The sequence below is a fragment of the Crassostrea angulata genome, chromosome 4 (genome assembly GCF_025612915.1).
Source record: "Crassostrea angulata isolate pt1a10 chromosome 4, ASM2561291v2, whole genome shotgun sequence".
NCBI lineage: Eukaryota > Metazoa > Mollusca > Bivalvia > Ostreida > Ostreidae > Magallana > Magallana angulata.
The window spans coordinates 22,285,543-22,573,900 of record NC_069114.1 but is presented as its reverse complement, the minus strand read 5'-3'; the positions used below and the strand labels follow the sequence as shown (position 1 = coordinate 22,573,900).

Below are 288,358 nucleotides of genomic sequence, written 5' to 3'. Positions count from 1 at the left end.
AAAATAGGTCACTGAAGCGTTGAAGCAAGAGGTTGTGTCAAAAATAGTTCGGACCGGAAGTATTTGCTAAAGCATCACCCATTTGATATAGCAAAGGTTTATCACACGGGTAATATACACCACACATATGAGATAAAAAGTTATATTTTGTTTGCTGAACGACAATTAAACAGACAGAACTTTACTTTTTGTTGTCAGTGTTTATCTTGGAAATCCCTGTTATATAAATAATGTTAGATCAGAACAGTTGGGGGGGGGTAGATCCCGCAAAAATTTTATTGATGCAGGTATCAAAGAAAGGTCTAAGTGCGGTATGGTCAAATATCTGCCCCCGATTTCAACCAATTTTTAGATAGTATCGTATAAAAATGAAATCTTCATAAATCATTGTATAGAGGATGCCTATAACTTTAATAATTATTTTAGTCATCATTGCTCATTTGCTGTGTATCTATGACGTCACCTAAATGGCCCAAATCCCGCAAATTTGCAAACAAATGAAAATATTCTTATTTTTGCTATATATTCTGCATTCGGAAGTATAGAGCGCAGGTCTGCTCAAGTGCGATTTTAATATATGTTTTTCTTCAGATATTTATACACATTATACTAAAATATGGTACTTGTGCAAGCCTGCGCTCGATGTTTCCCAGTCGAAAAACCATCAGAAAACACCCATATTTAGCTACAAAACATCAATTTATCAAAATACTGTAGACGTATTTTTTTCCACGGGGTCATAATTCCGCGGAATCACAATATCAATTTAATCCGCGGGTAAAAATTTACGCGGATTCTTTGAATGAAAAAAAAAACAATGCAGTCTTTAAACGTAGATCTACAATTGTCAACATTGAAACCCATTCATGCGGGGTGGCTGGTCAAGGCACATCAGACAGTTAGAAGCGAAACCGTTCTGCAAGGCTGGGAAAAATCGGGAATTCTCACGCGATTGAAAAAGTGAACGTATTCTGAATATGTTGTCATGTGTCCATGTAATTTTACAGGTTTTTTAAACTGATTTCAATGAACTGTTTCTTTTTTATCTTTATATATGCATTTTATATGTATATTATAAATGTTATTATATATGTATTTTTGAAGCCAAATAAATATTTTAATCTTTATTAACTGTCAATTTATGGGTTCACATGTCGTTTAAATTATGAGGTGATCAGTTTTATCAATTAAAATCTGAGCACAAAGGGATCTAAAAATTGCAGTAAAAACACAGGTCTTAGCGTGTAGTTAATAGGGTCATTGAAAGACAGACCCGCTTGGGGCTATTTTTCGTCTGACACGTGCCGTTATCTCAAGCTGGGAGAAGTTTAAATTTCATGCAAGTAAATTTACAGAAAATTCAAATTTTTAGAAGATTAAATTATTTATTATGTGAATTCTCAATACAAATTTGCATAGATAAAAACGATATACATTGGGTACACGTATATGCAAGTGTTATATAATGTAGTAACTTCCGATTATCCTTACTCATGTAATGCAATTTCATTCCAAAATGCACTTTAAGTACACTGGGAAAAAATTCCGCGGAAAATTTGTGCCCGCGTTCATAGCGTAAATTAATACCACGCGGACAAAAGTACGTCTACAGTAATGCAATCTTCATGACGTCATTTCTACATTATTACGTCACTGTGGTGATAACCTTTTACACCTTTATATCCAATATGATTTTAACTATCTTTCACCTTATTAGTCCCCTACCGGTTTCACCGGAGGGGACTATAGCTTTCCTCTGCGTCCGTCTGTCCGTCCGTCCGTCAGTCCGTCTGTCTGTCCCACTTCAGTTTTCCACACTTTTTTTCTTTATGCATTTGAGGAATAATATGAAACTTGCTGAATAGCTTCAAAATGTCAAACTACAGATCAAGTTTACACTTTTGTAGCATCTGATTGACATATTTTCGAGAAAATTAATTTTTTATATTCCAATTTTTTAATTTTCGGGTTCATTATCGGGTTCGGTGTGTACCTGAATAAACGAGGTCAGTATGTAGTCAGTAATAATATCGTGCGTTACTTGTACCATATTCCTTTTCCTGTACCATTCCTTTTATCATTTCTAACAAACAAATAAATTCTATAAAATAGTGTCAAGCATTGTGTTGTAAATTTAATCGGCAAAAATTAAATTTAATGGGATAAAAAACATTAGAGAACATTAATGGATATTTCCAAAAAAAATTTGATGAATCTGTAGGTTTAGCTTGTTCTTTTTCCCGCATGCACTGGTTCTTAGAGCTCACTTAATTTGCACAGTGCCAGCAAGCTGAGCTCACTATTCCAAAATTTTATTTTATTGAACTTCAACCGATCAGTGGCAGTCACTTACTTCTACAAAGTGTGCATCTGTTTTCAAACATACAAAAAACTTAAAATTTACAGTACAAACATGTTCAAAGTTGGACTAGCTGATCTGTAATAGACCACATAAAATTAATTTTTAGATTCTCATCCCCACCTACCCCTCTGAAAATGACCTGCCTCAATCCATTTTATTCTTATGTTGAAAAACAATGTGTGCAAATAATAAATTTGAGAAAAATTTAGCTTTGTATACAAAACATTTCTATTGCTGCCTATATTATAAACCTGTGGATTACCATTTGATTCCAGTCATGTTTGTTATCATAAGGATACAAATGTCTTCATGCATTAATAGTTAAGTTCAAATAAATTAGAATGAATAGATTTCAAGTGGGTTCGTGTACTCATATTAACAATAACAATTTAAAAGAATAGAGCAGTTGTTATTTCTAGAAGAAGAAAGGTGAAAAAGGTCTTTTTTAGAAAATAATTAATAAAATCCAAACATCCGCCCCATATTTTTTGCAAATCAGGATGAGAATATAAATATTAATTTTATGTGGCCTTAACCTCAGTCTGTAACTCACTTAGTCTGTAAAATCATTAATTTTATTACATGTACCTCAATTCATCAGACAATACAATATCAGACAATTACTACTGTTGAAGTAATGTTGACACAATGAATGCTTTAATTACTCTCTTAAACATTGCCATTTTACACAGTTTTACATGTATATAAACAAACAGTACTTAAACTTTGCCCCGTTTATTCTCAAATAACTCTGTAATTTTTAACTTGCGAGTACAACTTTATTATAAGTATTTTCTTTTATATTTGTTTCCACATGTTAGCATCATGTTTTCAACATGCATTTGATAAATGGACGGGTCCATATAAATGCACCAATCGGAATCTTTGTTACGAATCACAATTGAAATATGCACCGATTAGAAAGTGTCATAAATCATCCAATGCTACATCGGCCATAGCATATACATCAATGCTAGATTTGCAATAATATTTGCTTCCATGATATAAGAAAGTCTTTCACTAACAGATCTTGTTAGGAATCTTTGAATGCAAAGATAAAACACATTATGTACCCTCCATAACTTGAATTAACTTCTATATACTTTGATGACTTCACAGGACAGGAACCTCTGACTGAGTTGGGGAACCCAGCTAGGGAGCTGGTAGCCAGAACTGCTCGATTGACATTGATGGGAAGGAAAACCCAACAGGTTTGTGACTAATATACACCAGTTAAGAAACTTTCAGAATTCATATGTGTAATTTAAATAAGAAAAGAATCAGATTAGTTGGGTTGAAAATATCTGTCAATATTTGGAAGTATTGGATAGACATATATATGGGGAAATAAGCAGTGATTTGCACTCAAGTTGTGAAAGCTAGTACAAAAAGTGCATACCTGGCTCTGACAATCGCACTGTTTTGTCAGTCACATTGAAATGGAAAATGATGAGATATAAAATTTTATGAAGTATAGTGAGACCAAGAGAAGCATGTTTATCCTACTATTAAGCAGATGACACTGTCACATGTATAATATATTATGCTTAGATAAAAAAAAATCAATGTTTGTTGATTAAATGTTCATATTCTCACCATCCAGTGCTCTTTTCAGCTACAAGTTCAAGTCACAAATCTTCTGGCTGCCAATAGGACTGGGGGTCAAGTCAGAACAGATTTGTCTACTTTTCCTACTCCAGAGTTTGCTAGAGTGAGTATTAAATAGACAATGATATGTGAAACTGGCTGCCCAACAGGTGTGATAGGGACATTAAGTTTCACACTTTTCAATGTAATTACAATGTTATTTTTTGGAGTCTTTGAAGTTTTGAAAATGCTAGAAGTTATTGAGACTTTAAACAATTGTTGATTTACTAGTGTTTTGTAGATTTGATAGTGTTTGTTACAAAAGGCAACTGTCATTGTATTAGTGTAGGGTTAATAATCCGAAAGGTTCCTCGACACACCAAAAATTTACTTGATGGATTGATAAAGAATCTTTTTTGAAATATGATTTCACAAAACAGAAACAAATATCAGCTTTCAACTTTTTCATATGAATTTATGAAACATGGTATTTTGAAACCACATGCCAAAGATTGTCTGGTCAAATTTTTTTTTTCTATTAAGAAAAGATTTTTGAAAATCAAAGCTGCTATTCTTTTATACCTTTTTTTATCTATGGAAAAAATCTAAAAAAAAAAAAAAAAACAAATCGTCAAATGAAGTACTTATCAAACGATGATATTTTACAAAGAAATTAAAACTAAAATACGAAATTCTAGAAGAATTGCAATTTATCAAATTTTAACCGATACCAATTAAACATAAACTGATCCCAATCAGAATTTTTAACCGGGTTTTCCAACGGAAAAATCCGGTTATTAAAATGGCAGGCGGGCGGCTGCCAAGAGGGTACCCTCATTGTACGGATAATTCCTCCTACAGTTTTCAAGATAGGAAGTTGTTTTTTTGCAGATCAATTGTACATATATCAGAGGTGTGCATATTGCTAGGATTTTGATTTCTGATAATTTATGAAAAAAATACCAGCTTTTGAATTTAGTAATTTTTTTTTACAAAATATTGCATATATGGTACCCTCATTGTACGGATAACTATTCCTACAGTTTTCAAGATAGGAAGTTGTTCTGTTGCAGATCAATTGTACATATATCAGAGGTGTGCATATTGCTAGGATTTTTATTTCTGTTAATTTATGAAAAGAATACCAGCTTTTGAACTTAGTCATTTTTTGGCAAAATATTGCATATAGAATACTCCATTTCACTGAATACTGTAGGTAGTGTTTATCAATTCAGGGTTGACATGGATTATGGATACAGTTCACATTAAAGAAAACCCGGTTTGCTGTCACATTGACAGCTTTTCACTTGTTATAGGTTAATACGAACAACTCAAAACACACTATATTTTTTTTTTGTCTTTATTTGTAGTTTTTATCCAATGGATTAAAAAAGTTCGACCATTCTTGCTTTTCATTTTCATACATTTATTTTTTCAAAAATATTACATGTATAAACTTTAAGTTTATTTTGTCATATTTTACATGTACCGGTATTTATAGATAATTGTATTGCACATTAATGACCTCTGATCCTCATTAATGATCTCTGATCCTCAGCAATGTTCAATAACTCTAAAATATCTGGATTTCTTTACTTTGTACCATAAATCTGACTTTTATAGTATTACCATCAGTCATACAACTGCGTGCTTGGCTTAGTGAATCCATGGAGGATTACTACTTACGTACATACTGGTAAAGAATCCCAGCTAAAAATGCACCAGTACTTCTTTTTTAAACTCAGCTTGTTTAATTAATCCATTATATCAACCATATTAGTCAAATTTGAAATGACTTTGTAGAATGCATGGATACAATCTAAAAAATTCATTTTATTTCATTTCATTTATAAAGTTTGAAAGAAAAAGAAAAATTTTATGATGAAAAAATATTTTGCGGCTGTGGATTGGAGGACTTTGATTCATACCAAATTCTAAGCTTTAAAATGTCATGTTTGCAGCTAAAATGATAATTTTGGTTTCTATAGAAAATACAAATAAATTCATATAAAATAATTGGAAGCGGATATCGGTGTCATTTTTGTATATTTTGTATATATACATTGGTGTGTCGAGCCACCTGAATTGTGATTGATACATATAACTGCTTGAAATGTTCTATTGTGATAATTTCATTTAAACCAGGCACATAGCATCTGAGGTGGGATCTTGTTAAAGTTTTTGGAACAGGTGCCTTTTGATAGCCGTTCTAAGTTACTACTTGTCCAAACTTCACTCCACAGGCGTTGATGCTGAATCAGAGCCATAGGTTTCATATGCTAGAGGATGTTTAGTTTTTAGGAACAGGTCACATGTTTATATACCAGTAGATAGTAGTACTAGTTCAAACTTCCTTGGCTGATTATATAGTTAATATAAATGAATCGCAGAGGTAGCTTCAGATACAAAGACCAGTTATCTACATGCTTAAGCTGATTTAAATTTTGGAACAACTCAAATTGTGTTAGGCCTTTGGAGCTGGTTATTGAATGAAGTAAATTCTGCTCATCCTAGTCAGACTTTAACAGTTAATATTACTATGGATGTGTAAATATTCTTAGATTCATCTTGATTATCTTGATGCTAGAGCAGGTATAAGTTTTTTAAGTTGTTTGACTGTTGGGAAAAAAGCTGTTCTTACTTACTTTAATGGATCATGTAACTTTGGATATGAAACTTAATGCTAGCTTTAGATACAGAACCTGATCTCAATTATCACGAATGCTATAAAAACCTCCTACCTCACTCAAACTTGCTTGATGGATGTGTTTGTTGTTTTTTAACATTTTGTTTAACATTTTTCCTATGATAGTACTGTATGATATGATACACTATTGTTTCACATGATATTGTATTACAGAGGGTTCCGCTTAATCTGATTAAAAGATTTACCGATTTAGCGTTTTTATGGTCTTTGATTTTGGTATAGAATAGTATATAACTTGTTTCAAGACATAATTTATCAATGAAAAGATATAATCTGTATGTCAATAGTTTGAAATGAAATAATTTACCTTGGTTTAGCAATAAAATAGCATTTTAGTTTTTGTTTTGTTTGTAAATGCTCAAAAGAAAATTCTCTTTATGATGGTTTCAAAGTGGCCGCCATTTTGACGGGAAGTAAGGGATATATAAGAAATTATATCAGATTAACTGAATTTTTCGATTAACCGCTATCAGATTAAGTGAAACCCTCTGTATAATTATATAATATTATTGTATTACATGATATTGTATCATATGATATTGTATCATACAATGCTGTATGAAATTTACATATGATTATTATACAATTTTGTATCATGTGATATACAATATTGTGCCAAAGAACACTACAGTGTTCAAGATCATTATTAAACTATGATTTTCATATAATATGATAAAGGGATCTTAAAAAGGTGATGCCTCAGAAAGGCGATCACTCGTCTCAATGAGCTTTGTAATCTGTGATTACCTATGTTTTTTACTGCAGACTTTTTTCTTTAATTTGCATATAAAAAATTCAATTATCATGGAGCTGCACCTCCCCCACCCACACACAAATTTTTGGGGAGCATGTAATAATAGGAAATAAAAATGAGGAAATGAATGATGAAAATGAAGTTAAAGAAATACTACAACCCGTCTCTCATCCACAAACCCAACCACCATTCACTTCCTCCCACCCCACCCACCCCACGGATTAGGATTTTCATCACTGTGATTTGTTTTTGTTGGTTGTAAAGATTGTTTGGGTGAGGCTGCCCCCCCCCCCCCTCAAAAACTATGCTATATGCCTGTTAACAATATTTATTCATAAGATATTGGATGAGGTTAGGCAGCAGGCACAGCCTATTTAAGCCTTCTCCCTACATGTAATGATTGACTTGATTGTGGTTGATAGATGAAGTACTTTTTAGCTCACTGAGCTGAAAGCTCAATTGAGCTTTTTTGATTGTCTGAGCTGTGAGCTATTCTGATCATATTTTGTCTGTCGTCCGTCTGTAAACTTTGCACATTTTCAACATCTCCAGAATCACTGGGCCGATTTCAACAAAACTTAGCACAAAGCACCCTTAGGCAAAAAGGGATTCAAAATTGTGATTTTTTTTTTCAAAGGGAGATAATATGGAAAATTATTGAAATTTTTTGAATTCTTCTTCTCAAGAACCATTTGGCCAGAAAAATTGAAACTTATATGGGAGCATACTCAGGTAGTGAAGATTCAAAGTTGTGAAAATCATGATCCCTGGAGTAAGGATTGGGCCACAATGGAGGACTATATTTTACATTATGAATACATTGAGAAAATCTTTTTAAAAACTTTCTCAAAAACTAATCAGTCAGGAAAGCGGAAACATGTGTGAAAGCATCTTCAGCTAGTGTAGATTAAAATTTTTGAAAATCATGACCCCAGGAGGTAGGCTGTGGCCACAACAGGGGGTCAATTTTTTGCATAGGAATATATAGAGTAAATATTTTTAAAATTTCTTCTCGGAAACTAATCAGCCATGATAGCTAAATCTTGTGTGAAATCAGGTAGTGTAGATTTAAAGTTGTGAAAATCATGACCCCGGGGTGAAGGGTTGGGCCTTAACGGGCCTCGATTTTTTACATAAGAATATATAGATTAAATTTTTAAAAATCTTCTCAGAAATTAATCAACTAGAAAAGCTAAACATTGTGTGGAAGCATCCTCAGGTAGTGTAGATTGAAAGTTGAGAAAATCATGACCCCTGGATGGGGTCATAATGGGAAAACTAAATTTTACATAGGAATATATAGAGTAAATCTTTAAAAATCTTCTTAATAAAAAAATAATTAGTCAGAAAGGCCAAATCTTGCATAAAATTATCCACAGGTAGCGTAGACGCAAAGTTGTAAAAATCATGACCCCTGGGGTAGAATGGGGCCACAATGGGGGTCAGTTTTTACACAGGAATATATATAGTAAAATTTTAAAAGCTGAAGGGTACCTGCAGCCAAACCGATGTAAAACATATGTTAAAGAGTTTATTTGCCAAAATTTAATGCAAAAAACCGCATCGAAATCGATGCAAAAATGACGGAGTTACGCCGCTTCAAAGTGGCTATTTTTACCTGCATTGGGAAATCTATTCAAGAGAAATCAGAATTAGGCGATAACGAGGCTTCAGCGGAAGTGGCGTCACGAGGTCAACAGGAGGGAAATTTCTTTACAAAGCTATACAAATTAAATTCGATTTTTCAGCCAAAATGATTAATATCGGTCTGATGTTTTGAGGTATCTAGTTATTTAAAGTATTGTAGATTTAGAAATTTGTATCCGTTATTTTTTTATTACAGTCAGATTTATTTTTAAATGATTTTAAAATTTGCTATTCTCGTCGCCCTTTTACCGATGAATACGATATCTTAAAACGCTTGCATGGCCAGATTTATGTTCATTTTTCATTTTTTGATTACATAATATCCTTTCACACATGAGTGATCTGAGATAATGACACAGGTAAACTAACGAAGCCACTGCTCCGAAACACGTGTATCTGGGGTATGTATACACATGGTTCACGAGTCTGGTGAACAAAGAGAGGGTTTCACACCTCTAGACTGGTAAATTGATTTGTGTATAATAAGCTACTCAATTCTTAAACAATAAAAAGAAAAATAAATTAGACTGTGTGAAATCAAGCACTCGTAAGCTAATACATGTGTATAGTCCGTCAATCAGTGATTACAGAATCATACACGAGACTATCAAATAGTAAAACTAATGTTCGAAGTAAATGCCTTGATTGTTACTTATGTAATCACTTAAATAATGACCAAATTTACAATTCAACAATTTTAACCTTTTTTATGTGATCAAGTAATTATTTCGGAAGTAATTACATGTACGTTGGTCTTAATTTCGTATTTAATCAAGTGCAACTTTCTTTCGAGCGCTATGGTCAGCAATTTAACGCGTTAACTCCACATTACTTGAATTGTTATACTGACAACGAATCATTATGAAATCTGAATAAACATTTTGACAAAGGATGTAAATAAATGTAAAATGAAATTCCATTATCGTATTTTTAAAAGAATACGAGACAGACTTAATCATGCAGCCATCTTGGACTTTCGCCTTGATCCGTTTATAATCCGTTTGTTTTTCAAAGAATGCATACTATATTGATTTTTATTGGTCCTATATCAATATTATTCAATAATCGGGCGAAATCTTTTGTAATTTTATGCCTTAAACGAGGAACAGACCCAGCGTTACCTTTTACGAAATATGTATTATCAATATTATTAATCAGTTAATAATGTCACGGAAAAATCATTCGAAAGAATGGCAATATTAACAAAATATGTTTCTTAAAACAAAAGGTTGATTAATTGCCATTTTGCTACGTATGCTGTGCATTTATATGCAAAATGTGTTAAACATTTGACTAAATTCATGAAGCAAACAATTTTCCGAATTCGGCATTTTTGTTCGATAAAATACGGTTTTAAACTCAAACAACAGTATATTTAGTCATCCACGGTTGATAAGGAAATAAACAGAAAAAAATGTTCATATATCGATAAAACAATACAAGAAAACGATCTGTTTTCATACGATATTCCTGTTTCTCATACAGTCGCGTTGACCCCGTGACGTCACAGTTCATCTCGCGCCAAATCGACTTGATTCAAAACTCGTTCAGGTGTGAAATCGGGTTTTCCCCAAATATCTCGAAAACTACTTATGCGATCGCTGTAAAATTTTCAGGATGATGTTTTTACACATAGATCTTCATTATATCAAAATTTGACCGGCACTGCAGGTACCCTTTAAGGTAGGGTAGATTCAACCTTGTTTAAACTATGATCCCAGAGAAGGGGGGGGGGGGTAGGCTGGGGTTACAATTGAAGGGGGGGGGGTGAATTTTTACATAGGAATATATATAGAGAGAAAAAAATTTAAAATCAACGTCTTGAGGAGTGAGATGGGGCCACATTGGGGATCCAATTTTACAAAGAAACATTTTAGTTATTCACAAAATTGAAACAATATTATTTATGGTTTTATTTATATTCAAGCATGTTGATGTATTGCTGATTCTTTAGAATTGTTTAGACTGTGGCCCCTGGACCATTTTTTGGGCCTCACAAGGGATTCAGAGTTTGTTGTATGTTCATTACCATAGATAAACAACTGTTTAGAATTTTTTTGAGAATACAATGCTCAACTTGTGATATGACTATCATCCTGTTTGAAAGGGGACTGGATAATAATCATAAGAATATCCAGGGGGTAGATTTTTAATCTATACAGGATCTAGAAGCTTTATACTACATTATCCAAATATTTTGTATTATGGCCCCATTAGGCTGATTTGATCATGCCTATCGTTCCTTAGGTGAGCGATGTGGTCCATGGGCCTCTTGTTATTATTCTAACATGATGTTGATTTTCAGATGTTGCTTGAAAAGAGTGCAGAGAGTCAGTTGATTGGTCGCATCTCAATACCGACTAAATTAGGACAAGAGGATAGAATTCCATTGAACCTTCAGCCCTCAAGTTTCAAGGATATTCATGCTGCTTTTTTGCATATGTAAATTGTATAAAAATTACAACCAAAAAACTGTTCGAATGCATGCTTAATTCTTCTTGGTGGCTGTTTCTGTGCAATGTTGTTTTTTAAATCGAATTTTCATTATAAACAATATATTAACAATTACATTGTATATATAAACAATTGGTGATATTTTTCGGGTTTTTCAATTTATCCAGGACCCTTCAAATTGCTTCAATACATGTTCTTATGAAACCAACATATTCATTATAAAGAGCACTGATGTTTGATCAAATATATTTGACAATGATGTTATATCTACATGAACAATTATTATGAGAAATGTTAATACTTGCAGAAACTGAATAAGCTGTTCTAACGTTTGGTATTTGAGGAACACGAAGTACTGATTTTTCAAATTTTATGTGAATTAGAACCTTTACATGCATGTTTAAAATTTGATATGTTAAACATTCGCCCATATTGTTTTTTGAACAGGTGATTTACTAGTGTATGCCACTTAGTACTCTTTTTGAACAAATGTATAGTAATGATTTTGATTTTCAAATTCCTATTTTTTTCAATTTAAGACTGCTAAAGGGTTAATCTTAGGAAGGGAGTCGTATCAGGGTTCTCACAAATCAAATTTTCTTTTGAATGTTATGTCTTACATACAATCGTACAATCTGAATAGAAATAAGCTGACCCAAGTTAAACTAATCACTACTCGTAAAAGGCATATTCTTCCATATTTCTCTTTCTCGCTATCACTACAACGCCTATATTAAGCCCCTGTCACACTGTCACAATTTAGAGCTACGGCAGTGTACAAATTCAATAATCATACATATTCAGGATTCATCAGAGATAGTTGAAGGCTTTCTTTCTTTATCTCATCTTCATCAAATTGCCAAATGCGGGAATTGTTTTAAACATGTTCAAAACAATTGTGCCCAGAGTATGATTTTTTTGTACACTCTCGCACGGCACTCGCACTGCACTCCTGCACATAGTCGCAATAAATCACAGTATGAATTACCATCTTTAAGTTCTCCTTAAAGATAGCTTAAAGATGCTTAAAGGTATCTTAAAGACGATCTTTAAGCTATATGTGTTGCTTAAAGATGGCTTAAAGAAAGCGTAAAGATGGCTTAAATGCATCTTTAACGACAACTTATAGGTCCTTAATGTCCAAACTTCTTTAAGCCACCTTTAAGCCATTAAAAAATCTTTTAATTCAATATTGTGCTTAATTTATCAACAAAATGTATTAACTTTATGATAGAAAAGGTATTAAAACTTTTTTTGTCCTAGAAAATAAAATGAAAAAAAAAAAAATCAAAACCGCAAAGACGAGGATTGTACCCGGGACCCATCGTTTACCAGCATCACCTCACTCCCTCTGCGCCACTGCAACTTACATATATTGGTGGTTTTTATATCCTATATATTAGTGGATATTGAATTAATGTACTGAATGTGTATTTTTTACGTGAAAAGATTTTAATTTCCATTCAGTTTGTAACAATCAATGATATCTAATTTATAAATTATATGCATGCATGTATTTAGAATGAAATACGGAAATTGGTATTCAGTGAAAAAAAATATATTATTATACCTAAATGGAAACCATTAGGCTTACTAGTAGGCCTACTTAGTTAATAAATTTAAACTGAGTTGATATACATTCATCTAATTCATAGCTAAATGGAATGCAAGGAAGAAGATGAAATCATTTCTTTCATTAAATGCATTGAAACTATAAGGGTATTAGTGCTACGCAATTTCCCGTTTTTCATGATCAAGGCACCGTTCCAGTATGTTTAAATATTTAATTGTATACATGATTTTTAGACTATCAATTCTATAACAAACAATATTACCAATTACCGGTGACGTATTTTCTGCATATGCAAATGATTTATACATACAATTGTATGATGTACCACGCCAGGTATGTGACATATTTACCCTTATACATATATTTAAATAATTAACCCTTTTTTATGATCACCGGTACAGTAATTAATTAGCCTCTAGATTTTACTCTTACATACATGTAACTATCTTTAATTTGTAGACGTAACATTTTTAAAACCCAGAGTTAGGAAATAATACTTTGAAAATGAATTACAAATGTAAATAAACTTTTATCACTATACTTATCGTATGTACACGTACATACCAAGATTGCACCTGGGCACACGACACACCTGTTGTGTATATTTTGTATATTCTGTGTTAGTTCCAGGGGTTTTCTTAAGTTGGACAAACAATAGACTCTAATTAGATATACACAAACGAACAAAACTATATCTAGACAAACAAAGCAGTTATATCCTGCCCGATTAACAATAGCAGTTGAGAGTCTTTTCATCTTTAACATGTATCTATCAGATCTAGAATTAGACCTAGAAATAATTAAAATTGAAAAAAAAATGCATACCTTAAACCGATTATTAATTAAATTATGCATTTTTGGTTCATTATCTTTATTTTGTTTAATAACCGGATGAACTGAGAGAGAGAGAGAGAGAGAGAGAGAGAGAGAGATTTCACCGATTAATTTATAATAGGAACGAGACATATTTTAATAGATTTAGATACAGAGACTGCGCTCACCCCTACAATAATTTTGAAAAAAAACCATAAAGAATTTTATAACGGCAATCTGTGTCCATCGGAGCGGTGTTGATGATAGCGATCAGTATTTAAAGGAGCGACAATTAAAACCGCCTGGAACACCCTCTTTCCTTGGAAATTATATAATCACTCGGATCACCCCCTCCCATCCCTACAAAAGATCATTTGCATTTAATATATGTTTTTATTGTTCAGCTTGATCAATCTTGACTTAAAGGGAACTTAAAGATGGTGTAAAGACAACTTAAAGGAAGCGTAACTGACACTTAAAGAAGCTTAAAGGTGGCTTAAAGATGGCTTAAAGGTGACTTAAAGAAGTTTGGACATTAAGGACATGTAAGCTCAGCTTAAAGGTGGCTTAAAGATCGTATATCCTTTAAGGACTTGCCTAAAGATTGTTTTTTGCCCTGTGAATCTTAATCATTCGTAGGAAACTCACGAAACCTTGATGTACTTAAGATATTACGAATATCCTTCGATATACCCCGAGTATTCTTCAAGTTCTTGTGATTTTCTTGAGCCTTCCCTGGGTATCCTCTGAATGAATGAAAATGTAGTTCGATTTCAAGCCAATATAATACAAAAACAGGGGTTTGAGAGCGAGTGCAATACGAGAACTTTGCGAGTGAACTCTGAGATAGTGCAAATATACGAGATTAGTTAGTGTTTCAGAATAGTCTTCTTTTGATTACCAAGTACATCGTCCAGTAAATACGCAAGTTTCTTGTCTTTCGAAATATAACATATACTTGTAATTTCTCCTTTCTGGAAAAAACCATGAATTTTAATCTTGATTGATAAAATTATTTTGGTAATAAATCAAACATTGCTGCTGCTGTTTTCATAACTATTTATATATATTAATTCATGAACTAGAACAATATCATGATCTTCTTGTTCTTTTATAATTACAATAGGCCTAATAAAGGTCCGTCGGCAAATTATTAAAACAATTTTAGTCACAGTTGAAAACATTGGCACAATATGGATTTCGTTGGTAATCTTAGCCCACGTACGTGTAGGTGTTTACAATTTTTTTTATAATCTATAGGAATATTACCCTTACTGCATTATTTATCTTGTGGTGTAAAAAAAATATTTCCAGGTAAGTATTCTGTGCATAATACAATCATTAGGTTGTTTAATAATTACTTTATTAATTAACACAATATATATACATGTATATTTGTAAAAACCTGTATCTATTCGTGGGAATATCTGGTATCAATCGTACAATTTCGTACTCATTCTTAAGAATATCATATAAAAATCGTCTTCCATCTTGCATACTAATAAGAAGATTACTTGATCGCCCGAATTCGTACACGAATCGCCACTACTCGCCCTGATATCACACTGTAGTAAAGTCGTACAATATTGAAAAATGCACTGCCTGTAGAATTATTTCAAGACAGGTGATTTTTAACTTTTTGTTTTGTGGCAATTATAGCATAAATCGTGACAGTGCAACAGGGGCTTTAGCTGCAGACCTCTTAGAGTTCGAAGTTGCTGTAGATCTTTCACCTATATGGACGTACATCTTAATTGCCGTTTTACTCGGTCGCGATGAAGTTATCAACGTTCATGCATATTTTTCAAGCCAGGAAAATACTGAAATCAAATAAACAGGTCAATGCAATATTTACGAACAGAATATGCATATAAAGCAAGAAAAAATGAACAAAATGTAAGATTACGAAAGGAAAAATGCAGATGTGCTAGCGAGTGTAACAAAATCGAAGGTTTTTTACACCTATTTACGAGCTCTTTTCAGCTTTTAGATTTATCCGAGACCAATGTTTTTCAGGAACAATGGCACAGAAAAATCTCAGATAGTTTTTATCAATCTAACTGCTAAATGGTTTCGATTTTTGATAAAGGAAATGGAGGATTTTTAATTCAAATGAAGTTGTAATTAGGGGCTTTGTATTTTTCCGACCAATTGCAATCATGCATCATTTACTGTAGCTTAAGATATCAAAGAAGAAAAAGAAACATCTTATTTTAAGAAATCTTTTTATAGATTGAATATCAATTTATATATTTCATTGTAAAAAGAATATGATAAATGATAAAAAAAAACGTACAGTAAAAAAATTAAATAGAGGTTAGAGGAAGTGCAGGCCATCCAATATCCATTTTTTTTTTTTGGGGGGGGGGCTTTGTTGGGTAGTATTGTATGATAGATATTCTATAAAATTAGATAAATGGGATTGCATTTTTTAGATTAAAAAAGAGCGTCTAGTTTACTCAATTTATTCATATCCGTAATGTTGGGTGGGGAATTTTACATTAAGCTGACCTTCCTACAAACATTAGATGGTCAAATTTTATTTAATGGTTACAATGACTTAAGTGTTATTAATTTTTTGATTGTATTATTATATCATGATTTTTTCATAAAAACGTGAAAAAACTGGCTCCTTTCCTTAAGAATAAATAGTGCTTATTACAATGAAATTTTGTTTGTTATTTGTTGAATTTGAATATTTATGAAATGAAAATAGGTATTATTACAGCTCAGAGAAGCATCATATCATGGATTAATGCAAAAACTTTGTTGTGACGACATTTTGGAGAAGAACTTGCAATTGGTTTATGTGTATTTAGAGGAATTGAAACCTAGATGATTGGAGTGTGTGTGTGTGTGTATGTATGTGTGTATATATATACATATACCTGAGCCAAAGGCTTTGAGTTTTTCTCATCAAAGAAGATCGAGAAATAAGATAACACAGATGCCAATTTGGTTTAGTCGTAAAATAAATCTCGCATATAATTTTTTTTTCCCAAATAAATATATTTGATAATGTTATTATAATACAAGTGTACAAAAGAACAATTTCTAAGTATATACAGTTTTGAATATTTTAACAAACGATTGGAAAAAAAAATAGATATATATATATAGATATATATATATATATATATATATATATATATATATATATATATATATATATATATATATATATATATATATATATATATATATCGGGTCCACCCAGGGCTCTCCTCTGGTGGATGGTTCAGGGGGCGAAGCCCCCCGCCCCCCTACGAAAAATGAATTTAGGAGTTTTAAAATGTAAAAAAAAAAAACATTGTCCGTAACGAAGTTTTGTTATTTTACAATTGTCGTATACAAATTTTTGAATTATATGCAATTCAAAAATTGAGAACACGATTGTCGTATACTCAATTTTTGAATTCTTTATTATTCAAAAATGTAAATACGATAGTATTTAATAAAATAAAACTTCTAACATATTTAAGATGAAAATTTAATCGTTGTTTTACTTCAAAATTTTAATTGGCCGATTCGGCGTTTTTTGGAGTTTGCAAATTTTGTGAGAATATTGTCAACTGAGACCATTTGGTGCCTGTGAACATAAAGTAAGGCAAGGCCAACCAGATGGTCCTCGGTCATTGTTGACCTTCCCCAATGTTTCAAGCGTCTCATTGCGGAGAAAGATCTCTCGCAAGGGACCGAACCAACTGGCAAGGTGAGTAAAATGCGGAATATGACATCCAAATTGGCATTTGTTTAATTCTTAAATTTACAAAAGAAGAACTTCTTCTTTGTGGGAGGGAATATCCCATTTATGGTCAAATAAATTCTATTGAGGCAGTTGCCTCATTGCCACAATGGAAGCTACGCCCCTGATGTTTATTAACGACCTCGCCATGCAATTGCAACATCTCAGTAGTGGGATTCAAATTGGCCCCAATAAATTTAACGTCCTTCTGTATGCAGATAATATTGCATTAATTGCAGAAAACGAGGGTGACATGGATGCAATGCTCGATGTTGTGTTTGGCTGGTGTAAGAAATGGCGGCTACGGATAAACTCTCTCAAATCTAAACACATTTTCGTAAGCGTCAGCGAAGGAGAAGTGATCATGTATTTTGCATTGGGGGGAATGTCTTGACTATACAACATCCTATAAATATCTTGGTGTTCTATTCGATGAATTTGCTACATTTAAGAATAATACAGAAAACCTCGGAGGACGGACGTGCATTAGGAGGTCTTATTTCGAAAATACATTCAAACACATCGATAGGATTTTACACTTACGAAAAGATGTTTCTAAGCGGAGTTGTGCCAATTCTTGACTACTGCAGTGGAGTGTGGGGGCACACAAAACATATCAACATCAAATCCATACAGCTACGGGCGCTGCGATACTTTCTAGGGGTGCACCGGTGTTATATAGTGCCTTTTCCCCCTAGCCATCTTTCCCCCCGGAAAAATGGCTATATAGCAGTTCTTCCCCCCGGAAAAATGGCTATATAGCAGTTTTCCTCCCACGGAAAGCTGACTATATAGTGGGCTTTCCCCCTTTTTATAGCCAGATTACCCCCACGGAAAACCTTCTATATACATGTAGTGGATTTTCCCCCATTTTTACTTTCCGGCAATGTTTATTGTGGACCACTCGTTACAATAATTTGCAATAACTGATATGATATTAATTTCTCACAAAAAAGGATAATTATGGCATTTATTAATACATATAATAAAATACATGGTTTTTCAACCCCAAATATGAACTAAGGCATGCGCCTTCATAACATGCATGTGTCATCATCGTTTATTTCACCTGTTCTCACCCCTTTTTGAAACACCTTTTACACGGATTTCGGAATACCTCGAATCTTTTTCATCTAATCGATGCTTATCCACAGTTTTGACTTCGACGTTATGAACACGCGAGAACACATTTCAGTGAAAATACGCTGGTTTGGAAATTTAATTTTCCAATGTATTACCATCAATGTATAAGCTTCTCCCAGGGAACTAACTGACCAATCTTGACTTAATTTTGTAGAGGAAGGGAATAAAAAGTGGAAATGTATTACTCCCTTCGTCCAAAAGGTTATCAATTTTAAATTAATACCGTTAGAATTGACGATCTTAAAAACAAATATATATTTCTTCTGCTAAATATCAAACGGGAGACAGGATGCAATGATATGATGAGAAACTGAAATGATTTAGTTTTACTTTTATTGATGGGGTTCTAAATCATGAGTAAGGGGTATTTTAATTATGTATTAAAAGCATATGTGAAGTTAGGGTTACCATTTCGTTTTAAAGTTACGCATATTCATATTTTTAAGCACATTTCTACGAAACGCGAGATAATATGATTTAAACATTTTAAAAAACAATGAAATGTCTTCACAACCAGAACAATGTCGGTATCTTTGCTGGTTACTTTGGAAAATGTGAACTGGATCCTGAACTATCTTTATGTTTATATTGTCACTCACTATTTGCTAATTTTTCCACTTTTAAGTTTGCAACGTGATTTATAAATATACAACTTTGAAAACGATGCCATATAAATCAAGATGTACGATTCCATTACCTAAAAATTTATACTATTTGTTTCATATTTTTGCAATAAAGATTTACTTGTGTATCATATTATTTCTTCGAACAATTAAACAAGGGTAATTAAAAATACAAAACAAAAAAAAAACCTCAAAAAACAACCAACACATATATTGTGATGAGCTGACTTTTTTTTTTAAATATAAGCTTGTTTTTCTAATCAACTAACAAGTAAAAAAGTCGTATATGCGCTTAGGTTGGTTATTTATTTTTGATTTTCGGTTTCTCCTTTTATGAATAAACGTTCATTGATTTATTTATCTAATTATCTATTTTATCATTAGTCATCTTATGAATTGATTAAATGTTTTGAAGAATAATGAATTTTACCCGCATACCTTTTTAAAAAAAATTGTTTGTAAATTTAAAAAAAAAAAGCAGCAGAATTAAAGTAATTTTCAATCATTTTGATAAAGAAATATATGAGTGGTTGTGTATTTTTAAAAGATGGTTAAAAGACGGGGGAAAGGCTACTATATAGTAGGTTTTCCCGGGGGGAAAGCTACTATGGGGGAAAAACTGCTATACAACACCGGTTTACTCCAATTTTAGCTATTCAAGGAGGTAGTGGCTGGTTTCCTTCATTCTATTGCCATCAACTTAACATGCTACAATTGTGGAACCATCTTGTTACTATGAGTGACGACAGACTTACAAAATTAGTTTTCATGTGGGACTTAGAAAAATCAAATAACCAAAACTGGTCACATATTGTAGTCAACATGATTTTTTTTAAATCGGGAGGTGTGTAACTTGAACTTAGTCGAGATCAAACTTCAACAGAAATTTGTGAATGACTGGCAAAATGAACTTCAAAGTGTTTCAAAACTCAGAACTTACAGGTCTTTCAAAAGTGATTTTAATTTAGAAAAATACGTTATGTACAATGGACATACCCAAACCTCATAGATCTATATTAGCACAATTCAGGTGTGGTGTTCTTCCTATCAGAATAGAAACAGGGCGATTTAGGGGGGGGGGGGGGAGTAAACGATAGGCTATGTATTATATGTTCTGTAGAAGCAATAGAAGACGAAATTCATTTTTTATTACATTGTACATCTTATTAAAAACTTAGAACCGAATTGTTTACTAGTATTGGCTTTAATAATCGATTACTAAACATGTCAGACTCAGACTGCACTGGTTTTCTCTTATCTAACTTTCCTAGACAAACTGTAAAATTTGTATATTAAGCTTTTATGTGCAGACAATCTATCCTGTATAAAAATAACAATGCTTAAACTTTTTATTTGTATATATTCATGTTTATAAAGTGAAATATAGGTCCGACGGGCCGGGTGTTTATTCATTAAGGTGTAATATCCCTCTGCTATTAATTTTGCCATATATTTTTAAAAAAAATTCATATTGATTTTCATCAAAGTCAATATCAATCGATTCATATGAAACAAAAATGAAGTGATGAAGCGCTGCTAGATTTTTCAAAAATTGATAATGTGTCTAATCATGATATGAAGAAAACTAGACATAGTGATTAGAAAAAGCAAAATTTTACCATCGCAGCATAAAATTAAAAATCCAAAATGTATATGAAAATAATATATAGTTATATACATTTTCATATCATATTACAAAACATATTAAAGCGCTGCATTTTAGTTCAGAATAGCACTTTGTTGTATAGGTTTGCAACAAAAATTGCTTCAATCTGCAAGAGTTATCTTTCTTTATCATAGACTTTTAAAGGTTTACATACATGTTTTACATACACTGCATGATAAATTGCCACAGTTTCTAGATTTTCAGAAAAAGGTTTTCTGTTTTCAAATTTGAATAAGATAATAGTAAATGGATCCATATATTAAGAAATCCTAAAAATTTAAACCATAGCATAAATTTTGTTGTAACACAACAATAGGATGAAGCGAATAATCTTCCAGTAATTGGTATAATATTAATATAGGGATTTATTGTCTTGAATCAAATGAGATATTGGGTTTTTTAATTTTGTTTTCCCATATCTGCTCCCTCAGAATAGAAAAGCCTTATTAAATTTTAAACATTTGAAATGTTATAAGTTTTAAACGATCATAACTAAGTATTGAGTTTGTAATTGTCTTAGTCACATTTTTCCCAATTATAATTCATTCAGCTCCGTGAACGAGCTATAGATAAAGAAATAAAAACATTCCATCCAAATATTCTCTGGCCTAAAACATCAAACATCAACTGTAAATGTACTGAACAAGTACATAAAATTTTGATATATTTAAAAAAAAGAATTAATCCACCGGGATTGGTAGGGGGAGGAATAGTCATGTAGATACATGTTTTGCCTCATAAATACTTTATCATTATGAAACATTTCTTGTAATATTTCGTAAAAGTTTCTTTATTTTTTTGCCCCCTGCTTCATAAAGCCCTGGGGTTCAATTCGTTCCGGTCAATTTTTTTTTCTATATTTAAATTTAAATAAGTGTATCGCCTTCCAACATAAATCAGGACCCAGCACCACCTCCCTTGTTGTTACATGCCTTAATAATTGTGAGTTAACAGAAACAAAGTGATATTATCTTCTACAGAAGTTATCTCTCTTACCAGAGGGACAATCAACCTTAAGGTATTATATCATATACATGTATCTTTACTTGTTTATAAAACACATGTCACTATAATAAATCATTTACTTACTTTCTTACTTACATATACGAAGGCACATACTTTGCCTGAGCAGTTTAATTAGTCGGCAATTAATCCATCGGTATAAATTAATGTCCCTAAACTTTGAAATTCTCAAAGGTCTAATTACATTGAAATTTTTAATACTTAAAGCAGAATACATAATTATTATAACAAACATGGTAAATTTATCAACTATTTAAAAATTATTTATAAAAATAAAGTTGAACCCAAATCATGTCCAAGTCCTTTATATCCTTTACTGATATTCAATCGATACAAATATAAGAAAAAAAACTTAGGGATCCAAATTATTTTAAAGATATTAAAAATTTATATATTCCTCTATATTAATCCATTAAAATATGCATTAAAGTAGTATTTAAAATTAATTGACATCTCCATATCCTTTTTAAAGTATTCAACCGATACATGATCAGCATAAAATAATTACCATTATTTAATTCATATATAATAATTATATTCATACACTACTCTATATTTATTCAGTAAAATATTGTTTAAAATTATTTAAAAATATGTTTATGAATCGGATATGGTACGTTCTGTCTTGGAGAAAACGTATCCTAGGAATTGGGTACGTTTTCTCCTAGGTACGTTTTCACTTGGGTACGTTTTCTCCTGATACCTTCCAGAGTGATGTCGCTAGTTCAGACCATCATCATGAAGAAAACTCGAGAATGACAACCGCCACTTTCCTCAATCGATTTCTGAGGAAGTATGTGTTCACTGTGGAATCCCTGCTGTTTATCGGCCTTCTGATATTTCTGTATCATTCGAGTTCTATTTGGCAATACATACTGTCGAAAGGCAAACAAACTGACCCCGACATTGGAATAAATGAGGTATTTTCTTTTTAAAGATGAGTAGAAAATATACCCTGATACTAGTGTAAGGTGATAAGACTTAATTGATTCAAACACGGGCTCTTTATATCGGGTCTAGTACAACAGTACAATCACTAAATTTAGCTTGATTTACATAGGTGCATGTAGCTTGATTTAACGGACTCAAGTGAAGTCGTACCCAAACCGACTCGTACCCAAACAGAGTAATAATCCATTGGCCCGGTAGTAAACGATACTTGGGTTGAAAATATTTGAAATGTTTGAAAACAGTACTTAATTTAAGAAGCACAACACCAAATTTTATGATGTATGGTGAAACAGGGGGTTACCCTTTGTGTATAAATGTTAATACAAAATAATTACATTTGGGGTTAAAATGTTAATGAGCCTTGAGAACAAAATTGTATAAACAGTGTACAGATATTTATTTTCACAATATTTTAATAGTTATTTTAAAAGCCTATGGATAGATTGTATTTAAAGAATTTTGAACATGTGTCTGGCAGAACCATAATTTTGTCAATATAAAGTGGTTAACTGCTACTGTAAATCAAAGATTAAAAGACCAATTTGTTCAAATATGGTCCAATTATATTATAAATTGTTCTTCCAGAGGTCTTGTGTATAGAATTTTAAAACCTTATTTTGGCTTTCAGAAGTATCTAGATATTTTACCTGTAAAGCTAAGAAAAAAAATTAAATTTCGTACATCAAACCATTGTCTCCCTGTAGAGACATGCAAATGCTATAACATTCCTCTGAATGAGAGGCTATGTCTTTTGTGTGATAAAGGTCTCAAACCGTCTCATTGGCGATGAATATCATAATATTTTAGAATGTTTGGCCCTAGAAGAAATAAGGAAAAAATATCTAAACACAATATATTGGAAAAGACCAAATTTTTTTTAAGTTCTCTGAACTCATGAGCAATTGCAACTATAAATCGTTAAGAAAATTGTGTGTATTTATTTCATATATTTTCGATGCTGTCTGGTCCCCTTAGTTGTTTTCCTATTTTGATCCTTTATACCAATATCTTACAAAAGAAATGATTCTGTAGTATGGCTCAACATGTGATATGACTATAAAATCATCCTGTTTTAAAATAGAATATCCAGGGGGGATCTTAAAAATCTTAAAATTTTCTTCTAAAAAACCATTTGCCTAGAAAAGCTTCAGTGAAAGCAACTTCAGAAAGTGTAGATTCAAATTTGTTAAAATCAAAATCTTGAGGAGTAGAGTAAGACCCCATTGGGGATCAAGTGGTACAAAAGAAAACATAAAATTATTCACAAAAACTGAAATGTTATATATATGGTTTAACTTATATGCAAGCATTTTGACGTATTGCTGATTATTTAAAATTGTTTATACTTTAGCCCTTGGACGTTCTTCAGCCTCACAAGGGGTTGATGTAGGTTTATATCCTGTATATAAACAATTGTTCAGAATCTTTTTATGAACTGCAATGCTTAGCATGTGATATGACAATAAAATCATCCTGTTTTAAAAGAAATTTGATTATAAACATAAGAATATCCAAGGGGGGATGGATTTTTATTTCTACAGATACTATACCACAATTTCCAGATATTTTGTATGATGACTCCATTAAGCTGATTTTATCATGCCTATTGTTGCTCAGGTGAGCGATGTGGCCCATGGGCCTCTTGTTAAATTTCAACTGATATGCAGGTAACTCTCGATGGCTTCAACTTCGGTCGCTCGAAGTTTTTGATCACTCGAAGTGAGTCTAGGGTCCCGATTTTTTACCCTATATAACTAAGCAAATTTACTCTTGATTTCCCGAACTCTTGATCTCTCGAAACCCTTGATCTCTCAATGTCAAACTGCAGTTCCGTCAATCACAATCTATAGTTTCTTACTCTCAATACCTTGCAGTCGCCGTGTATCTCCAAGCGCTATACCTAATTAACACCTACATGGTCATTTAAATGGCTCCAGGTGTTAGACGTGGAACCCATGTCAGGGGTTGTTTATTCAGGCGACACTTGTCCTGCAAGGTGATAGTTGTTTGATGAGTGCCTATACCAATACCTAATCTATAATCAACGCCAACCGTTTTACGATAATTTTGAGATGCAATGAAAATGAGAAATTCATTGAGATGAAACGATAATATTGAGCCATGGTCAAATTTTAGAATTATAAAACTGTAAAAATTATGCTTACTGTGAAATCATTAGATTTCGTGGTGGCTCAATTTTCGTGGAATTCGTGGCAACCTCTCATCCACGAATATACACCCTAACAAACTAATAAACTAGGGCTATTAAGTCATAATCCTTTTGTATGTATACGAAAATACATGAAATTACATACCCTCGAACCTGTTAAATTTAAGCAATCCACGAAATTTAGCCCCTGCGAATTTTAATGATTCCACAGTATCAGCATCATTGTCATTATAATGATTATTGCTGAGCAAGTTCTTACAGCTGGTGAAGGACCCGTACAGTAGGAACAATGGGTGATACTCAGTTATCACATTTATGACATGTCGATCATCTCGCAGTTCAGTAGTACTGAGCAATCTGGTCTTAATGTGATGCATAAGATAAATAATTATTATCAGTATATATTCAATAGTTGTTTGTATTTAGTTTTAAAAACATTCAGTTCTGTATATTTTACTGAAAAAAACCTATGTCCTTGGATTGAAACATCGCGATGTGAACCATTACAGGGCAAAACCAAAAAGGAGCGAATCATCTCAGGGTGAAACATGTATAGGCATTATCCAGAAAATCACATCAACACCTTGATTTGCTTGTATTTGCACATGCAACAACATAGCATTTTATTATTACTAATGAACCCCAAAAAGATTGTGGAAAATGAAGTAGACGCAGTCTTTTCATGTCAGTGATTGGTAACTGAATTGAAATGTACATGTCATTTCCTGGAATGTTATGTACATGTGTTATAATTTTGATAAATCATGATGAACAAGATTTATTTATCATAATACATGTAGATGGCTCTACAAAACATTTAATAATATTTGGCAGAATCCCGTACACCATGAACATATTTTCCCACCAGAGCAGTTAGGTCGTGTGGCATGGGAGTTACAAAAAGATCTTGCTGCTGCTTATGCACTTCAGGGAAGGCGGCCCCATATGGAGGACAGATTTAACATTGTCAGTGACCTTGAACAAACTGGGATATCTCTTTTTGGCATTTTTGATGGACATGGTGGAGAGGTAAATATTGCTTCTTTTCATGTGCCTTGGTTATTTATGTTGCTGTAAATTGGTCATGTTCAGAGGTGAGTCAAAGACTCAGGTGAGCTTTCTGATAAAAATTTGTCTGATGTCTGTTATTGCTGTATATTGTTGCTGTATACTTTTCACATGCTCATCATCTTCTCCAGAACCAACTTAAGTATCCTTTAATTGGCTTTCAAGTTTGCTCAAATGAAGGGCTTTATGCACTAAGGATAGGTAACCCATATTTTAGTTTCATTCCTGCTGTCTACAATGTATCCCGCCATAGTACCACTGATCGCTTGGCACAAGGCATTATTGGGTAAAGAAGATTCAAGTTTGTTAAAATGAAGGGCTACGCCCTGTTTCTAGGGGAGATAATTAAGATTGTTTGAAAATTTGCTTGTATTTTTCAAAAAAAAATCAAATCAAATAAGCCAGAAAAGCTGAAACTTGTGTGTAAGCATTGTCAGTTAGTGTAGAGGTTAGAGTGGAGCCACAATAGGGGTCAAAGTTTAAAAAATGAATATATAAAGAATTTCAAGTAAAAATCTTTTTCTAAAAAACCTGTTAGCTAATAAAGCTATAAAGAGGATGTAAGAATTATTACATATGAATATATAGAGTACTAGATCTCATTACGAGTAACGAGTAGGTCTTCTCTCCGATTTGTTTTATATAATACAATGAAATATCGATACTCTCTGCTAAATCCGAGATCCTGTTGAAACTAGATTTTTGTCTTGAGACCGGAAACAGAGGAACAAAAGTGATTAATGAAAATAAAAGCTGGTATTTCTTGTACATTTGCCTATAGTGTACATTACTGTTTATTAGGTTAGATGAAACACCCAAGAAAATCTGTTAAACTTGTTAAAAACATAAATTGTTTGAATCCATTCGGCGAGTACCAGAAGTGACTGTTGACAAAATAAAAACATTAAACACATCTTCGATCAATTGTCTATCATTCATAAAAGGTTAGTGTCTCAATGACTTTCAGTGACTTAAATCTCGCAGGATTTTTTATATATCTCACTGGAAGTAGAATATTTGCCTTTTTACCATTGTATAGTTAACATATATTAGACAGGTCGAGACCTCTAGATTTTGTGAGCATAAATTTGCATACTTAATTAGCCATCTGTTTACTTTTATCGACAAACCAATCAGGTGAATGAGTTGCAAGGCATTGTGGGCTACTACAAGTTTCAGTGTATACAAAGAGTATTGAAAAAATTGTCCTTTGGAAACCCAATTTGAATGATTTTTCAGAATTTATGTATTAAATATGGACAATTATGTCTGATCTTTCATTTCTATGCCCACATTTAAAAGATATTGCATATGAGGCCATATATCAACCTATTTAAATACTCCATTGTCAATGTTCAAAAGAGAAGTAGGTCCTAATGAATTAGAAGCAGTGAATACCGTTTTTCATGTGATACCCCAGATTAGGGACAACGTTTATAGAATGCGCATTGATATTTTCTTCAGAGACACTCATCCGAATGCTTAACGAATAAAGTACTATACGCTACATAGCTTGCCCTTCTGCATTTGTATATTTTTGCATTTCTATTACTGTGGCTTTTTACGTATGTTAAAAATGTACAGTTACCTGTAATTATTTCTTGTGCACAATGATAAAGCCACCAATAAACAATTATGCAGTTTTTTTCTTATCAAAATCTGTTTGTACTAGTATGTGTATGTTTGCAAGTCTTTTGATAATGATCAGTTTTTGAAGCAACATTTTTGATCAACTAAAGCAACAGTATTTTTCAATGTGAGCAAGTTCATGGTACCTAATCTTTCCTATTTTACCTTCTAAAGTAAAATCAAGATAAACAAATTTTCCAGCAAGCAATTAAATATTGTGTATAATACAGGCAAAAACCATGTGCATTTGTTGAATTGTAAACATGTTGTAGACCGTCATACTTTGCGACTCATTCACTGGATTGGAGAATCTGTTTGACATAAATATTGTCACATGTAAAATAATGTTATCCATATAAGTAATGTACCCAACCTGTTAGATTGTATACTGATATATTTATTTCATGTAAAATAAATAAAATAAGGGAAAAAAAATACCGGTAATTTTTAAGTGCTTCCGGTGATGATGAATCACACAAAATAATGTAAACACAGATACATACTTAGGGCCATTATCCAACAAAGTTTGGTTGTTCAAGTCATAACCGTGTTTGAGATCTCGTGAAGTCATTGTTTTTTGTCTCTTGACAGGAAACTGGAAATGCTCAGTGAAAATAAAAGTTAGTATTTCTTGAACATAGACTTTATTATTTATCAATTTTACTAAAATTGTCAATGAAAAACAGTCATACTTTCAAACAACTTGATTTGTTTGAACCCTTCCGGTGGGGACTGGAAGTGACGGTTGACAAAATGAAAGTGGTTAAATGCATTTTCTATCAAATGTCTATCATACTTGTAAGTTTCATGTATTGATCACTTGCACTTTCTGAGATCTTGTGGGTAAAATATTTATTCAAAAAAGGCTATTTAGATATTTGAGATATCTCACAGGAAGTAGAATTTTTTTGTTTATTTAAAGCAATATGAGCTGCAATTTTCATGCTGAAATTTTTTTTTACGAAAATGTTATTTTCTACTAAAATGACAAAAAATATCATGGTTTTTAAATTTCTGTTAGCCTTATTTTGTGGTGAAAGCCATAAAGAAGCCTTAATTGAAGCAAAAATGAATTATTGTCATCCTGTACAAAAACTGATCTGCTATATATTCCTTAGAAGAGAAATCTTTCTACTAACAGAAACTAATGATTTTTTCAAATCTTATTTATCATAAAAGTTTAAGTTACAGGTAGACTTATCATACTAGCAGGTTTTTGAAGCAAAATAAAATTCTAAAAAAGATTCATATTGCTTTAACATCATAAAGATGACATATTTAAGGATTATTACTTATATTTCAATTCTATATGAAAAAAATTACCGGTAAATGCCAAAGAAAAATAATTTTAAAGTGCCCCGGTGACGACCGGAAGTTATGATGAACAAAACAAGATAGTATAAGTCTATAATCCTACAAAGTCTGAATGCTCAAGTCCTATTCATTTTTGAGATCTTGATGTCACAAGATTATTGTTGCAGGACAGGTAACTGACGACGGAAAATGAATTTTGGAAAAAAGGAAAAAAAAATCCCCCTTTTTAGCTCACCGAGATGAAATCTGGGAGGAGCTTATGCTATACCCCCAGTGTCGGTGTCAGCGTCTGGAGCTGCATGGTTAAAGTTTTTGTTGCAGGTCCTGTATCTAAGTTATTACTTGTCCTATCTTCACCAAACTTGCATGGATGATGCACCTGGACCTACTTATGGACTTGAAAGACTGGGATGTTGAATCTGGGCCATGAATTTCAGATGTTGGAGGATGTTAAGGTTTTTAGAGCAGGTTAAAGTTTTTGATGCAGGTGCCCTTTTATAGCAGTTTTAAAGTTAGTACTGGTCCTAACTTTACCAAACTTGCATGGATGGTGCGTCTTATAATACTGATGCACCAGGCAGGCTTGAATGCTGAATCTGAGCCATAGGTTTCAGATGCTGAAGGAGGTTAAGGTTATAGAGCTGGTTAAAGTTTTTGCAGCAGGTGCCCTCTGGGACCCGTTTCTCAAAAAGGCCTACATCCATGCGTAAGCTTAGTCCAGACTAAATCAAGAACTAAACATCGAAACCAGACTAAGTTGTGTTTCACAAAAAGGCGGAAACTTAGTCAGGACTAAATTTGGGTTTAAATCTACGCCTGTTAATTGGTAGGCGTAAATCCATAGTCTGTGCAAAAAATGGCGAGTGTTTTGTTTCTAAGGCAAAATAAACAGAGAATTTTAACTTTGGGTTTGTTTTTCATGTTTTTAAGGAAAACATTCACATTTATTGAAATATTTGTACATGTACATATGTACGTATATCTCAAAAAATACCTATTGTTCGATAACTGTTCCTATTTTAAAATAAATTAAGATTAAATCAATTTGATAAATAATGAGTTTAACTTATTAATTAATTAATTATTAAAACGATTCTATAATTCTAAATTAAACATGTGTTTCCCAACAAGATAGATGTATATTATATAAGTACGAATAGATTATTGATTTTTAAATCAATACTCAGTAAGCATAGACTCGAATTAAATGTTTCTAATCAAATTTAACATATGAAACGAAACTGATTTCAAAATATTGAGAATACTCCTCAAAACGTTTACAGTTGTAATTTGTCCTTGTGTGTGGTTGTATGTTCCTTACCTATATTACTTACAATTTTTGTAAGCGTATGCATTCTCATTTCTTACAATACGCCTAGTATCTTTACTAAACCGTATCAAACTTCGTACAAGTATTTGGCATGGTAAAAGGATAAAGCCTGATAATTTTCAAGTCAATTAGTTAAGTACATTTTAATATATCGTAAAAATAACACAGTTTTATACAGAAATTTTATGTACGACTTGACAATAACTACTTCCGCTTCACTTCTGTGAAACCAAAGTGAAGCAGTTCAAATCAACAACTTGATTTTGGATTTAGATCTAGTACAGGTAAAGAAACAGTAGTTTTTGTAGTAATAAAGGGTTAGTAGAATGTGATCTCCTCATTTACATAACTATATATTCCTAAATAATGCATTCCCCACACAATAACTCATGTCGCGAGGGGATGCTCCGCTTAGGGGTGCCCTTGTTGTTTTTGTACTGTTCTTCTTCTTCTTCTTTTTCTTCTTTCCCGCTGTGAACTTGTCTGTCTCGTTTCTCAGAGATGCTGGTTGAATTTTTCTCATTTGAGTTTGGCCAACCACTTTTATTGGGGGTCAAAAGGTCATGATGTCTACATTGAACCTTATGGGAAAAATCGTAGACTCTATTGTAAATGGTTATAACTTGAAAACATACAAAGATAATAATATAGGGTTTTTAGAATCATATACTGACTGTTACAGGCAATATAAAGGGTTTATCAGATCTGACCCCTGGGGTCTTCTCCACCCACAAGGAATTGAAAATGACTATATATCTCAGAAACTGTTAGAACCCTGACCCCTAAACCATATATATTCTTGTTCCATGTGTTAAGGGGCATCAAATACTATGTAGGTCATGGGCCCCCGGGGTGGTCCTGACCCCCCTCAAACAGGAAGTGCCCGAATATCTTAAAAACAGTTAAGAACCCCACCCTTAAACCATATATATTCTTGTTCCATGTGTTAAGGGGCACCAAATGGTATGTAGGTCATGGGCCCCGGGGATGGTCCTGACCCCCTCAAACAGGAAGTGCCAAAATATCTTGAAAACGGTCGAGATCCCTACCCCTAAACCATATATATTCTTGTTCCTTGTGTTAAGGGGCATCAAATGGTATGCAGGTCATGGGCCCCAAGGGTGGTCCTGACCCCCTCAAACAGGAAGTGCACAAATAGCTTGAAAATGGATGAGAACCAAACCCCAAAACCATATACCGTATTTTCCCGACGATTAGTCGGTATTTTTTTTCTCAGAAGCAGAGCATCCGACTTATCGTCTTGTTCGACTTGTCGTAGGCTCGAGGTCAGAAAATTGTTAAAAATGGCATTAAAAATCTTGGTTTTAATTATCTTGATTTGGCTGTGTGATTGAAAATTACATTGTTGAATTCACTGTTCATCTTTAATAATTATCATTTCACTCATCTGTTAACACTTAAATACATAATAATAACAACAGTTATTAAGAAATGTTACATTGCCTTTAATCAATTAAAAGTTTTACCGTTCCGTTTTTATAAACACATCGTCACATGGTTCTATGTATCACTAGTAGGAAGATAACATAGCGCAGTAAAATTAAAACCAAATTTGAATGGAAGAAAATATTGCAGTAGATCCGGGGGATTTTTTTTTAATTCAATTATTTTATTAGCAAAGAGTTGTTAGTGGAAAGTATAAATCAGAAATATTTTATGGTCAAATTCAATCTTTAAATACGTAATCGGCAATAATCAATACTACTGTTTATACAATAGGCTGACACCGGTTGTGTTAATAATCTTGCCCTAAGGCTGAGATCTTTACGGCAATTTCACTCCTTGTGTATATAAAGAGTACCGTTATAAGAGTGATTATAGTTCATTGATTAATTATTGTCCATTTCTTTTATTATTGTTCGATAAATTTTTTGGGAAACGTATGTATGTCGTATATCGTTATTATCAAGTCGTACAAATGATCGATCTATTTCTAACAGTGTCAATGTAAAACAATAGCGTGTAACTGCTTTACTGGATACAAAGTAAACAAGTTTCATCAAATCATATAGTAATTGCTAAGCTTTTTTGCACTTGAGATCCCCCTTTGAAGTCCGACACGAGACAGGTGCATGCCTATGACACCGGAAATTGTTAAACAAACATTGACCACGCGCCGAGTCAACAGGTGGCTGGTTACGTAATGGCGAATACACTGGCGATTGTCAGACTGGATAATTATTTTAATGCTTGGGAATAAAATATTTCTGACAAAGTAAGTTTAGTTTTGCATAACACGCGATATCGGAAATTGTTTAAAATGCAAGCGAATCTGTAGATGTTGCCGGTATTTGAAAATATGATGCATAAGTATAAAGCATAATTGTTTAAATGTTAATCATTGATAATAATTGGTAGCAATGTCGGGGACATCGTGGCTTCATACATTGGTAATGTTACTGTAGTTTTATACGTTATTTTGAAGTGATTAGATCGACGTGTCGTCTGAAACGACGTATCGTAGGATTTTGTTAAAATTTTGGTTAAAAATGAGCAATTCGACGAGTCGTCTGCATCGACGAGTCGTCGGGAAAATACGGTATATTCTTGTCCCTTGTGTCAAGGGGCATCAAATGGTATGTAGGTCATGGGCCCCAGGGGTGGTCCTGACCCCTCTCAAACAGAAAGTGCCAGAATATGTTGAAAATGGTCGAGATCCCCACCCCTAAACAATATATTCTTGTTCCTGAAGGGGAATCAAATGGTATGTAGGTCATGGGCCCCAAGGGTGGTCCTGACCCCCCTCAAACAGGAAGTTATCGAATATGTTGAAAAGGGTTAAAAACCCCACCCCTATACCATATATATTCCTGTTCCATATAGTAAGGGACTCCTGGGGAACATCATGAAACTTCAGAAATAAATATAATCAAGTTCTAAATCTTTTTGTCTGTAAAGTTTGACCCATGTGAGTCATCCCTACTCCCAATGATGGCCTCGTTTGTTTGGGAGACTTTATAATCGCCCCGATTATAATTACATCTTGTTACATATGAATATATAGAGTAAATCTTTAAAACTATTCTTCTCAAAACCATTTTGCCAGTAAAGCTGAAACTTGTGTGGAAGCATCCTCAGGTATTGTAGATTCAAAGTTGTGAAAATCATGACCTTTGGGGATTCGGTGGGGCCACAATAGGGGGGTCTACTTTTTACATGGGAATATATAGAGTAAATCTTTAAAAATCTTCTTCTCAGAAACCATTATGCCAGGAAATCTGAAACTTGTATGGAAGCATCCTTAGGTAGTGAAAATTCAAAGTTGTGAAAATCATGACCTTTGGGGGTTCGGTGGGACCACAATAGGGGGGGTCTACTTTTTACATGGGAATATATAGAGTAAGTCTTTAAAAATCTTCTTGAAGAACCATTTGGACAGGAAAGCTGAAACTTGTTTGGAAGCATCGTCATGTAGCGAATAAAATTTGTAATCAAAATGTTTATTTTTAAACAAAAGTTTTGCTAATGTGGGGTCTTAAAAATATTTCATTGAAATTGGTCTCTATGAGTGAGGAAAAAATTATTTAGCAGCCAATATGTGCATAAAAACTCAATAATAACATATTTACGATATTTATCAAAGTAAAATTTCTTTTTAATTCATATCTGTTAAATATTTTTCGAAAATTTACAAAGCAAAATTCTTTCTTTGGAATGTATTTCGATCTGTAGACCCCTGTGAAACAACAAACCCTTTGGTAAAAATATGCTAAATAACAATAATTAAAACCACTCAAAAGGAATTTTTGTTTCGTGGGTGGGGGAAAGATGTTTTGAAAAACATTTCCATTTTCCGTTATTTTCTATTATGAAATGAGCTGTTTTAACCCAAAATACAAAGTTATCTCTCTTTGTTTGGCCAAATCATTTATATTTTATGAAAATATACATAAATGTTTACATTATTATAAAAAAATAACTTTAATTAGACAACTTTCAAAAAATGACTTTTAGTAAGGCAGCTAGACAATGCTATCGTTTGCAGTCCTTTTGTCCGCACCATAACTTAAATACCCTTTGACATTAAGACTTCCAACTTAAAATATAGATAGATGGTATTGAGTAAGAGTGCACAGCACCATAATTTTTGACCTTGACCAATCTTGTGTCTCAAGGTAATTTATTTTCTAAAGAATATTGTACGAATCATAACATGAGATGCCTTAATCATTAATTAATTACAGACTTTAAACTTGCATCACAGATAGATAGTAAGTAACTTAGATTGAACCTACCAAAATTTTTGACCTAGGCCTTATATTTTTTTCAAGGTCAAATTAGAAAAAAACATCCTTGTCTTTATTTAAATATTCTTAGACAGAAGGACTTTAAACTGTTAACAAAGAACTAAAATACCATGAGACATACTGTTGTTAATTTTTTTTTTATCTTGACCCTTTTCCTAACTCAAGGTCAAATTAAGAAAAAAATTCAATGTTTTTTCCAGACCATAGCTTCAAAATTCTTTGACAGAGAGACTTTAAACTTCAAATATAGTTTGATGATCTAGCGAAAAAGTGAACCAAACCCAACTTTTTGACTTTGACCCATTTGGATCTCGGGGTCAATTAACATGAAAATATTCCTTAGAATAATGACTTGTATCATATATGGATGATATAACATATATCTGACATCATTCTTTTTCACTTATTAAATTTGTCCCATATTACAATCCTTGGGGAGAAGAGGAGACATGTGTTTTTTTGTTAAAAAAGCCAATACCCACTAGTTATGATAATGTTTTGGGGGTTTATCAAACTTTAAAAAGCTCATTAAAGAAAATCTTTGTCCTATGGGATCAATTATCTAATACTGAGTTGAATTGTACAGTAGAAGAAAGTGAGGAAAAGCATCTGTCAAAACTCCAATTAAAAAAATGTTTAAAGCTGCTTGGTCCGATTTTATATCAAATTTTATGCACGCTTTTAAACGATGGTTATGCTAAGTATATGTATAATAATAGACATTGCAGTAGTTTTCCCAGTCAAGTAAGCCAAATTTCAATGAAGAAAAATACATAACAAATTTGCTAACAAAAAAACGACTTAAAAAGGTACCGCATTATTTCGCTCATGTTAAATTTCACCCCTGACGACGAGACGGGTATGGTTGTATTACGACTTTGACATCGCTTTAAATAAAGGTCGAAATGATCAGACAAATTAAAAATAAACATGTGTACGTTTTGTTCGCTAATATTTCTGAAGTCTGCTTTCTTTACAATCGATGCATAACATGCGGGTTGAATAACCCCAATCATTCGGGGGACGAAACCAAAAGGTCTCTATTTCTAAACATTCCCGTGATGTATTTTGGTTTGTTTTTTCGTTTGCCCAAAAAGAAATTATTTTTATTTACTTTGAATATTTCTAACTTTGAAAGGAGACTGATTCTGCTAATGTAAATAAGAGAAAGTCCATAACTTTCTACATAAATGGTTTGTAAGGAAAAAAAATTGATACTATAATAACAAAAAAAATCGGACCAAGCAGTTTTAAGGATTTATCCACAGAAGAGTATGTTAATCATATCCATTCTTAGCTAATTTAATTTACTGCAGAGGGAGGGGCTATTGTCCTTGTGTTGTTTTTTTTTTCTTTAAAACAATTGAAAAAAAAAATTCATTGGATACAGTGATTTGAAAATGTATTACATATGTATATACAGTTAAGTTATGAAAATTTTAATTTATTCCTTTGTAAAGTAAATTTTTTTTTTTTCTAGAATTTTATTCATTTATGCAAACCTTTATTATTGAATTCAACTATTTGTCTCATTTGAAATTAGCATTGCGGGAGTATTAGTCCCATTAGGACAGTCTGACTGAAGGGCCTAGTCCTCTTTCAATGGGAAATAATTGAAAGTGATTGAAAATATTTTGGGATTTTCAAAAATCTTTGTCTAAAATAATAATTTGATTTGAAAAGCTAAACTTGATGTGTGGATTCATCCTAAGGTAATGTAGATTCAATTTTGTTATAATCTTGATCATCGGGGTTGGGGGTTGGGGGGCCAAAATTGTAATGGTTGAATTTTTACATAAATATTATTACAGAAAAATGTTTGAAAATCCATTTGGCCAGAAAAGTTCAAGCTAAAATGGTATGGAAGCATCTGTAGGTAGGGTAGATTCAAGTTTATTCAGACCATAATCCCAAGGGAAAGGTGGAGGCACAATGGAGGGTTAAGAAATTTTACACAGGAAATACAGTGCTGCCATCCTGAAAGTTGACGTGGATAGGATAGGATAGGATGCAGGATACAAGATACATGATAAAAATATAAAAGTTAAGTTCTATCCTATCCTATCCTGCATCCTGTAGCCAATCAGATTCAAGTATAAATTTCAGAGTGATTTTACGAAATGAAAATTAGTTAACAATGTCAATTTCATTCGTTTTACAAGATAAAACATTTAAGAATGACTATTGATGTATTATATTAGCAAAACGGTGCATAACATTGATGATGCTTTTTTGGCGTCACATGTTTGTCAATGCATACGAAAGTATGACATAACTGTGAGAATTTGATATCGCACATGATTACTTCATAAATACAATTCCTTACTTTATTTCAAGTCTACAAAAAGTTAAACAGTCTATTGAATTCATGGACGAACGGTATGGCATATTAATAGATAAAATATAAACAAGAAACAAACAATGATTCTGTGTACTTTTCAGGTTTCATATAATTTCTTAATTGCCCGATAATATAGGGACGTATATTTCTGTTCAATATTAAACTGAAAATATCACTACAAATGCGATCTTTCTATTAACTCCTAAAAAAAATTATAATTTCAGATCGTGTTTACATTTATCGCCGAACGAATTGGGTGATTACGGATCATTTTACTCGGTTATTATGTGATAAGAAAACTAATTTGATTAAAATGTTTGTTAGAACATTATTTCAATAAATACATTAAAGTTATTTATCAGTTTTTAATACAACTAGAAATCTTCTTTTTCAACCAAAAATTTAATCCCTTACCTGTTTGTTTACAATTTAGTGTACAATCCGCATACGATTTAATTTTACCATTATACAGGTAAATAAGTTATCTGGTTCTAAGAATATTATTTGTTTTTATGTTTTAATTAGTCAATTTGAGTACTACAATAGCTGATAAAATTACTCCTTTCTCAAATTTCGTTTTACCTAATTTTAATTTCTATATTTGGATGGTATGGGATAGGAAAGGATAGGAGAGGATAGAGCTTATTTGCAGGATAAGATACAGGATATAGAATAGGATAGGATTGTTTTGTCAGCTTTTACGATTATTTATTTGGAATATAGTTTAGATTTTAAAAAGTTCACACCATGACACCCAACTAATATGGGTGAACTAATATGGTGGTATCTGGAAAGGTTAAAATCTGTAAAACAATGATCACTGACACAGCAAAAGGTGCTCAGTGTTAAGCTTAAGAGTGTTGAGAAAAAAATGTTAAAAAAAACCCCTCTTTAAACAAGGCCTACGCTACTTAATTGTCCAGTTATTTTGTAATTGACATAGCTGAGAAAGACATATAAACAGATAAAGCTGATTTAATCAGCTATTGTAGCTCAGGTAAGCGATATGGCCCCTGGGCCTCTTGTTTATAAAATGATAATATTCGTGCGTAAAGTAACCAACCTTCTTGTTACAAATAACAGTTTGCTGCTGAGTTTACGGAGAAAACGCTGTTCAAGTATTTATTGATTAGAATCATCAGTGCTGAGCTAGACGAGCAAACAGAAAACTTTACTCAGATGATAATGGAGGAAGTTAATCGGGTGGACACCCAACTGATAAAGGCAGCAAAAGCCAACTCGGATATATCAGGTAGAGATGTCGATATGGCTTAATACAGTATTTTGTCATGCTGCTATAACACTGCTGCACACAGCATGTAATGCTGCATGACCATTTCATATTTGTGTTATGCTAATAGATCACATTATACATTATGTAATGCAGCTTTACTACTTCATACAGTTTACCTATTCTATCCTTGGGCTGAAAGAGCATTAATGTTACCATGACCATTTGTGTAGTGTGCATAATCTTGTTGAATGTGGGACACATCTGAAAGACCCCTTTACCAAAATGTGTCACAGAGTATCCTAGTCAGCTTTAGGGCTTTCATATATACTTAAAGTAGGGATGTAGCCTTAAAAAGGTCATGATGAGGATTTGAATTTTAATTCTTACAAGTAAATTTTATTTTCTCCTATTTAGCTCACCTGAACCGAAGGTTCGAGTGAGCTTTTTTGATCAACTGTTGTCTGTCGTCCATCATTCTGTAAACTTGTCACATATGTAACTTCTATTACTTTTACTAAAAGGAATATTATTATTTTACTGTAATTCTTTGTTTTCTTTGTACAGATATATATGTGATGTTTTACAGTACCCACAACGTTATTTTTTACAATCCTATCCTATCGTATTGTGTATGAATCCTATCGTATCGTGCGTGTATACTGTTCTATCGTGCGTTAATTCTATCCTATCGAGCGTGTATACTGTTCTATCGTGCGTTAATCCTATCCTATCGTGCGTTAATCCTATCAGGTTTATCGTTTAATTTCAACAAGATCTTCCGTTTATCCTATCGTGTTAATTGTTTCGTGCCTTTTCATAAGGAAGTAAATTTATTACTAAGTTGCAACTCGTTCGGTGCGCCGTATACAAATATTTATCGAACAAAAATTGAAAAATCCAACCAACATTCCGTCAGGATACTAATTTTTAAATTTTTTTGATCAAAATTAACATATATTTTATGTAAATCATATCTGTTAACATTGAAAATGAAAAACGAAGTTCTTACGAACAAGGTAACATATTTTCCTGTATATCGAATATATTAAATCGTACGCAGAGTGTATACCTGCGTAAACATTAACTTTTATGCAATATAATTTTGTTGCATCATATTTTACAGAAACAAAACTATTTATGAGATAATTTATATTTAATTAAAACCCGAGTTGTATTTTGAACCCGTTATTTTCCGTGTGATATTTGATTTCAGGCTGAAATGTTCTCGGCTATCAGCTAGGGTGTGTGGTAATGAGAACAATGTTAACAAATCGTACGCGGAATGTGTATCTGTGTAAATATTTATTTAACTTGTCCTGAATAATTCGTTTTTAATGCATCATTTTCTTATACAGAAAGAAATGTACTTATGATAGATTTTATATTTACTTTATACAAGAGTTGGATTTATATAATTAAACCCGCTATTTTCCGAGTGATTTAATCTCGGGCTGAACTATTCGCAGGGTACGGCTAGGGTGTTCAGTAATGAAAACAATTTAACAATACAAAAAATTTATTGATCATTAAAGCTCATAATTTTAGTTGAAAAAAAATTAACTGGTCATTTTTATACATTCTATAAATAATGCAGCGATGATTAATAACTCGGCAATTGTTACTAAAAAGAAATTCCATCACGTAAATCTTTATTTGTTTGTGTTCTCTCTCAAATTCTGCCATTATCAGTTTGTTCGTAAATATCGTTTAAAGTGATCATACGTTTATCATGAACATCGTTTATCCTTTCCTATCGTGTATCAATCCTATCATATCATATACTGTTCTATCGTGCGTTAATCCTATCCTTTCGTGCGTGTATACTGTTCTATCGTGCGTGAATCCTACCCTATCGTTTACCTTGTAAAAAATAACGTTGCGGGTACCGTAACTTAATGTTCATTTTGATTCAAGTGCCCACAATTTAGAAATACGGCATTGAAAAGACAACCTTTTCCCACCAATTTTGCAATTTAGCTTAAAAAAGCTTGTTTTCAAGCAGTTTTTCTTTCAGGAAACATAGAGCTCATTGCTTGAACCAACAAAATATTTTAATCAGAGATGTATCTAGCCAAGTCTAATAAGTGACAAAAGATTATGTCCTGGTTCAAGCATGCGCTCTATATTTCCCGTTCGTAGAAAGATGAGAAAAATGTCAATTTTGGACTGATTTTGATTGAATTATAGAAATAGCGTCTCTTCTGACGTCATATACTGCAATTGAGTGCAAATAAATCAAACAAATATGTGAAAAATATATTTTATATCAACTCTTCTAAATTATAACATAACATTTAATTGTACCCGAAACACTTTAAAAGATATTGAATTATGGGGGGGCAAATTTAACTCTTATCATATATAGTTCTTTAAATGACAATAACATTCATAGGGGTGGGGTATGTGTCTTTAAAAATCATCTTCTCAAAAACCACTGACCAGAAATGCCAATATTATATATAGTTTATCTATATACAGTGAAGATTCTAAATTGTAAAAATCATGAACCCGAGACCAAAACTGGGTCCCCAGGTGGGTTTCAAAGTTTTAAGAAAGAAATGCATTGGAAAAGTGTTTAAAAATCTTCATCTCAGGAACAACTGCTCCAGAAATGCCAATATTTACACAAAGACTTGTATGTAGGACGAAGATTCTAAATTGTAAAAATCGTAAATCCCTGACAAAAGTTGGGGCCCAAGTTGGAGTTTAAAGATAATCAAGGAATTACATGGGAAAAATGTTAACAAATATTCTTCTAATAAAACACTGCACCAGAAATGCCAATATTTAAACAAAAGCTTGTATATTTAGTGAAGATTCTAAGTTGTTAAAATCGTGACCCCCGGAGAAAAACAGGGGCCCCAGGTAGGGTTCAAAGTTTAACATATATAGGAAACATGTTAAAAAAATCTTCTCACGAACTACAATGCAACTGTTTGGGATATTACTTTGCATACATCCTTGGCTAATTTAGATTCTGAATTGTGAAAATCGTGACCCTGGACCAACGCTGGTGCTCCAGCAGGGGATCAAAGTTAAACATAGAAGTATACAAGGAAAGTGTTTGAAAATCTTCTTCTTATGAACTACAATGCTTTTACAGTTTTGGAGATTATTATTCAAGCATCCTTAATTTGTGAAGATTCAAATTTTGAAACAGTGACCCCCAGACTAATACTGGGGCCCCAGGCTGTGTTCAAAGTTAACAAAGAAATATATTGGGAACATGTTTGGAAATCTTCTTCTCAAGAACTACTGTGCAACAGTTTTTGGGATTACTATGCAGGCTTCCGTGGTTATTATAGATTCTTAGTTGGTGAAATCGTGACACCGGACTAATACTGTTGCCCCAAGAGGGATTCAAATTTAACATAGAAGTATTAAAGAAGGAAAAATGTTCAAAAATCTTCTTCTCCTTAACTACAATGCTTCAATTTGTCAGATTACCAAGTGTTTTAGCATCCTAAAATAATGTAAACTCTAAATTATAGAAGCTGTGACCCTCGATCTAATACTGGGCCCCCAGAAGGGGTTCAAAGTTTTTTCCTCTATATTTCTAAGTCTTCTATTGGAGAACTACAATGCTTCAATATGTGAGATTACTAGTACTTTGTAGGTATCTTTAAATGATGTAATGTAACTCTAAATTAATAAAGCTGTTACAACCAGACTAATACCCCAAGAGGGTTCAAAGTTTAAGAAAATATAAATTGAAAAATGTTTGAAAATTTCTTCTCGAGAACTACAATATTACAGTTTGTGAGATTACTATGCAAGAATCATCCTATTAGATATCGTAATGAAAACATAATTTAGGCAATAAAAAAATTAAGGTATCTGTATTTTGTATTTTATATATTCATTTCCTTAAAAAATATATCATTAATTGCGGAGGATAACAATGAGATGGGGGGGGGGGGGGGCGGGGTGGGATTGAAGTTTTACATAGGAATACTGTAGACGTACTTTTGTCCGCGTGGTATTAATTTACGCTATGAACGCAAATTTTCCGCGGAATTTTTTCCCAGCGTACTTAAAGTGCATTTTAGAATGAAATTTTGAAATTGCATTACATGAATAAGGATAATCTGAAGTTACTACATTATATAACACTTACATATACGTGTACCCAATGTACAGTTTATTTAAGAAATAAACAACGTTATGTAGTGAACATGGCGTTATGAATAGCAATTGCTCTGTTGGCATATTCCATGATGCGCGGCCAGCAGAGCAGTTGTTATTCATAACGCCATGTTCACTAAATAATCGTTGTTTATTACTTATATTTGCATTTTACCACTCGCAAATACCCTGTATTAGCCTAGACCTTGACATTTAGCTATTACATCAAAAGTAAACATTCAGACTGTAATGTATCTTTTTAATTCACATAGATTTGTTAACAGAATCAATGATATGTTATAACAGTAATTCCTTTAAATTGTTATCAAAAACATGTTTTAATATTACATGTAAATACGTCAATTTTAATGGAGTTGGAGAAAAACACATGATGTATCGTATAGTGGTTTAAATCTATAACGTCATGGAAAAGTACGAGGGTCAATCAAAAAATACGAAGACAATGTGGCTGTCTATCATATATTTTTCATGAAAGCCATACTTAACAGATTAATCTGTGCACCAACACTTATGTTATTGATATGCGAAGTTTTAGTCCATTTGATGAAACGGTATTTTTGTAACCTCTTTTTAAAAACAACATGTTTTGTCACCACGGCGCACGGTAACGTTCAAAACATGACGTCAAGATTAAACAAGCACAGTTTATAGATATACCCCATCTTTATATCATGCTTAGTCTCTTGAGCCTTTCTCCTTACAATTTACAATTGCACTAAACCACTTAACATCTTATTTGCACACATTTGTTCGAGAATCATAAGTTAGTTCTTCAAAGTTTTCATTTTTTAACCGTGTATCTCTTAGTTTACAGTACGGATAACCCTGAACGTCGGTTGACATTACTCATTTTTTGACCAAATATTTACAGATATTCTTCTCTCTTTCGGACTGTTTTATACTCAAAATACAATTAACACCACCCCCACAAAATTTATTACAGTTAAACACAAACTTGCAAATAATTGTTGACTTATTTTTTTCACCATTGAGCATTTTCACAGCTTGTGTCGGCTTTTTCCGGGGTTAAATCCATTTTATTTGTACCTCTCGTTGCGCCGTGACGTCCAGCGACGTCGATGTTCTAAGTCAATTTTAAAGAGGACTATCTGTCTTTAGTTACTAATATCTGTTCGACAAAATAATATATCCCGTCATTATTTGGAACATAGAATACCAAGACAAAACTTAATGTTAGGTTTCAATATTATTTGGTTTTAAGCCCAATTTATAGAGATATTACTTTTAACATTGTATGGTTTATTGTTGACATAACACAAATTCTGACCGTGCGCCGTGACCTCATTTTTGCAGGATTAGATTCTAAACAATTCTTAGAAATAAAGGAATTTATTAACTTTTTTTCTTGCAAATTGTTTGAAACTATTGCTAAATTTTGTATACCAAATTTAGTAATGATATTACGTTAAGTAACATAACTATGACAAAAGTCTTCGTATTTTTTGATTGACCCTCGTATATATAACGTTACACCTTTATGACGTCATAGTATACTGACAGAGCAATTGCGATTATAGAGAAATAATTGCAGCTCATCCATATGGGCTTACAGTGGGAAAGAACAATGGAAATGCAAATATATCGTTTTATCTATGCAAACTGTCAAACAAATTTGTATTGAGAATTCACATAATAAATAATTCAATCTCCTAAAGATTTGAATTTTCTGTAAATTTACTTGCATGAAATTTAAACTTCTCCCAGCTTGAGATAACGGCATGTGTCAGACGACAAAAGTGCCCCAAGCCAGTTTGTCTTTAAATGACCCAATTAACTACATACTAAGACCCTTGTTTTAACTGCAATTTTTAGATCCCTTTGTGCTCTGACTTTTAATTGACAAAACTGATCAACTCATAATTTAAACGACATGTGAACCCAAAAATTGACAGTTAATAAAGATTTTAGCCAGCGTCGTAATATCTTGACGGCTAACTAATGACTACCGACCAGTGTACAACCGATAATTAATGTTCACTGTGAACAGTTCTTTAACAATTTAAGTCCAAAGTTGGACAAATTCTAGGTAATGAAAATCGCTCAGAACTAAATTTAATAATAATTATTCAAATGAATTTTTTTTTCATTCAAAGAATCTGCGTAAATTTTTACCTGCGGATTAAATTCTTATATTGTGATTCCGCGGAATTATGACCCCTTGGAAAAAAAAATGTCTACAGTATATTGAGTAAATCTTAAAAAACCTTCTCAGAAACTAATCAGCAAGGAAAGCTGAAACTTTTGTGTGGAAGGTAGTGTAGATTCAAAGTTTTGTAAATCATGACCCCCGGGGGTAGAGTGGGGCCACATTTGGGGGTGTTAAAATTTTATATAGGAATATATAGAGTAAATATTTTAGGGCGAATTTATTGATCAAAAACTAGTTTAGGTTTTAATTTGGTTTTGCAAACTTTTCATTTATTTGCAAAACTGGTTTTGAACTAGTTTGAAACTAAAACTAGTTTTTGTATTTATTGACTTTAAACTGAAACAAGTTTCCAGGAAACCTAAAACCACCTCCGAGTGTAGTTTCAGGGGTTTTAAATCCTTTCAAAATGGCGGAAAGAGAGGTGTTCGAAAGAGAGTTGTTGATACTCAAGTGTGGCACATGTGTCAAAGTTTGAACTCAGCAAAGCATATGGGTATCGTCCTAATGTTAAACATATGTGTCTCAAAGGATTTATGATAGTACATATAGTACTGACCAAAATAATAATGTGGAAGAGATGGAGCGATTCCATTAATACTAACACTGAGAAATACCCTTTGCAATTTACAACAGTCAAAGGAAATATTTTCAAAGTGGTTGATAAAAAAAAATTAATTGAAAAATCTGCTCGTAACATTTTATTTTAGTACACATTGTAATGGATGTAATAAAATCGCCTGTCTATTTCATTGCTTTCATTGGCCACTCAACCACGGCTCTTTGAAATCAACAAGATTTGTCTGGCTTTTGAGCTAAGACCACGTAATTGGTGCTTATTTCAATTGAAACCAGTGTCATTTTTAACTTGTTTCAAACGCCTTGAGTAAACCAAATGATCTCTATTGATATACATGTAGAAAAATGAATATTAACAGATTTTCATAGCAGCATTCACTTTTCCATCATATTTACGTGGTGTTAAAAGCCAATTTTGCCATGAGTTCGCAGAATACCCTAATATGTAAGATTTGCCAGAAAAAAATTGTCTCCACTGTTTACTAGAGAATAAAGACTTTCATGCAAATGCAGATGAGTCCAAAGATTATCTTCTTCGAATTCCAAGAACAAATCCAGTAGGTATGCGAGTGCAATGATAGCCATTTTTCTAAACTAACTTTCCATTTAGTGCTAAACATTCAAACCATCGAACTGGTTTCAAACAGATATGAAACTATTATCAAACCATAAACCTAAACTCGAACTAGTTTTTGATCAATAAATTCGCCCTAAAAATCTTCTTCTCAGAAACTAATCTGCCAGGAAAATTGAAACTTGTGTGGAAGTATCCTCAGGTAGTGTAGATTCAAAGTTGTGAAAATCATGACCACTGGGGGTAGGGTGGGGCCACAATGGGGGGTTAAAGTTTTACATAGGAATATATAGAGTAAATCTTTGAAAATCTTCATAGAAGGGAGGGCATATGCTTTGCTGCTGTCTGTCGGTCAGGCGGTTGGTCTGTCAGTCAGTCCACCAACAGTTTCCGTTCATTTTCTTCGCAGAGGATGAACATATTGAAATGAAATTTGGTATATAAGTTTATAATCATAATATCTAGGTCAAGTTTGATATTGGGTACGATCAAGCAATTTTCAAAAGAGTTATGGCCCTTGGACTTAGAAAAATTCCAGTTTTTTTCAGTTTCCTCTCATTTTCTTTGCAGAGGAAAAACATATTGAAATGAAATTTGGTCTACAAGTTTATCATGATAATATCAAGTTCGATATTGGGTACGATCGAGCAATTTTAGACAGAGTAATGGCCCTTGGAGGTAGAAAAATTCCAGTTATTTGCAGTTTCCACTCATTTCTTAGCAGAGGATAAACATATTGAAATTAAATTTGGTATACAGGTTTATTATGATAATATCTAGGTCAAGTTTGATATTGGGTGCGATCGAGCAATTTTCAAAAGAGTTATGCCTGTTCGACATAGAAAAATTCCAATTATTTGCAGTTTCTGCTATTTTCTTCGCAGAGGGTGCACAGGACACAGACCACAATTATTGTTCCCTCTTATTCCTTTATACAAAAATAAATCATATAAAAAATTCCACTGGCTCAAATGAGTTCAAATACAGCATACCTATAGAATGACACTAGTCCAACAACATATCCAAACTACAGGAAAATCAATCGAGAGGGGACTGAGATATGGCCCCTAAAATAACCCCTACCATGAAAAATTCACTTTCGCTTTGGAATTTGTGTAAACATTGGCCTCTTTACACCCTTTCTATTGCGCCTGTAAAGATAATTTTTCTACATTTTTTCCTGCCTGTATTTTTTTTCAAACCTTCTTCTTTCCATCCATGCCATAAAAGGAACCAAATTCGACCATTTGGTACCCCTAGGAATTTTTGAAATAATACATACATTTTTAGAATGGAACTACTTGCGTGGTCAATGAGCACGGGGTAAAAATAGTGGTATGTGACCCACATATGGATATGAAATTTGATATACAGATTTATCGAAATAATACCTAGGTCAAGTTTGATTTTGGGTATGATCAAGCAATTTTTGACAGAGTTATGGCCCTTGAACTTAGAAAAATACCAGTATTTGCAGTTTACGTTCATTTTCTTTGTGGATGTTTCCAAGGGAGGGGGGCATAAATGTTTCACAAACATCTATTGTTACAACTTTGAATCTACACTACCTGAGGATACTGCTGATTAGTTTAGTTTCTGAGAAGAGGATTTTTAAAGATTTACTCAATATATTCCTATGTTAAACTTCGCCCACACTCCCCCCCCCCCCCCCCCCCCCCCCCACCCCTGCGGGTCATGATTTTTACAACTTTGAATCTACACTACCTGAGGATGCTTCCACAGAAGTTTCAGCTTTCCTGGCTTAATGGTTCTTGAGAAGAAGATTTGTAAAGGATCTTTTAGAGAACTGCAATACTCAACATGTGATATGACTATAAAATCATCCTGTTTGAAAAGGGACTAATGATTTTAAGCATGAAAATATCCAGGGGGGAAATGTATTTTATTTATACAGGATTTACATGTATTGTACATTGTCCAGATAGTTTGTATTATGACTTCATTAAGCTGATTTTATCATACCTATTGTTCCTCAGGTGAGTGATGTGGCCCATGGGTCTCTTGTTCTGGATAGGTATAGTACCGATCAGACCCAACCTAACAGAAAGTAAACTCTAACTAAACGCTGGGTTTACTTTCAGGATTTATTCTGGGTTTAATCCGTGTTTACAAAAGTGGACCAAGAGTAAACCCAGAGCAAAACCAAAGTAAACTCAGAGTGGACACAGAGAGTAAATCCCGATTACCAGTAGAAGTACACCCTTGAAACAGATGCTACATGTGTATTTGGAATATACAAGGAGCAGGAATTACAGGCAGTAAGTTTGTAAGATAAAAGGCTGGTCTGCTTAACACTTCAGTGTGTACAGTGGACCTCAAAAGCAACCCCGTGTAAACCCAAAGTAAACCCTGAGTGGATGCAAATTATCAGAAAGGCAGACCCAGAGTAAACCCTAAGTTACTGTGGAATCATTAGATTTCGTGCTGGCTCAATTTTCGTTGAATTCGTGGGTACCTTTCATACACGAATTAACATCCTCCACGAATTAATAAATTAGGGTAATAAAGTCATATTTCCTTTGTAGGTTTAAGAGAATACACGAAATTACGTCCCCACGAATCTGTAAAAATGAAGCAATCCACGAAAATTGGCCCCCACGAAATTTATTGATTGCACAGTAACCCTGAAAGTAAGGTTAAGTTGGTGTCTGCAATGGTGTTAGGTTGGGTCTAATCTGTACTATAGTCATTATCTATAAGGGTTAACAAATGGATTACAAATACTGTTCACACAAAATAAAATCCAGTTTGCTGTCACATTGACAGCTTTTCTCTTGTTATTTTTTTCTCATAGTCAAAAATACAGTCGGTGGATCCGCAAGCCAACTAATTAAAAAATGTTTGCCTAATGTATGTTGGGTTTTTAAAAAATGAGATTTATTCTATCTACATTGCACTTAAATAATGCTTTGACAGCAGTATGGAGCAAAGGCTTACTTGATAAATTAATAGGCATTGAAGTGACAAATTTTGGCAGGTTTGTATTAGTATATTTCAAATAGTGAACTTGTAAAAGTACTTAGAACCTGAGAACCAACATTTATCATTTCCTGTTCATACTGATCAAATTTGATTGGTAAGCCATTTCCTCTTAAATATAGCATTGATTTTAGTTGACAGATTTTAAGTCTGAGGTATAGAGGTTTAAAATAAATATGATGCACAGAAGCTACACATCTATACATATTCATATATATAATACTCCGGTATTAGGGTTTTCATATTTTATGAATTAAGTGATTTTATAAAATAATTTTTTACTGAAAATGAGTAAAATTATTTCAAAAGTTGAAGGGGTAAACTAAGTTATAACTTTGCTGACAACAGAGTTTTGAAAGAAAAATAAGATTTATTAGTATTTCATTTTTTTTTATTCAAACCCATACTTCTATAGACATTTTAAACGCCTAATTGTCCCATCTTTATCATGATGCAGAAATGCAATTGTGGAGAATGAATTAAACTGTTGTTGTCAGCTATGTAAAGTCACTGTGGCTGTTATAAGTGTTTGTTGACAGAACTTTGGGTTGATGTTATCAGTGTTCTTCATCTCTATCTTTCTCCTTTTTGTATTTAGGAACAACAGCCCTATTTGCTCTTTTGAAAGGAGATATTTTGACTGTGGCCAATGTAGGAGACTCACGTGGCGTAATTTGTGATAAAAACAGCAAAGCAATACCTCTGTCTTATGACCACAAACCTTACAATGTATGTATAAACTGTAAATTGCTTTTTTAGACGACGACAGACATAAGTATTATTTCAGCTCCTTTGTTTGGGTCAATTTTCAAAATTTCAATTTTTTAATCCAATACTTTTTTTGTCTGGTGTCTGTCAATCTATTATCAAAACGGTTGTTAATGTGTTTTAGCTCACCTGAACTGAATGCTCATGTGAGCTTTTCTATTTACATTTTGTCTGTCGCCTGTCTGTCCATCTGTCGGTCCGTTAACTTTTCACATTTTCGACATCTTCTCAAGAACTACTGGGCCAAACTTGGCACAAAGCACCCTTAGGCAAAAGGGATTCAAAGTTGTGGAAATTAAGGAACACGCCCTTTTTCAAGGGGAGTAAATTAGGATTTATTTAAAATTTTTGAGAAATTTTCAAAAATCTTCTTCTCAAGAACCTTTTGGCCAGGGAAGCTGAAACTTGTGTGGATCATGCTCAGGTAGTGTAGATACAAAGTTGTGAAAACTATGACCCCCGGGGGCAGGGTGGGGCCACAATGGCGGGGGGGGGGGGGGGGGGGGGGGAGGGCTAATTTTTTACATAAGAACATATAGAGTAGATCTTCAAAAATCTTCTTCTCAGAAACTTATTAGGCAGGTGATCCTTTTGAATGGTGTAGGCTTTGGCCATTTGAAAAATTTTGGGTGTCACAAGGGGTTCAGAGTTTGATGTAGGTTTATATCCATACTTATAAATTAAGACATTTCGGCAATAAACTAAAACATGCCTGCACCAGAGTAACTGCTTACACCTTGATATTTCTGCACGGGACATATGATGTTCGTAAGCTATAATTGAATTTTAGCTGATAGCAGTTATTGTAAAATTTATTAAAAACCTACTTTCATTTTCGATAAACCAGCCTGAATTAGCAAAAATGAGAGTAAGGTGGTGGAAATGCTTTGGCGGATCCAAGTCACTGGTTGTTTGTATCAAAATATTTTCTTGCATTGAAATGATTTTTAATAAATAAATAATGAATATATGTACCGGGAACTTATTTATAATATGACATAGAAATTAAGATTTGATAAATGTTGAATAAAGAAAATAAGCGAATTTGTTTTTGGGATGTGCGATTTTAGTTTTGATACTCAGAACTTTCCAGAACAGGGTAAATATGAACGCGGGTTGACTAATTGATGCAATGGCAGAAAAAGTAGGACAAGTTTAACATGCATCGGTCAGACGCCCTTGATTATGAACTTTGGCTTCGAATGTGCATGCATTCGCGTTTCAAGATTACATTGCATTTTTATTCCACTGGAAGATAGCTATATATAGATAATCAACATTTTTATATTCTATTAAAAATTGTGTTAATACCTCTACGTCTAGATATGAATAATTATGTATGCATATAACGGAGACATTGTATCGAGGTATGGGGATGAATTTCAGTTTAGAATTTATTCCCATCTGCTCCTTTTAACATCCAGCAATTTGATTTTAAATTCCAATTTTAAAAATAGGTTGAGAAAATGAAATTAAGGAAAAATTCGGACACAGTATATAAAAAATGAAAAAAAAATCTGTTTCAACATACAAATTTAATTACAATATAATATGTAAACCGTTATTTCTTGCGCTTGCGTGGGATATTATCTAGTATACATAAACAATTGTTTAGGATCTTTTTGAGAACTGCAATGCTCAACATGTGTTATGACTATAAAATTATTCTGTTAGAAAAGGGACTTATGATGATAAGAATAAGAATATCCAAGGGAAAAAAAAAGATTTTTATTCATATAGGATCTACGTGTAGTATACAACATTGTCGAGATAGTTTGTATTAATATGATTCTATTAAGCTGATTTTATCATATCTATTGTTCTTCAGGTGAGCGATGTGGTCCATGGGCCTCTTGTTTGTGATAGCGTCGCGTTCAAATCTGTCATCTACGTCATGCATAGACACTACTCATTCCTTTCTTATAGTCGTATTAAGCTTACCGATGATTGGCTGCTGTTGCAGACAAATTATATATGCACACTGTCAAACAAAACAACACTGAACATATCAGAGAATGAAATATTCATGGGGTTACTTTTGACGGTCGGAATAATGGTATTTTTTGAAAGTTTATACTTGTGTCAAAACATAAATACGGTACATACAGTGTTAGCTCTAAGAAGAAAATTTGGGTTAGACTATATATAGCTACAGTGCTGTTTAAGATACATATGAAAAACTTGCAATTTACGGCGCATGCAATTTACGTTAGTTTAGAATAGATTAACACATTGTGCCATACTCTGAAAAAAGATTCATTTATGTAACAATCAGTTGTCAACTTTTTATTAAATGACGACCTTATTTATTTAAAGAATTTATTTTTACACAAATTTTTGTGAAAAACTATTTATCAGAATCTAAATATTGTTAAGGCAAGCAATATGCCCAAAGGGTATAATTTAATTTTAAACAAATTTGACATCATATTATCATAAAACGTTTCCCTGTGTCATATTATTTAACCATTCATTTAAAAAACGGAATGGTTTGGTATTTTTGTGCAAGAAACTGATAAAAATGATAAAAACGAGAACACTTTTTAGCTCACCTGAACCAAAGTTTAACATAGAAATACATAGGAAAATGTTTAAAAAATCTTCTTCTCAAGAACCACTGCACCAGAAATGCCAATATTTACACAAAAGCTTGTATATATAGTGAAGATTCTAAATTGTAAAAATCGTGACCCTCGGACCAAAACTGGGGCCCCAGGCGGGGTTCAAAGTTTAACATAGAAATACATAGGAAAATGTTTAAAAAATCTTCTTCTCAAGAACCACTGCACCAGAAATGCCAATATTTACACAAAAGCTTGTATATATAGTGAAGATTCTAAATTGTAAAAATCGTGACCCTCGGACCAAAACTGGGGCCCCAGGCGGGGTTCAAAGTTTAACATATATAGAAATACATAGGAAAATGTTTAAAAAATCTTCTTCTCAAGAACCACTGCACCAGAAATGCCAATATTTACACAAAAGCTTGTATGTATAGTGAAGATTCTAAATTGTAAAAATCGTGACCCTCGGACCAAAACTGGGGCCCCAGGCGGGGTTCAAAGTTTAATATAGAAATACATAGGAAAATGTTTTAAAAGTCTTCTTCTCAAGAACCACTGCACCAGGAATGCCAATATTTACACAAAAGCTTGTATACAAAGTGAAGATTCTAAATTGTAAAAATCGTGACCCTCGGACCAAAACTGGGGCCCCAGGCGGGGTTCAAAGTTTAACATAGAAATACATAGGAAAATGTTTAAAAAATCTTCTTCTCAAGAACCACTGCACCAGGAATGCCAATATTTACACAAAAGCTTGTATACAAAGTGAAGATGCTAAATTGTAAAAATCATGACCCTCGGACCAAAACTGGGTCCCCAGGCGGGGTTCAAAGTTTAACATAGAAATACATAGGAAAATGTTTAAAAAATCTTCTTCTCAAGAACCACTGCACCAGAAATGCCAATATTTACACAAAAGCTTGTATATATAGTGAAGATTCTAAATTGTAAAAATCGTGACCCTCGGACCAAAACTGGGGCCCCAGGCGGGGTTCAAAGTTTAACATAGAAATACATAGGAAAATGTTTAAAAAATCTTCTTCTCAAGAACCACTGCACCAGGAATGCCAATATTTACATAAAAGCTTGTATATATAGTGAAGATTCTAAATTGTAAAAATCGTGACCCTCGGACCAAAACTGGGGCCCCAGGCGGGGTTCAAAGTTTAACATAGAAATACATAGGAAAATGTTTAAAAAATCTTCTTCTCAAGAACCACTGCACCAGAAATGCCAATATTTACACAAAAGCTTGTATGTATAATGAAGATTCTAAATTGAAAAATCGTGACCCTCGGACCAAAACTGGGGCCCCAGGCGGGGATCAAAATTTAACATAGAACTACATATGAAAAATGTTTAAAAATTTTCTTCTCAAGAACCACTTCACCAAAAATGCCAATACATACACAAAAGGTTGTATATATAGTGAAGATTGAAAAAATCGTGACCCCCGAACAAAAGTGGGGCCCCAGGAGGGGTTTAGATTTTAACATATATAGGAAAATGTTTTAAAATCTTCTCAAGAACCATCGTGCAACTGTTTGGGATATTACTATGCATACATGTACATCCTTAAATAATGTAGATTCAAAAAATTGTAACTCCCGGACAATTGATGGGCAGCAAGAGGGGTTCAAAATTTAAACATTTTAAAAAACAAAGGAAAAGTTTAAAAATTTTCTTCTCAAGAACTACAATGTTTTAGTTAGTGGAATATCTATGCATGCATCCTTCGCTTATGTAGATTCATAATTCGTAAAATCGTGACCCCCGGACCAATAATGGGGCCCCAAGATGGGGACAAAGTTTATTATAGAAATATAAAGGTAACAGGTTAAAAAATCTTCTTCTCGAGAACTACAATGCTTCAATTTGTGAGATTACTATCATGCGTACAACCTTGGATAATGAAGGTTCGACAGTTTTAAATTAGTGACCCCTGGACTAATACTAGGGACCCAAGATGGGTTTAAAGTTAAATGTAGAAGTACCGGTATATATGGAAAATGTTTAAAAATCTTCTTTTCGAGAACTACAATGCATCAATTTGTCAGATAACTACGTAAGCACCCTCAGATAGTGTAGATTCGAAATTATAAAAGCCGTGACCTCAATCTAATACTGGGGCCCCAAGAGGTGTTCAAAGTTTAGCGTAGAAATATAGAGGGAAAATGTTGAAAAATCTTTTTCTAGGGAACTATAATGCTTCAGCTTGTGAGATAACTATGCAAGCATCCTTAAATAATGTAGATTCCAAATAATTAAAACTTTAGCACTGGACTAATACTGTGGCCCCAAAAGGGGTTCAAAGTTTAACATAGAAAGATATATTGAAAATGTTTTTAAAAAGTTCTTCTCGAGAACTATAATGCTACAGTTTGTGAGATTACTATGCAAGGATCCTCAAATTGTGTAAACTCTAATGTAGTGGAACCAAGAGTTAACTTTCTTAATGTTCTGTACAGTCTGAGAGTTATTCCTCTTGAAGTGGAACTCTTCTACGTTCAGTTTTTCAGGTTGTGTACGTGTGGTCCCACCGCAGTGCTACACATTTTCATTCCTATGTTACTATTTATGTTGTTCAAGCCAACCATAAACCTCGGACCATTACTGGGTCCCCAGAAAGGGGTTCAATGTTTAAAATAGAAAAAGCATATGCTACGAAATGTAATGTTACAAGGAACTGCTGTTCAGGTGAGCGATGTGGCCCATGGGCCTCTTGTTTTAGTTGGATTTACTTTCACTTATTTAGTAAATTGGAGTGTAGTGTGACCGGGGTTTACAATATGATGTAGATGTTATGCACTCTGCATTACGATACACTTGTTCAATGTACACGCGAAGAAGGGAAAAAAACATTAGTGCGGATACCTCGGAAATTCTTTCAAAGAACATACCCTCCTATTTTTCATTAATTGTTTCGTCATTTATTTTTTTTCAAGCATTTAACATTCTATGTACTACAAAGTGTAGCTTTAGAAGTCCTTGAATCTGACTGCTTCGATCGGAAATCAACCAACCGCTTAACTTTCTTGACTGGGATTTATACCACAATACACGTAGCAGTTAAAGCTGACATTTATACTTACAAATTAAGGCATTTTGCAAATAAAGTACAAAATGCCTGTACCAGAGTACTTGCTCACACCTTTTCTATTTCAACACATGTGTGATGATGTCCGTAAGGTATACTTGAATTTTAACTATAAGTTATTATTGTGAAATTAATCAAAAACCTACTTTCATTTTTGAAGCGGGGACATAGAAATGCCTTGCGTCCGTCCGTGGGTCCGTGTGTCCGTGCGTCCGTCCGTCACACTTTTTTGTAAGCGCTCTCATGCCTACAAATTTTGACGGAATTTCATTAAATTTATACCAAATGTTTATACCACTAATACCTTGGTCAAGTTCGAAAATCAGCATTGTTCGATACCTTTTGTTGGAGTTATTGGACTTTGACCACAATAATGACTCCGATTTATCCAAAAATTGACCTTGTAAGCGCTCTCATGCCTACAAATTTTGACGGATTTTTATTAAATTTATACCATATGTTTATACCACTAATACTTTGGTCAAGTTCGATAATCAGCATTGGTCGATACTTTTTGTTGGAGTTATGGGACTTTGACCACAATAATGACTCCGTTTTATCCAAAAATTGACCTTGTAAGCGCTCTCATGCCTACAAATTTTGACGGATTTTCATTAAATTTATACCATATATTTATACCACTAATACCTTGGTCAAGTTCCTAAATCAGCCTTGGTCGATAGACTCGATACTAGTATACTGCTTGACCGGCGGGGGACCCAGGAATTCTATTCTAAGGTGGTGGACACGCTTTGGCGGATCAGTCATGGATAGTCTCGATTAGATATATACTTGCAATGAAAAAATATTCTGTAATCTTATAGTGGTTATTGTAACTTTTTTTTCAATCAGGCTTCGCTAATTAACAATTAACGAAATTTCATTTTAAAAAATCCGGAAATCGTCTGAATTTGTTGGATTTTACAATCTTGTGCATGCGCATATTATTCACGCTAAATCACGGGATGCTTATTTCCCCTGATCTTTTCGACCCGTATCATTTGGACCCATTTGATTTTGAAATCAAATTGATAGTTAAGAGAAAGAGTGTTTATCAGCAGTATATAGTATATAGAATTAAATACAATCATACTTTTAATATACTAATTAATTCTATTTAAAGAGAGAGAAAAAATCTAATCTTTTAAACTTCTAAGATATTTCTAAACTTAGATTTTTAACTAACATTCAAAACTTTTTAAGAATTCTGTGAGTCAATATGTAATGAATTGTAATTTGATTAATTATGTGATAAAAACACAATTATAATTCATTTTTAAGTAGTCGGCTAATGTATTTATATTTGTTTTTAAAAAGTAAGTATAATTGATAACAATTTCTAAATAAATGGTCGATAATCAAATTAGAATGATTTCTGTGAAAAAAAAATCACAATTCAATTTGATATTTTTATTATTTTACTTTACTGCTTAAAATCCATATTAAATCTCATTTTTGTTAAATTGACCGCTCGACTCAATTTTTATAATAATTGATCTCCAGCAAAACAATAAGAAAAGTTGGTCTCATGTTAAGTAAAAACATTACTTAGAGTTACAGAATCATACTTTGTTTTAAGGATTTTTAAAATCTTTTATAGTACCTAAATGTACGTGTGATCAATGAAGGAAAACCATAAATAACAAAAATAAATAAAATATGAATTTTTGATTTGTGGAGATTATTTTGACTTTTTAAAATAAATTATTCAGGTTTTTACTCTTCAAATTAACTTCATCTCGACGCCATTGTGGCCCTTCAGGCTTTGACTTTTTAAAATAAATTATTCAGGTTTTTACTCTTCAAATTAACTTCATCTCGACGCCATTGTGGCCCTTCAGGCCTTTGATTTTAGTCAGCTTCAAAAAACAGGATTAAGGCCACGTACATGTATGTATTATCTTTTTCAATTTAGATTTTTCATCCCTGTCCGCTCCTCTAAATATCCAACAATGTAGTTTGGTTTTTATTTTAATTTTAAAAAATAAGGTAAGGAAAAAATCAGACAAAGTATTTACAAAAATGAAATAAATAATGGTTCAACAAATTAAGCATTTTATCATAATAATGTGTAAAGTGTTAATTCCCGCGCTTACGTGAGCTATCATCTAAAGAATTCATAAATACGCATTATTTCCCTTTTATATCCGACTACCGCCATATTAGTTGTCGATTTCTATTGTTCTGCTCATCACTACACCCCTTATACATGAATAAAATCGATAGCACTATTCATGCCTCACAGCATTCAGGAATTTTATACATCCGAACATGTTACCTTGGATGTGTAGAAACGCGTTTTGAACAAAAATAATGACAACCACTACACTGGCAAGGAATATCAAATGAACGACAAAACAAGAAAGACTGAAATCCAAGCACAGATACTTCAAATATTCTCGATAATAGTAGACCGTTTTCCTGTGTATGTCTTAACATGGCACATGCGCAACCACGCGCTGTGGCAGATCAAGCAATGTCAATGATCGCATGGATTTTAGAAACGGGGTGGGTTTTTTTTTGCTCATTTGGGCTGAAAGCTCAAGTGAGCTTTTCTGATCACTTTTTGTCCGGCGTTTGTCCGTCTCCGTCTGTCTGTAAACTTTTTACATTTTCGACTTCTTCTCCAGAACCACTGGGACAATTTCAACCAAACTAGGCTTAAAGCATCATTGAGTAAAGGAGATTCAAGTTTGCGAAAATGAAGGGCCAAACTTTCTTTCAAGAGGAGATAAAAAGGATTTATTTAAAATTTGCTGATATTTTAAAAAAATCTTCTGACTTCTGAAAAACCATTTATTCGGAAAAGCTAAAACTTGTGTGGAAGCATCCTCAGATAGTTCAGAGTTTGGTGTAGTTTCATATTCCATATATAAACAGTTGTTTACGATCTTTTTGAGAACTGCAATGCTCACCAGGTGATATGGCTATAGAATCATCCTGTTAGAAAATGGACTTGATTATAAACATAAGAAATATCCAGGGTAAAAAGAACCGGATTTCTATTTATACAGTCAGGATCTAATTGTATTAAACTACATTGTCCAGATAGTTTGTATTATGACTCCGTTCAGCTGATTTATCATACATGTACCTATTGTTGCTCAGGTGAGCGACGTGTCCCAAAGCAACCGACCAAACTTTCTCAACCGGTATATATACCCCAGTGGCAGTAGAGGAGCGAACGAAACTAATATGGCGACCAAATGCTTTTAGAATTCATGTCAGCTTTAAGGAGAGATCAAAGTTTATATGGCGACCAAGTACTTTTATGAATTCATGTAACTTCATTATAGAAATGCATTAAAAAATATCATCTAGAACAAAATTGAGGCTGTAAAAATATAAAGTTGCCAGTTCATTTATACCGTCAATAAAAGGTTTAGAGAAAACTTTTATCTTGAATACTTCTTCCATTTTTTTTTTAGATTTATTCAAGAATCACACATTCCATCTGTGTCTATGTCCATCTTTTTGCCATCTGTCCATCTGTAAACATTTTACATTTTCGACTTCTCTGGGGTCGATTGATCAAATTTTACTATACATGGTTAAAAGCAAATTTACGAAAAGGGGGTTCTACTTGTTTGAAATGAAGAGCTACATCCTTTCCAAAGGGTAAATAATATCTTATCTTAATATTAAGTGTGTGTCTTTACAATCCTATTCACAATCTCGTATTCAATCTCCTATTCAAAAACCACTGCTTCAGAAAGGACAGTATTAACAATAAAAACCTCTAAGTATAGTGACCCCCTGACAATACTAGGGCCCTAAGGAGTGGTTTAAAGTTCATTAAAGAAATATAACTTTTAGGGAAAATGTTACAAAAAAGTCTTCTTAATATCTACACTACACTGCTACAATTTGTAGAATAAGTATGCAAGCATCCTAGATAGTGTGAATTCTAAATTGTTGAAACAGTGTCCTCTAAGCCCAAAGAGGGATGCAAAGTTTAAAGAGACAGTACGGTGCATCTTATCAAAAAACCGACTTGAAAAAATTTTCTGATCGGGTTCGGTATTTTGTACTACTCATGAATGTATAAACTTTCAGAAAATTACAAAGTTCTCCATTAAATAAGTCTAATTATTTCATTAAAATTAATAATTAAGTATAACCTATCACATAAATACATCGTACGTGTTACGGGGTCAGCCTTCTATACTATTACGCATGTTTATTTAGTGCAAACAAAACACATGCAGGGCTCGCGAATATTCTCCTGTACATGTTTGTTGATAAAAATATGTCTTTTCTACTTCAAAGTTTTTAAAATAACCATAATTATTATTTTGTAAGCATGTAATTAGCGTGCTTATCAGAGGAGTTGACTACAAGCTAGTATTATTTTTGTAAATGAGGCCCCTTGAGGAGTTATTTGACTCATTTATGTCTGTTCATTTTAAAATGAACCGAAATTGGAAAACCATAAGTAGATTATCGAGAAAGTGATCATGTGTTCCCTTTAGAGAGTCCTTTTTACCTCGTATACCACGATGATCGGAGTCGGGCGAATATCTTGTAGTTTTCAGCACGTGTCAATTATTGTTAATCAAAATCCACGTGGTACAAGATTATTCCGGTTTGTACGACTCTTAAATTTCCGGAAGCTCATAATTACATTAATTAGGTACGTGAAAGGGATTTTAATCTATTTAAACTGTTACAATCAACGTTATTTCTTATTTTCTAACGAAACAATGGGTAAGTCTGAAGTTATTCACACATGTGTTTTCAGCTGTACTGTCTCTTTAACATCAAAGTACTGAAGTACTGACGAGAGTTGATTTTATCGATTATTATTTATTTTAAAATCAACAATATGTTATTTTGCTTGGCAAGTAGTTTATAATTTGTATTTGAATTACGCACATTTTTATAATATGAATTCTTTTCCGACAAGAACTTCGAAAACCCCATATGAATCATGTTGTGTAATAATTAAAATAAAATTGATTCCATCAAACTATGTATCAGTAATCGAAATACTTCAAAAATTGTATGGATCCAAGCAATAATGAACTCTAGTCTTGTTCAACCAGATGCTCGGCTGTCTCCGTTAATCTCAGATACATTACATTGAATTTATCGATCATTTTCAAGAACTAAGTCTTGTCAGCAGTGATGATTAGTGCTTAGGTCCAAACAATGTTTTAATTCCGGTTTGCCAGAGTAACTGCATAGGAGAGTTGATTAAGATCAACTCCCAAACACGCTTTCTGATTGGTTGAAAAATTAATTTTATATCGTATAAAGAATGTTGCCTACGTCATAGTAAGTCTGCCGTCAAAAACGTATCAATCCGCATGACGTTACAATTTGATGTCATTTTATAGATCAAATGACTGTTTTTATCAACAATTGATAGCAAGAAAAAAATTAAATTATAAGGAATGAATTCAATATTTATTAGTTTTAAGCTTCGCGTAAACTGCCCCAAACCATTTTATATCGTATAAAACTAATTAATATTAAATTCATTCTTTAATTCAAAGTTGTTAGAAACGTGACTCCCAGACTAATTCTGGGGCCCCAAAATGGGTTCAAAGTTCAACATAGAAATAATACCAAAAATCTTAGTCAAATGCTACAATTTGTGGGATTACTGTGCAAGTATTCCAAAATAGTGTAGATTCTAAATTGTTGAAACTGTGACCTCTTGACTAATACTGCGGCCCGAGGAGGGGTTCAAAGTATAACTTAGAAATGTATTGCGAAAATGTTTAAAATTCTTCAACTCAAGAACTACAATGCTTCAGTTTGTGAGTTTGCAAGCATCCTAAGATGTAGGGTCTAAAATCCTAAGGGTATATTCTAAATTGTTAAAACTGGGCCCCAGTAGTGCATGGTTCAAAGTTTGATATAGGAATGTATAGGGAAAATGTTTAAAATCTACTTATCAACAGCTTCAATGCTACATTTACTTTACACATAAAAATTGGTGCAAAATGTTTGAAATGCACTAAGTTTTATCAAAATATGGGTTTGAATATAGCAACATGATGTAATTTATGCAAATCCTACTTTATTTTACTTTTTTTAAATGAATGTTATTTTGGGATATTCTCTCCAAGAATTTGAAATGTGTAAAGATTACATATTTTAACATAAAATATGCTTTTTTTTAAAAGAGAGAGATTACCCAAAGAAGTATGGATGTGTTGTGTTTGCAAAGGACAAAAGAAAGCGACCGTTTAGTGTTAACGCCGCAAATTTTCGTTTGACGAGAACTACGTGAATTAATGTTCACACATGACACATTTAGAATTTCGGTCAAAATTTTTTTCAAAGAATATATCACGAATGCCAATATAGGTTAGTCTTTAAAAAAAAGCTGAATCAGTTTGCCCTTTACAGAAAAATCTACGTTTTCTGAAAAGTAGAATTAAACAAAGTGATATTAAGTAATTAAGAGGAATGTGCGGTCATCTTGTACATTTGAGGAAAAGAATGTAAACATTTCTTGAACTGGCTTTATTCTGCTTGAAACTGGCCAAAACTGTTGCCAAAAGATACAAAAAGCAATAAATGTGAGATTCTACTTGGTGTTTTGTATGCAAATTATGCAAACAAGAACAGGACAATGTCATTTTAATCACTTAAAACAGTTGTTGTCGAAATGCGCAGCTACAGACCTATTTAAAAGATTTTGAAATCTGGGGAAAATGGGTAGGAGGTTCATTGGTGTCTCCCTTAATTCTTGTTTGAGCTTGTAGCATTTCAAGTTTCATTTAAAATGAGAAATGCATGGTGAATGTACATACTGGGTACATATTCAATAAAAATGGTGTTTACCAAGACATTTTCGGAAACATAACACAAATGCTAATGAATTCAAGTTAAACAACGATGTAAAGACGTAAAATTTTGATATCAAACATTGCTCCACCTGGCAAAAGTCATTGTTACTGTTCTTTTTCGCATTTTTCTACAACGGGTCAAGGAACAAAACAAAGTTGTTAAATAGAATTGTAGGAAGCAGGTTCTAAGGGATTTGCTTTGACTACCAATTTCAGTATTTCAGGATTATTAAGTCAATTTTATAGAAATAGCAGTATCATAGGCTGACACGGCTAATTTTAATAGACAGCACTGTGTTAAACAAAAATTTAAGATTGATCTTCAAATAACAATTGCCTTGAAACTAATAAGAATAAATTTAAAAAGGAAATTGATTTGTAATAATGATTTTTAATAATTTCTTCTTTGCTTTGAATAAAATTTTAATATAAAAGATTAAGTGGCAGTTTTCAAATATGTAGGTGAAAAGATGCGAATGCACGTATTTGTTGTTATTTTCTCTGTTGCAAATGAAGTGTAATAAATTTTATTTGATTTTCTTTTAATTTATTGATATCAGTAACTTGAAATAATTGCAATAAATGTTATACATGAATAACCTTTACAAATATCATAATTCATCATCCATTGCATGCACAGAGAGAGAGTTTTTGATACTGAAGTTACACAATGATTTATTATGTTGACTATATAACACATGCAATTAAGACTGTATAATGGATCATTTTTTAGATAAAGGAGCGTCAAAGAATCAAAGAAGTTGGAGGTTTTATCAGTTTCAATGGCGTCTGGCGTGTTGCAGGAGTGCTAGCCACATCTCGAGCATTAGGAGATTTTCCATTGAAGGATACCAAAATGGTGATTGCCGATCCAGATATACTGACGTTCAACCTTAAGTTCCTTCAGCCATATTTCATGATACTGGCATCTGATGGACTTTGGGATGTATTCTCAAATCAAGAGGCTGTAGACTTTATAAAAGATCGCCTTCATGAACCTCTTTTTGGTGCAAAAAGCCTAGTTTTACAGGCATACTACAGGGGATCCTCAGACAATATATCAGTTATGGTGGTTAACTTTAGTAGAGGTGGAATTTCCAAATTCACCAGCAAACATTCCTAATAAAATAATTTTTTCTGCCTTTTTGATCACCTAAGCTTAAAGCTCAAGTGAGCTTTTCTGATTAAAATTTGTCCGTTGTCTGTTGTCGTATGCGCGTGCATTGTCGTTGTTGTAAACTATTTAAATTATCATCAAATTATCATCTTCTCAAGAACCAGGCTGATTTCAACCAAACTTGGCACAAAGCATCACTTGGTAAAGGGAATTTGGGTTTGTTCAAATGAAGGACCACGCCCTCTTTACAGGGGAGAAAATTAAGAATGATTTATTTTGAGTATTTTTAAAACATTTTCTAAAAAATTATTAGGCCAGAAAAGCTTAAACTTGTGTGGAGGCATCGTTAGGTAGTGTAGATTCAAGTTTGTTCAAATCATGGTCCTGGGGGTAGGGTGGGCCACTATAGGGGGTCGAATTTTTACATGGGAATATAAAGAGGTATCTTTAAAAATCTTCTTCAAAACCATTTGGTCGTAAAACTTAAACTTGTTTGGAAGCATCCTCAGATAGTGTACATTCAGTGTTTGTTTAAACCATGATCCCCGGGATAGGATGGGGCCACATTTGGGGGGGGGGGGGGGGGGGTGAAAATTTTAAATGGGAAGATATAGAGAATCTTTAAAATCATCTGAAAAAGTGTTCACTCCAAAAAGCAGTAACTTGTGTAAAAGCACAGGTTGCAGTGCAGATTAAAGTTTGATCAAATCATGATTCCTTAGAGAAAAGTGTTTTTTTTTTGTTTTTTTTTTGGGGGGGGGGGGGAAGGGGGGTATATAGGAATATTAATAGAGAAAAATATTCTTACAAATACTTAAGCAACAAAAAGGGGTTGGTATTTATCATAAAAATATGTGGATGAAAATTGACAAATTTTTAAAAATATTTTAAGGAAGATCTACTGTACTTAGTTGTCAAAATATTTTGATTTTGAGACTGCAATGCTGATTGGATCAGAGTTTAGGCTATTGTTGTTCTGGTGAGTGATGTGGCCTCTGGGCCTCTTGTTCTTTAAGTTTACCTCAAACATTGGCTCAACTGCATGAGCGTTTCTGATATTAAAAAAAATTGCAGTGTCTGTTTTGAACATTTATATTTTCTCTAGAAATTCTAGTGTAACGAAGAAAAGTGACCCCAATTATATGATTAAACGATGACCCAAGGTCAACTTATTTTACAAGTAGGGTCCTTTTTCTCGACCATAGAATACCATTCCTTATTAAATTGTTCAATGAAAACGTTTTATGGTGAAGAATGTTTCCATTGAAAGATGAAGGATTCTAATTGGTTTAATAACGGTTAATGAAATAAGTGTTATGTTTATATTATCTATCTATCTGTCTATCTATCTATCTATCTATTGCACTAAATAAAATTAAAGGGGCATGGTCACGATTTTGGTCAAAAATTATTTTTCCGATTTTAATATTTACAATGCTTCAGAAAGGCATTTTTAATAGGCAACCGAAATTTGAGTGTCATTTGTTGATTTATAAGCGAGTTACATAGCTTGAATTTTTTCGCTTTGTAAACAGAGCGTTTGTTTACAATTTGAATGTTGAAGTAAAAATTTCAGTTTTAAACTTAAACGAATGTGTTAAACGTTAGGAACTGTTTATCCATGCCTAAAATAAATAAAAAGATAGGCAAATAAGCTGGAAAAAAGATTTTTTACTAATATATTGAACCTATGTTAACAAAAACATGGCACGAGCCTTGTTTACATGACAAAAAATTGTGAGCCTTTTATCTTGCTCATAACTCTACGAATCACTCTCAAATTTTATTTAATTATTAGAATTGCCTTACTGAAGCATTGTAAACAATAGATATCGAAAAATAAAATTTGACCAAAATCGTGACCATGCCCCTTTAACAACATTTGACATCTGAAACTTAATATTATAAACACTTAACCAGTCATTTGAATATATGAAACACTATAAATGGCTAACGGCACGAACAATCAAAATTGTCAAAGAGGGATAGCGCACTTAATATATGATTTTGCCTCCAATATAGCGCTTTTGCAAACATCAGACATTTTGAATATTTTTCTTTATTTAAAATATATTCAAAGAAACGCAAATTACGAAATATCTATATTAAAAGAATCTTTATTGTCTTACCCGAATCATTAATTTCTTCAGGTTTTGTTATCGATATATAGGAAAGTAGTGTGCTCTGAAAAGTTAAATGCTTGAATGTTTGAACCACTTTATTTTCAAAGGGTAGTGTGCTCTGAAAGGTTAAATATTGACTGTTTGAACCACTTTAAGCAAAGAAATCTGACTAAAATTATGTTCTATTAAGGGTATTATTGTACACGTTTGCATGGAATTGATTTTGGGTTAACCTGGTCTTTCCAATGAAAATAAGACAAAATTTCAGTTATTGACCTTTCTAATACAGTCATGTGTATAGCCACAAATATTAAAGATACTTCTTATAGAAGTGTTATGTGCATGGTCTAGTGATAACACGTAGGTCTGTTTGATTTTGCGTTCACTGGATCGATTACAGCAAGTAGTCAATATTTTTTTTAAATTTTAACAGAAAGCATGATAAGAATAGAGTTTGAATTACATATATCTAATCTGATAATTTTTTTTTTAATTCCCTTGTTAAATTCTGAGCATAAGCACATCCAATATAAACGGATCTCTTCGCTTTCACTATATATACTCTTTGTATACTAAAACAAATCATAACATTTTCTGAAAGTTAACACAGTTGTGATTATCAGCTGATTTTATTAACAAAGTTCTATATACATGTAATCATTTCTCAGTGCATGTTTTTTTTATACATGACATAACCGTGGTTAAAGACACCATGATAAAATCAGTACCTAAGTTTCGAATTGCGACAGGTACCTGTATCTATATTTAGCAACCGATATTTTCCGTTCAAACACGTATGTAGGCGAAATAATGGGAAAAGGCGCTATATCTCTTTTCGGGATAACCAGTCCCATCCATCTTCAGGACACAAGAATTAAATTACATGGGATGAAAATAAAGAAAACTTAATCTAGAACTATACCTAACACTTCTAAAATACATTTAGTAAATTATCAAAAATGCAGCAGAAGGTGGGGCTCAAAAAATATCCCACACATTTAACACGAAATTATCCAATCAACATAAACAACATATATATAACTTCTATACTTATAAATTAAGACTTTTTGCAAATAAACTGCAAAATGCCTGCACCAGAGTAACTGCTTATACCTTTTGTTTTTCAACACGTGTGAAATTATGAAACTACTTTCATTTTCAATAAACAAGCCCGAAATGGCAAAAATGAGAGTAAGATGGTGGACACGCTTTGGCGTATCCAGGTAGGTGGTAGTTTGCATCAAAATATATACTTGCAATGTAATAATATTATATTATAACAGGATTCGGCGATAACGAGGCTTCAGCGAAAGTGACGTCACGAGGTCAACAGGAGGGAAATTTCTTTACATAGCTATTAAATTCGATTTTTCAACCAAAATGATTGATATAGGTATGATTTTTTGACCTATCTAGTTATTCTAAGTATTGTAGATTTATAAAGAGGTATAGCGCACTTAATATACAATTTGGCCTCAAATATATATAACCTTTTGCAAACATCGGTCATTTTCAATATTACTAGTATACAATATTTAGTTAAAATATAACCAAAGAAACGCAAATTACACAATCACCATGCTCTAAGAGTCTTAATTATTTTACACGATGTCATTAAAATATTCAAGTTTTGTTAGGGATATATAGGAAAGTAGTTAGTATGCGATGAAAAATTGGATATTTGACTATTTGAATCACACTAAACCAAAGACATCCGATTAAAATTATATTATGTTCTACAGGTATGGTAGTACACGTTTACATTGAATTAGTTTTGGTTTAACGTGGTCTTCGTACTGATAATAAAGACAAATATTCAATTAGTGTCTTTTCTATTACAATCATGTATATAGCCATATATATTGAAAATGCATCCGCTGAAAATGTTAGATGCGTAGCCTAGTGGTAACGCGGAGGTCTTTTGATTTTGTGGTCACTGGATCGAATCCACTAAAGTAGTATTTTTTTTCACTTAAATTGAAACATGAACTGAATAGAGAAGTTAAGGTATATGTATCTATTCTTCTGGGGGTTTTTTAAAAAATAATCTTGTTTAATTCAGACTGAGTATGAGCACACCCAATATATTTACTTATTAGATCTCTTCATTAACACTATACATGTACTCTATTTACGCTTAGATCCATTGCATTTTGCTTGAACTTATCACGGTTCAGAATATCAACTACTGTTATACACAGAGTTTCCCGAATTTATGACAAATCAGTTGTTACAGACACCATTATAAAACTAGATGCTGTCGTTAGACAGTAATACCCGCACCAAGTGTTTGCCCCTAAATAACACTGTTTTGTACCAGTTTAATTAAAAATGAAGGCCACATGCAACCTCCGGTAATACATTTAAAAATTATAATTTTCATAACTGCATGAAGGATGAGATCCCTTCCCATATGGTAATACACATGAGCAGCACTTTATGTGCAATTTGGGGTTGAACTGTTTGCAGCGAATTTTCAGTTAATGCAATAATCTTAACATTTCATGTCATAGAAAGTATAATGGTCTATAAAATTATTACAAACAAAATTAAAAATTAAATTATGCCCCCCTCCCCATGGCGGTTGCCGGTTTTAGATTTGCTTCTGTGTGCCTACATGTACATCATTAGAGAAGGGGTGGGAGTGAGGAGTCCAGACCCCCCCCCCCCCCTCCCCATGAAAATTCATTTATATCAATTGTAAAATTACCAAAAATACACCTTGGACATGTAAACGCTCTAACCCATTGCTTTAATGTTAGGTAACATTATTTGGGGGATAAATATTTAATTAATATTTAATATACTTTATTGTTTATCTCAATAGGAATTATACATCACAATATGCAGGTGTCCTGCACCACCTTAAATTAAAGCTAGCTGTTATTTACCTAACAAAATAGTGCAAGTGGATTTGAAGAATAGGTCATAAAAATACATGCATGTTACAAATAACTGATCTTTGTCGGAAGTTACGTACACAACACAGGTCGATCTGCAGGTCTCATTAGCGGGTACTAGTTTTGCAGGTCTCATTAGCGGGTACTAGTTTTACCCAGCTCTTCGATAAGATCGCCCGGTTCACGTGTAGACATACATGTCTGTGTTTTCCATATGCAGAAAAGGATTAGTTAAGATCAGCTAAAGGAATTCATTATTGTGTTTTAATTGGATTATCATTATGATGTTGACCAATATAGGTAAGCATAATACATGTATAGTAGCAGTAGCACAATATAATGAGATGCTAGCATACATAAGTTCTACTTTCACTTTCTAAATGTGATCTCCCTTTGACAGCTAGCATACTGTATCATCATCTTTTAATATTTAAATAAGCTTATCATCGTTACCTATCCTATCGCATTGGTAAAGTTTCTGTCATTTTAGTTGCAAAAGTTATTTTTTTCATTTGTCATTCTTGCACTATTGAGTTGATCCCATATTGACCCTGTATAAACAATTTCTTATTAAATTTGTGTATTACATGTAAGTAAGTGTAGACATTTATCATTTTTATATGAGATTTATGAGGAAGGAAGGAGTATTTCTTTCTTAATGTATTATAATGCATCAAATACAATGTAGGTCATGACCTTATGGGACTGTTCTGACCCCACGAAACAGGAAAATACAAAATATCTTCTAATGTCATTATTATGCATCAAATGGTGTAAAGTACACTTATGACCCCCAGGTGTTGTCTTTAACCCCCCCCCCCCCCCCCCCCCGCCTTTATGAAATATGAAATGATGATACACTGTATATTTTGTTAACTTCTGAGATCTGAGATCCTCATCCCTAAACCATATAATTTATTCTTGCTCTTTGTGTCATTGCGCATAAAATTGTATATAGATTATGCCCCCTTGGAGACACCCTGACATTCTAGAACTAGACATGATCAAGTATTTTATCTTATTCATATGTTACAGTAGTGTTTGATCCATGTAAGTAATTTCTAGCCTAATGATGTCACTGCTTTGTTTAGGAGACTTTACAATTGCCCCAAATAGGCGAACACACATGCATATAACTTTTGTTTAAAAATCTTAAAAATTGAATTAAGCAATTTCCAAAATGTCAATGTGCATCAGGAGAGAAAAAGCAATCAAGAAGTGATGCTATTGTACACATGTAAGAATGTATTAAGAAGACTGAATCTTTAGAACCAGGTTAGATTGGGGGTGTGGGGTGTGAATGTGGAGTATAAAAATTTATAATTTGAATCATTTATTGTTATTAATTTTAACTTGTCAATGAGTACGAGTTATATTGATCCCAAGGTAGAAATATGACCTCTGATCATATCTCAATAGATCATTTGTCAAATATGCAAGGTGTAATGTAATTTTTTTTAAGAATAACATTTTTTACCAGTTTCTAAAAGTTTTTAGACACCCAAATAATATTTTGATTTTAATAGATCATTCGACAACTAGGGGGGGGGGGGGGACAGTTTACATTTGAGTTTGTTTGGGGGTGGGGGTTCCAATTAGTCATATATTTGACAATTTTTTAATGTAATTTAAAATAAGACTAAGCCATACTACAGTCATGAACATGAATAGTATAGAACAAAACACAAACTAATACATGTATATATACATAGGAAGTATTACAAAGTATTACCGCACACTTATACTAATGCGATACACAGCAGGGATGACCGCACACTCTGTATCGTAGGTTAGAAAACACGAATATTAGATAGAGCAGGGATGTCCACACACTCGATCTAGCTGTACCTGTTCAATTTTAACCCCAAGCAGTCGTTCTTCATAACGCAATAGACACTGTCCCTATATATGTGCCGGCCTAGAATAATTCATAGCATCTAAAAACAGGAAATCAAAAATAAACAAATCAATCCAACCTAATCTAAAACTATTTATGCAAAACACCTTATTTACATATACTATTTAATATTGTATAAAAATAATTAGCAAACTTATTGGTCATTATTGGGAACATTAATTTAATTATCAAAAATCAATAAATCAAAGGGGAATAACTCTTGCTATAAAATACATTGATAAGCTGCCCGCTTCAAAAGTACCCCATATTATTAATCTTAAAAGGTATTAAAAATTAAGAATATCGATTCTTGCTTGGATAACACTAGTACTTTTCCCAAGTAAATATTTTCTGTTTCGCTTTCCATTCCGTTTTCCTTTCCGTGTTTTAGCAATATCTATTTATGAGGTATTGCGACACAAATTTATTTTTAGAAGATACTGATTTCTTTACTTTCGTTTTTGAGTTTGCCTGTGAAACTTCTGATAATGATGTAATGGAGAGATTGATACTACCCCAAGGTAAAATTTAAAATAATTTTCTCTTTTTTCATTATTTAACACACGGAGTGACTTACCTTATTTGTTGTTATTGTTGTTTTTGCAATGTATACACGTGTATGTCTTTTTTAAATGAAAGGTGTTATCAAAAAAGTCCTTGAACCGACACTATGAATTAACTTAAGCAAATAAACAATAATAAAATTAGGCAAACAAATAGTACATATCATTTTTATTCACAATATTAGATAAACTTAAGTGATATTGACAAATACGCTACAACTTTCCTGCACGTCGACACGGCATTACCTTTAAAACTCTACACAAATATTGTTTATAATCAGATTCAAAATAATATTTGTACCTGAAAATTTCTTTAGATATGGATTCTTCGTATAGTTATATTAGACTGCTGTAAAAGTTTTAGTTGGGTGTTGCTAAAACGCGGAATGAAAAACGGAACGGAAAATGGAAAATTATTTACTGTACTTGATAAAAGTGTTAAACATGCTAGAAACGATGAAGTTTATGTTGATTATTTGACACTCTATTTAAAATTAATGTATATCATTTATAGATATCATGTATGTTCTGTCTAAAAAGTTAGAAGAATTTCACTAAAACATTTGATATACGACTGAGAACATAAAACGACACATAACAGTCAGACAAAACCAAAATGTTTATATATAATATATATATATATATATATATATATATATATATATATATATATATATATATATATATATATATCCCCGAATACCCAAACTCCGTCACCATAAGCAGAAACCCTCCCGCGTTTCTCTGTTAATTATTTTTTGTGGTTTTTATCATTTGCAATCACTAAATATAATCTGAAACAATATAATTTATAAAACAAGTTGCTGTCCTTTAAAAAAGGACTACAATACGTGGACCATTTGCATGTGTTTCCAACGAAAACGTGAAAGCCTTAAGATTATCAGAGATTTCACCAACTCGAGCCCTCTGCTTTTAACCACTAAATTTGTTCGTTGTATTACGTATACATGTATGTATAGCCCTGACTTTTTATCTCAGAATTTAAAGGATTCAAACTTCTAAAATAATTATGATCTATCTATGAATGAAGTTTGCATGTATAGTATCAGGCATTCGGTGAATTCTACTATAATTTGCGCACACATTACAATTCGCACTACTTTGTTAACTATGCAGTGACAGCTTTGTGTAAATTAATTAAAAAGTTCATATTTTGATGCATTTTTCTTGAGATTTAAACTTTTATACAGTGACATAATTATTCAATCATACTTGAATGTTTAAAAAAAATTAATCGGGAAGTTCTCTAGCCTCGCCTACTATAAAAGTAAAGTTAAGTTACATGTGTATTCGGAAAACAACAAAACATTGCAAATTATGCTAGTTGATGCATGTTGTAGTTTTGGCATAACATTAACTTATTTCATAATACTGATAGTTCATATCACATGCCAATCATTTCTTTAAAAGGAATACTTTGTTTCTGTACTGTTTACCGACAACTTTACAATTACAGCGCCTTTGAACTTATGTGTGCATATGGCACGGAATCCCGATCCCGATTCAGATAAATGTGTGCTAGCCTGGTTCCCTGAGCTACCCATTACGCACAGGAACCAGGCTAGCTCATGCACAGGCTGAATTTTCCCCATTGCATCCGGTTTAACCTTGCTTATATATTTTCTGCGTGGACCTCAGGGTCCACGCAATTATTAACAAAAATATTTTCATTTTTATTCAAACAGCTCTCTGAATACGGCGTTTATCACGCGTGCTTATTATATCTTATGAACCTAACTCCGTCACCCACATGCTCTATGATATGGCAGGGAATGAAGACACATTAACAATTTTGTTAAAACTCCATTTGTATCTAGGCCAAGTTATAATAAGTAAAAATGGTGCACACAATTTAAATTGTATTTAATTTCATCGAAATGAAATGATCGCCAGAATAAAAATTGGGTCCATGTAACAACAATCACAATGGCCTTTTCAGAATGTATGGATGCCGTCCTTACATATTTCAAATATTTTATATCATTATTTAATATATTACTTATTATTTTATTTAGTTATTACATTTTTAGAAATGTAGCATATTCTAAATAGCGATATACCGGAGATATCTATACCCTGTATAAGGCAAAATGGTCGAATGGGCCCGCATGTCAGAAATATCGATTTTTTAGTGCACCCGTGAAAAAGTTTTAGCTGATTTCACACAATTAATGGTGCATAAAATGAACAAGGTTTAATTCTGTTATTTTTTGACACATTCTTAAATTTAACCGTTGCAAATTGTTGACATTTGATTAAAGATTTTTGACATGTAAAAAATGACGTCATAATCGTACTTGATTTCAAACGGCGAGGAGTTTGCCGAAAGTGACGGAGTTAGGGTAGTGACGGAGTTAGGGGGCTATGCGATATAATTTCCCAATACAACAAAAAATAAATCGGCACAGTTTTAGATAATTTAAAAATAATAAATATCCAGAATAAAATCTCAAATTGATCCTATTTACTGCAAACATTTTCGCCATTCCTGGATCTTCAGGCAGTTGTGTAAGTCACGTTCAACCAGACGCTCGGCTGTCTCCGTAAATCTCCGACGAGCAGGGAGTCTGGTAAAGAGTCACGTTGATAACCGCTACCGATAGGAGGCGCTGATTTAGTTTCAATACCAGTATTTTGGTAAGCCTCGTTTTGACGTTACAAACATTAACGTGACGCTTTACGAGACTCTCTGCTCGTCGGAGATTTACGGAGACAGCCGAGCGTCTGTTTGAACGAGACTAGCAGTTATGTACAAATGACTAATATGTAACGTAGTAACGTCAGTGAGCAAAAGTTCATTGTGACGTCATGATAACGTTAAAGTAGCGGAAAGTTAGAGTCACAGAGCAAAAAGCCGCCAAGATTATATTAAGGTAAGGTTTGCGGTTACAGGGAGATAACTCACACATTTTCATTGTGACGTAACACCAACTACCCTTTATTTCAGTTATGACGTCAAAATGTATATGACGTCATAATTGATTTCAGTTTTTTTTATTTCGCAGGCTTTTTTAGTATCAATGAAAAAATAAGAGGACACAAGCATTTTATCAATTTCCACGAAAACGAAATCCGCATCATATGGTTTTGAATAGTGTTTTAGAAACATCAGATTACACATATTCTAAGATACGTTTTTCCTGAAATCGGTGGACTTGGAAAGGTTTCAAATAAGATGTTTTCGTTTACATAATAGTAGTCCAAAATTAAGACTGTTGTTGCATTTTATTCTATTTTTAGATAGTTCATCAGAAATTAATAAAAGTGAATCATGATATTAATAGTGATATTATTTTCGAACATTTTAAGCATACATGTAGATAACCCCCATAATAGTCACATATAAAATGTACATATTTTCACGAAATTGTTTACATTTTATCAAAATGAAAATTGCAAATCATGAACTTTGACCTTTTGTAGTTATAAAACGGGACGGGCAAAATTCAGTTGAATTTCATGAGAAAAAAGACTTTAGTAAAGTGAACAAAATGGTATCTAACTTTGGTACAACCTCTAGAAATGCAAGCCGCAAACCTTACCTTAATTGCAAATATTACAAATGATTCAATTATATCACATGCATATAATAAATTTTTCACTGAATGCGATTAAGTTTTGGTTTAAATAATTTAATAAAGTGGTCTTCCTTGGGTAAGCGCAGTATTTCATTTTCATTTGGAAGTTTATAAAATAGGAATAATTTAAATACACACACACACACACACACATACACACACACACACACACACACAAACTTTGGAATGGTGCATATATATATAATATTGCATTTAATAGAGGCAAATCTTTTTCTCAAAAACCATTTAGCTAAAAAGACTGAAACTTATATGTAAGCACCATAGGGTTGTGTTGATTCAAATTTGTTCAAATCATGGACACCGGCCGCGGGAAATGCAAAATCCATTTGGCTATTAAGATTGAAACGTGTGTGGAGGCAAACATGTATTTCCAGGCAGTGTAGATTTAATTTTTTTCTCTCCAATTAATCCTCGAAGGTACATGTAGGATGAGGCCCCAATGGGAGAAGGTTGAAACTTAATAAAGGAGAAAACAGAGAGGGTTTTGAATCTTTTTATTTTTGGCAAGGAATGCTAAATAAGTATGGAGACAATCAAAGGTAGTCTAGATTCATGTTTGTTAAAATCATTATTCCCGAAGGTAGTGTGGGGTCACAATGGAGATTGAACTATATCATAGGAAAACGTTAAAACTCCTTAAAAATCATCTTCTCAAAAATCATTTTGCCAGCAAGACTGAAACTTGTGTTGAAGCATCCTCGGGTCGTGTAAATTCAACTTTGTGTAAATAATGATCCCAATTGGTAGAGTAGACCTATAATGGAGGATGGGCGTGAATTTTTACATAGGAATAAATAAAATAAACTTTAAAAATCTTCTTGAAAAACCAGTTGTCCAAAAACAATGAAACTTGCGTGAAATCATCCTCAGGCAGTGTAAATATTAAGTTTGTTTAAATCATGATTGCGCGGGGGTAAGGTGGGGGGGGGGGGGGGGGGAAAGGTGAGGTGTTGACTTTAAATATGAATATAGAAAAATCTTTTTTAAACCTCTCCCAAAAAACTTTTGGTAAGGGAGGCTGAAAGTCGAGCGGAAGCAATCCCAAGTTGTATACATTCAAGTTTGTTTCAAATCATGATTCCCGGGAGAAGGACGAGAATACAAGAGGAGATGACCATTTACATAGGAAAATACTTAGTCTAGATTTTGACCCGTGCGTGCACGGGTTGACATTGCATATGGTATCGGACATTTACGAAATAGATACATCGACACGCTCGGGAAAGGCCTTCACCACAGTTAAAATGCCTCCCATATATTAACCGTAATGTAGCAGAAAATGGCAGAATCGCTCCAAAACGATTTTGGAGAAAATTAATAAAGTTGCATTGAAAATAGCAGTCAAATTATTCATAACAAACCATTTTGAAGCTGTAAATACCTTTTTTCGACAAGTTCTATAACTGCAAAATTCAACATTTTTTCAACAACGTTTTTTACCAGGGACGTATATGCGTCCCTATTTTTACACACCATGTTTACATTTGAACTTTTTTTTTTATAGTAAATGCACTGTGTTATAGTTATCTCCCGTATTTTCTTTGATTAAAAGAATAAAAACTTCCAATGCAAATTAACACGCATTTGTTTTATCGTTTCCAAGTTTATCCATGCAAATGTGATATTGTGGAAACCTCCCGTGATTTAGCTTGAATGTAATGCGCAATATTGTAAAATCCAAAAAATTCAGACGATTTCCTGAATATTTTGAGGAATTTTCGTTGATTATTCATTAACGAAGCTTGATTGAGAAAAAAAAACAACAAATTGGTAATCTATAAAACAAAACGTAAACAGGCTATGACCACGTAGTTCATCTTCGCTAGCCAAGGCAATCGGTTTTTAGAACGCAGTTCGCAGTTCGCAATTTAATAGTGAACTGCGTTCTATAGAACGCAGTTCGCAATTCAAAATTTAGTGCGATTGAATAGTGAACTGCGTTCTATCTAGAACGCAGTTCGCAATTCAAAATTTAGAATTCATATTTGGGGCCCGCTTGCCTTATATGCAATTGAATAGTGAACTGCATTCTATCTAGAACGCAGTTCGCAATTCAAATTGTTGAATAGCGAACTGCGTTCTATTCTAAATTTTGAATTGCGAACTGCGTTCTAGATAGAACGCAGTTCACTATTCAATTGCATATAAGGCAAGCGGGCCCCAAGTATGAAATCTAAATTTTGAATTGCGAACTTCGTTCTAGATAGAACACAGTTCACTATTCAATTGCATATAAGGCAAGCGGGCCCCAAATTTGAATTCTAAATTTTGAATTGCGAACTGCGTTCTAGATAGAACATGTTGACTACCGAATATCGGAACATAATTAACGATGCTATTTATTACGAATTAAGTTATAACCTAGGGAAAGCACGGAATGTTTTATACCTAGTGTTTTGTAAGGACCGTATACCGGGAGTGAAAAAGTCGCCGATTTATATGAAAGCTTTCATGCCATAAAACCAGGAATCGTTGTCGTGAATATTGCGGACCAAAGAAATTAAGGTGGATTGTCCCTCTGATAAGAGAGATAACTTCTGTAGAAAATAATCTCACTTTGTTTCTGTTAACTCACAATTATTAAGGCATGTAACAGGTCGAGACCACTATAGTTTGTGACGTCGGCATAAATTTGCATACTAAATTAGGCATATGTTTACTTTTATTGACAAACCAATCAGGTGAATGAGTTGCAAGGCATTGTGGGCTACTACAAGTGTCGGTGTATACAAAGCGTATTAAAAATATATACCATTTTGAATTGTCCTTTGGAAATTCATTTTGAATGATTTTCCAGAATTTATGAAAGTAATATGGACAATTATGTCTGAACTTCAATTTCTATGCTCATATTTAAAAAATATTGCATTTGAGGACTTATATCAACCTATTTAAATACCCCATTGTGAATGTTTAAAAGAGAGGTACGTCCTATTGAATTAAAAGCAGTGAATACTTGGTTTTTTTTCACGTAATACCCCATATTTGGGACAACATTAGTAGAACGTGCGTTGATATTTTTCTTCAGGGACATTCATCAGAATGCTTAACGGACAAACTACTTTATGCTGCATATAGCTTGCGCTTCTGCTTTTGTATATTTATGCATTTCTACTACCGTGGCTATTCACGTATGTTAAAAATGTACAGTTACCTGTATTTATTTCTAGTGCACAATGAAAAAGTCACCAATTCACAAATGTGATGTTTTTTTCTTATCAAAATATGTTTGTACTTGTATGCGTATGTTTGTCAGTCGTTGATACTGATCATTTTTTAAGCAACAATTAATCAACTAAAACAACAGTGTTTTTAATGTGAGCATGGAACAAAGTTAATGGTACGTAATCTTTCCTTTATCACCTTCTAAAGTAAAAATCAAGATATACAAAAATTCCGGCAAGCAATTAAATATTGTGTATAAAACAGACAAATACCACGTGCGTTTGTTGAATCGTAAACACGTTATAGACCGTCATGCATTGCAACTCATTCACTGGATTGGAGAATCTGTTTGCCGAAAATACTGTCACGTGTTAAATATGGCTATCCATATAAGGTAGTGTACCCGACCTGTGTAACTACAAGGGAGGTGGTGCTGGGTCCTAATTTATGTTGGAAGGCGATACACTTATTTAAATTTAAATATGTAAAAAAAAATTGACCAGAACGAAATGAACCCCAGGGCTTTATGAAGCAGGGGGCAAAAAAGTAAAGAAAACTTTTACAAAATATTACAAGAAATGTTATCATAATGATAAAGTATTTATGAGGCAATGTATCTACATGACTATTCCTCCCCCTACCAATCCCGGTGGATTAATTCTTTTTTTTAAATATAACAAAATTTTATGTACTTGTTCAGGACATGTACAGTTGATGTTTGATGTTTTAGGCCAGAGAATATCTGGATGGAATGTTTTTATTTCTCTATCTATAGCTCGTTCACGGAGCTGAATGAATTATAATTGGGAAAAATGTGACTAAGACAATTACAAACTCTATACTTAGTTATGATCGTTTAAAACTTATAACATTTCAAATGTTTAAAATTTAATAAGGCTTTTCTATTCTGAGGGAGCAGATATGGGAAAACAAAATTAAAAAACCCAATATCTCATTTGATTCAAGACAATAAATCCCTATATTAATATTATACCAATTACTGGAAGATTATTCGCTTCATCCTATTGTTGTGTTACAACAAAATTTATGCTATGGTTTAAATTTTTAGGATTTCTTAATATATGGATCCATTTACTATTATCTTATTCAAATTTGAAAACAGAAAACCTTTTTCTGAAAATCTAGAAACTGTGGCAATTTATCATGCAGTGTATGTAAAACATGTATGTAAAACCTTTAAAAGTCTATGATAAAGAAAGATAACTCTTGCAGATTGAAGCAATTTTTGTTGCAAACCTATACAACAAAGTGCTATTCTGAACTAAAATGCAGCGCTTTAATATGTTTTGTAATATGATATGAAAATGTATATAACTATATATTATTTTCATATACATTTTGGATTTTTAATTTTATGCTGCGATGGTAAAATTTTGCTTTTTCTAATCACTATGTCTAGTTTTCTTCATATTATGATTAGACACATTATCAATTTTTGAAAAATCTAGCAGCGCTTCATCACTTCATTTTTGTTTCATATGAATCGATTGATATTGACTTTGATGAAAATCAATATGAATTTTTTAAAAATATTAATGGCAAAATTAATAGCAGAGGGATATTACACCTTAAATAAAACAGAGCTCATTGAACCTTTAAAAGCAATAACCATAAACAGGAACGTATATACTAACGGGATAGGCAACTCCTACATTCGCCATGTTTACTTCCCATGCTATCACGCGAGCCTTGACAAGTTTGTAGAACTATGTTCAATCCCAGTAAAATATATCGGTTTTTAAAGCGACCTGGTTAGACCATCGTTGGGGAGGCACTGAACTCGAGAACTGTTAAAAGCACCGAATGTTTTACCAAAGATTACACATGTGTTTTTTGTACAAAAAGTTTATATTTACAAGCACCGCTTTTGGATCAGCTACTCGCAGCTGCAGCCAAAACGGAGCTTGTCACCGAGTTTTCGTAATGAAATCCGCCATGGGTTTATGGGGAGCAAAGTGGACCGAAAACCCTTGCCTAGCGGAGATGACGTAGTTGGTCTCCATATAATACGCTCGGAAGAGCCTTATATTAATAAACCGCTCTAAACAATAAATGAGTGCGTAGTTTCACCCATGCCATATTTTAAATAAATAATACTGCCTGTATTATACAGAAACCTCTGTTAACTCTAAATCTAACTGTTTATATACAATGATTATTATTGTAAAGAAGATCAAATAATAAACTAATGATTCGAGATAAATAACAAGCATTTTAATTATGTAAATCAATACAACTAGGGGAGATAACTCTATCAACAAAAATGCGTGCCTCGCTACAGTAGATAGCGAATAATCTTTTAAAATCGTCTCCTCAAAATCGAATTGTCCATAAACGTTGAATTTTTAGGGGAGCTACCTCATTGTGTGTATTCATTGTATATAATGTGTATACTTCAAGTTACTTCAAATTATATTCATAACCTTATGTTAAAAGGAGGTCAACAGACAAACATGCGCTTATTTTTTTTAATTTTTTTTTATTATCAACATTATTCACAAGAGTAAACAAATATACAAAAACTTCAAAAATTTCAATTATTAGTGTACAGACATCTTGTATAATTCCTTAATTTTTCATATTAATGCTACAAATAATGTTCAAGTTTTCATTGAGAAGACATTTAAAAGTATCTAACTATTTGTCTAAAACATGTATATTAATACGTGTTTATATATATAAATATTTATACATAGAAATAATGTTTTTAATTTTGGTATATAATTGTGTATGTAATATGTATTTAGAGATACATGTACGTCGATAATCTATAGATATGCATAACTATGACCCACAGTATTTGCATCTAATATACATGTGCACACACACACAAAAATTGTGTACAAAAATATGAAAAAAACTGGTACATAGTAAGCTATCTTAGTAAAAGGTAGAAATATATTAAGTAAATGTACATTTAATACCCTGGCTAACCCGGAGGACAAACACATCTACATACAGTCCATCACATGGTCCCCGGGTGTAGCACATATACACATAGGCAGACCCTAAGTGTCTAGGGTATACAATAGTAATCACAATATATTTATTAATGTTTTAAGATTTGATGAATATTTCGATGATTTTAAGTACATTGTTAATGTAACTCATATCTCTAATTAAGTAATTCTTTACATATTCGTTTAGACTTTGAGAGGTTTCATTTTTTTCTTCAAATCTACATAACATCTTAAATTTGTAAATTCTATAAGCAACATAAGATATATTATTCAAAAATTGTACCTTGAGGTTATTTTCATAATAGAAGCCTATGATTACATGTTTCCACATAATATCTAAATGCAAAGTCGTACACAGTTTTGACCATATTTCGTTGACATTGTCACATTCAAAAATAAGATGTTCAACGTTCTCTGTTGTGTCTTGACAATAATCACAACATCTGCTTGGTCTTAACTCACATTGATGTAAAAATAAATTGCAACTTAATATATTATTCAATAATTTGTAATTAAATTCACATATGTTCTTATCATATATGCTTTTAATTTTATTAATGTATATTATTTTCCAGTTTTCTTTTTGAACGTTAAACATGTTCTTATAATAAGATTTATAAATGGGTTTTTGGAACTTAGTAGTCAACAAATTTTCATAAAAGAATTTACATTTTTTTGTCTGTTATTGTATGCCATCCTAAATGAAATGTATAACTTTTCTCAACATTACTTGTTGTGTATTGACTACATGTCATATCAAAATTCACACATTGTTGTCTTATTACGTTTCGTAAAATATTATATTCACATAGCCAATTACATTTTTTCAACAAAATGTCAGATAGTGTTTGCATTTTGCCATCTTTCTTAAAAAGATCTTTTACATATAATATACCTTTTTTTATCCATCTTAAAAAACACAACGTTTTGCCTTTATACTTAAATAGTTCGTTGTTCCATAGGGGTTGTTGTACAAATGTTACGTTTGACATGTTAAGAATGTTATTTTGTTTTTTACAACCATTAAAACAACAAAATATTTCTTGATAAAATTTAGGAATATGATTAATAACTGTAAAATCTTCTATATTTCTCTCAGTCGTTGATAATATGTAGTTCAAATTAAGGTTGACCCTTTTCAAATAAGCATTAATGACCTCATTAATTAAACATGACTCTGATAATCTATTAACCCAAGATGCTTTCAGTGCTTTTAACTTGAGTTCTATGTCTATTTCACCGATCCCGCCTTTTTCTATTTTTCCTATTAACGTATTTCGTTTAATTCTGTCATGTTTGTTCCAAATAAAATTGAAAATGGCTCTATTGACTTTCTTAATAAAATCATTTTCGGACATGCGCTTATGGTTTAACAGAGGAAAACTGTTTTTCTTGGGCTCACGTGTTCTGTTGTAAACGGTATACTTTAACCTGCTAAATATTTTAATTCACCACGTGAATACTAACCGTCCATCACGTGACATGTAAGGTAGCACGCATTTTGTTTGGCGATATTATTTTTATGCCCCCCCCCCTACAAAGAAGGGAGGGCATGTTGCTTTGCTGCTGTCAGTCGGTCGGACGGTCGGTTGGTCAACCAACAGTTTCCGTTCATTTTCTTTGCAGAGGATGAACAAATTGAAATGAAATTTGGTATACAGGTTTACCATATAATATCTAGGACAAGTTCGATATTGGGTACGATCGAGCAATTTTCGACAGAGTTATGGCCCTTGGACGTAGAAAAATTCCAGTTATTTGCAGTTTCCGCTTATTTTCTGTGCAGAGGATGAACATATTGATATGAAATTTGGTATACAGGTTTATTTAAAAAATATCTAGGTCAAGTTTAATTCTGGGTATGATAGAACAATTTTCGACAGAGTTATGGCCCTTGGACATAGAAAAATTCCAGTTATTTGCAGTTTCCGCTTATTTTCTTCGCAGACGATGAACATATTGAAATGAAACTTGGTATACAGGTTTATCATGATAATATCTAGGTCAAGTGCGATACTGGGTACGATGGAGCAATTTTCGACAGAGTTATGGCTCTTGGACGTAGAAAAATTCCAGTCATTTTCTATGCAGAGGGTGCACATATTGATATGAAATTTAATATACAGGTTTATCTAAATAATATCTAGGTCAAGTTTAATTTTGGGTATGATAGAGCAATTTTCGACAGAGTTATGCCCCTTGTACTTAGAAATATTCCAAATAGTTGCAGTGTACGTTCATTTTCTTTCTGGATGTTCCAAGGGAGGGGGGGGGGGCATAAGTGTTTCACAAACATCTCTTGTTATTATTTATATATATCGTTACTGACTTATCTACTTGTTAATGATTCGAACACGTAAATTGTTGACATCAGCCACTGGTCATTAATGACTACCAACACCAGCTGTATACCGGCTGATATTAAAGGTATATGTGGCGTATTTGGAGTAAAATTTTTGACATGAGTTGGAGTAAAAGTATACATCGTGCTGCTTATAATTAGACATTTCACAAACTCTAGGAAAAACATGTTCTTTCTTTGGTTATTTGTCTTTAAACTTTGCTAAATGTCTGATGAATATTAATGTGATCCGCCATTTGTAACGCCACCTGCGCATGAGTGCGGGAAAACCTAGCATTAAAAACCCGATGGAAGAACACTTTGTTTACAAATTAGAATCACGTTTTTCATGTCTTAAATTAGATAATTCTTATATCAGATGATACCTTAATGTAGAACGATATAAATTGCAAATTATGTGTAATAAAGATGAAACACGATTTTATCATCAACGACAGGGTAAAATGAATGAATACCCCCTCTCCCTGAGGAATGCAAGTACTGAGAGTGTTTATATTTATTCTTTATTAAAAATTCCTCTTCTTGTTGTTTATAACTTATAAAGAAAGACGTGGAACATATGGAGTACGTACGAACCTGCCTAGCAAAACCCCTACAACTTCATGATAAACTTAAGTTTCATTCGGCTTTAATTCCTATTCCATCATTCTACATGGTCTCCGATGACAATCTTCCCTTTGCTCCTTTCCATGTCAGTCTGTCTCTATTTTGGTTTTTTGCCAAATTCAAACTTAACGGTATATCTATCTTTCTTGTCGTCGCCATTGTTGTTGTGACTGAGCGTGGTATCACGTGACCGATTTAAGGCGGGGTTTATTCAAATGCTGGATTTACTATCCACTTCATAATATTTATAAAAATTATTTATTTATTTCTATATCTTTTAAACCCGAATGATATAAACTGCGTAATTTATTGTGAAGATATATCTTCATATAACTTATTTAAATAAATAAATCAATCCAATATTTCTTAGCATGAAAAAATACGCCACATATACCTTTAAATGGTTTATATTTTGTTTTAAACACTTAAAAGAATGGCAACATGGAGAGAGAGAGAGAGAGAGAGAGAGAGAGAGAGAGAGAGAGAGAGAGAGAGAGAGAGAGAGAGAGAGAGAGAGAGAGAGATGTTCAATTACAGTATAGCAATTTTGATTTTAGACCACTCATCACAATGTTAGTTCCACCCTTTATGCATATTAATTTTTTATGAATATTATCTTTAACCAAGGACAAACAGAGCAGTAAGAGTAAGAAACGACGAGTTATTTTATTGCAATGCAGTTAAAAACCATTATGACAATAAATTTCTATTTGAAATTGACAAAACCCTATAAAAATGACGAAGTAAAATTGAGCGAAAAATAAACGTATCAATGGTCACTGAACAAGTATCTGTGAGCCAATGCTCACTAGTGATACCCCCGCTCTGATGTGAATATGCAAAATAAGCAAAGTCGACATCTAACAGAAAGCTGGCATCCGATTGGTACAGAAATATATCCCACAATATGGCATGCCTAAACAAATACTGTGTTAAAATTTCAAGCATCTGCGATAAATAGCTGCTGAGAAATCTTTGAGGAAAATTGTTTGAAAACTTTTGCTAAAAATAAACAAAGTCGTCATTTAACAGGAAGTTGAAGTCTGATTGGTACAGAAATACATCCCACAATATGGCATGCCTATACAAATACTGTGTAAAAATTTCAATCATCTGCGATAAACAGTTACTGAGAAATCTTTGACAAAAATTTGTTTAAAAATTTTGGCAAAAAATAAACAAAGTCGTCATTTAACAGGAAGTTGACGTCCGATTGATACAAAAATATATCCCACAATATGGCATGCCCAAACAAATACTGTGTAAAAATTTCAAGCATTTGCGATAAACAGTTCCTGAGAATTCTTTGACGGAAATTTGTTCGAAAATTTTTGCTAAAAATAAACAAAGTCGTCATTTAACAGGAAGTTGACACCTGATAGGTACAGAAATATATCCCACGATATGGCATGCCTATATAAATATTGTGTGAAAATTTCAAGCATCTGCGATAAATAGTTGCTGAGAAATCTTTGACGAAAATTTGTTTGAAAATTTTGGTTAAAAAATAAGCAAAGTCGTCATTTAACAGGAAGTTGACGTCCGATTGATACAAAAATATATCCCACAATATGGCATGCCTAAGCAAATAGTGTGTTAAAATTTCAAGCATCTGCGATAAATAGTTGCTGAGAATTCTTTGACGAAAATTTGTTTGAAAATTTTGGCAAAAAATAAACAAAGTCGTCATTTCACAGGAAGTTGACGTCTGATTGGTACAAAAATATATCCCACGATATGGCATGCCTATACAAATACTGTGTAAAAATTTCAAGCATCTGCGATAAATAGTTGCTGAGAAATCTTTGACGAAAATTTGTTTGAAAATTTTGGTTAAAAAATAAGCAAAGTCGTCATTTAACAGGAAGTTGACGTCCGATTGGTACAAAAATATATCCCACGATATGGCATGCCTTAACAAACACTGTGTTAAAATTTCAAGCATCTGCGATAAATAGTTGTTGAGATAAATGCGACAGAAAGTTTTGTTACGGACGGACAGACAGACGGACAGACGGACGGACAGACAGACAGACGCACAAGGGTAAAACAGTATACCCCCTCTCCTTCGGAGCGGGGGTATAAAAATGGCCCAAATACAGCGTTAAGCGCAGTCATCCTTTTAAAAAACAATAAAAAGCAAAAGGACTTATGATCTTTTTTCTTTATTTTAGAAACTACTTGTACATTTCCGTACGACTAATAATGCCATTCCAATCGATCAAAAAATAGACCAGAATGTCAATTGAAGATGACTATCGCAGACGTGTAATACAGGAAAACTTGGTGAAACTTGTTGACCGTTTGTCACCTGATGAATTATTGCCCCACCTTTCATGCCTATCAAGGCAATCACAAGTACGTATCCGTCTCGAACACTTTTTGTATAATTTATCATAAGAAAGTAATTTTGAGATCCCTTTATTTAAAAGAAATAAAACAATTAAATTCTACATTTGACATACAGCGAAACTTATTTGTAACAAATGCTCTTCCTTAAAATGAATTTAAAGAAATGATTTAATCGCCCAATATTGTAATATACAGTATATCTTGAAAATGAATTTACTTTTACTTTGATGATGTTAACAAGAATTTGTGATAATTATTTATGTAACTATGTTTTAAGAGATCGATAGGTGGCTATAATTTCATTCAAACTAATAAAGTCAGAAGGCATTAAAAACTTTTTTAGAGACTTCTGAGATATATTTATGACTGCACTGAAAAACTATCCTGCTTTTTTTACCTTTAAAATTGTACAGTTTTTACCGGATGAGCATGACCTTTAAAATAATCCATTTCTTTTTTAATATGTGGTCCCTTGAATCATAGAAACTAATGCATTAATTAAGTTTTGCAACAAGATATAAAAATGGTTTGAAATACAGAATCTCCAAGAGAATAAAGACGAGTTTAACTTTGTATTTGAATAATGCACAAATCAATGTGTTCCCCATTTCTTCATAATATGGCAATGCTCATACAATTACCGTTATAAAAATACTTACAGTAACGAACTCGATTCTAAATGATTATACTAAAATGTTAAACTTCAAAACGTGTTGCTGAAAATATATTAAAATTTACCATCAAAATTAGTGCAACCAACTCGTTATTTTCTTCTTTGTGTGGTGTGTTTTACAGCCATGATGATTCAAACAACAATTATTTTTTTGTGGCCCATTTGACGCTTGCGTCAATATTTTTTCTTGTAAAAATTTATAATACACCCCTTTTCGGCAATCTTTGTTTGTTATAATACACCCCTTTCCGTCAATCATCGGCAGTTTTAATGTAGAAATCGGTATGCATCATTCACTTACCCATGCCCGAGTATGACGCATGTGTACGAGGTAAAAGTCGTTGGATTGAGGTTTTGGCTCGATTTTTGCTATTTATAGTGAATAATAAAATCATGCATATTCATGAATTAAGTCGTAAATCAATTGACCAGCTTAATATAGTAGTAAACAATAAACACGTTGTCAACACACACCCGTAAACAAAATCCTCACGTGACAAACCAGAACCCATTCATACATTCATTCATTCACCTCTAATACACACTCGATTTGCAATGCGCGCCAAAAGTAAATACGCAAAATATAAAACTTTTAGATATCAACTGCGACAATAACAATAACATGTAGCTTTTATACAGTTTTGTTACAATACTAAGGTTAAAAAAAGGAGAATGGGAAAAATTAAACATAAAATAGGTAATTACACCCACACGCAAGCAAAAATTACAACTGTATAAGTTTCGATTTGCTCATCCTTGAATGAGTTTTCTCATTATTATTGAAATCAGTTTTGTTTTATAGGTTAAGATTTTGTTTAGAAACATATTGGTCTCAGACTTCGTCTAAAATATACATGTGGTACTTCGTCAGACGATGTGAGGATAAATATAGACTTAATTGAGCAATGTTAACTTAAGAGGTTTATGAATTAAATTTAACGTCAGAGATGGGGGTCAACTACAATAGAAAGTAATTAATTAAATTACTATTACTTGCTTCAATCCTTCAATTTAATTACCGTTACAATTACTTTGCAGGTGCAATTTATTAAATAACAATTTTTTTGCAGATGTAATTTATAATATAACAATTTTTTTTCAGACGTTATTACATGTAATTAAATTACAAATTACATTTGTCATCAAAATTTCTTAAACCCATGAATTAGCTAAAACACATAAACATTTAAGGATGTATGTCAATAATGTGAATAAAAGTTCATCATGATCAAAAATTTATAGCTGCTGTTAATATGTCCTTCAAAAGCGTATAATCCTGGTGTGTGCCATTTGTGTTGTCTTGCTCCCATTTTACCCATAACAAATGTCTTTTTAGCAGGATTTTCTGATAATGTTCTGGGGACCGAACCCCTTTATTATTATCGGGACCATATAACGAAATTCTGGTGGTTGAGTAGTGTTTAGAACACCGAAGCATATCTTTTAGCTTGCCTGAGCTGAAAGCTCAAGTGAGATTTTCTGACCACAATTTGTCCGTCGCCCGTCCGTCCGTCCGTCCGTCTGCCCGTCCGTCTGTAAATTTTTTACATTTTCAACGTCTTCTTTTAAACCACTTGGCCAATTTCAAACAAAGTTGGCACAAAGCATCCTTATGGGAAGGCAAACATAAATTGTAGAAATAAAAGCAAAGTTTTTATTCAAAGGGAAAAAACTCGAAATTGTAAAAAAAAAAAAAAAAAAAAGTGTGTGTGTGTGCATTTTTACAAATCTTCTTCTCAAGGACTACTTTGTCAATTTCAATGTAATTTAGCAGAAATCATCCTTATAAAAAGGTAAATATAAATTGCAAAAATTAAGGGCTTATTCTGTTCCCAATTTTAGCTTTTTACGAAAATAATAATAAAGGGGATTCAATCAGTTTATAAGTTTAAGGTCTTTATTCCATATCTCGAAAACGAGGCCCTTTGTTCGGAGCAGCCATTTTGGATACATGGTAAAAGGGTCAATCTGGCAAAGATAAATTAGTTTGTTTTGCAAGAGTTAACCTGTGAAAATAATCTTTGAAACTTGCAAGATATATTGGTGCCGATTTTGCAAAGTAAATTGAGGTTCACTATTTCAATGCGTAGTCATTTTCTCTTGTTACGGTGGTTTTAGCTTGTTTTGATATCGTTTCATTTTCATTTTGCTTTTTAACTCGGGGAACAATCGCCTGTATTTTGGATGTTTTTACGTATCGAATCAAACATATACTTCGATTAATCAGACAGCTGACTGTTTATCTGCGCAAAATGAGCATAATCTGATACATTAACAACATACTAAAATACAAATCATTCTATTGGTAATTCGGTATGCGTTATAGTTTATTTTTACAATTAATGCAATATGTTTAATGAAGATGCCAGCTTGAGTCGATTCAGCCTAAACAGACACCCCTCATGATCCCTAATTTGAGGAGCCAGTCCATTTTTCTTGATATCCAATGAAAGGACTTTTAATTCTAAACACATTTTGTTCATTGAGTGTTTAGAAATTGATACCGTTTATAATATATTTGAAAAAGAACGTTTTAAGAACTGACCCCATTTCTCCTTGTCAGGGCCATTTAGCAAAATTTTGAAGGTTGAATATTGTTTAAAACGTCATATTAGGCATCTTCTTTCCTATATTCCTTATATTTGTACTTTTTGAGATACAAGTAATAATAATAATTTTTTACCTCTGGCCCCTTAAGACTCCTAATTACGTAACAAATAAGAAAATTTGTATAATTTTTAGTATAATAACTGTATGATAAACATTTTTGCTTTTATAACATATCACAAAATAATTCTAAGTTAAGTTCTATCAAAGAAAGACTAAAGAGCTTCTTTTTCCCTTATTTGAGAGACCAGTCCCTATTTTTCTTAATAACCATTTTGTTGAGCAAGTGAGTTTTTTCCCGTTCTTTATGTATCTTGAAGAGAACGTATTAGAGGTCGATCCCTTATCTCCTTATTAGGGTCATTTAACAAAGTTTTGAGGGTTGAATATTGTTAAAACATCATTTACCGTGGACGCGCGGTAAAAACTCCTAGCACGTCATGAGCGCTCGGCGGAGACTCAGCGAGAGCGCAGTTTATCGCCAAGTAGAACTCCGTGGAAACGCAGTTACACGCCGTGGGAGCTCCGTAAGAACGCCTTGGTCGCCGTCGTCAGGACGCCGTGACATCTCCACTTTTAAAATTTTATTAGGCATTTTAATGGATATTAATAAACGGATAAAGTACAAATTTATACATATACCAGGAAAGTTATATTATTGTTCAAACGGGGGTCGAACGGTTAAAGGGAAGGGGTAGATAGTTGTATACCCTTAGTTTTAATAACATCCAATAGAGTTACCATTAAAAGAGGAGGAATTTGACCTGTGACGTAGAAGATCATGAAAGCAATTGCAATAGACAGTCCCGCCTAAAAACGAAATAGTTTTTTTATTTCAATGAAAACTAGGCTATTCCATACGTTTGATTATAATCGTTGTTAAAATAACTAAACTAATATTTAAATACAGCAGCTATTTTGATGATTTTTTTTACATTTTAAAACTAATGATATTAATTGGTTTTTATTTGTAGCAAAAGATAAGATGTCGGTTGGCACAAGAGGGTCAACAAGCAGCGACCGTTTTATTATTAGACGACTTGCCCAGAAAAGATAATTGGTGGGAGCAGTTAATGTCAGCTTTATGTCATCCTGCTGTTGGTCAAGTGGATATGGCAGAGTTACTACAAACGCAAGAAGACATTTTTCGTGGAATTAACACGAAATCTGAAAAATTAGAGTTAATCGCCGAAGTTCATAAAGGAGCACCACAGAATGAGAAGATGCCTCCATATAAAACGAGTACGCAATGTTTCTTTTTGTACTTTAATACTTTAGAATTTTAGTCTGTGTTGAACTAATGGGATAGCAACGATTAAACGGTTACCCGATTTTTTGGTACGAAATATGTTAGAATCTTATTGTATGAAAAGACTGTAAATCGTCATTCTGTAATTGAGTATTATTCAGTATTTATTCCTGTTTTTATCAGACTACTGTAGAGATCAGTGATTCTCGAACATGAATAATCTAATTATGATATCATCAGTGCACTACGCTTTAACTATATAGTATACCCGCTATCCATTTACACGTGCGACTAGATAATCTAAAAAAACCTAAAAGCTAAAAGTCTACACGAAAGAAATTAACTAAAGAAATATTTGTATATTTTGATATATTTACATTATCCAGTGTCTCTGTCTGTGATAACACTACGTATCGATTTTGTTCTATATAACCCATAATACAAATGACGCAAAATTGAGGCGCCGGCGGGGTTTGCTTATTTATATTTAAAGATTTAATCGTACGATGGCCTAAAATTATATAAATATAAGTAATAAGGAATCATTCTTTGAATATTATGAGGTGATAATTTCGGTCGGGGCGTGATCAAATCTATCATAAAGCCCTTCGGGCTTTATTGGATTTGATCACGCCCTGACCAAAATTATCACCTCATAATACTCAAAGAATGATTCCTTATTCCTTATATAATTTCTTACGTTTTTAGTTTATAAAAACAAGTTGAGAGAAAAAGTTCTTAATGATATTTTAATGTATGTATAAATAATTTCAATATAACATATACGGTCGCATGTTAAGTTCGTTCCTAAGACATCGATATACCTGTCTTAATGACATAACTGTAGAACTTCATAAGATAAGACAAGAATAGTGAAACGGATAGGTAATGAATTTAGGAAAAAGTGTGTGGTCATCCCTGCTTGCGTTTACGTTGGTACCTGCCGAGTTGCGTAGGTGTGCGGTCATCCCTGCCTGCGTAACGGTGAGTCCCTATATGTGTGCAGGCGCGGTAATTGAAGTCCGCACTGTATATTATAAATATAAATTTATATCATATATATAAATTTATATCATAGATATTGGCAGTAATCAGAGCTATCTGATTCTATCTTGGATATGGGCCCAAGGGGGAACACAGGCAGTGAATCCCTTGCACGTTACAGTATTACTTGATAAAGCTACCTTCTTTATATTTACGAACCAGCTTTTGACTTCCTATAAGCAGACGTTAGATTTCAGCTTGAATTCAGTCTGATGTAAATAAGGAAAATGACTCGGGTTGAAACTTGATCCGGGGCTTATTTTCAACGTTGAATTTTGATCCCAGGTGCTTTTTTAGCGTTGAAAGTTGAGACAAAACGTCGTGAAATGTACACGCTGGGTCATTTTTCAACGGCTTGAAAAACATTCTTGCTTTTAATGACCTCAAGGCGTTTGAAATTGAATTTCAAAATGTATCCAAAAAGAGAGTTCTGCACCGCCTTGGACTGGAATTTGCTCTACGCGACTTTAAATAATGTATAGATCTACATTTGTACTTGAAAATTGTAAAAAAAAAAAATTATTCCATTATATTGTACAATTCTTATCCCGAAATTGCTGTTATTTTTACGTCAATTCGTCCAATTACGATCACTTATGATTAAGAACTCGATATTCTTTACTTAAAGTTTGTTTATACAACTTAAAGGAAAACAATTTGATTTGAGTAAGAGTGTCGGGCTAGCAATTATATTTTGGGGCACAGAATTTATTCCAATTCCTTGTTGGGGTGGGGTTCCAGACCAAGTCCCCGTGAAAAGTTAATCTATAAAGCATTTACTAAAAAAAAATATTGGACCCAGTGTGGCAACGCACTTTGAAAAAATTACGCACTTTGAAAAACTTTTTTCAAAGTGCGTTAAATTTTAGACAAAATCAACGCACTTTGAAAAATTTTTTCAAAGTGCGTTAAATTTTGGACCAAGTTAACCCACTTTGAAAATTTTTTTCAAAGTGCGTCATAAAGGTACATCAACATTTTTTAGTATCGAGACACTTAACGCACTTTGAAAAAATATGTATAAATCACATATTTTGTAATTAAATTCCTAATTTGTTGATAGTATGATGATTTGTTAACGCTAATGAATCTAATTAACCTTCTTTAAAATCGGGGATAGGGGTGGGAGTGGAAGGGGGGGGGGGGGTAACCAAAGATACAGGTCAATTACCTGTGCTTCATTTCATTGATTACAGGAAGGTCCCCCACCCCTCTTTTTTCTTCCAAAACATGTTCAATTTGATATTCAGCAACTTAGAGTAAATGTAAAAATCGAAAAAAGAAATACGCTTCGTTGTAAATTAAGTACAGTGATATTATTGGTAATCATTTCTTGGTATGTTAAAGAATCTATAAGCGTTTCAACATAGACCCTCTTTTCAAATTCTAATCAAATAAATCACTTCATTAAAAAAAACTCCATGTACATTGACAAACATTAAATTATCATAAACTTAAACACTGATCCTCCAATAGATCATGTTGTTTTTGATAACCATAACTAACTTATCCTTTTTTTAATCATGTTTGTCTATAAGCACATGCAATTGCAGACAGTTGAAATATATTATACATTATCTCCATTATAAATAAATAAATTAAATAATTTTCGTTTCTGGCACAGCACAATGTTCCAGATAATTAGAAGGTTTGCTGCATACACAAAAAGGAAAATGCAGTTGCTAAGCGATGCAGTTATTGTCATATTTGGATAATTCAAATCTCCCTAATTGTTCTATGTAAATTGTCAAGCTGCGTAAGCTAATGAGAAAAGGAAAAACTTCTAATCTAGAAACTGTTAATCAAGTTAGCTGAGAATGCAGTGGATTCTTTCTAAAATATATCCCATTAAGCTACACAAGGTTAAAACAATTATTTATTGTATCTAAAATTAAATATTATTTCGACTAAACCCTGAACAATTTTTTTTTTCAAAGTGCGTTAGTATCGACGATATCAACGCACTTTGAAAAAAAATATTTTTTTTCAAAGTGCGTTGACTTGGTCCAAAAATTAACGCACTTTGAAAAAAAATTTCAAAGTGCGTAAATTTTCAAAATGCGTTGTAACACCCCAGCCCCCACCCCAACGCTGCAAACACAATTATTACTCTGAAACTGAATTGTACTTCCGGTACTGGCTGAATTAAATAGGGTCAAATTGTATGGGAACCGCTCTTTTGAAAATTTTGTTCAATTTGAATAGATTTAATTTGAGATTGTTATAGATAAGTTTAGAAATCTTCGATTTTAAACTTTTAATGTAACAGGTTATCGATTTAAAATTTACAAGCTGCTATGAGCACTTAACTTTGATTTTTCTCTCCAATTAACTATGCAATTTAGTTTGTAACAAATAAAAAAAAAAGGAAATAACAAAAAAAAAACGGAGATGCTTTCATGTGACAAAATGTTAATCCTCTTGAAACTAGTCATTGATACATATGTATCTTCTTTACTTAATCTCCAAGCAAGTTAAATAATTGTTGGACATTAGAAGTGTGAAATTATCGTAACAGCTATATGTGTGAATGTTTACTTTTCTGGCATGCCATTACTATCCCTTTGTCATAAAAAGCAATGCCTGTCAAAAACAATAATTGTAAGGGAGAATGTTTTAAGATCGGGAAGAGAACGGCTGGGCTAACTGTGCTGGAACCCCGCACGTTAGCGTAGTGTTTTATTGGGCTAACTGTGCTGGAACCCCGCACGTTAGTGGAGTGTGTGTGATATCGGGCTAGCTGTGCTGGATTTCCGCACGTTAGTGTCGATTTTGTGTACAGAATTATATCGGACTGTCCGTGCTGGAATCTCCGCACGTTATTAAGTTGTTCTCTCGGAACTCCGAGAATCGGTTTTCATTGGAATCCCATGTACCGTTTATTTACCAACTTAAATACAACTTGTTGAACTTTTGTTTCGTATTGGAGTTTTTATTCAGCGTAAACTTGAGCGAACTTTCCCCTGAATTCACCATATGGATTTTAAGAACTTTTACATTACAATTTACAGTTTACAATACAAATCAAATACATGATACGTTCATGAAAGTTGGGTAGTATTTTTAGTAGAAAGCCGATTGGCATGCTACCGGGCTAACCGCAACTTCACGGAACATTCGCGATAGGAACTTTACATTTAAAATTCATTGGTGAAAAAGATACAAATATATATGTATATCATTCATGTAGATATATTTCTCTTAGTTTGGGATACATAAATATTAAAAATTAATTTTCCCCTTTATTTAGTTTTCCATTAATTATGAATACATATATCATATATTTTATATAGGCCTATAATGAAATTTATATGTATTTATCATTCCAAAACAATTTTCTTCAATTCAGAAATTGAAAAGTCCCCTGAAATTATGTTTTGGGGAAAGACTAAACAATTTGCAATAGTAATACATGTATTTTTGAATGGTATAAAGTGTTTTAACACATGTTTATCTCAATATACGGTGGATATCACTCATGAGATAAATTTTAGATATTACTTTGTGTGTTCTTACGCCACGTGACGTCATAATTAAACATAACGTAGCTTCAGGCGGATGATTGACGTAGAATGAAAAAAAAAACCAACAATTCAGTTTAAAATTTTTCATCTATAAATGCGAAGCATTGATAGCTGTTTTATTTTTTTCATGAATTGATAAAAATATGCTCAAAAATGTCTGTGTTTTAATCTTTAAGGAACTTTTTGTTTTCGTGCGTAAAGTTGTTGACGTCTTGTAGTAAATGCGTTGTGCGGCTCACAATTATAATTTTAATAAAACAGATTGAGGTTTAACAAAAGACGTGGTAAAACTTTTCATAAAAAGGATCTCTCATGATCTGAATGATATATGATTTTTATCCAACGAGTTGTGTATTTTCTATCCCCGAACCATGGCAATCGCAAATCATGAGAGATCCTTTATTTATGTGTCTGAAGGAAATATTCATTATTTGACAAACAATTTTCTGTCAATTTGTTAATAGTTAACTTTTTAAAAAAATATTCTACAAAAACACGAAAAAACATTTTAATTCAGGAACGAATTCAATATTTTATTTGCTTTATACGATATATAGAGGATATCTATATTTTGTGATTTAATATTTGTTTTATCCAACGAGTTGAAGTGGTGTATATATTTGCGAGGCTTGCCGAGCGAATATAACCATTTCAACGAGTTGGATAAAGCAAATATAAAATCACACAATTATAGATGTTCTATTTATCTCATACAATTTGATTTATATTATGAAGCTTTTGAGACAGCCCCTTATATGACCATCGAATTGATTATATTTCAAAGGTTAAAAAAACGATGATGCAACGTTTTGTTATGCGGTTATTGTGACCTTGGCCTTCGGCCTTGGGCAACAGTTTGCGAGCCAGCCGACAGATCAACTGTTGCCCTCTACCCCAGTCAACAACTGTATACTGTTTTAATGTAAAGTTTCACTGAAATAAAGCTTGAAATAATGTTTTAGCTCTAAACATTGTTTGTTAGAGCTTAATCACCTGATTAAATGGAAATACTGATCAGAAGACTTGAATTAATAAGTTTGTTTACATACACAAAGTTGCAAATGCTCGTTAGTTTGAATTTACTCGAACGATCGAGGAACAGTTGTTGATGTTTTATAAAACAAATACTAGCCTAACAATTCGGAATTGAAAATATTGAATATGGATGCTTACTGGTGGTGGAAAACATTCTTAAGAAGTATTGTTTCGGTAAGTTCCTGTATATAAACACAACCAAAGCGTTTTTTTTTTCATTGCGTCGTCAGAATGAACTCCTTGAAAGCTTACGTGATTTGCAGTTTCATAAACTACACAGTGGCGTCGGAAGCAAATTGAAAGTTGAGGGGGGAGGCTAAACTTATCAAAATCTTGACAAGCAAAAGAAAAGGTCATTGGTTATGGTTATGTATAACTTTGCAATAAAAGGGGGGCCTTATATAGCTCCCCCCTCCTTATAGCACCCCAACCCCCAGTCCCGACGCATATGCTACACAGTTATGTGTTTTCCTTCATTTTTGTAATTTAAATCTTTGACAAAATCCATATTATTTATCAATTTTTGGTAGTGAATATAGTTTTGTTAAAAGTACTAGGAAATCTTCGAAAATAGGTCACTGAAGCGTTGAAGCGAGGGACTGTGTCAAAAATAGTTCGGATATATATATACCACACTATATACAACCCGTGTGATAAACCTTTGCTTTATCAAAAGGGTGATGCTATTATATAATATCAAATACTTCCGGTCCGAACTATTTTTGTTGATAAGCCGAGATGGATGTCACGTGACCCATTTAAGGCGGGGTAATTCAAATCTTCTGTATTTTTTTTTTACCGTGCCGGTAAATATTTTTTTTTAAAAATATGTTTGATTTCTAGTATCTTTTTTTTGCGATTGACTTATAAAACGTAATTTGTGTGAAAGTCCTATCTTTAAGTAAAGAAATGAAGCGAATGAATAGATTTTATTATTGTTATTCACTAAAAATACGCCACGTATTTCTTTAGAAATACCTATAGCATCACTATCATTTTTTACTCTGTGATAAGTGTATGTTTTGAGGCCTTCTATTGTAATTCTATGATAAATTCTGGGTGTATAGAGTCACATTAAAAGCACATGGCAATAACGTTCTGCTTCTTATCGCAATATGTCAAGTAAAACGTTTAATGGACTGCGTTGGTAGTATAGACAAGTTGATGTATGAATCTTCCTATTACTATAGACAGGGCGTATTTTCTGTAGATTTTGTTTATCGGTCTATAGTTACTTTCGTACACTGTCAACTTCTATTCTTTATCTTCCAAGATATTTTATAAAACCCTGTAAGAGTGAATGCACTATGGATGTTTGGACCTGTATTAACCTATATAAAGGATCTGCTATGTAATAATTTTCACTTGAACTTTTTTTTCAAATAAAAGGAAAAGTGGAAATAAACTGGTCTACTCCTCTCCAAAAATTACCATTTTCTGTCGTCAAAGTTTTACAGAGATTAGATGTTGACTCAAAATGGAAAGATTTGGCTGCACAAACAGGTACTCTTTTACAAAGTTGAGTTAGTTATTTTTAAAGTACATGTATCACTCTTACTTATATTTACTGACATTTTCATCAAACACATCAAAGTTGCTTCAAAATTATGGAACAACTCAAAATTATTATCTCTTTTAAGAAAATGTGAATGGAAGTTAAACACAAAAACTTACTGTTTCACGATATTAATTTTGCTTGTGTAAGTGAATGGGTTTTAATATAAAAATGTTAACTACATTTTCTTGTCTTATTTGGACGGAATACTGAGTATGCAAATATATTTGCGTTGTCTCAACGATGTAAAAACATTGATTTAAATTTTGTGAAATCGACGTTAAAGATTTACGTTAAAACCATGATAACAATTGTTTAACGACGTCTTTACCCAATATCAACGTTGAAGCATCGTTGAAAGGCTGCTTGGTAAAAGTACATGTTGTCAATGCAAAACTATCATATTTTATATGCAATATTTTGTAAATACGGTTAATTGAATCTTAGAAAGGTTTTATCAAATGATTAACCGTTATAATTTCTAAAAAAAAAAAAAAAAAGTAATAAGAAAATTATCGCCTTTTGAAATTAACACTGATGTCTACGGGAGACATATCTTCTAAGTACAATTTTTTTTTAGCAAATCTCTTTTTAAAAAAAATGGGATAAGCCTTTTCTTTTCATACCCCCGCAAACAAAGTTTGGGGATATATAGGAATCACCTTGTCCGTCAGTCAGTCTGTCTGTCTGTGCAATCGTATCCAGTCCATATCTTTTATAGGAAATTCCTACTTCACACAAAAATTGCTTATGACCAGAGGGTGTGTCATGATTTTGACCTAAGGTCATTTGGGCAAGTTCAAGGTCACTTGAAGGAAAAAGTTAGTAATTAGTTTATGGTCTTTATTTTTCTTATAGAGTTCCTACTCCACACAGAGATTGCATATGACCTGAGGGTGAGAAATGATTTTAACTGATTAAATAAACAAGTCATGTAGTCAAGTTCAAGGTAATTTGGAGGAAAATTCCATAATTCGTGTCCAATCAATATCTTTCTTAAGGAGAAACAGTAGAGTCTTTACTTTACAAAAAAATTGCTTATAACCTAAGGTTGTTTCATGATCATGACATCGGGTCATTTGGGCAAGTTCAAGGTCACTGAGAGGAAAAGTTCATAATTCGTGTCCAATCTATTTCTATCTTATTTAGAAACATTGGGAGTTTCTACTTCACACAATATTGTGCAAGTTAAGGTTAGACGACACGTTCCTCAATTTATGATAACTTTTTCCAGGAATTTGTTAATGGTTTACTACTACTTTGACAGCTTTCATGCAAAAAATTAGGGTACCTGACCTGGCATTTCTGCAAAATACTATAGTATGCAATTTCCTATATAATCTTCTTGAAAATACACTTGAATTGCTGATATGAAAATAAATACATCTACAGCACAGCGAAATTCAGTAAATTAGAACTATATCTCCGCCGGGGCGGGGATTTGAACTCACGACCTCTAGAACATATACGCTTTTGGCAGTGAGTGACCACGGTTCTAACCACTCGACCATGTACACATATAACCAAATTTAAGTAAATTTTGATCATTTTTAAAGTAATTATAAAATTAATATTTCTTATTGGAACTCTTTATTACGAGGAGATACAAAAAAGATTCTCGAGGAACGTGTCGTCTGACCTTAAAGGTCATTGTCAAATAATACATAATTCCTTATTAGACTATATTTTGTAATGGTAAATGTTAGAAGCAAAAACATGACACAGAGATTGCCTGAGACTAGAAAATATATCCAGACCCTGAGTTTTGTGCAAGTATAAGGTCAAAGAGAAATGATGCACCCATTGTTTTCCAATAGAGAAATACTCGAGTTATTATATTTTCTTAGCGGTGGGGGTGGGGGGGGGGGGAGCGGTAACAAGCTTTTGAACAGTACCTCCAGTTTAAAATACAAGATTAAAATTTATAACTTGTACATGTATATCTTGTAAAAATAATTTATTCTTAATTATAAAAGGCAGAAAACTCATTGAATAAGTTTAAAGTGCAAAAAGTTCATACTGTGGTTTATGCTACTCTTATAATTCTTTATAAAATATTCTATAAAATTGTTCGATTGACATCAATTATATATGAACTTCCTTTATTTCAAATTTGCGTCTTATTTACAGGTTATACAGTGGAACAGGTGGACAGTTTGGAAGCATATACAGACAAAGACGGAGGCCACGTTCAAAAACTATACAGAGATCTTCAGACAAGATACAATTTCACGTTATGTCAACTTGTAGATGCTCTGCAGAATATTGAAAGATTAGATATTTTAGATGAGCTTAGTCATATTGAAGAATTTAAACATTTAGAATGGTCTAAAGGAATGACTCCTGAGAGTTCATTTGAAAACCAAATCTTGCAGCCTTCAATTGATAATCAGATTAAAACGGCGCTACCGCAAAACATACGGTTAATAAAGAGAGATGAAAACAAATCGGACTGCACATACCAGAAGGCAGAGTGTAAAAGTGATGTTTCAAACAGAGAAGTTTCGAACAAGAAATTATGTACATCTAACGATGAAAGTAATTCTGAGAGTTCAGTGAAAAGAATTGTGACAGCTTTAGGAGTGATAGCTGTATCTTCTTTTATTTTTCATCGCTGCGTTTTCAGATAGAAAAAAATGTTTGTTAATATAATCCTCAGAAATAAAGACAAGTATTCAAGGTTATTTTCCATGGGTTTTTTCAAATTGAAACATGAATTCCAGTGCTTTAGACTACAAATTTATTATGATTTTTTAAATATGTAATACAGTATAACGTACTCGTTGTTTCTGTTTTTGTTTAAATAGTTGTAACTTTAAACGTTTTTGTCTTCTCCATACCTCCAGGTTTTTTTTTACATTTTGAACACAATCAGAACCACTATGCCATTTTAAAAAAACTTTTGGAACAAAGAACAAAGAACAAAGAAACCAAATGTGTTTGAATAAATTGCCAGACCAGAATATTTTTTTTTTAAATGTTTTAATGAATCTCTATGAAGAAAAGCAATATGTAACACCAATTTTTGTTGATAATAAGCAGAGTAGACTTAACAAACCCATTTCAGAATAGTTCTAAAATGTTCATGAAAAATAGGGGTATGTTTATTAGGCAATTTCCGGTTGCAGAAAAAGATATTAAAAAACAGTTACAAAAACAATTACTATAACTGTCAAAACGTTACACAGAAGGAAAGTCCATTTTCCTTCTATGTAAAAATTACCATGATAATGATAACTAAAGTGACATTTACTTGGAAGTTTGAGCCCATCCCCTGCAAGTCAGTGCAACCCGTGCACTCGATGTACATGTACAAGTAGCATTAATAGAATCACTCAAGAAAAAAAAATCAAATTCAACATCATAATTACAAATTAAAAGACTAATGAAAGATATGAAAATCTTTAATTCTCTTAAGATAATTTTAAAAAGAACTACATGTATGTGTAGGATAAAGAAAAAAAATCAAATTCAACATCATAATTACCAATTAAAAGAATAATGAAAGATATAAAAATCTTTACATCTCTTAAGATAATTTTAAAAAGAACTACATGTATGTGTAGGATAAAGTGTTTTATCCCCCCAAATTCAGAATTATAAATAGAGCTTTAGAAATTTGCTAAAGAATAGGTTATATATATCTACATGTAGTTCAGGTTTATAAAGATAAATTGTCTAATCGAGGTCATAAAAAATATGAAATGTTAATAATATGCTCAGTTCACAAAAAGTACGTATTTTATAAAAAAAAAAAAAATTGGGTATTTCCTGTCATTTTTGGGAGTTGATTTTAATCAACTCACCTATGCAGATACTCAGAACAAACCAAAAGTGAAACAGTGTTTGGACCTCAGCACAAATCATTGCTGCTGACAAGACTTCGTTCTTGAAAATTATTGATAAATTCGATGTAATGTATGCTAAAGCATTGTTTTTAAGGAAACTTATTTACAAATACCTTAAAAATAGTCAGATTTTAAATGGTACAAACAAATTAAATAATTTTTTGTAGTCGTATGTATTCCTACGCCAGAGTTTAATATAGTCTCGTTCAAATTGACGCTCGGCTGTCTCCGTAAATCCTTGTCGGAGATTTACGGTGTCAGCCGAGCGTTTGGTTGAACGAGACTAGAGTTTAATATTAAAGGGGCATGGTCGCGATTTTGGTCAAAAATTATTTTTTCGAATTTTATTTTTACAATGGTTCAGTAAAGCATTTTAAATAGGCAACCAAAATTTGAGAGTCATTTGATGAGTTACAAGCGAGTTACAAAGCTTACAATTCTTCGTTATGTAAACAAAGCGTTTGTTTAGATTTCGAATGTTTAAGTGAAAATTCCAGTTTTAGACCTAAAATAAATGTGTTAATCGTTAGAAACTGTTTATTTATGCTTTAAATGAATAATAAGATAGACAAACCAGCTTTAAAACGATTTTTTACTAGTATATTGAACTTATGTAAACAAAAACAGGGCACGAGCCTTGTTTACATGACGAAGAATTGTGAGCCCTGTATTTTGCTTAAAACTCAAGTGACTGACACCCAAATTTCATTTGATCATTAGAAATGCATTCCTAAAGCATTGCAAATAATAAAAATAGAAAAATAAAATTTGACCAAAATCGTGACCATGCTCCTTTAATTGGATCCATACAATTTTCGAGAAATATTTTTATTACTGATACATAGTTTGATTGAATTAATTTTATCTTTAAATATAATTTAACATGATTCATATGGGGGTTTCTCGACATTCTTCTCCAAAAAGTCCAACAGTTCATATTATAAAAATGTGCGTAATTCAAATTAGAAATTACATGTTATTACATGTACTTGTCATGCAAAATAACATATATATCATTGATTTTAAAATAAATAAACATGGACAAAATCAACTCCTGTCAGTTCTTTAGTACTTTGTGTTGTAATAGGAAACATCGAGCTCCTGCTTGCTCCAACACTATTTTTTAATATGATATGCAAAATGATATGAACAATAAGATATGTAAAAATGGTTTTGGAGCAACAGTGCGCTCTATATCTCCTACTCTTGAATGTGACGTCATAGAAACATGAGGAATGATCGATCTTGAAAACCTTTTGATTTCTGTAGCAAGCATATTCATTTTTATGTTTTATCAAAACATATTTATGATATGATGTTTTTCTCAAATTTATAAAACACGGAGGAAGAAATTAGACCTTATTGTATATAGTTTTTTGATCAGCTAAACAATGCATTTAAAAGTAGTTAATGATACAACCCTAGTAGTTAATTAAAACGGTTATAAACGTTCATAAATACATTCACACATAGTTTGTGTCAATAGGTCGCGTAAATGTGTATTTTCTTAAGAAATGGAGGGATCGAAATACCATTTTAATAAATGCATTTTCTTTTTTAAATTAAATCTTTTTCTGAAAAATAAAATTAAACAAAATACGAAATTAAATATAAAATACGAGTATTAAATGTGCATAACAACTTTGTGTTTGTTGCTCAAATATCTTTATAAATAATTAAAACCATTTCATTCATTTATTTAGATAAAGTCAAATTTTACAGAAATTGTTTGTATGTTATTTATTTTGTCCAAACAATAGTAGTAATAACACAATAACAGTACTGGTACTGTACCAGTTATCGGCCAAGACCAGTTATCGGCTAAACTGAGAGTTCGGGTTTAAAGCACGTAACAATCCAAGAATTTTTAATTCAGTCGTCTTTTTCAAATAAAGAAAAGTAAATTTGCTTGAACACTTTCATGAATATGTTTTATATATGAGCTTAAACGATCATTGTTTACCGCTGAGTTTACATCTTTGCACTTTCAGCAGTGAGGGAAGTGACGTAATAAGTTAAAAATAGAATATTACCTCTTTGTGATACGTTATTATATCCCTTCTTTGATTTCACATATAAAATCAATACATTTAACATGTATGAACAAAAGGAATTCACAAATTTCCGACAGATTCATAGCCCAATTGAACGCCTGATTGCATAATTATGCTTTGAATAGGAATCGATTTGGTGTTACCGTCTGATAATAAACGAATAATTTTATGAGTTTTGACCTCGACTACTTTAGTCTGACCCCACAAGGGGCATAATTCAAACTATATTTAGCAGAGTATAAAATCGACATGAACGCGGACTTTACTATGTTATTATCACGAAGCCGATAACTGGTACAGTAGATCGTAAAAACTCGGCAAAATCGGGGCGCGCTAAAAAGCACAAAAAAAGATGTTTTGGGTTCTAAATAATGATATAAACTAACAGATTGATAAATAAGGAGTTCACTTTTTAAAGTATGTCAAGTTTTATCCAAAAATATCAAGAAATGAGGAATTACGAAAGGAAAACGTTAAATTTTAGCCGATAACTGGTACAGTGCCAGTAGTCGTTGAGACTATTAGAGCACTCGGACCAGGCTTGGGGTAATGCTAAATGTAATAGTAATGCATTACAGGTTTTCAAAGTAATGCTTGTAATGTGTAATGCCATAAAATTAGCATTATAAGTAATGGTAATGTAATGTATTACTAAGTACTTTCCAAAATCTAGTGTAATGCTGGCATTACATGGCATTACTTTGAATTACTATGCTCTTCTATGCATGGTTTTTTTTTTTAATTGTGATGAATTGAATAACTGAAATCGAATTTGATTATAATTGTTTTAAAGAAGAAAAATAGTTCTTGAGATAAAAGTATTTTAGCTGTATTATTAAAAAAATCACAAATCCATTCTTAAATTGTCAATATAACTAGCTACAACAACATAATTTCATTACATTTTAAGAGTGTTGTTATTAATAATTTTATCTCACTTGAAAAATTTACTCCAATTACCGTAGTTGTACATTCAATGAATTCTTTACTGTGAAGAATGTGTCACCAACACACAATGCCCCCGGGATAATCTAAGTATCAAAAAGTATTAAAAAGATGCTAAATACCTTCTCTTAAATGTGTTCCATTAGATTAGAGAACAGACATACACCCTTAAAAGCAAAAACAAAATGCACTGAAAGGAATGCAATGTCCAACCATGACCTCTTAAAGCTTAAACATTACTTTCAGCATTATAACCCATTAAAAAATAATCTCTCTCTCCCTCCCTCTCTCTCTCTCTCTCTCTCTCTCTCTCTCTCTCTCTCTCTCTCTCTCTCTCTCTCTCTCTCTCCATGTACTTGGTATAAATACCTACAAAAGGTGTGACCTAAATTCCTCCCGCCTCCTCCCCATACGCTGGAATCGACTCCCCAAAACATTTTGTCGACTCCCCCGCGTTAGAGGTTGTATACGGTGCAATTGTGAATGTAAATGTTGACACATTAAACATGCATCGATTTATCTTTTTTATGAAACATCTTGATATTGCTTGCTCCCACTCCCCGCAGTGTTTCGGAGAAGGCAACTTTTAATCCTTTGATAAACCTAACGTCAGGCAACAAAATTGTAGTGCCGAGAATCAAACGCATAATACGCAATACATGAGATCTACATGTATAACCGTCATTACAGCAAAGAGTGGTTTTTAAAAAAATTTCTACGCAAACATGAACGAGCTTTTAACAACGAGGGTATATATATGTGTATTTGATGTAATTCTTAAGGCATGGAGAAGAATCTGTGATCGAATTTAATTGTAAATGCTTGGTATATTTTCTTGGAAAATAAAGCAGTAAACATCTTTATTTACAACTTACAGAGTTTACTTAAATTAATAGTCAACCATTAACAAGAAGACTGATGTTAACCACCAGCCATTGGTGACTCGAAATGAAACAAAAGAAAAATATATAATACTTTAAAAATAAGAAATGATTCGATGCAATTTTAATCAAAGTCGATTAAAGTGCTTAATATTACATTTTAGTCTTAATTCGATGCAGTAAATATGAGATACCTGACAAAACTATAGTTCGATTAGTTCTTTCAATACAATGTGTATATTATCTTAAAAAATATTAATTATTTTATTAAGCTATTTTAAATTTTAAAAAAAATGTACATATGTATTTATAAAAGAGAACAAATAAAGCTTTATATCAAATTTTGCAAGAAATTAATAGAGTTATCTTGCCTTGCTTATTCGTATTTAATAATTATTGTAAAATGATGTAATTTTAAAGAAGTTCAGAAATTAAAAACGTTAAACAGGTTTTTTTTATTCATTTAAAACAAATCTTTAAAGTTTTTAAAATAAATACCAGACTTGTTAAAAGTAATACTGAAGTGTGGTATGTGTACAATATTTTTGAATAAATGCCAGATGGTGTTACTGAATCAATGGTAAACTGAACAGGTAAAACTATATGAAAGTAACTTATCAGTAGGTTTTGTTTTTAATAAATGTCCTAAGGGAGAAAGTGTCTGTCTGGCCTCTGGGAATGGGATGGGGGCAGTTTTTTTTTAATAAAAAAATTTGTATACCAGGCACCTTTTGTTTATCTATGAAAACATATAAACATAGAACAATTATTTGCCATGTATTCTTTGTTGTAAGATTTCAGGTAGGAAAGTGGTGGTCATTATTATATTTGAGACTTTATTTTACTCCAGAATGAAACTTAGTTATATGCATATAATTTGAAAAATCTAAAAAAAAAAAAAAAAAAAAAAAAAAAAAAAAAGCTATGTTTAGGCTGTGATAGTCAGGTGACCGTTTAGGCTTGTTGGCCTCTATTTAAATATATATTTATAATACAATTATATACACATGTTTACATGAGCGACCTTTATCCTAAATGAACAGTCTTTCGAAAACATTAAATATATTCTTATGATTAGGTCTCGACTGAACTCATCAACCCTTAAAATATGCGACTATTTTTTTCAAGTGAATTTTCGCAAATAATCGCTGTTTTGTCTGATACATGTATTTATATTAAAAAAAATATGTTTATAATAAGAATATTGGTACATGTATATACGGTTACCTTATTTATTTACTAGTTTTGTTGTTGTTGTTGGGTTTTTTTCTGAATTGATGGGTGTGAATTTTGTATTGACACTCCCCAGTAAATTGAAATTGTCATATTGTAAATTTTCTTGTTAGGTGTGATTACCTAATTTACATTATGACATATTGTGAACTTTGTTGTTACATCCGCCAATACATCAAAACTGCAATGTTTATAATTTTGTATTTACGCACATCTAGTAAATGTACAGCTAAATTAACAATTTATCATATTTTAATTCTCTTACATACACCAACCAAGAAAATTCATTATTTGACAATAATGGAAGCAGAAAAATACATTTTAACATGATCATCAGTTTAGATTTAACAATCGTAAATAGTATCATAATTGACCGTAAATGCAGAGTATATATTGATCTTTTTACAACCAAATGTATCTACAGTGTATATGATATCAATCAGAATTTTATTAAAAAGTAAGTAAAATCAACAGGTACCACGCATAGTGCTGCTCAAACACGCCACCTGTTTATTTTTGTACATCGCTAGTTTTATGTTGATGTCTGTTCTTTTTGCATTTAAGTCTGTTGGTTTTATTTTATTTTCTTATTAATTTGAAAACTGGTATTTTCAGTATCCTCTATATTTTTCAGAGGAAATGTGCTATTATATAATAAGAATGCTCGTATCAAAATATTTACAATTAACAAGTTTGAACAAATCGTAATTTTTCTAGGAATAAATCATTCTGCACAATGAAATATACATATATATTGCTACGTAATTTTTGTACAGAATGCCGACACTGTAAATTTGCTTCAATTTATGTTCTTATGGCTTATCTCACAAAATCTTCACAACAGAAGTTTATCAACCGTAAATGATTTTATCACTGAAGTGAGATATTACAAACTTGTAGCTCGTTTTGCCTTAAGGGGAGAGGATCATGATCAGGTGTAAAGGTACATGTATGTGGCGATTTTTCAGAGTTTAAAGCCGAAAGCTTAAGTGAGCTATTCTGATCACAATTTGTATGTTGTCCGTCTGTCTGTCAACTTTTCACAATTTAACATTTCCTACAGAACCACTGAACCAATTTCAACCAAACATGGCACAAAGCACCCTTAAAGCAATATAAACTACCAAAATTGCATTTTTTTACAATGGCATTAAAAGTGCTGAAATTAATGTTGATATGATTTTTAAAAGAACTGCATCGAATATCCACTCTTCATATTTATTTAATGTTTCACTAACATAAAACTGTTTTTAGTATCTTTGTTGATGATTCAGTGTATTTTATCAATCCTGTGCATATATCGGCATGTTGAATGATTTTTATACTTTCATCAGTTGTATTATTTCTTCGAAAGGGTAGACTAAGTCCTCTTATCTCATTATCATTCCTTATTTGAATAGGTAATATTTCTAGTACAAATATGAATAACAAGGAAGAGCCCAGACAGCCCTGCCGAATTCCTCTTTCCATAGTACATGGTTTTGATATTCATCCATGGTAATCAATTTGACATTATGAAAAGCAAAATGTATACAAGACACACACACACGCGCGCGCGCTTGTGTGTGTGTGTGTGTGTATGTGTGTGAAAATATTTGTCGTTATACAGATTTTTTTTCACACTTAACCATTCATCAATTAAGAAAAATATATTGTCATAAGACAATTTTATTCATTAACACATTACTTTAAAACAATCAGCATTTCAATAAACTACCAGATTTGCTTTTCAACATAATAATTCCTTTAAAGTAGTTTACAGGACGTGTGACGAATTTTTACAGATCAATACATCACACAGAACAAAGCACGAATGTCGTTTTCAGAAAACCTCAGTACATCCATCGATAATAACAGGCACTGATTCCAACTTTTTGCAGTCAATAATAAAAGATGACGGTACTCCCGTCTGTTTGTAAATGTCTTCCCCTTCGGTGATATTCTCGTAACTTCTGTTCAAAATGTTATTATTGCTCTCTAGACTTCTCACGTCAGCACTTCGGTTGTTCACTATTATTTCATAAGGATTCTCGGAGTTAATAGAAGACCGACGACTGGCGGTTACAACAGTTTCGTAGTGCATTAGCTGAGGTTCCGAAGGATTCAAATAATGAACGCCTTCTTCTGTGGCCCCAGAATTGCTTACTTTGCTTTCAATTTGATCTATGTCGATGTCTGTTGTTCTATTGAAATAGAGATAAAATGTCGTAGCAATAAACACACATAGAAGCAAAGATTCAACTCCTATAATGATGTACAGATTAATTTCGTCAAGTTTCACTTTGCACGGAACAAAGCTGTTCGTTTTTTCCTCGGTCCAAACTAATGCTCCGTCCGAAGTTGATACATTCTTTAAAATTCCACTTGAATCTCCGTCGGTAATGTTTTGGTGCATTTTAATTCTTAAATACACTTAAGTCAAGTGTTCGAAAGATGATTTACTATCATTCTTGAGAAACAGGATATAGTTGTGAGATGGCATGTACATCACTCATCTTCTATTGAGATGACCTCAAATCTGAAAAATTTTCAAAAATCACAATTATGAATACATTAAATGTCCTTTACAAATTTTCGAGTTAAAAGTAATTATACATGAGAACTAACTTTTACGTTTTACGAATAAGACATTAAATGAAACTTCTGATTCAGACAAAATGTGTTCGCTGAGAAGATCCCCTGAATAAACGACTATTGCACAATACAAAGACATAATTTATACGAGGTGATCAAGTACAAAGACCACAGCTTAGTTCAGACTTGTAAGAAGGGGGAGGTCAATACCTCGGGGGATAGTCCTCGGAATATTAAATTTTAATATATATAGTTTGAAAATCACATTATAACATCATAGCTCTACTTTAAAAAAAGAAAGAAAGATAAATCCGCAGCTTTTTATGACCGGATAAAATTTAAAACAGGTGCTTCTTTATAAGGTGCTGCAGACATAAGGTCTGAATTTTAAACGCAGTGACTTGAAAAATGACTGTCACATAAGAGCGCCCCTTTGATGGATTAGGGGATTATTCCGTTACTTAATCATTGTAGCTTTAATTCAGTTAGATGTTAAATGTATCCTGTTCTGTATCCATCTCTTTTTTATAAGCTCGCCTGAGCTTAAAGCTCAAGTGAGTTTTTCTGATCATATTTCGTCCGTCGTCTGTCTGTCTATAAACTTTCAAATTTTAAACTTCTTCTCTAAAACCACTCGCAAAAAAATATAAGTAATGGTTGATTAATGCAACATGTTTTGTTGAGATGCTCAGCATTTTCAGTATAAACGGAGATTATTTTCGCTGCTAGAAATATATGTGTATGTATGATGAAAAATAAATTGTTCTTTTTTTTGTTTTAGTGCATTTTTTCTTTTGTTTCAATTATTTACAATTTACTATTTACTAACCAGCTTCGAGTTATAAGCAAGATACATAGCTTTGCGCACAATGAGAGCTGAGGTCATGCTTTAGTTCGTTTATATCTTAAATGCAGCTATGCAGAATAGGAAATACCAAGTTAAAAAATCTTAGGTTGAATAAACTCATGTGAACAAAAACATGACTCATACCAAGCTATGTATCTTGTTTATTATTCTACGATTGACGCTGAAATTTTGGTTGATCATTTGAGACGTCTTGCAAAAAGGATAATATGCTGCAACTACTTTCTGGTGCCCCTTCTCAAACGATAAATTGCATAAAATTTGCATAAATTTTTGATATTTTTTCGAACACAAGTAAATAAAAACGGTGTTCTTTAAACAGTTTCCATAGTTCTGACACATTATTTTTATGAGAATAAAAGCATTATCGTTGTTCTTTAAAAATTATTGCAGCGGAAAATCATCTTTGTTTGATTTTGTAGATATTAATTTTGTTGTTTTTTATAATGCCTGCCAATACATTGATTTGAAATATAGCTATTTAACATATCATGTGACAACATTTGCAGTTAAGTTTATTCATCAGTCCAGTAAGTTAGGTTATGAAACGTCATACGAAATTAATTCACGCCTGGTAAACGACAATCTATTATGGTGGAGAAGACCAATTACATTAATTTTTTGAATGTTTTTTTTTATTTGAGCGCATTGAGGTACGGTTTTCTTCTTTCACATATAGGGATTTTTTTAATAAAATAAAATAACTAGTAGGTAGTTGAGGGAGAAACCTTTAATTTATGCCCTCGTGTATTTTGATCGCTTAATTATAAAGTCTATTTTTAGACTTATGCAGTTATCATCATCTTTCTCTTTTGGTGCTCCAATGTGGACAAAAAACTGTATATGTTCAAAAAGAAGTTTCGATTTTTTTTTTTAAAATAACAATAAAGTTGATTATTTATGTGTGTATTTGTGAGATTCATTTCACAAAAGTTATATAATGACAAGTTCTATACAACATGTATTGCTTATAAGCCGGTCGTTAGAGGTTTCCGACTTATGATAGAGTACTTTTTTACGAGTCGTGTTCAGCTTTAAATTAAGTTATAAACAAGGGGCCGCTCGCCTAAGCAACAATTAAAAATAATAAAATCAGCTTTATAGAGTCATGCATGTATACAAAATATCCAAAAAATGTATAACAGATCTTGTATAAAAATTCCCCTGCATAATTTTTATCAATGAGCCCCTTTATAACAGGGTGATTTTACAGTCACGTCACAAATCGAGCATTACAGTTCTCGAGATTTTAAACAACTCTTTATATATGGATAATAAACCAACATCAAACTTTCAACCTCATGTGAGGCCCAAGAATTGTATATATTCCTATGTAATATTGCCCCCCCCCCCCTCCATTGTGGCCCCCTCCCTACCCCCGGAGAACATGATTTGAACAAACTTTAATCTTCCCTACCTGAGGATGCTTTCTAGGATGCTTTTCTAGCTGATCGGTTTAAGAGAAGAAGATTTTTGAAGATTTACTCTATATATTCCTATGTAAAAATTCTACCCCTCATTGTGACCCCACCTTAGCTACCCCTAAGGATCATGATTTATACAAATTTGAATCTACACTACCTGAGGATGCTTCCACACCAGTCTCAGCATTTCTGGCCGATAGGTTTCTAAAAAGATATTTCTCTGTATATTCCTTTTTAAAAATTTGACCCCCATTGTGGCCCAACCTTACCCCTGGGGATCATGATTGGGACAAACTTAATTCTACACTACCTGAGGATGCTTCCACACAAGGAACAGCTTTTCTGGCTGATCGGTAAAAGAGAGGGAGATTTTCGACCCCTAATAGTAACCCCACCCTAGCTACCCCTGGGGATCGTGATTTGTGCAAATTTGAATCTACACTACCTGATTATGCTTCCACACAAGTGATAGCTTTTCTGGTTAATCAGTTTTAGAGAAGATTTTACAGTTTACTCTATCAATTCCAATGTAAAAACTCGATACCCCCCCCCCCCCCCATTGTGGCTCAGCCCTATTCCTAAGGATTATGATTTGAACAAAATTTAATCTTTCCTATCTGATGATGCTTCAACAGAAGTTTCAGCTTTTCTTGATGATCAGTTGTAGAAAAAAGATTTACACTATATATTCCTATGTAAAAATTCGACCCCTCATTGTGACCCCACCTTAGCTACCCCTAGGGATCATGATTTGTACAAATTTGAATCTACACTACCCGATGATGTTTCCACACAAGTTTCAGCTTTGCTGGCAAAATGGTTTTTTAGAAGATTTTAGATAAAACTTACAACCTTTTATTGATTTTTAATTATCTCCTCTTTAAAAAAAAGTTTGGTCTTTCATTTTAACAAATTTGAATCCCCTTTACATATGAATGCGTTTGCCAAGCTTTGTTGAAATCGGACAACTCGTTCTGCAGAAGAAGTCGAAAATGTAAAAAGTTTACAGACAGACGGACGGACACCGGACAAAAAGCGATCAGAAAAGTACACTTGAACTTTCAGCTCAGGTGAGCTAAAAAGATTCTGTTATTGGGGATGGGGGTCTTACCCACAACATTCTGTCACAGTGCAAAATTGAGTGTTCTTTAATTAACTTTGCTTGGACTTTATTTCATTACAAACACTTATTAGAAAAACCTTGAAAACTGAAAACGCCTATATTGTTGTTCTATTGATTTTTAAAAGGCTTTCGGCTCTATTAATTGGTAGTAGTAATGGTATGAATTGTGTATATTTTACATAAAATAACATTGGTGTTTTACATCAATGAGGTTCCTACCTTTAAAAGAACTCTACAGTTGAACATCGAATACTAGGAAAACATATGTAACCTAGATTTCCCTTTTGACCTTTGGGTTGACCCAGCAAAGGGAAACAACTTTTGCAAAGTGTGGATTGGAGAATGTTATTTATGTCTCTGGTTGATATAATTTTTGTTATCTTATAATTTCTCTCATAAGAAATAATAAATATATATGAACAGAATATATATAGCAAATTTCCAATGAAAATTTACACGTATTTGTATTATCGTTTCCGAGTTATTCCGTGCAAATGTAATATTGTGGAAACATAAACTAAACATGCTAAAGAGCATCCTGTGATTAAGCGTGAACAGCTGGTGAATGTAATGCGCACGCGCAAGATTATAAAAACAAAAAAATCCAGATGATTTCCGGAATTTTGAGAAATTTTTATTGAATTTTAATTAGCGTAGCTTATTTGAGAAAAAATAAAAAAAAAAGTTGGTAATCTTCAATTAAAAATAATGTTTAAAATAAATATATTAAAAAAAGACAGTTCTCTTCTGATTTATCGGTACTAAAGGCCAAAAAATCGAGACTATTATCTTAATAATTATTGTAGTATAGACGTAAATGTTATAAAAAATAACATTTTAAATAATGTTATTATAGCATTAAAAAACATACAAATCCACGTAATTCTAGCGTTAAAGATTTCGTTTTTGTATTATTTTGATAACGTTTACATAATGTTTTGATAACGTTGTTGTGCTACATGCAATTGGGCTTAATATTAGATACAGTATATCATGCACTAAAAGTATAAAAAAAAATCTGACGATTTTTATCCACATAATTGTTTTGCTGTAAATACCAAGCTCTATTTGTTGTTTAAGTATGTGTGAGAAGATTATCTCTATACCTATATAAAAAAAAAAATTCTATTCCTATATAAAGTCCTAACCCCTCTTTGTGACCCGACTTTTTTCAGGGAATCATGGTTGATCAAGTTTTAATACGCACAACCTGTGCTTTGAGGTTTAAGCTTTTTTTGGCTGAATGCTTTTCAAGAAAATTTTATAAGATTTTTATCTATATCTTGCTATGTAAATATTTAAGCGCCCCCCCCCCCCTCCTTATTGTGGGGATCATGATTTGAATAATCTGAAATCTACACTCCATGATGATGCTTTCGTTACACCCAATTTTAAGCTTTTCTGGCCAAATGCTTTAAAGGCTTTCTCTTATATATTCATGTTAAATTTGACTTCCCCGTTCATTGTAGATACATTTTATCCCCGAGGACCATGATTTGAAGAAATATAAATCTACACTGCTCGAGGATGCTGTCAAAACTTGAGCTTTTCTGATCTAATAGTTTTTGAGAGGAAGATTATTGAAGATTTACCCTGTATATTCAAATGTAAAAAGTAATTCCCATATTGTGGCCCAATCCTTCCTCCGGAGACCATGATTTGAACAAATTTGAATCGACTCTACCTGAGGATGTTTTCACACAAGTATCAGCTTTTCAGACCAAATTGTTTTTAAGAAGACTTTTAAAAATTTTCTGTGTATATTCCAATGTAAAAATTCATCGACCGACAACAGACAAATTTTTATCAGAAATGCTCGCTTGAACCTTCGGCTTAGTTGAGCTCATGAAGCTTTTAAAATAACATAAAAGAAACAGTAAAAAGAAAACGTCTTAGAAATTTTACACACAGAGTAATAATATCCTTAGGGTTATTTTTCTTAATGAATCCATGGTACTAATAAACATTTGTAACACTAAAAAAATATAGCAAAATTTGGTGCATTTTGATATTTTGAGATGACTCTCACTGAGATCAGACGATTAGAATTTAGTATTGTTTTCATATATGGTGGAAAATGATATTACTAATCACATAATTCAATTCAAAGGAAAATTGCTATTGTAATATCTTTTAAATGTGCTTTGATGTGCGGAAAATTACATTTACCTATATACATGTATTCTTATAGTAGAGCTGTATTTTAAGATGACCCTTAAAAAGAACAAATTGGTAGATTTTCTTGAAATTTTCAAATATACAAGAAATGGTCAAAAAAACATATGGTTAAAATATAATTAATGAATTTTGTTGCTATTGTTGTTTTTACGCCCCCCCCCCCCCAAAAAAAAAATCGGTATCCTTAAATCTGCTGTAAGTTAAAACTTTTTTCAGAAAGGATCTAGAATTTCTAGCATTTTTATATCTCTGTTTGCTCAGCCATCCTGAAAACCACTGCGTTCAGCTATCTCATATAGATTCCTAGCAATGTTTCAACATTTTTTTCATGGGTTTTGTCTACCCTGATGAAACTTTACACATCCGTGTATAATGTTAAGTTAAAGAACAAAATGGTCGTCTATTAGACCTGATGCCAACATTTTTTGGAATCCTCTTTATAATCAAATACAAACGATTTGAAAACATGCTCGGATCTTTGTCCATCACATATATCAAGAAATTTATCAGCATGTTTTCCGTTTTCTTTTCCCACACTGCTAGCTTCCTGGTATGAATCGTTGATTCCATTCGTAAAGCAATTTTTTAAAGTCGTCGGTTATCGTCTTAACACATCCGGATCCACCATCCTCGCCTGATCTAGCACTATGCCTTTTTTCTTTTTTCCGGCAACCTAGACTTTTTTATCTGGTCGTCGTTAAAAGCCATTTGCTCAGCCATCACGTCAATGCCTCAAAAGTCTTAAATACCTAAATATGCGTACCGTGACGCATTTCAGAAATTCAGTCAGTGATTGAAAGTATGTGTAAATATATAGCCGTGGAGAATACAATAAAGGGATGTAATGTTCATTTTACTATTTGAGTCGAATGCTCTTGCGATATCGTACAATACACAGAACACATCGAACAAACCTCGTATATCTATCGCCATGTCTTGTCACAATCTGTACACATCGAACAACCCTCGTATATCTATCGTCATGTCATGTCACAAACTGTACACATCGAACAACCCTCGTATATCTATCGCCATGTCTTGTCACAAACTGTACACATCGAACAACCCTCGTATATCTATCGTCATGTCATGTCACAAACTGTACACATCGAACAACCCTCGTATATCTATCGCCATGTCTTGTCACAAACTGTACACATCGAACAACCCTCGTATATCTATCGCCATGTCTTGTCACAAACTGTACACATCGAACAAACCTCGTATATCTATCGCCATGTCTTGTCACAAACTGTACACATCGAACAACCCTCGTATATCTATCGCCATGTCTTGTCACAAACTGTACACATCGAACAAACCTCGTATATCAATCGCCATGTCTTGTCACAAACTGTTCACATCGAACAACCCTCGTATATCTAACACCATGTCTTGTCACAAACTGAACTCTCTAACTATCGGGGAACTCCGCGCCTTTTGTAATCAAGAGTGATGATGGCGTTACTTTTTGCCAACTAGTCGAATATTTTAAAAGATTTTTTAGACGGAAATGCACGGAAGAACATACAAGACATAAGTCTTCGATTTCAGCCTTGGGTACTTTGAACCGTTGTTGTATAGTGTTCTTTCCTCCTAGCCAGGGGAGGCTATTCGCAATATAGCCAGTTTTCCTGGGTAAAAAACTTTTATGTGGAAACATGGAAATATGGGGCTACACTAATCATCAGAAATCTTGACCAAAGAAAAAGCCTTATTCCCAAAATCATGAAATTCCTAATCGGTGGAGGGGGTTAGGTAGTATACCTATAGCAGGGGGAGGGTTGCCGGGGGAGGAGGAGGTCCGAGACATATTTGCGATAATTTTACTATGTAAATTTAATATTTTCATTTTCCATGCGAGGTAAGGCAGAACTATCTGTGCAAAATAATACGGATACCTTGGAAATTCTCTCAAATAGTAGATGTATTTTGTGTTTTATTGATTGAAGTTTCCTTTATTCTTTTTTCCAAACACCTTATTACAGTGTGTAGTTTATGCATTTAGAGGTCCGTGCAACCCGATTTGCTTTGGGTTCATCAACAACATTGGGTTAGCATTTATTTTGCAGATATTATTAGTTTCTAAATAAATAATGTTGTTAGTGTGTCAGTGTACTTATTAAACTTAACTTAAATGCCGAAAGATCCAAAAATGTACAAATCTTTCGCCTGTCCTTCCTGGTATAATTAATTATCAAGTCATGTTGTATAAATAATCATGTCAGGAAAGGCACTCCCTTTCTATAAACAATCGTGTAGTAATAAATACACAAGATCTAAAATTAATTCTAAAACCCCGGCCGCTGAGTCTGAAGAACGTAGTCACCGTGCTTGTTTCTTGTTATATTGTTTGTCACATTGTAGTGATTGTTTATGATTTTAGCGTGCGAGATGAAAAACGTACATTGCAGGTAAACGAAGTAAACTTAAAACAACTGCTTTACGCGTTTTTTTTTCTGTTTGTACATGATCTAAACAGAAAGTATTAAACTTCTTCGAGAAGAATCATATTCAATTCAATGCTAACACAAGTCTGCAGAAATAAAACGTTATACTTACGAACTGAGCGAGACAGGAGATGTAAATCCCGACATTAGACAATCATTTCAGATAAAACTTTCACGTGACAATGGTCTCATAAATTATAGCAATTAATTCAAAAGCGATCCGTCTTCTTCTCCAAGTGCACATTAAATGATAAGTTTATGCGTAAAAAGGGGTAATTTTAATTATTTATAATCGTGGCTCTATTTTTTTCTCTTATACTCTTAAATAACAGAATACACATGATTAAGAAAGATATTTTCTACACACATGCCTACAGGTGAACACTACGATTAAACAATGATTCAACTTCGTTTGTAAAATCATGCTAATTACATAAATTAACAGTCATAAATTTCGATTACACCTGATCAGACATGATATTTCTTCGCTTTTAGGAGAGAGCCAAGGTTACATGTGCTTTATTTATATTAAACTTACTGATGCTCTCAATAAGTTGAAATCTGTTCATCAACGATGATCATTTTAGTAAATATTTTTATCTAAGTAATTCAAAAGTTTATTTTTCAACATGGACTATTAGATTTTTGTATTTATACTTACCTAGTAAATTAAAATGGTCATATATAAATTGTAAATTTTGTTGGTGGGTATAAATGCACAATTTACAATATAACATATTGTGAATGTTGTATTTACACCAACTTTGTATATCTAAACTGTATTTAAAAAAAAAACATTTCATATGCATCCTCCTAGTAAATTTACAGCAAAATTTACGATGCATCTCTGCACCTTCCCAGCTGCAGTAAACTATAAGATGACAATAGGCTAACACTTTAAGTGATTTTTTTAAGAGAACAATTTCACAGCATTCATTTTCAAAGTTCATTTCAATATAATTCAGGCCGGCTGATCTATATATATAATTTTAATACATTTGTATTTTGAAAAACGGTAGAGGTTTGACGCTTCATGTACATTTCAACAGGTCGAGACCACTAGATTTTGTGACGTCGGCATAAATTTGCATACTAAATTAGCCATCTGTTTACTTTTATCGACAAACAAATCAGGTAAATGAGTTACAAGGCATTGTGGGCGACCACAAATTTCAGTGTATACAAAGCGTTTTGAAAATGTATACCATTTTGACTTGTCCTTTGGAAACTCATTTTGAATGATTTTTCAGAATTTATGAAATTAATATGGACAATTATGTTTGAACTTCAGTTTCTATGCTTACATTTGAGGAATATTGCATATGAAGACTTATATCAACCTATTCAAATACCCCATTGTCCAGGCACGTAGCATCACTTTTTTCCGCAGCAAACATTTTACTTAAATTTACATACAAAAAATTGAATTAACATAGAGTTGCCCCCCCCCCCCCCAAAAAAAAATTTTATGGGACCATGTAAAAAATGAATTGAAAATAAGAAAATGAACAGGGAAATTGAAGGATACTAATCCCTCCCCCCGATTACGATTTTCAGGATTTTGGATATATAACCTTATCCTTTTTTTTTCTCTTGCTTGTCAAGATTTTTTGAATGAGTCTGCCCCCCCCCCCCACTTTCCAAAACGATGCTACGTGCCTGTTGTCAATGTTCAAAAGAGAGGACATTCATCAGAATGCTAACGTACAAAATACTATATGCTGCATACATGTAGCTTGCGCTTCTGCATTTGTATACTTGTGCATTTCTACTACCGTGGCTATTCACGTAATTCAAAAATGTACAGTTACCTGTATTTATTTCTAGTGCACTGTGTTAAGTCACCAACAAACAATTATGCAGTTATTTTTTTTATCATTTTATTATTTGCCAGTCCTTTTATACTAATCATTTTTGAAGCAACAATTGATCAGCTAAAACAACAGTATTTTTCAATGTGAGCATGGAAAAAGTTAATGGTACGTGATCTTTCCACTTTTACCTTCTAAAGTAAAAATCAAGATGTACAAATATTCAGGGGCAAGCAATTAAATATTGTGTATAAAACAGACAAAAACCACGTGCGTTTGTTGAATCGTAAACATGTTGTAGACCGTCATGCTTTGCAACTCATTCACAGTATTGGAGAATCTGTTTGACGTACAGAATGGTATCCATATAAGGTAGTGTACCCGACCTGTTCAGTGCATACTAATTCCTGTACAGTGCTACATGTTAAGTATATGTCACTATCTATATCCATCTTAACAAGAGATGTTTGTGAAACACTTATGCCCCTCCCTTGGAAACATCCACGAAGAAAATGAACGGAAACTGCAAATAATTGGAATTTTTCTAACTCCAAGGGGCATAACTCTGTCGAAAATTGCTTGATCGTACCCAAAATCGAATTTGACCTAAATGTTATCATGATAAATCTGTATAGCAAATTTCATTTCGATACGTGCAACCTCTGCAAGGAAAATGAAGAGAAACTATTGGTGGACCGACCGACCAACATACCAACAGAGACAGCAGCAAAGCAACATGCCCTCCCTTTTTCGCGGGGGGGGGGGGGGGGGCATAAGACTGGTATTTTTTCGTAGTTTATTTTGTTGTACTAATGTGCTATTGTGATTATTTTGAATGTCACAATATACATTGGAGATAAACAGGATTGAAGAAACGTTTATTTTCTAGATATTAAAATGATGTATAATGGAATATATATGTATAATTTTATATTACAGTTGTGGTTTCAAAAACGCTAGAGGTTTGAGGCTACATGTACATTTCAATGCATACTTATTCCCGTACAATGCTACATATTAAGATCAATTCTATGTAAGAATCAATGATTTATAAAAGGGTCTGGCCACGCATAGTCACCAATTTTCCTTATATTTCATACATGGACACACCAAGGTGTAAAACGCAAAAAAACACTATAAGTTGGTTGCTAGGGATAACCGTTGCCATAGTAATCGAGGCTAAGGATGGAAAAATAAGAAAACGTACCTACTTTGAAGCCATATTAGAAGGTTTTGCCCACTAATGTCAACTATCAAAGACATAAAACAGCCTTTGTCCTATTTTCAATTATTTAATTATATCAGAAAATTGATGGAGAAACCAATACTTTTAAATTGTTACCATGGAAACCGGTACGAACTTTTGAAATCAGTTTTTTGCGGATTTTTAATAAGCTGAAATGGGAAACTGTTAAATTTTTACATCCATATCAATGTCCATGCAATTTTGATCTTATTATGAAAATTGACATCCGTTGCTATGGCAACAAGGCCAAAAAATAGGAAAAACTGAGAAAATGAAGATGATTTTGATGTGCCTTAATTGCCGATTTTTGAATTTTTTTTGCAATTGCTTTAGTTGGAACTTGTAAAAATATATCTTAATTTTTATTATATACCACAAACAGCTTTGTTATGCAACAGAGTTGTTGCTATGGAAAATTAAGTTGTGTAAAAAATCACACAGAAATTCTTACTTTTTGAAAAGTCCATAGCAACGGCAGTTATTTTTAGAAAATTTCACATTTTTTTTCAAGTGTTATTAAAGTTAAGGACATACTTTATTTTTTCTCACCATTTGTTTTTATATATTTATTCATTATAATTGAATAATATCCATTCAAAGATGCCTAAAAATATTATAATTTTCCTTATTTTTCAGCTTGTAACCATAGCAACGGTTCTCAATTTTCATATTTAAATTCTGAATTGCACAATCATAATAGTGTTTACCAAAAAATCTAAGATTTGCACTTTATATTCAAATTAAATGAAGAAAACAAATTTTAAAATTTTTGTTTAGTAACCATGGAAACGCTTTAAAAATATGCGTTTCTCCATGATTTTTTTTCTTTCTTTTGAAAAATGACAACTATTTTTAATAATATATTTTACCCTGGAAACCCTAAGTTCTGCACATTACTCACAATATGTTCTCAAATAAGCATTAAAATGTCATTTTTACATCTTTACTCTCAGTTACCATGGCAACGGAACCACATAGCAACACACAAATGGTGTTAGGTTTTTTTACTCACCAAAGTCTATCAAATTGTCAAGTATGAAGAAAATCCGTGACTATGCGTGGCCAACGAATTTTGATTCTTACATAGAATTGATCTTAAGTACATGTCACTATCTATATCCATCTTAAAAACTAGTATTTTTTCGTAGTTTTTTGTTGTAATAATGTGCTATTATGATTATTTTGAATGTTACTATATACATTAATGATGAACAACGGATTTAAAAACCGTTTATAATTGAATATAAAAGAGCCTAACTGTTGTATAGAATAAAAATAATGTAATTTTTATTATGAAATTGAAGCTCTTATTGCTTTAAGTAGATGATAATTCGTAGGGTTGGGTTAAATGCAACCCCCCTGTAAATTTTTAAGACTTTTAAAATTTCGTTTATTAAAACTGTTATATCTAGGGTTTCAGAAATGCCCAATACCCCCTTAAAAATATGAATTTATTTAAATCGAGCAATCAAGTTCCAGTTCATTACAGTTAAAAACTCTGTATTTAGGGACAATTTCCAACAAGGTCATTTTTCAACAGGGAAAGGCCAAAGATCAAAAAGAATTCAAGAGAGCTGTTGAAAAATGACCCCACGTCACAATTTAACGGCTTATGGTCTCAATTTCCAACGTTGAAAAAGCACCGCCGGATTTCTTCTTTCTTTCCATCATAAAAATAATATTTGTTTGTCCTAAAAACTTTATATATGTTATACGCATATCCTCAGTGTTAAATATCTATTACATTCAGTTTCGTTCAGTTATGGGATTGAAAACTCTGCACTTCGATTATTCCTACTCACAATTTTCCATTAAAGTAAGAAACCCATTTTACATCAAAACCTATATTCCCAATGCTCATGTAACCGGAAACAGTGTATTATGGGAAGGTTAGAAACCCATACTCTATAAAAAAATTGGATTGAAATGAAAAGGCTTGTAAAGTTTACAAATTTATTATAACAAAAGTAAATATTACTTTAGAATAATCGATAACAAATAACAAATATGAGTCCTAAAAATATAACAGGAGGAAAATGTAAATAATATTTAATTTAGTAAAAATTACAAAGTACAGGCGATAGTTTCCCAGGTTACAAAGCATACATAATATGAAAATGAACGAATATCAAAACAAGCTAACATAACACCACCGTCAAATGTGAAAACTGTCAAAGCATTGAAATATTTCACCTCAATTTACTTCACAAAATCGGCACCAATGTATCTTGCATGTTTCAAAGATTCCCTTTGCACGCGAACTGTTGCACAACTTTGTTAGATCGACCCGTTTATCATACTATGAACCTACTTTTACACCGTCCCATTTTAGAAGTATGGAATACCGAACCCTAAGTTATAATCTGATTGAAACACGCATTTCCTTTATTAATATTTTAGTAATAACTCAGATTTGAAACAGAATAAGCCCATAATTTTTGCAATTTATATTTGCCTTTCCATAAGGATTAGTTCTGCTAAATTACGTTGAATTTGACTCCGTAGTTCTAAGAAGATTTTTTAAAATACACCCCCTTTTTCTACATTTTCGAGGTTTTCTCCGCTTTGAATAAAGATCGGTCTTTCGTTTCTGCAATTTATATTAGCATTCCCATAAGAATGATTTGTGCCACATTTGGTTGAAATTGGCCAAGCGGTTTTAGAGAAGAAGTTCAAAATGTAAAAAGTTTACAGAAGAACAGATGAAAATGAAAGTAGGTTTTTGATTAATATCACAATTATTACTTATCAGATATAATTCACTTATAGCAAATGGACATAATCTCAAATATCTCAAAATATCAAATGTATAAGCAGTTACTCTGGTGCAGGTATTTGGTAATTTATTGGCTAAAAGTCAGTTCTAAATTTATAATTTATATTGACAGCTCTGCAACGTTTTGAAAAAAAAGCATCTTTGGATTTATCTAAAAAGTCAATACTGAAAACTTTTTTCAAAAATAATATATTTATATAGAAGTTACATTTCTAACATTAAAATCAAATGTAATGTTTTTTTCTAACTAACTATATAACTATACAAGCACCATGTAGTTTGTGATACCACAAAGCTCATTCTATCATTTAAAGTGATATGGTACACTTTTTGAGATATCAATGTGGATAATAGAACTTCATATTTAAAATAATCACCATTTTAAAGTTTCAAACCTTTATATATTTGCCAAAGGATACATTTGAAAAAATTTAAAAAACCAAAAATATAATAGCTCCAGAGGGTTTCAATTTGCTTATCAGTATCTACTGCTTTAATCTATTGAGCTATGCTGTGAAGATTAGATTCCAATATTGTTGAAAAACATTATGAAAATTTGTTGAAATTGTTTATCTAAAATCTTGTCATAAAATTGAGGTGTTGCCATATCTTCTTAATATTCTTGAACAATAAAATATGCTGAACAAATTAAGCACACAAATACCAAGTCATTTTATATATACAAACCTCAGTAAGAGAGAGCATTTAGTTACACTTCCGCTGTCATAATAACATGAGACCCTTATTTTCTATTTCTTTCTCCCTTCTGTTTTGGGCACGGGAATATGTCAATCCATTCCCAGGAGGAAGGTGAGTCGAAGGGAAAAGCACATTCCTTGCAAACGTTCTACAAAACATCCAAGAGTCATGATCATTATCTGTAAATGAAGCAATTCATATATTCTAATTTGAGGACTATAAACAGTCCCAAAACGTCTTAAGAAACGTCTAATATGTAGTCATAACTCATAAGTCTTTTTGGAAGTGTTGATAAATGTATCATTTTCAATGTTTAGTAAGAATGCTTTAAAAAGATATAACTTACTTTACATTAAAATAACCTAGAATTTCTGCAAAATTATGATTCATGTTTACTTTATATAATTTGTTCAAGGTCACATTGAATATGTAATTCAGTATTGGGTCAGATTTTAAATATGCAGTTTGCACAAAAATCTTTATATAATGTCTGAACGATAAAATCTTATATTCATTTCCTTTTGACTATGCCAGATAAATTAAATATCTGTACTCACCTTCCATTGCCAAGACCAAAAAAATGTTGCCAGTTTCTCAAAAAGCCATAGTGATAAGGGTTGGTATAAACCTATAAGTTTGAAATACAAGAATAACCGAAGAACATTTTAATACATATATAATCAGTTCTTTTGGCTTAAAGTGAAGAAAGTGTTAGAGTCTAAATTAGCGTCTAGTACAGAAATTCAACAATGACATTATTATTAAAATATGTATATGACTTCTTATATTCATTCATCAAATTGTTTAAATTCATATTATATTAAGTATTACATACAGACAACACATCTTGAAATATAACAATAGTTTATTATGTAGTGGATGTGAGCAAACAATCTGATTTCTGCTCACTTTTTTGTGAACTTACCAACCCTAACTTTTTCAATCTATCCACTTCCTTACGGTTGATATACACCTCAATGTTTGTTTCTCCATAGCTGATCATTCTTACATGCCACAATACTAACAAGGAGAGTGCAATCACCACCGCTGAGCACAAAACAAATTCGTACACCACAGCAGTGTGGTAGTGCTGACCCCGCAGGTCCACCTCTATATCCTGTCCGGGCCTGTGATATTCAACAACACTTTGGTGCTCAAAAACTTCATGGTCTGATGACGTATTAATTCGAAATGCTGCTATGCCCCCAAAAAATGGTTTCTGTAACGTTTTACAATATCAAATAAATATACTGTATTTACTCTTAATTACAGATTTAACACTTGAATATCAATGTAACTGGTATTCTTAGAAAGGCGCAAAATGGCCCATGGGCCACGCCGTTCACCTTAAGAATTACTATTCTTCTTTTTATCATTCTATTTCGACATGTTTAGTTATGAAGCTTTTAAAAATATTGCAAAACTCTCAAATATCCTAAGATTTGGCAATACATTTAACAATACAAAAAAAGAAGCCTACTTCATTGGACATCTCATCCTAAGATCTAAGATGCATCTACTAACCAATCTAACAAAAATTCTAAAATGAACTATGAAAAATCATAAAAAGTGAAAGGTCACTGTGACCTTGATATGAGGATATGAAGATATGAGGATGTTAACATAGTAAATAACTAAGCTTAGAAATGTATTTCCTGAGAAGATGATTTTAAAACATTTTCCCTTCATTTTTCTATGCTGAAAGTAAAAAAACCCTCTTGCGGCCCCTGTAATTAGCCTCGGGATCACAGTTAAAGTTAGGTCCCCAAAACGATTGACATGCAGTGAGATGTTTCATTTGTTAGAGTTAGATTAAACATAAGTTTGGAGACAAGTTAACTTAATAAATGTTAAAACAAGTACAACCAAAACTTAGGTAATCGCAGATTACAAAGCTTACCGAGACGAGGCATCACCTTTATGAGACCACCTTTATGACATTATATGAAATTCATACTTTATGATCTTGGATATTCATGGATACTGTTTTGACATAATATCGTATATCCTCTGTTAAAAAATTGTATGATAGTCATAATTATGATCATTTCATACGGTATTGTAAGATGCAATGTTTATCAATACAATAATATAAAATTCAAGATTGCATCCTATATTCTTACAATATATATCTCTAATACAATAAAATACCGTTATAAATAATGATGAGATATGATATTGTAACGCATGATATGACATTGTATAGTGTTTTATATTATTGTATTTGATCAAATAATACAATATCATAATACATAATATATGATACGATATAGTATTATATTATGCAATATGATATCACATAAAATATCACAATGTTGTACATCATAATATCAGAATGTATAATATAGTATGATATTGTATTGTATTATACTGTATCATATTTGATATATAATATGATATTGTATCATATGAAACAAGCATCCTTGATAATGGAGATCAGGCTCTGCATCTAAAGCTACCTCTATGATTCATTTATATTATAGTAAATCAACTGTGCAAGCTATTATCTATAAAACATGTGACCTGTTCCAAAAATCTAAACCTCATCCAGCATTCGAAACCTATGGCTCAGATTCAGCATTCAAGCCTGTCATGTGCATCAACATCATTAGTTTAGTGAAGTTAGGACTAGTAATAACAAAGAAATCATCATCTAAGTGCACGTTTCAAAAAAATTAACCAGGTCTTAAAACCTTAACCTTCTCCAGTATCCGAAACCTATGGCTCAGATTCATCATCCATGCCTGTCAGGTGCATCAGCATCATAAGACACCATCCATTCAAGTTTGGTTTAGTTAGGACCAATAATAACTAAGATATATTTTTTAGCGTCCTTGAAAATGGAGATCAGGCTTTGCATCTGACGCTACATCTCCGATTCATTTATATTATAGTTTAATCAACTATGCAAGTTTAAAAAGTACTATTATCTATTAAACATGTGACCTATTCCAAAAAACTTAACCTTATCCAGCATCCTAAACACATAGCTCAGTAAATTGCAACTTTTTTTTACACATACGAACTTTTGCTATGGGTTGATAAACATGATGTTCTCATAGTAACCTTCTCTGATTTGACCAAAAAAAAAAACAATTAAAATACACGATATAACTCAGTGCAATTACTGTTTTAGATAAATACTACAATGGTTTTTCACAGATAAACATATGCAGTCTTATAATATTAAATTCCTCATGCTTGATGTTTCTACTTAAACTGCTGATTGAACATTTCGCCGTTTCCCATTTTCATTTTGTTTATTACGAATCTGAATTTTACGCGACATTCACGCCAGTTTATTTACTTAGGCTAGTGTTTATAATGAACATAGAACATGACAAAAAGAATTGTGGAATTTTATACGAGAATCTTTCTTTAATACAATCATGTACATAAAGTAATTACTACTATGTTAATTATTCCTGCAAAATCTTTTGTAAACACACACGCTATTTTAAACCTGTAAGTCACTGACTAACATGGCAATCACGTAGAGTTAGACAGGTCGTTTTCATACTCATCCATGTAATGCATTTACACCTATATAAAAAGATTACCTGAGGGATGAATTGGATGTTTTATTTTGTAAAGGCATTGTTAGTAATGTTTTCATAGACAAAGAATAAGAAAGAAATGAGAAATTATTAACACGTTTTGCTGATATTTTAATGATACACTGGCAATGCTTTTCTGATATGCGGGAGCGATATACTTATTTCGTACGATAGACAGAGGACCAGTCTATTTCAATGACGAAGAAATAAGAACTATTTGCATTATGTCACACATTATCATTTCACGTTTGTGCTCAAAATCCACTACGAGAGTGCTAATGACAGCAAGGGTCTTTTCGCTTTGCTAGCTCAAATTATAAAAGAACTGTGTTTTTCTAAAAATAGATTTTACGCACATTTTCCATTCGGAGCTTCTCAATTAGTTACCTTCATTAGTACGGAACAAGGTTTACCCCGTGTAAGTTGTCGAGATCATGGGCAGTGATTTCACAAAAATCTGATTGTTTAACCCTTTCAAATAAGCAATTACGTAAACAAAAGTTGTTAATGCACGCACTATTTTCTTAGCGCATGAATAATATAGGGCAAAATTTTCGCAGAAACGGCTATGATAACAAAGATTCGATTGTTTTGCGAGCCGACTCAATAAAAAAGAACGAAAACTATAGCCTTCAGCCCAGGAAAACCAAAAAGTTAACCAGGATATGAACTCGTTACATTATCAAATCCTGTGATGCAAGTAGGGTTCTCAGAAAAACCGATAATGTATCATTTCCCAGTGAAATTTCTTACACTGTTGTTTTTTGTTTACAATTACGTTTAAGAAAAGGAAATCGATCAGAATTATTAACACAACAGTTTATATGTTCATAATATGGCAATCCTCACGCGGTAATCATTGTGATTTAAAAAATCTGACCTTTTGAACCGCTAAAGAGTTCACACAAAATTGAAGGTTTTTGCTCTACTGGGAATTATATAAAGAAACATATTTGCAAAAATAAATCATTGTCACAAAATATAGCATTGCATTTATTGGGGGAAAGATTAATCCATATATATCCTCTGTCAAACTTCTGGTTCACGTTTGCTAAAAAGATCCCTTTAAGATCCATCATATATACATATTTGTGTGTCAAGCTATCAAAATTACAGATGACATAAAAGATTTTGTCAAATAAATTACATGTATCTTGCCACTTACATCTGGTTCACCATATACTATGTCATAGGCCATGTTCAGAGGATACAAGACAGCTGGGAATGGGTAATACTGAAACAAATATCATGTCCATTCATTGATAATAACGTTTTTGTATATATATACAGTAAAAGATTGAAAATAAGAAAAAGACCAAAGGGAATGAAAAAAAGAGAAAAAGCTTGAAAATGACAAGCTTTTCTTGTAGACAACAGCAAACCAACTTTTATTCGTCTGCGAGAAAGTTTCGCAAGGTAGGCAAAAGCCTCGGGGTGGGGAATATTTCTCGCAGTTAAGCAGTCCATGTATGTTTGTTATAATAACACATGTCTGGATAACGCTTGGTGGCAAACATTACACATCGTGAACCAGTTTATCGGAAGTGAATCATGAAATAAAGTCACCGCAAATAAAAGTTGGTTTACGGTATCTCCTGTTGAACCTTCTTTTACCTTATCCCCATAGAAGTGTTGCTTGAACAAGTCTAGTCCTGTCACACACACATAAATAGTTCCCGACAGCATGAAGACACAAAACTGGAAAAAGTATCGATGATTAAAGAATCCCACACAGTTATTAATCCAAGCTGGTCAACAATTTAAGGTGAATAATTGATGAATTGAGGTATTAAAGTCAATTTAATTGTGAAATCGTCAAGTAAAGAATCTATTAAAATTGATATTCCTACTCATATTTATTCTAGCTTAACTTCTACATATTGTTATAAACAGTGATTTTATGCAGGTATCTTTGCATTAGAAATGAAAGACAAGGACCCATGGGCAACATCCCTCACCTGAGCAACATAACTTAGGTTAAAGGGGCAAGGTCATGATTTTGGTCAAAACTTATTTTTCCGATTTTAATGTTTACAATGTTTTCATAAGGCATTTTTAATAGGCAACGAAAATTTGAGTGTCATTCGTTGAGTTTTATGCAAGTTACAGAGCTCATAATCTTTACTGTGTAAACAAAGGTTTTGTTAACATTTTGAATGCTGAAGTAAAAAATTCCAGTTTAAAACCTTAAATAAATGTGTTTAACATAAGGAACTGTTTATTTATGCTTAAAGTAAATAATAAGGCAAATCATCTAGAAAAAGATTTTTACTGGTATATTGATCCTATATAAACAAAAACAGGGCACGAGCCTTGTTAACATGACAAAGAATTGGGAGCCCTTTATCCTCCTTATAACTCAACGACCGCCTCTCAAATTTCATTTGAACATTAGAAATGCATTCCTAAAGCATTTAAAATAATTTTATTACGATTTTTTTTTATCCAAATTACATGCACGCGATTTCTCAAACACTATTTGACCAATCTCACCATATTTTCACAGTCTCAGATGATATGACTTAATGTTAACTTCATTCATTTCTGATATTTTCCTGTCGTCACTTCTGGTCACGATTTACGGCCAATTTTGCAAATTTTCACAACCTATTTAGTGCAGAGCTTATCTCAAAAAGAGATAAAACTTTGAATTTTACAGGATAGGTAGTCTAAAGTTTGAAATTGTGCACTATTATGTCGTTTTACGCCAGTTTTGCCTTTTCTTGAAGCTCATCTAGGCACGAAGCTAGGTACAAATTTTTATTCAAACTTTTCATACGTTTTGATCTTAATCTTTTTATCAGTTGATATATATATTTTGTTAAAACATATATAACAAAAGTGGTAGAAAATTAAAAGTTGCTGTATATCAGCCTGCAAACCTGATGGCTCTCGGGCTGATGTACAGCGACTCTAAAAATTTTGCGCAAGCTGTTTGTATATCAGGTTGACGTCGACATTACTATTTGAAGTCATAAAAAGAGATCGGAGTTGAACAACGCACACCAAGCTCTACGTCATAATATGAAATGATGAACGGAGAGGGTTGTGATTAACATCCAAAGATTGCTGGAGAGGGGTGTAATATAAATCTTATTTCACACTCCTAGGGTTAATATCACATGGGTAGGAGAATTTTCTGTTTATATCACACAGAGTGGAAAAGGTTTTAGTTTTTATAAGTCTACGATATAAAATATTTATCATATGGTATGATACAATGTTATACCTAAAATACAACTTTGTATCATATTATATGATATTGTTTATTATATGTACAATATGATACTTTATCACAATCTGTTATGCAATATTGTATCATAATATACGATACGTTCAATACAACATTATTACAGTATCATATTATTCAAACTGTATAACAAACAATTGCATTGTATCATATCATGAATCTGTTTAATATTGGATTATTTGACTGAATTTTTAAATTGATATATTGCAGTATATGATACAATATCATTTGATAAAATTCTAAATCACATTATTTTTTTATAACATAAACTATGGAATATCAAAGAAATAATAATTAAAAAATATTTAAAATTAATAATATAATGAATGGACAAAGAAAAAGAAAATTAAAAACCTGTTTCTTGACTTTTATTTTAAGAGTTGGAAAAGGTATTACAATCCAACTTATTTAATAAAATTACTTTTTCTTATTTATATAATCCTCACAGTAAAACCCTGTTTACCTGCCCATTTTTTAGGATTTCCTACGAAACCGTTCAAAATCGTGTAATGAATTAAAAGCTAGGCATGTCAACAAGAAAGGTCAATAAACAGGTCAGTAATGTAAGCAAGTGACTGAGTTTCAAATTGCAAATGTCACTGATAAGGTCACTAAATCATCAATAGAAAGGTGATTGTTTCAACAAATCAGGCAAGATTTAATTTTTATTTAATTACCTCTTTACATCTGCCTCTAATTTTTCCTTGGAATTTTTCTTTAATCTTTGAATCAACTAGAGGTACTGTGGGCAAGCTCACAATTGATACTCCCCACTAAGAAAAAATAATAATTCATGTATTTTTTCTATTATAGAAAATATTTGATGAATCTATTTCACAGTCCATTGTCTATAAATAACAACTGCTCTATTTTTTAAAACTGTTAATGCTAATATGAGTACACAAACCAATTTCTAATCTTTAAATTCCATTTTATTTCAAGTTAACCATAAATGCATGAGGACATTTGCATCCTTTTGTTAACAAACATGACTCGAATCAAAACGAAAATCCACATGTGAAGCAGCCATTTATATAAACATTTTGAATTATTGGTATACTGAGCCCAATTTTTTTTTCGACATTTTTTTTCCACACATTTTTTTCAAAAAAAAAAAAAAATAAATCGAGGAAGGCCATTTTCAGAGAGACAATGATGAGAATTTAAAAAATAATTTAATGTGGCCTGGGACAAGCAAGCTTTGTGTCAAATTTTAGCATCTAATTATTTCCATTTATACAAGACATGACACAAACAGGAATCAACCAATTTTTGAACAATGACATTGAACTCTCTCAAATGACCTTGGGTCAAAGTCATGACACACCTTAAGGTTATAAGCAATCTTTATGTGAATTAAGAACTTCCAATAATTGTCCATAATAAAGATATGGACCGGACACGAATTTCGCACTTTTTCTGCCAGTGACCTTGACCTTGCCCAAATGATCTTGGGTCAAGGTCATGACACACCATTAGGTCATAAGCAATCTTTGTGTAAAGTAAGAACTTCTAATGTTTCTCCATAAGAAAGATATGGACTGGACACGAAATTTGCACTTTTTCTGCCATTGACCTTGACCGAATGACCTTGGGTCAAGGTCATGACACACCCTTCGGTCATAAGCAATCTTTGTGTTAGTTTAGAACTTTCAATGTTTCTCCATAAGAAAGATATGGACTGGACATGAATTTCGAACGGACGGACAGACGGACGGACGGATGGACGGGGTGATTCCTATATACCCCCAAACTTTGTTTGCAGGGGGTATAAATACAATATTAACAAAGTCAACAAGTAAACATGTTAATTAGGATACGACAATGGTGATCCATCTTAAGCACACATTTATTACAGATGCTACAGTGATGAGCTCTCGGAGGCTTCGGAGAAATGCACTTCTTGCATATAGAAACTGTTTCTGGAATTTCCTATCCAAAAAATAAAAAAAAATCATTGGTGCAAATTTATTACAGCAAAATCATATCTACAAAAAATTACACCTCATCTTACTTCAGTACCAACCAGACACATCCATGTGTATAGGGGTCATGATTTTCACAACTTTTAATCTACACTACCTCAGGATGCTTCCACACAAGTTTAAGTTTCCTGCATGGTAAATTAGTTCGTAAAAGAAGATTTTTAAAGATTAACTCTTCAAAATTCCTATCAATAAATCAATAAAGAGTTTACTTTTAACATTTCACTTTTTACATTTAACGAATAACTCATTTAGAAAAGACAAGTACATGATTTCATAGATGGAATATTGAACCCTGCTGTTTTGATAAGTTGTGTGGAATGTACCGAAAACCAGTAAGCAGATGGAAGTTTTAATTCTTATAAGATTGGTAATAATTTTTTAATATTGCTAAAAAGATTGATTTGACTTTAATCCGACAGTACAATAAAGTATGGTTTGATTTGTGAACAGTATGATGTGTTTCTTCCACAGTTCAGTTTGTTTCTTGCACAGAATGGTACAGTTTGTTTTAAAGGTATAATTACATCATTTTTTTTATGTCATCTTATGTTAAACCGAGTCCAGAAAATATCTTATAGTCCTGCAACCCTCTAATAAGTTTCCTGTAACTATCCAATAAGTTTCCCTTTGTTAGACATTACAGTTGACATACTCAACCGCTGCAGATAATTGGGGTAAACACAACCTCATAGAAACACAATAGGAGAGAAAAAACACATTTCATGGAAAGTTATCAGCTTTCACATTATCCATGAGAATTGATATTTACAGATGAAATTAAAACAGAGAGAAAATTCTTGCAAAATCAAAATAACCTATTGCATGAATTTAAAAAACGTAAAATTCACTCATTTGGAAGTGCTCAGTTAAAGTCATTTTTTTAAATCAAATTGGATTGGAAAAGAATTTTAAATAAAAACAGACATTGATATATCCAAGTATTAACATTTTAATCTTACAGAATCACACCGTCCCCTACCATTGTTTGTACAATAATAACCAATGTGCTGAGATTTCGAAATATGCTCACCTATGCACATGCTTTGTCATGACGCAATGTGGACTAAAAGGACCAATGCAAAAAAAGTGGTACTGGGTAATCAATATTTAGTTTATTTACAAGACCAAACTCAAAATGATCTATTTTAGGCCTAATGCTTATTGTTGCCTTATTGGAAAGTGCCAAGTAAGTTTTTGGCTTATAACCATTACATAGAACCTGAAAAATCCAATATCCTTTAATGGGCCTTAATTTTTACATAGACAGATTTGTGGGGTTTTAAACAACTTATCTTTGCACATGGATATTATTAGGGCTTCTCGACAATATTTGTCTTTTTATTTATTATTATTATTCTCGACAAAGTTTTGTTAAGGATTTTTTAAATACGGTTAAAGATATTTAAATTTTGATTACATAGGCTTATAGCAATTGTTAATGATACACATAAACTTTCTTCCTTACTTTTAGAGTTAGATGTATCTTGTCAAGTTGTACAAAATTGTAAGGGTAGGCATTTTTCTATCTTTTACCATTTTGAGATATAAGGTTCCAAAATTGAGAAAAGGGGGGGGGGGTATGAAAAAACAAAAAATCATTAAAAAAACTTGGGAATTTTTAGAAGACTTAGAGACATTGTTTAAATTGAAGTAATTAAGTAAACATTTATTCAAAGTTTCATTGAAAAGTATTGAGTATTTACGGTTTTATGACCGGATGAAAATCGTCTATAGGAGTTTCTGTTAACATGAATAACTTCAACTCATGCATGTAATGTTTTCTTAAACAGTTTTCAAGCAAATATTTTTAGAGTTTCACAGTGGTGAAGTAGTTATTGTCAAGTCGTACATACAATTTCTGTTTAAAATTGTTTTATTTTTTTGTAAAATTAAAAAGTATTCAACTAATTGACTTGAAAATTAAAAGGGTTTGTCATTTTACTATGCAAAATAAGTGTACGAAGTTTGATAAACATCGGTGCAAGGGTTTTCTTTAAATCTTGCTTCCAGGCTGAAGTAGACACACATACATACACACTCACGCACAGCAGCGATGCTATATCCCCTTTGCAACAAGTTGCGCGAGGGGATAATAAGGGACTAACTCTAAATGTAAGGGCTGTCAAAAAGCCCTTCCTTTTTGTTGAAGACAAAAACAGGTCTAGTTTTACTTTATAATGCTGACTAATAAAACTAAAGCAACAAGACTTCTTAACCTGTTTTCTGATATGTTGTGTCTGGTTGGTACTGTATAATTCACTATGGAGATCGTGGAAGCATATTAGAGTAACTTACCCTTGGTGGATGCCCTGGATCGGTAAAAGCTGCCATAACATAGTTAAAAACAATGTTGGCAAGGAGCCAATGTCCAAAAATAAGATGAAACATGGTTTTACTTAGGCTCTGATCATAAACATGGGGAAGGAGACAGATATAGAAAATCACCACCACTGAAGTAGTTAAGCACACCACAAGAACCATGAATATCTGAAACGATTACATAGTCAATATCTACTTTGATTACAGTCATGAATATACACATCATTCATATTCTTTCGATAGGTGGAAGCTTTGAAAACTGCTAGATTCTTCTGAAATATAGATCCTTTAAAACAAAATTCCCAGTCTCATGATCTGAATCAAGACAAGAAGCCCATGGGCCACATTGCTCACCTGAACAAAAGTTCTTGTATCTGTTTAAATATGAAACTTTTTAAAAGTATTAAAATATCTCTTATATTCCAAGATTTGGCAATATATTAAACAACATACAAAAAGAAACCTACTTTTTGGGACATTGTAGCTAAGATATCTTAGGATTTAAGATGCATCAACAGTTACTGGCCAATCTTATCCTAGGCCTCAACATATTAAAGATAACAAAATTGTAAAATGAATACATAATTATTTAAAAAGTGAAAGAAGGTCTATGTAGCCTTGATATGAGGATATGAAGGTATGAGGATGCTTATAAATAGTTAAATACTGTATCTAAATATTAATGTAGCATTGTACTAGTATTTCTTGAGAAGAAGATTTTCACACATTTATCCTCTATACTTACATATTGAACTTTGAACCCATCTTGGGGACCCAGTATTGGTCTGGAGGTAATGACTTTAACAATTTAGAATCTACTAGTACACTACCTTAGAATGCTTGCATAATATTCTCACAAACTGTATTCAACCAATTTCAATATACAGGTATATTTGAATTTTGAAATTCGAACCCCTGTTGGTGTACCAGTATTGATCTGGGGTTACGGTTTTTATGATTTAGAATCTACACTATTTGAGGATATTTACATAGAAATCTATCAATTTGTAGTATTGTAGTACTTGAGAAGATTTTTAAACATTTTCCTCGTACATATTTCTATATTAAACTTTGAACCCCTCTTGGGGCCCTAGTATTAGTCCAGGGGTCACGGTTTTAACAATTTAGAATCTATACTATTTGAGGATGCTTGCATAGTAATGTCACAAATTGTAGCATTGTAGTTCATGAGAAGAAGATTTTTAAAAATTTCCTCATATATATTTCTATATTAAACTTTGAACCCCTCTTGGGGCCCTGGTATTGGTCCAGGGGTCATGGTGTTAACAATTTAGAATTTTCACTATTTAAAGATGCTTGCATAGTAATATCACAAATTGTAGCATTGAAGTTCTTGAGAGGAAGGTTTTTAAACATTTTCCCTATATATTTCTATGTTAAACTTTGAACCCCTTTTGGGGTCCCGGTATTGGTATGGGGGTCACAATTTTAATAATTTACTAATAGAATCTTCACTATATATACAAGCTATGATGTAAATATTGGCATTCCTAGTGCAGTGGTTCTTGAGAAAAAGATTTTTTTAAGAAACCAACCCTATTTTCACTGTTTTATAATTGTCTCCGTTTTAAAAAGGGTAACACCCTTTATTTTTACAATCTAGAATCCCCTTCCCATAAGAATGCTTTGTACCAATTTGGTTAAATTTGGTCTTGTGGTTCTAGAGAAGAAGTAAACAAGAGGCCCATGGGCCACATTGCTCACCTGAGCAACATCAGAGATCATAAAATCAGCTTTATGGAGTCATACCAAAAAATATGGACACTGTAGGCTAACAGATCCTGTGCTAAAAAAACAATTTTTTCCCTGAATATTCTGTTAATCATTGATCCCTTTTTGTCACAGTGTAGTCATTTCACATATATAAAATTACAGTTCTCAAGAAGATCTAAATCAAATGGGATATAAACCTATATCAAACTTGTGAAGCCTAAGAATTGCCCAGGGGCTAAAGTCTAATTTAAAGAATCAACAATATTTCAAAATGCTTGGTGAATTGAAAATGTTCTCCTTTGTAAAATTGGACCCCCATGTGGCTCCACCCGATTCCTGAAAAAATTGATTTAAAAAGATTTTTCTCTATATATACCTTTGTAAAGATTAAATCTCTCCCCATTGTGGGCCTACCCTACCCCTGGAGATCATAATTTGACCAAACTTGGATCTACCCTACCTGATGATACTTCCCATAAGTTACAACTTTTCTGGCCAGTCGTGTTCTGGATAGGATTTAAAATAAAATTTCTTTTTATATTCCTAGGTAAAAATTTGACCCACCCACCATTGAGGCCCCAACTTATACCCAGGGACCATGATTTGAACGAAATTGAATCTGCACTATTTAACATGCTTCAACACTAGTTTCAGCTTTTCTGGCCTGATAGTGTTTGAGTAGAAGATTTTAAAAGATTAACTCTATATATTTCTATGTAAAACATTAACCCCCTCCCCATTGTGGCCCCACCGTACCCCCCCCCCGGACCATGATTTGAACAAACTTAAATCAACACTATCTGAGGATGCTTCAACACAAGTTTCAGCTTTTCTGGCTTAATGGTATTTGATTAGAAGATTTTTAAAGATGTACTCCATATATTCCTATATAAAACTTTGACCCCCCATTGTGGCCCCACCTTACCCTCAGGCCCCATGATTTGAACAAACAGGAATCTACACTATCTGAGGATGCTTCCACTTAAGTTTCAGCTTATCTGGCCAAATTGTGTTTGAGAAAAAGGTTTTAAAAGATGAAGTATATATACTCATATATAAAACTTTGACCCCCCCCCTTCCCATTGTGGCCCCACCTTACCCCTGGGGACCATGATTTGAACAAATTTGAATCTATACTATCTGAGGATGCTTCCATACAAGTTTATATTATGTATAACATCAACCCCAATCAAGTTTCAGCTTTTTGGCCAAATGGTGTTTGAGGAGATGATTTTTAAAGTTTAACTCTCTATATTCCTATGTTAAATATCAAATCCCCCCCCCCCCCTTGTGGACCCACCTTACCCCAAGGGACCATAAACAAACTTGAATCAACACTATCTGAGGATTCTTCAACAATCGTTTCAGCTTTTCTGGCCAAATGGTTTTTGAGAAGAATATTTTTAAAGATTATCTCTATATACTCTATATACTCCTATTTTAAACTTCCGACTCCCCATTGTGGCCCCACCTCACCCCTGGGGACCATGATTTGAAAAAAACTTGAATGTACACTATCTGAGGATGCTCCGACACAACTTTCAGCTTATCTGACCTAATGATTATTGAGAAGAAGATTTTGGAAAAATATCACCAAATTTTCAATAAATCCTTATTATCTCCGCTTGTCAAAAATTTACTTCATTTTTACAATTTTGAATCCCCTCTTCCTAAAAATCCTTGTGCCAAGTTTGTTTGAAATTGGCCAAGTGGTTCAGGAGAAGAAGTCGAAAATGTAAAAAGTTTTCAGACGGATGGATGGACAGACTGATGACAGGTGATCAGAAAAGCTCACATGAACGTTTGGTTGATGTGAGCTAAAACGGTATGTTAAATCTGCTACAAAATATGTACCAGTACTGGAATCTGTCCTAAAAATAGCATGCTTTAAGGGGGGTGTGCGGCCATTTTGTATATTTTGAGGATAAGAATGTAATAATTTTTTGAACTGGCTTGTTTCTGCCGGAAACTGACCAAAAATGTAGCCAAAAGATATAAAAACAATAAATACGAAGTCCAACATGTCATTTTGTTTGAAAAGTACGCATACAAGAACGTTAATGGACAATGCCTTTTTAATCAGTCAAAACAACTGTCAAACTGCGCAGGTACATACTTATTTTCAAGATTTAAAAATCTGAAATAATAGGAAGGGGGTTCATTGGTATCCTCTCTACAACTATTTGTTGCGAAAAATGTCTAAGTTTGCTTATTTAAGTTGTAACTTTGTCTCAAAGTAAGGTACCCTATTCCTAAAATGGCACTCAAAAACCACAAGATACATTTGTCTATGTCTATGGAGGTACATTGAAGATATATTTTCACTGAAATATGATGTACACTTTTTTAATTTAAGACAATCACTTTTTTGGACCCCTATCCCACTTCTTAAAAAAAATACACTTTATTTTATACTATTTTAGAACTAAAAAATTCCCATAAAACAAACATGGGACAGGAATAGAGATGTATATCAAATTCAAAACAAATTATTTTGAATTGACATTATATATTATTTTCTATGAAAATTTAACATCAATGTGTCCCCATAGACACAGGAATTCTGAGTATAGACTGGATTTTTCTTATTCTAAAAATAAATCCTATGCCCACTGATAAAAATAGGATACCCTTTTTTGAGGCAAAGTTACAACTTAATTGAGCGATATTTAAACTTTTTCTCAACCAATGGTCGTAGAGAGGACACCAATGAACCCCCTTCATATTTTTTCAGATTTTTTAATCTTTAAAATAAGTCTGCATCTGCTTTATGTTTTACTATATTTTTCTCCTTAATCTTAAGATCTTTGTAACCTTCTCTTTCTAATCAGATGCCTTTATTGTGTGCATTCGTATTAAACAAAACCTTTTCTTACAAGCAGTGATAGCTTTCCCTGAAGTCAGCATTGACTTCTAAAAAACTTGAAAGTTGATTATTTTAAATGTCTACACTACAGTACTGGAAAGGGTAATAGTATTAGATAGCTAGCTTACTGGTCCAAAATATCTTGAAAATTTCTCCACAGTCCAAAACAATGGCTCTGCTGCTGTTTCTATTGCCACCATGCAGGATGAAAATTCATTGTAGAATAAAGTCTGTTTGATAAGTAAAAGCCAAGATACAAATTCTTTGCATCTAGTCACCAGCCGAAGAGGAAGTTGTGTAAAGCGCCACTGGACAAGAGCCATTCTCCACAATGTACGATATATTCTCGGCAGTAAACAGGTACAGCTAACTCCTGGCTACCTCTATTCCTGTTTCAACCATCTGAAAAACATTGTCATACATGTATCTATTTTGAAATAACTAGATCTTTAATTATACATTTTGACTTATAATCTAATCTCTAGTGCTATGTAAGGGAATTCCTGCCTGAAGTCTATGATTCTTGATTTTATATATTCTTATTATGTTTACTTCTTCTTCTTCAGTACATTTACACATGAATATTAATTAATTGTTTACATATCCATGCTTATCAAATTTCAATTTATTATTTTTTTATTCTTTAGGCTTTTCTTAATTCTATGTTGCATTATTCTCTTCTATCTGTGTAAATTTTTACTTCCTTTTTTCATATTCGTAAAGGTTCTTCACTACATTATTATACATACTGTGGAATCATTTTTATTCGTGGGGGTCGATGTTCGTGGGTAGCCAAAATTTTCCTGGTTTGTGGGAATGTAATTTGTTGGTAGCAAGTTCTATTTTGTAAATTAATACATGTACTAAACAAATGCTTGTAAATATGTTTGTGGGGATGAAAAATTTTCATAACTCACTAGTTTTAGAGTACTGTTACTTTAGTCACTATATGTGTTCAACTTCACACTTAAAAAAATCCTAACTAAATAATAGTTCAAACTATAAATATTTGTTTGATTTCTTCAAGTTATCAATTTCCATGTCAAATTTTATCAAAAATTTCAGGAATATTATCATTTCTGTTTGGGGCCCTATATTTCCAAAAAATGGCATGTGACATGGGTCACAAATAAAATTTATGCACATATAAGGTCCCCATCTTCAAATCCAAGTGGTTTTTGGATGATTGACATTACTATAATTTCAGGTGCCAACCTCATTATTTCCCTTTTCAGTTATATTTATCTTCTCAACATAATACATGATTTTTATTAATGAATCTTAAGGGTTTGCTGACAATACATCATAGGGTACTTGTACTGTAAAGCAGGTTAAAATTGCAGTCAGAAAAGAATCATCAAAAGATTGCGATTTTTTCATTTTGCAGCAAATCGCGATAGGTTGAATTCACAGAAAAGGAAAATTTGAAAAACATTAAATTCAAACATGACTGAATCTTACAAAATACTTATAAAACACTGGTTGTGTAATACCTGTTCATAATTATTGTTCAGTTAATATAACAGCTTCTTGAGGTCAAGATCTGGTAAATGAAAGGTATATGAAATTCAAGATATAAATTCTTTTAATGATGATTCATAACAATATCTTAATTGTTTCATAGGGTGTACCGGGGCTTAGATTTTTGGTAAACACAATGAAAAATCATGTTTTAAACAACCATTTTCTATGAAATATGAAGGATAAAAGAAACAAATATCAGAGTTTTGTCCATTTTTGACTGATGAAAAATATCTATATGAATATACAGAAAAAAACGTGTTCATGTATTCTATGATGAAAACAAATTGGGTTTTTTTATTTCTACCCAACGATATTTTTCCCCCGTAATTACCCTTTGTACGGTTCTCATTTTACTTTAATCGCGCGAAATTGATTTCCTGTTTATCGTAAGCACACGATCAAAATGCATGACAGCATATAATAATGATCGAAAGATGATTCAGTCAGTGATCTAAGTAAGAAATGTAAGAAGAAATAAATCTATTTACATTTAAGTTTGTTTAAATGATTAATTACTACAGTATATTGATTAAAATCCATACGATTTTTACACAGAAATTCAAGCAGTATTATAGTAAACACTCATGATTTTATTGGAGGGTTGCATAAAGTTTTGCAAAATTTCATACCAAATTTTCCAACCAAAAAAAAACAACATAAATTGGGCAAAGCGATGAATAGGGCGAGGTCCACGTGTCAGGAAAAAAAAGTATCGACCTAATTTCCGAAAAATACGGTAATCGATAAAATCAACTCCCGTCAGTACTTCAGTACTTTGAAGCCCAACTTTTTCTTTTTCCCAAATTTTTTTTTCCAAAAACAATCAAGATGAAATGCATCGGGGGGGGGGGGGGGGGGGGGGGGGGGGGGGGGCATTTTCAGAGGGGCGGGCTGGGATGAGAATATAAAAATCAATATAATGTGGCCTTAAATAGATTTATTTTTGGTATCATGTCATCATATAATTCAACATACCTATTCTACATACTATGTTTCAATATTAATTGGTTATAATTTCATATACAATGGTACATGTATTTGAAAGACATAAATACCATAGATACCAGGATAAACCATGAAAGCTCGTAAGCTTATTTCCAATGGGGTCCTTTAAGGTTCCTCGACACACCAAATTTTTATTTTATAGATCGATAGAGAATCTTTTTTGAATTCCACAAAAAAGAGATCAATATCGGCTTTCAGTTATTTTATACGATTTTTTTTGTATTTTTTCAGTGAAATAGGAAAAACTGTTTTGCAGACAAACAGAATATATTAGAGCTTAAAACTTGTTGTCAATTAATGTTTAATATAATTATAAATAAATTCATGCCAAAGATCGTTTGGTCAAGTGTTTAATTTTTTAATTAAAAAAATATTTCTGAAAATCAAAATTGTAATTCTTTAATATCTTTTTAATCTATGGATAAAATTTTAAAAATAACATATAGTCACATAAACTATTTACTAAACAATTATATTTAACAAAGAAATTGAAATGAAAATGCGAAATTTTGGAAAAATTGCTATTTATCAAATTTGAACTGATCCCGATTGAAAAAAAAACTGATCCCGATCAGAATTATTTTAAAATTCAAATTTTACGAATAAACTGCAGTTTTTTTCTAAGTAATTGATATGAATTATAAAGTTAGTAAATGACGAAACCATTTTACAGCTAAACAACCTGAAATTTTTGCAAAATTCTGATTCATTCTAACTTTATGTGATTTCGTTCGGGATCAGTTTAATTACAATCGGGATCGGTTCAATTTTAAAATTTTCCATTTATACTTTAATTTCACTATTTGGTTTCAATTTCTTGTTGAAATATGATTGTACAGCAATTATTAAATGCAAGTAACAGTTTATCTGCAGTTTTTATCCATAGATTTAAAAAATATTTACAATCCTTTTTTTTTATTTTCATAAATATTTTTTTTACAAAAATATTTCAAAGTTTATCTGGCTGTTTTTGATATGTATTTATAGATAATTGTATTGTGCATTAATTGATAACAAATTTTTAGCTCTAATATATCTTGTTCGCAGCTAAAACGATGTTTCCGGTTTCTATAAAAAAATACAACAAAATTCATATAAAATAATCAGAGGCCGATATAGGTGTCATTTTTGAATAATCATTTCTCAAAGAGAATTCTTCATCGATCCATCAAATAATGCATTGGTGTGTCGAGCCACCTTAAATAATATGCGAAACATTACTTATTTAGTTTAGTTTTTACTGTAACACAAAATGTGTTTGCGTGTACATAATATAGGCACTGTGCTAATTATACTATACACAGCGATGTACACTAATCCTGAGTATACATATAACATAAATAATATGCATTCGGTAAAATTATAATGTCTAATAGTACAACATATCACTATTTTGTTCTAAAATGCCCTTTTGTAAAATAGAACTTTTAACATTTGTTATAAAAACATTCTTTCCATTTGTACATTTAATATGTGATGGTGAAAAATTCCAGTCTTGAATACCATTATAGTAAAAGGTGTCGGCTTGATATGTCTTGACTCGTGGTATAAAGAAATCTTCTTTTGAAGATGATCTTGACGTGTTTCTTAGAGATACAGATGATCTCAGTGTAAAATTTCATGTAAGTACATGTAAGACAGTGCACTACCATGGTATATGTTATATAATTTACAGTATGTAATGGAGATAGGTTTAATATTTAGTTTACATACCTGACCATATTGTTTTGACACATTTGTAATTTCTTTTTAAAACATTTTGACAACCCAGTGTGTTATAGCCAATTTAACATTATATTCATTTTTCCGGATTGAGTTTGAATTTTAGAATATTCCGGATTTCCAGATTTGGTTTTGTTATTAGGATTTTTCGCGGGGCACGAGCAGTTTAGATTTTTTCCTAGTCCCTGTGCTGAACACCATTTACATTTACCATGTTTACTATGTTTATTTCTACGAGAGAAAACTTCTAAGTTGGTAAGTTAACATGAAATCTGCTTGTGTATTGTTTTGTGCAGAAAGTTATGTATAAACGATAGATATAAATGTGTAAACAAAAGTGTTCAACTGTGAAGATGTATTTTTAGTAACATGTTAGAATGTTGGCACAAGGGATATATCTAGAATGTTATATAAATTTAAAGCTATAAGTATCATCGTAGCATGTTTCTATTGTATGATATATCGGAATTTAAGGTTTCATTGTTTGGATGCGATGTTTTGTGCACTCTACCATAGGCGTACATATATATTCATTTTGAATTGTGTAATTTGCTAGTAGTACGAGTTTCGTTATATTTGCTAATTTACTAGAGCATATATATAAGTGAAAGTATTGTTTACAAGAACAGGGGCATATATATTTACTAGAGAGATATTTGTCATATGCTGAGTGTGTTTTGTATGTTTATTCATAGCATCAAAACTTATGTATGTTTTCTTTGTTTTTCCAGTTAATCACATCATCACATCTAGTCACATCACGTGTCATTACATCAAGTCACGTCATCATGTCCTAAATCATCATTATAGTTATACAATGACTGAATAAAGATGTGCATTAACAACAAGTTGACTCTTCCTTGATGGTAGTCAGTACAACATTAACAACTTAGAAAATCTTGTCCCTAAAGAAGCTGTACTTCGTCATGGCGGATGGTGCTACAGGAGAGACAAGACCTAGAACTCATACCGAGAAAGGTTTAGAATATCATCTCGATCGTAAGTCTAAGTATCGTAGGGGATGTGTAAATAAACTGGTGTCTTTGAGTGAGGATATCGAAGAATTATTGACAACATCAACAGATGTGAATGAAGTCAAAGAACTGTACAAGAAATGGCTGAAAGTTTACGATGAACTTTTATTTACACATGAAAGTCTTCAGGGCTTATTGAAACTTTCGACCGGAAGTGGAGAAAGTGATGACAAAGAATTTCAGGACAGGAATTCCCGATTTCATAAAGTGAAAGATTCTGTAGAACAGTGGTTCGGGAAACATTCAGTGCAACCTACTCTAAAGAAAATACCATCTGATGTGAAATCGAGACTGTCGAGTGCATCGAGAACTTCAAGTCAAATTTCACTCGAGAAATTAAAAGAAAGTCAACGAAAAGCAGAACTGTTGGCCAAAGCATCAGCTTTAGATGAACAACGAAAATTAGAAGCGGCTAAACTGGAGCTGAAAATGAAAGAAGAAGAATTGAAGATTAAAACTGAACTTCAGATAAGTGATGCACGATCCAAATTATTGGAAGAATTAGAGAAAAGTGAACTCCGTGACCAAGAACTAGAAAACTCCCTCATCAATGAAAATATAGACAGAATTGTAACTTTTGATCTTGATCGTGAGAATGAGTTCACATGTGACAATTCTACTCCGCGCATTCCTCATCGATCTGTGCAACGTTTAGTTAGACCAGAATTGTCAACACCCATATATGAACCAAGCAGTGAAATACAGACTGTCGCTCGTGAATTGAACAAACCAAAAGCTGATCTACAGAAGTTTGATGGAAACCCTATGAATTACACAAGATTTCTCAGACAATTCAATGCCAGAATTTGTTCTAATACGGAATCATACGAAGAACGGTTGAACTATCTATTACAGTTTACTGTTGGTGAAGCACAAAGAATCGTTTCTGGTTATTCATATCTGGATGCTGAACGTGGCTACAAAGCAGCACTGGAAGAGTTGAAGGATCGTTATGGAGACCCTGACATTATAGCGCAAGCATATGTGAAGAAAGCTCTCGATTGGCCTCCAGTAAAACCGGACAGTGCAAAAACTTTAGATCAGTTTGCTATATTTTTGCGTGAGTGTCAATATGCTGTTGAAAACATTGATACTGGTCGTGTACTGGAATATTCAAAAAATTTGAAACTGTTAGTGAAGAAATTACCATTTTACCTTCACGACAAATGGCGAAGCTGTGTATATGAACTGAAAGAGAAGAAACAAGCTGTGAAGTTTCACCATCTTGCTGACTTTGTTCGCAAAGAAGCCAAAAAAGCAACAGATCCTATATACGGAAGAGAAATTATGAGCAGTTCAGCCAACAAACGTTTTCAAGACCAGAAGAAATCAGAAGCACATAAAAACTTTGCTGTGAAAACCAACACAAGATCTTTCTATGATAACAGTGCTACACAGATGAAACCAGTTTTCAAACATTGTACATTCTGTAATGGAGCCCATTCATTGGACATGTGTTTGAGCATTACTATTCTACCTCTTAAAGACAGATATGCATTCTTGAAAACAAATGGACTGTGTTTTGCATGCTTGAGATATGGACATGTGAAAACTAATTGTCGACAAAGAATGACATGTGCTCATTGTAAGAAGTATCATCCATCCATTCTTCACGTTGATCCTCGACAGAATGAAGGAACAAATGGAGCTTCAACTTCAAGAGAACATACTGACAGTGAGAACCCTTTGTTCGCTATGTCATCTACAGTTCATATGGGGGCTGGAAAACAAGCGCTACCTATTGTGCCGGTCAGAGTCAAGTCAAAGTTCAGTGACAAATACCTGGAAACATATGCTTTCCTTGACTCAGGAAGCAATGCCACATTCTGTTTGGAGGACATTGCAAGATTGTTAAAACTGGAGGGAAGGAAGATGAACCTCAACCTTACGACAATGGGCCAACAGCATACTCAGACTTCTCATGTGATTTCCGGGTTAGAAATATCCGACATCAATGGTGTGAATGTGTTGGAACTTCCTCCGGTCTACACACAACCTACTTTACCTGCATCGAGGACAGATGTGATTTCTCCAGAGGATATTGAGAACTATCCACATCTCAGTGATATTGAACTTCCCAGGATTGACAGTGATGTTGGAATTCTGATTGGAGTCAATGTGCCTAGGGCAATGGAGCCTTGGGATGTTATAACCAGTGTTGATAATGGACCGTTCGCTGTAAAAACTTTGCTAGGCTGGGTGATAAATGGCCCACTCGAAATTCATGCGACTTCGAACGAAACATATGTGTCCGTTAATCGTGTAGATGCAAAACTAATGAACAACTTGGAGGAACAGATTCGCAATCAGTTTAATCATGACTTTAATGAAAGAACTATTGATGACAAGTGTGAACCCTCAAAGGAAGACAGAAGATTCCTAGAATGTGTGTCAAATTCTATTCATTTTGAAGACGGACATTACGTTATAAGCCTTCCATTTAAGTCAGAAAACTTGTGTTTACCTAACAACAGGAAACAAGTTGAACAAAGACTGTCTTCACTTCAGAAACGATTCAGTCGTGATGAAAACTTCCACAAAGAATACTGTGTATTCATGAACAAGATTCTTGAAGAAGGATATGCTGTCAAAGTTCCAGATGAGAAAGTTATTCAAGATGACGGACAAGTGTGGTACCTACCTCATCATGGAGTATACCATCCTAAGAAGAAGAAGTTGAGAGTTGTGTTCGATTGTGCAGCTCGATATCAGGGAACTTCATTGAACGAACAACTGTTACAAGGACCGAATCTCACAAATACTCTGATTGGTACACTCTTAAGATTCAGACAAGATGAGATAGTGATCATGGGAGACATCGATAGCATGTTTTATCAAGTGAAAGTACCACAGGAGGATGCAAGTTTCCTTAGATTCCTATGGTGGGAGGATGGAAATCCTAGAAAACGCATAATTGAGTACCAAATGGTAGTACATTTATTTGGTGCGACATCATCGCCAAGTTGTGCAAATTATGCTTTGAGGAAAACAGCGCACGATTACAAAGGACTTTACAACACTGAAGTCATCAACACTGTCCTTAAAAACTTTTATGTGGATGACTGTTTGAAATCAGTGAAAACCGTAACTGAAGCATCTTCTCTGTTGTGTGATTTGCAAGATCTTCTTATGAGAGGAGGATTTCATATTACTAAATGGATTAGTAATAGCCGAGAAGTTATGACCTATATTCCAGTCTCAAGGAGAGCAAAGGAAGTCAAAGACTTGGATTTGGAAAATGATACCCTTCCCATCGATAGAGCCCTGGGAGTTCAGTGGTGTGTTGAAAATGATGTTTTTTGTTTCAAGATGGACATTAAAGATCAACCCTTAACGAGAAGAGGTATCTTATCCATGGTGAGCAGTGTGTTTGACCCACTGGGATTTTTGGCCCCGTTCACTTTAAAAGCAAAGTGTTTACTACAAGAACTTTGTAAACTTCAGCTAGGATGGGATGAGAAGATACCAGGACATCTCGCACAACAGTGGAATGAATGGCTACAAGATCTAGAGAGACTTTCTGACTTTAAAGTGTCAAGATGTTATAAACCTGTTGGATTCGGAGAAATAAAGTCCGTACAGCTACATCACTTCGCAGATGCCAGTGAACGTGGATATGGAACTGTATCCTACTTAAGACAGGAGAACTTTGATGGTGCAGTTCATTGCTCATTCGTTATAGGCAAGTCACGTGTCGCTCCATTAAAACATGTAAACAGATAGCCATGCTATGACCTTGAATTGCTAGTATTACATAATGGTCACTATGATATTTATGTGTACCTAGATGCTGCGCACGGAATGGTGTTAATGATAATTGACAAAATGAACTCTGTGACTCTTGTAGCAATGCGTAGTATTCCTAAATGATGTTATGAAACCAGGTGCATAATACGGGCAGAATAATATCCAAATTGAGAGTTTAACAACATGTGACCTATTTGGCGATTCTGTGTCTGCAACGAATGCTCTAGTACTCTATATTGAGTCATGTATTGTGTATTCTATATATTAACCTTTGTAACCTTTTATGCCGTGTATGAATGAACGTATTGTGAGTAAGTGATGCCTCATACTAGGTGGGGGACTCCGAGACCCAGGACTCGGAGACCCACATCCTGCATCCAGACTCTTTGATTGGCAGTTTTGACGGTTTTGTTACTTTATTTAGAAATAAAATATTAATCTTAATTTTGAACACTAAATGTTCACTCATGATCGTCGTATATGGGCCGAACTAGTCAAAACTGTCCATCATAAGTAAAACCTTATATATACCCATATGAAATGAGATTGTGCAGACTCCTGATTTGGGCTGCTATTAGCTGATGTTATTGTAACTATACGATCACGCTTAATAAAACCGCTTGAGAAAGAAATACTGGACTTGTCATCACTAAGTTTGAGCTGACCCTCAATTGGATCCGTGAGACGGAAGGCTTACATGAACTTTCTTGGTGCCAGTGACCAGGACTGAGCGAAGTTCAATACAGAGTAAGGTAAGAACCATTTCTATATGTCTCTTATAGCTATCTCGAAGTAAACAACTTTGTCTAAGCAACCAATATGGCGACAGGTGATGGGTTTGATAAAAAAGAATTTAAAAATCAAATGGAGCAATTAGAAAAACAATTCGCGGGGTTGGGTCAGAACAATGAAAATAAAGGACAAGAAACAGGTCAAAAATCCCCAGAAAAAGAGCAGATTAAACAAAATACTTTTGAAACATATCATGATGCTAGGCCGTATGAAACTCGTGAAAATCGACACCGAGTCCCAGATCAGGATGATGAAAAAGATTTTTTTATTGGTCAAGTTAAAGCTATAACAGCCGCACTCTCAGTGCCCCTATCTTCTGTGATAACTCCTTTTGAGGGAGATGCTCAAAAATTTAAACAGTGGATAAAGGAAGTTGAAAAGTACAGTGTTATGTCTGGGAAACAAGGTCATGAGATCCCCATGCTTGCTTACATTACGAGTAAGGGTTCAGTTGGGGATTATATTAAAAGGTATTTAGATGAAACAGATGCGTCTGAAGAAATCCCATCTTGGAACGATCTTAAGGAATCCCTTAAAAATAGATTTGCAGAAATAACAGACCCCCAACACGCGTTAGCAGTAATGCGTAAGACTAGACAACATTCAAATGAAAGTGTTCAGTTGTTCGCCGAGAGACTATTGCAAATCGCGGAAGACGCCTACAGTAATGACAGACTAAAAGACCCTTTGATACAACAACAGTTAGTAGATATCTTTTGTGACGGGTTGACATTCGACTACCTTAGAATGAAAATTTTGCGAGAAAACCCTAAAGATTTAGAATCCGCAATTCAAATAGCAATGCGAGAACAAAATCTGAGACAGAGGCTTGCGATAAGAGGGTCAAATATGACAGTTATTGTACAAAGTAATGACAACAGACGAACTCTTTCAAATTTTGATACTACTCTTCCCTTATTAAAGGATAGAGCAGATAATCTTACCTCAGTAGAAACAAGGCATGTAGAACCAATGGAAATTGACCATACGCGTAATAGTAGGTGTTTTAAATGTAAACAGGCGGGTCATAGGGCTCGATTTTGTACTCAAAATAAAACCCAAGTCAGGTCCCGTCCTCAAATAAATAAACGACCCAGTCAAAACAAACCCGTCCATAATATAGAGCAGAAACCCCGTTCGCCTGTGGAATGTTGGAATTGTGGTAAAGTAGGTCATGTGCGTGCTGATTGTTGGGGCTCGCATATGTATCAAAGAGCGCAGCAAAATCGGGGCAGACCATCAAATCGTCAAGGCCGAACAAATAAATCTAGCGACCAAGTACATAGGGGATCGTCTCAAAATTTCAAATCTCGCTCTTATTTTGACAAACAAAAACAGGAAAACTAAGACGTTCTTCCTTCGTTGAAGCCCGAAGAAAGAACTTTAAACAAAGACCTACATATGAAATTAATTTTACTAACAACCCCAGTAGCTGTTTATTAAAAGTAGGAAAAAATAAATTTAGAGCTTTGGTAGATACAGGTGCAGCCGTATCTCTAATTAGTAAGAAAATGTATGATAATCTATTTCCCCGCCCCAAGTTGTTTAATAATGACATCCCCTCTTTGCAAGCAGCAAATGGCAATTCTTTAATTGCAATAGGGTATGTAAATATTTCCTTTAAGATTTCAGGGTTAACTTTAAACCACAAACTTTATGTGACAAAGGGACTCAACCGAAACATGATTCTCGGTCGTGATTGGCTCAAGAAAAATAATGTTCGTTTATACTTTGATCTTGGACTCATGCGTATTGATGGCAAAGTATACGCGGAACTTAAAGAAGATTTACACATCTCAACTATTGTAAGAACTCCTAAGAAACTTATTATGAGACCAAACACGGTGACTGTATTCTATGGAAAAATAAATAACAATTTTCCTCTGGAAAAAAATGACTTGGTTGAAGTGAACAGCATAGACAATAACTGCATAATGGAAGACCCAGGACTATATTTAAAAGACGCCGTTTGTATAGTTCGGAAAGATAAAAAAGTTCCAATGATCTTCGTTAACCAAACTAACAAAAATTATAAAATTCCAAAAGGCTACATAGTAGGACGAATTACCGCATTAAAACAGAAGGAAATCTCAGAAATACAGACTACTCAAGACACAAAAGAAGAAATTGATGTACCTAAAAGATTTGAACACTCAATCAAAAGACTTGTGAGCAAAAACAATGATTTATTTGCAAAGAAAGACAGTGACCTTGGAGTGACTGATACTGTTAAAATGAAGATAGAAACTGGAGATCACCACCCAATAAAGAACAGACCCTACCGTGTACCCTTAAATAAAAGACAGATAATTGACAAGGCCATACTGGAAATGATGGACGCAAAGATAATTGAGAGATCACAATCGCCTTGGTCATTTCCCTTAGTAGTGGTGAAGAAAAAGGACGGATCAGACCGGATGTGCGTTGACTTTAGAAGCTTGAATAAGATAGTGAAACCCGTATCATTCCCGCTACCGTTGATTGATGACATCCTATGTTTACTAGGTAAGGCAAAATATTTCACTGCACTAGACTTAAAGAGTGGATATTGGCAAGTGAAATTAGAAGATTCAAGTAAAGAAAAAACGGCCTTTGCATGTCACAAAGGACTATTCCAATTCAACCGGATGCCATTTGGGTTGAGTAATGCACCGGCAGTCTTTCAAGAGCTGATGAACATAGTTCTTCAAGGACAAGAGGAGTTTGCCATCGCATACCTGGATGACATTCTTATATTCTCAGAGACACCGGAAGATCATCTTCGGCATATTCAAGACGTTTTCAACCGCCTAAGGAAGCATGGACTTAAAATGAAGCTAAAGAAATGTAGTTTCTTCAAGGAACAGACAGAATATCTTGGTTTCATCATTGATGAACATGGCGTTACACCTGATCCAAAGAAAGTCGAAGCTATAAGAAAGTTACCAGCGCCCACTACAGTCCGAGAAGTTCGTGGCTTTATAGGTATGTGTAGTTATTACAGGAGATTTATACCGAACTTCTCTAAGATTGCGGAACCATTGATTGACTTAACCAGAAAATATGCAAGGTTCAAATGGACACCATGTTGCCAAAAAGCGTTTGCCTTTATTAAAGAAAGTTTAACGGTAGTGCCTTTACTAGCATATCCAGATACTAATAAGCCTTACATCCTGTACACCGATGCCAGTGACAATTGTATTGGAGCGTGCCTTACTCAAAAGACAGATGAAGGAGAAGATAAGCCAATATATTACTTATCCCACAAGCTGAGTAAAACTCAAGAAAAGTGGTCAACCATAGAAAAGGAGGCATTTGCAATCCATTACGCCCTTCAGAAGTTAGACCATTATTTACACGGTGCTCAGTTTACTATAAGAACAGACCATAAGCCGCTCAAGTATATCTTAGAATCTCCAATGCAAAATAAGAAAATTCAACTATGGGCATTAAGTATTGCAGGATATAACTGTAAGGTAGAGTACATAGAAGGAAGATTTAACTGCTGTGCAGATCTCTTATCCAGATTACCGACAGTCAACCTCGAGTGTGAAGAGGAAGAACAATCAGAGCATGATGAACCAGATGTTAAGGACAATTTCTTTGAAGTGAACGTACTTAACTCCAATGCCTTTTCGCCTAAGAGATTAGCCAGATGTGAAGTTAAACAACACGACGAATTGGTCAAACCCTTTATTGATCTACCAGAAGAAATCAACATCAAAGAAAGTCAACAACACGATGAGCAGATCAAGAAACTGAAGAATCGGTTAAATAAAGGAACAGCAACGGCAACCGAAGAAAAGAAGTTTTTGGAAATTGATGGTTTAATGTACTATCTTTCAGATGGAGACTCAGAAGGCCCAAAACTTCGCCTGTATGTACCTCGTGAGTTAGAACTTTTAGTAGTGCAGCAATATCATGACGGACTTGGACATATGGGAGTGGACAAAACATATGACGTAATCAGACAAAAGTACTACATACCAAATTTGTACAAAAGGTTATACTCTTATATAGAAGGATGTGTAGTATGCCAAACGAGGAGCAATAAGAAAAATCAACCTCCACTTCAAGAGACAGATATACCACCTTTTCCAATGGCTAAAGTAGGACTTGATCTATCAGGACCATATCCAACATCCTTGTCGGGAAACAAGTACATAATTTCTTTTATTGACATCTACTCTGGTTGGCCAGAGGCTTTTCCCGTTCCTGATAAGTCAGCTGACAACATAGTACATCTTATCTTAGAAGAAATATATCCAAGATATGGCTGTCCTCTTCAAATCCTCACAGACAACGGAACAGAAAATGTGAATAAGAAAGTGGAAGAAACTTTAAAAGAATTGAATATCAACCATATCAAAACATCTTATTACAGTCCTCAAGGTAATGGTAAAGTAGAACGATTTCATAGAACTCTACATGACGTGATGGCTAAGAAAACAACAGACAACGCTCAAACATGGGATATTCATCTTAATCAGACGTTAGCAGCCATTCGTTTCCATCCTAACGATTCGTCAAAGTTTTCTCCATATTACCTTATGTACAACAGAGATGTCGTATTACCTCTTGATACGTTGATGAAACCTCGAAGGAGATACGCGGGAGAAGATCAACACAAGATCGCCCTTCAAGAACAGCATAAAGCTTTCCTGCTAGTACATCGTAATATGAAGGAAGCCAAGAAGAAACAGAAAGCTCAGGCCGATAAGAGAAGCAAAGATGAAAATTTTCAGGTAGGTGACCCTGTCTACCTTAAGAACAACAGAAGACAAAATAAGTTAGATAAAAAGTGGCTACCATATTATCGAATCATTGAGCAGAAAGGACCAGTTAGTTTCGTGGTGAGAGATCAATTGACTGGATTGACCACCAAATGCCATGCGCGACAATTAAGATTGGCAGATATTTCGCACTGGCCCCTTTCACAAACTACTGAAGATGGTGGAAGAACTCTAAGAAAAACTAACTATGTGGTGCCACCGGAAGATGAATCGTCGTCAGAAAATGAAGACATGCAACCAGAACCATTGGAAAGAGCTATACAGTCCAAACAATGGGAAAGAGAAGGATCTTCAGACGAAGAGGATATTCCCCTAGCAGAACTTCAAAGACGTATAAGAGCTAAGACGATCATGGATGATCAGCAGTATAAACACGAGAATGATCAGACCGTAGATTCAGAATCGGATGAGACCAATGAGTCAAATCAATGTGGTGAAAAAAGTGGTCAATACTATGAAATACCCTTAGATAACCCAAATGTACCCTTAGATGAAAATATGGAAATAGATGAAATAGTCCCTCAAGTAGGTCGAGGCTTCAAACCAATCCCTAAACCGCGAAAATCAATCCCTAAGCCCTGTAGAGAAAATAGCAAACAAGAGTATGTGTTGGCTATTATGAAGGAACTAACCAAATTAATAAACTAATAAGTAATATTATTGTATAATGTAGATGTAAATAATCGTGAATGAGCTTAGCTTTGTATATATTGCACGCTTTTAAAAAAAAGATATGACAGGATGACCCCCTGTGACATAAAAACATGTATTGAGATACACCGACTAGCAAACGCGGACTCAGCACCTCTGTTATTTGTATGTATATGCGGAGTTAAAGAGATTTAACATATACTCGAAATACATGAGACAGCAACTAAGTAAAGAAACAGTAAGACTAATTTTTGTACGTGATTTAAGATTATTGGTAAAAACAATCAAATATTACTATCGACATCTTGAGTAAGGGACACGGTTGCTCAGGTTTTCATGGTTTAATGTTTTAAGACTAAAGATATTAAAGTTTTCCTTATGAATACACTTATGGCGGAATTGCCAGTAATTAATTTGCAACCCATGAAATCCTCGTCTTGGGTAGGAAGCCCCTGGTTTTATGTGTGTTTAACTTTGGCAGTAACAATAACGATAGGACTTTGTATTAAGAAACGTAAAACTATTAAAAAGTGGGGTGGTATATGCTGCAGTGGTTGCTGGACAGGTTGTCGAAAAAGGGGTAGTGACGGAGATAAGAAAGGTTCTTCCAAAGACACTGTATTTTGTTGTGTGAATCTAGACAAATGGACCTTTAGTGACATTATTGAACCAATACCGAAAGGCACTAGGATCCACGAGAAACCCCGACGGAGCGGAAGAATCGCAACTCGCAAATTGACCTGTAACACGGGGACAATTTCGACTAAACTAGCACAACAATTTCTTGTAGAGGAGAAAAATGAAGACTATCCATGGACCAAATACTATCGACCGGACCCAGAGCTGGCACGTAAATACCTGGAAGAGAAGGCCGCGATGTCTACGCAACAGAGGAACGCAGGAGACGCTCCGCGAGAAGTCGCCTCGCCATCCGCGCCGACCCTCTATCCACGGGTGCCGATGATGGATGAATAATTGAGCTATAGCCGCGAAGAAGTTGTGTATTCCTTATGAATGGATTGTGAAATTTAGCGAAAATTAAAAAAATGTGAAATGTGTAAAGTAGAAATGTGCGTTATCTTGTGCTAATGTAAATCTTGTATTTGTTGATTCACTCTGGAGAAATTCAGGAAGAAACCGATGGACTCTGAACTTATGACGCGAACCTCGCCCCTAGGAAGGAAGAGATATTTTTGTGAACTTATAAGCATGCACTGACTTTGTATATATATGTGACATCAAGCTTAATCATACTTAGTATTACTTTGATGATGAATTACGATTATATTCAACTATGGTTATTTCATCTTGGTCATTATTATCATACTTTATTCTTTATTGTTTTCATGATTGTAATGCGATATAATCAAGCTATATGATTTTATGAACATGTATACATCCTGGGTATAGATTTGTTTTTATAGATGAATGGTGTTCCAAGCCGGAGGTGGAAACATGTCACTTGTTACTATCTCTTAACATAGATGTTCTGACTGGTATGTCACTAGGAAGTTCGTCTGATCAAGGGTAGATCAAGGACGCTTTCCTATTCCGGGCGCCAGGCATGAGAAATCTCCCTTTGGGATATTTCTTTTGTTTGGGGGACGTATGTAAACAGATAGCCATGCTATGACCTTGAATTGCTAGTATTACATAATGGTCACTATGATATTTATGTGTACCTAGATGCTGCGCACGGAATGGTGTTAATGATAATTGACAAAATGAACTCTGTGACTCTTGTAGCAATGCGTAGTATTCCTAAATGATGTTATGAAACCAGGTGCATAATACGGGCAGAATAATATCCAAATTGAGAGTTTAACAACATGTGACCTATTTGGCGATTCTGTGTCTGCAACGAATGCTCTAGTACTCTATATTGAGTCATGTATTGTGTATTCTATATATTAACCTTTGTAACCTTTTATGCCGTGTATGAATGAACGTATTGTGAGTAAGTGATGCCTCATACTAGGTGGGGGACTCCGAGACCCAGGACTCGGAGACCCACATCCTGCATCCAGACTCTTTGATTGGCAGTTTTGACGGTTTTGTTACTTTATTTAGAAATAAAATATTAATCTTAATTTTGAACACTAAATGTTCACTCATAATCGTCGTATATGGGCCGAACTAGTCAAAACTGTCCATCATAAGTAAAACCTTATATATACCCATATGAAATGAGATTGTGCAGACTCCTGATTTGGGCTGCTATTAGCTGATGTTATTGTAACTATACGATCACGCTTAATAAAACCGCTTGAGAAAGAAATACTGGACTTGTCATCACTAAGTTTGAGCTGACCCTCAATTGGATCCGTGAGACGGAAGGCTTACAAACAGACGACAATTCCTCGACTGGAATTGACAGCGGCTACAGTAGCAGTTCGCACAGATAAGATGTTGAAGTCCGAGTTAGATGTACCTATAGATGAAACTGTGTTTTGGACAGACAGCATGGCAGTTATTCGGTATATAAGAAATACCTCATCTAGATTTCACACTTTCGTCGCAAATAGACTTGCAGTGATTCACGAAGGCTCCTTACCTGATGAATGGCGATACATCAATACCAAACAAAACCCTGCTGATCTTGCATCAAGAGGCATGTCCGCTAATGACATTCTTCAAGGAAAACATTGGATAACAGCACCTGAAGTCTTGTTAGCAAAAAATGATAGTTGGGCTGAAAAACCAATGGAACTTTCTGATGAGATACCTGTTGACGATCCAGAGGTAAAAAAGATCACAGTGAGGGCAGTTACTCATACACGTGAATCCTGTGATAATCATGTTGATAGTGTTGAAAGACTCTTGAACTATCATTCCTCATGGTACAAGTTAAAGAAAAGTGTGGCATGGATTCTCAAAATAAAGAAAAAACTGTTTCTCAGAACTCGACGCAATACACAATTAGAAAATCAAGCAGCTGAGACATGTTTATCAGCTGAGGACTTGCAGGAAGCTGAAGTTGCTATTTTGAAATTCATTCAAAGAAAATCATTTGCATCAGAAATCGAAGAGCTGAAGAAAGGACATCCTGTGAAACTTAGTAGCAATGTCAGAAAATTAGACCCTATTCTTGATGATGGACTCATTCGTGTTGGTGGTCGATTGCACAGAGCAAGTATGCCGTTAGAAACCAAGCATCCAATCATCTTACCTAAGGATCACCACGTGTCAAATCTGATATTGAGACAGATCCATTGTGAACTGAAACATAGTGGTAGAAATCATATGCTTTCTATATTAAGACAAAAATACTGGTTAATACATGCGCCTTCTTTTATCAGGAAGTTGATTTCAAAGTGTATAGTATGTCGCCGCCAAAGAGCTAGAGTTGGAGAACAGAAAATGGCTCAGTTACCAGAGGATCGTTTAATACCTGATGAACCACCATTCACTAGAGTTAGCGTGGACTATTTTGGTCCTTTTGAAGTGAAATTGAAGAGAAGTCACGTCAAACGTTATGGTGTTATCTTTACTTGTCTTGCCAGTCGTGCTGTGCATTTAGAAGTTGCGTCTTCTTTGACTACAGATTCCTACATCAACGCTTTACGTCGTTTCATTGCACGCAGAGGTCAGGTGAAGAAAATACGCTCGGACAATGGGACAAACTTTGTTGGGGCCAATCGTGAACTTAGAAACTCGATAAACGACTGGAATGTGTCACAGATTCATGAAGCAATGCTACAGAAAAACATAGATTGGCATTTCAACCCCCCAGCAGGATCCCATCATGGAGGTGTCTGGGAGAGAATCATCAGGACCATAAGAAAAGTGATGAACAGTGTTCTTCGAGAACAGATCCTAGATGATGAAGGACTCAATACACTTATGTGTGAAATAGAGGCCATTCTCAATGACAGACCAATAACCAAGAATTCCGATCATCACAACGACCTAGAGGCTTTGACACCAAATCATCTCTTGTTAATGAGACAACAGCCAAATTTACCGCCAGGTGTGTTTACGAAATCCGACAACTACTGCAGACGTCGTTGGAGGCAGGTTCAATATATGGCCAACCTCTTCTGGAACCGATGGGTGAAAGAATACCTACCATTACTGCAAGAGCGTCAAAAGTGGCACGAAGTGAAGAGGAACCTGAAAATCGGTGATGTGGTTTTAGTGGTGGATTCGAACTCTCCTCGTAATTCCTGGCCCATGGGTGTGGTTTTAGAGAATGTTCCCGATCGTTTTGGACTGGTGCGACAAGTTAAAGTAAAGACAACAACGAACACTTTGATGCGTCCAATAGATAAACTGTGTCTTATTTTGGAAATGGACGAACCTTCTGTGTGATGTGTTATCAAACTTTCATTGTGCTTTTTCATATTTATTGCTTATCTAAGGCAACCTATGACATTTTATTGACACGGGTACTTTTTCAATATGTATAATTTGATTATATATCAAGTATTATGATTTGTATAATTGTGTCACATAATGTTCCACAATTAGGGGGCTGGATTGTTATAGCCAATTTAACATTATATTCATTTTTCCGGATTGAGTTTGAATTTTAGAATATTCCGGATTTCCAGATTTGGTTTTGTTATTAGGATTTTTCGCGGGGAACGAGCAGTTTAGATTTTTTCCTAGTCCCTGTGCTGAACACCATTTACATTTACCATGTTTACTATGTTTATTTCTACGAGAGAAAACTTCTAAGTTGGTAAGTTAACATGAAATCTGCTTGTGTATTGTTTTGTGCAGAAAGTTATGTATAAACGATAGATATAAATGTGTAAACAAAAGTGTTCAACTGTGAAGATGTATTTTTAGTAACATGTTAGAATGTTGGCACAAGGGATATATCTAGAATGTTATATAAATTTAAAGCTATAAGTATCATCGTAGCATGTTTCTATTGTATGATATATCGGAATTTAAGGTTTCATTGTTTGGATGCGATGTTTTGTGCACTCTACCATAGGCGTACATATATATTCATTTTGAATTGTGTAATTTGCTAGTAGTACGAGTTTCGTTATATTTGCTAATTTACTAGAGCATATATATAAGTGAAAGTATTGTTTACAAGAACAGGGGCATATATATTTACTAGAGAGATATTTGTCATATGCTGAGTGTGTTTTGTATGTTTATTCATAGCATCAAAACTTATGTATGTTTTCTTTGTTTTTCCAGTTAATCACATCATCACATCTAGTCACATCACGTGTCATTACATCAAGTCACGTCATCATGTCCTAAATCATCATTATAGTTATACAATGACTGAATAAAGATGTGCATTAACAACAAGTTGACTCTTCCTTGATGGTAGTCAGTACACAGTGTACCATGCACAGCATGCATAATCTATAGTCTGTCCAAAGATATTCATGCTGCACATTTGGACAATTTTTAATAAAAATACACACACCTGTGAAAGAAGTGCAATTGAAATCAATGAAAGGGAAAATTTTCAATATAACTTCATTCACATATTATCATCTTTCCCTTATAAAAATTCACAAGAATGAAAACAGATTTCCTATGGAGATTTATCATAGGGAATGTTGGCATCTTTTCTCCATTCGAAAGTCACTCAGAATACCTCGCACAGTTTTTCAACGTTATCATCTGGGCTTAATTATGACTGATGCAATGCAAAATCCCCGTAGACTTTCTATTTCTAGCTGTGTATTGAAACCCAACAACCTACAGGGGGCATTTCAAAAGAGAAATCTTGGGATTTTTTCATACTATTGAATGAACATCGACTGAATCAAAAGGTATTTATAAATATTGAATAATTAAAGAAAATATGCAGCAAAAATATCTTGGGACAGACTACATGTATCTATGTATGACATTTTATTTGAGCAGAGCATAACATTTTAATCCTAACATCTACTAAACGAGCTAAAACGAATTAAAAGTCATACTAGTATAATAGAACAAAAAAAGGATATTCATGTATAAGAGTCCAAAACAGACAATATACATTACATGAGATGACCGGTGTACACCGGCCACAGATCGTGAAAAGGACCACTGAAACTGAAAAAATTTCTAGCCCCATTATTGGCTTCGCTCTCCTAACGATCGCACCACAGGTCAGGCGCTTGTTTTATACATACTGTTTGACTTACTTCTATACAACTCCCTGTGTGGTCAGTTCCACCTGCTGTTTTGTCATTCGGATCAGGCTCACGCTTTCCCAATGCCCGGCAATGGCCAATGGTCGGTCGAGAGAAATCAAAACCGGAAACAATACTTACTAAAACTACACGAAAAAAACGATATGGAAATAAAAGAACAATCCGGAAAAGGTTGATGCACACCTTTCAGTCTTTGTATCATTTTGAAGGTGTTATCAAATGAAAATACAACACCAAAGGAATTTTCTAAATTTTGATTATGGTCCAACTAATTTCTTCTTGAATTTTGCATTGAAGTCTATGGGCAAAGTGTGCTGTATATTAAGATATTGTATACTGCAGTAAAGTATCGATAATTTAAAATTCGTAAAACTCTCTTGGTCAATACATACATAAACTTTTTCTTTATCAAACTATGAAATAAAATGAATCATTTACCGCAGATATTTTGACGAATTTAAAGTTTTCTTCTTCTTTTTTTTTTATCAAGGGGAGATAACTCTTTCAAAAAATTAAAGGTGCAAAATGATCGGCTTCTTATGTGTTGTCAATCATGTGAATTTGTGGCCATTGTCTCATAGAGCACTTAAACAACCTACTTTGTTGTGAATGAAATGGCTCAGTGGTTAGAACACCAAACATTGAATAAATTTATTGAACTTGGTTTTTAGGTTGTGGGTTCGATACCACCAAAACTTAAGGATTTATTTTTTTCTTACTGTTTTTTGAAATATTTCAAACTGAATATAGCTAGAAATTACTCTTTTGTAAACTTGTATTATAACATTTCAAATATATTTAATTACTAAGAAATGTTAAATTTGAAATTTTATTTTACGACTAAACCAAATGGGCAGTTGCGCTACCTTATTCCCTCATCTTCTTTACACGACATCTAGGAAAGAAAACCCATACTAGATGAATGGAATCATGGAGTCATCATTAAAATACCAAAGACCCATACTAGATGAATGGAATCATGGAGTCATCATTAAAATACCAAAGAAAGGCAACCTGAATGACTGCAACGATTGGCGAGGAATAACACATTCACTTCTTTCCATCCCTAGTAAGATCATGGCCAAAATCTTCAGAAGAAAAATATCCATAGCTGTAAATGTCAAACTGCGTTATGAACAAGCAGGATTCACACCAAGCCGAGGATGCATTGATCAAATATTTAACTTTATACATTTTTACTATATGGCGATATTGGCCCCATCCTAAAGCATGAACCCTGACCCAGGGGTCATGAATTTCACAATTTTGGTAGAGAGCTTCATGGACATCAATACCATGCATTTAGTTTTTAACAAATATATATGGGAGTAGAGAAGAAGATTTTCTGAGATTTAATACATTATACTATATGTCACCCCTGACCAAGAGGCCATGAATTTCACAATTTTGGTAGAGGGCTTCATGGACATCATAATCATGCAATCAGTTTTTTCCTCACATGTGTGGGAGTAGAGAAGAAGAAATTATTTTTATATTTTTTAAAAGAATATTTTATTATGCAAAACGGATGGGATAGCAGGCATTGCCTATATAAATCCTCTCCGAAAATATTTGGTCCCATCTGTGACGCCCCGAGGTGGTAGAGCATTGGATTTTTTTCACAATTAAAATTCCTCTTACCATAGAGATGCTTTACACAAAAAATGGTAACAATTGGCCTTGTAGTTTTTAAGAAGAAGTTAAAATTGTTAACGCACTACGGACGACGCACGACGACGAGCGAAAACAGATAGCAATAAAAAGAAAAAAAAAAGAAAAAAAGGTCTTTAGTTATGGCAATGTATAACTTTGCAAAAAAGTGGTTCTGACGCCTATGACAAGGCAGTAAATGTGGACATGTGCTCCATACTGTCCACGCAAGTACTCTTTAACATTTCATCAAAGATTCGGGGGTCTTATTACTAGGCATACGATTGGTTCAACCCAAAGACATTCGAAGATGAATAACAGAGAACATCTTGGTAAATATCAACGAGTGAAAGAATCTGAACTCACTGAAACTTAACCCAAGTAAAACTGAATTTGTTTTATTTGGAAGTCAGCAGATGCTATCTTTTCTCTTCTTCCACTTCCATAAATGTAGTGGGCAAAAGCATAAATTTACAAAAATCTTAAGAATTTAACATATTTATAGGTAAAAAATCGATGATAGTCCTTTAAATGACACTATTCAGAGGTCTTCATACGTATACGCTAGTTTGAGTCAACGTATTCCAAGTATGGAAAATATCTAAATGTTAAAAATCTGATATGTTAAATATACATTGTTTTGAAAAATTCTTTAATTTAAATGCAGTACGTATGTTTAAAAAAAAACTATGTGTATTATAAAATATGTGAACTCTTGTTGCATGTACTTAATAATGGTAATCAAATAAATGTCATTTTAAGCTTCTACATGTAACAAAAATAAAATATTAACTGATTGTTCTACAATGACGGCGCATCATGATCTGAGCTACTAGTAACTAGGTAACTACTGAAATTGTTCAAGCCATTTAGTGGTTGTACATGGGGTGAATAGAATACTATACTAATTCATAATAAAAAGAATAACAGTTTTCTGATTTATTAATTCAGTGTTCCTCACAAAATAATTGACTAAAGATAAAAACACTACGGTAAAACAAGCAAGCAACGGATTAGGTGAACGTGACAAGAAACGGTCCAGAAGAATACAACATCAGTCAATAACTTTATCAATAAAAGTATATACAAATAACAAGGTTTAAGAAAAGAATCTGTAAGAAAATCATCAGTATTGAATCAGTATCAAATATAACAGATAAACATAGGTAGTCATAGATTACAAAGCTCACCGAGACGAGGCATCATCGTTAAGAGGTTACCTTTATTAAATTATGAAAATTATATTTAATGGTTTTTAACCGAACGTCGGTGCAGAGGGTATAGCATAATCTCCCCCTGGACTTCGTCTTGGTGAGCTGAAAACTGACTGTCCCACCAATTTCAAAAAGATCGATATCATTAATATCCTGGCTGCTATAGAATCTTGTCATTGTCTGGTCATGGCTAAATGGCAGCTGAAATACATTAAATATAACTAACCATGGACAGACCTTATAGTACACTAAATGAATACAAAACAATAGATAAAACAGGGTAACATAACTGCAAAAAAACTTGACGACACACTTAATTGTCCCCAAGAACAGAAGACACATGTTATCAGTGTTTCCTTAAAATGTTTATATAAAAACTTTCATACATAATTAACTCACAAAATATACCACACAGAATTAAACTTTCAAAGCAATTAAAAATAAATGCCATATTTATCAAACCTTTTCTGCTGCTTTTACAATGTAATTGGTTAAAATATACTGCTAACACATACGTTCATGTAATTGCGGTGCATATTTGTTTCAATCTTCAATCCTCTAATCAGTAATGACCTTATTTATTAGTATAGTATCCAGATTGTTTTACAATAATCATAAATAGCTAATATATAATTCATTCATATCATATTTTTCTCATATTGTACAATGAAAAAAAAAGATTGTAAATTTAGTGTTTAATTCATGTCAATGCATATAAATCTTTGTACATTTAATAGTAAATTAGCCCACACAGAACCATCTCTACATAAAGAACACAAAAACTACTGAATGATTATGTGTCTACCTTGTAAGAAAATTGAACCCAAGGTACAACTGTATGTTACAGTAGACATCATTAACGTACTGATCAACCCCAAGGACCCTGTTCTAAGATAATTAGGATGAAAATCATTTGAGAATACACTGCTTTGATCTAGGCCAGAATTTCACTTAAAAAGTTTTTCAAAATCATTGCACCCTCTTTATCCAACAAACACTACAAATGTAAAGGATGAGGAAAATGGAGCCCAGCAGAGAAAAACATAGGTAATCACAGATTACAAAGCTCACTGAGACGAGGCAACACCTTTATGAGACCACCTTTATCATATCATATGAAAATCATTCTTATGATCTTGGATATTCATGGATACTGTTTTGACACAATATCGTATATCATCTGTTAAAGAATTGTATGATGATCATATGTTCATTTCATACAGCATTATAAAATACAATGTTTATCAATAAAATAATATAAAATACAATATTGCATCCTATCATACTTACAATATATATCATATAATACAATAAAATACCATAATAAATAATGATGAGATATGATATTGTAACACATGATATGACTTTAAATTGTGTTTAATATTATTGTATTTGATCACATATTACAATATCATAATATATGATGCAATAAAGTATTATATGTACAATATCATATCACATAATACATCACAAAATTGTCCATCAGGATATCATATTGTATAATATAGTATGATATTTTATTGTATGAAACTGTATAACATAATATGATATTGTATCATGTGATACAATAAAATTTGATACAACATTGTATTATATATGATACAATATCATGTGATATAGTAAAAAATTATATAATACAATATCATATTATACATATTGTATCATATGATACAATATTATAAGTAATAATATCATAAAATTTCATGTGATATTATATAAATAGTGCCTGTTTGGGAGGGTAACAGTTGAAATTGACACCCCGAGAAAACCATTGTCAACCGACGCGAAGCGGAGGTTGACAATGGTTTTCGAGGGGTGTCAATTTCAACTGTTATCCTCCCAAACAGGCACTATTTATTTTGTTATACTGAATGTCTTTTTTAAAAATTTTAAGAAAATTTTACTGCTTTTATATAAGAATAACGTGAATTCTACAGCGAACCGTACGCGCATAATTTTCGCGCATTTAACATTTTTTAATATTACCCGTTGCCAAGTGCGTTGCTAACGCTGAGGGTAATAGTATATAAATAGTGCCTGTTTGGGAGGGTAACAGTTGAAATTGACACCCCGAGAAAACCATTGTCAACCGACGCGAAGCGGAGGTTGACAATGGTTTTCGAGGGGTGTCAATTTCAACTGTTATCCTCCCAAACAGGCACTATTTATTTTGTTATACTGAATGTCTTTTTTAAAAATTTTAAGAAAATTTTACTGCTTTTATATAGGAATAACGTGAATTCTACAGCGAACCGTACGCGCATAATTTTCGCGCATGTAACATTTTTTAATATTACCCGTTGCCAAGTGCGTTGCTAACGCTGAGGGTAATAGTAAATATTATTAACTGCGTCTTAACCAATCAGATTTCAGTATTTAACATGAAAGTATAACAATAAATATTATTAACTGCGTCTTAACCAATCAGATTTCAGTATTTAACATGAAAGTATAACAAAATAATATATTATATAAACCAATATCATATTATACAATATCGTATGATACGGTATTATATAATATACAATATCGTATTATATGATACAATATTATACATTGCGATATCATATGTAACAGTATCATGTGCTAAAATAATATATTAATGAACATATTTTGAATATTGTATCAACATACACAAAACTATACATAACAATATCATGATACAATAACATATCATTAAATATCAAAAAAATTGATACAATATCATATTGTATCGTATTACTTTTTACAATATAACATATAATATCGTATCATATTAAACAATAGTGTATCATTTATTACAGTAATATATTATAGGAATCATGTTATATCATTTAACAACAAACACATCTATTAAGCAGGTTTGAGTGAGGTAGATTTTTTTAGCATCCTTGATAATGGATATCAGGCTCTGCATCTGAAGCTACCTCTACAAATCATTTATATTATAGTTAAATCAACTATGCAAGCTATTATCTATAAAACATGTGACCTGTTCCAAAATACCTGTTAAAGCATCCGAAACCTTTGGCTCAGATTCAGCATCCAAGCCTGTCAGGTGCATCAGTATCCATGTAAGTTTGGTGAAGTTAGGACCGTAATAACTAAGATATCATCATCAGAGGTCACCTGTTTAAAAACTTAAACCAGCTCTAAAAACCTTAACGTCCTCCAGCATCTGAAATCTATGGCTCAGATTCAGCATTAATGCCCGTCTTGTGCATCAGTATCATAAGATAAAAGCGTAATATGTGTAATCCATGCAAGTTTGGTGAAGTTAGGACCAGTAGTAACTAAGATATAATTAACAGAGGGCACCTGCTTCTAAAACTTTAACCAGCTCTAAAAACCTTAACGTCCTCCAGCATCAAAAATCTATGGCTCAGTTTCAGCATTTTAGTCTGTCTGGTGCATCAGTATTATAAGACCCACTATCAAGTTTGGTGATGTTAGGACCAGTAATAACTAAGATATATTCATCAGAGGGCACCTGCTCCAAAAATTTAAACCAGCTCTAAAAACCTTAACCTCTTTCAGCATCAGAAACCTCAGATTCAGTATTCAAGCCTGTCTGGTGCATCAGTATCATATAGGACCCATTATCCATGCAAGTTTAGTGCCGTTAGGACCAGTAATAACTAAGAGATTGCTATGGAAGGGCACCTGCACCAAAAGCCTTAACCTCCTCCAGCATCTGAAATTCAGGATTCAGATTCAGCATCCAAGTCTTTCAAGTCCATAAGCCTAGTATGTCCAGATGCATCATCCATGCAAGTTTAGTGAAGATAGGACAAGAAATAACTTAGATACAGGAACTGCAACAAAAACTTTAACCAAATCCAGATGCCGACGCCGGGGGTATAGCATAAGCTCCCCAGACTTCGTCTCGGTGAGCTAAAAAGGGTCCAGATAGAAGATATTCTAGTCAAAGTCACTGCTTAATCACACTCTACCTAATGGCAGTCGTGTGATACAAGCCTGAAAGAGATGGGTCAAGAGAAGCAATATCAGGGTCTTAAACTGGATTTCATAGAGAATACATACCTTTTTTTGCATAGTTCACCCTGTATCAGCCCGAGACACCAATATCAGACAAAGGGCTGATATTGGTTATAGGCTGATACAGGGTATAATAAGAAAAATGGTATGTATTATTATATTTATTACATACTTATAGTAATAACATATCAAAGACATGTGATGTCAGACTGACAGACCCATGAACATGAAACTATGACCTTTGAACTTTAGAAAATCAATAGAAACATTCGTCTATTGACTTAGTTTTTTAAGGGCTATATTTCATCAAAATTCATCCCAAATCTTGATGTTGCTAGTGTATTCTTTATGCCCTATAGAAATATGAGTTTGAAGTATCAGCAATGCACAGGAACTTATTCTCAAGTATTTCATATTACCAATGAATAAAAAAAATCAAAATCAACACATGACAAATATGCAGTGCTTATGCTAGTATTCATCTTATCTATAGAGAAGACATTCTTTTTAGCATTTCATGTTTGGACGCATGTAAAGATGTGAAAACTTTAATTCACACAAAGAATTCTACAAAAACATGTATATAGTATTACAGTAAAATTTAGTAATATCTCTATCAGTCAGTAAACTATTAAATAATTTGGGTCAATTCAATCCAGGTATATACAGATCCAATTGCATTTAATTCTAAAATGTCAACTGAATTTGTAATCTGACAATGGTCTTCATATTGCTTAGTTATGTACACGGACTATGCTAAAAAATCCCCTCTCCCACGAGGGTAGCAAAAGGCAGCAGCATGTAGTGGACAATCAGCAACACACCGTTGTGAAATGAGTAACGTTAACTATAACCAGATACTTGGACACTGGTCTGAAGGTCCTAGTACATATATCAAACACTTTAATCAGTGCTTGAGTATTAGAAGGAAAACTATTTTAGCATAATTATTTGATTGTAGCACATTCTATACATGTACCATTGTCTAAACTACTCAGCTTAAATTGACATTAAAAACTCTGCTGTTTTGACAAAAATTTGGGATATTATTTAACATCTCACATCAATTCATAGCATGATAGATATCATTTTCAGCAATCTATGAATTAACTTCGTTCAGATTAACAGTACACTCTATTATATATGGTATATGAGTACTCGTATAATGACTATACCCTCAAAAGTCTAGGACTATTCTAAATTTGAAGGCAAGGTGCAAACTTAAGTCTGTAAAGTATCAATGACAGTGTGTTAACTTCAGCTCTTCTGGCAGACTAGAATCCAGTCATTAAATATTGATGAATTTGACAACACTGACATAGAAATAGACACAAAAAATTGCCTCAAAGATTTAATATAATTATTATACAACAAATATAACTATAATAGTTCAAAACAAAAAATTACAACATACAGAATCTACATGCTTGTACATGTATTTCAACAGCTTCTAACCTGAAAGTTTGAAAGTTCTAATCACTTAACAAAAACATGAACTAAAGCCATTAAAGAAATTCTGATGAAAAAGGATCTTTTCAAGAAATACAAAAATTTAGTCTGATAAAACCTTGACCTAGGAATATTGACATTGACAGTTACACAGTCACATAACACATCATCAGATCATGAGCAACCTTAGTGCCAAGCTTGCATCTCTGATATTTCTCATTAAACAAGAGGTCCATGGGCCATTCTGTGAACCTGAACACACCGGTTCTTAATTAGACAAATAATTTGGTGAAACAAATTAAAAAATATATTTTTTTAAAAAATTCATAGGTGTAACAAGATTCTTGCAAAATAATTTGTTTGTTAACTTTTGAGAACCTTCCATAGTTGATCTAGGATTCTGAGTTTCAATAATTTTGAATAGTAAGCATTTGGTTATTTTCAGCATTGTTTATTTTGTGTATCAAAAAAATGTTCTTCCATTATAATCCTTAAATTTTAACAATTTAGATGTTTCTTATCATAAATATGCTTGTACAAAGATTGGTTAAATTTGGCCATGTGATTCTGGAGATAAGGTAAAAAAGTGAAAGTTTACAAATGGAGGAAGTACAGATACACATTAGACAAAAGCTTTAAGAAAGCTCACTGCAACCTTCAATTTAGGTAAGCTAAAAAGTTATGGACATGAAAGTGGGACTAGCAGACAGCAGCCATGATGATAATCAAATAGTAATCCCAGTTTATTAGGGTATGACAAAATAGTAGGACTAAAAATTTGTAAATGTGTACTTGTTTCTACATCCTACTGGTAAAATTATAAAGAGTACACACAACTGAAATCAGGTCTGCGATTTAAGCTGGTTTTAATTTAGTCATTTCCCAGAATTCGATATGTCAAAGAATGCCCTTTTTACATAACTAGTACATATGTTGACTGGCATCATATACATGAACGAATGCTGTAAAAACACAGAATGTGCCTGATTTGTTACTGTTTTAGGAGGGCAGTATTTGTGATATTTTGACAGTTTCCAGGCTGTTTGGTTTCTTTGGTCCAAGGTCCCATCTTCACTTTGTTGCCATGCTTGCCACAGCTAGAGAGAAATTGACGCCAGTGGTTATTCCCATCACAAGACAGAAAGCCATTATCATCCCAGCAATTCCTGCCACTTCAGGCTCAACCAACCTACAAAGCAGCAAATGATCCATGGTTTGTTTATTAACATTAGAATAGCTTTCAAAACCTCTCTGAGAATTTTTCTTAAATGTAATTTCGAACCAAATCCACCATAGAACTGGTTGGGGCTCAAATTGCATATAACTAACAATACGAAGTTTTATGACAAAAGTATTTGCCCCTTTAATATCATTGCATCATTATCAATATGCAACTTGTAGTCACAAACATTAATTTTTTTTATTCAATATTTTTAAATAGTTTTACTTTAAATAATGTATTTTTTAAACAAGAGGCCCACGGGCCACATCACTAACCTAAGTAATAATGTCAAGGGAAGTATATTGCTAGCAACTCAGCTATAATAATTTAAATCTAATTGAACTGTATGTCTTAATTTCATTTAAGCATTATAATTATTTATCTCAAAAGTCAAAACCATTCAATTAAACTCTTTTTTTGCTTCCTCATGTTAGATTTCTTCAAAACAATAAAATCAAAGGTCTAAGGACAACAGTGGTGCAAGCAGTAAAAAGGTTAAAAATATTAGTAGTTCCTGAACACAAAGGCATTTTAAGGCCAACTCTTTATTATTATTTGTTTTACCAAGTGCCAACCTAAATTTTGACAAAATTGAAATAGAAATAAAAGTACCGGTACCCATTTGTTGTTTTTTTTTAAATTTCTTTCACTGACATTCATTATGGTGTGACAAAATTTTGAAATGTTTTGAACAACACGTCATTCTGGTTCATGTTCCTCCCCACTCATTGTACATTTGTTTTGAGTGGAACAGGAACTAGAATAAAAAGGTCATTTATAAAAGGATGCCATTTACTTATACATGGATATCATCCAATTGTTGACTTCAACATTTATGAAGAAGATATTTCACTCATTGACAAAATGTAGCGTCAAGAAATTAATCAAATCTATGACGAATTTTAACCCAAGAATTAATGAATACACAGAGTTACAATATGACGAAATTAAATGCAAACAAAATTTTATTTGTTTAAAAACAACAAAATTTTGACCAAATGAAAATATGTGTTTCTACAGTACTTCAAGTTCATCATTTTTTACCTCAATGGTATTACATCAAAATCAGCGATTGAAATAGTTAAATCTTGCTTTCTTGGCAATGACATCATTAATAAGATATACAATTCTGATGCCGTTATGAAAATTTATGGTAAAAGTCACATTGGTGTGGACAACACTGTTACATTCCAGGTATTGCAATACACGGAATACACAAATTTAATAGCATACAAAATGTCACAGGGTCAATATGGGGTCAACTCAATAGTGTAAGTCTGACATATGAAAAAAATAACTTTTGCAATTGAAACGACAGAAACTGTACAAATGCGATAGGTAATGATGATAGGCTTATTTAAATTCTGATCCTTTTGTTTACTTCTGATCCTTTTGTTTATAAGGAGAGGAACTTGTAAGTTGTTAGAACTTGTTTCTGATCCTTTTGTTTATTCAATAAAGTACGTTCAAAACAAAAAATTAAATACTAAAGGAAACTATGCTGGCAAAGAGCATTTATTTACAAAACGAAAGTATTACTTATGTATACCGGTGTCTCATAACATTGTGCTACTACATGTATTATGCTTACCTATATTCGTCAACATCATAATGAAATGTTTATGCATGTCAATTAATCCTATTCCGCATATGGAAAACACACACTGGTATGCACACAACGTGAAACCCCTCTAACTGAAGAGCTGGGTAAAACAAGTACCCGATAAAATTAATATGCAAACGGTTTAACCCAAATTTGTACATAAAGGACAGCTCATGTGTATGATGGGAGAAAATCATCTCATCCTTTCTGAAAATTATGATTGTTAAAAATTACCAGAAATTGCATGTGGCCTTCATTTTTACTTAAACTGGTACAAAACGATGTTATTTAGGGGTAAACACTTGGTGTGTGTATTGTCAAATGACAGCATCCAATTTAAATTGTGTCTACAGACAGATGGACAGACGGACAGGGTGATTCTAATATACCTTAACGTTGTTTGCAGGGGTATAATGAAAAAACCAAGCTACTAATACTTACTTTGGACCATACATCATGGTAAGACTACTGTAGTATCCACTAGTGAAGGCAAGAACAATCCCGCCCACAATGTAAATATAATCATTATCAATTAGGATTGGAAATGTACGCTCTTTGTTCTCCACTTCAAATCGACAGAAGAGGAAGAAGGGGATGAGAAGACCTCGCAAGAGAACTGGAATCCAAATAAAACGTGGGCCAGGCTGTAAAAGATATACACTTTAGAGGATAAAACTGCTTGTATCATAAAGAAATGCAATAAAACAAATCATAAATCATACTTACAACTTTAACCCACTCTGACACTATGTTTCCAAGAAATGCAAAGACATTGAAACTAAGGAAACAAAACACAGCCACCCAGTACTTGTCTGTAAAAGAAACAAGATGCACATAGACCACATTCCTCACCTGAACAACAATTCTTGAATTTCTAATTTTTCAAATATTTATGAATAATGAAATCTTCTAAAATATTGTAAAACTTAATGCAAATTTCATCATAATGATAAAGATTTGACAATGCATAAAAAATGAAAAATACAAATCAATAAAACCTATTTTGGAACATTATATCACAAATTCTAAGATGCATCATTATCCTAGGCCAATCCTAGATTATCATAAATAACAAAATTAAACAATGAACAATAATTATTAATGAAAAGAAAAATACCCCAAGATTATTGTGACTTACTTTAGGGTAAACGTGATATTCACCATCTAGCAAAGATTTATGACCCTAGGCCTATTAAGTATCATTATAGATTTGACAACATTTGATTATAGAATACCATAAGTAGTTCACAAAGATCATAAGATGTATGAACTATTAAGATTTCATGTTATTGCAAGTTGCACTGTTCAGAAAGAATAGTTTAACAAGATTTTCATTAAATTCAGAATGTGCCTTACAACTTTATAGTTGTACACACAGAGAGTTATCAAAAGTTTTAAGTATGCATGCTTTTAAAATGAAAAGACATAAAATTTAGAAAGTAGGTCGTTGTGGTGTAACTTTTTTTCATTTCAGACATTGAGATTTCTATGTAACCCTGAGATAACCTGAGCATAAGACAGATGCTTTAGACAAATGTTTACATACCAGTACAACATATTTCCACAGTTTTATGTTTAAGTTATCTGATAAATCTACACAGTGGTTCTTGGTAAAAAAAATGTTTTTCTTTGGAAACCATTGCTTTTGTTTATATTTCTTCTGGTAAACTTTGAATTCTTAACCCTAATGGTAACCAAGTATTAGACCAAGGGTCATGGTTTGAACAATTAATAATCTATACTTAATGTGGATGCTTCCATACTTAAAGCTGAACACAACTTGTAAAAGCATTGTCCACCATATTTCTCTTTCATCAAACCTCTTAACAAGTCAAAGTACATACATTGTATTTCATTATTGAGGGATGTTACTTGGCCACAATGAAATTACAGCCAGGAGATTACTAACATCAAATATATAAGTTAATGACACACCTCCAGTGGGGAAAAAGAGGTAGATTTAGAACCCAGGCTTTCGCATATATTTTAAGTTTATTGTTAGGCAACATAAAATTAATATTTAGATTCCCGTCCTGATTTGCCAAAAAAATGGGACAGGTGGGCAGATTTTATTTTTTACTTATTTTATAAACATCTTATCCACTGTTCATGTTCTAGAAATAACTGCTCTATTTTTGAATTGCTAATATATGCTAATATGAGTACAAAAAACAATATGTAATCTTTTAATTCCATTTTATTTCAACTTAACTGTAAATGCATGAAGACATTTGTATCATTATAATAACAAACATGACCGGAATTAAACAGTAATCCACATGTTAAGCAGACATTAAAATGTTTAGAATTTTTTGTAAACCAAGCCTAATTTTTTTTTTCAAAATTAAACAAAATGCATTGCATGGGCCATTTTCAGAGGGGAGAGTGGGGATGAGAATTGAAGATGAGATTTTTGGAGCACAACAACTTCCAAAATGGCTATCTATCAGATTTTGAAGAAAAGCTTTAGAGCTTGTAATAAAAGCGATAGTCAGGAGATAGAGTTAAAAAGCGGTAGACTTTCGCGTAAACCGGTAGGGTTACCATGTATAGGTTAACGCATTATTTACAAACAGATAATGCACATAAAACAAGACATAAATGCTCAAAATCTTTGACCATGAAAGGAATACTACACGTCAACCCCTGAGTTTCATGTATGCAATTGGTGCAATGAAATTGAAGGATTTATATACCTTTTCGACAGTGTGTCTATTTATGAGTGGTGCTTAGTTTTAATCACAAATTGTAGCATTATAGTTCTGAGAAGATTTCAAAACATATTTCTCTATACATTTCTATGTTGGAAATTTGAACCCCGTCCTTGGCTTTAGTTTTGGTCTGTGGAATCTACACATACAAGCTTTGAAGTCAAAAATAGCATTTATTGTTAAGTTGTTTTTATTAAGATCTGAAGATTTTGTTAGACACACACACTATTTTGTGATTACTGTATACACGGTTATTTTCATCCTGTGATATTTTCAACCTTCTACACTTGCAAACGGTTTTTTGATCCGTCTTGAATTCGCCCAAATAAAAGTGGTTTTAAAAGAGAGATAATTTGAAACAAGGGCAAATGAAACATGGTTGAAAATTTCCCTATATACAGTATATCCCTTACAGTAGATGTGTTGTTAGACCATGAATGCCTCCACTAGCACAAAAAAATTTCAAATGCCAAATTTAGTATAACATTTGTTTGACTGCAAAAAAAACTATAAATCCCTCATAAATAAATAGCTCATTTTCTATTAAGTTCAAGTGGCATAACTCTGTCAAAAATTACTGGACTAGAACCAATTCGAATTTGACCAGTATATTCTAAGTAATTAACCTCATATGAAATATCAACTTTATATATGCATCACTTAAAAAATTAGAGAGCAGGCACTAAGAATTTCCAATTTTTTCCAAAGTTCAAGAGGCATAACTCTGTCAAAAATCATTGGACCAAAAGCAAATTCAAACTCAACCTGTATTTTCTGGTAAATAAGCTACATATGAAATATAAGTTTTATATATACCTCCCTTCAAATGTTAGAGAGTGGAAACTGAGAATTTCTCAAGTTTTTTTTAAGTACTCTGTCAAAAATCATCAGAGCAAAAAAATTCAAACCGTCAAAGGGCCATAACTCTGTCGAAAATGGCTTGATCGTACCCAATATCGAACTTGACCTAGATATTATCATGATTAACCTGTATACCAAATTTCATTTCAATATGTTCATCCTCTGCGAAGAAAATGAACGGAAACTGTTGATGGACCGACAGACAGCAGCAAAGCAATATGCCCTCCCTTCTTCGAAGGGGGGCATACCGGTAATTAACCATGCAAGTTTGAAATAGTACTATTATCTATTAAACATGTGACCTATTCCAAAAAACTAACCTCCTCCAGGACCTGAAACCTACGACTCTAATTCAGCAACCTTCCCTGTGAAGTGCATCAGAATCACAAGATGCATAATCTATTCAATTTGATAAAGACTGAACCAATATTAACTAAGATTTGTCTTTTAAAAGGGCAACTGCTCCAAAAACTTTAACCAGCTCAAAAACCTGAACCTCATCTAGCATCTGAAACCTATGGCTCAGATTCAGCATTTGAGCCTGTCAAGTGCATGAGTATCATAAGACTCACCATCCATGCATGTCTGGTGAAGTAAGGACCAGTAATAACTAAGATATAATCATCAAAGGGCATCTGCACCAAAATCTTTTATTTGCTCCAAAAACCTTAACCTCCTCCAGCATCTGAAATTCATGGCCCAGATTAAGCATCCAAGTCTTTCAAGTCCATAAGTATGTCCAGATGCACCATCCATGCAAGTTTGGTGAAGATAGGACAAGTATACAGGACCTGCAACAAAAACCTTAACCAGGTCTGGACGCCATCGCTGACACCGGGGGGTCTAGCACAAGCTCCCCCTGACTCCATCTCGGTGAGCTAAAAATACTAAAATAGTTTAGTTTATCTATTTAAGTTTTGCCATAGGGTCGTCTAGTAGCTTCCGTTTTTTGCTACTAAGGGACTTGAAGTTTGGTTGTCAATCCTGCATGAGACATCAACATTTGAAATGCATTTGGGGAGGGGGGGGGGGGGGGGGGGTTGTTACAGGTACACCAACCACCTGGTCCAATCATTCTTCTTCTGGTGCTTCAACACATTCAAGTTTGACATAGTTTGTATTGGGGAATGTTCTAAACAGTAAACACTATTATACAACACCCATATACTATAGGTGCCTGATATACATGTAGTAACACATGCATTAAAATATATTGAGAGCTGCCAGACTGTTGTGCTTAAAGATATATTAAGTAACGAATTTATATAGGCATCAAAATTTATCCTCAAACATATCAAATGTTTCTTTATGTCTTGCAATGCTGATGATCCATGTTTCTTCTCTATGTTTACATTTCCCTTGCACGTGCACCAAATATTTGTCATTATTTCTTGAAAGTTGATCATTATCTTTGTTTATCGTTAGCTTAAGCATTTTAAAGATGTTATTAAGAATGAAAAAATAATTTTCTGATAAAAACGGATATCAATGGAAATAATATATAAATCACAGTCTGATAAAAACAGACCTCTAAGAACGGACAGCATTTTTAAGGTTAGGTCGGGTTACCCGAATCACACAATATTTTTTTTAGGCCTAAATCAAAATCAATTCTATTAGCGCTGATTTCACTATTGTGATGTCACACATGCCAAAACCGGTATTATATTATTAGTACAGTGAGGTTTTATAAATTTTTCCATTTTTAGTAAAGTAAGGTTAATAACAGAATTTATTACCTAATTCCTTTTTTTAAGTTTTCAAGGTTTACAATTTGCATATTGCGGATGGTTTTCGTGCCATTATGCAATATACTAAGATTTGTTTTCATCTTTTATATGCACCAAAACTATTGCATGCATTACGACATCTCAATTTAATGTTAGTTTACACAAAGAAGGGCGAGTCTTCAACCCATTAGATTTTAAAAAGTCTTTTACCTTATATAAGGCTTTAACACTGTTGATTATTTGATACTCCATTTTGATAACATTGAATTTGGTTTCACCAAGTACTAAGAACAGCGTCTATGTAAAGGAATATACATTTCCTGAGAACTATCGAAAGGATGAAACATTAACATACATGCATTTTGAAATACGTTGCCGGTCCAATAGATCATAGTCTATTGACCGGCAGTCCAATAGATCGTAGTCTATTGACCGGCAGTCCAATAGATCGCAGTCTATTGACCGGCAGTTCAAAATAGACGCAAATATCTAATTTGTAATAAAACAGCAAAATTCCTTTGATTAGGTAATAAAACAATTATTTAATGCTTGAACAGTCAATAGACCCAATTTTTTTCCCTCGGTGCGGGGAATAGATCATACTGAGCTGTTCCCTGCACCTCGGGAAAAATATTCTGGTCTATTTATTGACTGCTCAAGCATTAAATAATTGTATATCACAGCCTGGTCAGGTGACAGCAATCAACCAATCTTGGGGGGAAAAAAAACGATATTAAAATGATATTTATTTTTTTCATTCCTACTATTGTGATGAATATCAAATGTGAAGTCAACCTCATAATTAGATGTTAAACCCTGAAAAATTCATGTTAAAGTTCCTGATTGATTGTTTTCTGACAAACAGGTTTCTTAGACTGACTAGATAGGAATTACAAGATATCTTATATTTACATGTACCTTGCTAGTGGGACTGGTGGATTCCAAAAACTCTGTTTTAAAGGGGCCCCTTCCAAACTCCTGTTGGTTATGATTTGAAGAATCCTATATCTACTTTATGTCCGGAAACTTATGTAAAAGACTGGATATCAAAGGCTGAATATTTCCTACCCTTTTTTCAGTATCTCTTTAAAATTATTTTCTATCCGTGCAAGAGGGTTGGTCCTTCATTGGTCATATAAAGTTAGCACATGTATTATTTCACCATATCTCAAACCATAGTCCAGACTCAGAGGAAGTTTGCTTTCTCAAACATAGAAAAAATCAGACATATTGAATGTTTAAGAACTGTTTGGTATAACTTAATGACAGCCTTTGTTGCTGACCTGTTTCACAATGCAGGCCTTTATTGAGGAGCTTTCTTACAGTTTAAGCCTTCACTGAAGAGCTCTCCTACATTTTATTAGCTAAAATTGTACTTTGTTTAGAAAACATCTCCATCACAAATTTTACCTTCAATTGGAAAGTCTTTTTTGGATACATTACTCCAAATGCCTGGAAATATTGTCAAGGTTACGAAGAAAACAAACCACACACAGAGAGCTTGAACCCAGATCTGCAAGACAAACACGAATCTTTGACTGTTCCGTATAGTCTTAAATTTATTATAAAAAGCTAAAAATATATCAAAATTTATCCCTTTCAGTGGCAAATTGCTTTATAATATCAGTCCTGATTAATTATCTATAATTAGTTATAATTGTCCTCCTTGTATGTGTTAAGACTGAGCATTCGGTCATTCTCACCTTCTTCAGAACTTGACCAAACAGAGAGCAGGTTTCTGAGAACGTACGTGATGGACCACTTGTGTTCTGTTGCCTACGGATTGCTGCTCGAAAATGCTGGTAAAATTTCTGCAATTCAATTATTAACCATTAAATATCTCTTTGTAGATAAAAAAATTTCTGCAATAGGGTTTTTCATTATTAAACATCTATTTGTAGGTATGGCATTAGGCCTAGTGTAAAAATGAAAAGATTATTACAAAACAGTCATAAAATTGCCAACTTACAGTCAATGGAAGAAGGAAGTAGGCATCAAATGCTATCAGTAGAACAGCAATGGCAGAGACAAAATAGTATATAGCCTGAGTACGAGGGTCAGGGGCACCTATTAATACAACACCAAATACATACTTAAGCAACAAGGTCAAACTGTAACCAAATTTGCTAATTAGAAACACCTTGTAAACTGAACATAATTTATAAACAGACAAAACAGAGATACTAGAAAACAACACTTGTGTTTGACAGGTGACCTACCCATTTATCATTTAAAGGTTTATGTAATTATTACTCGTAATAATGCAACACTTGAGAGACTTCACATGAATCTGAGCCTATTTAATGCTTAATTTTAACATTTGAGGGAACGTTGCTTAAATTATTATTTGTTTGAAACTGATTTATCAATAAGAATCAAAAAAGTTTTATGTAAAATTGTAGTGCAAGATTTGGATCAAAAGAAAGGGAATGATAATTTGATTCATTTAATTATGCAGTCAATACATTAGGCCTAAAAATTAAAAAAATAGTGTGTTTAGTGTAACACTGATGAAAAAAATTAGGTTAGGTAGGTGGGGATTTTTTATTATTTTATCTATTTTTTTGCCTGAATCCTAAGAATGTTTGTTTGTTTCATATTTAAAAACGTATTTTTTTTTGGAAATAAGATAAAATTCAAAGTTGGATAAAATCAGGCATCTAAAAATGGTAGGATTGGGCCATTTTTGTAGGTTAGGTTGGGTTACCCGAAACACACAACTTTTTTTTTTAGGCCTTATTTCATTCTTCAGTTGAAGAATTTTCAATCAATCGTTGATGAATGCAGATCTTGATAAGTAAGATGTAAAAATCCAATCTTGAAAAAAGAAATAATGATGAACAACCAAAATAATTTTACATTCACTTGAAAGAGCATTATTTAGCAAACCATTTTACATAGAAATACAGCGTCGTACCAAAAGTATTCGCAGAAAAATGGCGGATGCCATAAAAAGTTCATGCTTCGCTTTTTTCAAATTACCATAAATCATAAAGCAATCACATTTTTTTAAATTTTGAGATAACCACCGATGCTCTATAAGGTCAAAGTCCACCTTGATGTCAGAAATTACGTCTGCTGAATTTTATTTTTGAAATATTACAACAGAAGGCAAAATGGGTAGAAGATCAACAGAACTGTCACTAGATATAAAAAAAATTGATCCTAGATTTGAGAGAAAACGGACATAAAGTTATTGAGATCTCATGATTATTGGAAATTCCCGAATCTACATGCAGGTCAGTTTTGAAGGTGTTCCATCAGCAGGTAAGTGTGGAAAGGGCACGTCGTACAGGATGTCGTAGTAAAGTGTCAAAACATGGAGAAGCGAGACTGCTGAGAATAGTAAGGAAGAGCCAAGGGATTGTTTTAAAGGATAAAACAACTGATTTTAATAATGGAAATCAAGGTGAACTCATTAGTGAATGTACTGTGAAACGGATTTTGCACACTAACAAAATTTAATGAGAAGTAGTGAAAAAACATATTGTTGTAAAAGAATTTAAGGTGGAATAACACACCTGGAAAAAGTCACTCAAATTAACAGAACATTTTTTTGAAAATGAAAGTTATAATGATAAATAAACTGTACAAACGTCAAATAAGCGAAAAATTTGCAGTTTCGGGATAAAAAATGAATATCAAAAATAATTAATGCAGTAAGTAACAACAAAAGCCCTTACGGGATTCGAACTCGGGATTTACGGTTCACAAGTCCGGCACTTTATCCACTCGGCTATGAAGTAAGTTACATGTTTCAGTCCATAAAACCGTTTTAATAAAACAAAATGTTGTTTTGATCAGCAGTTAGCCATTTTGTGATGATATGTTATTCCACCTTAATAGAAAAAAAAGTAAAATGTTGTTTTGATCAGCAGTTAGCCATTTTGTGATGATATGTTATTCCACCTTAATAGAAAAAAAAGTTTAGCTTGGTGTTTAAATAAATGACAGTGGACAGTTGAACAAAACTGGAAGCCTGTCATATTTAGTGATGAATCCCAAGTGGTTATTGACCAAAATAACCGTGTGTACGTTTGGAGATCCGCCAAAGAATCGTACCGTCCAAAGTGTATGTACCATATATACTCGCCTCCACGTATTGTTCCCTTATAAGTTAGTTGCCTTTTTTCAGATTTATTTTGAAGATTTGCTGTTGACCCTCTTAAAACTCGGGTTACTTTTTCATGATTACTATAAGTCAACAAAATCTCAATCAAATTAACACATTCTATCAAGCATATGAACTTAATTCTAGATTTAAAAAAATATCGTTGTTTGCTACATCTGTTATCATTCTAGATGCAATGCAGTTTTACAGTTTTGTTTTCAATGAAGACATCTATCCTGTGGGTAATAACTTTCGATTTTGGACGCAAAAGGATTTTATTTTGCAGATTAATTCAACATCAAAATCAACGGAAATTAAAAAATACCCCTTACTTACTTATGATGCTGATGATGTTAACAACAGCTATAAACACACCAGAGAGGTTCTGAAATAAACAAGAAAAATTTGAAGACATGGTCTCAAGTGTGTGGGTCTAATCCTTCACAACACAAGATGTGATTTAAAAAGATAGCTGTAGGCAAGTGACTGCTTGCAAAATTTCATTTTTATTTTAACCTTCTATCAGCATGAGACACAAAAGCCTTAATGCTCATCTGAGTTAGGCTGAGTATGATACAATCATAACATTCTAAGAAAAATCTTTTTAAAAATATATATCAAAACAAACGGATGTGGAAGGAATCATAAATATTGCTGCATTTTTTTCTTTTAACTAAAAATAATTGTACATTTAATAACAATGTGGATTTGAAATGAACAAGCTAGATTGAAAGGCATATTATGACATCTCTAATAAAATAGCATTTAAAACAAAAACAAGAGGCCAATGGGCCACATTTCTCACCTGGACAATAGTTTTTGCATAATTCTATTTTGAAATGTTTAAATATGAAACTCTTTTTGAATATTGTAAAACTCATATATTCCAAGATTTGACAAATACATTAAACAATACATAACCTACATTTTTGGACATCAAATCCTAAGATCTAAGGTGCATCAACTGACCAATCTTGTTATCCTAGGCTTCAACATATTTGATTAAAGATAACAAAATTGTAAAATGATCCTGAAATAATTATAACAATTGGCCCACAGGCCTTGAAAGTCACCTGAGTACCATTACTCTAAGAATGGCATGTCAGAGTCTCATGTTTGCATTTAAAGCTGCATATTGAAGTCTTAACCCTTATCTGAGACACCCTAATACCCCACCTTTATTATTTGATGTTTGAAAAAGATTAATTCATAAAAATGTGTGTGTGTGGTGGTGGGGGGGGTTGAAGAATCCAGGGGCAAAAAATTGTAATTTTGATAATATTCGCAGTTTCATTTATAATGAACACAAAATTAATAAAGCTTTTTTTCTTCACGTACATGTATACGATGCATAGTCTATTAATTTAAAGTAGATTTCATAAAATAGAAAACATATTAAATTCAATATTGCTAAGTAACAATTTACCTTGTTGTTTTGAAAATGGAGTTAAAATTGTTAAAGATGACAAACAGCAAATAAATACATTATTTGTGTTATTTCACAGTAAACCTTGGAAAAGAGAAGTCACTTATTTTAATATGCATTCATATAAATTAAGAAATGATCATAATTATGATAATTATCACCCTAGATTGTGATCTTCAAACATTGGGATAAGTAAGCCCTTGGCCTTTTAGCTAAGGTTTTTTCCCACAATTTTATCAATTGCAAGTGTCACGGGGATATTACTGTAACAAATAAATAAATGATGAAATAATTTCAACAGAGTTCAATTTTTTGTTCATTAATTTGTTCTTGATTATGCCAATGTTTATTAAAAATCTACTAGATTTCTGAAAATGAATTCCCTATATTTCTATGTTCAACTTCAATCCTCACCACCTTGCGCCAAAGTTTTGGTCCAGGGTTCATGGTTTAAATAAGTTAAAATTTACACTTAGTTGTAAGTATTGCATGGTATTTCTGGTACAGTTGTTCTTTATTGAACTCATAAAACCTGATTTAAGGTTGCAAATGTGGGCTATCAGGTGCAACTTTGAGTCCTGTGTCAGGCAAAAGTTATAAAGCTCATTTAAAACTTCAGTTCAGGTGAGCTAAAGAGTATATATGTCTTATTTGATTAATCCATATTTATGAAAACAAGATATCTGTGAGCCAATGCTCACAAGTAATACCCCACTCTAATGGAGTATACAAAATAAGCAAAGTTGATATTTAACAGGAATCGGTGCAAAAATAGATCTCAATGTATGGCATGCCTAAACAAATAGTACGTGTGTTAAAATTTCAAGCATCTGCAATGAATATTTGCTGAGAAATCTTCAACGTAAATTTGTTTGAAATTTTAGGTTAAAAATAAAACAAAGTCATCAATTAACAGGAAGTTGACGTTCGACTGGTACAAAAATATATCTAAATGTATGGCATGGGTAAACAAATATTGTTTTTAATTTCAAGAATCTGCGATAAATAGTTGCTGAGATATCTTTGACAAAAATTTGTTTAAATATTTAGGTTTAAAATAAATAAAGTTGTCATTTAACAGGAATTTGACGTCAGATTGGTACAATAGATCCTAAAAAATATCATACCTTAACAAAGAGTGTTTTAAAGTTTAAAGCATCTGCTGAGAAAAATGCGACAGAAATTTTTGTTACAGACAGACAAAGAGGATGAACAGACAGACACACAAGGGTAAAACAGAATACCCCCTTCTCCTTCGGATCGGAGTATAAAAATAAAAATACTTCTGAAATGTACTTACTGTTCCCAACACAATTGCATTCGTATACTTCATTGGTAAAATGGCTGCCAAGCCAAATGTGCTATTCTGGTACACACCAGTAGCCACTAGAATCATCCAAACAAAACATATATTACACAGGGCAAGAGACATGTAGGTCTACAACAGTCAATTTTTAAAGATCTTATAAAAAATCAGACATTGATAAAGTTAAACTGATAAAGTAATAAGATTTTAATGCATTGAAAAAAAATTAAATAGCATCTACTCACTGTTCAGAATGACAGCTGTCATCATAGTGATCCAGAAAAACTCAACCGACCCTGTCAGTACAAATTACAAAGACTGAAGTATCAGGATAATGTCAGCACAAATTACAAAGACTGAAGTGTCAAGGTAATGTCAGTACAAATTACAAAGACTGAAGTATCAAGATAATGTCAGCACAAATTACAAAGACTAAAGTATCAAGATAATGTCAGTACAAATTACAAAGACTGAAGTGTCAAGATAATGTCAGCACAAATTACATAGACTAAAGTATCAAGATAATGTCAGTACAAATTACAAAGACTGAAGTGTCAAGATAATGTCAGTACAAATTACAAAGACTGAAGTATCAAGATAATGTCAGCACAAATTACAAAGACTGAAGTATCAAGATAATGTCAGCACAAATTACTTAGACTAAAGTATCAAGATAATGTCAGTACAAATTACTTAGACTAAAGTATCAGGATAATGTCAGCACAAATTACAAAGACTAAAGTATCAAGATAATGTCAGTACAAATTACTTAGACTAAAGTATCAGGATAATGTCAGCACAAATTACAAAGACTAAAGTATCAAGATAATGTCAGTACAAATTACAAGACTAAAGTATCAAGATAATGAAAGCACAAATTACTTAGACTAAAGTATCAGGATAATGTCAGTACAAATTACAAAAAATGAAGTATCAAGATAATGTCAGCACAAATTACTTAGACTAAAGTATCAGGAAAATATTAGCACAAATTACTAAGACTAAAGTATCAGGATAATGTCAGTACAAATTACAAAGACTGAAGTGTCAGAATAATGTCAGCATAAATTACAAAGACTGAAGTCCCAGGATAATGTCAGCACAAATTACAAAGACTGAAGTATTTAGGATAACGTCAGTACAAGTTACAAAGACTGAAGTGTCAGAATAATGTCAGCACAAATTACAAAGACAGATTTTAACAAAGTTTACTCTAAACTACCTGAGGATTGCTTTCTGACAGGTGTCACTTTTTCTGGCCAATCAGTTTTTTGGCTGATTTTAAAGATTTTTCCATTTCCAAACACAAATACCCCAAAATGCCTTAATTAACAACTGTTATGTCATTAAAATGAGTCTCTTTAATAATAAGCCAACAATGTTGCATGACATGAATAACTGGGTCAAATGTTGTGTATTACTGATCAATTTTGTAAAATTTTACTAGATAAAAGGATACCAGTGGAAGTTCATGAGATATAGGCCAAGGTTTGCTAACAAGTATCTGATCATACTCTCCCAATTACATCTGTTGAAATCAAAGTTACACTACCACTACTAATAGGCTAAGTAACTTATGTTCTTACAATCACTGGAGTCCACCATGGCTAGGACAACTGTGGCGATGAAAACACAAATCATCACGCTAATAGAGATGATGATTCTCCGAGGGGATGCTTGTCTATCAACAGAAAATATCATACAATGTATGCAATATTCAATCTAAAAGGATTTGTAGTATAAATATTAGGGGTGTCAACAAACAATTGAGTACATGACTATCATCAAAGAAAATTTCATTAGTCGACTTCTTGGTGAGAAGTTAATAAATTTTGTCACAACTGATTTAATTCCTAATGCTTCAGCAATTTTGTAAGTAAACCCGTCATTATCATCAAAACCCTAACAACACATTTGCAAATAGTTTTGTATCCCGAAAACACATGCACTAGTGCCAATGTAGTAAAACCTTAATCATATAATTATAGTCCTCTTGTTTGTAGACTACAAATTCTTCTTTTCTCAGCATTCTAGATTTGTAATTTACTGTCACTTTTAGGGACCTTTGCCTCTGATAAATTTTGCCTTTTTGTGTCTTAATCCTCTCCTGATTTTTATACATCAAATTGCATTTTTGAAAAAAAGTACTTGTGCACGTAGTTAAGGTCACAGGTCAATGTCGAATTTCAGTTGTTGTTTGAAGATGAATCTTAATTCTGTTCATTTAAATAATTTGATTAGAAGTATTTGTACAAAATTCAATCATATTGATAATTATCTAAATGTGTTCATTTATAATCAGTGGACATTTTAAAACTGTTAATCAGATAGGGGTCATTAAATTAATTTTGGAACAAGACATGTTTGAGTGGCCTTAGGTGATGTATGTAGCTCAGTATATGTATAAGAGCCACAAAGAAAGTAAAAAACAGATTTTATTAAATAAATTTAAAAAGAGACCCACATGCAAGTTACCTGAGTACCATTAGCCCTTAGATGGACCTGTTAGGGAGTCTCTAATTTTCACTATGTTGCCATACCAAAAGGGCCTAAACCCATGACCCAAGGGTCATTAATTTTATAATTTAGGTAGAGGACTTCATGAGCATCATTACCATGCATTCAATAATATAAATGGGAGTAGAGAAAATTAAATACAGGTTCAATATAAGGCCATATTGCTCCCACCCTATGCCCTGAACCCCTGACCCAGGGGCCATAATTTTCACACTTATGTTAGAGAGTTTCATGGACATCATAACCAAGCATTTAATTTTTCTAATATATATATATATATATATTGGAGAATACAGAGGAAGATTTTCTAAGATTAATACATTTTCACTATATGGCAATATTGGCCCCACCCTAGGACCTAAATTCTGGACCAAAGGGCCATGAATTTCACAATTTTGGTAGAGGGCTTTATGGACATGATGAACAGCGTCTTGCTAAAAGTATTCATAAAAAATTGTGAATGTGGTCTTAGAGTTATTGCCCTTCGTTTAGAAAAACGTATGATAGGATGATTTGAATGAAATTTAATTTTGAGAATATCCCTGAAATCAGTAAAAATTCCTGGATGAGTGACGTATATAAATACCTCTGCTAGAAGAAATTGTGTTGTACGATTTTAATGTAAACAAAGATCGGCCGTAAGTCTAAAGAATTGTCACCAGACAAGAAAGAAGTAATTATATAAAATAAAAATTTAAGAATTAAGGATTTCTGAGATTTCAAGGATGTTGGGAGTGCAAGGATATACATGAAGATTAGTTATCGAGACTTTTCAGGAATAAGGTAGCCTGTTAAAAGCAAAAAGAATTTGCCATCCGAAAAAAACTGCCCTGTTGTGGAGAATCAAGGTTAATTCAGTTGGTGAAATGGAGCAGAGGAAAAGCATTAGATGTTACTGCAAAATTTAATGTTGGAAATGCGTTAAATAATGTTAGCAGGAGGATGTGCAACAGATTTTACATAAAAATCAGATTTACTAAGGAGTTGTAAGGAAACATATAGTGATGAAAGAGGTTAACTGAAAAAAGAGACCTGCTTGTTTGAAAAAACGAAGATTAACTGTTAACCAATATTGGAGAAACTTTATCTTCAGAGATGTGTCACAGGATGTACTTGGTCAAAATAACAGGGTATATGTGTGCATGGCGATCTGCTCATGAAACGTATAGACCGGAGTGCATGTTTGTTGAAGACAAGCCCAAATTTTCAGTCATGATCTAGGGGTGTATAACCTGATATGGACCTGGTACTGTAAGGTAGATGGCAATATAAATGCTGAGAAATACATTTTTAAGATAAACAATTGTAGCCTGTAATTGTCTGTCATTTCCCCGACAATTCCTACACATTCCAGGATGACAATGCCCTGTGCCCGTATCATAGATATAAACACGTAAAAAACATCCTTGGGATGAATTGGCCAGCCAAATCATCAAACATAAATATCGAAAAATGTTGGCATCGAGTGAAAAGAAGTTTGCAAATCGGGCTTGGGAAATATCTACCCCTGATCAGCTGTTTAAGGCTATTCTTGACATTTGGCAGAATTTCTCAGTGAATTACATTCAGAACCTGTACCCGTAAGTCCCCACTACAGAGAATTCTTGCTTGCATTCAGTCTAAGGGACATCTCACAGAGTACTAAAGGCATGTGAATTTTCTTTATGTGTTGAAAACGACAAGTTTTCCAAGCTTAGTAAGGTAACTCTCATTGATGTCCACCATTTTTCCGCAAATACTTTTGGCATGACTCTGTACATCATAACCATGCATTTTGTTTTTTCCCAAATGTGTGGGAGTAGAGAAGATTTTTGAAAATTTGGCTTCTTCGGCTTATTTGGCCGGACCCGTGAGGCCGTGGGGTTGGTTACACCATGAATTTCACAATTTAGATTTCTCTTCATGAAGAAGTTAAAACTGTTAAATTATGAAAGCATGGTGCATGACGCACAATGACAGACGAAGACCTATAGCAATAAGTCACCTCAATGACTCAGGTGATATAAGAAATTAAATCCAAATACATATAGTACAAAAATTAATAAGTTATTTAATATTTGTTCTTAATTAAAGAAACACTACATGTTTTAAATGGAAAGAAAGTTTTTTAAAAAGTACTTAACTACCGCTCAACTAAATGCTCTGATTATTCAAACAATAAGCTGAGTAGAATTGACATCCCGAAAACAAAAAATTATTAATAGTAACTCTCTTCTCCTCCATCCCCTTAAAAAATAATCCCATAAAACATAGGTAATCACAGATTACAAAGCTCACTGAGACGAGACATCACCCTTATGAGACTTCACCTTTATGAGACCACCTTTATCATATTAAATGAAAATCATACTTTATGATCTTGGATATTCATGGATTCTGTTTTGACACAATATCGTATATCATCTGTTAAAAAATTGTATGATAATCATATGTTCATATGTTAATCAATACAATAATTTAAAATTAAGTATTGCATCCTATCATATTTACAACATATATCATATAATACAATAAAATACCATAATAAACAATGATGGGATATGATATTGTTAACGTATGATATGACATTGTATTGTGTTATACGTTATTGTATTTGATCAAATAATACAATATCATAATATAATAAACAATATAGTATTATATTACAATATCATAGTACATAATATATCATAACATTGAAACATATGATATTATATTGTATAATATAGTATGATATTGTATGATACTGTATCATTTTTGTTACATAATATGATATTGTATCCTATTATACAATGTTATTTGATACAACATTGTATCATATCAAATGATACAATATTATGTGATAAAGTAAAATATTATATAATACAATATTATTTTATACATATTGTATCATATGATACAATAATATATTTTACAATATCATACAAAACAATTTCATGTGAATCAGATGTGATAATAAATCATATTATAAACCAATATCATATTTCATACAATATCATATGATACGATATTATATAATATAACAGTATCATATTATACAATATCGTATGATACGATATTATATAATATAACAGTATCATATTATACAATTTCATGTGATATAATTCTATATTACAGAAACTAATATCATATTATACAAAATCGTATGATACAATATTATAGAAAATACAATATAGTATCATAGGATACAATATTATATTTTGCAATATCTTATGTAATAGTATCATGTGATTAAATAATAAATTAATAATACAATATAATATTAATATACAATATTGTATCATAATATACAATACTATACATAACGATATCATGATACAATATCATAACATAAAATATCAAAAAAATATTTACAATATTATATCGTATCATATAACTTTTTATAATATTACATATGATATTATATTGTATCATATTAAACAATATTGTTTCATACCATACGTCAATACTATATCATAGGAATCATGTTATATCATTTATAAACAAACACATCTATCTATCGGGCAGGTTTGAGTGAGGTAGGAGATTTCTTTAGCATCCTTGATAATGGATATCAGGCTCTGCATCTGAAGCAACCTCTGCGTTTCATTTATAATATAGTTAAATCAACTATGCAAGCTATCATCTATAAAACATGTTACATGTTCCAAAAAAACTAAACCTCATCCAGCATCCGAAACCTTTGGCTCAGATTCAGCATTCAAGCCTGTCAGGTGCATCAGTATACATAATACGCATCTCCATGCAAGTTTGGTGAAGTTCAGACCAGTAATAACTAAGATATCATCATCAGAGGGCACTAGCAATTAAAACCTTAACCTGCTCCAGCATCAGCAACCTTTGGCTCAGATTCAACATCCATGCCTGTCACGTGTATCTGTATCATAAGACACACAATCCATTCAAGTTTGGTGAAGTTAGGACCTGTAATAACTAAGATATATTTTATAGCATCCTTGATAATGGAGATCAAGCTCTGCATCTGAACCTTCCTCTGTGATTCATTCATACTACAGTTTAATCAACTATGCAAGTTTGAAAAAGTACTATTATCTATTAAACATGTGACCTGTTAAAAAAACTTATCCAGCATCTGAAACCTATGGCTCAGACTCAGCATTCAAACCTGTCAGGTGCATCAGTATCATAAGACGCACCATCCATGCAAGTCTGGTGAAGTTAGGACAAGTAATAACTAAGATATAATCATCAGAGGGCACCTGTTTAAAAAACTTTAACCAGCCCTAAAAACCTTAACCTCCTTCAGCATCCGAAACCTTTGGCTCAGATTCAGCATTTAAGCCTGTCTGATGCATCAGTATCATAAGACGCACCATCCATGCAAGTCTGGTGAAGTTAGGACAAGTAGTAACTAAGATATAATCATCAGAGGGCACCTGCAACAAAAACTTTAACCAGCTCTAAAAACCTTAACCTCCTCCAGCATCCAAAACCTATAGCTCAGATTCAGCATTCAAGCCTGTCTGGTGCATCAGTATCATAAGACACACCATCAATGCAAGTTTGGTGAAGTACGGACCAGCAGTAACTTAGATATTGCTATCAAAGGGCACCTGCAACAAAAACTTTAACCAGCTCCAAAAACCTTAACCTCCTCCAGCATCCGAAACCTATAGCTCAGATTCAGCACTCAAGCCTGTCTGGTGCATCAGTATCATAAGACACACCATCCATGCAAGTTTGGTGAAGTACAGACCTGCAGTAACTTAGATATTGCTATCAAAGGGCACCTGCAACAAAAACTTTAACCTGGTCCAACAATCTTAACCTCCTCCAGCATCTGAAATTTAGGACTCAGATTCAGCATCCAAGTCTTTCAAGTCCATAAGTAGGTCCAGATGCATCATCCATGCAAGTTTGGTGAAGATAGGACAAGTAATAGCTTAGATACAGGACCTGCAACAAAAACTTTAACCATGTCCGGACGCCGACGCCGACGCCGAGGGTATAGCATAAGCTCCCCCTGACTTCGTCTCGGTGAGCTAAAAATTACATACCCTCCACACTGGCAGAAAGTGTTGATACCACTCATAACAAAGTTTGGGACCTGTGAGAAGATTCCTAGGTAAAACATAAACTTCCCCTTCAGCTCCACAACCTCTGTCTCATTCTTGCCCAACTTGTATTCCTCAAAGTACTGAAAACATTTGTATGACACCAAAATATGAAAAAAAAATAGCAATTAATAATTATTATCAATTATAATAAAAACTTGTGTACACAGTCTTAAGAGTTAAGATTATAAATATTAATTTTAAAAGATGATTATATCTCGTATATAATAAATTAATGCACTCAAGAACTTTGAATATTTGATTAGGGTCTATGTCGAACTCTCAAAGATTTTAAGTTTGATAAGGTATTGCTCCTTGTGTGATAATTTTGCATAGCAGAAGTTTCTTTTTTCCAATCTTTTATTCACAGTCCTTTAACCAGGGTGGAGGTAAATTGTGAAGGTAATTACACGCCAGGGCAAACTGAGGCAGCTATATGTTTTTTAATTATATTTTTGTAAATATTCGATTATAGCAATACAAGTATTTGCTGAAAAAATACTCTGTATTTTGGATTTTATTGTCAATACATTTTACAAGTTCTAACATTTCTCTGTATGGGGTCATCTCAAGGCAACCTTTCAATTAGCCAATGAAATATTCACTGCCAAAAAGAAAAGTAAGCAATGAATGACAGAATTGACAACTGTATTGCATGCTCTACAAAATACATCATAACTATATATGTCGGGGTTTGCATAATAGCAATAATTATTTCAATCCATAGCCTATTTTTTCTACATGATCACAAGTACACCTACCCTGCAGATCCTGTGATGTTTTCATGTTTCAATGTGCATGTTTCTTAAAATTATAGAAATGTATTGGCTTGTTGGTTGAGGGACTTTATGCAAAGCACAAGTCTACAGCTGAGATACATTAAGATATTTGTGTTTAACTTCATGATACCATATGACACCAGCTTCAAATACAATATAATAACATAACAAAAGGCCCATGCCTCATCGCTCACCTGAGCAATAATGACTTTAAATGGGTGTTCAGAATATAGTGTGCCATATATGGCCTTTGGGTAAAATAACAAAAAATAAATACTGTAAAGTATTCGAATTCTACACTTATTTTTGCATACACGAAATCTTTGACATTGTACCTTTATGGAATACTATTTTTACAGAGAATAAGAAAATCTTACTTAAGATATAAAACTAAATATTTGGTAGGGGCACCCTGTTAACTTCCAATTCCCTATATATTTGTTCTGCCCTCTCCACTTTATACAGCGATCAAAATATATGAGAGCAAATAGGTGCATTTTCTTCAACTACTTACTAGTTATTGTATTTTTTAAAAAATATATTATAATAATTATTGTATTTTATTTAAAAATTCCTATAGATGTGAAAAAGAAAATTGTACCTCAATGCGCTCAATTTCCCAAATTGAAAACATTCAAAAATTTAATTTGTCTTCCCCATTACTATAAAACGACTGTTGTTTACGTGGCGTAAACTCATGTGACTTTTATAACCTTACTCACATTTGATTGATGAATACACTACAATGAAAATTGTTGTCACGTGACATGTTAAAGACCTATAAAAATCAATGCATTGACAGGCACATCGCTCTATTTTACTAAGGCCCACCCATTATTTTCATCTTTATTCAAAAATATCAAATGGCTACAAACCAGGTTAATATTCTGCTGTAATACTTTCTTAGGAATAGCGATAATGCCTTTATCCCCATAACAGAAATGTGTCAGAACTATAAAAACTGTTTTAACGGTGTTGTTTTTATTTACTCGTGTCTGAAAAACTATCAAAATTGATGTAGATTTCATGTTATTTATTGTATAAAGAGGGGGCCTCAGAGAGTAGTTACAGCATATTATCCTTTAATTTTTTTTTGTACAAGTATTTAAGGTTTAGCGAGACATTTCTAATGATCAACCAAAATTTCAGAGCCAATCATAGAATTATAAGTAAGATACAGAGCTAACAATTCTGCTAGGTTTGAGTCATATTTTGTTCACATGAGTTTATTACATTCAGCTTAAGATTTTTAAATTGGTATTTCCTGTTCAGCATTTAAAATGGAAAAAAAAGAATGGCCTCAGATCTGCGTACAAACATAGAATTGTGAGCAAAGCTCTGTATCTTGCTTATAATTCGATGGTTAGTAAATAGAAATTGTAAACAATTAAACATAAGAAACATGCACTATAACAAATAAAGAGCACAATTTATTTTTCAAAATGAATCATATGTATACCTACATATTTCCGTCAGCGATATTAAACTCTATCTAAACTGAATAAACTAGAGAAAATGCTTAGCATCTCAATAAAACACATTGCATTAATCAACCATTACGCAAAAGATCATACCGAATTACCGATAGAATGAATTGTATTTTAGTACTTTATTAATACATCAGATTTTTCTTCATTTGCGCAGGTAAATTAACAGTCAACTGTCTGATACAACAAAGTCTCTTTTTGATTTGATACGCAAAAATTACAAAATACAGGCAATACTTCCCAGGCTACAAGGCATAAATAATGAAAAAGAAACAAAATCAAAACAAGCTAAGGCCAGTGTCATATGTGAAAATTGTCAACGCATTGAAATATTTAACCTCAATTTACTTCACAAAATCAACACCAATGTATTTTGTATGTTTCAAAGATTCCCTTCGTACACGAACTGTTGCAGAACAAACAAATTCATCTTTGTCAGATCGACCCTTTTATCATATGTCATGGCTGCTTTAAATAAAAGGAAATTATTTTATAAGTATTTTAGGAGAAACATTATATTATCATAAATCTACATTCATCTTGTAATTTCTTAATTATTGTAAATATATCAAAACCTAACCTTTACAGATTATCTTTAATGTTTATAATCCAAGTATCATTGTTTACCACCGGACCAATGGATTATTAGTCTGTTTGGGTACAAGTGGGTTTGGGTACGACTTCACTTGACTCCGTATGGAATACCGGACCCGAAGCTATAAACTGATTGAAACACGCCTTTCCTTTATTATTATTTTTGTAATAACTCAGATTTGAAACAGATTTAGATATTAATTTTTGCATTTTACATTTTCCTTTCCATAAGGATTATTTATGCTAAATTATGTTGAATTTGACTCAGTAGTTCTTGAGAAGAAGATTTTTAAAAATGCACCCCCCTTTTTCTACAGTTTCGAGGTTTCCTCCGCTTTGAATAAAGATCGGTCTTTCATTTCTGCAATTTATATTTGCCTTCTCATAAGATACTTTGTGCCAAATTTGGTTGAAATTGGCCAAGTGGTTTTAGAGAAGTTCAAAATGTAAAAAGTTTACAGATAAACGGACGGACGACGGACAAAATGTGATCAGAATAGCTCACTTGAGCTTTCAGCTCAGATGAGCTAAAAAGGGAAAATTGTAGTGATTCAGAACCACTAACAATTGCATGTATTAAACAATTTGACATTAGAGATATCAAAAAGGAACATGTTCTTACTGTTTTTGCATTGATAAGCATGTTCCAAGGCATCAGAATTCCAACTCCATGTATAACCATGATGAAAAAAACTAATCTGAATCTGAAAAATACCAGAAAGCATAAAGCAAAACAGTGCAGCCTATAATTAACCAAAGCATTCAGCTTTTGACTACAAAGATTTTGCCTGAACATATTTTTTTTATTTGTGAGGCCACATTTTCTTAATAGTAAACTGTTGTTTTTCAAGACCAAACTATTAAAATTTTTAAAAGAATTTTGAAAGAATTGTTTATGGAGTCAGATCAATGAAACAGCCAAACAGTCCTATTGAATTCATTAGAAAAATAAGCATAAGCTAATCTCTGGCATTGTCTCCCATTCAAAGCTGCTTTGTAACATGGGGCAAATTTAATAAGTGAAAAAGAGATGTTTGTCAAACACTTATGCCCCCTCCCTTGAGGAAACTGCAAATAATTAATTAGAATAACTCTGTCGAAAATTGCTTGATTGTACACAATATCAAACTTTACCTAGATATTATTGTGATAAAAATGTATACCAAATTTCATTTCAATACATGCAACCTCTTGAAAGAAAATGAACAAAAACTACTGGTGGACCAACCGGCAGACAGACAGATGGACAGCAGCAAGGCAATATGCCTTCCCTTCTTTGAAGGGGAGCATAAAAGTATGATGTTAGCAAGTCTAAATGGCATATCAGTGTATAATAAAGTAAAGCTAAAGAATGTGGGGTTTTTTTTTATTTGACCTTAAAAATAAGAAAAATATGTCAGGGTCAAATAATTTTGGTAAGGTTCAGCTAAGTTTTATATCATCTATATATAGTACCGGTTTGAAGTCCTTATCTCAAAAGATTCTTTTGTTATGACTTGGACAACAGACTGACACACAAGGGTAAAACAGTATACCCCCTGAATTTAAAGGGGCATGGTAACGATTTTGGTCAAAAGTTATTTTTCTGGTTTTTATTTTTACAATGCTTCAGAAAGGCATTTTTAATAGGCAACCAAAATTTGAGTGTCATTTGTTGAGTTATAAGCAAGTTACAGGGCCTGAAATTCTTCGCTGTGTAAACAAAGCATTTGTTAAGTACATTTTGAACGTTGAAGTAAAAATTCAAGTTTTAAACCTTAAAACGAATGTGTTTAACGTTAGGAACTGCTTATCTATGCTTAAAATAAAAAAAAAATAGATAAATAAGCTGGAAAAAGGTTTTTTACTGGTATATTGAACCTATGTAAACAAAAACAGGGCACGAGCCTTGTTTACATGACAGAGAATTGTGAGCCTCGTATCTTGCTTATAACTCTGCAAATGACTCTCAAATTTTATTTGATCATTAGAAATGCATTTATTAAGCATTGTAAATAATAAAAACATAAAAATAGAATTTGACCAAAATCGTGACCATGCCCCTTTAATACTACTTGTAAAAGAATTTAAAAAAATTGTAAAAGAATATTTTACGTAAAAGTTAACTTCCTTTGTTAGATTTAATTTAACTTCAATATTGATGTCATATTGATGTGTAAGGAAAATCACACTGAAGTATTTTTTATACCAAATATCAAACAGTATTTGTTAAACATGTACTGTCTTTACAGGCCCAGTCAAATAATACTTTTAAATATATGCAAATTATGTATAAAGTACCACAACCCTTACAAGATCGTTTATTGCCTCTACAAGAAACCTGTAACATATAGGAGCAATGAGATGCACATTAAAATGTTGCAATCAGTTTTCTAATGCTCTGGTTATATATAATTAATTATATGGAGGTCACTGGACATAGGGCAAGTTTGTCAGTTTATACCAAAAATGATCTAATGATGCCAAGGAATAGAAATTTTCACATTTATAAGATTCATCATAGTTTACATTCTTGGGATTTTTAAGGGTTTATCTATTTTCCGAAGAGAATAAGAGTAAATGTCTCAGTAATTCCAGAACAGCTCTCATATCAATACCGTATATATATACTTTACAAATTTGTTTAAACTCAGTTGTTTGTTACAGCTAAAATTTTTTTACAAGAATCAAGGATTTGTCATGAATTTTCCAGGGGGCTCCACAAAACTTCCATTTATTTGAGATTTCACTATGTCCATACTTTACGATTCTACTGTACTTTGAATACCTGTCAGGTGGAGTATTATCCTCCTCTGGCATGCATGTGAAGTCCTCAGGATTTTTGTTCAGAGAGTCTAGGCCTGGTTCTACCTTGACAGGTAGGAAGCTCTCTGTTTGCTCAGAGTTCCTGTCCACTATAAATATAGTCAATTGAGAAATTAGAATCCACTTTAATCTGTACCTGGTAAATTATAATGCATCTAAATATTTTTTGAAAATTGAAATAGTTCAAGAATAATAGGTCAAGGGCTAGCTATAAGTTTTATGTTTTTCTCCAACCTGAAATCTGACCATGTTCCGGTAGTCAAAATTAATGCTGTGCATGTATTGATGAAAAGGACCGAGTTCTTTTCAATCAAGTACCGGTAGTTAGGCCAAAAGAAAAAATGACGATATATGACATACATACGTTTCCTAAAATTTTTATCTAACAATAATCAAAGAATTGGACAATAATTAATCAATGAACAATAATACTATTTTTAACAATTTTCTGACCTCAAGCCTTAGACAAGTCGATCAAGACGATAAGTCGGGTGCTCTGCTTCAGAGAAAAAAAATACCGACTAATCGTCAGCAAAATATGGTATTTATACTTTATTGTTTATTTCAATAGGAAGTGTACATCACAATATGCAGGTGTCCTGTACCACCTCAAAGCTGAAATGAGTGCTTTACATAGTTGTTATTTACCTAATAAAATAGTGCAAGGGGTTTTGAAGAATAGGTCATAAAAATACATGCATGTTACAAATAACTGATAATTGTCTGAAGTTACGTACACAACACAGGTCTGCAGGTCACATTATCAGGTACTAGTTTAACCAAGCTCTTCACGTGGTGTATGCATACCGGTATGTTTTTTTTCATATGCAGAAAATAAGGATTAGTTAACATGCATAAACGTTTCTTTTGTGATGATCAGCTAAAGGGATTCATATTGTGCTCTAACTGGATTATCATTATAATGTTGACCAATTATACAGGTAAGCATAATATACATGTATAGTAACACAATATTATGAGACACCGGTATGTACATAAGTATTACCTTCACTTTCTAAATAAGTGATCTCCCTTTGCCAACATACTGTAACATCATTTTTTAAGCTTATCATTGTTACCTATCCTATCGCATTTGTACAGTTTCTGTCATTTTATTTGCAAAAGTTATTTTTTTCATTTGTCAGACTTACACTATGAGTTGACCCCATATTGACCCTGTGACAATTTTGTATTAAATTTGTGTATTACCGGTACATGTAGGTAAGTGTAGAGAATTATCATATTCATATGAGATATAATAGGAAGGAAGGGGGTCTTTCTTTCTTTATGTATTATATAATGCATCAAATAAAATGTAGGCCATGACCCTATGGGATTGTTCTGACCCCATGAAACGGGGAAAATGCTAAATATCTCCTAATTTCATTATCATGCATCAAATGCCATTATGGTGTAAAGTACATGACCCCCAGGTGTTGTCTTTAACTAATCCCCCCCCCCCCCCCCCCCTTCTGAAATAGGAAATGATGATACACTATATATTTCAATAACTTTTGGGATCCTCATCCCTAAACCGTATTTATTTTTGCACTTTGAATTGTGTATTGCGCATCGAATGGTATATATGTTAGGCCCCCTTGGAGACATCCTGATACTCTAGAACTGGAAATAATAAACTATTTTATCTTATTCATATGTACATGCATGCGACCAGTTCTTGCCAAGTACCATCTCTCGCCAGTGCATTGTTACATCATTTTATCAACACATAAAATTAAATATGAAAAATGAAGTAACAATGCACTGGCGAGAAATGGTACTTGGCGAGAACTGGTCGCATGCCAGTAGTGTTACCCATTTCCCATGTGGGTAATTCCTAGCCTAATGATGACCCTGCTTTGTTTAGGAGACTTTATAATTGCCCCAAATAGGCGAACACACATGCATATAACATTTTGTTTATCTTAAAAATTAAAGAAGATGGGTGGATAAGGCGTGTAAAATGCCCATACATGGTTGTACAAGCTACTGAAAAATTAAAATATCAATAAATCTTATATCTTTTTTAAAAATCATTTAAAACAATATACATTTAACATATCATTGATTTTTAACCTATAAACATGTTAGAATATGTTGACTCAAACAGGTGTATACCGTATTTTTCCGACGATTAGTCGGTATTTTTTTCCTCTGAAGCAGAGCATCCGACTTATCGTCTTGTTCGACTTGTCGTAGGCTCGTAGTCAGAATTTTTTTAAAAATAGCATTAAAAAATTGGTTTTAATCATCTTGAGTTGGCTGTGTGATTGAAAATTACGTTGTTGAATTAACTGTTCATCTTTAATAATTATCATTTTCACTCATCTGTCAACACTTAAATACATAATAGTAACAACAGTTATTAAAAAATGTTACATTGTCTTTAATCAATTAACAGTTTTACCGTTCCGTTTTTAAAAACACATCGTCACATGGTTCTATGTATCACTAATAGGAAGATAACATTGCGCAGTAAAATTGAAACCAAGTTTGAATGGAAGAAAATATTGCAGTGGGTCCGGGGGATGTTTTTTTAAATTCAATTATTTTATTTGTAAAGAGTTGTTAGTGGAAAGTATAAATCAAAAATATTTAATGGTCAAATTCAATCTTAAAATACGTAATCGGCAATTATCAATACTACTGTTTATACAATAGGCTGACACCGGTTGTGTTAATAATCTTGCCCTAAGGCTGAGATCTTTACGGCAATTTCACTCCCTGTGTATATAAAGAGTACCGTTATAAGAGTGATTATAGATCATTGATTAATTATTGTCCAATTCTTTGATTATTGTTAGATAATTTTTTTTTAGGAAACGTATATATGTCGTGTATCGTCATTATCAAGTCGTACAAATGATCGATTTATTTCTAACAGTGTCTATGTAAAACAATAGCGTGTAACTGCATTACTGGATACAAAGTAAACAAGTTTCATCAAATCATAGTAATTGCTAAGCTTTCTGCTCTTGAGATCCCCCTTTGAAGTCCGACACGAGACAGGTGCATGCCTATGACACCGGAAATTGTTAAACAAACATTGACCACGCGCCGAGTCAACAGGTGGCTGGTTACGTAATGGCGAATACACTGGCGATAGTCAGAGTTGATACTTATTTCAATGCTTGGGAATAAAATATTTCTGACAAAGTAAGTTTAGTTTTGCATAACACGCGATATCGGGAATTGGTCAAAATGCAAGCGACTTTGTAGAAGTTGCCGGTATTTGAAAATTTGATTCATAAGTATAAAGCGTAATTGTTTAAATGTTAATCATTAATAATAATTGGTAGCAATATCGGTGACATCGTGGCATCATACACTGATAATGTTACTGCAGTTTTATAGGCCATTTTGAAGTGATGAGATCGACGTATGGTCTGAGATCGACGTGTCGTAGGATTTTGTTAAAATTTTGGCTAAAAATGGGCAATTCGACGAGTCGTCCGCATCGACGAGTCGTCGGGAAAATACGGTATGTATCAAAACCTGCAAATACTGTCATTTTTTAGAACTTCAAGGCATTTTCTTTTATAGAGTGGGTCTGTGCTCCATATCTTTCTCATAGTCTAAATAAGGTCTATTGGAAAACAAACCGATTTCAATCAACAAAAATGTGGAGAGATGACCCACTATACATTAAAAATATCATTTTGTATCCAATTGAACATTTATGAAAAAATAATACAAGTCCGTAAATTCGTGGCCAAAGTCATGCACACATAATTTAATTTAAACAGTCTACTTTGTTGTGTCTGAAATGGCTCAGTGGTTAGAGTACCTGACATAAGCTATCCTTACATATCTAGGGTTTTTATGTTATGGGTTCGATACCGCAAAAATTTCATTTTTTTTCTTAATCATCTTTTGTTAAATATATTATAAACTAAATATAGTTAGAAATAGTGCTTTTGCAAACTTGTATTATAATATATTTGAATAGATTTCATTGGGAAAAAATAAATTCAAATTCAAAAAAATAAATTGCATTTCACTACTAAACCGAATGGGCATTTGCGCCACCTTATTCCCCCATCTTCTTTAGCAATTTCCAAAATGTTAATAAGCATTGGAAGAAAAAGAGCAATCAAGAAATGATTTAAAATTTGCTACAGTACAAATTTAAGAATGTGAGAAGACTGAATCTTTAGAACCACGTTTGATTTGGGGGGGGGGGGGGGGGGGGGGGTTGATGTGGAGTATAAACATTTAAAGCAATATGAGCTGTATTTTTTAAAATTTTAATTTGCTGGAAAAACCTGCTAGTATGGTAAATCTGCATGTAACTTATATTTTTATGATAAATAAGATTTGAAAAAAATCATTAATATTTGTCAGAAGAAAGATTTCTTTTGCAAGAAATATATTTTATATAGCAGATCAATTTTTGTACAGGATGACAATTATTCATGCAGTTTTGCTCCATATAAAGCTTCATAACGGCTTTTCCCCATCAAAATTAACTAACTGAAATTTAAAAACAATGATTTTTTTTGTCATTTTAGTAGAAAATAACATTTTCTTTAAAAAAAAAATTCAAAATGGAAATTGCAGCTGATATTGCTTTAATTAGGGTCTTCCGTCTTCAGCGGAAGACCCTTCTATTATTCTATTGTTTCTTTTTCACTTTTCTTATTATTCTTTTTTTTTCTTCTTACAAATTTTGTGCAGGCGATTTCTCGGAGATGGCCCGCTCGATTTGGGTCAAATTTTCAGGGATGATGCCACGTCATCTGAAGTTTGTACCGCCGCGACAATTTTTAAAAATTTACTTCCAGTCGGAAGTTATCGTCGTTTTACGATTTTTAAAAGCAAATTTTGTCGGTCGGGTTTCTCAAAAATGAGTAAAGATAGAGAACTGAAATTTTCAGAGATGATAGAACTACCGCTTTTCTGGTGCACCTCGGTATAGAGAATGTCCGCCGTCACTTCCGGTCGTCACCGGAAGGAAATTTCAAAAACTTAATTTATCGACTTTTTTATTTTTTAATATATTTGTTTGAAATTTTTACACCTTATAGTGACCCTTTCACTGATTCAGAATATGTAATTTGTTTTAAAATCGATCAAGGCATTCTCGTGAAATTAAGCGTCAAAGTTCTGAAGCGAGAGTCAGAGTAGCTCAGTCGATAGAGTCGTGGACATGGCCCAGGCGACCCGGGTTCAAGCCCCGAGTGCCGCAAATTTTTTTTCTCTTTTTTTCGCTTAGATCTACGATTTTTTCTTTAAATTGATAAGTTTAATCTAATCTATTCCAAAATCGGACGGAAGACCCACTCGTTGCTCGCAACGAGATCGAATCTAGTTTGAATCAATTATTGTTATTAATTTTAACTTGAATATTTCATATTGATTCCCTGCAGGAAATATGACTTTTAATCATATCTCAATTGATCATTTGTCAATTATGCAACATATAATTTGATATTTTTTTTTAAGAAAAACATTTTTTTACCAGTTTCTAAAACTTTTTAGACCCCATTATATTTGGTTTTTAATAGATCATTCGACGCTGACGCGGGGGGGTATAGCATAGGCTCTCCCCGACTTTGTCTCAGTGAGCTAAAAACACTTTCCACAGTGTTTTTACTTTGGAGGTCTAAACTTGCATCTCTTTTTTTTTCCACTACAAGAGTTAATTAACATAAATGCAATTCCACAAGGCTGGAGCCTGTCAAATTTGCAAGTTCTTAATACTTTTAAGTTTAGAGCCATGTGTTATCATTGCCAATTGTCTTAACTTAGTTTCATACATTAATGTAAAATAAATGCATGCAGGTTTAAATTTCAGCACTTTTAATCTCCATTTGACATTTCCCATGCACCTTCTACTTTTATTCCAAAATTTATTAATTTTCTAAAATAAAATAGAAAATATTGTTTTGTTAAAGGCATTACCGATAGGTTCTCCTTGGTTTTGGAACTACCCCTATCATTTTACAGCAGTGGTATGTATTTAATTTTATCAGTTACCTGCAGAAATGTTGTTCTAGCTGTTCTGGTGAGCTCATAAAAACTTTCTAATTAAATTAAACTATTCTTATATTATCATTATTTATGACAAAAATAACATGATACATATTGACACTGTTTAAAGATATTGTACATGTATTGTCCCAGCCTTTGAAAGTAAGTACAGTGGAGCCTCAGATATCCGGACGCCTGATATCCGGACGCTTCACTTTCCGGTCGATTTTTATTGGGAACGGAATTTTTACACAATAATTTGTCTCGTTTATCCGGAATTCTGCGTTCCGGATCCGGACGGTCAAATTTTACCACATAATACAGTTTTCCTTTAAATTTTACCTCATTTAACCGTACGGTCACATTTAAGTGTTCGGGGGCACAAAAGTTTTTTATGCGCAAGTGCAAATTGGTGTAAAAACATCTGACACTGGTTGTTGGTTTTAAACAATGCCTTCGTCCGGTAATCGGGGTCACCTGTGTCACGCTATGTACTCGCCCGAGGATATTACGATAACCATGTAATTGTCGCCATTTAACTTATGAACTGTTATTGTTTGATTAAAATGTCATGAAAATTGTTTAATTTGTGTTTTAAAAAGTCATCTATTGATTGAATTAAAATTCTATTAATCGTAGTGTGATTAGATCGTTCGTACGCCTATTCATTTTAAAACGTAATTGAAATGAAATATTTGATAATTTGAGTTCTGTTTACGATAGTTATTAAGACCGCTTGGGATGTTTAGAGTATCGACATTAATTTTATAGCGTGTGTTCAATTAACAGTGTAATAATAATTTATGCCAAACATGGCGTGGATGAGTGTTCACGCTACTTGTAAATATCGCTTGGGTGCAATTAACTCTATAGAAAGATGGATACGTAAAATTAGCTTGGGTAAGTTCTGTCAATGAAAAAATAGCTTGGACAATTATCAATAAGGGAATATATACAGATTTTCACCCATTTTCAATCATCAAATGTTGAGCAGCTTCAAACATGTCAACACTACCGGCCAAGAGAGCGAGAGTTGCGATCACCGCTAGCTTGAAGAAAAAGATTTGTCAGTTTAAAGTGGAACACCGACTTTCTTCTCTTCGCTTTGTTATACGAATGTAATTAAATTATCGGTTTAATACAGTGATTGTTATGTACATGTACATGTAAATGTGTTGCCTTGAAGAATGTAGTGCTTGGTTTCCTGTGGAAAAAACATACCTTAAATAATGTTTTTAACAATATTTTGTTTTGTTAATTTAAAAAAAATCTAAACTTTTTTTGTAGTGCTTATATATGGCTATCAAAATAAAATATTTAATTGTATAATTAATTTATGAGTTATGTTTCCATAAATATTAAAAGGTAAATATCACAATTCAGATATCCGGACGCTTCACCTATCCGGACGATTTTGCCTGGGGACAAAAGTGTCCGGATAAGTGAGGCTCCACTGTACATGTAACATGTATGCAATCCCATGTAACAAAAAACATGCATTTCAAAATTAGCTCCATGCATATATATATGTACATGAAGTTTCCTGCACTATAGTGTCTTAATTAGTCAACATGAATGTAAAGCCCAATTGTCGTTACTTCCGTCAATTGTAGTTGACACACTATAACCTAGTTAACAAATATAAGTACAACAGTAAGAATGACTTACTCAGACAACCATTCTTGTGAGGACTGTAGCTCCTAGGGCTCCCCTTCGTCTCCATTGGGTAGTAGTCTTCCCTACTCATCTTATCATAGACCATGAACTAGCTGCAATCAGAAAAAGCTCAAGTTTAAAAATAAAAAGAATCTAGACAAGGTGTTCTGAATACTATAGAAACTAGGGTTATCACCTCTAAATGAATGCAGTGCATTCTATCAGCTTTCTGTGACCTCATTCCGACAAACTCACTGCAGGTCATTTACAGTGTTAAATTTATCAGAAGTACAGGGAATAAATGACATGTTTTTGTGTTAGTGCCAACTCAAAATATATACAGACTTGCCCACTGATGTAGTGGTAGTTAAAAGTGGAGTAACTTAATTAATACAGTAATATTTCCAGACATCCATCTGAGGCTCTAACCTTATTAGTTTCACGAACACCCTTTTATACTATATTGCTCTGTGTGTGCTTGTAGTTTAAGTATTGACAGTAAAAAATTGATACCTTCATAAGTACTAACTACTGTGTTTATATTGTTTACTGACTTCTATCTTGTATATATATAAGGTCTTTAGCATCCTTGGTTTTTTTTATATCAAGCAGTATATTTAGTCAGAAGCTGGCTAAATTTTCCCTGTAATTTTTTTTTCTTTCTTGATCAAAGCATTTGTGTGCATATACCTTTTCATCAGAAATTCTAGCCCAAATGGCATCTTTAAAGTCTAGAAGGTCTGCAAGAATGCTTAGCAGAGTTAAGGATACCTAGGATGTATTCCATTTCAAAAGAAAAGCTTCCATCATGCATCCATGTTTCTTGGACCACTTGAAATGGTACTACTTTAATGTTTCAGCAGTTTGATGTTAACAAAGTTCAATGATGATACTAAATCTGTAATCATCCAGAGTTCATTTCAAGTCATATATATTGTACAGAATATTTTATTATTGAGGAAGTAAGTATATTGTATAGATTTGTAAATTTTATTTGCAAATCTTATATATACAGATTATTTTACTATTGAGGAAGTAAGTATATTGCCTACATTTTTATTGCATCTATACAATACAATTGGCTTTCTGAATACATTTTTACAAATTTATTGTAAGTCTTATATACTGTACATATTATTTTATTATTGAGGAAGTAAGTATATTGCCTGCATTTTTATTGCGTCTATTATGATACAGTTGGCTTTCAGAACACATTTTACAATTGTAAGCTATTAACTTAATATGCCAATATTTGATTAACTTTTACCCAAGTAATAATGAATTTCCAAGTTATATTTGCATGGTCTCAAGGACAAGTAGAGTGCTCATTTCCTTTGTACATTTTAAGATGTGAGAGTCACATATCTGTAATAATTTTCAAAAACATCCTGTATTTTGCACTGATCCCATTAGGGTCTTCAGGAGAAGACCCTAAACTTTTAATTATTCTATTGTTTCTGGGTCCAATTGTTTGTTTTTCACTTTTCTTCTTATTTTTTTTTCTTACTGATTTTGTGCAGTCGATTTCATTCAATTCTTCTGAGTTAACGTGTTCCTATCTGAAGCTGATGATTCTGTTTCAGTTTTTGAAATGTACTTCGGTCGGTAATTATCATCCTTACATGATTTTAAAAAGACAATTTTGTCGGCTGCAGATTAAAAAATTGAGTAAAGATAGAGCACTGAAATTTTCAGTGATGATAGACTGTAAGACATTCTCTGATCAACCTCTGTCAATAGAATGTCTTAGGTTCATCAAAAAAAGAAAACAAGAAAAATCAAGTTTTTTAACATTTTTGTTTTTCAATATTTTTGTATTATCTTTTATTGTTACATGTAATAAAGAGGTTTTTATGCATGAATACAAAATATGTAATTTGTTTTAAAATCGATCAAGACATTTTCAAGATTTTGGGCTTCAAAGTCTTGAAGCAAGAGTCCCTGTGGCATATTTTTATAGAGTTGTGGACTTGTGCCAAGGGGACTCGGGTTATATCCCTGGGTACGAGTGTATTTTCTTCCTTAATTGTGCTTTGCTTTATGAATGAATTTTAAGTTTTATTGAGTGAAAGAAAAAAATATTTTCCTGATAGCCTTTTTGAAATTATTTGTTTTCAAGAGAAGGCTTTTTTAGCCAAATTGATTGGATAAAATTTAAATTCATGTAAATTCAGTTAGAATGACAAACTTATTTCAAGGCATCATATCAAAGTTAATCTTGCAATTCTTAGTCTGGTGATATCTCATTCAAAGTGATTTTAAAATGAAATTTAAATAAATTTTTCAAAATTTTAAACCTAAATTAATCCCTGTTTCTTTCGTACGATAGAGACAGAGGACCAGTCTCTTTTGTACGATAGAGACAGAGGACCAGTCTACAAGTTTGCATATTAGATACGGTTCGAATAATAACAGTAAAACATATGCGGAATGCAGTGGTATTAACTTTGATTTTATTTTCAAAATAATATGAACCTACCTTTTAACTTTCTCTACATGTATCTCAAATAACAAGCATGCTGAACACATTTCTCAATTTTAGGCATGCACGCTTAAAAGGCACATATAAAAAAGCTCCTCAGGCCATGGCATGTGCAGGAAGGCGACATTTATATATAAAAAAAATAAACTTTCTTAAGTTACTTTGATAATTAACATTTGACTGTTAACATGTAGGCTTTAATATTATCAATATTATAATTTTAAATGATGCAATTTTAGCATGTTACTTCCCATTGATGGCTATGTTGTAGGTCAATTTGTCAACATGTGTTAACAGTTAACAGGTTAATACTGGGCATTTGGAGGTGTATAATTTTTAACCGTTTTGTAATTCTTATTATAATATCATATTTGGTTTCGATTTTCTTTTTATAACAACATTCTAGACTGGCGCAGGCTGTCTATTCCGAGTCTAAACATGCTAAAACACTTCTACAGCTGTTCTAGCCAGAAGAAGAGCTCTGTCTCTCTAAACATGCTAAAAGTTGGCTTAATCCTAACAACCTATGGAAAGGTAAACGCCAAATGGTAACCTGGGACAGACTTACTATAGCACAAACACGTGCTAAAAGTCCGAGTCTGGCAAGTGTCCAACTACTTGTAACATGAAAATCGACGACAGATGACAAAACAAGTGTAGATAAATGTCATTACAATACATTATTCTGATATAACTAAAAATAATGTCTTAAACATAATACTAACCTGCCAATAATAATGCCAGTGGCTGTGGTGTTATCGCACTCGGATTACCTCGTGAATATTCTGCACAACAACCTTTAGATTGTTCATGTACTTCATGTACCACTTACTGATGACTTACTCCACCGGATATTGACTCGGCAGCCCCCAGAACTAAGCAGTCACACCATATCTACAAACTGCAATACATAATAATGTCAGAAGACGAGCTTGGTATGAATTTATTTATCGTGAACAATTCCTTCGTTAACAGTTGTACCTGTAAAGTTCTACTAAGTTTGGACACATGATAAACACGGGTGTCGGTAAAGTCAGTCCTCCTCCGGGCCATTTTACAAATATGTAGGCGATGTTACCGTTGAGTCGAGCACAGATTTTCCCTGAATTTTCATAACAGACCAAAAATTTCCACATTTTAAACATAAATGCATGTATATACACTAGGCAAAATTGCTAACGCACCACTTACTATTTCTTTGATTGTTTTAGATCTAAACGCAACAAAGATTGATTAGTATAGTATTTCAACAGTTTATGATAACACAGAAAATGAAACATCATTTGTTGCAATCTTATTGACCAGTTGCTTTGAGTACTGTTTATGAAACATGTTAGTCCCCATTATGTGATTCACATAATATCAATATCAGGTGTGGGCTCCATTTCCTCGTATAAATGGGATCTGTCTGTCTTTTCGCCTAGTATTTACGCGGTGCTTTGAAGTTCTTGCTTGGTCCCTCACACTTCCGGTTTGTACAAATTTCCGGTACAACCTTGCAATTGTCAACGTGTGGTGCGTTTTAAACACTGTGGCTACCTAAAACAACATTGTTTTTATTTGATAAGCATGCTCCGTCATGTTTTAACCCATATCACCGGTATTCGTTAAATTATTAACATTTTTTTCTAACCCCACTAAAGGAGCATCTTGAAGAGACCAACCAACTCATCTGTGGTCAAACGCGCCATACCATGTCGGTTTTTTAAGGAGGTTTTAGTAATGCATGCATCAATAATAAAATCACAAAAAGAATATAAAGATTTAATTATCTTTCCAAAAAGAAGTGTGAGCACGATTTGAGCATTTCTAAAGAACAATCACGCTTCGGTTAACATTGCATCCATTTTTCAGTTTGGGCATTTAAATGTCTTACTTATAATTAAGGTGACCTATTTAAACATTAAATACATCTTTAAAAAATTTTAGGATGTAAATATTATTTTATTTTAAATGGTGCGTTAGCAATTTTGTCCAGTGTATGACAAAAAATCAACATCAATCGGCTGTCAAATCATTTTCTCAACTTCTGGAAAGGTTGATTTACGCTAACTGGTTTGAGATTTTATAATAGTTATAATTGGTTTATTACTGTGGTATGATATAGTACATCAGTTAATATGTATTCAATACACGCCAATTTATGCATCCATAGTGCAGCTGGATATGAGCATTTAAATTTGATTTTGAGGTTCCACCTCCGAGTACTTCACTTCGCTGTTACATATTGTGCATATAAGACAACGTGAGATAAAATCACACCGTACCTTTTTTCTTTTCCGATGAAAAATAAAACCGAAATGACAAATGTCCCTTTCCCCGGTTTACCGAGAAAATATAACTTCAACTCGCATGAAAAAAAAAAAGGAAAATCAAGTATCACTTAACAATAAGGTAATTTAATGTATTATCGTAATGTTTTCTGTATTTTATGTCCACAAGATTAATAACATAGACCAGTAGACCATCTTTTTCTGTGTTCATGCAAACAACATGCCTATCATACACAAACATAGTTATACTATAATAATTGTTGCATTCACATCTAGTGCCTTGTTGATCTCAGCTAGGGCAAGATTTAAACCCATTATTTCTGCTGTTTCTTTAAAGCTGCATGATATGATTTTTTCGCATTTACAGTATCAAATAATTTTCCATACACACCAAATATATTAAAAAGTTAAAGACTTTTGCCTAATTACACCAGCAGAATGGTCTCTTTTCAAAGAAATATTCAAAGTAAATAAAATATTTTCTTATTGAGCAAACAATTAAACGAACCAATCTGTGTCCTAGGAACATCTAGAAAAGGTAACTGTTTGGTTTCGACCGGAATGATTAGGTTTATTCAACCTGCATTTTATGCATCGATTGTAAACAAAGCAAACTTCCAAATTATTATAATATAGCTGCCTCGACGTCAGGGCAAATTATATTATGAGGCGAAATAACATGATACCCTCTTAATTTTGTCGTTTAAATATTGTTCTTAAAACAAATTTTGTGCATCATTATTTTGAAATTTCATTGAAATGTGGCTTAATTGACCAGGAAAACTACTGCAATATCTTTTATTGTACACATACTTAGCATTGCCATCGTTTTAAAGAGTTCACAAAATTTGATATAAAATCAGACCAAGCAGCTTTTATATTTACTTTTCCTTATATATATTGATTCATATATATCGTAAAATACTGGTATTTGATTTTAATATTGTGATTTATTGTCAGCAAGGATTAAACCGCAATATTTCGATATACTGGTAATATTGCACACCACTAAATTTTAATCTCGTATAGTGTCGGAAAAAGGTGATTTCACATGAGTATAGTACAGCATATTAGCAAAGTTTGAAAACTTTCAAAACAATCAGGTAAAATTGAAAAAGGATAAGAGAAGCCTGAAGGATAAGAAAAAGAGTTGAATAGACTTGGGTTTTTTTTAAACTATCGTATTTCAAAATTAACATTGACTCAGTTTTTCAATTAATGATGTATAGAAATGCACAAGCTTTTGTGAGAACCAAGAGAATACAGGCCTCTTTTGTTTGTATTCTGTTGTAAAACTTAAAAGCAAAAAGAAAGTTTACTTATGATGTCACGTACAGTATAAATTCAGGGGTGGATCAAGTATCTGTACTAAATGATTACTCATATAAGTACATTTACGAGCTATATCTCTTTGGAGCATTGAAATGCCAAAAAGGTTGTGCTAATAATGTGAATAGAGATGACTTATAATTACAGAGTCATTGAATTTTTAGATTTTTTGAAAGACATATTTTTGGAGCATTTAAATACCCTGTCCATATTATATAAGCATGTATACACATGCAGGCAAAATTGTTTCCCTCAGGGCTTTTGTTAGTGTGGCTGCATTGATTGTACAATATTATATAGGTACTTCGTCTGGAACTGCATCCATCTTGTGCAGTAGAAAAGGGGCAAGGGAATGTTGACATACAGAGAACAAAGTTTAGGTGAGGCTTGCTGTAAGCCATAAGGTAAAGACAAGGGAGGGTATAGGTCTGCTGATTTCTGAAGGTCCATTAAAATATAATTTCAGAGAGGAAATAAGTGATGACCGTTATTGGCCTCCAAACTCAGACCATGGGTTAGTCGGACGTGGCTGAGGCTGGCAAATGTATTCCAAAGAGATGATTGACAATTTTACGCTACTATATATATAGTTATACAAAATTAAATAATGAGTGAAAATTGACAGGTGTTATCAGGGTTGACAAATAAACATAATCAGGCATGCATGTAGCATCGGTTTTAAAAGTGGAAAGGCCAGACATCCAAAATCTTGACTAGCCAAAAAATTAAATTAAATTAAAAACCTTTTTTGCCATTCTCCAAAATCCTTATCCATGTTTTTGTTAATTCACCTTTACATGTTTACATATTCAAATAAAACAAACAAGAGGCCCATGGTCCACATCGCTCACTTGAGGAACAATAGGTATAATGAAATCAGCTTAAGGGAATTATAATACAAACTCTCTGGACAATGTACCTGGTAGTATAATACATGTAGATAATGTAAAAATAAAATAAACTACCTGAGGAAGCTTCCACATAAGTTTCAGCTTTCCTTGCCAAATGGTTTCTGAGGTGAAGATTTTTTAAAGATTTAATCTTTATATTCCTATGTAAAAATTAGACCAATTATTGTGGCCCTATTCTACCCCCAGGAGTCATGACTACAAACTACATTACCTGAGGATGCATCCATACAAGTTTCAGCTATCCTGGCTGATTTGTTTTTGAGAAGAAGGTTTATAAAGATTTTTTCTGTATATTCCTATGTAAAAAGTATACCCCCTATTGTGGCCCCACCCTATCCCAGAGGGTCATGATTTTCACAACTTTGAATCTACACTACCTGAGGATTCTTCCACACAAGTTTCAGCTTTCCTGGCTTAATGGTTCTTAAGAAGAAGATGTTTAATGATTTAACTCTATATATTCCTATGTGAAAATTTGACCCCCTGTTGTGGCCCCATCCTACCCCTAAGGGTTATGATTTTCACAACTTTGAATCTACACTACCTGAGAATGCCTTCACATTAGTGTGGTCCTTAATTTTCACAACTTTGAATCCCCTTTCACTACTGGCTCTAAAAACCCCTGTCCGTATGAAAATTCCCTGTCTTCCCCTGTCACCCCCTGTGTTTTCACTGTCATCCCCTGTACATCCCCTGTGTGCCACTGTACAGAGCCCCTGTATACCCTGTCATCCCCTGTGCGCCCCTGTACACAACCCCTGTGTGCCACTGTAAGCCCCTGTCACCCCCTGTACGCCCCTGTCATACCCTGTAAGCCACTGTCTGCCCCTGTGCATGCCCCTGACATCCCCTGTACGGTCTTTAAATGCTCGCTAAGTAAATAAATAGCTTTTAATTAATTCGGATTTTTAAAAATTTATATATAGCATTCATGTTTTAGATAGTGCTTGTTTTTCTTTGCATTTCACAGAGGGCAATATTATTACAAGCGTGAATAATTTTGACTTAACATTGACACAAATCAAGATATACTTGTATACCGATAAACCGCTTATTTTATTACATGCATTTAAACAAATGACCATGTTCTGTAATTTGTAAAAATAAAATAGAAAGAAAAAAAGAAAGAAAAATAAGTGGAGGAGTGCGTGAAATCTGCAATGTTCTGTGCCATGTAACCTGACTGAGATAAAGCGCATAATAACACAACATGATCAGCACGTGCAGATAACCACACACCGATCGAAATGATGAAATGATCATCTATATTTTGACTGTTTTGACCAGTGTAATGATGCATAGAATTAAGCAGCCTTTATGAAGTTCATGTAAATCGCTGATATTTGCTGTCAGTATTTTTTTTTTATAAATCATGAGAGAGAGAGAGAGAGAGAGAGAGAGAGAGAGAGAGAGAGCTGATTTTTCTTCGGAAAGGGGGATTAGACCGGTCCATTGACACTTTTAACTTTTATCAGATAGTGTGCATTTTCCTATTTATAGTTATTTATATGCATTATCGTATGGAATTGTCCACACGATTATACACTGTAGAGCAATGATACCGTTAATGAATTATTTAATGCACAACTGTATGCAAATGCCGGTAACGGGATACCATTTAATTTACACACATGCATCATATTAAACAATGGTCCGGATTTCGGATCAGAACAATATCAGGCATGAATTTAAATTTTATTTCATTTGAAAAATGAAAAATGTAAAAGAGCAATACACAGTTTTAATTCATATCACTGTGCCAAATAATGTTCTGAATTTAAAGCTCTTCAATCTTTTCATGTTTGAAATTCTCAGAACTGAAAAATTGACATTTTCAATTTCTTGTTTCTTTACTTGACAGATTGGGAAAAGGGTTATAAGGGGTGTTTCAACAACATATTGCATTATTGTGTAGCATTACCGAGCATCCAGACCTGAGGACGTGTGTGTATATACAAGTACACGTGTGTCTGTCACCTCATTGTTCCCAGTCTGGCTACCGTGCACTGCAAATTGTCAAGAAGGGCTGTATACAGTATATAGCTATTATATAATCACTGACCGACCATTCAGATCTGAGGAAGTGTGTGTATATATACGTGTACACGTGTGTCTTTCATCTCTTTTTACCTATCTCGCTACCGTGAACTGCAAATTGTCAAGAAGGGCTGTGTACAGTAGCTATTATATAATCACTGACCGAGTGAAATAATGTCAACATCTTCTCCTTTGAAAACTGTAGCTTCAATCAGCTAGTTGTTAATCATGTGTCTTCAAGTTTTTTGATCAATTGATCTAGTATACGTAGTATAAAACATTAATGAATTTAAAATCAATTTGACAGCTAAGTTAATCTAAATAATTATAGAAAATTTGTTTAATATAAAAGTTAATCAGAATTGAATGTTTCCTTATTAAGAAATTAATTCCCAGTTAAACTAATAGTAACATTTATTTAAAAATCAATGCAATCGCTCTCTCTCTCTCTCTCTCTCTCTCTCTCTCTCTCTCTCTCTCTCTCTCTCTCTCTGTATAAACTCCATAGGCTAAATGTATAGAAAACACTAGTTCTACATTTACATTTATGTTGTGTATGTTCTGACCAGGGCTGCGGAATAATAAAGAATAGGTAATAAAAATTAGGATTGCATGTTTTCTTATTAGGAAATTCCCGGGTAAACTATATAATTAATAAATTTAATTCAAAGTCAATGCAAACTCTCTCTCTCTCTCTCTCTCTCTCTCTCTCTCTCTCTCTCTCTCTCTCTCTCTCTCTCTCTCTCTCTCTCTCATTACTAATCAGGGTTTTTTAAAAATATCTCAATATCTATAAAACCTCCTACATGTGTAAAAAACACATTTACATTTTCTGACAGATTTCTGTTCACTGGCAATTAATTTAATTATCTTTGATATCTTCCACTTTGCAGTAAAAAGAGATATGACAATTAGATTTTGGAAATTAATGAAATTGATTATGAGATTAAAACAGCAGTTTAAATTCAATTCAAGAGTCCAATAAGCCGGTCAGAAACGTATTGAACAAACATACTAAAATATTTCTTAGACAAACTTATATAAGCTATTGAAGCTTTATTTTGGTATTCACGGGAAATTAATGAAGGTATAACCAAGAACTTGGTTAGAACAAAGTAAAAAGGTGTACTCTCGTTACATAGCTGGTTATAAATTCTATATTCTGACTGATTTATTGATTTTAGGTCGCTCTTATATGTTTAGATATATACAAAACCATGTGCCGCGCTTGATCCTAGTTTGTAGTGTGTTGTTTATTACCAAGAATCATATGATTCATAGGCTTAAGATATTCATAAGTAAAGTGAACATATATCTGTAGACAATTTTAAAAACTGAATAATTCATTCTATGTTCACTCTATGTTGTATTGTTATGTCTGTTTTTCAAATATTAGGGAGGAGCGATGTTCCCGAGCTCCAAAGGACTATATGCCCTGAGGGCTTGCACACCTAATATAAAACATAATTCCCGCCCTCACCTGAGGTTTACCACCCGGTGAATCTCAAATCTTTAGCTGTTAGCATGAATTTTGAAGTGTCAATAAATTATCAACTAAAACATGTGATTTCTAAAATTACGATAACAGTGTGTTTTGTGATTCGGCGCTGTTGAGTGCAAATATGGACTTATAGCTCAAAATATAACACATGTGATTTCAATAGTTGAATTAAGAAAATGATATTAAAAATAACCCAGTCAAAAGCCGTACAGGGGATGTCAGGGGCATGCACAGGGGCAGACAGTGGCTTACAGGGGATGACAGGGGCGTGCAGGGGGTGACAGGGGCTTACAGTGGCACACAGGGGATGTGAACAGGGGCGCACAGGGGATGACAGGGTATACAGGGGCTCTGTACAGTGGCACACAGGGGATGTACAGGGGATGACAGTGAAAACACAGGGGGTGACAGGGGAAGACAGGGGATTTTCATACGGACAGGGGTTTTTAGAGCCAGTAGTGTTTGCCTAAGGATGCTTTGTGTCAAGTTTGGTTAAAGTTGGCCTAGTGGCACTGAAGATGTTGAAAATGTGAGAAGTTTACAGACGGACAGACAAACGACAGACAAAATGTGATCACAGTAGCCCACTTGAGCTTTCAGCTCAGGTGAGCTAAAAATAGGGTGGGGGGGGGGGGGGGGGGGACTCCTCCTAAATTTAATTTTCTTTATGTAAGAAATATTTTACCAACAACTGTTCTAGAGCAGAAAGTACTTGTAACTAAAAATAGATATGATTTTTGAAACCCAGGTTCTGGAAATCTGCATTGAAAAATGAATATATACATGTTGAACTTTGTGTATAAAAAAGTTGATATTCTGAAACATGATAACTTCCTGCAAAATTCAATGAATATAAGTGTAAAAATGGTACAGGTATAGTGTTAGTGAAAAGGTCTGTTTATATTGAGTGTGCTTTTAAACATAATTAAACAAGTTTTTGATAAAATAAAAATCCACTTGAATAGGTACTTGTATTTTAAACTCTTTATTTCCATCATGCTTTAAGTGAAAATAAAAATAAAAATGTTTACTTCTTGGTGGAATCGTTCCAGCGACAGCAAAATCAAAAAGATCTACACCTTACCACTAGGCCACACATGAAACACTTTCATAGGATGTCTTTTTAATACATGTGGCTATACTCATCATTTTATTAGAAAAGTCACTTTTTGAAATATATGTTTAATATTGAGTACAAAGACCACTTTAAACAAAAATTAATTTAATGTAAACAACTAAACATGTTTTACAATACCTGTAGAACATAATTTCAGTCAGATTTCCTTGGTTTAGAGTGGTTCCATGAGTCAAATATCCAACTGTTTACTGCATACTAACTATTGTATATATTCCTATATATCCTTTACAAAACCAGAAGAATTTAATGATCCTGTGTAAGACAGTAAAGACTCTTTTAACATGGTAATTGTGTAATTTGCATTCTTTTGAATACACCTTTACTTAATATTGTATAATATTGAAAATGCCTGATGTTTGCTAAAGCAGACAATGCGCTATAACTGCGTTAAATTTTTTAACATTAAATTGTGAGAAAAAATTACAAAACAGATGTTAATTTTAAAAAGTAAAGTCAAAAATAAATTTAACTATGAACTGAATTTTTTACTGTGATATTAGATTGCTCATGACGTATGAAATTCATACTATACAGAAATAATTTTTAATTACTTTGAATATTTCCATCTTTTAAGAAGACTGATTCTGCTGGTGTAAATAACTTAAAGTCTATAAATTTTTTTTAGATAATTGGTTTGAGTGAAAAATTACTTGATACTTATTTTTGCCAAAAATCAGACCAAGCAGTTTGAATTAAAATCTGCAAGAACATTTTGACAATGCTATTATTTGGACTTATTATGCCCCCTTTCGAAGAAGGGAGGGCATAATTGTGCTATTGGTCGGTCCACCAACAGTTTCTGCTCATTTTCTTTGCAGAGGATGAACATATTGAAATGAAATTTGGTATACAGGTTTATCATGATAATATCTACTAGGTCAAGTTTGATTTTGGGTACGATTGAGCATTTTTAGACAGAGTTATTATGGCTCTTGGACATAGGAAAATTCCACTTATTTGCAGTTTCTGCTCATTTTCTTCACACAGGATAAAGATATTGAAATGAAATTTAGTATACAGGTTTTTCATGATACATGTGTAATATGTAGGTCAAGTTCGATATTGGGTACGATCGAGCAATTTTCGACAGAGTTATGGCCTTGGACTTAGAAAAATTCGAGTTATTTGCAGTTTCTGCTCATTTTCTTCGCAGAGGGTGCACATATTAATATGAAATTTTGTAGCAGATTTATCTAAAACATATCTAGGTCAAGTTCGATTTTGGGTATGATAGAGCAATTTTTGACAGAGTTATGGCCCTGGACTTTCCAAATATTTGCAGTTTACGTTCATTTTCTTTGTGGATGTTTCCAATGGAGGGGGGGGGGGGGCATAAGTGTTTCACAAACATCTCTAAGACTTGTTATACATGCACTGATATTGTCATTATTATTATTATCATGGCAAAAAAGAAGTAAATCTAAAGGTTCTTTGCTTTAACTGTCATACCATTATTTTAATTTTTGAAGTTTAAATGTTTGTTTTGACAGTGTTTCCTCTAAAGTGCTCCATACAGAATTATGCTTGGGGTAAACTTGGTCATGAAAGTGAGGTTGCCTCTTTACTGAAAGCATCGGATCCAGCTTTTCAGATAGATGAGTCAACTCCTTATGCTGAGGTAAGTTCTTATGAATATGTTTGTCCCATGGAATCAGATGAATTAAGGAGAATAATAATAATGACCAAGTAATCACACATCAGAGCTTCGCATCCTTCTCCATGTTTAAGGCCTAGTACAATAATGTAATGATTTGCAACATGGTTAATTCAACTCATTGCTGAAACAGTATGTGAAGTTTAGTGCCATTGATATATTAAATTTTCATGACAGACAAATTAGCTATATATATTAATTTGATGAGTCATTTTATTGTTACAATAAAAGTAGATAAACTGGTTTACTGTTTTAAATTCTGTTTTTTCTTTTGTGTTTATTTTTGTATCAGTTATGGATGGGAACACACATAAACTGTCCATCAAAAGTCAGAACTGGCAGGGGAAGTACCTTGTCACTGAAAGACTGGATTATCCAGCATCCTGATCAGCTGGGGGATGCTGTCACCAAGAGGTTTGGGAATGATCTCCCTTTCTTGTTCAAGGTTCTTAGCGTCAACAAATCACTATCTGTCCAGGCTCATCCAAACAAGGTTTGTTCATGCGAAGAAAGGTGATATGTTAGATCTGTTTTGGGGCCCACTCTGTGATAGCCCTGTAGTGATCAGTCTAATCTATCCATCTATCCTATATCACTATTCTGGATTACCGGTTTTATTTTATTTATTTATTTCTCCTCACAGGGTAAATGGTCTTAAGTGTAATAAAACGATTTTCTAGAAACAAAAGTCGGCTTTTCATGATATTTCTCTCCTGTTAGCTCTGTCTGATAAGAACTTCTTTAAAAAAAATCTGACCCAACTTCCTGTTTCTATTTCAAATTAAAAAATACATGTACAGTAAAACTCAGTTATAGCAAAGTCCTAGGGAAGAATGGATCTACTTCATTATATCCATAATTTGTTGTAACCATATAATGAATTTGTTATAATTACTATAACAAATTCACTATAGATATTGTTTCTTTTATCAGATAACAATTTTTATGCCCCCCTTCGAAGAAGGGAGGGCATATTGCTTTGCTGCTGTCGGTCTGACGGTCTGTCCACCAACAGTTTCCATTCATTTTCTTTGCAAAGGATAAACATATTAAAATGAAATTTGGTATACAGGTTTATCATGATAATATCTAGGTCATGTTTGATATTGGGTACGATCGGGCAATTTTCGACAGAGTTATGGCCCTTGGACTTAGAAAAATTCAAGTTATTTGCAGTTTCTGCTCATTTTCTTCGCAGGGGGTGCACATATTAATATGAAATTCGGTATGCAGATTTATCTGAATAATATCTAGGTCAATTTTAATTTTGGGTATGATAGAGCAATTTCCGACAGAGTTATGCCCCTTGGAGTTAGAAAAATTCCAAATATTTGCAGTTTACGTTCATTTTCTTTGTGGATATTTCCAATGGAGGGGGGGGCATAAGTGTTTCACAAACATCTCTTGTTGCTAATTGAGGCTTAGAATCAAAATACATTCCTCTGATATCTTTAATAATCAGATTGTGAATTGAAGAATTTATGTGAAAATAAATTCTATTATGTTAGATAGTAGTGCAAACTTTTTAAACTGTAAAGAAATTCAATATAAAAGTGTGAAATTTCACCATTATTCACCTCTACGGGACTCAAAATCATTTCGTTATATCGGTAAATTTGTTATAACCGTATTTGTTATAACCGGTAGCCGATAAAGTTTGCAAAGAAATCTGCTTCACTCAACATAAACCCTTGTACGAACAGACAAAACTTATACATGTGTGTTTAAGGGGGGTGTGCAGTCATCTTGTACGTTTGAGGATTAGAATGTAAACATTTCTTGAACTGGCTTGTTTTTTACCAATAAACCCCCTTTATATTTTTTCAGATTTTTAAATATTCAAAATAAGTCTGTAGTTGCGCATTTCGACAGCTATTTTAAGTAATTAAAAAGGCATTATCCTGATCTTGTATGCATAATTTGCATACAAAACAACATGCAGAATCTCATATTTATTGCTTTTATATCTTTTGGCAACAGTTTTGGTCATTTTCGGGCAGAAACAAGCCAGTTCAAGAAATGTTTACTTTCTTATCCTCAAATGTACAAGATGACTGCACATCCCCTTTAAAATGCACCATCTAGTATTGAGAGTACTATATTTTGTGATCTCTTGTTCTGACCAATTTGTCGGTGCAATCGTGTTTGGCCCATATCTTTCTTATGGAGAAACAATGGAATTTCATATTTCTTACAAAGATTGTTTATGACCTGTGGGTGTGTCATGCTTTTGACCCAATTTCATTTGTGCAAATTCAAGGTCACTGGAAGGAAAAGTGCAAAATTTGTGTCTGATCCATATCTTTCTTATGGAGAAACATTGGAAGTTCTCCTCACACAAAGATTTCTTATACCCTGAGGGTTTGTCTTGATTTTGACCTAAGGCCATTTGGGCAAGTTTAAGGTCATTGTTTTAAAAATACATTATTCCTGTCTATACTTGATGATATCTGGTAATGGAAAAATGATGAGAAGCAAAAAATTTGATACAAAGATTACTTGTGAACTGTAAATATATCTTGATCTTGAGCTTTGATCAATTGTGCAAGTTCAAGGTCACTGATAAAAAAAATGATGCATCCATTACTTGTTAATAGTAAAATGCATGAGTTATTATTTTTCTTATAAGTGGCTATCATTAGTGAGCTTGCTCATAATATTTCTAGTTTCAAAGGGAAATCTTTGAACAAGAAAATAATTGTCATTAATAAGTCTTGGATAAAATAATCTTTGATGAAAATATTTTGTTCATTCAAATCTTTTTTTTTTGTAAAAGAACAATTGCTTTAAATTAGCAATTTTTATGCCAATAATATGAGAGTGGTAGGAAAAGGATCTTTTTTAATACATGTATCATGTTAATTTTCTAAATGGATCGAGGCCATTAGAATGAAAATGAAAATAAAATTATTATTAAAAAATCTTCATTTATACAAGGGTTGTCCCAAACTTGTGCAGACAAGTGGCATTATTCATTTAATTGAAGACACAGAATGATGAAACTTGTGCCACAAAGGGTTCAAGTAATTTGCATTTAAATTATGCTCTAAGACATTTTTTGAAATAAAACATAAAATTTATCATAAACAATATGGAGGCCGTTTAGCAACACCATAAAGACACATTGTGCCTCCAGCAAAACTTGTTGTTACTACTTATTACAGTGATGTTTGCTAAAGGGTCATTGAAGAAAACATAGAAGCACAGTGAACAGATTTTAAGTCATGTGTTCTGTCTTCGCTATTTTGGGACAACCCACATAATTATATAATTATATACAAATTAAACATGTAATTATATTATGACAGTATGCTGGGGGGGGGGGGGGGGGGGGGCAGGCATTTAAACTTATCATGTTTTATTCTTTATTGGAATGAAGGTAAAAGAAGTTTATGCTGATTAAATTGATACATGTATAGCCTTATATATGATGAATTAATAGCTTTAAAATAGCAGTAATAGAATCACTGATTTTGAAATCTATTGTTCAACATAATAATAATTTTCTGTTCCAGACATATAGATATATATTTATGAAGTTAACATTCATTAATATGTAAAGTGCTAAATGATATTAAACAAAATTTGCAGGTTCAGGCAGAAAAACTTCATGCAAAATTTCCAGAACTTTATAAGGATAACAACCACAAGCCGGAGTTAGCCATTGCTTTGACACCATTTAAAGCTATGTGTGGGTTCCGCCCAATTCAGCAGGTGGCAGAGTTCCTTTCAAGTATGTCTGAATAATTTATCATTTCACTTGTTGAATTACATATAACAGTCAGGGGTTTGACTGAAATCCATCATATTGAAAAATAATTGATTATTAATTGTCATCTCGACCCACAGTTGAAACTAAAATAAACTAGAACTTTTTTTTTCTTCAACAAAAAGTAAGGGCTTTTCGACATCTCCTTATTAAATGTCAGGAAAAATCATGTCTAATTTTTTTTCCAAATTCTTCAGCACCATAGAAAAAACATTTCCTAAATAAGAACCTATAAGTAATGCAATGTCAAAAGAAAGATAACTCCAGAACTCTATAAGTAGAAATATTTTTAATTTCGTAAAAAATATTTTTTTAAAAAAGTGAACACTTATTTCTTGGACCCAAGATTTGGTATGCTAAGAGTATTAATCTCTATAAGGTTTTTCAAGAAAAGCGGGATAACTTTTACCAAAAAAAATTTGAAATTTTACAAAAGTAGTGATCTTTAGGCAGCCCTTCGGACCATAATTTTTAAATGGTAGTCTCCACTTTGAACTATAAACCAAAAAGATTAAAAAAATCGGATGAAAAATCAAAAAGTTATAGCTAAAGGGCTGTTTTGAATATAAACCCCTCAAGATTCCTTATTTTCATGAATTTTATTTTCAGAACCTTTTCCAGTCTGTGCAAAATTAGTTTAACATTAAAAATCCCATAGACAATTTCTTATCAACTTATAATACCCGGAATTTCTCAATAGTTTTAAACGAAACTTAAAATATATTATGCTGATTACGACAATTTAAAAATTTAAAAAAATTTGTCATTTATTTTAATTTCTTCTTTTTTCATTCCCCCTTTTTTTAAAGTTTGAAGCCTAATATCTCAAAAACAGTAAGAGTATAGATTGTACTTGGAGATAGAAAGAAGTTGTCACTTACAATTTTGTATATCATAGCATGAAGTATCTAATTTCAAAATTTCTTAGTTTATTATCAGAAAATAAAATAGATACAAGGGCCCTTTTAATTTTTTGTATTTGCATGTGTAAACTGGAAGTATATAAACCCGAAGACCAAAGAGGGACATACAGGAGAAGTAGGAGATTGCTACAACAATTTAGAAACATTAGATTTATACTTTTTCCTACCGTTTTCAAAAAAATGCTGATGAAACTTTGTCGAGAAGAAAAACAATAATAAAACAGAACTCAAACAATAGGTCTTTTCGACTGAAAGTCAAAAAGCCCTAATAAGTGCACCCCATAAAACAAATGAGATAATTCTATAAGTGCACCCAGACTTTCTAATTTATTTATAAATGATGATTTCTAATCATAAAACTGAATTTTAGTAATAAGTGCATGCATTCAATCATTTTTTATTAGAATAATGATGAAAAACAGTCATAGCTATTTGGAATTTATTTTAAGACAAAGAGTGACCTCTGAAAAATGAATATGACTGTATTTCATCTTGTTTTTTTTATCAAATTATTAATTCTGTAAGTTAGAAGAAATGACAATAATCAGTTATTTTTCAATATGATGGATTTCAGTCACACCCTGACTGCATAATGTGTATATGGAATGATTGATCAGTATGGAACTTCTAAACTGCCTTATGTGGATGATTTTCATTATATGACGATACTTCAACATTACATGCTGATACTTCAACATTACATGATGATACTTTAACATTATATGCTCATACTTTGTCTTTATATGATGATAGTTCTTCATAAAATTACATGCTGATACTTTTTCATTATATGATAGTAGCTCACTATGCAGTGGTTCTAATAATAGTGAAGCGTCGCCTTGGGATGGAAATACACTAAAACTCAGAACACATGGATGCCTGTAAACTTTTTACGAGTAAAACTGGGCTGTTTCTCTGTTTCGGCAATTAATCAGAGTGGACTTGTGTCCACTGAGACTAGTTTAGATCAAGAAACTAGTGCCTGTAGATTTTTTACATGTATGTTAGCAGATGCGCTAAGTTACTGAAATTAAGCAATAAAAGCACTGTAAATGCTTCATGAAGCCAAAATCATTTTACTTAAACAACACTGTTTTGTGGAAACATACATTTTTCACTTCATCAAATACAAAATAAAATTTTTAACAAACAGACTATTTCCCTCTTTTTCAAACAGGATGAAAATACATATCTTTATATGAAAATTTGTATGTAGATCAGTAGATCGAATATTTTAAAGTAAGAGGCAACTGCCCCCTCACCCCAATTTCCTATTTACTTGTCGAGATTGAGGTGTTACTGAGGTCTGCCCCCTCCTCCCCCCCAATTAAAGATGCTACATGCATGCACTGGGATCTAATGGATGATCATTCGTGCTCGATTCCCTTAAAAGGGACAGCATTGCAAAGTCATTGTTTAATGGTGTAGAAGCACCAAATCCAGTACCAGTAGGGGTAAAATTAGCGCCATTTGAAGGCGTCCGCCTGCAGGATTAAAACAATCAACCTGCAACATAACATAAAATGCATAAAATTTGATGAAACATCAAATTTGAAGGTGTCTAAACAAGGACAAGTAATAATCAGGAGACTCGGGAGACATTTGACACAGAGAGATTTTAGTGCAAATTTTAACAAATATAATGAAAGTGGCCGTACCTCCGTTCCCTTCGGAATCCAGTTTCACCTGAGTAGCATATGCCCTATTTTTGGGAGTACAGATTTTAAAAATAACCAATCGGGTTCAAAGAGTGTCAATTTTTTGGGCCCCCACCATAAAATGGCTGAGGCATATAGTGTTAACCCATTCCGTCATTCATTCCTTCTGTCATTCCATCATCATTTACTTTCCGATCATTATGTCAACAACCATTACACCCATGAAACTCAAATATAATATATTGATGTATCTAATAAATAAACAGACTGAGTTTGAATTTAGTTTTGGTCTGATGATATTTATGCCTCTTAAAAGCTTGCATGAACTTAAAAGAAAATGAGTAATTTTTAGGGATTTATCGGATTACTTATTCTGCAATCAAACAAATGTTATACTTTTGGCATTTGAAATTTTGATCACCTGCGGGGGCATTTGTGGCGTTATGACACATCTAGTTATAAAAGGAAATAAATGTAAAGGAAGCTTGTTTGAATTGTTGAGTAGCTTGACTTCAGTCCTATACTATCTTCTTTGTATTACATGTATCCCCAAGTTTTTGGAATCACGATACCACTGCTTATAGCTCATTTAGAACCACTGCACACTAAAATACCATCATTTCTGAATTATCAGCATATAGTGTTAAAGTAACAGCACATAATAAAGAAGTATCAGCATATAATGTTAAACTGTCAGCATGTAATGTTGAAATATCAGCATGTAATGTTGAAATATCAGCATGTAATGTTGAAGTATCAGCATGTTATTTTGAAGTACATGTATCAGCATGTAATGTTAAAGTATGCAGTGTTTTTTGGGGGCCTGATATGGGGCCGAAATTCAGCCCCAGTCCCAATTGGAAATTTTCTAATATTTTCCTAATTTCAGACCCAAATTTCCCAATTGTATTTTTGAAAATAAAACTTTGCACAACTCGTCCAAATTTTCAAGAAAGACTGCATGAACAGAATAATTAATAATTTGAAGAACTCTAGATAAGAAGCATTGTGCTTTAATTAGTATCTGAATAAATGATAGAAAACATTAAATTTAATCATAATCAATATAACCGAATTTTCCTGTTTTGTTGCTATTTTTCCCACTTGAAAGGGCCCCAGTCCCAAATTGGTGGGGAAAAAACACTGGCATCAGCATGTAATGTTGAAGTATGAGCATGTAATATTAAAGTATCATCATTTAATGTTGAAGTATCATCATTTGATGTTGAAGTATCATTATATAAATAGTGCCTGTTTGGGAGGGTAACAGTTGAAATTGACACCCCGAGAAAACCATTGTCAACCGACGCGAAGCGGAGGTTGACAATGGTTTTCGAGGGGTGTCAATTTCAACTGTTATCCTCCCAAACAGGCACTATTTATTTTGTTATACTGAATGTCTTTTTTAAAATTTTTAAGAAAATTTTACTGCTTTTATATAGGAATAACCTGAATTCTACAGCGAACCGTACGCGCATAATTTTCGCGCATGTAACATTTTTTAATGTTACCCGTTGCCAAGTGCGTTGCTAACGCTGAGGGTAATAGTAAATATTATTAACTGCGTCTTAACCAATCAGATTTCAGTATTTAACATGAAAGTATAACAACATGTAATATTAAAGTATCATCATTTAATGTTGAAGTATCATCATTTAATATTAAAGTATCATCATTTAATGTTGTAGTATCATCATTTAATGTTGAAGTATCATCATTTAATGTTGAAGTATCTTCGTATTATGGAGATCATCTACAGAGGGCAGTTGAGGCGTTCCATAAATCAGGATTATCTATCTGTTACAGGAATAGAGGAACTTCGAGCTGTTGTTGGAGGTCCTACTTCATGTAAGCTGATATCTGCAAGTAAAACTATGGATATGCCTCTACAGAGAGAAGCCATGAAAGACTGCTTTACTTCATTGATGAATCAGGAGTCTGATTTTGTCAAATCAGAGCTGAAATTGCTAATTAATCGTCTTCAAGACTTAGGTAATTATGGTGTCAGGCTACTGGTGCACAGCTGTCAGTAGTGGAAGATAATATTTGTATAACAACAATAATTTTTCACCATTTTATACCATTTGTAACCAAGTTGTAAATATGAGGATAGATTCATATTGAAAATATCCTAGTATACAGAATTTTCAAGTTTAGGTTCATGTGGGTCAGTAAAGGGGGGGGGGGGGGGCTAACCAACAAATTTAATGATACATGTTATGATTATCAAATTTTTATATTAAGGAGATTTATTTGAATGAAAATGAATGTGAAATTTTTCTGCAGTTGCATACATATCTTTTGAGACATTTGGATAAAACTCCATTTCACACCTAAACAATATTCTAAGCAATATGGTGTGAGATGAACCCTGAGGTCACAAGGTCAATGCTGCTCTAAGAGAAACAAGAAAAACGTATTACATGTATGAGGGTCTGACCTTTCATTTTCATTTTATTGGTTAGTTCCCAATAAACTCTACAAAGCTATAACATAATGCTGTTTGAGTTTAAGCCTCTATTTTTATCAAGCAAAATAGTTTATACTGAAAACGGTAACATTATTATGTCATCGGGTTAACAGCTGTGTGACTGTCAGTCAATATATATCAGGTCTCATAGCTCAGTGCTTAGAGCACTGGCACGGTACGTCAGAGGTCCTGGGTTCGAGTCCCGGTTGATACTTGACTTGTCACCATCTTTTACATTTGGCACCCAACGTACAAACCAACGTCACTCCCTAGGAACATGTTTCACAACATTTCCTTAACTGAAAGAGTTCTACTCGTAAATTCGAGGACGAATTTCTACCAAGAGGGGGATTAAGTCACTGGGTTAACAGCTGTGTGACTGTCAATCAATTTATTACATACTTAGTAATAAATACAGGTTTTTGGCATATGTGATACAGATGACATCACACAACTCATATCAGCCTCCGGGGCTGATACAGGTTATCAGCCCTAGGGCTGATATGGATCCGTATCACACCCCTTGCGGAACTCTGCCTTTTATCCGTTTCGGCATTTGTGCATGTTTACAGATGAAAAATCAAACTTTTCTTGCAGTCGACATTTTTAAATGCAGTTAAAAACTTCAGTTTTGGAGCATTTAATTTTAAGACACGAGGAAATTCCGGTTCTGTAGCTACGTGTTTGGTAAAACAATAAGATCTCATATTTTTATTTACCGGTAATACATGTACAGACTACTTTCAAATAATATTAAAAATCAATTTGTTCAAGTTGATGCCTTTTTACATAACTTATTACTAATTATGTAATAAATATAATAATAAATACCCTTTTTCCATATCACAACCTGTATCAGCCCTCGACCAATATCATCCCTCGGGCCTTCGGCCCTCGGGCTGATATTGGAGTCTTAGGCTGATACAGGCTGTGATATGGAAAAGGGTATGTATTATTCTCTATATATCAGGGTCTCAATGGCTGTAATAAATGTAACAGTTGGTGAAAAGTCTCAATTGGGACTAAAACCCAGAGCCTCTGGCATACCGTGCCAGCGCTATTGAGACCCAATATATTGACTGAAAGTCACACACCTGTTAACCCGGTGACAATTATATTAAAACATACTCCTCTGACTTTTTTTTTTTGTTATACTAATTGTTATTTTGTGTGATTATAAGGGACATGATCAGGAAAATTTGATTTTTTTTTCTTAAGAAAAACAGGATTTGGGAGGGATGTGTAATTCAAAATGTAAATAAATGTTATGTGCATAGGACTGTAAAAACTGGGATTTTTTAGATTTCAGAGGATAAGTCGGCGGAAGCTTATGCTATACCCTCAGTGTCAGTGTTGTGTTTAGACCTGGTTGAAGTTTTTGAAGCAGGTCCTGTATCTAAGTTATTACTTGTCCTACCTTCACCAAACTTGCATGGATGGTATCTTAGCTTACTTCTTGACTTAACAGACTTGGATGCTGAATCTGAGCTATAAATTTCAAATGCTTGAGAAGGTTAGGGTTTTTGTAGCAAGTTAAAGTTTTTTGAGCAGGTGCCCTTTAATGACCTTATCTAAGTTGTAACTGGTTTTAACTTCACTAAACTTGCATTGATGGTGATCGTTCAATGGGCTTGGATGATGAATCTGAGCCATAGGTTTTGGATGATGGAGGAGGTTAGGTTTTTTAAGCAGTTAAAGTTCTTAGAGCAGGTGTTCATTGATAGGCATATCTAAATTATTAATGCAATCTTTACCAAACTTGGATGGATGATGCACCTTATGATACTGATGCACTTGACAGGCTTGGATGCAATCCTGAGCCATTGGTTTCAGATGCTGGATGAGGTTATCTTTAGGTTAATAATTGTCATTTCTTATTCAAAATTGCATGGATGGTTTAACTATGTACTAAATGAATCACAGAGCCAGCTTCAGATACTGGAACTGATCTTGATTGTCCAGGTGCTAAGGCAGATTTAAGATGTTAGAAGAACTCAAATCGTTTTAGGGTCTTGGAGTAATGAAGTAAATTCTTTCATACCCAAATGAACTTGCACAGTTTATATGTATGCAGAAGCAGTTTATACGGAAGCTTTGTATGACATCCATTTTCATAAGTCAATGTGGCACCCGGTTTATTTATAGCTAGAAACTGCATATGATGATGAGGACTAACTTTGATTTTGTATTTTCAATGCTATGTCTGAGTTTAAAAATGATATAGTTTCAAAATTGTTGACTAAAGAGACAATTCTTAGGGGTAGCATTTAGTGTAAGAGTATCGTAAACCAATGATGCCAGGGTAATATAACTCCATCCCTTAACGGACATGCAAAATCTTGATAGTCTGGCAAAATTGTTATACTCTAGCAGCAAGATATGTCAGATATTGTATAAATTTCTGTGACAAGTACATGTATAACATTTATGTATATGTAGAATTTATCATTTTAAGGAAAAACAATATTCCATGAAAGGGGTAGTTTGATCACAAACCCCCTCCCCCCCCCCCTTTCATTTGCATCATTACCAGATCAAATAGTCTAAATTACTCATCAAAAATACTATTTTTATAAACAAATAACTTATTTGTCCAAACAAATAGCTAATTTGTCTGAACAAATCCTAATTTGTCCAAACAAATAACTTTATTGTCTAAACAAATAACTTCAATTCCTTTGAGCAAATAACTTATTCATCCAAACAAATAACTTATTCAACAAATAACTTATTCATCCAAACAAATAACTTATTCATCCAAACAAATAACTTATTCAGCAAATAACTTATTCATCCAAACAAATAACTTATTCAACAAATAACTTATTCGTTCGAACTTATAGCTTATTCGTCTGAACAAATAACTTATCCGTCCAAACAAATAACTTATCCGTCCAAACAAATAGCTAATTTATCTGAAAAAATAACTAATTCATCAGAACAAACAACTTTTCAGTTTGAACAATTAGTAGCTAATTTGCCCGAACAAATAACTTATTTGTCAGTACAAATCCTAATTTGTTTGAACAAATAACTTATCTGTCAGAACAAATAACTTTTTTGGCAAACAAATAGCCAATTCATTAGAACAAATAAGTAATTCTTCCAATCAATTACTTATTTGTCTAAACAAATTCTAATTCCTCTGAAGAAATAACTTATCTGTCCAAACAAATACTAGCTAATTAGTCTGAACAACTAACTTATTCATTGGAACAAATGTCTAATTCGTCCAAACAAATAACTTATTATCAGAACAAATAGCTTATTCATTCGAACAAATCATAATTCTTCTACAAATTCTAACTCATTTGAACAAATAACAAATTCTTCTGAACAAATAACTTATTCATCCGAACAAATTCTAATTCGTCCCAACAAATAACTTATCGTTTGAACAAATAAAATTTATTTCTTTTTTCATCTGGCCCTTCCAAGCTGCTGTAAAAAAAATTTAGTTGCTCAGAGGAATGATTTGGCTTAACAATATAGACCTTTTTTTCATCATAAAATTTTCAATAACTGTTAACACAACTCCAAATTTTATCTTGTTATTACTGTAATCAAGAATTCTCTAATTGCAGAAAAAGAAACTAAATTTCAGCCATAATAAGTATCAAAATTTTAGATAATTTACAAGTTTTGTCATTATTTAATTACAGACAGTGCTGGGACAGACACCAGTGGGTTTGAGAGTGAAACTTTGTACAAGTTGTATAATGAATTTCCTGGAGATGTAGGATGTTTCACTGTGTATTTTTTGAACATTGTCACACTTCAGCCGGGAGAGGGGATGTTTCTGGAAGCAAATCTGCCACATGCATACCTGTCTGGAGGTAAATACTAAGATCATACCTCACAATTACTGTATCTTTTTTATTCATACCTATCGAGAGGTGAATACCAGCATCATATCTCACTATTACCTGTATCTTCTTCATTCCAATCTCTTTAAAAGAGGTGAATACCAACATCATATCTTACTATTGCCTGTATCTTCTTCATTCCAATCTATTAAAAAGGGGTGAATATGCTTATGACCTGAGAGTGTTTCATGACTTTGACAGAATGTCATTCGGGCACTTCAAGGTCATTGGAAGGAAAAGTGCAGAATTCTTGTCTGGTCTATACTTTTTTTGTGGAATTTTCGTCTTCACACAAAGATTGCTTATGACAAGAGTGAAAGTCATGATCTTAACCCAAGGTCACTTTTGCGAGTTCAGGATCATTGTTGAAATAAATGCATAATTCCTGTTTAGGTTTTATCTTGTAATGAAAATTATTAGTAGCCTCCTATTTCACACAAACAATGTTTTTAATCTAAAAATATGTTCTGACCTTAAGCTTTAGTCAGTTTTGCAAGTTCAAGGTCACTATAAGAAAATGGTGCATCCATTTCTTTCAAATAGAGAAATACTTGAGTTATTCTATTTTCATAGCAGAGGATATCATTCGTGAGCTTGCTCACATTTTCTTTAGTTCATTCCAGTAAATATCAACATCATACCTCACAATTATCTGTTGTCTTCTTTACTCCTTCCTATCAAGAGGTAAATACAGTAAAACTCGTTTAGTATGAACACGGATATAGCAAAATCACGGATATAGCAAAGTTTTTTGAGTCACAGTAAATACGGATATAGTGAACTGATTTTGAGTTATGTAGAGGTGAATTATGATGGAACTTAACTCTTTTATAACGAATTTCTTTACAGTTTTAAAAGTTTGCATCCATTTTACAGGATAGTTTGAATAAACTTATTTGCTCATAAATTCTTCAATTAACAATCCAAGAGAATGTATTTTCATTCTAAGCGTCAATTAGCAAAAATTGTAGTTAAGTAAAAGAATGTCTATAGTGAATTCACTATAGTTATTATTACAAATTTGTTATACGGATATAACAAATAACTGATGTAACGAAGCAAAACTTGAGGACTTCACTATAGAAACGAGTTTTACTGTACAAACATCATACCTCACAATTATCTGTTGTCTTCTCTACTAGAAGTTATTAATACTTGCTTCTATACTTATAAGTACTTTTTCGCCTCTTTTAAGAAAGAATATCAAATTTCAAGTGAACACAAAAAAATTGTGGGTACTGGTAAATAAAAATGTAATGTCACTATGTGGTCACTTAAAGGTTTTTCAAAAATTACAAGTAAATTTTTTTTTTTAATATTTCGAGATAAAACAGATTAATGATAGAAGTTTATTTATTTACTGTTACTGTTTAGCTGCAGAGATCCTTCACTAAAGTAACTGTTACTTACTTATAATTTTAATTAGCATATAACACTGTGATTAGAAAAACCTACACGTTCATTGTCCTCTATATCATACATTTTTGTTCTACATGTATAGACACCATGGAGTGCATGGCATGTTCTGATAATGTTGTCAGAGCTGGACTTACTCCAAAATATCGAGATGTTCACACACTTTGTGAAATGTTAGACTACACTGGAAAGCCAGCAAACAAAACCAAGTTTCCAGGAAAATCTGTAACAGAAAATGGAGTGACCATAACAACCTTCAGTCCACCTATTAGGGATTTTGCTGTCAAAAAATTTCAGGTAATTGTTATGTAAGTTTTTCGATCTGACACAGAAGTAGTTTACATTTTTCATTTTACCCTGTTTCAAATCAACTTACATGTATTGTCAATTGAGCAAAAAATAAATCAGCAACAAAAGTTCTTGTGAATCAATTTGTTCTGTTATAAATTTTACAGCAAAAGTTATTCTTGGTGCATGTTTACCAGTAATGAATTAGTCAGATGTTGACTGATTATTAAACCCCTCACAAACAAATTTCGGGTGGATATATAGGAATCATCGTGTCTGCCGTCCTTCCATCGTGTCCAGCCCATGTCTTACTTTTTGAGAAATATTTGAAGTTCTTACTTCACAAAAAGATTGCTTATGATCTAATGGTGTGTCATGATTTTGATCCATGGTCTTTTAGGCAAGTTTAAGGTCACTGGAAGAAAAAAAAAATCAAAATTGTGTCTTGTCTATTATAAATGTTTCTTATGGAAAATCATTGAAAAAACAACTTAAATTGATGACAATATTTGTGTGTTTTCAGACCAGCCCAGGAGTCACTGCCTTACAGCTTCCTGCATTGACCAGTCCCAGCATTACCATTGTGATTCAGGGTAATGGAATAGCAAACAACCCAACCCTGGAGTCGTCCATTCCTCTCAATCGTGGTGAGATCTTCTTTGCATCAGTGAATCAGGAGGTGATGATAGATGTCTCGTCAGAATCCATGCTGTTGTTTCAGGCCTATGCTGCAGTTTAAAGAGATGCTTGTTCATGTACGTTGGAGATGCATTAACCAATTCAGAAAGTTCAGCCAATGATCACCACCAAGCAGACTTGCTTGTTTGTTATATATAGAATCCTACTAAAGTTTGCTATATTCGTTACCTGAGCATATGATTACAAAATGTAGATCTGATATGTGTTTTGAATTTTGGAAAGAATATTAAGCTAGCTGATTAGGGAAATTCTTTTTCGTGCCTGATTTTAAATTATAAAAGGATCATGGTCACAATTTCAGCCAGAAATGTTCAGTATTTATTTTCTACTTTTAAGCAATAGCATTGTAAACATCAAAAATGGGAATGGATAAATAGATTTAGAATATTTTAAGCTCAGTTGTGATCATGCATACCCTACTAAAAGAGGGTAAAATTTTTAAAATTGTTGCACCATGTAGAACTTTGATTACAATTTATAATATAAGAGGTATATATATTTTTCAATTAATAATCACTCTAGACCTGACTCCTTGAGGTGAATTTGGTGCTTGGCATTATTTTCAAAATATCCTGCTTGTTTCTATATGAAAAGAAATGCTTGCCTGTTTGTTTGACTGCCTGTATGTAAAGCTGAACTATTTGTTATGTTGTTTTTCTACAAACTTTTCTATTCTGACTGACATTATTTATTTTGGTATATTTTTAAAATCCTATTTTATTTATGGAATGTTTTTTTTCAGGAGTTATTATAATGTAATTTAAGTTAGCCTTACTTTATTATGTAATAAGTTAACATCCTTATAGCAATGAGTTTCACTACCATAGATGTTTATAAAAAAATTCCACATTCTGATTTTCATCCACATCAATTTAAACTGAAAAAAAAAATTAATTGTATGAAGTGCTACTTGTATAGAAATTGGCTACATGTCTTATGATATGCAAAAGTTTTACATAATGAATAAGAAATGCAATACTGACTGTAAATCTTTTATTATTTGTATCGTAAAATTATTTTTCTAATTTCCTATGAAGAAAAAGGGCTTTAAACTTAATTTGAGACAATAATTATAAAATGGATCCAAATGTTTTAGAATGCTTTAAATGTAAACAAAGAATGTTGGAATATTAAAAAAAGGAATATCATTAGAGTTTGTTATAGCTGTCCGTCTGTTCGCCTGTCCACGATCACTTGTACTGGACATATTTTTTTCCTCTTGGACCAGTCTGGCTCATACTTTACCTAAATAGTGCCTTTGGGTAAATGGTGTACACTGACCTTGAACCAAGTTTCTAGGTCTAAGGTTAAAGTTATAGCAGAATTATCTAAAAAAAAAAACACTTTTCCGGATTATTTATTCTCTCCCCTTGGTCCAATTTGGCTCAAACTTAACCCACAGAGTGCCTTTGGTTGAAGGGTTGGCAGTGACCTTTAATAACATTGCTAGGTCAAAAGTCAAGTTCATATCAGACCACACAAAATTTTGTATATCATATCATAAGATACAGTATCATAATTTATTATGTATTAAGTATGATGCAATTTTTGGAATTTAATAACAAACTCCTTCATGGTATATTAAACAATTTTTGTGTCAGTAAATGGAACAAAGCTGTCTCTCAACTGTGCGAAGTGTGTATAAAACACCTTTGAATTCGTATGATTGCAAAATTGTCAAACATTTTTGGGAGATGATAAGCATTTACTTAAGATTTGAAATCACATGGAAAACTGTTGTACTGGGTGATTATAATGAAATTAGCAAGAAAACTTCCTTTTTAAAAAACTTTTTATCTTTCATAAGTTTTACTTTATATAAATATAAAATGAAATTTAGAATTCAGAAAGCAAGAATGTGTGAGCAAGACCTAAGGCACAAGCTTAAAAATGCACTTTTTCTCCAGAATGTAATAATCACCAGTACTGGTAAAAATAAAAACGATTTTTATAAAAGTGTTGGAAACTATAATTTTAAAACAGTATATGAAGTACAAATATTTTTGATAAATAAAATATGATATGTAGTACAGAAATACGATGCATGTTACATATAGATGAAGATATATCTATATGTATGTGTATCAAAATATGAATATTTATATATTTATTGATTATGATGAATACATATTATTATATTTAATAATAGATTTATGTACAATAATTTTGAGCACACTTAGACGAAGTTGGGGGGGAGGTTGTGCTATACCCCAGGCGTCGTGTCAGCGGTGGCATCAGCGTTGGCGTCCAGACCTGGTTAAAGTTTTCATTGCAGATCCTGTATGTAAGTTGGTACTTGTCCCATCTTCACCAAACTTGCATGGATGATGCATCTGGACCTACTTATGGACTTGACAGGTATGAATGCTGAATCTGAGCCATAGGTTTCGGATGCTGGAGGAGGTTAAGGTTTTAACAGCTGGTTAAAGTTTTTGGAGCAGGTGCCCTGTAATGATTATATCTTAGTTAATACTGGTCCTAACTTCACCAAAGTTGCATGGATGATGTGTCTTATGATACTGGTGCATCTGACAGGCTTGAATGCTGAATCTGACCCATAGTTTTCAGATGCTGAATAAGGTTTAGTTTTTAGCTCACCTGAGCTGAAAGCTCAAGTGAGCTATTCTGATCACATTTTGCCCGTTTGTCCGTTTGTCTGTCCGTCCATCCGTCCGTCCGTCTGTAAACTTTTTACATTTTGAACTTCTTCTCTAAAACCGCTTATCCAATTTCAACCAAATTTGGCACAAAGCATCCTTATGGAATATAAATTGCAGAAATAAAAGTCCGATCTGTATTCAAAGTGGAGAAAACCTTGAAACTGTAGAAAAAGTGGGGTGCATTTTTAAAAATCATCTCAAGAACTACTGAGTCCAATTCAACGTAGTTTAGCATAAATTATCCTTATGGGAAGGAAAATATAAATTGCAAAAATTAAGGGCTAATTCTGTTTCAAATCTGAGTTATTACAAAAATAATAATAAAGGAAAGGCGTGTTTCAGCTTCGGGTTCGGCATCCGGTAAAATGGGTAGGCAAGACTTGGCCTGGGCAAAACAAAAGATTGACAGTTATTAATCAGCCAATCTCATTAAAATTTCAGGATATTTGATGGACCAGTATATTTGTATTCGCTGTAAATATTGCTGCAAAATAATGCGTATTTGGAATTGACGATTGCAGATCTGCCCCGGCTTTTATTTTGCCACGGCCCGGGTTTGCATACCCATTTTACCAAGACTCGTATTCCATACTTTTAAAACGAGGTTCTTTGTTTAAAGCAGTCATGACATTATACGAAAAAGGGTCGATCTGACTATGATGAATTTGCTTGTTATGCAACAGTTCGCGTATGAAGGGAAATTTTTGAAACATGCAAAATATATTGGTGTCGATTTTGTGAAGTAAATTCAGGCTAAATATTTCAATGCGTTGACAGTTTTCACACATGACGTTGGTGTTAGCTTGTTCTGATTTTCGTTTCGTTTTCATTATTTATGCTTTGTAACCTGGGAACTATCGTCTGTATTTCGTGATTTTTACGTATCAAATCCAACAGAGACTTCGGTAAATCAAACAGTTAACTGTTTACCTGCGCAAATTAAGCAAAATCTGATGTAACAAAGAAGTACTGAAATACAATTCATTCTATCGGTAATTTGGCAGTATCTTTTGCGTAATGGTAGATTAATGCAATAAGTTTTGTTGAGATGCTCGGCATTTTCTCGAGTTTATTCAGTTTAAATAGAGTTTGATATCGCTGACGGAAATATGTAGGTATTTACATGTACATGTATATAAATGATTCATTTCGAAAAAATAAATTGTGTTCTTTATTTGTTATAGTGCATGTTTCTTGTGTTTAATTGTTTACAATTTCAATTTACTAACCATATTGGAGTGTTAAGCTTCGAATTATAAGCAAGATACAGAGATTTGCTCACAATTCTATGTTTGTACACAGATCTTAAAAACTAAAGATTGAAAAAGTAAAAAAATTGTCAATATTTATTAAGAAAATTTTCAAGTCTGTTCTTCCAGAAACCAACTTTAACAACTTATTGTATTGTAAACTTAACCTTTTTTCGTCATGATTACTCCTACTGTACATGTGATCCTTGACTGTGTTTGTGTACATTTGTATAAACTGATTTTGAATCCCAAATACCAGTGAACTGGTCTTGAGTGAATAAAAGAATTGAAAATCTTAGACCATTCTTTTTTTCCATTTTAAATGCTGAATAGGAAATACCAAGTTAAAAATCTTAAGCTGAATGTAATAAACTCATGTGAACAAAATATGACTCAAACCTAGGCGAATTGTGAGCTCTGTATCTTGCTTATAATTCTACGATTGACGCTGAAATTTTGGTTGAACATTAGAAATTCTATATGAATTAGAGTATGTTAAATACTTGTACAAACAAAATAAAAGAATGATATTCTGTATATACCTACTCTCTGGGGCCCCCTCTTTATACAATAAATAATGTGAAATCTACATCAATTTTGATAGTTTTTCAGACACGAGTAAATAAAATTGACATCTTTAAAACATTTTCCATAGTTCTGACACATTTCTGTTGCGGGGATAAAGTAATTATCGCTATTCCTAAGAAAATATCACAGCGTAAAATTATCCTGGTTTGTACGCGAGGTAAACAACAATCATTTAATTATAATGGAGAAGACAAATTAAATTTTTGAATGTTTTTAATTTGAGGAATTGAGCACATTGAGGTACAATTTTCTTCTGCACATCTATACATGTTGGATTTTTAAAATAAAATACAATAACTATTATATATTTTTTTTTAAATACAATAACTAGTAAGTAGTTGATGGAAAAAATGTACCTATATGCTCTCATATATTTTGATCGCTTTACAAAGTGGGGGGGGGGGGGGGGCAGAACGAAATATAGGGAATTGGAAGTTAACAACTTAACAGTGTACCCCTACCAAATGTTTAGTTTTATATCTTGCGTAGGATTTTCTTATTCTGGTAAAAAATAGTATTTCATGAAGGTACAATGTCAAAGATTACGTGTATGCAAAAATAAGTGTAAAATTCGAATACTTTATAATATATTTTTTTTGTTATTCTACCGAGGGACCATATGGCACAATATCTTTTGAACGCCCATTGTTGCTCAGGTGAGCGATGTGGCCCCATGGACCTCTTGTTTTGGATCAGGTCACATGTTTAATAGATAATGTTACTATTTCAAACTTGCATAGGTGATTTAACTATAATGTAAATGAATGACAGAGGTATCTTCAGATGCAGAGCCTGATCTCCATTATCAAGGATGCTAAAAAATATATCTTATTTATAACTAGTTCTATCATAACCAAACTTGCATGGATGATGCGTTTTATAATACTGATGCACCTGACAAGGCATGAATGCTGAATCTTACCCATAGGTTATGAATGCTGGAGGAGGTTAGGATTTTAAGAGCTGGTTAAATTTTTTGGAGCAGGTGCCCTCTGACGATTATGTTTTAGTTATTACTGGTCCCAACTTCACCAAACCTGCATGGATCATGCGTCTTATGATACTGATGCACCTCACAGGCTTGAATGCTGAATCTGAGCCAAAGGTTTTGGATGTTGGATGAGAGTTTAGTTTTTTTGGAACAGGTCATATGTTTTATAGATATTAGCTTGCATAATTGATTTAACTATAATTATAATTGAATTGTAGAGGTAGCTTCAGATGCAGAGCCTGATCTTCATTATCAAGGATGCTAAAAAAAATCTCCTACCTCACTCAAATCTGCTTGATAGATGTGTTTGTTGTTAAATGATATAACATGATTCCTATTATATAGGATTCTATGATATTGTACACTATTGTTTTATATGATACAATATAATATCATTTATTACATACTTAGTAATAAATACATGGTTTTTGCATACGTGATACAGATGATATCCCAAAACTCAAATCGGCCTCCGGGGCTGATACAGGTTATCAGCCCTAGGGCTGATACGGATCCGTATCACACTCCGTGTGGAACTCCTCTGCCTTTTTCCATTTCTGCATGTTAACAGACAAAAAATAAAACATTTCTTACAGTCAACATTTTTAAATGCAGTTGAAAACTTGTTTTAGAGCAGTTAATTAATTTCAAAATACGAGGAAATTCTGGTTCTGTAGCTGCATGTTTGGTAAAACAGATCTAATATTTTCATTTAATACATGTACAGACTACTTTCAACATGTTCAAATAATATTTAAAATCAATTTGTTTAAGCTGTTTAAAAATTCTATTACTAAGTATATAATAATGAATTGCTTTTCCATATCACAGCCTGTATCAGCCCTCGACCAATATCATCCCTTGGGCCTTCGGCCCTCGGGCTGATATTGGAGTCTCAGGCTGATACTGGCTGTGATATGGAAAAGGGTATGTATTATTCTCTATATAATAATATTGTTTAAAGTTATATCATATGATATGATTTTGTATCAATTTTTTGTACATTATGATATAATATAGTACTATGATATTGTTAAGTATAATATTGTATAATATTAAACAATATCTTATAATGTGATATTGTATTATATATTATTTAAACAAATGATATTTTTTCATATTATATTGCAATATATAGTATTGTATTATATTATACAATATTACTATATCAAATGATATTGTATCATGTGATATGATACAATCTTTTATCAAATTATATTGTATTATATGATACAATATCATAATTATATCAAATATGATACACTATCATACTATACAATATCATAATTTATTTTACCATATTATATATGTTACAGTATTGTGATGTATTATGTTATATGATATAGTATGATATAATACGATATTGTATTATATACATGTATTATATATTATGATATTGTATTGAGAGATTAAATACACTAATATATTACACAATACAATGTTATATCATATGTTACTTAAACAATAAAATGCTTTCTTTGGTGATTCATTCGGGATATGAAGGTAGCGACATTGCAGGAAACATACTAGTACATAACCCGCGTTAGCGGGTTATGTTGATTTTTCCTGCAATGATCGCTACCTTCATAACTCGCATGAATCATCAAAGAAAGCATTTTATTTGATCGCTACCTTCATAACTCGCATGAATCATCAAAGAAAGCATTTTATTGTTTATATTAACATCTTTCTTTAACTAATTAATAAATTGATTATGAAAAGCTAGTAAAATTCACTAAATTCCTGTTAATATACGTAAGTACGTTAGCTAAAAGAAACAGCCAAATCGTCTCTTGTGAGACTTTGAGTCTGGCATCATCATGATTATTTCGTGCAGTCCGTGAGTTTACTTAGGTCGCTGTAGATTCAGACCAATCGATAAACAAGGCGTGTCAATTTCAGTCCTGTCACTTTCAGCCGCTGTAGGTTTCGACCAATCGATAAATGGGGCGTGTAAATTTCAGTTTGGCTGCTTCTAAAGAGCTATGAATTGACTATATTTTTCCGTAAGAAAAAGAAGAAATTATACATGGTAGATGTAAATATTATATCATATTGCATCATTATTTTTTACAGTATTATATTGTATTAAATGATATATATTGGAAGTATCAGAGGATGCAATATCATATTTTATATTATTGTATTGTAAACATGATATCTTATAATACTTATGAAAGAGAAAAGCATTGTCAACCGACGCGAAGCGGACGTTGACAATGGTTTTCGAGGGGTGTCAATTTCAACTGTTACCCTTCCAAACAGGTACTTCATGTATTAATTTCATTTTACAGAATATCTTTATTTTACAAGAATGCATAACTGACTTCTTTAGGAATAAAGTGAATTCTACAGCGAACCCATGCGCCTAATTTACGTGCATGTAACAATTCGTTTTATTATACTTTCATGTTAAATACTGAAATCTGATTGGTTTAGACGCAGTTGGTAATCCGTTCTATTACCTTCAGCGTTAGCAACGCACTTGGCAACGGGTAACTGTTAACACTGTGCCGGATAATTATGCCAGTGCCAAGGTGGCATTTTTGCACCCGCTTAAGATGCAGTTTCGGAAAAATCCATGTATGCCAAATGATAGACCATTGTCTAGAGAGTATATAACCACTTTTGTTTTTAGTGTTTCAACTGTCAGGTGAGATATTTATCTTTAAAAATTAATATCCCATCGGAAAATGATAATTCCCATAGGAGAATTGATTCTCCTGCAGGAAATATTGACAATCCTATAGGATTTTTTAAAAGTCCTATAGGAATTATATTTCTTATAGGAGAATGGTATTTCCTGTAGGAATTTGATTCAGACATGTAGTTTTCCTATAGGATATTAAGTTTTCCTATCGGATTTTATCAAATCCTATCGGAATTGAAATTCCTATAGGAAGTTCTTGTATTCCGATAGGAAATTTCAAATTACCTATAGGAATATTGTTTTTCTTATGGGAAAAATTATTTTCCTATAGGAATTTATTTTTGAAAGGTAAATATCTCACCTGACAGGTGAGATACAATGATATCAAAGGTGGTTGTTAACTCTGTAATCAATGGTCTATCGTATGGCATATTTGAATTTTTCGATATATGCAGCTTAAGCGGGTGCAAAAATGCCACCTTGGCACTGGCATAATTATCCAGCACAGTGTTTGTTGCTTTTTTATATAAAAGCAGTAAAATTTTTATTAAAATTAAGACATTCAGTATAATAAAATAGTGCCTGTTTGGGGGGGGGGGGGTAACTGTTGAAATTGACACCTCGAGACAACCATTGTCAACCGACGCGAAGCGGAGGTTGACAATGGTTTTCGAGGGTTGTCAATTTCAACAGTTACCCTCCCAAACAGGCACTATTTCATTATACTGAATGTCTTAATTTTAAATAAAATTTTACTGCTTTTATATAAAAATGAAGTGAATTCTACGGCGAACCGTACGCAAATGTAACAATTCGTTGTGTTACTCGTTGCCAAGTGTGTTGCTAACGCTGAGGATAAAAGAACGGTCTATAAGCTGCGTCTAAACCAATCAGATTTCTGTATTTAGGTATTTAACAAAGTATCATAACAAAGTTTATTATATGAAAGTTCAAATTTATCCCCAATGATAAGTACCTAACTAAACCCGACTGAAATGTAAATGTATAAAAACCGTAATATATCATCAATAATACCCCAATAAGTCGGTCCACAATATGTCATATTTGGCCTAGTAAATATTATATAAAGATATAGAAATACGTGTAATGTACACAATGTATTTGTTATTCATCATAAATATTCATGTTGAAACGCGCTTTAGTAACTTTTCTCTGGCCCAGCTTCATAACAACTGGTTTGACAGGACAGCATAGGAACTGCTCGACAAACAAACCATTCAATGAGACATCAGCAATAAAGATATGCGATACCTTGCAGGTTTCTCCTGGGATTCTGGGAACAATCAATTATTCAAGTTTTTATGTGTACACACAATAACCGATAGAATGACAAGATCTAAATGAAGATCGAGGTGGATTAATTATTTATTGAGTCTGACGGTCCATATCAAACTGTCATATAGGATAGGTGAAATCTGACTTTCTGATCAAGATCTATAGAAAGACACATTTTGAGTGTAGAAACTTTCTTCTGCATGCGTGGCCATAATATAGATATCTCTTACACGTCATTTTTAATATCATTATCAGTGTACCAATACATGTACCTCTAAGTGTTTGTAGATATTGCACACAAAGAGTGATTCATGAAACCGCCAGAAACGTGTAACTCTCCCATAACCGTATAACGGTCAACAGTAACATATCGATCTTTGATGCATCATGATGAGTATATAGAACATTCTAAACTTTGAAAAAAGGTTGTCAAAAATTGATAAATTGTTTCGATTAATTTTCATGCGCGGATGGAAGGGGGGGGGAGAGTCCCCACCCCCCTCGAAAATGAAAATTTATTAAATTTACATAGTAAAATTATCGCAAATATGCCTCGGACCCCCCCCCTCCCCGGCAAACACAATTATCCTTCGGACCCCCCCCCCCCCCCCCCCCCCCCCTTGCAAAAAACTTCTGGATACACGCATGATTTTTCTTATTTTCTATATGAAAAAAATATTTATTTATTTATGTGTTCTATTTCTTTTTATAATAATAAATATATGCTCTAAGTAATACTAGTATTGAAATGATTTTATACTTGGTTGTAATGTTTCACGAAGTTTATCTGATTGGAACAGTGTGTAAATATCGATTATCATTACAAGCATAACGACTAATCTAATGATTTCCTATTAAGTGGTTTCAGAATTTTATTCTTTTTCTTATTCAGACTTCCAGACCAGCATCTTTGCACTCAGCACTTATGATGTAAAATTCATAGATTATTGGAAAGCAATTTCTTGAGGTGAAAGCTATAAAAAAACCCCATTGATTATATTTAGAACGTAGTTCATAAGAAAGGACACACGAGAATAGTCCCATTATCATATAGAATAGTTCTTAATGAGAACGTTGAAGCGTTTCCAAGAAAAAGATTATATTGATAAGAACAAAAAAGATGTGGATATCTTCGTTTCCTGATTACTAGTACCCCAACCTTTACGAAAGAATTTTGTAATTGAATAAAACTGTACACAATTTCTACAATATTTTATGATATTTAAAAAAAATCGTAAAGGAACACTAAATTTCTTGATACACCCCATTAAATCAATTTAATCAAACGAGTTATCTGATTGGTTCTAGACAATCACGTGTCAGGGCAATATAACTTCATATTTCCTAGTCATCGTCATATTTATCATCGTATCCCACCCCTTCGAAAGCCACGTGATTTTTCATTCCATTCGTATGAAAAGTCCCGAAGAAGAGCATACGATATAATCAAAAGATTAATTCTACAAAAATTCACTTTATATTCCTTTGATAACAGAAAACTAACAGAAAGAAACCGGTTAACATTTAGTACGTTATTGCTTTGCAATAGTTGAAAACTCATTATAGAACCCCATGTAACAAGATTATCACCTGTCGTTCGGTATGATAAACAATTTATTGCACGAACGTTCGGGAGATATTAAGATCTATTCTCTCAGAAAAATCATATTTCCCTCGGGCGTTGCCCTCATAAAATATTTTTTCCCTGGGGGGAATAAATCTTCATATCTCCCTCACATTCATGCGATAAATGTATAATGCATTTATTGGACTCCATATTCCATCCCATGTGTCCAATTATTATGATCAGTCTTCTCTATGATACTCTATCATTTGTAAATGTGATAAAGTTATTTACACGTAATCGTTAAGAATACTTAAGGCGGTATGGAACAAGTTGGGATATCAATTTGGATGCAAATTATCAAAATACATCATATACAAAATATTAACTTTTTTACTGAGATATAGATTGTACACTTCCTAGTCGGTTTTAAACTCTAATAACCTAACTACGCTACACTCTTAGCATTGTTGAAGAAGAAAACAAATATATCATTATACCTCATTATAATAATGATATAATATAACGCGATATCTGGCCCAGGGGCTATAAAACTTAGATGTGCTTACTTTTGATCTAAGTCTCACTTTTACAGAAGGAACCTATAGTGGGAAAGTGATACTGAGATCAAAAGTTTTATAGCCCCGGGGCCTGATTGGTTCTAGACAATCACGTGTCAAGGCAATGTGACTCCATTTTTCCCTGTCATCGTCATATTTTTTCATCGTATCCCACCCCTTCGGCAGCCTCATGAGTTTTCGATCCATGCGTATGAAAAATCCCGAGGATGAGCAAACGATGTAATCAAATAATTAATTCTAAGATTTTATCGGATTAAATTAAAGGTCAAGTGGCGAAACGTAGTTAATGTTTATTTATGTCTTGAGGCGAATTTTTAGTGAATAACAATAATGAGATCTGATAATTTGCTTCATTACTTTATTTAAAAATAGGGCTTTTACATAAGTTACGCTGTATAAGTCAATCGCTATATTAACAAAGATACAAGAAATAAAAAATGCATTTTGTTTTTTTACCGTGCCGGTAAAATACTACAAAATATTTGAATAACCCCGCCTTAAACGGTTCACGTTACATACATCTCGGTCTATCAACAACAATGGCGTCGACGAGAATGAGGGATAGACCGTTATGTTTGACAGATTTGGCAAGGAAAGAAAAAGGAGACAGACTGACAAGGGTACGAACAAAGGGAAGATTGTCATCTGAGACCATGTATATTGATGGAATAGGAATTAAAGCCGAATTAAACTTAAGTTTCCATCATGATTGAAGATTGTCTTTTCTTTAAAAGTTATAAACCACAAAAGGATTTCCGTTTGGAGGGATTTTTGAATAAAGAATTATAAATAAACACTCTTAGTACAGGCATCCCTCAGGAAGAGGGGGTATTTACTCCGTTTACCGTGTCGATGACTTGTTTCATCTTTATCACACATAAATAAATATCGGAATTAGAATGATTCGAGTATCATCTCATCTAATATAAGAATTATATAATTCAAGGCAAGTTTAAAGTTTAAAACGATTAAAACACAATGTTTTCTTCAAAATAACCTGACGTTCGAAACAATTAACAACTTATTGCATGATGGTGAGGGAGATATAAAGATCATTCGAACCTATGATTATTGCAAAAGAAGTTACGACTTACGACCAAATTTATAAATCCGCTTTAATAACCTGCGATTGTTTGAACTTAACACCAGCAAAACATCCTCAAGATATTTGAAATTATTTGATATAAATGCCTTTGTATAAAGTTTGAACGTTAGGGATCATTTAATGACCCCCCAACCCCCCCCCCCCCCCCCCGCAAAATTCTCTCTGGACACACACCATCTTGACAAACATTTTAAAGAAGATATGGGAATCAGAAGAAGCACCAACTTTCTGGTAAACGGGCCTTATAGTAAAGTTACAAAAAAGGGCTCCTCAAAGTGCAACAACTATAGAGGCATAATGCTGCTCTCAGTCGCAATGAAAGACCATAGCAGAGTGATACTGAACAGAATTACAGAAACAACAGATCCATTACTGCGGAAAGAAAAAGCCAGATTTAGAAAGAGAAGATCATGTCCTGATCAGATTTTCCTATTCAGAGAGATACTAGAGCACTGTAATGAACGGAACTTATCACTCTCATCAAGATGCTGTACTCAGACTTAAATGTCAGAGTTCTCGGTGGAACAAAGCTATCGTATGAGTTTAATTAACTGAAGACAGGCCTGAAACAGGGATGTATGCCCCCCCTTTCTCTTTACATTCTGCTTTGACTGGCCATGGATCAAGAAAGAAACCATAAAAGAACAATCGAACGGGAATTAGCTGGAACATGACAGAAATGCTGGAGGATCTAGATTTTGCTGATGATATCGCCCTGCTATCAAACAGACACTGTGACATGCAAGAAAAAGCCAACCGTCTTGCAAACACAGTAGAAAAGATTGGCCTGAAAATCAACAGTAATGAAGATAAACGCAAAATCGGAAGAACCCATCACATTATGAGGTACAATTATTGAAGAAGTCCCAGATTTTGTGTATCTAGGAAGCAAAATCACTACAGATGGGGACTCGATGGCTGATGTCCTGGCTCGAGTCTCTAAGGCCACAGGAGCATACGCTGCACTGCGAAACATCTAGAGATCAGCTAAGATCAGCATAAACATCAAAATCAGGATCTTCAAGAGTCCTCCAATATGATGCTGAATCTTGGAAAATGACGAAAGCTATCTCGAACATGATAGACACCTTCTAGACCAATGTCTTCTCAGATATCTGCGCATCTTCTGGCCGAACACCATCTCCAATAAAGAGTTGTATATAATATATACACTAGAACCAAATCCTCTATCTTAGGAAATAAGTAAAAGAAAGTGGTAGTGGATTGGACATGTTTGTAGAATGCACCCAACTTCCATCCCAAGTGTTGCAATGAAGTGGACACCAACTGGAAATGGAAAGAGAGGAAGACCAAAAGAGACCTTACGAAGATCAGTGGATAAGGAAATGGAGGAGGACAACAGGACGTGGGGATAGGTTCAGAGATGGTCACAGGACAGACCCCTGGGGATCCCTGGTTACGGCCTGATGTGCTAACCAGCACGAAGAGGAGGAAGTAAGTAGTTAGGTGTAATAATTTTGAAGGTAAACAATTATATAAACTTAAACTTGATTTTATTGAATATTTCTACAGGGAGTGAGTCACGATATGGATGTGTCCCACCACCTTAAAGCTATACACACTATAGTTTGTGTCAAATATGAATGACAGTGAACACATATAAAAATTATTTTATGCTGTAAATTACAATGCTGAATTCGATCGCGTTACCAAGATATGAAATTTTAATTGATATACTTTTTTTATTTTCCTACCAGGAAAGTAATGTTAATCAATCACCTGACATCGACAGCAAATTTCAGATATATATAAATTGGGTGGGGGGGGGGGGGGTTAACACCTTCATAATTATTATATTGTTTCAAAGAGAAAAGATACAATTTTACATAGATTTAATTGATTTTATATACGAGTACAAACCAACTTGAAGACAAATATGACGTACGTGTACACTGTATGTACTTCCCTGGAACAATGACGTATTGGTATGTGTTTTTCCCCTATAAAGGGCTATTTTAGTTCATGCGACTGTTATCATAATTATTTAAAACAGACAAGAGTAAGGGTATCGTGAATGAAAAATGTATTACAATATTATAATAACATATGATTATGTCAAAACATTTATTGTCAAAGCTGACATGAATTCATAAATACGTATTACTTCCCTTTTATCTCCGACTACCGCCATATTAGTTTTCGATTTCTATTGTTCTGCTCATCGCTACACACCCCCTATATAAGGCCGAGAGCCCTCGTCATGCTTCACCGCATTCAGGAATTTCATACACCCGAACACGTTACCTTGGACGAAAAGACTTGTAAAAACGCGTTTTGAACAAAAATAATATGACAACCACTTCACTGGCAAGATATATCTAATAAACGACGAAACAAGACAGACTGAAATCCAGGCGCAGATACTTAAGAAATTCCTCGATAATTGTAGATCGTTTTCCTGTGTTATAACATCGCACATGCGCAAACCACACACTGTGGCAGATCGAGCAATGTCAATTATCGCATGGATTTTATAAACGGGGAGTTTTTGTAGGAACGGATAGAAACGTTGTTACTTTCTTGGATTTACTATCATTTAGCTACTGTGTTTGGATGTAGTGTCGCCAGGGTTTTCAAGAAGATGCAGACGTTATGCACTCTGTATGAACGACATACGTGTTCGATGTGCAAGCGAAGTAATGCAGCACTGTCTGTGCAAAATAATACAGATACCTTGGACATCCTTTCAAAGAATAAATATATTTTGTATTTCATTGATTGTTGTTTTCTCTATTCTTTATTACTACATTTTACTACATGTGCAATGTGTAGTTCATGCATTTAGAAGTCCGTGCAACGTGAATGCCTCGATCGGAAAGCAACCGATCGTAACTTTCTCAACCGGTATATATACCCCAGTGGCAGTAGAGGAGCGATCGAAACTAATATGGCGACCAAATGCTTTTATGAATTCATGTCAGCTTTAAGCATTTGCACAATCGTGACAGATGATGTGTTATTTAGCAAACAATAACAACCACCAGTTTTAACGCGGACATACATGTACGCTATGAGGTTCGTTGCTCTTCCTTCCTCGATATTCATGAAAAGGTATGGAATTACTAATTCCAAAATATACTTATTTATATTTTTATTGTAAATTTTGTATTTACTGCCCTGTTGTAAATTTTGTATTTACATGACAAGTCATGAAAATTAACATAATTATACTGACCATTTTTTCTCCAGATGCCCTGGGGGTCTCCAATTTAACCTCATTAGAGAATAGTCTCGAGATATGATGAAAAAAATTATGAAATATATTTTGAAATTGCGTTAGGAACTAAACTCTTATCTTATGCGACTAACCGATTATTGATTTTGTAACCGGCACCATCGTTCCGACCGGTTAACCTGTTAGAGTATCGTTGTAAATATGTAAATAGTATACCGGTATAAATTTTGAAATATAGATATTACACAAAACTTTGCATTTATGCGTAAAAAAGTGAACAATGAAAACATTACAAAATTAATCACCAAGATATCTTGAGGTTTTTTGATAATCGGAGGCCTACATCTTCAAGATGTTGCAAGGATGTTACAAACTGTTTATCTGGGAATCAAGATGTTATCTTGACATCATGCCATCACAAAAGTGCTCTACTGTGTACACATGTTGTTATGCTGACAGAAAGTTTTGTTGATTGCATGGCTCCTGATTAGTTTATTAAAGAGGAGACATGCAAATAGATTTAAGAGAATACTAAATGAATCTGCGTAGATTGAAAATGATTAATAATACAGATATTCGCAATAACCAGAAAAGACTTATTGCTCAGACGGGATCTGATGACAAACAATTCCCATTAAAGTTGTTCCACTTCGATGAATTTAATTATGGAGCTAGGTATATATCTTGGTAGTTATCAAGTGGTTTTTAGCAAAAGTACTGATTTCCGAAATTATGTTAAACAATGCAAATCTTGTTATGTCATTTATCCAACTGTCAGTTCCTGGATGTATTCGGTAATAAACTCATTGATTTTTCTTACTCTCCAAATCGTAATAATACATAATTATGTATCAGTGACATTATTCATGGGTTGAATTACGTCGAAATGCCAGGCGTGGTAGATCAGGTAAAAAGAGACGCGGAGCGTTGAGTTTGGTCTGATAATCCGCGCTTAGTAACAAGATTCTTAAAGTAGAGTTACTTTTATGATAAGTTTATTATTTACCATGCCAATAATATGAAAATACAACAAAATTGTCTTTGTTAATAAAGTCTACTTGTGTACCTTTTGAACCTAGCCATCTTAATTGAAACGAACTTTTTAAAAGCACTAATTAAAAATACAGTTATTTATTGTGTACCACGTCATCAGTTTCGATGAGTGGTGAAATGAATTCAGAAAACCCGTGCACGGGTTGACATTGCATATGATATCGGACATTTACAAAATAGATACAGCGACACACCGTAATGTTTACATTTACATAACCAAGCTTTAAGCCTACAATAATGCTGTTAATTTCACTACACTCTGCTTAGTTAGAACAGTCTAACAGTGTCTCAGGACAACCCTTCACAACAATTAAAATGCCTCCTATATACCTGTAATGTAGCAAAAAATTGCAGAATCGCTTCGAAACGATTTTGGAGAAAATTAATGAAGCCGCATTGAAATAACAATAACTGTTAAATTATTCATAACAAACCATTTTGGGGCTCTAAATATCTTTAATTTAATTTATATTAATGAAGAATTTAACACTTTTTCACCAACGTTTTTACTCGCTTCGAATTTACATACCATGTTGACATTCGGAACACTCGGGATTTTTCAAATTAAATGCACTGAGTTAAAGATATATCTCCAGTCATTCTCTCACCAAAGGTCGTTATACACAAGCTTCGCTTACATTTCGTGTAAGAGAAGCTTGTGTAGCCAGTGGCGTAGCTAGCTTTTAATTTACTGTATTCAAAAAAAGGTAGGGGGTCTGAGGCAGAGCCCTGGTGGGGGCCCGGGGCGCGAAGCCCCCGGAAGCTCCTGGATTTTATCACAGGAGTCGGCAATCTTATAAATAAATAATACCTAGAGTCAAAATAAGTAAAAACCCAGCCATGAGCTTTGCCCACGAAGTGAGCGAATAAATATGAACAAAAGTTGCTGAATTCCGAGACAAACTTTATTTACCTGGTACTCTTCGAATATTTTCTTTAAAATTTCAAGACCCCCGATGCTCTTGGATTTTAGGTTTTAGCTTTTAGATTTTCAGGCTTTTGATGATGAGATATTGTCTCAAAATGTTACAATTTTACAAACTGTATGTGTAAGGGAAATGTTGAATTTTAAAAGAATGTGTAATTATATATGAAACACTGATACCCCAGCGGAAACCAACTGCATATGACGAAAGATAATAGGCGTTTTGAAACAGATCTATTATTCAAACCGTAACATACTTACCTAAATGACAAATTTTTGATTAAGTTTATCACAATGTATTGTGACTGTCAAAATTTTAATCACCCGACCGCCGACTTTAAATTACATGTAAGTATTAATCCTTAGTGCAGCATTAAGGACTGATGTCACTTTCTTTTGTGGTGACCGTGTCGTGATCGTCTTTGCCTTTATTGTGTAACTGACTAGCATGACCTCTGGTGAGAGAATGATCTCCCGTATGTCCTTTGATGAACATATATAAATATATGACAAATTTTTAATGAAAATTTACACATATTTGTATTATCGTTTCTGTGAGATTTTATCCATGCAAATGTGATATTGTGGAAACATAAACTAAAGAGCCTCCCGTGATTTAGCATTATGTAATGCGCAAGTTTGTAAAATTAAAAAAATCCAGATAATTTCCGGATTTTTTAAAGGAATTTTCGTTGATTATTAATTCGCAAACCTTGATTAAGAAAAAAATAAAAACAAATTGGTAAACTTCAAGTACCAATGATGTTTAAAATATATAAAACAAAAGATAGTACTCTTCCGATTTCTCGGCATTAAAGTATTCAATGTATTATGAATGGATATTGAACAATTTTGAATCATTTTAAACTAGTTAGATATGTATTGCTAGATAACAATGAAAGTGAAATGAACCAAATTCACATGACTGACAGCATATAAGAAGCCAGTCATTATGCATAGACCAGGTGATAATCATAGTTGATTTTTGGCAAATTATTCATAAAATTATACTTCCGATCAATGCTAAGTTTATAATGATAATATGTAAAGACTTTAGTGTAAACACTGGAAAACTTTTAGTTATTTTTTTTTATATTTTTTTTCAGGGTGCTTCTCCGCTGAGAGACCTTGCAGTTGATAGTCGCACAACTTACACTTACAATCAGTCGATACAGGAGTTTCAGCAGTCTATTGCAGGGGTTATTGAGGATAGGTTGTTAGACAGGGTTAGGGAATCAGGCTTCTTTAGTGTCATGATAGATGAGTCCTCTGATGTTTCAGTTCATCAAAACTTAGTGTTGTACATTAGGTACTTAGAGGAGTCTTTGGGTAGGTTAGATGCAAAAACTACCTTCATGGGTATTAGGCAGCTAGCCTCAGCAAATTCAAATAGCATTAGGGAAGAGGTTGTCAAGATTTTGTCAGATAAGGGCTTAGAAATTTCAAACCTTGTAGGCATAGCTACTGGTGTAGTTAAGCAGTTGAAGGATCTCTCCCCCTCTCTTCTCTCTACGCACTGTATTGCCCATAGGTTAGCCCTTAGTTGTGGTGGTGCTGCTGATCAGATTCCCTATCTTGTGAAGTTTCAGGAAATTCTCAACTCTCTTTACAAGTACTTCCACAACTCTCCTAAGAACACTGCCAAACTTGAGTCTATTCAATCTATTCTAAACTCTAGTTCTCTCAAGATGAAGGAGGTTTTTCACACTAGGTGGTTGAGTTTTGAAGGTGCTGTTGATGCTGTTGTCAAGACCTATCCCTCATTGCTATCTGTTTTCCTTGAGGAGAAGTCTGCTTAAGCTCGTAGCCTCCACAAGCCTCTCTCTTGCTACAAGTTTCTCTACTGTGCCCATTTCTTGTCTGATGTTCTTAAACAGCTATGTTTCCTTTGTAAACAGTTTTAGAGATCTGACATTGACTTCTCCTCTGTCAATCCTCTTCTGCATTCCACAGTTTCTGTTCTAGAGAGGTTAAGGGATTCTAAAGATGGAAATGTCCTGTCTTCTTTCCTACAGCAAGCTCCTTCTTCTCCATCTTTTGACTCCTCTGGACTCTGTACTTTTGATTTCAAAGGTCACTGTATTAGAGATAGTTCAAAGAAGAGGGCTGAGGCTGTTTCAGCATGTGAGAAGTTTATTTCAGGTGTCATTGCTAACTTAAGGGATAGGTTTGTTAGTGAAGGGGATGGTAAGGTCATGTCAGCTTTGTGTTCTATCTTTGATCCTTCTTTCATTTCTTCCACAATTCCTCCTTCTCAGGAGACTTTGACTACTCTCTCTGATTTCCTACAGAAGTGTTCTTTTTCAAATTCAGAGGATTTATGTTCAGAAGTAGTTGGGTTTCGTGAATTTGTTAGGCATGTAGGTAGTAGTGCAGGATTGACCTCAGTTAAGGATATAGCTCAGTTTAGTTTTAGGCATAGTTCAGTGTACCCAGTGGTAGGATATCTAGGTAGGAGACTGTTGGTTCTTCCTGTATCGACTGTTGACTGTGAGAGGGGCTTCTCCAGACAGAACCTCATCAAAACAGACCTGCACAACTCATTGAAGATAGAGTCCCTATCCAACATTATGATGATAGCCATAGAGGGACCCACATCAGAATCTTTCCCATTTGAGGATGCCTTCAACAAGTGGGCCAGTGTGAAGACAAGAAGGATATTGTGAACAGTGAAATGTGACTGATGTGATTACCAATTGGACTTTTCATAGACTTTCTTAATCTTAACTGTGAAATGTGTGACTTTGGTGTGTTATTTATTGACTATTTCCTTTTGTTGTGCTATGAGTTTATGAATGAGATTAATAAATAAAATTATTTATCTTCATTTGGTCTTCTTTTTTTGTTTTAAGGTTTTGTTTAGAATGATCAAAGATCAGTATATTCTATTATTCAATTGGAGAAATATTAATTTTATTTAAGAATAATTTCTGATAGCAATTGTGAACATATGCATGCTGTTGCAGTGTGACTTAAATTATGGTAAAAACAGCTGCAAAAACAAAGGTTAAGTTGTTTAGTGTTATCAGTAAAAAGAATGATATACATGTAATAAGATATGCGGATAGTCCGATACGCCGCGCAAGGTTGCGACACATTATTTTGGTCCAGTGTGAGCCCTGCATTTTGCACCTCAAAAAGAGTTATCTCCCCTTGGTGAAAAAAAAAGAAAATTTTAATTTCGTCAAAATATCTGCGGTAAATGATTCATTTTATTTTATATTTCAATAAAAAGAAAGTTTATGCATGTATTAACCAAGAGAGTGTAACAAATTTTAAGTTACTTTTTATAATATCTTGATAAAACATACGTTGCCCATAGACTTCAATGCAAAATTCAAGGTGTAATTAGTTGGACCATAATCATAATCATAATCAAAATTTTGATAATTCCTTTGGTGGAGTATTTTTATTTGATAACACCTTCAAAATGATATCATGATTAAGAATATCGGACCATTCATTTATTAGGTACAAAATGTGGTCGTTATACATCGAATACCTTAAAGCCCAAAAATTCGAGTCTATTATTTTAATATAGTAGTATAGATTTTCATCTCCAAACAAGTGACAACCTCGCTTGCTTTTGTAATCACTCAGTTAAATTATAGATATTAGTAAAAATCAATAAATAGGTGAAATCCCATGTCATTAAATTTTTATCTCTCTGCATCAATTTGACACTGAATCATGAAATAAAATATCGATGTTATTTTGTTATGTTTTATGTAACGAATTATCCCTAAAAAGTTCTTAAACATACTAAATTATCATTATTGTCGATCAGGACTGCAGAATTTACGACTAACGACCAAATAAATGAATGCTAATTAAAAACAAACTAATCAATGTTCATTCTCATGGCTGAAAATATTATCATGGACTTCAGAGTAGTTGTATAAATATGGTTCTGTCTGAGTTTTGTTCTTTAAATATCATTCAATGAGACTGATAATATTTGCAACTTTATCGTAAGTCCTTTTGTAAAACGCAGCCCAATGAACCATACATTGAAGGAACGGTTGATTCGCCATACTATGTGAAGGCTACCACGGTAACTGCAACTAACTGAAATCTAAGATCAGCCACGTAGAAGTCTTTGTATCCAAATTTTTCCTCTCTGTGTCGATTCAGTGAGAATTATCATAATGGTCAATAACCACTATATTTGCTGTCATAGCTTCCCATATGTGTTGAATGATGTCAAAATGTTCCCCGTCGGACTGTTTGGTTTTTGTTTTGATAGTGGTACGGTAGATGTTGATTTTTCTGAAGAGGTAACTAGTTTCTCCAAAGTAGCGTTTTGAGCAAACCTACCAGCTAAGGGGTAAATGCGACAAGACATGTTATTATAATATAGTATTTTTCCCATGTATATAATAAGTTGAGTGCTATAAATTCTTTATAGACCCTATTATACTAAAAATAGAAAATTTATAGACCTCATTATACTAAAAAAAGATTTTCATGATAAAATACTGGTTTTAGCACGTGCGACATTGTGAGGCCATAATAGCAAAATAAACACCTATACATTATGAACAAAATATTTTACTATTATATATAAGCTTGAAGAAAATGAAGAGAATAAGTTTTTGATTTAATACAATAAAATAGTTATAGCCTTTTGATATCGGTCAATAAATGATTTTATAGACCTGATAAAAGTATATCAATCTCAGACTTCGTCCTCGGTTTAATACTCTCATCAGGTCTGTAAAACCATGTATTGACCGATATCAAAAAGGTTATAATTTTATACTACCGTTGCGACCCATAATGGGACTAGTAGATCTGTCCTTGTCATTGCTTGCCCAAAAGGCATCTGGCATTGGAACAAGTTTCAAGCCACCATTTGGCAGTGGATTGATTAGTTTCGTTCTAACTACTAACAATTTGAAAAGGTTTTTCATTGTTTCGTTAGCACAAAGAATGAATAGATTCATTGTAGATCTGGCTCCACCGTCACCAAAATTTTCAAATCGCTCAACTCAAATCATTTAAAGAAAAGTGCATAAATTTGAGGTTAATACTCAGACTTGAGACTGAGTAATTGAGTAGTTGAGGGAGGTTGGTGACAGTAAGGCCAGGAGGACGGGAAATAGGTTGTGGCAAGTGGTACTTGTTTTTTTTCTCTTTGTATTGCAAAAGGGTGTCCATGCCTATTTTGGTTATCTCATCAATGACAGATTCGTCAAATTTGAGTAGTTTATCTTTAAGGAACACTTCTTAAAAAGGTATAGGGAGGGTGGCAATAAGATGGCTTGAGGTAGATATGAGAATCATCGGGTTTAATATTGATCGAGACTAAATTTTATATTGCCATCGTCAATATATAAGTGTTACCTGTAATTTGTTAACCGTAAGTTTGGTCAGTTCAGGGCTTCTTAACACTGATATAAAAAACATTATTTATAAAATATCATAGTCTTTTTAAAATAGTCTCTTTGTCTTATTTGCCTCCATTACGCTACAGCCGATGGCAAGTCGTGTGTAATACCAATAGTTTGGATTGTTTTTATCGCATTATCGATTATTTTTATACCCAATAACAGCGAGTTTTGTTCTGGTGTGTAACCCTGTGCGCCAATTGGAACAACTATTCTTTGAAGGTTTATTCTCAATTATCGCTTTTTAACTAATAACTCAGAATTAATGCAGAATAATAGGATCGTCAAACTCAATCAATACAACATAGTAAATACAACCGGCAGTGCTTTTTCTAAATAAAATGAATATAACTGGCGGTCACAGTACATTTACATTAGACGATACACATTACATATCACGTGACATTCTTTATCGCCAAAATCTCAGCAGTCAATTGAAAATTATTTTTTAAAAATGGAAAATTGCGAATCAATAGGCGTTGTAACAAACTTTAAAAGACCGTTTATTAGTCATTATCATTTAATCATCATCATTAATTAAATGTAGAGGTCGTGTGACAATGATCTCTTATCGATACCTGCAAGACCCTGACGAGTCAAAGGAGAATGGAGTGGCTTCAATCAGACCATGTAAGAGTCTACTCTTAATTTGAATTTGTTTCAAAGACGATGGGTATAAGATAGCGGAAATACCCATTTGGTTTACTCGTAATATACAATTTCATATTCAATTTTAACCAATTAAGTCTATTTGAAAATGTTATAACACAAGTTTTCAAAAGCGCTATTTCTAACTATATTCAGATTTTAATATTTGAGCAAATGATAAGAAAAAACTGTTGACATAAGTTTCAGTGGTATCGAACCTACAACCTAAAATGCCTAGCTCTTTAAGGTTACCTAAAGTCTAGTGCTCAAGTCACTGAGCAATTTCTGTGACAACAAAGTGCAATTTGTTAGATAATTTCAAAATGATATCTTTAATATATAGTGTGTCATCTCTCTAAGTTTTTTAAAAATGAAAATCGGTTTGTTTTCTATTAAAACTTATTTAGAATATGACAAAAATATGGAGCACAGACCCACTATGTATAAGAAAGGATGACACTATATTTGGAGGCTTTGATATGCATACACCATTTTAAATCAACATATTCCAAGTATTGAACATTTTTAAGGGTTACAAATCGATGTTATGTTAAATATACATTGTTTTAAATGTTTTAAAAAATAATCAGACTTGTAGATATTTCAATTTTACTGTATTTTATCTGTCTTAATATAGGCATTTTACACGGCTTATCCACCCATCTTCTTTCCAGATTATGCCTTATGAACTGGTAGGACCAGGAAGAGGGCTCAAAATTAAACCAAAAATAACATTTATTCGTTAATCGTATGCATTACATTTAGACGTAAGTTTCAAGTTTTATTGTTTGATCCATGAAAATCTGTAGTCCGTTCTTGTAATATGAAAAAAGAAAATTAAGTATTTAAACATGACGATGAATGTAAATGAATGTAAATTCACTTGTATAAACCAATTGCATATATATATATATATATATATATATATATATATATATATATATATATATATATATATATAAAAAGCACTAAAAATGGCTAACGACACGAACATTGTTCTATTGTTCGTGTCGTTAGCCATTTTTAGTGCTTTTTATATTCAGTTTACTGGCTTAGTATCTATATATTAGATCCGACACTTTAAAGATGCCTAGTGTTGTTGATTCTATTCAGTGCTTTTTATATATATATATATATATATATATATATATATATATATATATATATATATATATATATATATATATATATGATACGTGTACTGTTTCCATTTTTCGCTGCATTATCAATTTTTTTTACGTCTTTTTAACGTTATTTTGCTTTTATGATACTATTTCAATAAAATTTTCATTGGAATTTCCGAAAAACTAGAAGAAAATTTTATTGGATACTTCTTGCAAATAACACATTTTAAAATTTGTGAAATGATGCAGTCTAAAGACATCATAAAGCAGGAAGAGAAAAATCATCTTTGATGATCAGTAACATCATTTGCTATCATTACTCAAATCTACGCAAGAATTGTTCTAAAAACATTCCACTTATATGAGATATTGATTAAATTTTATCTTATCAAAATACACCCAGAATATTAGAATGTAGGTCACGTTAGATAATAGACACAATAATAAAAGGCACGATTCCAGTCTTGATTGAAATATCATTTTATTAAACATTCAATAGTGATTAGCATTCATCATTTTAACATAAAACGTGCTTGGTACATATGCAAAATGTAAATTTCTACAACTAACACATACTTTGGTATAAGAAATGATGTGCATCAAGTATCACAGATAATGTCAAAGGTATTAAACTACACATGTCAAACTCCCATTAAAAATACAAAAATATAACAATAAGCATTGTATTGGACTATTCAAACAACGATCCTGACTGTTCTGAATCAAAAATATGATTTTTACATGTGTTTGTGTAGGTTCTGAAATGGATTATTTAAATACGTGTTCATATTACTCCAGTGATAAATAACATGTCAATTTAACCTGAAACTAGCATCTATTCCGTTTTATAAGGTAAATTACTTTCCGCAAACGATCAAATTAGTACTAGTTTTTCAGATGTTATATAAGCGTAATACGATATATGATACGTTACTCATGCCTGAAGAAATGGCAGCATGACATCAAACCCGAACAAAATCATGTCGGTGAGGATCCCTTATTCTTTATAAACAAATTATATATCATCGCGTGTAAATTATATTTAATTCACTCTTATTTTTTGTATATTTTTACTACAAAGCCACAGTTGTGTTCCTGGTAACCGGTTATCCTAGCTGTTTCCATTCCTTTTCATTAGTCGTAATTACCTACACAAAAATAAATGTAAACACAACCTGGTTTGTAAATTTGTTAATCTTGAATAACCTCAAACAGCTGATAGGCTATGAAGAGATAAATACTCAGATTTTCAACCCCAACAAACATTAATTTTTTAAAGCATCTTCTCTTTTTTACATCATTATCTTAAAATGAGATATGTTTTTGGGTTAAAATGTCAATTTAAGTTCAACCCCCCCCCCCCAAAAAAACAATCAAACACCCACCCCCCCCCCCCCCCCCCCCATCCCCCAAAACAACCCCAACAACATTCGTTTCTTAATGAAATTGAAAATCTCTCAATGTATCGACGATCTTTTAACTTGTGCTCAAGATCAAAATCGACACACATTTACAGAACAAAACAATCGCAATTGTTATTAACGTTGTGTTTGAACGATATTTATATGGTTTTTTTCTTTCAATTCTTCAAAACAACAGACAAGAAGTAAGAGTCATACAATGAAAATAGTACAGTTCTGTGCAGAGCACAAATTAAAAAAATATGGTATTTTTCTTTCAATTCTTCAAAACAACAGACAAGAAGTAAGAGTCATACAATGAAAATAGTACAGTTCTGTGCAGAGCACAAATTAAAAAAAGATTATCTAGATCAAACGTTTTAACCGTTAAAAATTATAATTGAATTTTGATTCTTTTAGTAATTTTTTTTATAATAATAACAAGCAGCAATTTTATTTTATTCAATGCATTACATTCATCCGTTAAAAACCCTATGTTTCCATTTCTTTATTTTCTTTTTCAATGGAACGACATTTTCTGTGTCATCTGGTATTACATCTGGCATATGTTTCTTGTCACTGTAGTAATTCAAAATGTCTTCGATATCTCTTGGCGTCAGATCGTACTGTTCTTTGCCTCTGGAGGATTTCCCATCTGGAGAGGTTCTTTTTTCATATGCTGGTGGAGGTGATGGTTTCGGCCTGCTTTGTGATCTTGATGTTTTAGCAGAGGATACGGAATTGTTATTCACTTGATCCATGCTTCTGTTATCCTCTGAAATTTTGTTCCAATCCACTGATTGCTTGTTTTTCTGTTCATCGATAAAACTGGTTTCCTGATGTGAATAACTTTTCTTCTCTTCGTGATTTGACTGGTGTGACTCATTATGTCTACTAAGGTCTTTTTGGTTGCCCTGCATTCCACTGTAGTCTTCGAAATCCTCCAAAGGCAATTCTTCATCCTCTAAAAGGGAATTGTTGTATGCGGGTGGGGGTGAAACCTCGATTCCATTTGGTTTTTTATGATTTCCGGTATCAACGGAGGACGATGCTTCTGTTTCAAAGTTTTGTTTCTCACTTGTTTCCTCCATTTCAGTACAACTTCCTGTTTCTGATGTTAAACGTTCTCTCATTTGCATCTCCTTTTCCAACTTTTTTCTTTTTACGTATCGACAGCATTTGTGAATGCAATAAATAGAACTACAACCTCCATAAATAAGCACTATCAGAGGTAGAACAAGGTACATAGCCCTATTGTTTGGATCAGCATAAAATTCTTCGACAGCATTAGCATATTGTTTTTGAGGAACAGACGATTCATTGGATCGCTTAACACGAATATGAGCAATTCCTGAATTGTTATTCTCGTATTGAAACAAGAATGCAATTATCCTAGATTCATTTGTTCCAGTGGGATAAGCGTTTCCAGAAAAACAATCTAAACATAAATATTGAATAGCTTCATGAACTGCCAGAAAGAAAAAAAACACATTAATTTTTAATTTAAATCCAGAGAGAGAGAGAGAGAGAGAGAGAGAGAGAGAATTATATATATATATATATATATATATATATATATATATATATATATATATATATATATATATAAACACACTTGTGTTCTTATTAGTGAATGTAAATTATTTACCAACAGTTGTTGAACTATGCGTGTCATTAATAATGAAATCGTGATAACATGAATTGGAAAAGGTTTGTTATCCAATTAAAAAGCACAGATTAAAAAATGATTTAAGACTTCTGTAAAACATTAGAAAAAAGTGTTGTTTTCATCTTTGGTCTAAATAGTGTTTCAGTATGTGTAAAAAAAAAGGTGAAATACATAGCTTACTTCATAAAATGTAACGTATCAACTTCAAGATTTATATTAAAATATATATCCATTATTCACATACTTCACTCTTTCCTCTTTAGATAATTGAAAAAAGAAAAAAAAATTGTTTTCCTTCATACTTTACTTACCAAGTAGAATTAACAACATATAGCATGCCAACTGGTTCTGGATACGCAGACAAATACCAATGATTCTTTTCAGCGAATCAATCATTTTACCTGGAAAAAAATAAATTGCTTCGTCATCGTTCTTTTACAGTTTGTCATTTTCAAGGCTTCTAAGAACTTTCTACATAATCTTTAACAATAGTTTTTGTTCTGAACTCATAGGACATTTCACAAATTCAATTGTTCAAGCAATTATGAGCTGAAATTTTTGTTAGGAAAAATGATAATTTCTACTACAAGGACAAACATATCGTGGTTTTTAAAGTTCTGTTAGCCATATTTTAATTTGAAAAGCCGCAAAGAAGCCTTAAATGAAGCAAAATTGTATTATTGTCGTCTTGTAAAAAAATTGATCTGCTATACATTCCTTAAAAGAGAAAATTTTCTTCTTACGAAAATTAATGATTCTTTCAAACCTTTTTTATCGTAAGAGTTTAATTTACATGCAGACTTATCATACTAGCACGTTTTTGCAGCAAAATAAAATTCTAAAAAATACAGCTCATATTGCTTTAAAAACCTTTAGATTTTTACATTTATATACAGCTCTTATATATTAGTTAGTAAAACCTGCCACATGATCGTCGCTAGGGACAATGCTTTGTATCATCTACATGAAATATTTTTAGATATATCGCTGAATCACCGCGATTCTTTAATTAGTATTGATACTTATTCATTTACCAATCAATCAAAAAGCTGTTAGCCCTCTGTTGTCAAACGGTCATTTTGAGTATGCTTTTAAATGGAATTACATTTTAAATAGCATTCTTAAATTCTTAACATTACGGAGGATTGAAATAGTGCCTATTTTTGTGGGGTTTTTTTTTTAATGAATAGCTCATGCCAAAAAAGAGAACAATGAAAAATGGTTCATACAGAACGGTAAAACAAGGGAAAAAAAATTAAGTAGTTATTTCGTTATACATTAAGCGCAAAATCGGAATGCATTTTTTTCATACCTGACTCATAAACTTACTAGTATTGTGTTTTCTTTCAGGCGAAAAGACAAAGACAAAATATTTTGAGGGAAAGAAAGAAAGAAAGATATTACTATTAATTGGATGGAGACTGGGGCTGGAACCAGTTTAGTGTAACTACAGATCAGAGTAGGAGATTAATCCAGTTCCTTCACTGATTCCTAGGAGCAAATGTCAGCCTGCAGCAGTCTGTGTAAATAATTGTCGCAATCTGCCTGTACATTTTGCAGTAAATTATTCGCTCTTGATGATAAAGGTAGTTCTTTTAAACGAATTGATCAATAGAGGAATACTGCAGTTTCGAACTGAGGTTATTGATTGCAATATTTTACTTGCTGGATGACAGGGCTACAAATGATTATAGGATAATGGTTTCACTTCATATCTCACCTGCTGTAATGAAGTAGGATTACAAACAATAAACGATTTTATTTAAGTTTTGATTTGGGGGATCTTTTTTAAATGTTTGCTTAATAATTATATTTCTTTGTGTAAAATTCCAGCTTCGATGCAGAAAACTGCTTGGGACAAATAGGAGATCTTTGTGGCGCTGCTGTACAAAACGTAAAGCTTCTTTTCATGATCGCTAGTCATTCAAAATTCCTTTGCAGTTCACGTGTTGGTATGCTTTAAAATAAATAAAGGGAAATAAAGGAAAAGAAATAGAGAAACAAAAAGGAAAGGAATAAGATCATTAAAAAGTATATGTAACAGTAGGAAAAACTCCCACAAAATGTAACACCATGGCACGATATGGAGGAAACAGATGTGGGAAGAAATGGGAATAAATGGCTGAAATGGAATGCTTTCTTCAACACTCGAGCCTATGTAATGGATAAGAGAAAACATTCTCTCCGAGGGCCGAAGGCCCGAGGAGGGGATGTTTTCTCTAAACTATTCAACACTATCGTGTTAATTATCTTACTTAGAAAAATTTTCCCCCACTGGACCTCAAAGAAGCAATGACCCATTTATAAATACATGTTTAAAAAACTTTTATGACGTCACCCATTGTATTTAGTCAACGTTTATTTTCAGTATTCAATCAACAGTTGTTGGATATATAAATATCCAACTGATGGGCGGTTGGATATTTTTAATATCCAACCGCCCATCAGTTGGATATTCAAATATCCAACAGTGCATAAAACAAATAAAAATGACAAAATGTTGAAACGTGTATTTCCAACATAAATCCAAATTAATAACACAGAATCTTGTCATCCATAAAAGTATATCCGATAAGCCACGAATGAAATTTCAGCAGAAATATCTCCTTTTCTTTAATTTGATAGATTTGGGATCACATATAAATCACTTCCATAAACACCTTTACACTTATGCTTCATATCACTCCTTTTCATTAGTTTTAACAAAATAAGGAATATTATCGCACTATGACTTCATAAGACTACTATCAAAATTTTTAACAAATCATCGTCTGTTAATTTTCGTAAAATTTCTGATTTGTCCTTTATCCTTGCAAGTCTAAAATATCATTCGAACGGTATCCGTGTCTTTCCTGGTAGTGTAGACCTCAATATACATTGTATTACTTTGGGTTAAAAATTTAAGTCTGCTCAGTACAGCGGAATTGTTTACTATAACATGCACGCCTGTTCACTCGTCCATGAATAAAAAGTGTGAATGGTTAGGCTATTGTGTATGGTACTATTCGAATCATAAATGACTAGATGCTTTTGTATTACAACACAGTTGGATATATGAATGGGTCAATCCTTCTTTGAGGTTCAATGGGGGATTTTTTTAAGTAAGATAAATAACGAGATAGTGTTGAATAGTTTAGAGAAAACATCCCCTCCTAGGGCCATGTTTTCTCTAAACTATTCAACACTATCTCGTTATTTATCTATTACATATCCAAATGTGCTGTAATACAAAAGCATCTAGCTCATTTATAATTCCAACAGTACAAAACACAGTAGTCTTACCAAACACACCTTTTATTCATGGACGAGTGAACTGGTGCTCGTGTTATAGAAAACCATTCCGCTGTACTGAGCAGACATAGATTTAGATGATGAATTTTTTAACGCAAAGTATAGAAGTGAACAGTTCCGAGAAAGACACGGATACCGTTTGAATGATCTTTTAGACTTGGAGAAAGGAAAAATAAGAATTTTGACGTAAATTAACAGACGATGATTTGTTTAAAAATTTGATTGGAGTCTTACGACGTCATAGTGCGACAATATTCCTTTTATTGTTAAAATTAATGAAAAGGAGTGTTATGGTTGAAGGCTCAAAGAGGAAGTCTTAAAGTGTTTATGGAAGTGATTTAATGTGTAATCCCAAGTCAAGAAAAGGAAATACATGTATTTCTGCTGAAATTTCATTCGTGGCTTATCAGATATAATTTTATGGATGACAAGATTCTGTGTTATAAATTTGGATTTATGTTGAAAATACACGTTTTCAACATTTTGTCATTGTTAATTGTTTTATGCACTGTTGGATATCCATCAGTTGGATATTTATATATCCAACAACTGCTGATTGAATAGTGAAAATAAACGTTGACTAAATACAATGAATGACGTCATAGAAGTTTTTTAATTAGGGTTGAGAGTGACTCAATTCAGATTTACAGCCACTGATCGTGGTTTGGTGTATGTCAAACATACCCTTGACTCCCATACAGTGTGGATCAGAATTTAGAGAGAGGATTTGCATGGCTGTATAAAATACTCCATTTTAGACCTTACAATAAAGCGCTCTACACAGACTTTACGTGCCCTGCTCCAGACGAAGAACAGGGCTACCTAGTAAACAAATATTCTCGGTCGTTAGAGTGATCAATTACAAAACGTGATATAGCATATGAAGTATCTTTATTACCTATGATATACTTTAATTCTTTTTTCAGTTTCTTGTGTCGATGACATTTAAAATATAATAAAAATTTAATCATGAGGCGGAAAGCTCCAACCTTATCTTTATAATGACGTGGCATCAATTCTGTTCAGTATGAAAAATGCATACATTGTATTACTATCCCATAAACTGAGTTAATCTAATTTAAATTACTTTCATATGATATAAATAAAGCACTGATTCAGATTGAATAAATGTAGGAGTAACAATTGCTGTTTAAATATAATGAATTTGATTTTTTTTTTCCATCAGCAGTCTCTGGACTAAATGAAAACCTTTCGGAATATCAAAACCACCGATTGATTTTGAAATCACATTATTCAAACATATCTAGCAGTAATAACAAAAGTCTTAATGATTACTTATAGAAATAGAAACTGGTAGCTTTATTCGTGGTTTAGATTTTGTAATTAGTGAAATAAACTTTATCGATTAAGTTTCAGAGCACATTGGTTACCTAGTAAACAAATATTCTCGGTCGTTAGAGTGAAACAAAACAGGCAATCTTGCATTTAAATGTAACCCTTCAGCTGTGTTACTTCTACAACAATAAGGGACCATGATTTAATGTCAAGATTCGCGGTTTAACAGAGGTTCTGAATAATTAGTACATGTATATAAATGTTGAATAAACAACGTTGTTCCGATTTTTTTCTACATATTTTTGCTTTACCAAACCGTCTTCTCCGGAAAAACCCTACAGATTCACAACAAAACGCATAATACTATATAAAATGCAGGCTTGCAGAAAAATTCAAAATACTCAGATAAAAAAACACATTGTACTTCATAAATGATAAGAGTTGGAAATTGTCCAGTGATTAACCGTTAGCTCGCTCAAAACGATGGTAATCGGTTTCAGCTATCATTCGTTTGCTATATGTAAGATTTCAAACCCTCTTGACATGGATCGATGCTTAAGAGGGTGTGATAGTGGTAGTCTTTTATTTACTTTTTTAATTAATTTAAGAAATTTATATAAATATACATGTAAATGTAAGAGATTTTTCAAATTTTATATCTAATTTATAAGGATTTTTTTTCTTTTTTCAAGTTATGGTTTAAGGTGGAATAACACACCTGGAAAAAGTCACTTAAATTAACAGTAAATTATTTGATTATGAAAGATATAATGATAAATAATCTGTACATATGTCAAATGTAAAGTTTGCAGTTAGGGGATGAAAAAAATGAATATCGAAAAAATTCAATTAAGTACAGTAAGTAGCAACAAAAGCCCCTGCGGGATTCGAACTCAGGATGTACGGAACAGAGGCCCGACACTGTATCCACTCTGCTAGTCTGAAAGTTACATATTACCGTCGATAAAATGCCTTTAATAAAACGAAATGTCGTTTCGATCAGAAACCGGCCATCTTGTGATGGTGTGTTATTCCACCTTAAGGCTAAAAAAATTGATGTCCGTAGTTTTAAGGTAGATCTGATGGTTTATTTGTTCATCACTCTGTTTTCTTAATCTGATATTTTGAATTCATTGCTTTAAAATGTTACAGAAGCAGTATACATATTTGTTTCATCGTGGTATCTTTCACAGGACATTCACTGTAACTCTGCTTACATAAATGTACTTCAAACGAGGATTTAATACCAGTACCCTTTTCTATATTGGTCACATCATGTCACGGGTAAATTTCAAAGAATCAGCGTAAATTTTGCAAGTTAATTTAAAATGCAATGCTTCCTTTTATTTTATTCAATAGAGCTTTCAAATGTCTCTCAAGTTGTTAATATCAAACAAGAAATATTTTACAAAACTGTAAATCTTTTTATGTTTAAAAATCTGTAACAGAGTTTCCTTTGCTTATCGACTATCAGGAACCTACATAGGAACATATATGTATATTTAATTCATACATACCAGATCAACAAAAGTGACACAAAATTGTGGGGAAAAGTCACATCAATAAAGAGTAAATCAAACTAGTTAGCTTCCTTACCAATATCTGAACTCCTCTTCGTATTTCACTGACCATAGTGGTAATGGTAAATATCAGTTCTACTGAGCCGAGTACGGTCCGCTGTAAATGGAGAAAATGATTTCCTGTCGTTTTCCCGTGTGCTTATGCTGTGATATCGACGGATCCTGGCGACAAGGTATCCAGCCGTGATGTGGAACCGAACCAATCGATGATCGGATCCACAGGCTGATGCAAGTTCACCTGTGTTTCTGCAGGTCTTTTGAAAAACTCTACAAAAACCATCCTTTAGAGCTCTAATTTCAGAATGTGACGTTACATGTCACAGATCTCTCTCTCTCTCTCTGTGTCCCTTTCTCTCTCTCTCTGTCTCTGATGATTTAGATATGACGTACGGTTCAAAAGGGTGATAAGTATAGGTTCTTAAGTTTGATTATGTTGATTACCCCCCCCCCCCTCCCCCTCCTCCCCCCCCCCCCCCCCCCAAAAAAAGTTTTTGGTATATTCGTATAAACCTTCCTTGCAATTTCTGAAATGTCTACAGAAAGTTGGTTTAGAAATACATATTAATTGATATTGCTCTCTCCAAAAATATGTCATAATTTAGAATTTTGATTTACTGGGTGGGTTATATGACAAATTGTAATTTTTTTATTTACATCCACCCAGTAAATTCTAAATTTACAGTATGACAAAATATTCCCAATTTGCAACACGTTTCCTGATTATTGTAAATCTAAGTAGAAGGCCTGTTTGGTTAGTCAGTCTCCATCCATTATTATCAAACGGTTACACACACAGAACATATTTATACATCAACGTTATGTAGACGGATTCATCCATCATCGTCTTATAAAAGGGGAGTGTAATCCTAAAAAAAAATATCTTCAATTGCACAATTTTGAACGGTTTTCATATATGAAAAACTATTAAAACTCCATACCCCAAAACAGTCATCTAACAAAGGAATTAGAATGTGATATTAGGACTTTGCATCCAATAAATTTATATGGGTAAACTTAAAATAGATGAAACCAAATCGTCCGCCTCCTTTATCAATGTTTCTGCTGTTCCCCGAAATTTTAATTTTTCATCAAAAATAATATGATATCAATATTGTTCTATAATTAGTAAAAGTTGGTGTCTCATTCTGAAGGTAAACCTAGAGCGAAGCAGTTAACATTTTCGGAAATGTATAACACTTGATTTAGCGATTTTATCTGTGGTGCAATTCACGTTCGTTTTTAGTGAAAGAACATTCTTATCCGTATATAACAAAATACAAATTTTCTCGTCATCCGTGGGTACTCCTTTGTTAAGTTCTTTCCTTCCAAATGTAAATAATTCATCGAAAAAAAAGGGTAAGTGAAAGGTTTTCCCTGGGAGCATTTGTACGGTTGAACTAATTTGTATGAACACCATTGATACATGTAGATACTCATGCTTCTGTGCATTGCATGTCGATCTATGCTAGTAGTGTTGGAGGCATGATCCAACTGTTTTCCTCAGATCTACAAAGGAAGTAAATGTTGACGAACATTATCATTCTTTATTATATACCAATCAATTTTCCCTTCTTTATACTGTCAATTGTACAGAGTGTGATCCGATTTTCCCGATCACCACTCTGTGGGTTTCCGATTCCATATCACCACTCTCTGAAACTGATCATTTTCCTATAGGGTATCAATTATCTCACTTGTCAGGTGAATTTTGACCGTAATGATAAAATTTTGAAATTGTATCATTTATGGACGCGGCTAGGTAGTTCGTTAATAATAGAATTTTATCATTAATGGTCAGGATTCTGACAGCTTATGTAACTTGTGTATCCATAGTAAGTACTGTATCATTAGAGGTTGCTACAATGCATCATTCCCTTTTATTACCTAATCAAAGGGATGTTGTTGTTTTATTACAAATTAAATATTTGCGTCTATTTTGAACTGCCGGTCAATAGACTGCGATCTATTAGACCGCCGGTCAATAGACCTCGATCTATTGAACCGCCGGTCAATAGACTGCGATCTATTGGACCGGCAACGTATTTCAGAACGCGGGTATGTTAATGTTATATCCTTTCGATAGTTCTCAGGGAATGTATATTCCTTTACATAGACGCTATTTTTAGTACTTGGTGAAACCAAATACAATGTTATCAAAATGGAGTATCAAATAATCAACAGGTTTAAAGCTTTATATGAGGTAAAAGACTAATGAAAATCTAATGGGTTAAAGACTCCCCCTTCTTTGAGTAAACTAATATTAAATTGAGATGTTGTAATGCATGCAACAGGCTTTGTGCATGTAAAAGATGGGAAAAAAATCTGAGTATATTGAATAATGGCACGAAAACCATATGCAAATTGCAAACCCCGAAAACTAAAAAAGGAATTAGGTAATAAAACAATTATTTAATGCTTGAACAGTCAATAGACCAGAATTTTTTCCCTTGATGCAGGGAACAGCTCAGTATGATCTATTGCCCTCGGCCGTTGGCCTCGGGCAATAGATCATACTGAGCTGTTCCCTGCACCTCGGGAAAAATATTCTGGTCTATTGACTGCTCAAGCATTAAATAATTGTATAATATTCGTCTACAGAGGGCTTGCAGATATAAGAAAGTGAAACCAGGTAAATAACTTCGAATAAGATCATGCAGGTTTCATTAAAGAGGTTCGCTCCTTAGGTTTTGGGTACCCATTTTGGGTCACCTCTAGTCTGAAAATTCTGCATCACATATTAATTCTAGTAGTATATTTATATTTTACAATGCCAAATAAAATTTATTGAATAAAATTGGTTTTTTTTTAAATTTCATCTTTACAGAGTTTACTAAGGAACTATATTTTGTGTGGGAAGGTTTTCAAGAAGGAAATGAACAAGTTTCATATCTCACTAGATTTAGAGTACTGTTATTTTAGCTTCCTTATTTCCAGCGTAGACCAAACTTCTAGATAGTTTGTGTGTTACGATATATTCATGGTGTTCTAAAAAAAGATATTCAAACAATATTTTGATATTTCTATCAATATATTTTGGCATATTTAGCTTATATTTCATAGAGGTTGAGAAAAAAACTACTTCAATTTTGGCCTAAAATCAGCTTATTTCATGCTGCATGTATTTCTCAAATTTTTGAGATGTGACCTCTTTTTGTTTTACGTTTAAATGAGACATTAAATGTATGTCTATTTGTATGCAAAGTTTTGGAAAGATGACATTACTATCATTTTTTTATTTGTGTTATAATTTGATTAGTCCAAAATTTTGTGACATCTGTTGTTGTGTTCATCATGTACTGGCCTTTGAAGCCACAAGAAAAGCAAGAAGTTTTAAACTTTGACTTAGATTATACTTTTATAGTCATTACATGTGTTCAACTTCATATTCTTTTAAAATCATAACTAAATAATAGTTCAAACCATAAATATTTGTTTGATTTCTTCAATTAATCAATTTCCATGCCAAATTTTAGCAAAAATTTCAGGGAAATTATCAATTCTGTTTGAGGCACTATATTTCAAAAAGAAAATGGCATGTGACATGGGTCACAAATAAAATAAATGAACATTTTAGGTCCTCATATTTATATCCAAGTGGTTTTTGGATGATTGACATTACTATTATTTCAGGAGCCGGCTGCAATTATTTAAACAATAAAATGCTTTCTTTGGTGATTCATGTATAGTCTGTCCCAAGTTATTGCTTCCATCAATTTTTGATGATTTCTAATAAAAATACACATACCTGTGAAAGAAATACAATTGAAATCGATGAAAGGGAATATATCCAAGATATCTTCATTGAACAATTATCCCTTTTCACTCATAAAATTTCACAGGAACGAAAACAAGTTTCTTACGGAGATTTGCAATGGGAAATGTTTACATCTTTTCTCCATTCGGAATACACTCGGAATACATCGCGCAATTTTTTAACATTATCATCCGGGCTTATTAATGGCTGATGCAATGCAAAATCTCCGTAGACTTTCAAGTTTTGGATGTGTATTGAAACCCGAAGCGGTAGAGGGGGCGTTTCAAAACAGATAATCTGGACATTTTTCATATTAGTGGATGAACGTAGTTTGAGCACAAAGGTATTTACTATTATTGAAATATCAAGCAAAAAGTGGTGGAAGCAAAAACTCGGGACAGAGTTTTTTTTTTATAGGATATGAAGGTAGCGACATTGCAGAAAAAATGCATGTTAATTTCTCTGCAATGATCGCTACCTTCATAATCCGCATGAATCACTAAAGAAAACATTTTATTGTTTATATTAACATTTTTCTTTTAATTAATTAATAAATTGATTACGAAAAGTACGTAAAATTCACTAAATTACTGTTTACGTACAGTACGTTACCTAAAAGAAACAGCCAAATCGTCTCCTGTGAGACTGAGTCTGACATTATCCTGATTATTTCGTGCAGTCCATGATTTTTCTTAGGTCGATGTTGGTTTTGGCAAATCGATAAACAGGGCGTGTCAATTTCTGCCCTGTCAGTTTCAGCCGCTGTAGATTTCGACCAATCGATTAACGGGGCGTGTAGATTTCAGTCTGGCTGTTTCTATAGAGCTATGAATTAACTATAATTTCCGTAAGAAATAGAGGAAATGACAGCTGGTAGATGTAAATATTTTGCAATAGTCCAAGATTTTATCGCGAAGTTTCTTAATTGCAATATACGATTATCGCCCACTATTTACCTTAGTTCAAAACTTTTTTTCCTCAGTGTTGAATTATTTTGTGACGGTGCATTACGACATGAATGTATTTATGATTTATTTCTATGAGGTGCACAATAATTCTACCGTCTGCGCATTAACTAGCTATTGTCTTTACTTCCAGTATCCGCTTGTATCATTTAAAACATGAGGCCCACAGTCCTGTAGATTGACATGTCAGGAAACCATGTGTGTGCATTTTAACCTTTAATTTATTGTCTTAACCCTACTCCGAGACTCCTGTGACTGTTACCTCCGCTTTTATCATTTGATGCTTACTAATGGAATAAGTTACCCGAGTGACTCAAGTGACCTAAAAATATTAATGTTCACTACATGGCCATATTTGTCACCCCAACTAAGAATTAACAAGAGGCTTACATACTTTTACGGTCTCCCGAGTACCATAGCCCTTAGACTGACCTGTCAGAGGATGCCATTTTTGCTGTTTAAGATAAATTTTGGATTCTAAACCCTAATCCAAAACTCCTCTGACTGATGCCCCTACCATTTATAATTTGATTTTTCAAACATTTATTCATATATGGGTTGGGAGGCTGCAAGAGTAAGAAATCTCAAATTATCCACACCTTAGCTCAAAGGGACAACAATTGTAAACTTTTGGTAAAAGGCCTTTAGTTTCATTTAAAATGCATACAATGCACAGGAAATTGAAGAAGATTTCCTAAAACTAAACACTTACACGATAGCCATAGGTCACCCTAGTGTGTCAGGTGACTTATAAAGCCTGATCCCCTTACCCATGGGCAATAAATTTAACAATTTATAAATGGGACATAATTAACATAATAAAAATACATTCGTGAAGGTAAAAAAGAAAATATTACTAGTATAATTTTTTTTTATACAGTTTCACAACTTGGTCATATTGGTCCCACCTAGGGGCCTGAAACCCTAATTCAGCGACCATGAATTTCACAATATAAGTTGAAGGCTATGTCTCATGAACACCATAACCATGCATGTAGTTTATCTCCCACTACTTTGAAAGTGGAGAAAACTATTTTCAAATACATTTTCATTACGTTGCCATATTGGCCTTGCACAAGGGCCTTAACCCCTATGCCTGATCCAGGGGCCATGAATTTCACAATTCATGGACATCTTTATCATGCATTTAGGTTGCCTCAAATATATAGGGGAGTAGAGAGGATTTTGTAAAATTTAATACATGTTTATAATATGACCCAGCACACGGTTCTGAATCCCTGACCCTGGGACCATGAATTTCACAGTTTTAGTAGAATGTTTCATTGACATCATAATCATACATCTAGTTTATCCCCCACATAAAAGTAGAGAAGAAAAGTTTCTGAAAATATGGCCATATCAACCCCTCCCTACGGCCTACACCCTTTCCACTGGGGCCATGAATTTTACAATTTAACATTAATTTTTTTAGATTCATATCAAAATAGATATTTAAGATTTTCTACGATTTAATACATTTTCACTATAAGGCCATATAAGCCACATCCTATGACCTGATCCCCTGACTCAGTGACAGGTAATGATTTTCAACATTTTTTGAAGAGCGCATTGTAGCAACCTCTAATGATACACCGTCTACTAATGATATAATGTTGCATTAGTGGTCAGGATGTTGACCACTAATGATATAATTCTATCATTAACGAAAAACCTAACCGTTCGCTAATGATATAATTTCATATATATATCATTAGGGGTCTAAAATCCTAACCTTTAATGATATAGAAAAACAATGTGGAATAAGTTATACCTTACAACATTATATCATTAGTGGACGGTGTATCATTAGAGGTTGCTACAGCGCATCATGGATATCATAATCATATATTTAATTTTTATCCCACTACTGTGGAAGTAGAGAAGATTTTCTAAGATTTATAATATTTTAACTTTATGGCCATAATGGCCCGCCTTAGGTCCTGAACCCTATGCCAAGGGGCCATTATTTTCACAATTTCTGTTGAAGGTTTCATGAACATCATAACCGTGCATTTAGTTTCCCATAATATCATATGGTAGTAAAGAAGATTTAATACATAATCACTATATGGCCATTATTTGCCCACCCTATGGCCTGAACCCCTGACTTAGGACTATGAATTTCACAGTTTGGTAGAGGGCTTCATGGCCATCATCACCATGCATTCAGGTTGTTTTTTTTACATGTGTTGGAGTAGAGAACAAGTATTTCCTTTCAAGCAATATGAGCTGTATTTTTTAAAATTTTGTTTTGCTGCAAAAACCTGCTAGCATGATAAGTCTACTTGTAACTTAAACTTTTATGATATTTAAGATTTGAAAAAATCTTTAATATTTGTAAGAGGAAAGATTTCTCTTTTAATGAATATATAGCAGATCAATTTTTGTTCAGGGTGACAATAATTCAATTTTGCTTCAACTAAAGCTTCTTCCCACAAAATTATGGCAAACAGAAATATAAAAAATATGATATTTTTGTCATTTTAGTAGAAAATAACATTTTCGTAATAAAAAAAATTCAGCACGAAAATGCAGCTCATATTGCTTTGAGGATTGGATACTGTGCCATGTGATATTACATGTATTTATCATGTTAATGTAATGCAAAAGCTGTACATGCAAAAAAAAAATGATAAATAGGATATATTGCATCATTTTGTTGATTTCTGAAATAGCAAGGAATGAATAAACTTTACTCTTAGTAGACAAAGTGTACTTATGATTAAAATCCTTATGCATGCAATGAAAAAACGTGATTTGGATTATTATGTAACTGTATAAATGTTTTAATCTCTGGGCAAACTCATTAGCATAATGTTTCTTAGCAGTAGTCAACAAGTAAATATTTACATGAAGCTTGGTCTTTAAATGACAATGTATTAGCATTAATAACAAAAAATAAGAATTGTTTAATTAAAATCCATGATTATTATATTCACTTTCCAATTTTTTTTACTTTATCTTTGAGTAATCATCAATATTTTGTTTGACAATCATTCTGTTCTTTCATTTAAAACTAAGTAACAGAGTTTGCAATCCATAGTCTCAGAACACATTCAACACATCCTTGAAAAAATTTTCTGCAACAAAGCACAGATGCATCAAATGGGATTTTACTGCAAGTCAATGGTTCGATGCAAGTTGGTAGGAGAGACATCATCCCTGCTTCTTTTCAGTACTCTCATCAAAGTTGATTACTCTAACACCTTCTTTATCAAGAGCAAACTCATAATCTGCTGTTGTTTCTAAACTTTCCATTAGTTTTTGCTCCACATTTTCTGGTGTAATAAACCCTGCTTCCTGAAAAGCATAAAAAACTATTCATAATAATAGGTTTGATTTTAACTATTAAGAACTGCAATATCTATCAAGAACTTTAAGTCCATCCTGCACTCAAGAACAAATTTTACTTGATCCAGTAACTGTAAGGTCCAAGAAAAAAATATAGTTGTTACAGTCAGCAAACAAACCCAACATCTATCCTCTAACCCATTGGTTTTTTTTTTCTAATCCGAAAGTCATATTTCAGTTACTCATACATGTAGATAAACAATTGGATATTGTTACTTACTGTCATTAATGCCACAGAATGCACAAAAACCAATAGATATCTTTCTAAGTCATAATATAATATGATATGAAAATTATTTGCCATAATTTTGAAGAAAAAAATTAGACAATAAGCAAACAGTTGTCAAATTGTTTCCATGCTCGTTATAGTCAGTTCATCTTTATAAGTAAAAGTTCAGACAGTGATCCACAGGGGTAGGGTGGGGCCACAAAGGGGATGTCAAATTTTACATAGGAATATATAGAGAAGTCCTTAAAACTCTTCTAAAAAACTGATTGGTCAGAAAAGCCTAAAATTTGTGTCAAGGCTTCCTCAGCTAGAGAGGATTCATGTTTTTTTTCAAATCATAATTCCCAGAGGAATGGTGGGGCCACAATTGGGGTCAAATTTTTTCATAGGAATATTTAGAGAAAAATATTTAAAAATAGTCTTCTCAGAAACCAATCAGCCAGGAAAGCTGAAACTTGTGTGGAAGCATCCTCAGGTAGGGTAGATTCAGGTTTGTTCAAATCATGGTCCCCATGAGTATGCGAATACATAGAAAAAAAACCTTTATTCTTTTATAATTAAAAGAAGATTTCAAAAATGTATTATTTGCTGAAACGATAGAGAAATATTGCTGAAATGTTTGTTTTGTTTGGCACTTCCTGAAATCTGCTTGGAATGTCTCAATTTCAGGCAAATTTCAGAAATAAAAACTTTATACATGTTTCAGCAAAACATTTACATGAAGGCATTCCTTAAATTAAAAAAAATTCTATTAATATTAACTCACCAATCCTACCATCATTAATTACATAATAAGCTAGTTTTGCAGCAAATACTTTCTTTAGCCAGACTTTTCTGTACCTTTTCTCTTTGGAGACGTTTTAGCGTTTCCTCAGAAAACTGTTCACTGATGAGCTGTTCCTGATTAAGCCAACCTAAGAGCTTATTCTGTCTTTGTTGGTTCATCTTTGACTGTTCTGCTTCCCTGCAAAAATGATATACCAGTGTCATATCATTAATAAATTGAACACTGCAAAAGCTACAATCTACAGTAAATGATACATTCTGTAAGACATTAAGAAATGTGAACACTGTATAAAACCTAGATAAATTAAGTCACCCACTGTACACTTTTTTGCATGCATGTACATGTATTTTTCCATTTAAATTTGAATCTTATGTCTATATTAGTCAATGAATATTTTTAACTTATCAAATTTTGAACATGATAAGTTATAAACAACTGCAAGGCATGCAATGTAATTATACCCATGTCTAGAAATATACGTGTAAAAAATATGAATGTTTATATATATGTATACTAGTAGATATATAGGGTCATAATATAACAAACATGATATGAATTCAAAGTTTCTTTAAGAAATCAAGTTTAAACTTTCTTTCAAAAAAGGTATTCCAGTTTGCTTACAAACCCTTTTCTATTCTCAGTTTTACTTACCGTATCATGGCAACTTGTTCATTCCAATCTTTCATTCTTTCCTCCATTTCTTTCCAGCTAGCTTTAGCAATTTTTTCTTTGTCAGCTTTTTTTTTTAAATCATTTGGCAAACTCTGATCAGGTACTAATTTAATAAGTTGCCTAAAATGAATTTTTTACAGATAATATAGTAAAGTTATAGCAGCTCTTTAATCTTGATAAATTCCTTCTAACTCTAATAGTCCTTATAAATGAAACATATTAAAGCATAAACAAAACCAGCAATGAAAGATTATTTTTCATTCACCAGTTAAAGGGGTATGGTCATGATTTTGGTCAAAGTTTATTTACCATTTTGAATGTTTGTAATGTTTCAACAAGGCAGTTCTAATCAGTCAGTCATCAAGTTATAAGCTTGTTTGCAAGTTGTTTGGAATGAATTCATTTTGGGGCACAATAGAATTCCAATACAAGTTTCAACATTAAAGTTTAAGCTTGAATTTTTTATCGTGAAATTCTGATTAGCCCTGTAGTAAGCACCTCTGCTTTCTTCTAAAAATACTATTCAACATCCTCGAACGTATCTTGTATTATCATTAGCTGGAGGGCTGAGAAATTTGGATGGACAACCTAGGAGCAAGAGTTCCTGTTAAAAAGTTGCAATTTCACAGATTTACTTGCAAAAAAAACCTGTGCTTATCTTTGACTTATTAATCTTATTTTCACACAAAGTCTGTAAAAATATTCAATTCCAAAAAAATTCCTATGATACTTTACAAAAGATATTATCATTTTACTTGCCTCTAAAAAAATTTTAAGCACCACCACCAGCCCCATAAAGTGAAGTAGTGTAATTTGTTTACGTGTCAAAATGGTGACTTTAGATCTGCACCTTAATTTAACATACAGGTTATTCTCAATAGCTTGAAGTCCATGGGACCAAGGGAAAACGTTGAAGGATCAAGTATTGCAGTTTTCAAAAGTTCTAAATTTTCCAGGTCGACCAATGGGTTTTAAATTTAGTCTCAATGGATGTTTCGATTAAGCCATTTATTTTAGTGCTCATCTTATGCATGTGCTTAAATGGTTTTTTTTTTTTTGGGGGGGGGGGGGGGGGGTTAAATACACAGATCTGGATGTTTAAAAAACTAAGAAAAACAATATTGAATAAAGTCATAATATTTATTATTTGCACCACATTATGACCAGATTAGTCAGACCTACTGCACTGCAAGGCAACTTAACATAAAATAGACAACTGAGTATCACCTAATTGCAAATGCATTAATTACAATTGTAAAATCACAGGTGCTTGAGGCCAGGATCACCCCCCCCCCCCTTTCCACCCCCACCCCCAAGTATAAGACTCTATTTTTTTTTTTAATATCAAATTATCCTTTTATAATATATTTCTAATCTAATTTATACATTTATTGCACAAAATTACCTAAAATGAATATTTTTTAAAAATCAGACCTGATTGATTCAGTGATTTTTATCGAGTGAAAAATAGCAATGTATCAATGAAGATATCTTCGGAATTTTCCCTTTCATCGATTTTAATTGCACTTCTTTCACAGGTATGTATACTTTTATTAAAAATTGATTAAATGAGCTACATAAATATCTTGGGTGAGACTATAGTTGTTTTTATCTATTTTCTTGGCAAATTGTTCAGAGTATTAAAACTTTGACAGAAAATGTTGCGATATGTCTGCATTACTAACATGACATCTTAGCATGCTACCCTTAGCGTATAAGGTGGCATGGGACAGTTTTTTTTTATACAATTCATTGTAGCCAGGGGATGCGTGTCTTCGGAACTCTGTAACTAGAATTTCCTCAGTTCCCATTTAGCACAAATACCTTTAATTCACTCTTTATAAGGCCAATCACCAATTTCTGAAGAAAATTACTAGTCAAAACCTGTAAAATTCTCTACATACTGGTTTTTATAAGATTTTAACCCTTTCATATTTTGCTAATTTATCATGGTTTTCAGCTTTTTAGACCTCCTCCAGCTAATTCCCTGCAAAGGGTTGACCTTCCGTACCGCGTGCATGTTGCACTATCACGTGTCAGAAACATACCGGTGTATAGTTTACAATGTCCCATCCACCTACTTTTCGTGTTATTTTACCTCCCGCCTGTAACTTGCAATTTCACTGTGTAAAGTCAACACAACAGTCATAGCCGCAGGTTTCGCATTTTACTTCTGATTCTCATGTACCTAACATATGGGGCCTACATATTGCATATCAATTTCAACAAGAGACACCCCTCTAACTAATTAATGATAATCATTAAAAATCATTTCATGAATTTTAGCAACATTCATAAGCCTTCAAGTACAGCAACTCTCAATTTTACAAAATTATTGACAGGTACTTTATCCGAAACTGTCCCTTGCTACCCGATAAATAGATATGCGGATCAAACTCTGCACGTTTCTATACTCTGTCCCGAGTTTTTGCTTCCACCACTTTTTGATGATTTTTAATAAAAATACACATACCTGTGAAAGAAATACAATTGAAATCTATCCAAGATATCTTCATTTAACAATTATCCCTTTTCACTCATTTAATTTCACAGGAACGAAAACAATTTCTTACGGAGTTTTGTAATGGGAATTGTTTACATCTTTTCTCCATTTCGAATACACTCGGTCGAAATACATCGCGCAATTTTTTAACATTATCATCCGGGCTTATTAATGGCTGATGCAATGCAAAATCTCCGTAGACTTTCAATTTTTGGATGTGTATTGAAACCTGAAGTGGTAGAGGGGGCGTTTCAAAACAGATAATCTGGACATTTTTCATATCAGTGGATGAACGTAGTTTGAGCACAAAGGTATTTACTATTATTGAAATATCAAGCAAAAAGTGGTGGAAGCAAAAACTCGGGATAGAGTATAATGATTATGACAGTGATATTGTGATCATGTTATTGGTTTTGCCCTCGAGACGACCACACAGTAAAATTTTCATATTTATGCATGTATACTGCGCACACAGTTTACATTAAAAACGACGAATGAATCCTTACAGTTCTTAAATTCCTTCCCAATCAGTGATTTTTCTACACCCAATTTGGGTCCGAATATCGGCCCTTTCCCCTAGCAAAAATTTCAGATTTTTCCCAATTTGATCTGGGTTTTTTCCCAATAAAAAATGAGTAAAATATTTACGCTGTTCTTATTTACTTGAATTTTTCTCGTACGTCTTATCCCCAATTGAAAGCAATGAATCTCCGTCATTCAGACTCTTCCGTCAATATTGAAAATACAGGTGTTATATACGAAAGACGAATAGTGCCACATAAAAAAATATTTTTATCTCGTAATTACGAGAAAAGATCTCGTTATTACGACTTAATTATCTCGTTATAACGAGAAAATATCTCGTTATTACGAGTTAATTTTCTCATAATTACGAGAAAAGATCTGGTTATTACGACTTAAATATCTCGTTATAACTAGAAAAGATCTTGTTATTACAAGTTAATTTTCTCGTAATTACGAGAAAAGATCTCGTTATTACGAGTTAATTATTTCGTAATTACGAGAAACGATCTTGTTATTATGAGAAAAGATCTTTTTAAAATGGCGCGTTTCATTATTCTATTCTCTTTATGTCAAGTGTATGAACTACTGCAATGTCTTTTATTATACACATACTTAGCATAATCATTGCTTAGTAACATATTAAACAGAATTTGACATAAAATCGGACCAATCAGTTTTAACGAAATTTCAGAAGAAGGAGCAAAGCAGGTTGATTGATGAATTGATTGAACTATTAATTGATTAGAAGGATACGTGTAATTTGTTTTCAGACTCCAAAATGTTGATATACAAAATCAATTATTTTCAATATACATATAGGTTGCGTATGAACACAATTCAGGTAAATCCTGTATATCAATGATTGAAACTACATAGTCATTAAAGTCAACTGTAACAATAGAATTGTGTTTTTACGACAAGGGCTACCTGGTATTTACTTCGGAGTGGGATTATAATAAATAAGATGAAATGAGAATTACATGAAGTTCTTTCCACTTACTCATATTAGTTAAATGTCAAATCCGATCATTTTATTTAAAAATTAATGAATAATGTCCGTTGTTATTTAAACATTAATCAGAATTGAATTAACGTTCATGGAAAGAAAAAGAGTGAACCAGTCGCGGATTATAAAGCGTAAATTGCCCCAACCCAGGTTATACGAGTATAACTTGGGTAGACATTGAGTTCATTTCTTAAATATCTTTTTTCATAATAACGTTTTCTTGTTATAACAAGATAATTAACTCGTAATAACGAGATCTTTTTTTTGTTATAACGAGATAATTAACATGTAATACCAAGATATTTTCTCGTAATAACGAGATCTTTTCACGTAATTATTAAATAATTAACTCGTAATAACGAGATCTTTTCTCGTTATAACGAGATAATTAACTCGTAATAACGAGATCTTTTCTCGTAATTACGAGATAACTAACTCGTAATAACGAGATCTTTTCTCGTTATAACGAGAAAATTAACTCGTAATAACGAGATCATTTCTCGTAATTACGAGATAATTAACTCGTAATAACGAGATCTTTTCTTGTTATAACGAGATAATTAACTGGTAATAAAGAGATCTTTTCTCGTAATTACGAGATCTTTTCTCGTAATTACGAGATCTTTTCTCGTAATTACGAGATCTTTTCTCGTATTTATTAGATAATTAACTCGTAAAAACCAGATCTTTTCTTGTTATAACGAGAAATTTAACTCGTAATAACGAGATCATTTCTTGTTATTACGAGATAAAAATATTTTTTTATGTGGCCCTATTCGTCTTTCGTAGTTATATGATGCGTATTAAAGACCAAGACAACACGCATGGTTCAGGGGGAAAAGACCGAGTTATTAATTTAATCTGTCTGAAATCATGTCGCATAATGCAAAATATTATATTAAACGACTTTGCAAGAAGGAAACAACTGGTCTGACAAAAATATCAATTTTTTTTGTCCAAATACAAGCACGGGTATAACTATTCAAAGCGTTTACAAGGAGTTCTGTCAGAATATTGTCTTAATTCCTCTGATGTATCATCTTAACCTGTGCTTGTATTTGGACTTACGAAAAATTTCATACATTTGTAATAAAGGGAATTTCGCTTTAATATTATCACCAAAAGAAAGAAATAGGCTTACTGAACAAAACACAGATGCATTAATGAGAATTTGTCACCGGAGCAAAGAGTTATGCAGTGAAAATTTAGAGAAACTTGTAGACAACTTCAAAAGATTAAGAAAAAGAAAATTACAAATGTAGAATTGTGTGTGATGAAAATTTGTTATTTTTATAGCAAATTTATTAAAAGGTTTTACATTTCTTGTATATATAGTATTTTACACTCAATAAGGTTTAAAAGCAATATTATTAATTTTTCCCAAACTGTTGAAAATGTCGATGATTTTTCCCAAATGTAAAGGTCCAGGCCCCATTTGAAAAATGTAGAAAACTCACTGCCAATGTCCTTGAATATGTCTACATATTTCCTTTATTCTTACCAGATTGCTTTCATCTGAGTTCGATAGTGATTTTCCGTCCTTCTAAGCCATTCTGTTTCTTCGGTGTTATACTCATGTCGCTTTGAAAGAACAAATTCTTTACTTTTCGCTCGTGTGACCCACCGTGGTTTTCTCCATCGCACGAAATCGAGCACTGGTAGCGCTTGTCTTGAACACTCAATGCTATCAAATGTTACTCCATATTTTAATAACTTGCCAATTATTGACATGACTCTTATTAAGAAAGACTTTTAAAATAAGCTTCCAAGCACAAACACCGTAAACACGTTAAGGTAAACAAGTTCACGTTTTGAAGTCAATGAGAGCGGCCATTTTTGTGTGATGTAATAACTCGTTCTCGAGTTTATTCGATTTCTCACTTGAAATGGTAGACGGACTATGTCACACCTGCGAAACTTTTATCCGAGTTAGATTTAGTAAGGTGGCTCGACACACCAATGCATTATTTGATGGATCGATAAAGAATTCTCTTTGAGAAATGATTATTCAAAAATGACACCTATATCGGCCTCTGATTATTTTATATGAATTTTTTTGTATTTTTTTAAAAGAAACCGGAAACATCGTTTTAGCTGCGAACAAGATGTATTAGAGCTAAAAATTTGCTATCAATTAATGCACAATACAATTATCTATAAATACATATCAAAAACGGCCAGATAAACTTTGAAATATTTTTGTAAAAAAAATATTTATGAAAATGAAAAAAAGGATTGTAGATATTTTTTAAATCTATGGATAAAAACTGCAGATAAACTGTTACTCGCATTTAACAATTGCTGTACAATCATATTTCAACAAGAAATTGAAACCAAATAGTGAAATTAAAGTATAAATGGAAAATTTTAAAATCGAACCGATCCCGATTGTTATTAAACTGATCCCGAACGAAATCACATAAAGTTAGAATGAATCAGAATTTTGCAAAAATTTCAGGTTGTTTAGCTGTAAAATGGTTTTGTCATTTACTAACATTATAATTTATATCAATTACTTAGAAAAAACTGCAGTTTATTTGTAAAATTTCAATTTTAAAATAATTCTGATCGGGATCAGGTTTTTTTCAATCGGGATCGGTTCAAATTTGATAAATAGCAATTTTTCCAAAATTTCGCATTTTCATTTCAATTTCTTTGTAAAATATCAATGCTTAGTAAATAGTTTATGTGACTATATGTTATTTTTAAAATTTTATCCATAGATTAAAAAGATATTAAAGAATTACAATTTTGATTTTCAGAAATATTTTTTTAATTAAAAAATTAAACACTTGACCAAACGATCTTTGGCATGAATTTATTTATAATTATATTACACATTAATTGACAACAAGTTTTAAGCTCTAATATATTCTGTTTGTCTGCAAAACAGTTTTTCCTATGTCACTGAAAAAATACAAAAAAAATCGTATAAAATAACTGTAAGCCGATATTGATCTCTGTTTTGTGGAATCATGTTTCAAAAAAGATTCTCTATCGATCCATAAAATAAAATTTTGGTGTGTCGAGGAACCTTAAATGCATTTCATGATCTAGTTTTATATAGTTATTTAAAAGGTTGGTAGTGTCGAAGAATTTTGCCTTGGACCCTGTGTTTATTATAAAATCATTTAGATACCTATACTATATATATATTTGTTATATTCAGTAGTATATTCTCACTATATAACTCTAAATAGACGAATAGTTGGTTTGTTTCTTCGTATAACAAAACAAATGTTGACTGTTTTTTCCGGCAATATTTCGCGTCGGGCAATATTTCGTCCCTCGGGGGCTAATATAATCAATGTTGCCCTCAACCCCAGTCAATATTTTGTAACATTTATTTATAGAACTTATTTTATCCACTAATTAATGGAGGTAAAGTTTAAAATCAATAAAAGTCTAGGTTTTATATTTGACAACAAGTACCAAGACTCTAGGAAGAACACTATAAACATGAGACCGTGGGTGCGTTCAGAGTACTGGCGATTATTGTGTATTGCATTGAAGGCAACAGATTAATTTCACAGTTTTTCCACCTTGACCACTGGTAGTTTTTTTTTTCCATTGGTATGCCAACGGTACCAATGTTTGTCGATAAAATTTGCCATAGGTAGACATTTCTGCAGACGATCTAGAGCTTTGTAAGCGATGGTAACTTTTTATGAGGTCACAAAAATGGCGATTATTGTGTATTGCATTGAAGGCAACAGATTAATTTCACAGTTTTTCCACCTTGAATCTTGCTGAAGCTGAACAATTCATTATAGTCATTGTAACATGCCTGAAGTACAACGGATTTTTTTTCTTCCCATATATGTAGGCACGTTGCAGGTGTTTGGGGACATTGGTTGGAATGTGACTGCCATCCAAAGCACCCAAAACATTTTGAAAATAAAGTTTTATCCAATTTTTGGTTTGTGATGTAGGCTATCTAACGTTATTCGGCCTTCATTTTTTTTCAAGGAGGAGAATATACTCTATGAAAAAACTTCCTTTTATAAATGTTCAGCCATATTATATATAAAAAGTTTCCACAAAGCACCAACAGTTCTTTTTCAACAATAGGGGTAGGGGCCTTTGATTGGATTGTCGTTGGCATCAACCATTGCATTTACTTTCAAATCTGTCCCTGGAAAAACGTTATCTAAATCACCGGGTGTATATATTAGTATAGTAATTTCATAGTGGTGACTCACTCTAGATATACATGTACATGTTTTTCATAGATCTACGCACGTTTTGCAGGAGAAGAAAATATGTAAGAAAAAATGCTTTTCTGTACACCATCTATATTTCTGAATGTATCCTTTTGGTGCAAAATGATCAACGAGGCAAAAATATTGCATCTTGGTTTGACATGTTCCGCTAAATAATCAGCCATTGTTAACAAATGGTACACCAAAGGTACCATTGTTAACATTGGTAATTTTTCCACTCTTTGTACCCCAAAACTCGATCAGAGTACATATGGGTCCATAGGCACCAATGGCATTATTTGTTACCATTGGCAATTAGGTATTGGTACCACTGGAAATACTCTGAACGCACTCACAGTTTTTACTGCGAAACTGAAAGGGTCAAATAAAATCACGTGGTCTAAATTTGAATGACAATAATTCGCAGAGGTGGTATCGCGCCATTGAAAATCGGGAAGCCTATTAAACGGGAAAGGGAATGAAATATACGTATTTCATTATGTGTTTTAATTACTTTTTTCTTCACATACATTGTGGCATTGTCTCACCATAGGTCGTGGTACACAAGCTTCGCTTACACCTCTGTATGTCACCCCTGAAAATGTCATTGACATTTAAATTTAGACCACATGGTTTTATTTGACCCTTTCAGTTTCGCAGTAAAAATCGTGCTTCGTGTTTACAGTTTATTTCCTAGAATCTAGGTACTTGTAGTCAAATATAAAATCAAGACGTTCATTGGTTTTAAACTTTATCTCCATTAATTGGTGGATAAAATGAGTTCCAGAAATAAACGTGAAATAGAAAATAATGACCTAGTAATAGCATCAATAGTGAAACAGACTATACTATTTTATGCAGAATGTTTCTTGAATGCTAAGTTTTAATTCAAAACAGATCGACACCCATTCATTTTTTAAAAAGTACGATTATGCACACCAGAAGCACCAAGTATGGCTATTATTTTATTAAGCAACCCACTGTTTATATTTTCAACCACATGTAGGGTGGCTAAACACGAACAATAACTCTGTTCTGAATATCATCGTTTAGTTTGTTTAAATAACCGCTAGATGATGAAAAAAGAAATATATCTTAATCTATTTTCATGCTTTAACATAAATCAAAGTAGGATATGATGTGAAAAACGACCAGGACTTACGTATTTCGAGAATATTATCCGAACACGTACACTTCCGCTCGAAGTTTCACGAGAACTGAACAAATCGGGGAAGTCTCGTGAACATTCATTCTAGCACATCTCAATTTATCACATACTTAGCAACGGTAAAGAAAACATTCCGAACACATTCGCTGGGGTGTCTGTCAACGCCGGAAAAAAAGTATGTCAAATGATCAAAACAAGCATAGCGAGCTCATGGCATTGTCGATTTGCTTCCCCTGTACAATTAACTTGAAAGGGAAAATATTTAATAACAGACAAAGACTTAATATGCAAGTTTAAAACTATCATAGAGAATACTGCTGCTGATTTGGGTAAAATCAACGATGAATCATACAGAATCAATTTTTCAAAACTTTCGAACATCTGTCAAACTAGATCGTGTGATCATATTTTAATTTTTACGCAGCTATGTTAAGGCTGCCCGATTAATTTCACAGCGATATGTAGAAAGTCACTTGTCTGTACTTCATAAGACATGACGTCATAGTTAACTTTGACGTCACGATCTGCATTCCTTTCGATCGTTCTTAGGGAATGTATCGTAACGTAATAAGTGATATTCATTGTGCATAATAAAACCGCTTCATTCCTTTACATAGACAATGTTGTAAATACTAGTGATACTAAATTCAATATCACCGATATAGAGTATTAAAAAATCAACAGTTTTAAAGCTTCGTAATAGGTAAATAACTATTCATAAACTAATGGTTTTGAGACTCCCCCTGCTACGTGTAATCTAATGAATGGTGATATGTATGTGCATATAAAAAACGGCTTGGCACAAGTGAAAGATAAAAACAATCTTAGTATATTTTACGTGAAATCGGGAGAGAAAATAAGTACCACTGTAAATCTTGCTGGGGGAAACCTACCGATTGACCCGATTTTGTGTAAATCGAGCCTAAAAGGTAAAAATATGCCTAATTTCGATGGTGGTGCGCAATTTTTTGACAATATTTTAAATAAACGAAATATTTATATGAACCCCCAGCAAGAACTGCAAAATACATTACTTATCGAAGGATTTTTCATAAAAATAGTTTTGATTTAATGTCATTATTCACTTGTGCCGATGCGAGTTTTATAGATTGTTTACCGTGTTAGAATACACCCGCCACGTGCTTAAGAAAAATATATGACGTCACAAAAATACATCAAATATAGTGTTGGATGCCACTGTTAACGTATGTAATAAAAGTTTAAAGAAACTCACTCGGTTAAAGCATTTTTCGATAATTAAAATAGTATCATTTTTCGATATATATTTAGCTTTGGACAGCCTTAACATAGCCGCGTACCTCCGCAAAATAGTTCTCCCAGTAACTTTGAAATAAAAATGAATAAATGTATGAAAGGGGCATGGTCACGATCTAGGTCAAAAATTATTTTTCCGATTTTAATGTTAACAAATGCTCCAGTAAGACACTTACAATAGGCAACCAAAATTTGAGTGTCATTCGTTGAGTTTTCTTTGCTATGTAAACAAAGATTTTGTTTACATTCTAAATGTTGAGGGTAAAGTTTCAGTTTCAGACCTAAAATGAATGTGTTAAACGTTGGGAACTGTTTATTTATGGTTAAAAATGAATAAGAAGTTCGACAAATCAGCTTGAAATTTTTTTTCTGGTATATTGAACCTAGGTAAACAAAAAAAGGGCACAAGCCTTGATTGCATGACAATGAATTTAGAACACTGTTTCTAGCTTATAACTCTAATA

General features: G+C 32.9%; 12 protein-coding genes across 21 annotated transcripts in view; 8 read left to right on the top strand and 4 right to left on the bottom strand.

The window, feature by feature from the left end:
* LOC128179745 (dynactin subunit 1-like) overlaps positions 1 to 16,566 on the top strand; it is a 263,574-nt gene extending 247,008 nt beyond the window's left edge. For both annotated transcript variants that reach the window (XM_052847306.1, XM_052847304.1), the window contains 3 exons: positions 3,482 to 3,573; positions 3,978 to 4,073; positions 11,363 to 16,566. In XM_052847306.1, the coding sequence (XP_052703266.1) occupies positions 3,482 to 3,573; positions 3,978 to 4,073; positions 11,363 to 11,503 (329 nt within the window). In that variant the 3' untranslated portion in view covers positions 11,504 to 16,566. The remainder of the gene's footprint in view (positions 1 to 3,481; positions 3,574 to 3,977; positions 4,074 to 11,362) is intronic.
* Positions 16,567 to 22,781: 6,215 nt separating this feature from the next.
* LOC128180309 (protein phosphatase 1L-like) lies at positions 22,782 to 64,495 on the top strand. Of its 2 annotated transcripts, XM_052848290.1 has the most exons (5): positions 22,784 to 23,017; positions 26,053 to 26,247; positions 38,252 to 38,420; positions 49,467 to 49,597; positions 62,834 to 64,495. In XM_052848290.1, the coding sequence occupies exons 1-5, from the start codon at positions 22,853 to 22,855 to the stop codon at positions 63,221 to 63,223; spliced, it is 1,050 nt and encodes a 349-aa protein (XP_052704250.1). In that variant the 5' UTR covers positions 22,784 to 22,852; the 3' UTR covers positions 63,224 to 64,495. The 2 variants fall into 2 exon arrangements, with proteins under 2 accessions (XP_052704251.1, XP_052704250.1); XM_052848291.1 differs by lacking the exon at positions 26,053 to 26,247 and having other exon boundaries at positions 22,782 to 23,017.
* A 6,059-nt stretch (positions 64,496 to 70,554) lies between these two features.
* Positions 70,555 to 100,157, top strand: LOC128181249 (uncharacterized). Of its 4 annotated transcripts, XM_052849578.1 has the most exons (6): positions 70,555 to 70,658; positions 85,609 to 85,792; positions 90,041 to 90,308; positions 97,308 to 97,421; positions 98,332 to 98,369; positions 99,604 to 99,741. In XM_052849578.1, the coding sequence occupies exons 2-6, from the start codon at positions 85,673 to 85,675 to the stop codon at positions 99,721 to 99,723; spliced, it is 660 nt and encodes a 219-aa protein (XP_052705538.1). In that variant the 5' UTR covers positions 70,555 to 70,658; positions 85,609 to 85,672; the 3' UTR covers positions 99,724 to 99,741. The 4 variants fall into 4 exon arrangements, with proteins under 4 accessions (XP_052705538.1, XP_052705535.1, XP_052705536.1 ...); XM_052849575.1 differs by lacking the exon at positions 98,332 to 98,369 and having other exon boundaries at positions 99,604 to 100,157; XM_052849576.1 differs by lacking the exons at positions 97,308 to 97,421; positions 98,332 to 98,369 and having other exon boundaries at positions 99,604 to 100,157.
* Positions 100,158 to 108,086: 7,929 nt separating this feature from the next.
* On the bottom strand, positions 108,087 to 160,771 carry LOC128179742 (palmitoyltransferase ZDHHC16-like). Of its 3 annotated transcripts, XM_052847301.1 has the most exons (10): positions 160,652 to 160,771; positions 139,423 to 139,696; positions 134,671 to 134,862; positions 132,208 to 132,319; positions 128,752 to 128,885; positions 128,303 to 128,371; positions 124,506 to 124,799; positions 124,138 to 124,208; positions 123,569 to 123,728; positions 108,087 to 108,952 (listed from the first exon to the last, which is right to left on the bottom strand). In XM_052847301.1, exons 2-9 carry the CDS (start codon positions 139,615 to 139,617, stop codon positions 123,605 to 123,607), a joined length of 1,191 nt encoding a protein of 396 aa, XP_052703261.1. In that variant the 5' UTR covers positions 139,618 to 139,696; positions 160,652 to 160,771; the 3' UTR covers positions 108,087 to 108,952; positions 123,569 to 123,604. The 3 variants fall into 3 exon arrangements, with proteins under 3 accessions (XP_052703261.1, XP_052703260.1, XP_052703262.1); XM_052847300.1 differs by lacking the exon at positions 108,087 to 108,952 and having other exon boundaries at positions 122,140 to 123,728; XM_052847302.1 differs by lacking the exons at positions 108,087 to 108,952; positions 132,208 to 132,319; positions 134,671 to 134,862 and adding an exon at positions 131,065 to 131,160 and having other exon boundaries at positions 122,140 to 123,728; positions 128,752 to 128,835.
* On the top strand, positions 144,472 to 148,302 carry LOC128182163 (uncharacterized). The gene has a single exon (XM_052850772.1). It carries the CDS (start codon positions 144,472 to 144,474, stop codon positions 148,300 to 148,302), a length of 3,831 nt encoding a protein of 1,276 aa, XP_052706732.1.
* LOC128182162 (uncharacterized) lies at positions 153,687 to 155,516 on the top strand. Its single transcript, XM_052850771.1, has 3 exons — positions 153,687 to 153,842; positions 154,809 to 154,815; positions 155,182 to 155,516. Exons 1-3 carry the CDS (start codon positions 153,687 to 153,689, stop codon positions 155,514 to 155,516), a joined length of 498 nt encoding a protein of 165 aa, XP_052706731.1.
* LOC128182161 (uncharacterized) lies at positions 156,948 to 158,852 on the top strand. The gene has a single exon (XM_052850770.1). It carries the CDS (start codon positions 156,948 to 156,950, stop codon positions 158,850 to 158,852), a length of 1,905 nt encoding a protein of 634 aa, XP_052706730.1.
* An 8,068-nt stretch (positions 160,772 to 168,839) lies between the features above and the next one.
* LOC128181740 (equilibrative nucleoside transporter 1-like) lies at positions 168,840 to 208,132 on the bottom strand. 3 transcript variants are annotated; one of them, XM_052850252.1, is made up of 15 exons: positions 207,994 to 208,132; positions 204,799 to 204,899; positions 197,120 to 197,246; positions 194,975 to 195,056; positions 191,436 to 191,575; positions 185,508 to 185,602; positions 184,167 to 184,217; positions 183,916 to 184,001; positions 181,526 to 181,574; positions 179,048 to 179,145; positions 178,782 to 178,889; positions 178,489 to 178,591; positions 172,503 to 172,588; positions 172,218 to 172,420; positions 168,840 to 170,140 (listed from the first exon to the last, which is right to left on the bottom strand). In XM_052850252.1, the coding sequence occupies exons 2-15, from the start codon at positions 204,890 to 204,892 to the stop codon at positions 170,023 to 170,025; spliced, it is 1,440 nt and encodes a 479-aa protein (XP_052706212.1). In that variant the 5' UTR covers positions 204,893 to 204,899; positions 207,994 to 208,132; the 3' UTR covers positions 168,840 to 170,022. The 3 variants fall into 3 exon arrangements, with proteins under 3 accessions (XP_052706212.1, XP_052706213.1, XP_052706214.1); XM_052850253.1 differs by lacking the exon at positions 207,994 to 208,132 and adding an exon at positions 207,266 to 207,978; XM_052850254.1 differs by lacking the exon at positions 207,994 to 208,132 and adding an exon at positions 204,983 to 205,396.
* Positions 208,056 to 234,351, top strand: LOC128181741 (mannose-6-phosphate isomerase-like). Its single transcript, XM_052850255.1, has 8 exons — positions 208,056 to 208,203; positions 217,948 to 218,075; positions 218,404 to 218,604; positions 221,703 to 221,844; positions 226,268 to 226,453; positions 230,594 to 230,767; positions 232,299 to 232,510; positions 233,025 to 234,351. Exons 1-8 carry the CDS (start codon positions 208,185 to 208,187, stop codon positions 233,238 to 233,240), a joined length of 1,278 nt encoding a protein of 425 aa, XP_052706215.1. The 5' UTR covers positions 208,056 to 208,184; the 3' UTR covers positions 233,241 to 234,351.
* Positions 234,352 to 248,686: 14,335 nt separating this feature from the next.
* Positions 248,687 to 253,886, top strand: LOC128182160 (zinc finger protein 862-like). Its single transcript, XM_052850769.1, has 3 exons — positions 248,687 to 248,957; positions 252,166 to 252,848; positions 252,966 to 253,886. Exons 2-3 carry the CDS (start codon positions 252,313 to 252,315, stop codon positions 253,723 to 253,725), a joined length of 1,296 nt encoding a protein of 431 aa, XP_052706729.1. The 5' UTR covers positions 248,687 to 248,957; positions 252,166 to 252,312; the 3' UTR covers positions 253,726 to 253,886.
* Positions 253,887 to 259,646: 5,760 nt separating this feature from the next.
* Positions 259,647 to 267,800, bottom strand: LOC128179301 (uncharacterized). The gene is made up of 3 exons (XM_052846696.1): positions 267,474 to 267,800; positions 261,602 to 261,691; positions 259,647 to 261,059 (listed from the first exon to the last, which is right to left on the bottom strand). Exons 2-3 carry the CDS (start codon positions 261,684 to 261,686, stop codon positions 260,098 to 260,100), a joined length of 1,047 nt encoding a protein of 348 aa, XP_052702656.1. The 5' UTR covers positions 261,687 to 261,691; positions 267,474 to 267,800; the 3' UTR covers positions 259,647 to 260,097.
* Positions 267,801 to 274,938: 7,138 nt separating this feature from the next.
* LOC128181826 (probable 28S ribosomal protein S26, mitochondrial) lies at positions 274,939 to 283,106 on the bottom strand. The gene is made up of 4 exons (XM_052850367.1): positions 282,751 to 283,106; positions 277,195 to 277,335; positions 276,597 to 276,720; positions 274,939 to 275,476 (listed from the first exon to the last, which is right to left on the bottom strand). Exons 1-4 carry the CDS (start codon positions 282,978 to 282,980, stop codon positions 275,333 to 275,335), a joined length of 639 nt encoding a protein of 212 aa, XP_052706327.1. The 5' UTR covers positions 282,981 to 283,106; the 3' UTR covers positions 274,939 to 275,332.
* Positions 283,107 to 288,358: the final 5,252 nt, after the last annotated feature.

Excerpts from the sequence above, each read along its gene's own strand:
- LOC128180309 (XM_052848290.1), top strand. The coding sequence starts at position 22,853 with ATGACAACCGCCACTTTCCTCAATCGATTTCTGAGGAAGTATGTGTTC. Across the intron at positions 26,248-38,251 it reads TTGATGGACATGGTGGAGAG|TTTGCTGCTGAGTTTACGGA; the intron begins GTAAATATTGCT and ends TACAAATAACAG. Across the intron at positions 38,421-49,466 it reads AGCCAACTCGGATATATCAG|GAACAACAGCCCTATTTGCT; the intron begins GTAGAGATGTCG and ends TTTTGTATTTAG.
- LOC128181249 (XM_052849575.1), top strand. The coding sequence starts at position 85,673 with ATGTCAATTGAAGATGACTATCGCAGACGTGTAATACAGGAAAACTTG. Across the intron at positions 85,793-90,040 it reads GCCTATCAAGGCAATCACAA|CAAAAGATAAGATGTCGGTT; the intron begins GTACGTATCCGT and ends TTTTATTTGTAG. Across the intron at positions 90,309-97,307 it reads GATGCCTCCATATAAAACGA|GAAAAGTGGAAATAAACTGG; the intron begins GTACGCAATGTT and ends TTCAAATAAAAG.
- LOC128179742 (XM_052847301.1), bottom strand. The coding sequence starts at position 139,617 with ATGGCTCTTGTCCAGTGGCGCTTTACACAACTTCCTCTTCGGCTGGTG. Across the intron at positions 134,863-139,422 it reads TTTCAAGATATTTTGGACCA|ATATTCATGGTTCTTGTGGT; the intron begins GTAAGCTAGCTA and ends TAATCGTTTCAG. Across the intron at positions 132,320-134,670 it reads ATCCAGGGCATCCACCAAGG|GAAATTCCAGAAACAGTTTC; the intron begins GTAAGTTACTCT and ends TTTTTTGGATAG.
- LOC128182163 (XM_052850772.1), top strand. The coding sequence starts at position 144,472 with ATGGCGGATGGTGCTACAGGAGAGACAAGACCTAGAACTCATACCGAG.
- LOC128182162 (XM_052850771.1), top strand. The coding sequence starts at position 153,687 with ATGAAACCTCGAAGGAGATACGCGGGAGAAGATCAACACAAGATCGCC.
- LOC128182161 (XM_052850770.1), top strand. The coding sequence starts at position 156,948 with ATGTTGAAGTCCGAGTTAGATGTACCTATAGATGAAACTGTGTTTTGG.
- LOC128181740 (XM_052850252.1), bottom strand. The coding sequence starts at position 204,892 with ATGGTCTATGATAAGATGAGTAGGGAAGACTACTACCCAATGGAGACG. Across the intron at positions 191,576-194,974 it reads TGCTTATCAATGCAAAAACA|TACTTTGAGGAATACAAGTT; the intron begins GTAAGAACATGT and ends AAATGTTTTCAG. Across the intron at positions 184,002-184,166 it reads GACAGCTGTCATTCTGAACA|TGGCTACTGGTGTGTACCAG; the intron begins GTGAGTAGATGC and ends GGATGATTCTAG.
- LOC128181741 (XM_052850255.1), top strand. Across the intron at positions 221,845-226,267 it reads GGTGGCAGAGTTCCTTTCAA|GAATAGAGGAACTTCGAGCT; the intron begins GTATGTCTGAAT and ends TATCTGTTACAG. Across the intron at positions 230,768-232,298 it reads ACATGCATACCTGTCTGGAG|ACACCATGGAGTGCATGGCA; the intron begins GTAAATACTAAG and ends CTACATGTATAG.
- LOC128182160 (XM_052850769.1), top strand. The coding sequence starts at position 252,313 with ATGATAGATGAGTCCTCTGATGTTTCAGTTCATCAAAACTTAGTGTTG. Across the intron at positions 252,849-252,965 it reads TCTGTTTTCCTTGAGGAGAA|ATCTGACATTGACTTCTCCT; the intron begins GTCTGCTTAAGC and ends ACAGTTTTAGAG.
- LOC128179301 (XM_052846696.1), bottom strand. The coding sequence starts at position 261,686 with ATGATTGATTCGCTGAAAAGAATCATTGGTATTTGTCTGCGTATCCAG. Across the intron at positions 261,060-261,601 it reads TATGTTGTTAATTCTACTTG|ATTGTTTTTCTGGAAACGCT; the intron begins GTAAGTAAAGTA and ends ATTTATGTTTAG.
- LOC128181826 (XM_052850367.1), bottom strand. The coding sequence starts at position 282,980 with ATGTCAATAATTGGCAAGTTATTAAAATATGGAGTAACATTTGATAGC. Across the intron at positions 276,721-277,194 it reads GAACAAGTTGCCATGATACG|GGAAGCAGAACAGTCAAAGA; the intron begins GTAAGTAAAACT and ends TCATTTTTGCAG. Across the intron at positions 275,477-276,596 it reads AACGTCTCCAAAGAGAAAAG|GAAGCAGGGTTTATTACACC; the intron begins GTACAGAAAAGT and ends TATGCTTTTCAG.